This window comes from Serinus canaria, chromosome 5 (assembly GCF_022539315.1).
Source record: "Serinus canaria isolate serCan28SL12 chromosome 5, serCan2020, whole genome shotgun sequence".
Classification (NCBI taxonomy): Eukaryota; Metazoa; Chordata; class Aves; order Passeriformes; family Fringillidae; genus Serinus; species Serinus canaria.
Genome location: NC_066319.1, coordinates 10,894,341 through 11,113,949, shown reverse-complemented (window position 1 = coordinate 11,113,949; position 219,609 = coordinate 10,894,341). Strand labels below are relative to the sequence as shown.

General features: G+C 41.6%; 6 protein-coding genes and 1 non-coding gene across 11 annotated transcripts; 3 read left to right on the top strand and 4 right to left on the bottom strand.

The window, feature by feature from the left end:
- Nucleotides 1-1,635: 1,635 nt before the first annotated feature.
- On the bottom strand, nt 1,636-37,556 carry SCUBE2 (signal peptide, CUB domain and EGF like domain containing 2). 2 transcript variants are annotated; one of them, XM_050975374.1, is made up of 22 exons: nt 37,448-37,556; nt 35,107-35,229; nt 34,566-34,691; nt 31,400-31,534; nt 25,943-26,068; nt 25,441-25,557; nt 24,495-24,584; nt 23,260-23,376; nt 22,141-22,263; nt 20,474-20,590; nt 18,058-18,180; nt 17,461-17,577; nt 16,794-16,880; nt 16,025-16,129; nt 14,962-15,117; nt 14,440-14,643; nt 6,913-7,080; nt 5,609-5,770; nt 4,703-4,900; nt 3,961-4,113; nt 2,625-2,704; nt 1,636-1,980 (listed from the first exon to the last, which is right to left on the bottom strand). In XM_050975374.1, the coding sequence occupies exons 1-22, from the start codon at nt 37,548-37,550 to the stop codon at nt 1,828-1,830; spliced, it is 2,883 nt and encodes a 960-aa protein (XP_050831331.1). In that variant the 5' UTR covers nt 37,551-37,556; the 3' UTR covers nt 1,636-1,827. The 2 variants fall into 2 exon arrangements, with proteins under 2 accessions (XP_050831331.1, XP_050831330.1); XM_050975373.1 differs by lacking the exons at nt 14,962-15,117; nt 16,025-16,129; nt 16,794-16,880; nt 17,461-17,577 and having other exon boundaries at nt 37,448-37,550.
- A 5,638-nt stretch (nt 37,557-43,194) lies between these two features.
- Nucleotides 43,195-105,266, bottom strand: DENND5A (DENN domain containing 5A). Its single transcript, XM_050975352.1, has 23 exons — nt 105,034-105,266; nt 86,600-86,671; nt 85,891-86,000; nt 84,729-85,389; nt 78,045-78,232; nt 69,248-69,565; nt 67,748-67,963; nt 66,610-66,844; nt 66,016-66,166; nt 65,309-65,402; nt 62,203-62,334; nt 60,542-60,694; nt 57,325-57,409; nt 55,907-55,991; nt 54,808-54,936; nt 52,441-52,562; nt 50,485-50,630; nt 49,736-49,854; nt 48,393-48,574; nt 47,510-47,592; nt 46,201-46,324; nt 45,217-45,385; nt 43,195-44,995 (listed from the first exon to the last, which is right to left on the bottom strand). Exons 1-23 carry the CDS (start codon nt 105,137-105,139, stop codon nt 44,812-44,814), a joined length of 3,864 nt encoding a protein of 1,287 aa, XP_050831309.1. The 5' UTR covers nt 105,140-105,266; the 3' UTR covers nt 43,195-44,811.
- A 5,828-nt stretch (nt 105,267-111,094) lies between these two features.
- Nucleotides 111,095-122,205, bottom strand: TMEM41B (transmembrane protein 41B). Its single transcript, XM_009102496.4, has 7 exons — nt 121,988-122,205; nt 120,084-120,201; nt 118,960-119,088; nt 117,271-117,364; nt 116,342-116,446; nt 114,368-114,506; nt 111,095-113,910 (listed from the first exon to the last, which is right to left on the bottom strand). Exons 1-7 carry the CDS (start codon nt 122,067-122,069, stop codon nt 113,741-113,743), a joined length of 837 nt encoding a protein of 278 aa, XP_009100744.1. The 5' UTR covers nt 122,070-122,205; the 3' UTR covers nt 111,095-113,740.
- Nucleotides 122,206-128,067: 5,862 nt separating this feature from the next.
- Nucleotides 128,068-138,821, bottom strand: LOC108961287 (translation initiation factor IF-2-like). Its single transcript, XM_050974719.1, has 2 exons — nt 138,331-138,821; nt 128,068-128,248 (listed from the first exon to the last, which is right to left on the bottom strand). Exons 1-2 carry the CDS (start codon nt 138,819-138,821, stop codon nt 128,158-128,160), a joined length of 582 nt encoding a protein of 193 aa, XP_050830676.1. The 3' UTR covers nt 128,068-128,157.
- On the top strand, nt 138,729-173,577 carry IPO7 (importin 7). 3 transcript variants are annotated; one of them, XM_050975769.1, is made up of 25 exons: nt 138,729-138,952; nt 147,519-147,600; nt 149,181-149,334; nt 149,667-149,825; nt 152,125-152,281; nt 152,886-152,975; nt 153,398-153,492; nt 153,598-153,682; nt 156,718-156,852; nt 157,367-157,466; nt 158,499-158,575; nt 158,919-159,035; nt 159,819-159,908; nt 160,434-160,599; nt 161,339-161,499; nt 162,325-162,453; nt 164,035-164,101; nt 164,180-164,305; nt 164,601-164,698; nt 166,068-166,163; nt 166,862-167,082; nt 167,188-167,393; nt 167,802-168,005; nt 168,330-168,446; nt 170,724-173,577. In XM_050975769.1, the coding sequence occupies exons 1-25, from the start codon at nt 138,869-138,871 to the stop codon at nt 170,819-170,821; spliced, it is 3,114 nt and encodes a 1,037-aa protein (XP_050831726.1). In that variant the 5' UTR covers nt 138,729-138,868; the 3' UTR covers nt 170,822-173,577. The 3 variants fall into 3 exon arrangements, with proteins under 3 accessions (XP_050831726.1, XP_030095843.1, XP_030095844.1); XM_030239983.2 differs by having other exon boundaries at nt 138,733-138,952; nt 167,799-168,005; XM_030239984.2 differs by lacking the exon at nt 170,724-173,577 and adding an exon at nt 168,962-169,127 and having other exon boundaries at nt 138,733-138,952; nt 167,799-168,005.
- Nucleotides 160,102-160,282, top strand: LOC115485505 (small nucleolar RNA SNORA23). Its single transcript, XR_003946282.1, has one exon. It is a non-coding gene; the product is annotated as a small nucleolar RNA SNORA23 (small nucleolar RNA).
- Nucleotides 173,578-175,181: 1,604 nt separating the features above from the next.
- Nucleotides 175,182-213,574, top strand: ZNF143 (zinc finger protein 143). 2 transcript variants are annotated; one of them, XM_030240103.2, is made up of 16 exons: nt 175,182-175,285; nt 187,274-187,392; nt 188,195-188,287; nt 188,735-188,818; nt 189,044-189,124; nt 190,057-190,253; nt 194,069-194,143; nt 198,205-198,324; nt 199,311-199,386; nt 201,207-201,332; nt 204,117-204,296; nt 205,392-205,619; nt 206,785-206,933; nt 208,251-208,412; nt 209,547-209,693; nt 211,619-213,574. In XM_030240103.2, exons 2-16 carry the CDS (start codon nt 187,281-187,283, stop codon nt 211,700-211,702), a joined length of 1,914 nt encoding a protein of 637 aa, XP_030095963.2. In that variant the 5' UTR covers nt 175,182-175,285; nt 187,274-187,280; the 3' UTR covers nt 211,703-213,574. The 2 variants fall into 2 exon arrangements, with proteins under 2 accessions (XP_030095963.2, XP_030095962.2); XM_030240102.2 differs by having other exon boundaries at nt 187,274-187,404.
- Nucleotides 213,575-219,609: the final 6,035 nt, after the last annotated feature.

Genomic DNA, 219,609 nt, shown 5'->3' with positions numbered 1-219,609 from the left:
GCAGGGAGACACAGCTCTCTCCTGGCAGCAGCACAAACCATTGCCCACCTCTGGCCAGGCTGAGCCAACTCCTCCCTGGCAGCAGGAGGGGCACAGCACCCCACAGCCCCACCCCGAGGGGCTCTGCTCCCCAGCTGTGGCCAAAGCCATTGTCCCTGCCTGTCACACCATGGCCAAGGTGTGTCCTTGCCCCACAGGCAGCAAGGTTGAAGCAGGAGCTTCCATTTCAGATTCAGAGATTCAGAGCCCAGCTCCTGGTGAGGGATCCTGCTGTCACACTGTGGATGTGGCATTATTCACACACAGCAGTTCAATACCAGGTGGCAATGCAGTGAAACCCAGCAGGTCTGACCCCACACCCTGGCAAAGGGAGCACTGGCCCTGGCTACCCTGGGAAATGTAAGTGCTGCTCCTAAGATGGCACAGAGAGGGATTTGGGGCCCACTGCACCCCTTGGCATGGCCAGTGGCCAAAGGACAGGAGTCCCAAGTCCAATTCCAAATGGATGGGACTGTGGCTGTCTCCCTTCAAGGCAGAAGGTCCTCAAGGTACATTACTGTGAGAGAATGGATTGTATGGCCAGAGGAGATGTAGGTGTGGGCAGGATAGCACTGAGACAACATTTTGATCAGCACAGATTTCTCTACAGGCCCTCTCAGAATAGCTTTGTCTCCAATGGGAAACACAGCCTGAGGAGAAGGACACAGAACCTGGGAATCCTGAGGAACAATTTGCCATACAATTTTTGTGGCCAATTTTTGTGGCTGAATCATTGTCCCTCTCCTTCTCTCCAGCCAGGCAGGGAAAGCAGCTCTTCTCTGCTCCACAAGGCCATTGCAAGGTGCTCAGAAAAAGTAGAGAATATGACAACTGAGGCTCACACAAGAGCCTTATTCAGCTTTAAATAGTGTTGTACTGAGAGCATTATCTACGCAAAGCCTGCATTTAAAATGGGGCTTCTGTGTTCACCTGCAGGTGCCCAGGGAGCAGAATTTTACACAACTTGTAAAATGCCTGTTGCTGTCCCAGGCCTATGCATGGGGACAACACTGGGATTTAGGAAAGAATCTGATCTGTTCTAACAGCTGCAGACAGCCCAAAATGGAAATGTCCAGTGGGTCAGGGCCTGTTTTCCGCTGCTGTGGTGCCCACAGTTTATTCTGGTATCACTCCACGTAAGCCAATAGGTCACTGTGTGAGCCAGACCCTGAACATTCAAGCTGATATTCAACCCTTTGCTTCATGCCACATGTAGTTCAGCGAAAAACTGCACCTTGTGCAGTTCTCGGCCTCACTGGTTTAAATTTAAACTGTGTCAACCTTAGCTCTGAATTTCCTGCGTGGCAAATGTTAAGAGAGTCATCAATCCTGTTCTCACTCTCAGCGAGACCGAGCACGAACCCAGCTTTGTCAAGGTAACAGGCATTGATGGCAGCCCAGGGCTCATCCCAGGCCACACTGCTTAGCCTGTCTGTCCTCATTAGCTTTTAGAGGTGCTGATGAAGCAATGGGGCAGAGCTCTACAAACTTCTGCTTGGCGCCCTTCAGTTACAGAAATCATGGGCGGTCTCCAATTCAGGGACCCGTGAGGTGTCCTCTGGTACCCAAAAGGTATTATCTGGAAAGGAATCAAAATTCTGTTCACCAAAATATTTATATAAGCTGAGAAAGCCAAACTCTGCCAAGAACGGAGCTGGCTAGCTTCCCTGGAGTGTCTCTGCCAGTGTGTAAAACACAGAGAGCAGCCCCACCTACCACAGCCCCTCTGTGCATGCCCAGGGCTGGTTCAGCTTTTAAGTTCAGTGATATTGTATGTTCTGAGGCCAACTATTTGTAAGGCCTCAGAAATCTGGAAACTTTGGAGCGCAGCAGACGAATGAAGGATCTTGGGAACATCTCTCTGGACTCCTGGGCTGTGTACTTGAAGTAGTTCTGCGGGTGTGCCAACACATCAAACAGTGCTTTTATCAGCTTCTTGTCCTGGGAAAAGGGAAGCAGATGTTATAGTAGCTCCACAGAGGAGTTATGCTCAGTATTACCAAAGTTTAATGCCTCTCTAACTCTAGAAAGATTATGGGGGATTTTACTTTTCAAGTGTTTCAAGGGTTGGAAGGGTAGCAGAGCAAGGCTGACTTTCAGGCTCCTGGAAAGTCACTGATGTTCCACATTAGCAACTCCAGAATTTCTTCTCTCCTCATCCATCCAAGAAGAGTAAACAAACCACAAAATGAACACACACTTAACTGATATCCAGCAAAACAAAGGCATGCACTCAACTTTCCTATGGAAGTCCCCTAACCGAGGTCAGAGAAATCCACAAAGAGGTTTCTTTTGCCCAGGGAGGAAAAGCCTTTGCTAATCTACAGGCTACAAGGAGCAGCACCCAGTGCTTTCCCAATAAATCAGTTTCCCTGGTAGCTCTGATCCACCTTCAGTCCCCCGAGCAAAGGGTCCCCTATCCCTGCCCTGCACAACCAGGATCTGCTGATTCACCCCATTTCCCTGGAGCAGCTCATGCCTGGTGCACCAAGGAACAGACCTGATGCAGAGCAGGAAGCAAACTCACTTGCACCAAATAATTTGATTTCAAATCAAAACCAACATGTTCAGTGGAAGGAACGTACCTTAAGTATTTCTTGATGGTTTTCAGATGCGTAAAGTCTGCCATCCCGAACAATGTCCTCTATTAGCTCTTGGTAATCCTCTGGGGGGAATGCACAAAGAGTAATTTGCAGCTTCACTTACTCAATCCCTCCCGTGGTTACACATGGAAGCTCTGCCTCAGAAGAGCCAGTAGTACTTGGCTCTCATATCAGCAGTAAGAAAATATTCTTAACACTTTTTATTATGAGAACAGTGTACTCTGCTGAGCTGCTCAGCATCAATCTGTCAAAAGCAAAGGAAATCATAAAGCACCCAAGATTAGAGTGCGTGTGGTAACCAAGTAACCTGCTTCAAACCACTGGAACTGCAGGGACCCATCTGTACACACCCACAACCTGTTATTGACTTCTTTCTACAGGAAGAAGGAATAAAAAGATTGTGGAAGAGGATGCTTCCTTAAAAGTAACCCCCCTGGTCAATCATAACCTGAAATTCTTCTAAAGGAGAGGTCTGCCCTGAAAAATTTTCCACCACTCGTGAAGCTCTGCAGACCACAGCAGGGATGACTCCCTCACAATTAATCCAGTGTGAGCAGAACATACAATGTCACTTCACTTATGCTGAAGTGCAAATCCTCAGCTCCAGTTTCACACCTCGTGATTCTGCCAAGGGTGAGGTGAAAATCTTTCCCCTCAAGCTTCTTTTCAATATAGATATTTTTCTGTCTGATTCTAGGCCACAAATGGTAGCAGGAACTCCATAAAACACAGGTACTTGAGCTCTACCTAATTCCTAACTGGGGCCACCCAAAGATGGAAAGGCACATGTCACCGACATGTTTTATGAAAAATCCTTTCCTTAGGATTTTTCCTCCTGAGAAGCTGAGAGGCCTCAAGAACAAACTGTAAACAATAATTATCTGCTGGTGTAGAATGCAACTAGTAGATCTGTGATTGGTCTCATCTGGTTGTTTCTAATTAATGGCCAGTCCCAGTCCAGCTGCCCAGACTGTCTCAGTCAGAGACAAACCTTTGTTATTCATTCCTTTTCTATTGTTAGCAAGCATTCTGATGAAATCCTTTCTTCTATTCTTTTAGTACAGTTTTAATATAATATATATCATGAAATGATAAATCAAGCCTTCTAAACATAGAGCCAGCTTTTTGTTTGGAAAACATGGTGGCACTTAGAAGTCTGCAGTGCATGGCAGAATTCCTTAGATTAGGTTTAAATGGAACAGCTCCTGGCAGCAGCTCCTCATGACACTGCTGGGCTGCCCTGCTGCTCAGGGAGGGGAGCTCTGCACTGCTGCAGCTGCACCAGCCCACATCAGCCCAGCTGCTCACTCCCACTTACCATCATAGGTTACATAAGGGACTTGGAATCCTTTGGCACTGTTCCCTTCATTGGACTTGAACTGGATCCACAGTTTCTTGGACCTGGAGGTGAAAGCTATGGGCCGCTCGTAGGTCTGGCAGGTCTCGTATGTGGTCACCGAGTTGGAAGAAGCTTTCAAAGCAAAAGCACAACAGGCAGTGGTGGGACAATGCTTCCTACTAAAGAGCTGTTGGAGCTGTTTTCTCTGTTACCACCAGAAAATGCTTGCTTGTGTTAGGAAAACCCCTCAAAATGTGGCAGGCCATCAGTGGATGGCAGGCCATCAATGAGAGACTTCTTGGTGAGGGAATATTTTCATTTTTCCTAAAATAACAGTCTAGTTTGAAGGACGTGCCTACACTAGAAACTGAGGTTGTTTATCCACACATCAGGCACCTGTAAGGATTAGCAAGCATTTCCTCTTTCCTAACCCAGGCTAGAACTGCTTAGCATAATGCATGACTGGTTAGCTTGAACCATCTACCCTGCTTAACAATATTTCTCTCAGTTCACTGACACATCATGGCCTCGTACCCTCTGAACTTCACTGAAAACTATGGGGCAGCATTGCCAAATAGGACTTCTTCATTTGCCATTTAAAGACATTTCAGCTCTTAAATAGATGCCAGACGGGCTACATTCAGTTTCTGCAAACAGCAATGCCTGTGTTTCACCCTGTGTTTCCCCCTGAGCTGTGCCCCAGAGGGTGTTCCAGACTCACAGCTCTTTCTCATCACCAGGTAGTCTCCACACTCGTCTTCGATGGGCAGGAATATTTCTGGGACCACGATCAGGATGCGGCGCTTGGGCGGCGGGTTGATGTTCCAAGTGCACTCGGTGTTTGCAGGGTAGTCCCCAGGATAGTTGGGTGATTCAATATATCCAGTGTAATCTCCCAGCTCCCCTCCACACTGCCTGTCTGGAAAAGGAGCATGCTATGCAGGACAAGGCGAAGAGGGGTCACCCTGCAGCCCTCCTGCAGTCACGTAGTTGCACGGGTGGCAGACACACATTTCCCTCTTTGCATCTGCTGCAGGTACAGCTCTCCTTGCCAGCTCTCACATTCCTCTGTGGGTGTGTTTGCATGTGCCTGTGTGTGTGTAGGCACTCCAGAGGTGGTTCTGAGCAGCCACCTCTCTGCCCTCCATTCTCCCTCTTTAAATTTACCCTCAGCTACCATAAATCCAGAACAGTGGCTCCCTTTGTAATGGACTCTTTCCAAGGTTGTTATTAACAAGAAATGGTTACTAGAGCTATTAAGTTTTGTGAGCCAGCTTCCATTCCTCTTAATAGGAGGGAACAAATCAGGGTGGCTGAGGACACAAACTCTGCTCTATCAAGAGAGAAAAGATTTAATAGCAGAACCCTGAGCAACCCAGCACCAACTGGCAAAACACAGTGATCCCTGACCTTGACAAGGCTGATGGAACCAGTCTGCAGAAATGGTCTCTCACAGACCTCAGTGAGCCATGTGGGGTGAGATGCAGGCAGCAGAAGAGGAGCAAGCTCGGCCTTCTCTACAGCTCCCTGGAGCAAAGCTGAGTTTTGCCCTTAGGCCCACTCTGAACATTAATGGCCCCGTCTTTTTATTTGTAAGAGAGCATCCAAACCATCTTGCTGTACTTACTTTTGCACTGTGTTATGTTTGTTGACCCATCAAAATCAGTAGTGGTGTTTCCAGGGCAGGAAATGCAGTAGTTTTGTCCAAACTCAGGCTGGTATGTCCCAATTGCACAGCGAATACATCGGTGAGTTGTGGTGTTGTAAAAATGGCCAGGAGAACACTGAACTGGACAGTAATTAAATAATCATGGTTTAAAAGTGGCAGCAGCATACTAGAACATGGTTTTATACATTTGTGTAAGACCTAGTGTCATCTCAGAAATTGAAATGCCAGTGAGTAAACTGTGGGAGGAACAAAAAAGAAGTTTTGTTGTTGCACACTCTACCACACTGTAGAGTGGTTCTGTGTGAAAGCAGCAATAAAACCACAGTAATAAACAATGAGGGAAACAAAACAATTGCAGTTTTTCAGGGTATTTTGTGCAAGTTGCAAAGATCTACTCTCAAATGTAGTTTTCTATGCTGCACAGTCCCTTTTTTTCCTATTAATTTTAAGCTCTGCTTACTCCCAAATAATTCTTGCTGAGTTTTGGAAGCTAGCTCAGCCAGGAGTCCTTCCCTACATGCTGTCCCAATCCAAGTGCTTCAGATAAGCTCCAAATAGTTCTTGCATCTGTGATTCCATGTCTCATGTGGCCTCTTCCACATGCAAATTCCTGAGCTCTTCATTCCAGTTAATAGAAAGAATTCCTTTAATCTCCACTCCAATTTGAAAACTGAACCTCATTTATAGACTTGTTTTTGTTTATGTTAAATAAAACTGAAATCAGCTCCTCTTATCTTGATCCAGAGTTTTAACATTTTTTAGTACTTCAATTTCACAAAATTAAGTATGAAAAAGCAATCTTTGTGGGTTCAATGATTCTACACTGAAGGAAACTATTAGATATCACACTACTACCAGTAATAATTATTCTTCAATGATACTGCTAAATTCTTACAATATGTTGTAATTCTCAATAAACATATCTTAACTGAAATGAGAGATCTCTTAATCCAAATCACTACCAAATGTTTGCATCAGGACCTTATTTCTACCCTGCAGAAGTAAATTTCCTGTTGAAGACTTTGTCCTCTAGTGGTTTATATAAGCAATTTTCTTTTACCCGTGCTTTTAGTACCCAGATTTAGAAAGAACTGAGGCTGTACTGAATTTCCTGGCAGCCAGGCCAGACCAACCTGCTGTGAGACTCCTGCAAGGACTGACCCTCAGAAGGAGAAAGAACCTGCTCTTAATGCCCCACCTGAGCAGCAGCATCTCCTTTGGCCTCAGATCAGTGCAGATCCCCAGACAAACCCTGGCCTCACCTTTGGTCTCACAGTCCTGGAACAGGGATGCCCCGCTGTGCCTGGTTGTTAGAGCTCCTCCACAGGGAAAGCAGGACACCCTGCCAGCCTCAGGCTGGTACGTTCCCAGGGGACACGGCAGACAGGGCTTGAAGCCATCAGGAGAATATTCACCAGGGGAGCACTGATCTAGGAGAAGGAGAGCACACAGAGAGATGGAGGAGTGTTAGTGAGCCTGCACAGGACCCACAGCCCCACAGGGAAACTGCTCTGCTGTTCTGGGGCAGCTGGAGCAGGGCTCCAGAAAGGAATGCTGGCAACAGCTGGAGCTCCACACCTCCAATGTGCACTGTGCAGCAGACACTGACAGCCTTCGGGGCCAGGGAGCTCTTCTGGGAGCTGGAATGGATCTCACACCTTGTTGCAAGGCCACACTGGACACTCAGCCTGTCCAGGGCTCTCTGCTCCTCTCTACAGTGCAATCATGTAGTGATTATCTCCTCATTCTAGCTAGAGAGCTCTTAAACTCCTTCCAAATGAAATAACTTAGTATTGAACCTAAGATGCCGAAAACATACTTCCAGATTTCTGTTCAATCTTATTATTGAACAGAACCAGAGATTCTGTTCAATAATAAGATATAATAATAGTAAGATTTCTGTTCAACCTTATTATTGAACATTCATATCTCATGACCGTTAGTATTACTCATTGTGTGAAAACCTCAAGTGTAACAAGTAATTGTGCAAATTCAGTAAACAAAACATCATGCTTCAAAGACTTTTAAAGCAGAAATACTTTTGCCATTCCTCTGATAATCTTGATTATCTTGATAATCTTGATAATCTTGATTATGTGTGCACTGGGCTGCTGTGCTCTGTATGGTGCACAGACAGCACTAATCCAATCTGACTGATTTTCCTTCATTACACACCTCAGTATTATCTAGCAAGCCCAGCAATATTCATGAGAACTTTGAGAAGTTCTGGTTTTCAAACTCTTCACAAAAGAACTGGCTTCAGTGCCAATATTTAATAATTACCCTGCTCTGGAAAGGCACAAAACACTGTTGCAGTTGTTCAGCTGTGCTGAAAAATTCTGTCCTTTTAAGACCTGTTACGATAATAAACTGTTAGTTTTAGTTTATAGCTCCAATAAATCACTCAGTGAATAGCTGTTTTGTTAGGAAGTTAAATTGGCCTTGGCTTCATTTCAGGATGTATGAGTAACAACAAGCAGGGCATTAACCACCGGTCATGATCAATGATGAAGAGTTTTGTTTGTGGCTGATACACCGGGAGGAATCGCCGAGTGCTCCTCCTTGGCTTAAAAATAAAATGCAGCAGGTTAAGCAATGCTCTGTGGCTTATCAATGAGAGCTTGTGAGGAAGTCTGAGCTCCTGGTTCTGACTTTTTCCACCACACATCACTTCTGCCCTCATAAGGACACACATTCATTTGCTCCTACACTTTTCAAGCCTTTCTCCATTTTATAAACATTCCTACAGAACACTCATCTCTGTACAATTTGTGCACTTCCACAAACATGAATGAATTCAGGCTTTCATTGCAGCACTCCTAATAAGGTAAGGAAAGAGCACTATTTACAATTCCACAACGAGGAAAGACAATTCAGGGTTAGGAAAGGTGATCCTGAGAAGTGCCTACTGACTTTCAGAAAACTAGAAGAAATGGAAAGACCTGAGCAAATCTCCTTCCCTCATACAGCTCCATGGCTCTATGAGTAATCAATGCTTTGAGTGGCCTGGCTAGAAAATATCTGCTCTCTCCCCTTAGCTTGTCTTTTTTCCATTTATTTTAATCACATGTCAAGTTTGGGGTGGTTTGGGGTTTTTTAGTTGGTTTTTTTTTTCATTTGGGAGAAGGGGTGTCTCTGTTCTGTGTTTTGAATAGAAACACTGACCCTACAAATTAAATCTGTACTTCAGGTTTCCTAAACTTGCTCAGAGTCCAGCAAAACAGTAGGACATCTATCAGAGCTCAAAGGAAACCTGCCCCAGGCAGGAATCAAACCCAAAACTTTTGTGCAAATGTTGCATTTGAGAACTTATCCCATCAGATCTCTCTTGACAACTTTGCCATCTGCATCTTACTTGTCTTGAAACCACATGTTGTGAAAATTGTGGAACTCCCTGTGGAATACAACTGAGTTAATCTAAATCTTCTTGGGTTATTTAACAAAGTGCCTAACTTTTGAAAATTTGCTTTGCGGAAGTAAGCTTAAAAAAACTTCCTCAGAGATCACTGAGATCCTCAATCTGGGCCAAAGGAGAACTTTTCCATCAAATCTGAACCATTTGAGCCAAGTATTTCCTTCTGATTTTCCTAAGAGGTGGCAACAACAGAAAGAAAAAAGGCTATCAAGCTGCTATCACTGCAGCAGGGTGTTCAAAGCCAGCTGAGAAAAGTTCTGACTTCTGAGACACACCAGATTGATCCTCTGTGCATTTGAGAAAAGAGGTCAGTACACCCACATACAGATTTTGCTATTTACAGTCTAACAAGTACTCAATATTCAATGCAATACTTGCTCGATCCATAAACATATTCCCTGCAAGCTGCTCCCAGTTCCTCCTCACCTTCCACCTAGAAATGTTTCCCTCATCCAGCCCCACTGCAGCACAGAGCTGGGGTACTGAGGAAAGCCTGTTTAGAAGCTCACAGCAGTCACAGGGGCCCAATTTAGCATAACAAATAAGACTCAGTGTTAGATTCAATTATAGTCACATTAATAATAATTGAAATAACCCAGAAATCATCCCATTGAACTCCATAGGACTATGCATGAAATTAGGATGAGCCTTCTCTTAAAAAGAAGCCCAACAAAATTAACAAAAAGCAAAAATCCACAAGAAACACCTCTACAGAATTAAACTTCTCCAGATATTTGCTTAAAGAAAACAAGTACAGAAGTTTGTGAGCTGCACTTCTCAAAATTAGAAATGCATGTTCCCACCTGCCATGTGGGAAATACCCAGTCAAAACCAGATCTGAAGATTTGCAAATAATGACATTAAATCACAATTCCACTGGCTGGCTTTGCTTTTTTTTTTTCAGAAACTGGATTGTTTTTTCCTCCAAATGAACAAAAGGACCAATTGCCTCTAGTAGACTTCATTTCTGCAGCCACTGTCTTTGTTTATCTTCAATGCCCATTAAAAACCTGGTCTTGAGTCCCATGCAGCTGTTTTAAAGGGGAAAAAAAAGTGAAAGCTTTTCTGATGCAAAAGCAAGAAGAAAAGGAGGGTTGGGGGGAAAGAGAGGGGCCCACAGGGAACCAGGATTAACAGTTACAAAGACATTTAAAGGCTCTTCCCCTCTTTTCAGCACATTAGCCTTTGAGCATTTGCTCCTATAGACAAACGCCGGAGTATCTCAGGGGCTGAGAAGGTGAACCTCATAAAGGAGGTCATGATCCACCAATTCACCATTTTCTTAGGAATGATGCCTTGACTTTATAAGGAAAATCACCAACAAGTGATGCAAATCGATTCTGAAGCGGCATCCTTTAAGTCATTGTGTTTGAGCAGGTCACACGTTTAGGTCACATGGGATGGCTTCGCATTCGAAGGATTTATGTCTTCAGTCTATGATTTTCAGGACAAGCAGGTTAGCAGGAAAAATAGCCCCATTTTCCCCCCATTTGATAAATTAATTTCTTGTTCTTGGATTTTCACAGAATTCTAAAAAAAACCCCAAAAATACAGCAGTTGTGCAACACAACTATTAATTATAATGACTGCAAAGGCAGGCAGCACTTTGCTTTTCCTTTTAGATGCCTCTCTCCTATTCTTATAATGCCAATATCATACCACTTACAAACCTTTGAAGTGTGGTTCATCATTTTGGATGAAATGCAATTATCTTATTTGCATCCTCTCAGCTGAGGGGACAAAACTGTTGAATGCTGAGCAAAGAAATGCACTGACACCTCCCACACAAGATGAAGCTGCTCATCATTTCCATCCTGAGCTGTTCTCTGAGGTGACAGCTCCTTGGGGAAACCCACTTGGAGCAAGGATATGCTGTCATATCCTTCTTTGCATCCATTTCAGGAAATGGTAATTCTCAGTGCCTCCTGTCACCTCTGAAAGTATTGGTGTGACCAACACAAAAAAAAAAAAAAAAAAAAAAAAAAAAGAGAGAGACACACCAAAAAAACCCAACCAAAAACATAAAAACAAAATATAGAACAGGCGGCAAGGTGTGCTTTTGACACCATGGGTTGTGATCAAAGTATGACAGAGTTTTAAGCAGTGGAAGAGCAGCCAAATTGTTTGTTGTTTGAACTTATTTTCTCTCAATACAGAGGTTTCTGTATTGAGTCAATCACTTTCTGAAAAAGAACAGGTAGTATTTAAGCAGTTGGTCTTTGGCTGTAAAATCTCTCTGAAGTCGAGCTCACACTGGAGAAGGAGCACTTGTAGCCAGGCTGGTGAGTGAGACTGCATTCTCCCATACAAATCTCCTCTCAAGGCAGCATGTAGCATTTCCAGCATGATCAGAGGGCTCACACACAGACTTGATGCACTGACATTCCAAAATGGATCTTTGTTACCCTTAAGATCTACTTCAAGGCAGAAAAATCATACTTCTGCTAGGAGACTCCAGTTCTCTGGGAAGGCTGATGAAAGTTCCACTTTGCTCTATGCATTCCATGGGATATCCATCGTTATGGGCCTATCACTGTCTGCTCCTTGGAAGCCACACTCAGGACTTCATGGGATTAACCAACATGAGCCAGTGCTGAATGGGCTCATCATAGATACAGAACTCACACAGAACAATGTAGAAAAATGCAACATTGGAGCCTCTAAAGCATCAGAAAATCCCAAACAGAACTGTACAATAAACAACAAAGTTGAAATGAACCATGCTATCCCTTGGAATCAGCAGTGAATTCCCTTTTACCACCAGTAGCTGTTTAAGCATCCAGCATATTGACAATGATCAAATACCCTGGAAACCACGTGCAATTTGTTCCTGGTGTCTTTCTAAAGCTTTTCTTCTGCACTGTGCCCCACTCAAGACTGTAGGAGTTAAGACAGGAAAATCAGGGATAGAGCTACCTCATCAGAGATGTGAAACCAAATGAAATTTATCTTGCTGCTGCAATTGCAGGCCAGCCACCCAGCACAAAAGTTGTCAGAGCAGGAGCTGGACTCTGAAACTGCTCAAGTATAAATAATGTTTCAGACAGTGCTGTGCCAGGGGAATTCCACAAGAGGATCAAAACTGTCTCTAACCTAGCCATACTCCAAGTATTTGAAAACAATGAACCTAAACCTGCATTTTACTCAGTAACTGCATCAAAGAAGACTTGTAAGTCCCTCTGACTTGCTTTGTTCCCTCACTGCTTCCTACTCCTCTGGCCAGACTGAGCAAAATCCCTTTGCCAAAGTCCTTGGCTGTCCAGAGGCCACATCCACCACCTGCCCTGAATTCATCTTCTGACCAGCATCTCCTGCTGTGGAGCCACTTTCTCCCCAGAACCACCAGCATGGCTAGGTAAGCAGACACCCAATCCCATCCAGAAGCAGCTCTGCAAAACAACCAGATCAAAACAAAGGAACAAAAACCAAAAGTCCCTCTCCCACACAGATCCCTGACCTAGCTTCTTGCCTTTCTTCACACTATTCCCACTCTATTCTCCTCTTCCCAGCCCTTTCCTTAACTCCTTCTGCCTGGCAGCCCCCCCCAGTCCCACCTTAGCCATTCACCCTGGGACAATCAGCTTTTTCCAGGGAAATGAGGCGTTGGTAACAACTTTGTACTTTTATGTCCTCTCAGCAACTGGGAGCTGGCTGCCCAGCTCCCAGCAGCCTGACAAGTGCTGCAGGAAGGTGTCAAAGACGCTAATTTTCTGTACATTTAATGAAAATAAGCAGGGGAACCAGTGCAAGGAGAGAGCCCTTAACATTGGTGTAAGGCAAAGGCTGCAGTGGAAGCTTCACCTCCTGTTTGATCCCAGGGCATCTCCACAAGGATTTGGGCTGAGTAACTCACCTGAAGAAAGGAAGGTTCATTGAGTCATTGCACCTTGTTAGGCACAGGCAAACCTTAAGGCATGAGACACACAGGGTCATTCCAGTGCTGTTAGGGTGTCCAGAACAGACTGTGGCACCAATTCAGCAACAGAAGAGGCCTGACTTCTACAAATTGCTCTTCAAACCTTTTGTTTTCATATGCTCAGTGGCTCTGTTTTAACCAAGGGCAGGCTGTTTGTGCTCACCCCACCAAAGAGCTTTCTGGACAGGCATTGCCCAAAATTCCCTTTTCTCTCTGAACTAGCACAGAAATGCCACGTATGCTTCTCGTTTGTGCTGTGACATTAAACTGATTCTGCAACTATCTAAAAAAAATTGGGGTTTTGTTTGTTCAATTTCTAATTGTAATTCACATTGCTTTCTCCACCTGCAACATTTTTAGCTTACTCATCTCTGTTTTTTCCAGATGAAATCACAAATATCTTCAGAGTTATACTGTGCTCTGAGCATTTGGAATGACAGATTTTTTTCAAAGCCTTCTTCTAGCATCCAACAAAATAGCTTGAAAATATCTTTGTAAATTCATCTTGGTGAACTTTCCAAAATTTTTCAGATTTATTGCAACATTCCAAGAAAAAAAAAAGAAGAACTTTTAGAGCTTTTTCCGAGATTTCCTGAGTAATTCCCTGCTTGCTTGCACAGATGTTTTAAACAATTTGTCTGTTCTACGAACCCAAGTTTTTCTAGAGTTAGCAAAACTGGATTGGAAAATCTATTCTTAGGCCAAATGCTGCTGCTGGAAGACATACTAATTCACTGTGACAAGCATTTTAAAGGCTTGCTGATTCACAATCCACCTACACGCTGCCTGCCCTGTGCAGCGTGAATTGGCTGTCATGGTTGTTATGTCTCTGTTAAGAGGTAACATCTGACCCCTCTCCTTAACTTTTGTGCTTTGGGAGCACTTACTATGGGCTGCATTATGGTGGTGCCCTCCAGTGCCATGATAATTAAGACTTTTCTCAGTGATGGCCTGTAAAATCTCCATGAATTTATAACTCTGTCATGAAGATTCTCTGGGACTCTGAGCTTAATCAGCAAAGTGAGTGTGACTGTATCAAATTCTGAGCAGCCTTTTCCTTGGGACGAGGGAGAGGCGAGCTGTGCACAAGCTCAGGAGCACAGCATTACTAAATGATCACTAAATTACTAAAGAATAATAAATGTAGCCTTAAAAGTAACATTGGTGATGTCAAGGCCGTCGGTGCCTGATGTCATTCTCAGGATTTCTGCCTTTGAGCTTATTGCAGGCTGTGCTGTGCATCAGCTGCAGTGCAGCGCAGTGAGCCCTTGCTCTACTCTGTAACACTTCAGCTGCTAACAATAAATTCACAGGGAGAATTCCAGCAGCACTAACAGCACCCCCACTCCTGCACACCCAGCCCTGCTCTCTCCCAGGTGGGTGAACCTCCGAGCTCCAGAACCGAGCAAAGCAGCGGTACACTCGAGGTGCTCCGTCCCCAGCTCCCTCCTGACTCACCACATCTGAGCCCTGGGTGCACCTGTCCCACGGCACAGGACTGCTGTGGCTCAGAGGGCCTGGGAGCCTTCCTGGCCAGCTCGTGGTCAGTGCCTGAGAGGCGGATGCGGAACTGGTCCCTGCTGACCGTCTTGCGCAGGGTGCGGATGGTTTTCCGGAACCGCTTCTCCGTCTTCTTACGCGCACAGCGCACGTCGCACGTCTCTGAAATGCACCGGGGTGAAAGCTGCCCTGAGTGACAGTGCACAAACCCCACCAATCCCAATCACCAACCAACGCAAATCACTGAGAAAAACACTTCTGGGAACAAGGGTGAAATCCTCAAGGAAAAATACACTTGGCAGCTCTTTGATTTTGGAGCTATCCCCATCCCTCACTCTTTCTCAAGCAGTAAAATTAATGTTCAAAACAGGAGATACTTTTTATCATCATTTTGCATACAGGCAGAAGTGAAAAATACAGAAATTAAGGAGCAAATGGCAAGAAGCTTCAAAGCGCACCTGGAATCATTTTCCAACCAACCTGTCACCTCCTTCCGGCTCGTTTCAAGCTCAAAGTCCGCAGTGATAAAAATCTCTCTAGTCGCTGCCAGTCTACTGAGGGCTCCAGGAACTTTCTTTCCAGAGCTGCATGTTAGGTTTACATAGTGGAAGCTCTCCATTACTGAATTTTGTCTCTCTGTGTGAACAAAATCAAAGGAAGCAAAAGCTTGGCCAGGTCTGTAATTGAGCGTTCACCGGGGCTCAGCACGTGGGTCATCATGAAGAGTTCAAGAGAGCAAACCACCACCTCCAGGGGCCAGTGAAAGAGCAGTTTGGCCAGTCTCTCACCTGGTGCACCCTCACACAGAGTTATGACCATTCTCATGGCTTCAGTGAGGAAATAAGGTTTAGGTAAAGGAAACCCCCAGAATAAGCTCTGGTTCTGAAGTACATAACTTGTCACTGAGCATTCGGTGCAGTTCCTCAGTGCTGCTCTGCTAAGGACAAACAGTCAGACACACTGATTCATCATATTGTATAATGAATCCTTTCCCCATTTTTTCTTTTATTTTTTAAAGTACTCTTCCTCATTTTCTGCTGACTTTGTAAATTCCCAGGCTATTCTTTCTGCTTTGGAGCAGATGGAAGAGCTGACCTCACTGCATCCATCTGGGGCAGCTGAAGAATGAAAGGAAGACAAGAGACAAGAGGAATAACCCTATGACAATAGAGCCAGCATAAAGGTCAGGAGATTTTTCAACAAGGCACCAGACAGTAAGGAGCAGGTGAGAAAGGAAAGAAGAGAAAGATAAAAAGAGGAAGAAATCAAATTAACAAAAAGAATAATCTTTGATTTTACTGAGAATTTTTCAGCATTACAAACCAAAAAATGATAAGGGCTTTCCTAGCAAGACTGTGAGGAAGACACAAGGAACTCCTGGGATCTGAAATCCTGGGATCTGTTGCAAGAGTCATGGCCAAGCAGGAAGAATTGAAGAGCAGGAAGCCTTCAGTCCTCTATGCTTTGCTTGTGGTGTACTTCATATCTGGAAAGCACTTGAGCTATGGCTCTAACCTGCTTACCTGCATTTTTATATCCATACCTGGTATCATCTGCTCCAGACCTTCTTGAAACATCTCAGTCTTTTTCAAACTACATTTTCCTTCATTTAATTTAAAGGTTACACTTATCTTGATGGCTGAAGCATCTTCAGGAAGAAACAATGAAACATGTTATTTTAAAAAAGAGTAGAAAATTGAGATAGCCTTAATGTCACACCACAATGATGGCAATAAAAAATATGCTGATATGAAGTGATCATCACAGAAAAGCTAATGGGATGTCAGAACCCTCCTGCTGTGAAGCTGGTTCACAACTGGAATTAGAATGAAATATAGTACACTTTATTAGGGAAAAAAAAAAAAAGAGACAGAGAAAGGAGATCAAGACCAGATCTACTATTGGGTGAATTAAATAAGGGTGAGCTGAAATCAAAGGAGATACTTCAAATCATTTCAGGAAGTAGTTTATGTCTATGGCTGTAAATGCCTTCTAAACTTTACAGTCCAACAGCTCAACCTAAACACATTGTGTGTTGCCAGCACTGTCCAGGTTTGGATGAATAAAAGGAGACATAGCTCCTGGCCAAAGCGTTTCTTTCACTACTGATCTTTTTCTTTATTTTTAAGTCTCACTTTGAATGATGCTGATGAAGCAGCATAAGGGGAATTTTCTGCAGCAATTGAACTACAATCATGAGGAAGAGGAAGAAAAAAGTGATTATTGGGGGGGGGAAGTCAACAGAAATACCTTTGTTTTACAGTTATCAATGAAAATAAATCAAACTATGCAACAGTAAATGTGGTGATTACCTAGCCAGCTGGAAGCATTTGCATTTTGCTGCTTTTTCTTAAGCTGAGAGGACCTGCCACAGGTGAGGGTGTAGGCATCCTGTGTTCCTAACAGACAGACAGACAGTAAAGACACAGGCACAGTGCACACACTGAGTACTCCTGTAGCAAAAAGCACATTTTAAATTCATTGACTGCCATTAACACACAATGTTGTTCATAAAATACTCCACATCAGAGCTTGTCTCTTCCCAAGCCATTCAAAGGGTTCAGGAAGAGAAAGAGCATCAGTGCCATAAGCAGCCCTGAGTCCTGTGGGATGGAGGGGCTGTGTGGGCAAAATCCCAGACCCCACGCAGGGCTGGAATGCCTTTGCCCCATTCACCAGTGCCTCTCAGGGCCAATTAAGGAATGGCCCAGGGAGCACAGAGAATTCTTCCCTGTCCTCCCCAGCTTCAAAAAGAAACTTGTGAGAAGGGAATCTGAGGGTAGGGTGGTTATAAAAGACAAGGAAAGAGGGCCTTTCCTGGACACTGCCAGGGATATAGCCCTTTATTATCTGCAGTGAAAGAGCAAAGATCTCTGTTCAATGATTGCTTCTTGGGGCTTTCCTGACAGTGAGGAGGCTGGCCACCCTTACACCCTGTACAGAATCACACTGTGCTCAGTTCTGTCAGCTCTGACTTACCAGAGAACACCTGGACATCTGGAGAGCAGCTCAAAAAGCATCTGTCACTCCCACCACTCTTAAGGCAGTGCAGCAGCACCTTGGGTGACACATTATCAGACAAGGGATCTTTTGTCTCTAAATAGGATAAAACAAACGCTCACAGAATTAAAACATCTACCTTCACCCCACCAATAAATCAGCATGCAGCTGCTCTTGTGGCCAGTACCTGAGAGCACCCATGCAATTAATATGCTGTTCAGGCAGAAAATTCAAGCCCAATAAAATCACTGGAAGATCACAGCACAAAAGTAACTTCCTTTATCATGAGCAAGCCTTCTCATGCAGAGGAACAAAAGGAAATAGAAGAATCAGCTAGATAAAAGCACAGGAAAGAAAGCATCAAAATCCCTCAAAGTATCTCCTGTTTTTGGGGTTGGTTTGCTGTTTGTTTTTATGAGTTTCAACATCACCACCATCGTGCCTTGCTAAAAATTAAAGCAGAATACCAGGAACAATGACTCATACCACTTAACTGGACAGACCATCAAATTTGACTGTAACCACATGGCCCACCAGACACATCAGGAGCAGAAATGTATTTATTAGACACCTTACCAACACAGTCCTTTTTATTCCAGTGTAGCTTGTAGTTAGACTGACACAGGCATTCGTAATCTCCCAGTGTGTTCACACACAGCTGCTGGCAACCCCCATTGTTGATGCTACATTCATTAATATCTGCAGAGGAAAGGCAAAGGTACCTTTAAAAAGTTGCTCTTCCCAAAGTTATGGACTCCAACTTCACTGGGTAAATGTGGACACAAACACTGCTCAGGAGGGTCTTGAAGAGACTTCAGGGATGCTACTTGGACACCCACCTTGAATCATTTTGTCTTCATGGAAATCCCTTGATAAATGTCAAAGCAGACCAAACACTGGTGGCTCACAATTAAAAAATATCCAGCCTCAGCAATGTGATAACAAATCAACTCTAAGAAAGGCAGATCAAGTCAAACCTGTGTTGCACTGTGTCTGCTTAATTAATATTTCCAATTTTAAATAAAAACAGAGAATAGGGCAGGATTCACACTACCCAATACTCCAAAGTGCTCTGATAGATGCAACTGCTGTGGAACACTTTGGCTCTGTGGGCAATCACCACCTTTGTGTCCCCCTTGTCTCTTTTGGCCAATTATCCAATTTTGGAGCCTTGTCCTGCCCAGGAAAGGCCAACAGGAGGAGAAATTACTGACAGCACAGCACAGCACATGCTGCCTGTGGTGCAGCCTTGCATGCTGCTGCAGAATGCACCAGCCAGCAGTGCTGCATGCAGGGGTCAGCACTGGGGCCAATGCTATTTATCCTCCTCATTAAACCTGCATGGTGGGACAAGAGCTCACCCACAGCAAGGTCACAGATGAGACAAAACTGGGAGGAGTGGCTGATGCACCAGATGGTTGTGCCACTATTCAGAGGGACCTGGGCTGCCTGGAGAAATGGGTCAATAGGAATCTCATGAATTTCAACAAAGGGAAATGCAAAGGTCTCAGTCTTTGCTGCTCAGATCCACTCTGAGGAGGGCTTCCCTTCTCTCCCAGAGCTTTATGGCAATTGTACATAAACCCAGAAATCTGCCAGCAGGAAACCTGCTCAAAGTCCCATCTAGTTTGTGCATCTGAGGGTACCTACTTCCACACACACTTATCTCAATGCTAGCAAGCTCTTGTCACTGCTGTCCCCAGACTAGACACCCTCTAAGTGACAATTTATTAGAAACACATTACAAAACCAGTGTGATTTGGGGGAAAAATATGCTTTTAACAGAACTGAGACAGCAGAGGAATAATGGACAAAGAAGGCAACACCTTAAACTGGTACTGCTGCCTTAAATACCACAAAATCAGCCCAAAGCTTTGGTTTTCATTGACCTTTTCTTAGGATTCCAACCTCTCATCTCCAGCACTTACTGACTTCTCCCACAGAGGTCAAAAAATGTATTCTCAGTGTCCTATCAGCTCTGACCATCCTGTGATTGCCAGTCAATGAGGGATGAGGATTAATTAACATCTTCTGCACAGGGGTATAACAAGAAAAGGCTAATTAGCAGCCACAAGCAACATTACAGCTCCATTCCCTCACTGGTAGCCAAAAGAAATGGAATTAATGCAGAGGAATTAATCAGAAGTTGTCTCTCACTAAGTAGAGGACATCACAGTGTTATTCCTTATCCAGATAAGTTCCCATGTTCATCAGGATAAAACAGTGATGTTGTAACTGTAATCTTATTTGCAGAATTTCTAGAGGCAGAGGGTAGAACAGACAGGCACTCAGGGATTTCTGAATTGTTATCTCCAACTGTGCTCATTCAGCCTCAGAAATAAACAGGTCTTACTCAGAATTTAGTAAACTTTGGACTCAGTAAGGTCTTGCCTAAGGCTTCCATAAAACAAGCTTGATTCCATTTAGTGTCCCAGTTATTCATGTTTCCTCATGTTAATTCTGGGAATTTGTCAAACGTTGAGCTTCTATGAACAACTTTCTTTTTCTGTGTAGGAAAGACATAAAAATTTAAGAGTATTAATCTTGGCCAGGGCAAAGTGGCACTACCTCAGCTAAATTCCAGCCTACATCACACAAGGATCTGACATGAGCACCTGCAGAACTGTAATTCTCAGAGTCATTCAGAGCTTCCTGTTCAAGACCTGCTCCACTGCCTTTTCACTGAAGTCAATGACTCTTCTGCGTGTGGAAATTGTATTCAATTATGGACTTCCAAGCACAAAACCCATCAGTTTGTCCTAATAGTTACAGGTCCCTTTTGCATGCACAGTGTAAAGACAAAATCACTTGAGCACAGACAGGAATAAGCAGGATCAGTTCCTCCTTTTTGTGTGTCTCATTATCGCAGCAAGGGGCAAAATTTACTCCGTGGGCTGCCTGCAGCTGCCTCAGCTTGTGTCCTGCAGGCACTGTGAGCAGGGCAGTGGGAGGCTGCCCCTGTGCCAGGGGCTGTGCTGTGTCTGTGACTCACCTCCACAGTGGGTGAAGCCATACAGGGCGTATCCCTTGTTGCAGGAGCACTGGAAGGTGCCGGGGTGGTTGGTGCACGTGTGGTCGCACGCCCGCTCGAAGGAGCACTCGTCGATGTCTGCGAGGGGCAAAGGAGGCATCAGCACCTCTCTGGCTGCCCAGGCAGCCCTGAGGAGCCAGCAGCTGCAGGCATGTGCAGATTTCTGTGAGCTAAGCAGATTCTCTCAAAGCACATCATGTAACATAATGAAATGACAGTTTTTAAAAGAACGCTCCGTTTGCCAAACAAGCTTTTCCTTGGCAAGCGCAAAAACTGCTGTTACATTTTTACAATTATGTTTAAATCACATTATTTCTCTTCTATGGGAGAAGAAAACTGCTGACCAAACTCTTATTTCATTAGGATTGCTCTACATAGAAATTAAGTCTATGAAGGAAAGTACTGCCTTTGTTTTTTCCTCCCTAAATGAAGCTCTGTTTGAATTCACAGCGCCTGATTTCGGTCTGCTGAAAATCACAGTTCTCTCTGAGAATGAACATTCATTATACCATCCAAAGTACCTCAAATTTCTGTGCTAGTACATTTTGCATGCCAGGTAAGGATGTTGCAAGACACAAAAAAAGTTCACATCAACTTCACTAGCACTTTTCATCAGTCTTGTTTTCTTGGGCATGCAGCATGCTATCACTTCTGAAACAGTCTAGGGAAAGCAACAGAAGTGACAGGGGCAAAAGGGAAGTGCAAGTCTTTAAGATACATTCATAAACAGGTTTCATTTAAATAAAACCCCAAACTATCTTGAAAATCAGAGGTTTGTGCAGTAAGTTTTTTTCCATATAAATAGTTGTCCTTCTTTGCCTATTTATAAAGGATAAGAATGCACAAAAAAACCCAGGTGAAAATTACTTTCTCTTGGTCAGTTCAGTTTTCTGAAATTCACCTTTAATGTCATCTGGTTGCCTAGGAAATCTCATAATTCACCGTTTGGCTGACAGAATTGACATTGTTTCATCCTGTTGCTTTTCCACAACCACAGACCATTTTGATCTTCACATTTTTTTGTGCATTTAAGCAGCTTAAATAGAATTGCTAAATGTATATGTACAAACCAGTATAAAGCAAAGCTAATATGCTTTGTTTGTAGGGCTCACAGGAAAAATCCATGTCATCCTCAAAAGCAAATGCTCCATGATGTTTTAGGGAACAGAGATTCCACTCTGTCTACAGACCTATAATTTCATAGATCACATTAAATCATTTTCCTTTAATAATGAGCTCATGGCAACTAAATATCCTATTAGGAAATAATAGTTTCACTGCAATGGTGAATCAGTCAGAAAGATGGAGAGAGAGACATTGCCGAATTTTCCCTGTAAATTATTTTAGGATCATCAAGGCTGGGGGAAGCATTAACCTCATAGAGAGCTTTTTAATATGATGCTGTCTCTGTCCCTTCCAGATAATAGCTCACTGTGCCATTAAACTTATCTCCTACAATAGCATCAAGCCAACTGTATTAACTCAACAGCTGTTTCAGAAGAAAACAATCCAAACTGAGGAATGGAAGTGATTCTGGAGTCCATTATCACTTCATCATTGTAGTAGATGTCCAAGCCACGCTGATTTGTCCTACTTTTGTTGTACCATTGTCTCTCCAGTGCACATACCTTGACAGGACTTCTCATCTGTTAATAATTTAAATCCTTTTCTGCAGCTGCAATCAAAACTGCCAACAGTGTTTTTACAGAAATGATCACAGCCTCCATTATTGGACTGGCATTCATCAATATCTGTAACAAAACAAAACAAAACAAAAAAAAAAGGCTTCAGCAAATTAAGACAGAGCTTCAGCACTCAACCTGCTCCCACTGCCAGATTCAGAAAATAGTCACGTCCAGCCAGTTGGAGGAGCCCAGAAACAAAATCTAGTGAGACTACCACAAATTAAGGAAGGAAGGAAGATCAGATCCAACTCTTAAGAATGATCCAGCCCATTCAGCCCCAGGACAGTGTTATTTGCTCTCATTTAATGTATTCCTGTCAGTTGCATTTGGGTAATGCATTCATAAAAGACCATTCCCTAAGTTCTGTTTGGAAACACTTTGGCTCCAAGGCTCTCTAAGAGGTTTTTAGTATTTTAAACATTCTCTCCGTTTCCTTTCTGTAAGCCCTGCAGAAATCTCAGACAGAGACTTCCTGAACTACCCTGTCCTTTTCATGGCAACATTAGAATGAGGCCTTTATCTAATATTAATTGACTCAGGCCTGGGGATTTCATCATTTTTACTTAGCAGAACAGCCTTAACATCTAATTACTGGAAAAGCAATATAATATACAACCTAACCGTGCCTTTGCTGCTTGCCAGGGCTCTCATTAGAGCTGCTTGGAGCAGTGTGTATTTATAAAACACATCCCTGTTTACACACTGGTATTTACTTGCCAGCTCTCCTGATGCCAGCCAGGCTGGTACCCGCGAGCACCCTGGCACCTGCCAGCCTCAGCCAGCGCTGACCTCTGCTGCCAACAGAGCTGGTTTAGCTCTCCCAAACCTGACCTCTGGAAAACGAGGCACAGGAGGTGGAAGTGGAGAGCAGGAGGGCAGAGAAGAAGAGATTCTCTGCTGGAGATACACCTGGCATAAAGGAAACCACAGCCTCTACCCCTGGTGCAGTCCTTCCTGCGGTCAGACTGCACACAGCGGCTTTCCTCTGGGCACCGGGCTGCCTCTGTTTGGGGATTGTATCTCACAGGACCTGGGAACACCTAAGAGGAGCACACAGCCCACCTTTGCATGTCTTGCCATCGAACTGGAGCGTGAATCCCACGGGGCAGCTGCAGTGCACTCCTGTGGAGGTGTCCTTGCAGGTGCGGTCGCAGCCGCCGTTGTTCACCGCGCACGTTTCTGCCACGAGACAGAGCTCAGCCTTCCCCGGGGAAATCACAGTGGCACCAAGAAACACCATGGCACACCAGGCACAGTCCCAAGCACACTGCTATTCAAACATTCAGCCTAGAGCACACCAGCAGCTGCTAAATACATGTGTTGGCAAAATCCCTGCCTCAGCTACTTCCAGGCTTTTTGTGGGAATTCTACAAACCAAAATGCTGCCTTCTGGGTATCTCACTTGTGTCTGAAACACAAATCCCTGCTCCTTGGTGAGGAATCTGTTACTGACAGTCAGTTTCCTTATGTCCACTGTGAATCCTGGCGGATCCCCTGACACTTCCCACCAATGAGACACCTGGTCACACTCAGCACTACTAAATGAGTTTTCTTAAATCCCTCCCAACTCCCCTTCCCTACTAGCTGTACTCCCAGTCGTGGTGGGTAACACCCTCATGAGCATTCCCTCAGCCTGGGAACCCAGGTGCATTCCAGCCAAAGTTTATTCCTCCAACTCCCTGCTATGCAAACTATGCCTAAACCTCACCAGACCTTGCTAGTAAGCACTCCTAAAACTCCTAAAACTCCTGAAACTCCTAAAACTCAGTGCTTCACATCCTTTAGCGCCCCTCCTCTTGTCATCAGTCTAACCACCTCAGTCAGTCTGACTGCCTGGACAAATACAACTTTACATGGCATGTATTGATTGAGAGAGCTGCAAAGAGCACTTTTTTATGTCTGCTTTGTGAAATCTGCTTTTTAGCTCTGTATCCTCATTTTCTGCAGCATTAAGCACATGCTGCTTATCATCAAGTTTTGAGAGCTTTACTGGTTTATTCCCTCCCAGCCTCTCATCTCACATGCAGGATTGGCAGGCTGTGTCCAACCTCCAAGGGAAGACAGAGTGCATCTTCTGTCTTCCTCTGTCATTCTTTTTGAAAACAAGGCTATTCATTACATGTCTGAACATTAGGGAATAATATTATTTCCTTAAGAGAGAGTCGATCATCTCAGGCAGATTTCAGCCCAGAGCTGAAGGTTACCATAAAAAAAAAAAAACAAACAAGCCCCACACTAATTCTTCAGTCTAAAAGGTTTCAACAAGCAGCAGAATTATTATGGATCAGCACTTTTACCCATAAGCAAGCGTCGCTTCACTCTCTTGTCCACATCAGCTGCTGCTGTGGTGTTTCCCTCAGAAACTTCAACAGCAGCTTCTTCCCTCTCTGTAAGGAACACGAAAAAAGCAAGTCAGTAAAGGTGCCCTGACCAGAGCCCTCACCTGACATCCAACACACACAAACAGCTGCATCTCACACTGAATCAGGGACAGTCAGAACTGACCAGGCAGAAATCAGTTGTTTTTAAAGAGCAAGTAGTAATAAAAATCATGAAGACCCTTCAGTCAAAACCATGAGAACGTTTTGCTTTTGTGGCTTCTTTACGAGTGGTGTTTGCTTCAGTATCCTTAAAAAAACAAAAGATGTGCTACAGATGTAGCAAACAGCAGCAAGATGAAAGAGCTAACTGAGCTGCTCTGTTAGGAGTGCTCTGTCATCATCCATCCTGGGCTAATTACAACAACCAGCCACTCATGCCTCAGCATTTGATTTCAATCAACAAACAACAAACTCTCCCAGAGTCTGCAAGAGTTTATAAATCTTAAGTGCTTTCTTTACTGGGTAACTGCCTTGCCAAAACTATACATTAATTGATTTCAGAGTCCCAGTTTTTACAGACATGCTCCTTGCTTACTCTCTCTGGCTCACACTGCTGAAGAAACTGAACCTAAAATATCCCAGAGGGAGGGAAGCCTGCTCTGGTTAGTGACAGGCCTCCTGTTTCAGGGGGACCAGTGATAATTACAGATTGCAACAGTATTAGGTAGCTACTTAAACAGGGAAGCATCACTTGCCTGGACCCAAGCAACTCACCCATGCACTATCAGGTTCCTTAATTTTCAGCTCCTTGACATCTTCTAGCCATACCATTATGAGGAGCATTAATCTTGCCCACACAGCACCATACCACCCCTGGAGCTGGCCACCCCCAGCAAAGCTCTTCCCTGGAGTGCATACTGACCCAGGCAGGTTTTGCCATCCACGTGCATGACGTACTTGGGGTGGCAGCCGCAGACGGGCCCGTGGTCAGCATCGTCACACGTGTGCTGGCAGCCCCCGTTGCCGTGGTTGCATGTCACTGGGGAGAGAACACATGGCACCACCACTAGCACTGCCAGCACCTCTGGAGCACAGTGCACAATCCCACTGCCATCTGAGTGCCACCTTCCCAACATGCCCCTGTCCTGAAGGGCTCTGTGAGAGTGAGATGCTGTACAGCTCTCTCAGGGAGCTGAACTTCCCGTTGTTATCCATGATGGCACAACTCCCAGACTACAGACACCAGAGCAATCAACAGAGCTGTGAGACAGTGTCCAGAGAAGACCTCAGTTCTGGTTCAGTTCAAACACACACAGCTCAGGTGTGTCATGTTAGCTCAAACACACCCAGTCCCATCTCACTGCTAACAGAACACTGGTTCTGTTCACTTTGCAAACCATAAGCTTATGCAGAATGTTGCCTACAAATGCAGCTCCTCTGGTTCTTGGACAGCTCAAATCCCGGTCGGCATTCACAGGCAACTCCTCCTTTGGGTGTTTCTCTGCAGATGTGGGCACAGCCATGGTCTTTGTTCATGCAGCTCATGCCTTCTGTGAAACAGGAAAGGTACAAGAGCATCAGCACCCTCAGCAGCTCTGTGTGCAGGCAACAAGGTCACTTCAACACACACACAGACTAAGCCTCTAACTCTGGGGAGGCTCTGCAGGGCTGGCACAAGAAGTTTCAGCTCACAGAGAGGAAAGGCAGCCAGTCCAGTCCTGCAAAGTCAATGGTCCCAAGGTTTCTCCTTCTGTCATCTTTTCTCTGCCTGTTCTTTGGCTGCAAGGTCAAAGAGCAACATCCACAGATTTGTACAGCACCTGCAGTCTCATCCAATGCTCTCACTTTGTACTTCTAGGTGTTCATAAACCTCCTCATTTCTTTTATAAAAGTGGCAATGTCCAAGTCTAAAGTGAAGTTCTTATTTCTCTGCTTAAAAGAGCAGCCAGCAGACACAGGAATGTTTGGAACAGCAATCACAAGGGTCATCCCAATTTCAATTCCTGGCTTATAAAGCAGATTCCCAGAGTCATAACCTACCTCAGCAGTGACCAAGTGCTGAGTCCTATCTCAGAGCAGGCCAATGTGCAGATTGCATACATGCTGTGCATTAATTATCTTTATTGTTAATCATTTTGTTTTAATTTTTTTCTGATTTCAGTACACACCACCCAAGAAAACCTCACTGGGTATTATCACAGTGTTCTGTATTTCTACACATCTTCCCAGTTAGACAGAATTTAGTGCCAGTGTCTGCTTTAACCAAATGAAGAACCAGTGTGACACTAATGACTGGATTTCTTTTGCTACACCTCCTGTCATTTTTATCTCTGCCAGCTCATGCACAGAACTCAATTGCCAGAATGTTTTTCCCACCCTTTGCAAAAAATATAAAGTCAATTAAACAGGGAGGAATAGTTTCTAAAACTATTGCAAAGGTTCTTTCTCCTTTCTCCATGGCTCAGTGCAATCAGGGTCTTTGCCATTTGCTAGAAGGTGGTACAGCCTGTACACACACAACACAAAAACACCCAGCAGCTGGCTGAGTTACCCAGTGGGATCAACAGACCAAATTGAACAAATAGGTGTTCTTTTAACAGAATGCCACAGACCTTTGATGAAGTCCTCTACAAAACCAGGAAAGAGAAGATATCTCAGTGCTCTCCTTGGGTGTACAGAGAGCACACCTTTACCATCAAATCCTCTGCCTGGGCACATTTGGCTTTAAAAGGACAAGTCACACCAAAATGCTCTTTCTTCCCAGTGAGAGCATTCCATTTGTGAAGACCAAGTGGAATATTCTTTGGCTGCAAGGGCTCATCCCACACCACCCCAGTGAACTCTGGAGCTGAGCAGATGCACAGCCAGGAGCAGAAGAGCAAGGCTGACCATGCTGCAGAAAAGGGACTGTCAATTCCACACCCTGGATATTTTTACCCTTACACAGCCCTTTTTCCAGCCTCACTGCTAAGTGAATCAAACCCACTGCACTGTGAGGCAGAGGTCAGCTCCTCACCATTATCCCACTGCACTTCAATTAGGTCCTTTTTCCACACTGCTGTTCTCACCCCCTGGAGCACCAGCTACAGGACCCTTTCTCTATTAAGACAGCTTTAAGCAACAAAAGAATGGACATTGCAGAGCCCAGATTATTCTGCTCTGCTGGCTTTTTGATTCCTTTCCCACAGTGAGGGCTCTCCAGAAGCCCAGCAAGACAATGAGACTTCAAATCCTGCAGCACACAGGCACAGCCCAAGGAGCCCTCAGGAAAGCTGTCACCCATTATTGTGTCAGCCAAGGAAGGAGACAACCCATGAGGCCACAAATTAGCCTCATTAGCTCTGGTGTTTTTGTGAAAGTTCTGGTCTTAAGCACGCAGTATGGTTTGGTCTGTCAGCTCAGGGGGGTTAGAGAGCATTAAGAGAATTAGCAGCTTAGTTTCTGTCAACAAAGTTATTCTTTTGTCTCTATTGAGCTCCCAAAGGGGAAACTGCTCAAGCAGGTACTTTGGTAAAGTTCACTGGCACCAAACAAATGGTTTATATGCTCCATTTGGGATTGCTCCATTCTGAGAGAGCAGACTTCAATCAGGTCTCCACAGAAAGCTCAGACTGTGCTCTCCAGACCAGGATGCATTTTAATAACAAGGTATCCATTGTGGAACCAGGTATTCCACCAAACCCACCAAAATCCAGCTGACCCAAAAGGCAGCTTCATAGAAGATACCCACACCCACACATTCCAGCATTTCTTTGGGACTGCTCTTGTTTCCAAAGCTGGGAGATCTCTCTCAGCCCCATTTTGCAAGGTTGTATGATAAAGGAAATGTCTGTAAAGCCATAAATGCTGTGTGGCTGCAAACTCCTGGGTGGACACAAAGTCTCCCAGGTCACATTGTTCCAGTGCTGTTGCAGTGGCAGACTGTGGTCCAGAAACAAACCCCGCTCAAATTTTGCAAATTTTACTTCCCAGACACACGATTTCTCCTGTAGGAGACCCTGCCCTACTGACCCACCAATATCTGGGGATGGATTGTCCCACTCAGCCAGGAGAGGTGACTCCAGTGCCTGTGTGCTTGAACAGACCCTGAGCCAGGTGAGACCTTTCTGATGACTGGACCTTCTTGAGGTTAGCCAGCAAACCTGAGCTCTGAGCACGCCTGTCACCAGCAAAACACAGGCAAAAAAAAATCCAGCAGTATTTCCCAATCAGGGCACACTAAATTAATCTCTTACATGTATGATCTGGGTTTAAACATCTATAATTTTTTGCACAGAAGGTGTCAGGATAACATTCCCAATCTGCTAAGAGCATTAGGGCTCCATTTAGGGCAGGTGCAATGGTGCAAAGAGCCACCAGACATTCTGAGAGAACAGAAGAATGGGGAGGAGCATCAGCCCAGCCAGCAGAGCAGGACATCCCAGGAATGCTTTAGTCTTTCATCACATTTCTCACATCCTTGTGTTAAGGCAACTTTTCCCCAAAAGCTCTCCAGCTCTCCCTGCTCTCTGCAGCCAAGGCCCCAAGAGTGACAGCTGGGATGGTGCCCTGTGGGTGAGTTCACACAGCATTCCAAGGTGGCTTTCCTCCCACAGATCCCCTCCATTCCCACCAGTTCAGCCCAACAAGCAGAGCTATGACTGTGAGATACCACAAGGGAGAGCAGCAAGGTTTGCCAGCCAGAGCAGCAGCAGCCACAAAGATGCACTAGGTATTTACTCACAAAACACTCTGGTTTTCCCTAAGTTTTTGTATTCCCTCATATGGAGCAGGTGGAGCCCAGAAACGAGGTGCACATGCATGGCTGCCCTGCCAGCTGCTTTAACAGCCTCCCGAGGTAATTCCTTCTCCCACACAGATGAAGAACAGCTCATTCCAGCAGGAAAACAAGGGATAAAATACAGGAGTGTGCACAACTTCCCAGGACACCTTCAGTTCCTGTGGTTTAACCTCCAGGTCACTCTGCTTCTGGGTGTTTAAAGGGCAATATTGCAGCCCAGAGGGAAAATCTCCAAGGCATTGATATAGGAAGAATCTTAATGGGGCTGGGAGACAGGGAAGGAAATATTCCCTCACCTGACAGCTAAGAAGCAAAACTGGATAGATGGTCTAGGCAGGAGGAGCCAAAACCTGCTTTGATCAGTGCTGTGAGGTCTCAGAACCAACAAACACTGAGTAATGCATACACAAGGCAGAGAACAGAAGTCCCAGAAATGAGCAGAAAAGCAGAGAACAAAGTGAGGGGAAAGATAAAGAAGTGAGATTTGGCTTACAACAGACATGCCCACCCAAGGGAAAAAAAAAACAAAAGGTAAAAAAAAGGTGGGGAATCCTGAGCAGAACTTTACAGTAATGAAGGGGGGAGGGGGCAAGGTAGAAGGGAAAGAGTCACAGCATGAAACCTGCAAAAATGGCTTTTAAAGAAAGCAAAACAAGCACCTCAGTGTTTTACTGAGAAGAAAAAAAATGTATCAGGCAAAACAGTGAGCCGAGTTTTTTTCTTATGACTGGTTTTGATAAAGATGTATTTTATTAGATAGTTTTTAATGGAAAAAAAAATCCATATTTTTGGCCTCTTTGTTTTTCTTTTCAAAGAAAAATACCTATGTTTAAGTGGGTGTTTGGTGTTATGGAAAAAGGGCCTTTTAGGGAGGAAAAACCATTAAGAGAAATTAAATGCATCTTTAAGAAAAAAGCCAGAATTCCAAAGGTGCAAATAAAGGAACTAATATTAGTGACAGGGAGTGCTGCTGCTGTCAGCTCAAGAGAGCAGAAGGCACTCAAGTAGCAGCAAGCATGAAAAAAGAGTTGGAAGATTTTTTTTCTCTTGGCATCAAAGACAAGGAGTTCAAGCAACCAATTTCTGTCCTTAGGGAGCTCCTCCAGGGGTGCACACAAACTCCCAGCCCTGCTGTGCCTTGTCCCACCACTGCTGCCCTCCTGCCTGCCCCCACTCCTGGCCAGCCCCTGTAGTGGCAACCTGGGCCATGGCCTGAGGAGCCACCCTGCCCCCGTGGGACCAAGGGCCAGAGGAGCTGAGGACACAAATTCTTAATCCAAACAGAAGATCTATTCAGCTCTGTCAGATGACAGCCACCTCAGCACCCTCATCTGTGGATGGCCATATATGTCTACAAATGTTGATCTCTTCACTTTGGGGATTTTTAGAGTGAGATTTGTTTATTCATGCTCAGATTCCTCTTATAGTTATGCCAACAATAAGCCATAGATTAAAGAAAGCCTTGCAGCTTTAAGCACTTCTCACTAAGATTTTCACTGTACAGTTCAATGGACAACTCCCTGATCTGAGCAACCACTTTAAAGCATTCCCTAAGGGCATCCAAAATAATTTTGTTCCATCTGATGTCTAATTAGATATCCAAGACTCTGATCTCTCAAAGGTCGCTTCACAAAGGTTTCACTCAAAACAAAGCACGGGATTTGAATACCTTTGGGGCTGACAAACAATAAATCTCTTAGCTGAAACCTAAACATCACACGGGGAATCTAAAAGGTATCCGAAGGTAGTGCAGCCATTGCCCTGTAACTAAAGCCCCTGAAAATGCCCAGAAGCTCCATTTGTGGCCGTTCCCCGGGCTAGGGCAGAGTTTTGGTGCCCAGCAGGGCGGCAGAGCCGGGGGTGCAGCAGCACAGCCTTCCACAGGCTCAGCACCGCAGACACGCAGCCTGCAGCACAGAGAGGAAGGGATGCAGCTCTTCAAAGGCACTTAGAAGATCCTGACACACTGCTCCGTTCAAAAGCAGCGAGGACTTCAAGACCTTTCATAGCTTTGAAAACATCAACCTAGGAACACTTGGGAAGGTGGTTTGGCGCTTTTGGCCCCGGCAGCGGCCGCGGCTCGGGCCGGGGCGGGCGGTACCTTCGGAGCGGTGGATGCAGGTGTGCTGGTTGTCGCTGAGGAAGAATCCCTCCTTGCAGCGGCACTCGTAGCTCCCCACGGTGTTGACACAAACGTGCTGGCAGCCACCGTTGTTGAACATGCACTCGTCTGTGTCTGAGAGAGAGAGGGAAAGACAGCGATGAGCTCTGTGCCCTCACCCGGGCACGGCACAGGCAGACATCGGCTCGGGCTGGAGCCCCCCGGGAGCTGAGACACCGCGGGGGCTGCGCTGCTGTCAGCCTCGGGAAAGGGCATTGCTGCTCCTGCTCTGGCCGGCTGTGCCCTCTGCCCGAGAGCCACGGAGCTCCCAGCGCTGCTGTCAGCCTCGGGAAAGGGCATTGCTGCTCCTCTGGCCGGCTGTGCCCTCTGTCCGAGAGCCACGGAGCTCCCAGCGCTGCTGTCAGCCTCGGGAAAGGGCATTGCTGCTCCTCTGGCCGGCTGTGCCCTCTGTCCGAGAGCCACGGAGCTCCCAGCGCTGCTGTCAGCCTCGGGAAAGGGCATTGCTGCTGCTGCTCTGCCCGACAGCCAGGGCTGGCCAGCCCAGCCGAGCAGAGCTGATGGCCGCAGCCTTGGCAGAGCCAGCCCAGCAGCCCCAGCAGCCAGGGGACATTCCCTGCCCTCAGGGCAGCTCCAACCCACAGCCCAGGCACATCCAGCTCAGCAGGCACATGTGGCCCTGGCTGCCTCCGTGGGACAGCCACCCTTTGGCTCCAAACCCATCCAAGCTTTAAAGGCTGCAGCGGGTTTAGTTCTTTAATTTGAGATTTCTTTTTCCCAGGAAGCTCCATATCCTGAAGCAAAGGTGGAACAAGAAAAATACAAGCCTCAAAATAAATTCAGCTAAAAACCCATCCCCTGCTCCTTACTTTCACCCTAGCTGAATTCACACACCACATCTCCTCTGGTGCTTGGTGTGCCACCCTCCTCCCTCGAGCCTAGGACATCACCACTCACGATCAGGGCTGCTGCTGTGCTGACTGACTGCAGTCAAGGACAACAGCAGAAGTTCTGGAAGCAGTTTCAGTCTTGATTTTGCAACATTCAGAGTCTCAACAACACCAGAGAACACAGAAGCGCTCTGCTTGCAAGATAACCAAGAGAACCAAAGAGTAGAAAAACTTCAGCTAAGCCTCTGAACAACAGGATGCCCATCCCACCCTGCAATTCTTTGGAATTTTACCCCTCAATAAGCACAGGTTTCTGTAACCACGACTGCCAAATACTTCTTCTAGCCTAACTTTCAGAAATTTTAGCAGGAATTAAAAAAACACTCAGTCCCTTAAAAACAGAACAAAACCTTGCTGAGGCAAAGCACTGGTCTCATTTGCAAATTCATCTGTAACACCATGTTTGCTCCCTGTTCTGTTCATTGTTCCTGGCTAATAGTACAATGTTTTTAATTTAACATTGTAGCATTTCTGGCAGAAAACAGCTGTCTTTTTAAAAAAAGAGGAGAAAGAGAGGCTTTTAGTAAGAGGCATAACACAGTATTACAACAGATTTAATGTCCACTGAAGGCAGTGAGTAAGCCAATTGGATGCAAAGGAATGTGACCTGCTGGAGAAAAAGAGCAGGCTGACATATCTCCATCACAAAGAAGCTGAGTATTTTAGAGTTCTGCAGCGATGTGAATGTGCAAACAATCATGAATAAACAGCCACCACGAGTCTTTAGTGCTACAGATTTGAACTCCAGCAGATGTTTCTGTCTTACAGACCTTGGAAAGCTTTCAAAAAAATCATCTCTTTCCAACAAGTAATTGTCTATTTGGCTTAAACCCAGGCACACAGCAGAGATCTTCAAAAATAAGGGTGAGAGGAGGGCAACCCTGGCGTGAACAAAGTAAATAAACAGATTAAGAGAAGATGTGATCCAATTTGCTGCATGCCAAAATATTTATTTAACGTTTACATCACAACTCAAAATTGGCACATCTCTGGTAAAAACCTCACTGTATGTCAATGACATTTTGGGTTTTTTTATTTTATAGGTCTGCCATGCAATGCTGAGCAGCTTCCCAGTGACATAGCAGGTGGTAGATTTTGGTCTGAGTTATGTCAGTGGTCACAAACAGCTCAGCTGAAGCATGCCCTGGGTACAGAGAGAATACACACATGCCTCTTGGTGCCAGTGTGCTCCTTCACAGCCAGCCCTCCACAGTAACCTCAGCTGAACTCCACTCTGTGTTTACACAAACGCAAAAATAAGATGGATGTTCTGTTATTTTAAAGTATCCACAGATACTTGGTTTCCCTCTCTACTTTACTGAGATATCTGGAACCTGGGGAGTTCACCCTCTCCTCCACTTACACCGTAGAAAGCTGGGCAGGCAGCAGGTTCCCAGCAGGAAAACCCAACACAATCCCACTGAACACTCCAGAGTTTTCTGATTTGTCCCAGCAGAAGACACAGCCTGGGGATGGCCTGACCCCCACCTGATGTGCCACACACTAGTGGGAGTAGCCAGCCAAATTGACTTCAATTTTGCAGTGAGAGCAAGGTTCCCTCTGACTGCCATGGTTGTGGAAGCGTGTCCAGGCACATCCACACGAGTGCAGCACTAGAGGAAAACTGAGCCATCTCTGACAAAGCAAATGGCACAGGTGGCACAGGTGGCACAGGGTGAGCACATGGTGCCCAGCTGGGGTGCAGGAAGCAGGACAGCTTCACCAGCTGGAGGCTCAGTCCCTCTGCTCTTCAATGGCACCCATCACACACAGCTACTGCACACAGCCATCCTCTCCTTTTGGGAACACTCAGAGTGAGAAGCCTCCACATCACATATAGATTTGAGAGAGAAGATCCCTAAGCCTGGAAACACACCTGACAACTGATCCTAAGCTAACTGTGGGACAGAGAGGACAATAATAGCACATGTTCCTTGATATAAATTCCTTTAGCATAATAATAGATGGCATTTGGCACACTTAAACCCAAAGCAATCCACAGAAATATAGCACACTTCTCATTTACAGAGGGGGAAAGAGGCGTGCTGGCATGGTACCTCAGTACCTGGAAAAGACTCACAAGCAACATTCCCTCTCTCTGCCCTGAGAGAGCCCAAGAGATGGGCAGGTGCTGCCCATGGATGCAGCCACAGGGGTGTGTGGCAGAGCACCACCCTGCCCGTGAGCACACTCCTTACCCAGGCAGTTGTGGCCATCGTGAGCCAGCATGAAGCCATCGTAGCAAGTGCAGCGGTAATTCCCTGGAATGTTGAAACACTCGTGGACACAGCCCCCATTGAAGTCGTTGTCACATTCATCAATGTCTAAGGAATAAAGCAAAAGTCAATATGATGGATGCTTGCCTGAGTGTTATAGACAGGGATGGGACTGCCTAAATGTGAGCACCAACTGCTGTCCAAAATGGTCATTGTCTTGCAAACACACTATATGTAATGCATTTCTTGCTGAATGGCTGAGAAAACACCCCAAAACCCCCTTGCAGCTTTACCTTATGTTTTTTAAAGCCATGAACAACAAACTCATTATCAGGCTGAGTGAAATGAACAGGTGAAAATCCAGGCAAGGTTGGCCTTTGGTTTTGTACACAAGAAGTAAATCAGGTGACAAAACAATGACTATTTTGATTTTTAAATCATCCTTCGTTATTTTCAGTGGTTCTGTTTTCTCAGCAGTGCTCCATGCTGACACAGACAGAACGCCGTGCTCTGCTCCCTTTACCTTCACATTTCCTCCCTTCGCCGGTATAACCCATTTTGCACATGCACTTGTACAGCTTGGGGGTGTTCTGACAAATAGCATCTGGGTGGCAGTCATCCAGCCCCAGGGCACACTCGTCCACATCTGTGAAAAGACAGCAGGCTCAGGAGGGACGTCAGCAGGAGGAGAACAGGGCACATCTCCTGAACACATCCCTGAGGAGGTGACAAGGCTGAGCACCCCTCTGTGGCATCTACAAGAATATTGTGTGGTTTTGTGTGTCAGGACAGAAACAGGCAGAGACAGCACCTGCACTTCAATTCCTGTCATATTCTGCCTGCATACAGATATATTGGTATGCAGTTCAGATAAGCCCATGGTGAGCTTTTGTGCATGTTTATAAATGCATCCAAAACAATCTCGTAAGGGTTAGGTGCTCCGTGAAATTCAGCTGAAAGGTTCACAGAGATTCAGCAGAGATTGTCAATCTTTCTAATTAACATTGAAAGAGTTCTTGATCACAGCCATGCATCACCTGCAGGAAGCCCAAGGATTTTTAAACAAACAAGGGGAGAGGACTGAAATGTACTTTCAAAGCCACCACCACCAAGTTAAAAGACTGACTTACCCTTAAACAGATGTACAATCGTAAAATATTTTTTTTTAATACAAGAATAGTATCTGGGGAGCAGCGCTGCCAAATCACCTGGCCAACCATCTCAAAGCACAGCAAATTGAAGCAAAATATCCAGGTGGAAACTTCAGAGAAGAGGAAATGAAGAGAAAGGGAAACACCAACAGGAAGAAGCCCTGGAGATGAAGAAGTGTAGACAGAAGAGGAAGAAAGGTTACAGGCAGCAGAAGACATCAGCACAAGCTTTTCACACAGCAGAAGAAAACTGAAGCATGGAAACAGGAAGATTTCCAGCAACTGGTTAAAAGGGAGAATTGTAGGAGCAACACGCCATGCAGGTACAAAAAGTGCCTCCTAAAACAAGAAGTAGCACTTGAGTATCAGCAGAAAGCAACTATTTCAATAGTCAGCCACTTTTTATGGTGGAGATCACTTTCCAAATGGAAATTTCAGCCAGCACTTCTCCCATTTACAATTATAGCATTCATCCTGCTTTTTTTTTTTTTCCTTTCCCCCAATCACAAAATATGCCTGTAGGTACTGCAGCAGCTGCCAACTGCAGAAAGTGTTCACTTGGTTTTAACTCCTAATGGGGTTTGGCAGTAGGAAACAAGGCAGAGAGCCAGTGTTAGAGCAGCAGTGCCTTCCTGGCTCTCAGGTGCACACAGCTCCAGCAGCAGAGATGGGATCCCAGATACTGCCACCAGCAAGAAAGGAGAAGGTGGCAAACAGTGGGAAGCAGCTGGGAAGAACAGCAGAATTGGCTTCCTCTCAAAGCAGAGAGGTCAAGCCATTAAAAAATCTGGGAGGCAGTGAAGTGAAGGAGCAAGTCATGCAAGGAAGGGTGCAGGCAACAGCTGAGGGGTCTCCAGCTAGTGGGACTCCGGTAGGTGGGGTAGACAGAAAGGATGGGCAGGGAAGGACAGACAGACAGCCGGCATAAAGGAGCACCAGCCACACGTGCTGACTGTGTGCCCTCGGCACCGTCAGATCTCCCCTGCCCTGCCCGAGCCAGGGGGCACAGACCTGCCCCGGCAAGAGGGGTCCCGTAAAACACCCGGCAAGGAGGGGGCTTCTCACTAAGGCAGGACACAGAGACATGGAGCAGATCTCGTGGCAGCGGCAGGACGGCAGCTCAGCTGGGTTATTTTTACACCGCCCCTCTGTGATCTGCTGCGTGCGGTAAAGAACCACAACAAGAAGCCGCATCACTAATGCGTGGAAAGGAGGGCTAGGAAAAATCCGTAGGCACAGAGAGCGAGATTTCCCCTTGCAGTGACAGCATCCCGAGCACATTAGAGACCCTGGAGGAACGAGACTGTGAGCCAACATTGCAGCCTTCAACTTGGCAGGAGGCGGCGGCGGGAGAATCCCGGGGCTGGTTCCGCGGGGTCTGAAGGCAGCTTCACCCGCGGCACACGCCGTTCACACCCCGCTCCCCAGGTGCCCCGGCCCGGGGCTCTCCCCGCTCCCAGGGCAGCGGAAACCACCGGAAAAGCGGCGTTGGCAACACCCGAGGAGCCCGAGCGCCCTGCGAGCAGCGCTGGGCACGGCCCCACCTCACACCGGCCCCGGCCCCTTCCCTTGGCCGCCGGACCGGAGAGGAGAGCCGGGACCGCGCGGTGCCCGCGGAGGAGCCGCTATGCGGGGCTGAGGAGAGCGGAGGGCGCGCACCGGGCAGGGACCGGGGGCACTCACCGGGCAGGGGCAGGGACCGGGGGCACTCACCGGGCAGGGCCAGCGCGGCGGGGCCGCCCGGCGCGGGCAGCAGCAGGAGCAGCAGCGGCAGCGCCCGCGCCCCCGTCGCGCCGCGGCGGCCGCCGGACCCCATGGATGGCGCTGCTGCCGCTGCCGCCGCCGGGCGGGAGGAGGCGGCGGCCGAGGGAGTGTCTGGGGCGCCCGGCCCGCCTCGCACTGACAGCGGGCGCGGGGCGGCGAGGGCTGGGCGGGCCTCCCCCTCCCCTGCCCGGCCCTGCCCCGCTGCCCCGGGCGCGGTGGGCGCTGCCGGCACACGAACCGCCCCATCCCATCCCATCCCATCCCATCCCATCCCATCCCATCCCATCCCATCCCATCCCATCCCATCCCATCCCATCCCATCCCATCCCATCCCATCCCATCCCATCCATCCATCCCCCGCGGAAGCCCCGGCAGCCGCCCCGGCGCCCGCACACCTGCGGCGCCCCAAACACAGGTGTCCCGGCAGCCGCTGGCACACGCAGGCTGCGGGAATGCCTCACCCGCAGGAGCGGGGGCTCCCGCGGCCCGGGAACCATCGCCCGGCGCGGACAAGCCCCAGCAGCGAGCCTGTCGCGGCCCGAACACACGCGACGCGCTCGCGTTGGTTCAAGAATAAAATATTGACAATTTTACTGTGTAATCACACCCCACTGCAGAGCGCGAAATCTCCAGCTGAAGGCCACGCCAAAACCCAGGCAACACCCCACCCCCAAGCCAGCCCCATCCCACCTCCATTCCCAGCCACGGATTTCTCACAGCTGTCGCTCCTTTGGCAGGTAAAATTGGCTCATACATTATTCACTGAAATCATCATTTCCTAAATAATGTCTGACCTTTCAGGCTGCGAGCAAAAGCAGGCAGTTTTCTTCTCCACCCCTCCCTCCCATCCCCATCTCGCTGCCCTTTCTCTTTTGTTTTGTTCTGTGAGAAATACCGAGCTGTTTCTAGTTGCAAGGGCGGTTTATACACATTAGTAAATCTTCAGAATGAAACTTTCCCTCAGTCTTTGTCTTTGTTTCCTTAATGGCAGCTATAAATTACCACTCTCCTTTCTCACTGGAGCATCAGGCTTCATTGCTTTTGAAATGATCAAAGTTATTCTCTTTTTGAATCCAATGAGAAGCAACCTTTTGTGTCTCCTGGACGGTTTCAGTCTTAGGCAATCTCATCTATAAATACATAAAGCTGCTCATTAAACCCTCCAAGGATTCTCCAGCCCTAAGCAATAAATGAATGAAGGGTTTCTCGACAGTTTCCATGATCTCCTGAATAAACCTTCATACTTGGAGTGGGAATTGGCACACCTGCACATCTCTCATCCAGGGATATCACTTAGGGTGTCTCCATAAACAGCTCTCCCAAATGGACAGAGAAGCCATCTCCCAGCCAGGCACATGGCTTCAAGCCAGCTTACAGAAAAGCTGGTACTCATTTCAGGCACTGCCCAGTCAAGTCCCCTTGAGGAACTCGACCAGTATTAATTTAATTAACTTTCATCACAAGATTTGCAAAAGACAAAGTAATACACACATGAAAAGTGTAGCAGAAAAACCAGTAAGGGACACTGAAGAGTCCTGTAGCCAAAATATCCAAAGCTTTCTGAGGCACCGTAAAAGCAAAGCATCTTTCTTACTTCTGTAAACTAAAACATAAAGTGAGACATAAATATTTGGGAATGCCTGAGTTAGATCAAAAGATCTCACTGCAGTTTGGAAAACAAACAGAACAATATCAAATTTATCTTAGCTAATGAAGCCATTTCTTACACATAAATCTCCAAGTGTTTTGTGAAGGATCCTGGCTAATATTTCACATATAACACACATTTGTTTATGATGAAGAATTGCCATTAAAATATCTCTTTAAAGACACAAACCAGACAAGCTCAGACCTCAACTCAGATGCCTTTCTGCAGCCTTTTTAACTATTTCTATTCAACCACAGAGTCACAGTGACAGATGGCTGTTCTGGGCATGAAGACCTTTAATGGGGGAGAGAAGCTACAAAAATTCTTAAGATTCAACTTCAGCATTAAGTATGAGGAAAGGAAAACCACCATACCAGGGCAGTTGGACAGGAAGACAACCCAAATAGGACTGTTGGGGGATTTTTTTCCAGCAATTTAAAATAAAATCAAATAATGAATTTTCAGGGAAGAAAATAGATCCTGGAAAATTGCTACTTCATAGAGGTAAGACCCCCAAATTCCCCTCTGCTCTCCATTTTCACTATCACATGCAGTTGCCCCACATTGAGAGATGGAGACTAAGCTGCCACAGAGCAGCTGGATGTAAAATCTGCTTCAAAAATTGTATACCTGATGTCCTGAGTAACAATGAATACTTTTGTCTGAAAATAGGGGTTAAAAACTGCTTTCTGCTTCACAATCCTTGTTAAATTTCATTATTTAAGGACAACTAAACAATATCTGAAGACATGCAGATTGCCATTTCATCTGCACTTCAATGAGAAGCAGCAACTCTACTGGCCTGCATCATATTGACCCAAAATTTAGCATGACTGAGCAAACATGATGAGTGCTTGTGACAGCAGCTGAAAACAGCTGGGAGGGCTGGGAGATGCCAGAATGGTAAAAGGAAAGTAGGATGCTGACAAGTGAGGAAATATTCTCAAATATTTAATTGTTCCAAAGCACACACAAAATGTCTCGGAGCTTTAGTTTCAAGCCTTGCTCATCTCTGGGTGTACACTGAGTTTTGAGTAATTGTTCTTCTTTGAAATGTATCACTCAGATTTTTGCACTTCCCATCTTAGTGTCCCAGGGTTGCTGAATTCTCTGTAAAAATAACACATCTTCAGTAAGCAGCAGGACCTGCACAGGACTCATCTGAGACAGAGGGAAATTGTGCATTCTCTGGTCACAAGGGGCATTAAAAACCCTCCCATGTAATTTATATGCCTTGTCTAATTCTTTTTATGCCATTTGTAGAAAAACCTTTGCCAAACAAACATCAGATCCATCAGTGACATTTTAAATGTTGTAGGATCTGCATCTGAACATGCCACTGTCACTGAAATGAAGAACAGCTCCTGTTCATTGCAGAACTGAACACAGCATGGCCTATTAATACACACACATTTCTGAGTGAATAGGGGGGAAAAGGAGACACTTTGTCATCTGAAATAACTTTTAGACATTTGTATTTCCTTGTGAGAACTTTCCAAGTCATTGCTACGACAAGTGGTAACATTTTAGAGCGGAGCAGTCAGTGAACAGCCCCTGCCTGCACACCCAGCAGTGGCACAACACACTTTGCCCACCAAGGAAGGCCCTGCTCTGGGTGCTCCTTTTCCTTGGAGGAAACCTGAAAACCCTGAGGCCACCCCCTGTGATGGGGGGAATGAAGCTGCACTTACCTCAGCTCCCTGCAGGCCTGCCCCACATCCATCCCTGCAGGGGGGTCAGCAGCAGCAGGTCCATCCCTGAGCAGAGCTTTGGTGTCTCTCACAAGCTCAGCACGCCCACAGCAGGCACCAACTCCCCAAATGCACCCCAAAACCTGCCCAAGGATGAGGCCAGAGCACCAGCTCACCAGAGCATGGCTCAGGCCAGGTTCACCCTGTGGCATCCCCCAGGATCACCCCCAGCTCAGGCAGCTGGATGCAGTTCCCCCAAGAGGGACACTGATATTTGTTATTTCCCTTCCCTTACAAAAAGGCTTCACCACAGACCAGGAGCAAAACCTCCCACGCAAAACTACCACGGGGGTGTGAGAGGTGAAGCACCAGAGACACCTCCAGACCAATGACCCAGCTCCTTCCCTTTTGCCTTCCCTGTGGAACAGAGCATTCAGTGATGACCCCACGTGGTTTCAAACAGAGGGATGGCAGCAATCTGAGGGTGTGTGCTCACAGACCCTCCCAAGGTCTGGGCTGGTCCCTCTGCCTTCCCCTTGTCCCCCTTCCCTGACTCCTGAGCAGCCTCTCCTCCACTGCTGGCAGTCTGACAGGGATGGCCTGGGGGATGGCTGGGAGGGAGCAGTTGTAGCTAAACAGATCAGACACAAAACTGAACAACAAAGATCTCCTGAAATGAGCCACTAAAATGTCCCACAGATGTCCTGCAGCCAGGCAGGGAGCCAGATGATCAGCCAAATTATACCAGGCTTTTTCAAAATAGCACATTGATGCTATTTTTTCATGTTAGAAGACAAAATTTTATTGCAATTCAGCAAATGAGCTACACCTGTATAACCTCTTTGTATATCCAATTCACATTTAATGTCCAATGGACTGAAATGTCACAGGAAAACTAAAAAAAGGAAAACAGTACCTGGTTTTGTCATTATAATGTAAACTTCAACACGGCCCTTAAAAATAACAAGCCAGTTATTTTCCCATGTAGTAAAATATATAGTTTATAAGGTATTGATGCTTTATCTTAGTTTAACAGCCAATCTCTAGGTATAAAATAAAGAGCTACAAAGATGAGAAGTACGTGTACAATTTCTTCAAGTATTTTCAAGTATCCTATAGTCTCTGCACTACGGACAAAATTCATTTGACAATATACAGAAAATGTTAAATCTGAATAGTTCCACTGCAGAAATATTAACATATTCATGAATTTAAAACACATTAAAAAGTATGGGTCATCCAGCTAGTAAGTCCCATTTGAACAGTTGGAAAAATACTCTTTGTAATGGAAAAAGTTGTGAAATAGTCTCCAGTTCATGAATATGTTTTCAGCTACAGAATATCAGGTGGTTAAAGTTTATGGCAGGTAAAGGCTTTTTTTTTTTTCCTTTTGTATAAACTTACCATCATAGTATTTAATTATATTTAAACCAAACTTTATTAATTTGCATTTTCATTTTGTATAAAGTATCATTGTAGCATTAACCAAAAAGAGGAAGAGGAAGGTCTATCTCAAACTGGTTTTTGCTGTCAGAATAAAGTAACCTAAGAGCTGGAAGAGGATCTCTGTGTCTTCCTTTTGCACTGGACAGCCAGCCCTCACTGATGGGCAGCACCATCCCCACGGGGCAGCCAAGGAGCCCACCCTTGGCAATCACCAAATCCCAGCCTCTGCCCATCCCAGCTACCTCAAACTGTCCTAAGGAGGGCAAAACAATCCACACCAAAACAGCCATTAGGCCAATGGGATCATGTCTCACCAGGTAAACTTGGGTGAGGAAGGGAAAAAACAAAGATTAAAAAAGAACCTCAGTTCAGGGTAATTACTTCATGCAAAAATTAATCCACCCTTAGTGGATCTCACTATGAGATCTATGGTTTTAACAGGATCAGCTCAACTGTTAAGGTCAAACTATGGACCCCTCCTTCCTTACTTAATATTCCCTGTGAAATACACAGGCATAGTAAAGTCATTGTCAAGACAGCTGAAACAAAAACAACAACAAAAGAAAACAAATGAGAAAAAAAACCAAAATAAAATTTAAAAAAATTTTGCTATTATTAATGCATAAACAATTTAGGGCAGGTGTAAAAAGACTATCCTAACATATTAAGCTAAAAACATGAAATGGTTAGAATGCAGTAAAACCTTTTTTTTTCATTTTTGCCCTTCCAAAGCAGGAAGAAGAAAAATTAAAAATAACACCAACAAAACCAACCCTGCACACACAGAGAATACTCCTGTGAAATGCTCCTGTGAGCTGTGAAAGAATTTGCACCCACCCCATGTGAGGAGTGGCTGAGACATTGCCCTCACATCTTCCTAATGCTACTGTGAAATCAAAGAAGAATCTTGCTCTGATAAGTAGTGACAAAGGAACTTCTCAGTTTAATAATGAAATAAATAGGACAAAAGTAAAAATAGTCAAAAATTTAATACATGTGCTATACTCATAAATTATGGAAATAAAACTATCACAAGATGTGACTAAGCTGTAGGTAAAGAAAAAGTGCTACAACATTGTATGAACCAAAAAAGTTGGACTCTGCTTCTCCAAAGAGAGACAATACTGAGATAAGTTTATACAGTGGAGACCTCTTAAATACACAGCCCTGAACTTCTGTACAGTAATTTGTGATGCTGATAAATCAGCCTGTTCTTAAGTCACATATTCATTTCAAAGAGATTTTTATCAGAGGTTTCAAATGAACAGAGATGCCTTTAGGCATTTGCCAAGTTCCAGATCTCCAATAAATTAAGCTTTCAAAACGTTTGTGTTTCATAGCAGAAATGGACTTAACTTTCTTTGCTAAAAACAAAAGCATCCCAAATGAAGCAGATTGTGACAATGGACATATGCACTCAAAAGGAAAGCAAAAAACCTTAATACCACTGTCCTTTCAGAAACATTAAGAAATGCTTATACTTGTTAGTAAGGTATACTGTTATTATTTCAGATGGGACATAAAGATCTTTATTTAGTCATCTGGCATCTGGGGAACTCGTGTCCCTCTTTATTAGCAGTTAAGAGAATTACCAGCAGCAACCATACACCAAGCTTTAAAAGGCTGGTTTAAGTGGAAATGTTCTTGTGTTATGAACAATTATTCCAGGTTTTTCATTTAAGTGGGCTACACTGTAAATTCTGAATTGCAACATAATATAGCCAGCTGTATCATAGAAGATTTTTTTTTTTAAAGACAAACTTACAAAACACAATGATAGGTTAAATAAATAAAAAACATCAGTTAAAAAACAGACTTAATTTCTTCTTCTGTGCAATTACGTACCAATATGAAAAATATTACTTTGATCTCTGGACATCTCATGGTTCAGTCTCCTGGATTTCACTAAAAATAATACTGACAACAAAAATAAAGGAAAAAAAAATAATTGTTGACAAATCAGTGCTTTGGAGCTATTAAAAGCACAGATCAGATCTGTAGTTCCCTTGCAGCAGAACATGACCCAACACCTTAAAAATCAAACATTGGTAATAATGTTAATATATAAAATATTAGTTTAAAAACTATAGAATGACCTTCTCAGCAGAAATGGAGTGTATACACTGGGGTCTATGACATACAGCATGTCTGAAGGCAAGTTCACAGAATGCTGAAAGGCTCACTGCACATTTTCTATGGCAAGGAAATACTGCAGCTTTAAAATAAGCTGCACAATACTCATCTCTATCTCTTTCACATGAAAGTGTGTAAAAAGCAAATCAGCAAATAAACTCTAAAATAGATTTATACCAAAATCCTCTTTTTTACATTGAGTTTACAGCTTCTATCCATTTGCCTGTACTATTTCTGGAGTTTCCTTCAAGAAAAGTCAAAGTTGCATTTCTGGGCCATGAACAAGTTCACGATACAATGTACTGGCAAGACAGAACTTTTGCATACTAACGAGATTCACTCCTTGTTGCTTTTTGTTGTGTTTGTAAAGACAGTTTTTGCTGTGGCACAGGAGGTCAGATGTCGATTCCTTTGACAAGAGATGCCTCCAGGGTGATGTTGAACTCCTGCAAGGTCTGCAGCACCCGAATCAAAGAATTCACCAGCGTGTGATCCTTAATCAGGGCCATGTCCTCGTACATCTGGGCTGTAATGGGGCAGTCTGCAAGCAGGGCGATCCAGTGGTGCAAGAGGTGGTCTCTGACAAGGGGCCAGGGGGCAGTTTGGGAATAAAAATAAAGCCAAGTTAATTTCACATCTGCACAGACATCATTTTTATTCTTTGCTTTTAAGCAGACCTACCGTGCTCTCCACTTCTCTTTATGAGACAGGGAATGGGGACTAACTGCCCCACGTGCAACATCTTTTTCACTTCATTAAAATATCAATAACAACAACAATTATAAAGAAGTTTTTTGTACCTGGCTCCAAGACACACCAGCATCTGAAACTTGCCATCCTTCCCAATGTTCCTAGGGGTGTTGTTGATAGCAGTGATAAAGCGACAGAAATTCCTGGCCCTTGTCTGCCAGTTCTCTTCTGGGACCATCTCGCTCTGCTCAAGGGTCTCATAGTATGTTTGTGCTTTTTCTTAAAAGAATGGTGGGAGATAATGAAGTTTCATCAGTGCATTTAAGAGAGAATTAAAACTGAAGGGCCTAGGATCAAAGCTCATCCATGTATTTCCTGAATCATTGCTTTTAGGCACTGCTTTTTTCTGTTTGATTCAGTCCTCTGTTCCCCCTGTATAAAATTGGGATTCCACTTCCTTCCCTCTAATGCTAAAGAGGTTCACCTATCTATTGAATTTGAGTGCACTAAAATGATCATGTAAGGGGAACAGCAATGTTAATGTAGCTACTCAAAATATAGAAACATTATTAAAAATAATTCCTTTTTTAAAATGTGCATGTGTACTCAGTGGATTTATTTAGCTTTGTGTCAAAGGATCTAGACCATTGTGTGAAAAATGCATGCTTATAATCCCTTTATTACAATGTCCAGTACATACAACAGCACTAGATCTGCTGTGCTCTGAAAGACAACTCAACCTCTTACAAGTGTGATTTCTTGCTTTCTCTGTGCTCAATTAACAACAAGGTTACTCCCTGTCAATTCACCACCCTGTTTATGTACCCCTTCCCCAGTAAGAAAGCTTGTTTCACACTATAACTGCAACAAGGACAAAGCCCAGCTGCTGCATTAAGCACAGTCAGCTTTGGCAGAAGACAGAGGCTCTCTCTCATGTCAGTATGAGCAGGCAGGAGCTCTCATGGCCATTCAGCTGCTGAGATGCCTCCAAGAAGTCTCCTCTTCACACCAGCTGAGACACAACAGCAGTGATAAGGAACACAGCTGGATGTGTTTCAAAGACACAGGCTCTGGGATGTCATCCTCCCACTCACCTAAGAAGTCCCAAATGAAGACGTTCTTGAAGAGTCTCGGTGATTTAAATCCATGCTGGAACACTTGCTCCAGAGCTGAAACGAGTCCACTCTCTCCACACAGCAGCAGGGTCAGGCTGCCTCTCTGCCAGCACACACAGAAAGCACACACACTCATCACCTCACCTTGGGACTCTGGGACACAAGTGTCCCACGCAGCTTTTAAATAAACAGATGCCTAAAGTTCAACTCTGCTGTCAAACAGTGACCCCAAACAGGATGGCTCAGTTCTCACAAGTCCTGAGCATTCAAAAATGGATTGACTTGTCTAAGAATGAGGCTGAGGAAAGCATTGTCAGGGCCTCATCATCATTACCAAACAAAGCCTCAAACAGGCCAAGATAATGAGCAGGTTTTACCTATAATAATTATCACTACAGAAAATTAGAAAAATATTTTCCTCTTTTTTTAAGTAACAGATCACAAACCCAGCATAGCATGTACCTCTTATCAACAAAAACATTTAATGCTCAGTAAAAAACAAAGCCCTGCTTCAGCACATGATGGTAAATTCTATTCTGCAAAACCAGTGCATGACCACTTGAGATTATTATCAATGTCATCACTGACCAGAATTACACTGGATTTGAATCTGTCATGCCATAATTTAGAAGTCAGGTGGTACAGGAATGTAAAAAGATCCTGACTGTCAGGAGCCATCCATCCAGATCCAGCACTGCTCTACACCTCTGGCTCACAAGGGCTGGACAGGGACACGCTACTCATGTTTGCTTCAGAAAATCACTGCTGTGTCAGCTGACCACATGTGTAATGCTAAAGAGTCTTGAAGAGCACTTCTGCTTCACTTTCTTGGGGGATGTGGGTGTTTGCAGGGTGCCCTTTGTTTCGTTCCCTTTTTTTAAAGTGGCCCCTGGGTTTTCATGTTTTAAGTAGCAAGGATAATGCAAAACAGACTTTAACAACCTACATAAAACTCAATGCAGATTCAAAATGTCAGTTAATTCAGAACAAACTAAACAGCAGGCAGTGCTCTTGAGAGTGTATGGATAGAACCCTTGGTAGAATTTGACTAATACCACAATTTCCAATACCAGAATGTTACCATTTAATTTAACAAAATGCTCCAGTTAGCAGCAACACACAGGCATGTGAGGCTGTAGTATCTCAGTAGCTCATTTATGCTCCACTTCAGGAATTCTCAAACACATGGCTGTCTATTCAGTTTGGTTACTTCTCCTATATAGTCTCTCATATTTACTAATCACAGTTTTAGGACAGGAGTGCCATTACACAGACAACAACCCCTCACCTCTTTCTCTGGCTTGTGGAAATGCTTGACAATACCATTAACAGCTTCACCAATTGCTTCTTGTATCTGACCAGTATTTAACTCTGCAAAACACAAAAATATATCCAGTTACAGCTTCAGAAATTGTACCTTGTGTGTGAGGGTTATGGCACAGCACAAAGCACAGCAGAGGGAGGAGCACCAATATAATTCATTCTCTTAAGGAAACAGTGCTGGGCTGTAGGAAATGGAAACCCAACTCTACTTTTATTTATTGTTGAGGAGGTAGGAACAGAGATGGTTTGGTTTTATATTGGAGTTAACACTGTGCTGTTTCGAAACACCAACAGTGGAAAGGGTTTTTACACATGATGTGAATGGACAGACCAGGACTCAAAGCTAAGAGCAGTGCTTTGTTTAGGACTGACAAATCTGGGCATCCTGGAAATACTTCCTGTGGTAGTTTCCCTGCAAACCCAAGTATGGTTGGGAACAAAGTAACCACTTGATTTATCAGGAATAAGACAACCACAGAACACTGACCTCAAGAGCAAACAAAGAGAAGTTTTTGAACAGAAACCACAAGCAAGATTCTTCATCCACAAAGGGCAGACAGAGAAAAGGCAGCAAATTTCTACCTTCCTCCATAGCATTTATTCCACAGGTGAAGGACAACACAAAAACCACCCCTGGACCAGGAGCACAGACACATGTGCCACTCTTTCAGATTTCAAAAGTTAAGCAGACAGCACAGGATGCTCAGGATTGTAATTTGGAAGTTAGCTGGAGTACAAGCAGCACACTGGGCTGAGTTTCACAGGTCCTCCCCAAACTCCAGTTGTGTTTGCAAGCCCTCAGGTGATGATATAGAACAGGACAAGACAGGACAAGCCCCAGCACTCACTTGGCTTATTGTTTGGTGAGATGGTGACAAATCTCCTGATCATACTGGGAGACTGCTGCAGGGGAGGGGTCCGGCACTGCCGCTCATCAGCCTCCGTGTGCGAAGTCAGCAGCTCTCCCACCAGGATCCTCTCCAAGCTGCCATCATCCATCCCCTTCCCAAGCCACCTTCCACAGGGAAACCTAACAACACCAGGGGGATAAACAGATCAATCCAGATTCAATCCCATGCCAAAGACTTTTAACTGCAGTTGCCTAAAGCCCAAATCCTGCTGGCATAGTTACTAGAAAGAATTCATTGATCCAGCACCAAGTAATAAAGTCTTGGCTTTGGCTTTTGCCAGCACAGGCAGCAAAAGTAAAACAGCTTTTCAGTTCCAAGTTTGTGCTGAATGTTGCAGTAGATGATCCATCCACAAAGCAGATTTTGCCTGAGTCCCACATGTAGCATGATTTGAGGAAAAATAGGTAAAAGTGGAAATCCTACTACATCCCATAAAGAAAGGGTGAAGAAATACACTGAATATACTACATAGCAAGCCAGCTGTAAAACAGCCCCACAGCCCAAACATATGCTTAAATGCCAGAACACCAGTACTTCTACTGAATTGGGGTATTAAATCAGACACTAGAAAGCACACATGCTCATTTGCTCCTTATCACTTTTTCTGAACCAATGTTGATGGCAGTTTAATCAGCTTAATTGGAAAACTGAACAGCATCCAAAAATAGAATCTTTCCTCTTCATTTAATTACAAATGAACTGGCATGAAGAGCTGAATGGACTTACCCACCAATCTGACATCAACATGAGCCTGACAGTTTCCCTAAACAAAGGACAGGGCATCAAACTATGGTGTATCTAACACAAATAAATTTAATTCTCACTCTAAGTTTCATTCCTTTACTTTCCCCATGTAAACACAGGTTTCTAACACTCATAAGGCCTTGTGTTCCAGCTTGTGTCCAAAGGTGTCTCTGTAACACCTGGAGCACACAGTCCTAATATAAAATACCACCTATATTTGGTAAGCAGCAGGCTCTGACTTGCTGTTTCTTCCTTGGGCTCAAGGCAGATTATTTCTAAACTGCACAACAGTCATCTCATTCTCTCCACCAACAGTCTGATATGAACATCTGCAAACTGCAAGCCCTGTTTGAATTCAGAAGAACCAGGATTTGTTTAATGCCAGAAGCCAAACAATCTTTCTGTGCCTTCAGGTCGAGGCAGCTGTAGACACAGAGTCCCAGGAGATCAGACCTTTCTAATCAAACAAGCCCTGCTGTGCCAGCTCCCTGCAGGAATTCTACTTACCCCACATGAAATGTCAGGATGATACTTACTTGTAAGTATGCCCTGTTATTTCATTTCTGACCATAACATATTCCACAAGCCACTTGGCATACAGCCCTGAATTATCATGTCCTATTTGCACTGTGGTCAGCTTTCCCAGGTTCTGGCACTGCAAATTAAACAAAGAGTTTGTCAGAGGAAACTGAAAAAGAAAGCAGCATGTTGGGGGAATAAACTGTTAGGGAACGTGCTCAGACAGAAACTCAGCAATGTGGCTCCTGTTTCTGACTGCATGGTTGGTTGTGGGCTCTTCAGTGGTAGGCTGCTTTACTTGGTTTTGTTTGCTTGTTGTGCTAAATACTGTTATGATCTGCACAGAGCACATCAGCTGAACTAGATTTTTCAATTCAATTTCACCCAATGAACACAACACCCATGCAGAAATCAGAGCAGAATCACTTCTTTGTTTTCCAAGAGAAGAGGATATGACACCTCCCACAGTTGTAACATAAAGACAGTCTTGTCTATCCCTTGCACTAAGGAATTGTCAGTCATTTTACTCTGCATGTTATTAAATGTAGGTTAAATGTGCTATGCACAGGCACAAACTATCTGTGACTAACCACAAAGATATTCCACATTCATTCCACAAGTGAAGGACAATACAAAAAACACCCCTGGACCAGGAGCACAGACACGTGTGACACCCTTTCAGATTTCAAGGTGGTACAGCAAGGGGAGAATTTAAAACTGAACAAACAGAACACTCAAATCAGGTTTTGTATCAAGTAACACAAACCTCAAAAGTCATTTCTAATATGTTCCTGGGAATCTGTAGGACTCCTGTTTCACCCAGTTCTCCCGAAATACAGATCCAAGGATTGGCTGTGAACATTGAGCCACCGAGTTTCTTGCTGGGAACAATCAAGATATGGTATGGTATCACTGCAAACACAAAAGAAAGAACACTTCATAAATGAAGAAGAATAATTATGTAACCTCTTTAATCAAGAGAGGACCAAAAGATAAGTCATAAAACAGCACTGCAGCACCATGAAATGTTAAAAGAACATTAGAGATCCCATTTAATCATGCTGACACTTGCACACGAAGCACTGACTGACAGTGGGGAAGTGCACACATACACAGCAGCCACTAAGAAGCAGGACTGACAGCAGAAGAGTGTCAAGTGAAGAAAGAAATTTGGATGGAATAATGCCTTCTTAGGAGTGTAATCCCTTTTTATTTACCAACCTCACAACATGGCACAAAGATGGTTACTTATCCTCAGCTTAGTGACAAGGAAGTAAAGACAGGATATTCCTGTACCCAGGAGTGCACAGTAGCTCAGCACACTGTCCAAGTCCCCCTCAGGTACTAACTGCAGCCTTTCTTCACAGGCATGGATGGCAGCAGCATTCACTGCCATGGCTGAAGAAATCCAGTGAAAATACAGCATAATGCTGCACATTTCTCTGTGCCATGTCACTCTTAGTTATGCTAACTTTAGGACTTATCAATCTCTCAAAAGAAAAAAGCAATTTATTCCCCTTCTGAATAACACCACACATATGCTCAAGTGCTTTCTGGTCCCCTGGTTTACATGTGAGTAATTCCATGCAGTATCACCTGAGCTGCATCCCTCCTCTGACTCTCGAGGCACATCCTCTTCCACCACCCAGCACCTCCTGCCCAGCCCTCTGTTAACCAACCTTTTATAATAAAATCCAGTTCTCTGAATGGTCACAGTGTTTCTTGGCTTGCTGCCCTTCTTTCATAGTGCATAAGCAGATTACAGTCAGGGCTTTTCAGCTGAGGCATTTAATGCATTTCTCCCTCAGCATCTCCTCAGCTGTCAGTGCCCTTGAGAAAGCATTTGGTGGTTGGATTTTCTTAAAAGCCCAATGCTCCTAGCAGTATTTAAGAACAAATTAAAATGTTTCCCTTTTTATTTTCTGTGCTGATAGTCCTAAAGTAAGTGACAATTTAAGTGCATCCAGCAGACCAGATTTTCACATTACCCAGAACTTGCCTGCAAGACCCAAAGCTATTTTGCTTGGATGTGTTTGCTTTGTCTTTCATACACACAAGTGTGAAACACAACACACCACCAAGGGTAGCCCTTTCACATATCCCACCCCCCATTTCATAAGCCTTGCTAAAGTCTTTGCTTATTTTGCCTTCCCAGTGATGTCCTGTGGCAGCAGGCCCACAGATCTTTGAGAACTCTGTAACACAGTTAAGTATTACAGTTACCAACAATAGCTTAGAATTTTCTCTAGGGTACCTTTTCAACAACTAGAAGAAAAAAAAATGCTGAGCAGTTCTGATGCAACCCTCAACTGTTACCCCAAACCCAGAGATAGGCATGTAACAAAGTAGCCTGAGCACAAAAAATGAAAGGTTTGTTTTAATTCCCAGCATGCATTAATAATCTTGATGGTGAACATCCCATTCTGTACTTATTTAGTATCATGCAAACAAGCCCACCACAAAAACTTCCGCTGAGAACTCACCCCCAGTTAAAATTATTAGAGCTATGTACTTTACTAAGTTAGAAACAAAAGCGACAGAGACAGAAACTCTTGCCCACCAGAGAAGATCATGGAAACAGCAATACAGCACACACAGATGGATCCCGGGGGGAAAAAGCAGAACAATTACATTAGGGCATGTTGCTCAGATCTCTTTAGAACTTTGGACAAGGACTCAACCAAATCTAGAAATCAGAGTTGCAGGGAAAGCAAATACTTACAGATTGTTGTGAAAACATTGGTAAAGCAAAAGTAATCCACAGCATTGAATGACAGGAGATGATAGAGGAACTGCTCCTTCTCATCATCGCAGCGCAGGAACGCGTAACGCTTGTAGAGCTTTCTGACAAAGCAAAACACATAATCTGTCACAGCAACAAGATGCTTCCAGTGAAATGTTTTCTACTGTGCACATTTATTAGGTACACTGTGAATAATGGGCAAGCAATTACAAATGAGAAGTGATACTGGGAGAGCCAAGAGTTTTCAGTGTGCCAAGATACGCTGAGTCTCTGCAAGGCTGACATCTCCAAAGTGAATCAGACCCATTCTCATTATCTTCCATCCCTCAAATGTAACATTTGCTTTAAGGGTCTTCTCCATCCAAAAACACCCCAAGATGGAAAAAGGAATTTTGCACTTTCTTGAAAAATATTCTGACTTCTTTTGACCATGTAAAATGACAGAACTGCAGTGAAGAGAGTTTTCCTAAGTTACTTCTGAGCAGAGGTTGTCATGGGAGAGTTCTCCAGCTCATGATGCATGACAGAGGACTGTTCTCCAAGGACTTAAGGCAAAAACTGGGGCTATCTGCTTGTATTTGGCTATAGGTGATCACCTAGGGCCTACAACAACCTGCAAATTAATCCAGGGAATAGCTCAGTGTTGATGGTGCACAGCTCCTGACACAACCAAGATGACAGGCATGCAAAGGTGGCAACCAATAAATACAAGTGTTGGCCATAATCATAAAAGAAGAGCATGCCAAAATATATCAAAATCCAACTGATGCTGCAGGAATTTTCAAACCCTCAAGAATGCAGAAATTAGGTACTAGAAATGCTGACCCAGCTGTGGACAGGTTGTTCCTGCCAGGAGGGCATCCTGACAACTCCCCTCAATTTCAGGCATCAATTTACAAAAAAGTCAGCAAGTCACAAGGCAAACTTGCAAAACAAATCAATGATAGTCAACAAACAGGCATGTTCTCACTCACATAACAAACCTGACACTAGAGACTGACAGGAAATGTTCAATGAAAATAAAGAGACTGAGCCTTAAATTAACCTGACCTGCCTGTAGCCACAAGAGTGGCAAAGCCACAAAAGTCTCACAGGTGGCCATGTCTGTGTTGCATTTGCACAATCTGAATCACATGTTTGACAGCCTGTCAGGGTATGTGCTGTCCTGTCTCTTCAAAGGATAAGGTTTCTCTGTTTCCCAGGGCACACAAAGATCTCAGGACATGTGATTTCTCCCTGTTCCCTCTGCAGACTAGAAAAAAAAAATCAAACATGGAATATTTTCCTTATATTTGTTAATAAATGTCAAGCAAAGAGAATGGGATAATTAAAATATCTAACAGCTGCTTCAAAAGGAACAACACACAATCATGTTAACTGTAAAATGGCAGAAGTTGCACCATTACTTTAAGTACCTCACTGAACTTGGCACTGCTTCCTCTAAGAACAAGTGGGGCACACTTTCAAACCACACTGCCTACAACAGCTCTCTGAGTAGGATATCTAAATATGCAGCACAAAGCACACAAGACTACAGAAAATTGATGTCATCCTGCACAAGTTGCTCCTTTGTTTGTCATTTTCATTTTAAACATCCTTTTGCTGCAGTCTCCCTGTGTTCCAGAGAATCAGAATCTGCCTGACAGCTGAGGAGGACACTGGCCAGTGTTAAGAGGTTTTTTCCTTCTCTTTTGTAGGGGTACATGGAGTGTGGTGAGGTGTGTAAAGTCCTGTCACAGCATGGGACAAGCACTGCTAAATTTAACATGATCTGAACTGTTGACTTCACTGGAGAGGCTTAACCTTAATTTGGACATACAGGCAGATTTATCAGCTGTCCTCTTTCCATCCTTCAGCTTTTCCTTACTCTCTGAAGGCCACAGCTTCATCAGAAAGTCCAACATAATACAAGACAAGGCAAATCTCAAATAATTAGCTGTTGGGGTTCAGGGGGACTGGGGAAGAAATTCCTTGGAAGATGGTGAGGGGAAGGAGAGGAAAGGAAGAGCAGACAGCAGAGGCTGAGCTGTGTCCAGACAGAAGTCTTCAATTAAAGTTAATGACAATTACTATGGCTTTAACTTCCACACAGTAAACACTGGATGGGATTATTATGAAAACAAATCACCTTATGTTGCTGAGCAGGCTATAAATGTAAAACCACATGTCAAGAACCCCAGCACTGAATCCTAATTCCCAAACAGCTCACTGGCCTTGGAAGGCCAGTTTGTTCCATGCCTTCTGCACACTGCTAAGCAGATACAAAAAGAGGCACATGTGGATTTTTGAACCCAAACAATTACATAGAATTTTTTTTAAAGCTTTGCCCAGGATAACCCATCTTACTTTGTGAGTTCATGATCTGATAGCAACTGTTTCAGATGCCTAGAGAGCAACTTCTTCTCCATAGAGAGGCGAACCCAGGCTCTGGCCTTGCCAACATCTGTTTTGATCTCACTTATGTTCTGGATATGCCTGGAATAAAACAAAAAGACATGCTTGGTATTGTCAAAGCATGACAGCTCTTTTGAACCAAGCCCAGCTGAAATTTTCCAAAAAACACAAAATACCAAGTAATTTATAGGAAAAAGAAATATAATCACCTTAATATTCAGCACAATAAAAATCCCTGCAATCTAGCTCAAAGAGAATAAGAGCCTGAAAAGGAAATATCTGCAATGCAGTGCCCTATTTACAAAATTCTAAACCAGGCCCATTGTCTCTCATGATTTAGGACTCATTCTGGACCTTATCACTGCAATATTTATGGCTGAATGCTTTGGAAAATTAAACACTGTCTTTGCATGCTCAGTAGAAGCTTTTCTTGCACACAAGGCACAAATGGTATATTTTAATAAGGCAGGCAAATCCTCAATTCACTCTTCCCTACTGAAAAAAATGGATGCTGTAAGGAAAAAGAAGGAAAAGACAATTCCTGCCAAGGCTGTTTCAGAAGTTCTGCACATTGCTTTTTCAGTGTACTGAAAAGAAGGCATTGGGCAGAAGTTGTAGTTTTATTCACACTACAGTACTGAATGTTAGATAAACCCATTCTTTAGATCAAACAAGTTCTTTGCATTCTTTCCTGAGAAGCAAAAGTGGTCTCAGAACTCTGCAACCAACTCAGCAATGACTGGGAAAACACAAACACTACACCCACACCTCTGTGGAAATAAACCAATACACAAAACATTAAAAATATGAAAACTCTGTCATGGTATTTCCATAAGTCAATAGCTCTAACAACGTAAAAGCTCCTCAGTATGAAACCTGTTTCTGTAAAGGTCAATGAAAACACTGAACTATCTACTCTAAAACAGTTCCACAGATTGCCTCCCCACAGCTCCCTCCTGCTGCATGAAACACAGGATGGTGCACAGCAGACACAGAAACAAGTGTGCAAATCTCAGGGGGTTTTCTAGGTTGTTTAACAGCTCAAACTCACCTCATATCCTGGATGAGAGAGATTCTGAGAGGTGACATGGCTGGACTTGTATCAGACTTCCGTCTTTCTGAATCAAGAAGTATTCCTGGATTCAGAAGAAAACAATTTCTTGTTAGCAGAAACCCATCTAAAGATTCTCAAATCAACATTAAAAAGAAGGTGAATTAACACCAATTGGCACTCTTGTACTGCTGGTGACTCTATGAAGGTACTGTGGTGTATCTAAAATGCTACACAGATGGTTCTACAGATCAGCACACACTGAGCACCAACACATTACTGAGCTTAGATTCAGCTGAAATTGTTATGACATCAAATGACTTAAGACCTATAGTAATCAGGTATTATTTCCTAAAGACTGCCCTGTTCTCTGGCTGTGCAGTAACCCTGAGTGGCACTACTGACACCACAGAACAGTGTCAACTATGTTGTACTCAGTACACCACACATCCTGTGCTTCCTGAGCTATTACTTTGCACACTCCTGTAGCATCACTGCTTTTTAAAATCACCTTTTGGGGTTTACAAGCAATATTACTACTCTTATCTTTCAAATTGAACTCCAGAATGAAGTTCTATGTAGATATACAGTCCCTGCCCTCAAACCCAAGTTAGAAAGCATGGAACTGATTGTGCCTTGTTCTGATACACAAAACCACTATCAACTAAGGGACATTCAGGAGACCTTAAAATTTCCAAATCTATGATTTTGATTGCTTACAGGATCAAATATTTGCTTATAGCAGCTTTAATTAAAAAATACAAGACACCCACTGCCTCCCCCAAACCTATTGCTCTCTCCAAATTTATATCCTAATACAAATTGGGATATTTATTATACCTGACACAAGAAGTAATGTTTAAAAATTACATTAATAATCCTAAAAACATTATCAGTAGATCTTTTGTGCAATATTGCTTCTGCTGCAACAAAAATTAAAATATGTTTCTTCAGCCGAAGTTTTTAACAGTAAGCCTCCTGTTCAGTTGTTTTTCAAGCCATAATGTAAAACTTCAGGGTGTACAGCACCATTTTCTGTGCTTACACTTGTTTTCCACCCCCACCCATAAGATCATTTGCTCTGCAGTCATGCAGAGGCTCTGTGTCTCATGGAGGATGGATGATGTACCAGAGCAAAGGATTTCAAAGCCTATCTCTGAAGCATCAGCTGTTTCTGGGTAGTCAGATCCAGACCCAAACAAGTGGGCACAATACAAGCCTGTTTATTTTCCATAAAACATACTGAGACAACACACCAGGTTTAATACACCATATTAAACCTGTAGGAGCCATAACACTTGATGCAGTTTTATTGAGTGAAGGGTATTTCCAGGGGAAGAAAACTGCTTGGTGTAAATCTGCAGGCAGCTCTTACTCACAGCTTTTAATCATCTTCTTCCAGCAGATGCCAATCTTACCTGAGGTACTGAAGCTGCCTGATGTGGTTCTTCTTTGTCTGTTCTCTAGGTAATGTAACAGATGAGACCACAGAGCAGACTTTCCCTAAAATGAAAAAATAGTAGTTAAAGAAATCACTACCAGCTGAATTTAAGAAAAAAAAAAAGAAGTCTGAAACATGATTGAAAGTATCAGCCATGACAAAAACTTGCTTTAAAGATGTTTCTCCCTATAAACTCAATGGTGAAAACCAAAAATAAGACCAAAGTGGGAGGAGCTTGGGAGCTGTAAAGAGGCTGAGAGGGAAAAGCAAGAGTCACACTACTGGGATCTAATGATTCTGGTAACAGGAAAAAGTCAATGGAACTTCTTCCCTCTCAGTTCATTACCATGACAAGAGAACCTTCAAAGGCTTGTAAAACGCTGTGGAGTTTTAAATCTGAGGCTGTGACCTGTCCTGTGGGTCTCTCCCTGCCTCTCCAGCAGTAAATGACAAGGGACACAGAGCCAGCCTGAGACACCCAGGCCAAGTCCTGCTCCCCTCAGGGTCATTCAGGGCCAAGGATAAATGCTGCTCATTTTCAGAATCTCAAAAGATTCCCCTCAATTTCATCAGACAAAGCACCTGCAGAATCACAAACAAAGTAAGATATCCCAAAATATCAGCAGGACAGGGAAAGCTTATCAGTAAAAATACCCCATTTCTACACAGTGTAAAACCAACTTAACAGTTAGAATTTGGGATGTAATATTTAGGCCAAGATAAATCCATCATATGATGTTAAAAGGTGCACCTTGCTCATTATGTTGCTTTCTTAAATCCCTGGTGGCTTAGAGCAGAGAGTGAGAAAATCACTGGGCAGCTATAAAGATTTTGGATTCATCATAAAATAGTTCACATAATAAACCAAAAGCTTGCAAACCTGCAGAAAGGCAGCAGTAAGCAAACAGAGGCTCTCCAGCACATCAACTGGAATTACTTACAGATAATTAGTATTACTTATCTTCCTAATGTACTGTATTAAACTGAAATCCCAGTAAAGATCCAGCAATTCTGCATTTCAGAAAAGCTGTTATATTATGAGGCCATATTTTTATTTACAGCTTTGTGCAGAAAAAAGCCATGACTGTAAAGCAATAGCTGTCAATTCCACACTATCAATTTCATCTAAAATTATCTAAGTGCCTTCCCAGAAGTGCAGTAATGATAGTTCATCTTCAATTTTTTCTTTTTTTAAACTATATTTAAAAATTTCTAACCATTTCCATCCTATAGCTCCCTGCAGTTGCCATAATGAACTATTGACCATGAGAGATTATTCCAGAAGTGGCATGTCTCCAGAAGAATAAATCCTAGACTGTCTGTAACATCTGTGATGACAGAAATCTATCAAAAATATGCATTCAGTGGTGAGGATATAAAGAAATCCATTGTGTCTTGTGTGTACCTGACAGATCCAACATGGAAAGCCAAAACTGCAAGTCTTATTATAAACAGATAAAAAAGAGCATGAAAATATCACCCAGCGAAGAGTTACACCCAGAACTGTGTTTTCTCCCAATTAACACACACATGCACACACAGTCTAGTGTTCAGTAACCAGCTGCCATGGCAGGGAGAACTGCAACAGATCACAGAAAGCAGCAACAAAGGGTCCTGCAGCAAATTGATGCCAACAACCATGATGGATGAGAGGACTCATGCAGTGTCTGCCTGTTCCTTCAGCACCAGGGACCTCTCCTTTAACTTCACCAAATAGCAATGATGAGGCAAGCTGGATCTACAAGGGGAAGGAAGACAGCCTAAGGAAAGTAGTGGGACAGAGAATGGGCAAGGGAATAACCAAGGCCTTCTGAAAGTCCAGACTACTTCAGCCATTAGATCCTACATCACGACTCCCCTGCATTGCTCAGGACAATGGAAGGCATGGATTCCCTTAGCACGTGGAAAAATCAGTAGGTAGCTAATGTAGGACTACTGGGGTTCATCAGCAGGGAAGAGGTAGAAGCAGGGATTGGTGGAAGGAAAGCCATCCTCATTACTATGGTCAGTTGAGAAAGAAGAGTCTTCCTTGGCTCATTATTGAAAAATAAAATGAGATCGATGTATGAAACAGCAGGCTTTTGCATATTTCATAAAGGCCAGAGCACACAGAGAAATGGTGGTGCTTTTTTACTTCTGATTTTTTTTAAACTCTGGATCATACTGTGAGATACACTGCACTTCCTCCATCAGGCCTCTATTCTATTCCACCATTCAGCACTGCTTGCCAACATCTGCAATCAATCCAAAGCATTAACCTTATGAAGGGTTGGCCGTCTGGTGCTCTGAAAGGCCCAAACCTGGGTTGAAGCACAGTAAACTGATGCTCTGTCTTCTAAGACGAAAGCAGTACAGCTTCTATCCTAAGTGATATACAAGAGGGAAGGGAGAGAATCACATGATAAATCTTCACATAGAAAACTGTTGTACAGTTTGAAGGAGAGCAGAGTTAAACACTGGTGTTTGGCTGCTGGGAACAGAGATACTGGATTACAGTTGTCTGGATTAAGAACATATATTCTTTAAAAAAAAAAAAAATAGCTATAATCTTCTCCACCCTTGCTACTCCTTTGTACGAGGGAGGAGTAAAGTTGGTAAAGGCCCTCCAAACTCCATCTTGTCCCACAAGTGAATCCAAACAGAAGAGCAAAACAATTATTAATTTCACACAAAACCCCAACACTCCTAGCTAGTGATCTTCTAACCATAATTTAAGTACCCCTACAGCATCCAGGAAGAACCAAAATAGCAATACTGTTACTTTGAAGTACTAAATTATCCTTCAGGAAAGCAATTCCCCCATCCCACTGACAGCACCTTTAGGATAGGCTGCCTCATAGCCTATGCAACTTCATTAATAAAATTATTAAGAACATAGTAATAGTTGGGGTTTTATTACCATCCTATTAAAGAAAACTACCAAAACCCACCAACCCAAATGAAAACCCCAGGTTAAATGGAGAATCTTTCAAGAAGTCATCTGTGGAACACATCTACAGATACACTTGCACATATCCCACAACATGGAGACACACAGGGGGTAGGAACTGACATAAAAAAGACTGCAGGACACACAAGTCTTTTAACACATTTACATACACACTGAAGGTGTCCTCTGAAAGCAGAGAAAGAAACAGCATAACACAACTTCAGGAAAGTGTGCTCTGCAATGTGCAGGAATATTTATTCCTCACCTGTTTGACTTGCAGACCGTGGCTCCATATTCTTTCCAAGAGGTCACACAGACTGGCAATCAGGGTGTTCTCTTCCACTCCTGTGATATTCACTTCACCATGACCAAGCTCCACAGCTTCTCGACCCATTTTCTCAACCAACATCCTCTTAGTCTAAAAAGGGACAAGGCAAAAGAGAGGTAAATGTCTCCCAGGAATTTCCAAGATTACTTACACTTTTAAAATGACCAATAAGGAAGCACATGATAAAGTTTTGGCAGAAAAACTGGCTGCATATATGTATTTCTGGCATTAGTGCAGACCTGCCCTGGTTTTCAAGCCAGGACAGCAGCAGTGCTCATCTTCTGTTTTTCTATAAAAGGGTTTGCAAACGGGCACATCATCCTCCACAGAGTGACCCCACCAAAGGGAACAGAAGGTCACTCATTAACAAGCTGGATGCTCAGCAGCAAGGCCACAAAACACAGATCTTGGGTGCTTTGGTGACTACTGGATGCACTCTCCAAGAGCAGGACACTCTGTCCCACTCCTCCCAAGGGAGGAGAATGCTGCCAAGTGTTTCCAAGTAGAACAGGTATGTCATTCCTGGGTGATGCTGCCCTGCCAGAAGGGCATTTGGATTAAACCAAACCCATTCTGGAGTGTACCTCCTGAGCTTCCCCATGAGCCACATTCTCCTAAACAGTGCACAATTTCATACTGCCCACCAAAGCCTTCACCACCTCCCAAAGTAGTCTTCCAGACACAATATATTCATCATACAGCCTACTGGAGGAAAAAATGGTGAGGGAAGCAGTTCCACTCATCTCTCAAACACTTTTTCATCTTTGTTCCTATTCTAGACTCGCTTTCAAATGAGGAATACTCCCTTAAGCACATCTGCACAGTCTTGCTGGAGATTAAGAAGTCCAAGTTAGTCCCTAGCTGCTTCTCCCCCTCACTCCCTCTGGCAATTTCTCACTGTCACAGAGCCAAGTCCACCTTCAAAAACTTTCAACATCTATTGTGCCTCTATTAAGGGATGGGGATTACTTGAACAGTTCCATAAAGTGAAATCAGAAGTAGATGCACATATTAAAAGAATTTTATGAAAAGTTCTATATAATTACTGTAGTACCTCCACTGACTTTAGGCAAAACCATGTCTATTTCATAATTATTCTCTTTGCTGTATTTTTATAAGCATTAACATTTGCTTCAGATTAATATGTTGGCAAATATATACTGGTCAAGCATGTCTACAAATAATGTCAAATTTCTTTGTTAAGTGCTTAAAAGCATAAACCTCAGAAATGCAGTTATGAGAAAAGCTGCTCTATTTTCCCCACAAGCCTCTCCTTTGGACTATTCACTCCTGTTGAAATAGTACTGTCTCATTAGTTATAACTGAAATGTGCTATAATAGACTTGGGCAGCAGGATGGTAAAGACCCTTCAGAATATTCACTCTCTATCATAAATCTGCTTGATAAAGTCTCTGCTCCTTGCAGAATTTCTGAATACATTATCTCTTCATTAATTTCTCACCACCATGCAAAAATCCTTATAGGGATAAAGCAGAAACAGATGGCAGAAAAGTGGGGGGTTCAAACATCCTGGATACAAAATGGTCCAGAAAGGATGGATATGAGGTGCAGGAGAGCAGAATTATTCTCTGCATTACCTTATTTCTGCATTCCTTCAACAAGCCTTCTACAAACTTCCAGTTTGTTTGTGCAATTACTGATGGAGAGAGGTTGGAGAGCTTGGGCTGCCGGATGGTGCTGCCCAGGTTCCTGGCTTCCTGGATGTACTTCTGGATTGGGGGAGAAAATGGACACAGACAAAACTGCAAGTGAGACTACTTGGCTGAGAGAAAAAGGTAAGAAAAAGGTAAACTTAGCTCTATAACCCACACCTCTGGAGTGAGGAGGAAAGGCTCTCCTCTTTCAGAAAAGACCCCTTTTTATACCCAGCATCATTTAGAGCTGAGACAATTAAACTGCTATTTCACCAGAGGTCAAATCCCCATTTATATTGGCTACACAGTATTAGAACACACATTGCTGAATTACAAAAACACAACACAAACTGCCAAGGATATTCAGATGCATAGAGATCCAACTACTCCCTGCACCATTGCCAATTGTCTTTTGTTTTTTTCATTTAAATGAAAATTTGCAAAAACTACCCAGACCAAGAGTATTCAAGTGGCATACTAGTCTACATGAGGACTGCAAGAAAACTTTGCTCTTTCAGGAAGCAGCTGCAAAATGCAAATGATAGCAACATCTCTCAGCTGTGAACCAGCTGCATTTTTGAGGAAAATCATTTCCTGAACCCACTCTACTCAAAAGAGCTCTCCTGCTCCTATTACTGCCATCAAGGAGTTGCCTTTGTTTTCACCCCAGAAATAAGAGTGATATGACAAATATTTTGGAAGCCAGGTGACGACAGGTTGGTTGGGGCACAGCCAAATGAGAATTAGTGACAGAAAGTCCTGTACAGGCACTGATGGAATACTCAGGATTAGTACATATATCAAATTAACAGGAAACCTCTCTAGCTTACATTGAAATAATGACCAACTGAAATGTCAATGAATAGATCTGCCAACCACAATAAAGAGGGAAAAGCCCATTTTCTCCACTGGCCTTGCACTAAAGAGCTATGATCTATACATTTAATTATGCATCTTTATCCAGAACTATGATTACAGTCATATTGTGCATTGGACATACCAGATAATGCTCTGACACAGATTTTATAGAGGGCATGAAGGGCCAATCATGCTGGTCCCAGTCTAAACATAACTGCAACTGAAGCTCTGATATGGAAAAGTCCAGGTGCTGGCAAGATAAGTTGGTAGCAAAAAGCCAAGCAGATGTAAAGTGAAAGTGGTAAGACATATGAAGTAATAAAAGCAAGCATGCAAAACAGAAAAGGAAAAGAGTGAAGACATAATACAATGCAGAACTCCCAAGCATTCAACATAAACATAAATTCGTAAGTAATGAATCTGAAAGGAAAAAAGAAAAGATGGTGTTAAATCAGTGGATTGGTGTTAACTCTGCCCTCCACTGGGCACAAATGTTTGCAAGTAAAAAGTCTCCATTGCACAGATTTTTGCTGGCTACCACAAAGCTTCAATTTGTTTAAAACTGATAACGCTGCAGTTTGACACCTCCTGCTCAGCCTGACCCCCAGTGTTCATCTCAGAAGAGCTCCCTCCCCACTCTCAAATTTACTGTACAAGTCTGAGGTTCACCCAGAGAAGGGGCCAATGTTCAATCACCATTATGTCAAAGAGGTACAACATGAACCCCTAAAACAACAGCACCATTACCACTGGCACTTGGTACCCCCAGCTGAGCATCTATTTCAAAATATTCCTGAGATATTTTTTGCCTTTTGCAACAGAGTAACTCCTATAGGAAATGAACTTGTGAGGAATCAGTTAAAAAACAAAATAAAAAACCCCAGAGACCAGAGGTAGATTTTTGCCTTTGTAATTAGCTCAGAAGTTTACATGCTTTAACAATTGTGTTGTTTAGCACAGTAATGAGGTTAGAAATCAACTGCTATTCATTTCTGTTACCTCTAAATAAAAAGCACTTTAGAGTTAGCTGAGCATATGGAACATGTCAAAGCCAGACTCTACTTGTAGAGGTTTTTTATTATGCAGACATTTTTCTGTTACATGGTTATGGATGACAGAGATGACACTATAATTCAACAAAATTTTAACAAACCAGTAAGTAAATTCCAGAACTGAGTACTCTAGGAAGACAATTAAATCCATCACTACCATAAAAGGATGAACAAACACACTTGAGTTTCAAAACACTATCCTAACAGACACAAGACTACTAAAATTCAAAACGAAGCTTTTCTAAGGATATTTAACAAGGCAAGAGAATATTGTTTTCAATGAAAAACACACAAACAAAAGCAGAACTCTGGGGTTAGTAAACAAACAAAAAACCTCTAATATTTTGAGCCAGTCTATTCTTGGAATTACCCATAAATCAACACCTGGTGTAACAGTTTGCAGTCTGTACCATATGAATCAGAAACTGTACTGTAATTAGTTCACTTCACCCAGATCTTTCAAAACCACTTCACCACAAAGAAAAACTGTGTCAGCTGTAGGAGCAGTGGTGAGAGATGTTTATCAGAAGGTGGGTACATCAGCATCAGACTGCACTGTGCAAAAACAGGCAGCCACAAACATGACAGTCTGGGTGGGCTTCACACTCTCACCTCAGCAATGAGGCTGTCTCTCTCTTTGTCACCTTAAGACTTTTATTATGGTCTACAGAAGACACTTAGGCCAAAAGGCAATGCTCCTTATTTTAGGATGAAATTAATCCCTCTCTAGAGGTGGTTATCTTTCCTCCATCAAATACACAAAAGAAACACAGGGTCACCAAGTTATTCAGAGATGGGAAATAGATAGCTGAAAATATTTATTCCCCTCTTGCCACTCACCCCCTTTAAAAGAAAAAATCCAAACAGAACAACTTGAAATCATGTGATTATATTTTCAGAGAACTCTCTTATATGTGGGACGAAATAATTTTGTCCTGAGAAGGGGCAAAAATGACATAACTTCTATAATAAGAAAATGAAGTATTTTTGGTCTGCTACTTCCTTTGTATTAAATACACTTAAGGGAGAGCAGACATGAGCTGCAAGTAACTGTCTAGACATTTCATAAAGGTTGCAGAGCATTTCTCAGGCCATTAGGAAAGAAAAAAGTCAGATCTCTAGAGCTGAGCAATTTTCACCTCTCTCTGGTCGTTGTCCAGACGCAGGTGCTCCGTGTGCTGCTTCTGTCTGTCCTTGCGCCTCCACTGAGCAGGAGCGTTCCTCTTTGTCCACCTACACGTGGGGAATAACATCAGCCAAGTGTCAGGAGGCAGGGGAAGGGCAGAGGCAATCAGATGTTTCCACTTTATTCTATGCATTCTACACATTCTGAACATGCTGACATCAGTTACATCAGCCAAAGCGCAGCTGCAAACACACACAAAGAAACTCTGGAATATTGGGCAACCAAAATGTTTTACAATATTAGATCACATACATTTGCTCTGTATTTTTCCTTTTTTTTGTCACAATTCCAAAGGCAATTTAAGCATTGCCCATCCTCCTTCAAGGTTTTTATAAGAAAATATCCTAAAATATTTGCTAGTTCCTACACAAGATCAAATAAGGGGATCTGCTTTTATATTGACAATAATTGCAAGTAACTCTAAGTACACAAAATATCATCTCAAACAGAAGAGAGCTTTCTTTAGTAAATTTGCTTCAAGAAGTCTGTATTTAAAAAAAAACCAAACCAGACATAGCAAAAACTCCACCCCACACCATCTGATCTGCTCCCACTTGAAAAAAACAACCCCAAAACTGCCTTTGCTTTCTAAGATCTCTGCTTTAGTGCTGTTCTATAGATCTTGCCAAGATTCAGCACCTGCTGCCTTAGCTTACTCACTTGTTGCTTGCTGGGCCAGTGGATAAAACGTCAGACTGAAGCTTAGGAAAAAATCCAAGCTCATATTTCCCTTGTCCAATTTTCATGTCCAGCAAGTGCGGGTGAACTGCAGTGTGATCTATTTTTGCCAGCCTTAATTCAATAGATTTCTCTGAAATAGTAAGAAGGTTACATTTTTTAAGGTGTTTTAATCAGACATGTGTCTACAATCACATATTTTCAATTAAAATCAGATGTCAAATTAAAGAAAGAGGTGGAAGTTGCTTACTGATTTCAACAGGAACATTAGTACAAGAGTGTTTCTGACATCAAAGAATGCCACCAAAAGCAGAAAAATGTTTATCTTCTTAAGCTCAGACATCTTTCACACACAAAGCATGCAGGAAAACATCTGAGTTCTACTTTACATTAAATTCATCTCACATCTCAACATCACAGGAAACATTTAGTCCTCTGTTTAAGCTTTACATCTCTGCTATTTTGGTCGGGGTTTTTTGAGGTTTCAAAGCATGAATCATTACTTAATCTAATGTCTACAACAATCAGCACTGACCAGTTGCACTACTTGTCAAGCAAGTGCCTCATGGCCCTTACCAGCCTCATCAATGGTTGTGCACTTCTGGTACATAGATGTGCGCAGAGTCGGTGTCCTGACGTTCAGCAGCCTGATTTTATCCACCCTAGAATCAAAAACTCTCAAAACAGGGTCTTTGTCATCTTCATCATGGCACATAATCTTATTGTCAATGAAGGATGCAAACATCTGGGTCTCCAGGAATCTTGAGAGGAAAGGCAAGTAAGGTTCAGGCTGGTCGGACAAGAAAGAAGCCTAAGAGACAAGAAGAGATAAGAGTGTTTGGGAGTCTGCAAAGAGAGAGGCATCCACCAGAAGCACCAACTTTTCTGATCAAGGATGTATGAGAGTGCTTTGGTGCCACTTCAAGCCTAGTTTTATTATACACATCAATTCTATCCCCAAAACAGGCAGTCTGTATGAAATTTTCAGCATCATGACAATCACCTACTGTAGAGCACAATAATTGGTACACAGTGATTTTAGCATTTCCTTCATCTTCTAAAAATTTCAACAGGATCCCAGCAAACCACACCATCAGTACTGCATATTTGGTACTTCTGGCTGGGCTCACAGATTGTGAAATCAATGGGAATCTTATCATACAACTTGGGGGGAATCACATGAATGTTTTAGCAGACAGTGCTGCAACAATCTTCACCTATGTGAGCTCTCCTGCTGACAAATATCTCCAGCAAAGAAGACAGTGCAAAAATTTGAAGAACTGGGTCTTATGTTTCTCTACAAAAGAGTTAGGAATACATTTGGTACACATGCACATAAGCATTAATTGGGGTCATACTTAATTCATTAACATATTTGACAATTCCTCTGGTTAAAAATCAAACAGTTTCCACTTGTAATATTTAATCTTAATGTGGAAGTTAGCCCTGAAATCAGGCTTTCTAAGCCATTTTTGCTAGAGCAAGCTGCATTTTTCTACAATATTCTCAAAAGAGTATCTTTAGTTCTCCAAGTCTGTATTTGTATATACTTTTCCACATACTTCAGATGTGACTTTTCTGGGAACACTGAAATTTAAAGAAGAAATTACTATTTTGACAGTACAGTTTTCCATTTGATGGCCCAATACACAAAGCCTTTAGTTTGAATACTGTTTTACCTCTTACATCAATGTACCTTCTTATGATAACTTACTTTATCAAAGTTTTGCATCTGTTCTCTGTTTGTAAACCAGGATTCCTTGTCCTGACTGGGCTGAATGACAAACACTTCATAATCTGCAAACATTTGTGTGAAGCGGTTGGCAAAAACTTCCCGAATCTGAATGTTCAGCTGGTAAATCTTGAATTCTTCTTCATCACACTGAATTTTAAGATCCTTTTTGCTACTGGTCTCTTCTCGTACCTCCAGCTGAAAAAGTAAGGGAAAACACAAATAATTTCTATTGACGCTTCGTCAGGTATTTCAGACATACAATATTTTCATCTGCCATTCAGCTGAGAAAAATAAGTACTGTAAAGAGCAAAATCAAAAATATGCAATCAGAAAACTTTGCCTAGAAAATTTTTCATAATAAACCAAAACTTACTTCAGTACTGCTAGCACTAGATATGTTTTAAAATTAAAAAGGGTAAATAACAACCATACACATGTCCACATATGCCACAGACTTAACTTTCTCTTACCCTTCCATCACCTGCATAGGCTTTCCAGAGGTTCTTACTACCCCTAAGAATATGCATATTAGGCAAATCTATATCTGGTGTCAAACAACTCCATGTTTAGAACTGCTAAACACATAGCAGCTTTCAAATGAAGACAGAAATGCACAGTAACAAGAAGCTGTGCATAGCTAGCACCCAATTGCCTGTAGCCTAAGCCCTCAGCAGTGTAAATCAAAATTCCCCACTACACAGCTCAGAGTAATCTATAAGAAAAGAAGAGGCATTTTCAGTTAAGACATAGGCTAAAATTTATGAAAAAAGCAATAAAATTAAGATATTCAATTTATAGGGGGGAAAAAAAAAATCACCAACAGTGAAAGTCTTCACTCCATTCCACAAAAGCTAAAAAACTCCCAGGTCTTTCAGGTAGTATTTTTTATGCACTAAAGGCTGCAATTTGTTTTTTGTTTCACAATTCTAATCACTCAAAAAATCCAATCAGGATCACCAAGTGCACATTCACTTGCTGGGAATCAGACACTCATGAACCCTACAACATTAACCAGAAAAAAGTATCACAGTAACCCCACAGCAAATATATTACATATAAGCAAAATTATACATATTCTAGACAGAATGAAAAAGGTATCTATAGAAACCAAGACTGGATGCAAACTTCAGCATTATCTAGATGTAAATTTTAGCCACTTAATTCATTAAATAGTGGTGCCAATTTAGAATAAACCTTAAAACCAAGAATAAAAAAGGCAAAGTGCAATTTTTAAATACATTATCTCAGTAAGGAAGCACTTGGTGGATAGCAAAGGTTTTACCAGATGCTGCAGGGTTAAATCCCATTCCCTCTCTCCCCTAAGCTTGTCCTTGCCTGACAGGTGCTCACAAGGTTTGAGAACATGAAGGAACAAAAAGTTCCTTCTAGTGGAGACAGACACACAGCATCTTTGGACCATGACTTCAGCCCATCTGCCACTGCAGGACCAGAGAGGGTGCAGCTCTTTTCATCTCTTACCTTTTCCAGACTCACACCTGTTCTTTTAACAAGTGCTTGGAGTCTTGCAATCGTCTCATTTTCCTTTAGCAGCTCATAGGAATTCAGAGGTGATCCTGCTATGTTCCCATTTCTTTTATCAGAAACCAGGTCACATGCTCTGAGGCTCTTCATCTTGGAGGCACTTTCACTGCAGTGCAGGTTTCCCTCAGGTGGAATTCCAAAAGCCATCAGTATCTCTGAAATTTCCTGAATGAACTCAAGTTTATTTGGAAACTGGGGTAGATCTTCTGGCAGCTCAATGAAATGGTTGTCTACATCCACAAAGCACAGGTTAGCCTGGGATTTAATTTAGAACAGGACACCATTACAGCATCACTAAGCACATTATTAATCTTTGGGATTTGTGCTTATTTAAAGACTCAAATACATTTGCATTTGTTTGGTTATTTTGTAAAACAGAGTTGCCCCCAACCATAACTGAACTGGTTGGTTGGCTTTGAAGAATGTAACACAAGACTTACATTTCCAGGTCTTTTGAGGAGGTAACTGAAAAAGAAGACTAATTTTACAGACATTTACTATGTACAAAATAGATTACAACATAAATTTGGTACAGATGTGTGATTTTTTCATACACATACAGCTACATTTTAACTACAGGATAGATGCAATACTATTTTATACATGTTTCTGTGTAAGCAGGTGACTGTGACAGTGCATTATTTCTCAAATTTCAATCTAAAAGGTGTGCTGATACTGCAGAAGTGCAATGAAGTTATCTTCTCTTTTTATAAGCAACAAAAGGCAATTGCTTGACAACTAAGGCAATTCTTTGAATGAGCAAGTTTGTTTCCAAGGGGAAAAATGAAATGAACTCATTTACCACCAAAAAAGATCAAGGTGAGGAAAAAAAAAAAAAAAAAAGAAAAACCACCTATATAGCTTCCACAGCAAGATCAAAAGAAGCTCTTCATCTTTCAAGGTTTACCTCACTCTTTATTTGGCAAGGAGGAAGGTTCCCCTTTTGGCTTCTGCCTTGCAAAATCAAATGGGTTTAAGACATTACATGACTACACACATCACAGCAAGAACCCCAGTCATGTGTGAAACCTGCCTGCAAAGCTAAGAACAGAGAAGTAACTTTGCTCTTCTGTGGAGGCATTTCAGAATTTCTGCAGTTTCTCTCCACTGCAGAATCAACATGGACTGTCACTGTTCTGTTTAACCTTCACTACACAAAATATTGCACTCAGATTATGGGGTGCTTCCAACCTAGCTGCATTGCATCATTCTAGGAGCCATACCTGAATTCAGGCCTCACTACAGCTTGGCAGCAAAAACACTTTTCAGGTCTATGAGAACTGACATACCTCCAGTTACTTCCTGTGATTCAGTAAGTGCAGGAGGATGGAAGCACCAGAACAATTTAATTGGAAAGAAATCATTAGAAGACATCAACCTCACATGGAATGAATAGTGAATGATCCCAGAAATCAGAGCTACAAGGAATTCTGGTAGGAATTTCTCTGGGATTGACCACAGGTGGACTAGAATAAGCTGGGCCTGTCAAGACCTGTTCCTTTAAGTAAACTTATGAAAATATACCTTTAGTACTTGTGACAGGTTTCTATATAACAGAGGGTGCCAACTCTCCTTAAAACACAAATATCTTATTAACCTTCAATATATAAACTGAAAAAAGAATTCTTAAAGCACAGCTCCACTGGACATATTGCCCTAGCTTGTACAGAACTAGTCCAGTTCATGCCCTGCTACAATATTACCCATAGTTACAAAGGAAAGCACAAATCCAGTTCTCTATTTCCTAATGTTCTAACATTTCAATATGGAGATTGATTTCTTATGCTCAAAAGAAAGCACATAAAACAGTTTAATATCTCTTGTATAGATCCTTTACTGGAAATTAAATCACAAGTTGAATTACGCGTTGCAAAAGAATTCAAGGTCAATAAAGAGAATTAACACATTGATTCTCAGTTTCTAGTGCATCTCAGAAAAAGTTTTTATGCAGGGCAGGTGTGATTGCTGAAATTCCCCTAATATCAGCACTGCTCCAAGGCAGCATCTGAAGCAAGCACCTGAACTGAGAAGCTTCAAGGCTTCCACTATAGCCATGGTTCTGTGACAATCAGAAGTCAAGTCAGCTGGTATTTGTCAGAAACACTGTAAGCACTTCAAGACAGGAGAGAAATAAAGCTTTGAAACCAGGCACAATGCCTACCAATCAGTGCTAAGGGAGAAACAAAAAGCATTGAATTTGCCTCAAGCAGTCTGCAAAATGGCAAGACAGACTCAATAAGAAACTCTTCAAACAGTTGAATTGTATTACTTCCTTTTACAACTTTCTTTAATTGATGCCATTCAACTTTCCTTCCTTTTTGGATCAGATTCTGCAGAAAACATCACTCTTGCTTAATAAGCTTGGTTGTACCCACAAAGCACTTGGCCTAAAAGAAATCAAACATTAACCTTACCAATGTAGAAATGCAAACCTCACACTGAAATTAAACTCCTTGCTAATGGAAGAAAAAGCCAAATTCATTGTTTGCTAAAATTGCTTATAAATATCTGGGCTAACACCTGGTTAATTCTACCAATATATGATTTTCCCTTCTGCAGGGCTCCTCTCTAAGAGCAATACACACAGTTTAAACACTCTGAGCTCCTAACAATGATTGCTTACCATGCAACTTGCAATTACATCTGCCAGAAACTGGCCTATATGGAAGCATTTTTTAAAAAGGCAGTGTGCAGCAATACTCTAAATAGAGGGTAAAGAATATTTTCAGGGACACTCTGTAGTTACCAGTGCCTGGTTAATAGCACATAAGATAGAGGACTACCCATAAACAAAGATTCCAGAGGTGACTTTAGCCTCTCTGAACTCAGGGAAGCTGAGGTCATCCTCAAGAATTGCACACAAACTTCTGCTCCTCAGGGAACAGAAATGGCAAAAAACACCTCCAGGCATAAGCCCTTCAAGAGGTACCAAACAGTATTTTCCTGTGAAAATGAAATCTGAAGTAAATCAGTGACAGATACCAGAGCAGTCAATCTCACTATGCTGCTACACTGTAGATCCAACAGAACGGAATACAGTAACGAGAGAGGGCTCCCCTCCTTAAAAACTATGGAAAATTACAAGGCACTTATTATTTATGAAATCATGGTCATCCAAAGCACTCCAAAGCCTTTTTTCATGCTAGGAACTGGGCAAGTACACAAAGCAGAAAAAGAGAGTTCTTTGGCCACAAGGGTTTAGTTATTTTGTCTCTGGAGGCAGCACAGCTGAGTGGGCTGTGAATAGCTGACTGTTCTCTACATGGATCCAGTTTATTATTTTACTCACACAAAACTAAAATGATATAAAGACAAGATACTTGGCAACATGTGTAAGTCGAGATATAATTGAAAGAGCATCCTTAAGTTAGTTACTTGGTATTTCAGGTCTCTAGACCAGTCATATTCTTTTATTTGTTGCTTACATATCAGTTTTCTGATCAAAAGAAGCCCCAAAACAGTTACACACCACTTCACTTCAATGGCAGCCTGCCACAGGAGAGGACACATTACATCCTCTACAATAAAAAGTTCTCCTGAGACATTATGCTAAGGAACAAGGATGTCACATCCTAACTTAAAAACCTGTCCTTCCCATAAACTTTTAGCATTCCAAGTAACAGGGTGCCCAGATAAAAGCCTTACAAACCTTAGAAATGTGAATCTAAGCAAATCAGTGTTTGTGTACCTGGTGCCAGCGCCTGGTTCCCTGAAGCCAAGAGCAGCACTCTCCATGGCCTCTGGAGCACACCCATCCATTCCAAAAGCAAAAGACAACTGCAATTCTTTAGTCTGACCTCAGGTACCATAAGGGCCAAAGCCCCACACAGATCTAGCAGGGCCTGCATCAAGTTCACATCCTTCCTTCCAGCTCTGCTGCAAAGCACAGAAGGCAATGATTCCGCTTCGGCCTGAATACAGCACTGAAAGACTCAATCCCAGTCATCTCCAGCCCGTATCACCTTTGAGCGCTTGGCCCCCACCTTGCAAACAGCCCCCAGTGCCCAGAGCACACAGAGAACACGAATGTGCAGCCTCCTGCACACATGGGAACAGGGATGGGCAGCCTCCTGCACACATGGGAACAGGGATGGGCAGCCTCCTGCACACATGGGAACACGAATGTGCAGCCTCCTGCACACATGGGAACACGAATGTGCAGCCTCCTGCACACATGGGAACAGGGATGGGCAGCCTCCTGCACACATGGGAACAGGGATGGGCACCCTCCTGCACACATGGGAACAGGGATGGGCAGCCTCCTGCACACATGGGAACAGGGATGGGCAGCCTCCTGCACACATGGGAACAGGGATGGGCAGCCTCCTGCACACATGGGAACAGGGATGGGCAGCCTCCTGCACACATGGGAACACGGATGGGCAGCCTCCTGCACACATGGGAACACGGATGGGCAGCCTTGTGCACACATGGCTGACTTGGGGCAAGTGTCTCCAGAGGGCCTCAATTGCTCTTGTGCCACTCCTGCAAGCCCGTGGGGGCCTTCTGCACTTATTGTCAGCACTGCTGTCATCCACACCAGTCCAGAATTTGGGAGTGAGAACAGCTTACAGCTCAAAGCCACTGCAGCCTTGAGAAACTCCTGGCTGCTCACACTGGAGTACAAGAAAATATAAAACTGAGGTTTGCCAATCAATTTGCAGTATTATCAAGGATCAAACCAGCAGCACACAGCCTGAGAATGCATACAAAGCAGTGATTATCTTTCAATAATTATCTTGGTCTAATGTGTTAGCATCAGAAGAAAAAAGGCTTTTCAGGAGACCTTTCTTATCTTCTGGAACAACATACAAATTAAAAACCCACAGAATTTCTTCTGGTTTAGCACCAAATAATACTTTTAATGGTTGAAATAAAAACAGAGAATATATATAATCTGTCTTATACTAGCAGAGAAAATGCATTTTAGGTTTTAAAGTCTTTTAACTTTTTTAAAAAGAAAAGCTATTGCCCAAGACCCTTGGGATCACTTCATTAAATACAGGCTTTTTAATGAGGTACTACTTTGATTTCACCAGTGCTGGAAACTCAGCATTGCTTATTTTCACTGCAAATAATTTCAATTTCTACCATTCTCCTAAATTAGAGTGGTGAGACACACATGAAATCCTGCTGCATGAAATGGTTTCACTTGCTTGTTAAAAATGCATTTCTGTAGCACAGCAGAAGTTTCTTTAGAAGGAAATGCAAACACACATCAAAAAACCCAATCTTACTTCAGTACTTGCTAGGTTTGTGATCTGTGAGGAAGCTGCTAAAACCACTTTTATTGATCAGTTTCACTGATAAACAAAGCACACTTTTGCCAGCAACACCTGAAACAGCCATGGGATCTTCCCTTCCCCTTTGACATCTGCAGCACCCCATTCTAGCACAGCTTCTCCCACGCCCTCCCTTCCCTTCTGGGCTCCTCACAAGCCCTGATGCAGCTGCCAGGGAAATCACAAGGATGCTCCAGCACACACAGAGCCCTCAGAAAAGCAGCAGCACCTGTGAGAAGGAGCACTCTGCTGCTGGCATGCACAAGAAACTCAACTCCACACCAAACCTCAGCATTTCCTGGTTTTACTGGGCTACAGAGTCAGCTCTGCGGGTCATTGCTGGTCTTCAAGGAATTCTCCATCAGGGACTGTTCTGGTGAACCCAAGGGATAACCTAAAATTGAAATTTGTACTAGCACAACTTTTTTGTTGGAGATGCATTAACTTGTAGGATACAGCTGGATTTCCACACTCACATGGTAAAGCATCCCTGGAAACATTAGATGGGACCCAAATATAGGAGGCAGCCACCAAAACAAGCCTTAGGGCATATGTCTGCAAGACTTACACCAAACCAAACCTAACTGAGTTGGGACAGACAGCATTCTCACATTATTAGCCTAAAACACTTTGATCAAGACAAATTAGTCCTTTTAAAACTTCATTGTAAAACCACAATGAAGAAGTCTACAGTGACACCCAGGCATCCATGCTGTGCTAGACAGCAATATGATTTTCTTCCACAATGCCCTTCAACTGAGAAGCACTAACTGGATTTTCTCTCAAAGCTCACCTCTTTGGCCCCTGCTTAAATCTGATATTGCTTTCTTTTACAGCAGCTGTGCCACACATTCACATAAATAGATTAGGAACAGAGATGCAGCTTAGGCAGTTTCAAGACAAAGAAAAAAAAAATTTTTGCAGAACTCAGAATAAATTAGAACACAAAACAGTTCTTTGTATGCCCTTTGTGACAAGTGAGGCAAATTCTGATATCAGGAGCCTAGAGGAGCTCCTCATGTAACCCTGATGAGTTCATAAAGGTTGATATGCATTCCAAACTGCAGAGATAAACCATGTTAAATATATTAATAGCCCCTCTGATACTGATGATAAATTTGTCTTTATTGAAGTTCAAATAATGGAATCCATATGCCCTCTTCTACAACAACACATTATTCACATTTCTTGGCAGTTTTTGTATGCTGTTCTGTGGGGGCTTGTTTGGGTTTCTTTCTTGGTTAGCTGGGCTTTTTAAAGCCAACTCCCTATGATGAAAACCTCAATAATAGTGAGTTCCTGTTCTTCCCAGTCTACTTAACCCCTTGAATAAACAAATCTATTGGTACAGGATAACTTTTTAGTATTTCCTAAGAGAATGGAGTCTCCAGTCCATTTCTATGCCACAGCTTCATCTCCAGCCTGCAATGCAAAGGATTCAACAGCTCACAAGAAACCTTACCCAGCAGTGACTACCAAGGGGATTTCTCAGACTAGCTCAAACTCATTGTGCACAAAGTTTTAAGAGCTCACTCTTCACATAACAAAGAGAAAAGCTCAAACTTCAGAAGGACAAGGAAGTCTCACAGCAATTTCCACCACATGGGCATCTTGCTGCTGCTTTCTGCCTTGTCTGTCCTCCCCTCCCAGACAATTCTCATCTCTGCAAGATACTAGCAAAAATCTAGTCCTCCACCTTCACATAAAAAGCTACCTGCAAAACAAAATGTAAATTGAGGTGTCAGATCACTTTTAGATAGTACTTGGATTTCATTTCAAACATCTAAAAATAAATTACCTGCCTTACTTTAAACCTCCAAAATAACCTGATAAATCCCTTCCAAAAACTATTTATCTTTTAAATAACTGAAATGTCTATTTGAAATTAAAATATGTTTATTTAGTTGAAAGTATTGCAGTGATTTTAAAATGAGGAAGCTCTTTAAAAAAGGAGGACAGTCTTTTAGAAGCTTGTGGTAACAGTGAAAACATCCATGGTGCGTATTAACATGCATATCCACACATGCATTTTATTTCATCAGCTATTCTCTCTAAAAAGTGTACTAACCATATTAATTAGGCCTGTCAGTACAGCCAAAATTCTGAAAAAATAGTAAACCAAAGCAATAGACTGTTGTTTTCATGGCAAGAACATACAATACTCTGTTATTAATTATGCCAGTGGAAAATAAAAAGAAAAGAGAACAAAACAATAAAGAAATAAAGCGATTAAACATTTCAGTTTTCATAGAAAAAAAAACAGTTTGAAAAAAAAAAGTTTTACTTTGAACTTGCCAGGAAAAACAAATGAAAACTACTAGCATATGGATTTGAGAAAAAGAGCAATGTTGGCATGGAGACCAGACTGGAGGTTCACAAAAATATCTTGTCTTTAATTTCATGCAGCTTTTTTAAAAAGGAAGGGTTTTTTGTGTCAAGCTACGCTGCAGCACTGCCTGATAATGAAAACAAAAACCACCACCACAAAGCCCTGGGCCTGCCACACTTCTGCTTTCCCAGAAATGCAAGTGGTAACAGAAGAAAACCCAGAGTCAGAGAAAAAGGCAGAGAACCCTACCAGGGCCTGTAGGTAGGGTGTTCCCTATGATTTACACAGTTCCTCCTCTGTAAAGTTACACCTACAAGTAAGCAGGGCTCAGGTGTTTCCTCTGCTGCCTGGGGTAGTGCCTTGATCCTCCCAACCAGCCCCTAAACCCTCTTGGCACATCCCTACAAGGAGTGCTTGTGAACTGAACAGGGGCATCAGATAAATGAGGACAAGCTCTAAGCAGGCTGAAGGCAGTCCCAGCCCCAAGGATGAGTTGCAGGACCTGTAGAGAGCATTTCCTTCTCCCTGCCACAGGGCTGCTGCTCCCAGGGCTCCTCAGCAGCAGCACAGCAAGGAGCAGTGGCTCAGGTACACACTGACATTCTGCTGCACACTGAAGCTGGCACTCTAGGAGAAAATCTGAAATAGCTTTGTGCACACAGCTGGCAGGCTGGGTCCATGCAAGCCAACCCCAAGAGAGAAGTCTAGGGCAGGGAAACCCAGCCTAAGCCCACACAGCAGGACCAGCCCAGTGCTGATGCCAGTTGAGCTCTTCTCACTCACCACCACAACCTTTTGGACACAGCTGTGGAATTCACACTGCATTTTCCAGCATTACAAGGACAATTTTTCCAGCACAAAAATGTTCCTTCTGTAACCCCAGTACATCAGTTCCTGTAAAATTACAGTTGAATTCTATCAGAGCATACAATTTCACAAAAGCAGGGCTTTATCTATTTCACCAAATTTTTGTCAGCATCTCCAAGAAAAAAAGATCTAACCTAAATCAGAGCCAGCAAGAACTTGGCAATGGCTGGTACAATTAGCACTTGTGTTTTGGATCATTTCTCATTCCCTCATAGTCATGAACAGTATTTAATCAATCAAGACAAGCTCCTCTCACCTCTTGAGGAAGTTCCAGCTTAGACCTATCATCCAGTCCATTAGAGTGCAAGCCCATGAGGTAAGGGACAGGAGCATCTAGAAAATGAAGGAGGGATGCTGGAAGGATAGGAACATACACATGCTGCCACTGAAATGGAAACATTAGTGCTGTGATGGTCTCTGCCACTGTCATCAGCCTCTGATAATCTGAAAAAGATCAAGAAAATTAATTTTTTTTCACAAATACTTTTAAGTAGATGAATTTAAATTAAAGAAATGAGAAGTTGCTTGAAAACAGAAACCACAAAACCCAGTGCTAGCTGAGTGGCATCATAATGAAAACCCAGACCTGCACACCCAGCACATTTTGCTGAAACAACAAAGAGAGCTCAACCCAAAGTAGGTCATTCTACAAGTCATATGGAAATGAGCAAACTAACCCTTAATGCATGCTAAGTCACTTTCTGCTACCTATACCAGGGTCACCAGGAGCACCAGTCTGAACACAGAAGGAATACTGTAATCAGCTAAGAAACACATCAGAAATAATTTCTTTTCTCTGTGCTCAGGGCTTTCTATGGAAGCCTTGGATGAAACCCAAGGCATCTGGTATCTCTCAGATAAACATTTTTTCAAAGAGTGTTTAAATGTCCATGAAGCATGCTGTAGAGCAGCCAACCCAACAGTGTGACTGAAATAACTATGCAGAAAATGAAAAAGATCAGCTTTGTTTAGCCTTTGCAATGCACCACCAAAGGCTCAGCTCAATGTAAAAACAACCCATGCCCTCCTAGAACTTAGGAGCAGTGTTAAAATACCTGTGCAACACACGAAGAGATCTTTTTATGTAGCACTGGTGGCTACAGCAGTTCACACTGCTGGGCAAACACTGCACCCTCCTCATCTGTAACTACAGAGTCATCTCCAAGGGTTTTTGAAATCCCATCAAGGGGGAGGCAGCACCAGATGTGTGTTCCAATACAGCTGCTGAAACATCCCAACAGCCTTCCAGCTGCCAGGCTGGAAAGGGTATAAAACACTCACACAACTAGAGCAATTCCTACTTTCTGTCAGGCTATAAATATAGCACAAACTGGAGACACAGGATGCCTTTTCATGATACTGCAACAACATCCAATTCCAGCCAGGAAAAGGGAGGGAATACAAGGAAGAGAAAAAGTCAGTATCCTTCAAATGTGAGTATTAAGGTGTGGGGGATGCATGTCTTCTCCTTTCACAGAACTACAGACACTGTGAAACTGAAAAAGACACTTGAATGGGCAGGCTCAGGTGCTGAGGTTTCTGATGTTGTTGCACACTGTCACAGAGGGCAGATGAAAACTCCAAGAATAACATTTGTTCTAAATACTCTGGAGAAAAATTAAGCTTAACTGTGCACTTCCCAAGTTGATGGCTTTGATTCTATCTTTTAGCCAGTCTCTACTCAAGACTTCAGGCAGCAGGAAAAAAAAAAAGGCCAAGAAATTCAGTTCTTGGCATTCATGATTAAATTTGTCTGGGGAAAAAGTTGCAGAGTTTGGGGTCTGCAAAAGCCCCACGACCTAAGAGGAACTCAGCACAGGTTTTGCTAACATCACCCATAATTCTGCAACTTAGGCTTTTGATTTTTAATCTTCACATCAAGCAGTGCTGGTAGACAAGGTTATAGATGGAATTACCTGTTACTGCCTCACTGCAGACCTGCCATGAAGGATCCTTCAACCAGAGCAGATGAGAACGGCTCAAACAGGTTAAAGTTTTTGCCAAAATCTTATTTGGACTGAAATATCAAAGAACACCACAGCAACACTCCCCTGCTCTGCCTGGACACCAGCTTCTGCCTGCACACCTACGTATGGGTTTGCAGCTTTAATCACAGCCTGACTGCAAAGAAGTGATGAATTAATGATAAGCTTTGGGAAGAAGATTCTATTCCATACCCTATTTTCTTCAGTTTTTAAAGGACCTCTAAATGTAGCCATAGACACACAAACATTGCAGCTGGTTTGCATTCAGCTTGTTTATCTGTAAGTACAAGTCTTAAAATAGAAACAGTGTTTTCCTACTACACAAAACCCCCTGTCTGATCCTGCTGGATAATTTAAATCCAACTTCTCCCGCTGTCATTAAGCTAACTTTGTATCAGCCTTCCAAATTAATTACAAAGTAACATCAATAGGTCAGGATTTCTATCCACTGGGCAGCCACCTCCTGCCAGGGAGCTCTCAGCAAAAGCAGCTCTCTGGTCCTGGATATCCCCATGGCTTCAGCCATTCCCAAAGATTTGGCCTGCCCAGCTGCAGCCTGCAAGCAACAGTGACTGCATTCTGCTACTGGCAAAAGGCAAGGACAAAGGCAAGAAGCATGAAAAAATAAACCAAAATAACTCCTATGCTTTCATAAGTTATACCTACCCAGAGAAGCTATGGAGGGAGTTTTGGGTTTAAAGAAGCAAGCAGCACAGTTCTTGCACCAAAGAATTACAGAAGATTTAAAAATAACAACAACAAAAATATTAAAAGAGTGAAGAAGTGTTTCAGAAGTGCTGTTGCTCTTGTCCTTGCAATTAGAATGTGCTTTTTCTGGTGTCAATGACATGATCTTTTGGCCCAGTATTGTACACAAGCACTGGTAGGGAAATAATGACATATGACTAGGGCACTGTTAGATGGGAAAGTGCTTAACTGCTCACTGGGCAAGGAAAAGAAAATCCACTACTTTTTTAATATGGCCACTTGAGAACACAGAAAAAGCATGATTTGTTATTCTAGCTGTAAATAAAATACATTCTCTCTTAAAGTGTGTATTAATAATATTTATCTGTAGAAGATTAAAAAAAAAATTTGAGAGGTCCTGTGCCTGGAAAAAGAGGAACAGGATGGGAAGAAGCTGGCAGCTCTAAGAACCATAATTCCACCTCCCCATTTTCACATTCTACCAGAGAGAAGTCTGTCAAGTGCCCACAGAAATCCTCTGACTCAGCCAAATTTAAAACAATTATACCATCACATTTTGGAACATTTTTTCCTTTTAATCTTCCTACTTCATGGATGACAATGAAATACTGTTGTATTTGTCAAGAGCTCACAAGCCACTTCAAAAAGCCCTGTAGCTGCAGTAAGAACCAGCTGTGGTTAGCAGAAGCAGTGGGGTGCAGTATCTCCTGCTGTGTGTCTGGCAGAGGGATTCAAGCAGCAAGGTTCCTAAATTACTGGAGGCAGACCTATGTAAGAGATCAGAGCTAGGCAGCACAGAGTAATACTGCAAAGACATTAAACTAATACTTCAGATCTCCAGAATGAACATAATTTTAAACAAGTGAAACAAAGATGGGGCAGAGTGATTCAAAGGCAGAGAAGAAAAAACTCTCTTATTTGTACTGTAACATGGCAGCAGACAGCTGCCACCCAGAAAATAAAACTGTCCTAGAGCACAGTCTGTGGCAGCAGTGCATTACACTTCTCCTTTTTTTTGTTTCTATCTGTTCAGAAAAATTACCTCCAAGCAGATTTCACAGCTGTCTTAACTCAGTACACACTTTTCAGAAGAGCTCTAGGTGCTCTCTGAGATAAAGAATAAGTCTATTTCACAGTTACAAGAGCAACATAAATTGCAGGAATGCAAACCAGCTCCCACAGAATATCTGGCAAGGGCACTTCCCACAGGCCTCCAGCACCAGTGACTCTTTCCAGAGTCCCTCAGCACTGGCACAGCACTAACAGCATCCTCAAATTCCTCCCTCTCTTCCAGGCCTCTGGCACTTTTCCAAGTGGTAGACAGGTCTCTCAAGAGGACAATCCAATTGAGGCATTCATTGCCTCCACTTGGCTCACAGCAATCCAAAATACACAAGGCTGTGCCAACATAGTGGGACAAAAGAAGAATTTCCAGAAGCATCGAGTCAGAAACATGTCAAAGGAATCTTAAACCAAAACACTTTCACTGCCAAGTGAAGTTACTCCTACTCCAAGGACTGACTGCAACTTAAAACACTAAAATAATTTGTTTCCAAAAGAATTGCACTTGGCAAAAAATTCATAGAGACATATAATTATGAAAAGGTTTGGGCTGGAAGGGACCTCAAGATCATCTAGTTCCACCAGACCTCCAAGAGGTTTGGGGTTTGGTTTTTATTTTGGTGGTTTTTCATTATTTTGTGTCTGTTTGGTTTTGGGGTATTTTTCCAAGTAAATCTTACAAATCTGCTAATGTGCTGTTCTGACATGTACTGTTCTAAATCTAAATCCACCCAATGAGTATCATAATCTCACCTGACCTAGGAGAACAAGAAATTTTCTCAGTCACCTCATCTGTCATAGGTCTGAGCACCAAGAGATTGAACAAACTCAAAGGACATTTAAAAACTCAGCATTTAGATTCTGAAGGACAACCTAGACCTCACACTGGTGTGCATGCAAGAACATGAAAAAGCCTTTACAAAAGTAAAGCAATTCCTGATTCCACTTAGAACTGAGTGCACAATCACCTGTACCTCCATTCAGTATTTCCTGTTTTACAAACAGCAAAAAAAAGATGTTACTCAACCACACTGAAGAAAGAGCAGAATATATTAGGAGCATAAAGGAGCATAATACAGTTGAAAAGAATAACAGAGGCAAATAAACAAAAACAAAACAAACAAAAAAAAAGCAGAGGGAATAAATCCCTCAGAAAGTCCTTAAGAGAAGCTGTTTCAAAAAATAAATTGCCTACTATTACTGAGAAGGCACTGCTGCAGCCAGTTCACCAGCTCAAAAGACAGCAAACAATTAACTAAAATTATTTTTCTACTGAAAGAAGACTTTTCAACCAAAAATTAAGGTGAGAACTTGACAGAGAGACAAGACACTTCCATAAAATGTACAACACAGCCCAGCTCAGCCAAAGCTTGGGGTGAGGCAGGGAAACAGTGGACAGAAACTGTCCTAACTGATCCCTCATCCCTCTGAAATGCAAATATCTGAGCCTGCAAACAAGAAACTCAAGTGTTCCAGGGCTATTTTAAGCTTCCTTAATCAGCCACTGATCAGACACCTGGAAAGGGCCCAAGACAGAAAGCTGAACCTATTAAAAGGGCTTGGAAAGAGAAGCCAGAACACAGCAGGCTAGCCCAGAAGTGAGCTGAGCTCCAGGCTGGAACAACAGAACACTCCCAGGGGGATGGCCTGGAGGGAGCTCCAGGAGCACTGCTCCCACATGGTGATGCACACGTGGAGCTGCCAAGCCACCACAGGAACCTCAGACACCCCCAGAGCCAACACCACCATATCCTTCCTCATGAAGGGTGCTGATGTTTGAATCCTCCACTGGTGGGACACAGGTATCCACAGAAACTCTCCCTAAATCTCAAACAAATCAATGCCTACTCCATTTCAGGGGAAACCACCAAAGAAGCTTGTCTGCTAGACAAATATTTCTAGATTTGCTATGAACAATGAGCAGAGCAATTTGTTTTTTAAATCCAAGAGAGTAACCACTACACAGTTCAGTAAGTTTTTTTGACTGCATGTCAATTACTGTGCAGTTTTTCTCTTGCAGTTCACAGTGTCTATACAATGATACAACTGTAATCTAACACCCTGCTACCATTACAGACTTTTAATCACCCTGATTGTACACACAGATCCATCCTTGGCTTTAGTCTATGCACAGATCTTAAAACACAACACAAAATCTGTATTTCATGCTTGGAGAAGGTTGCTGATAAATGCAGGTAATAATTTTGGAAATAGTTACCATTTGTGTTCTACCTATTTCAAGGGAAGTAAGAAGCACTGAAAACAAATTTCAATAACACCATGGACTAGCCCTGAATTTGTCTTGGGGTCTTTTAGGCTTCCTAACCATTACTAGAAAGTAGTGTTCAAAATGCAGGCTGTCTGCTTAAACCACACCATTCTGAATGGGTGAGTATGGACTAATGTTAGTCAGCTTGGGCCAAAAAAAAAAAAGTAGAGAAATTATCTTTTGGCATAATTCCACATAGTCTGTGTTAGAGCAACAGGATGTGGAGTAAGAAGGCCAGCATCCACAAATTTTAACACAGAAAATAGATATCACTCCCACACCACTCACTAATTGATAAATATGCTATTTCAGCTCAGTTGCTGCCCATCCTCTTCAAAGCAAGCTTTAGCTCTGTGCCTTCAGAGGCCTTCATGGAGATTTGGGATTTGAGCTCAGTCAAAAACTTTTTTCAGGTACTTATCTTGCAAAGTAACAACTGAAATGTGACTTAGGGTACTCCAAGAGAAAACTGTGTTTGCATAATTAACTCTTCTTCAGAACCAAATGTGGATATAATTAACTGTGTATTGTTCCAAAATGCATGGCTAGTTCTGCAGAGATAGCAGGGAATTCAGCTGAGCAGCTAGGCAGGAACATGGAAAAGGCAAACTGCTCTATCCAGTAGCACAGTTCCAGAGCCAACAGTAAAGGGGTCAGCCAAACCACAAATAGAGGAGATTATGTGAAAAGCCAGTTTTAAGTTTAGGTGTCTAACAGCAGGAACCAATGCAACACTCTCCTTAAAGTGCTTTTCTTTACTTGAAAACCTGCACATAGATCAGTCAGACTCCAGTAGCATGCTCATGCCACTTTAATGCAGCTATTCTGCTGTTTGTGGTGTTTTTAGCATTCAAGACACAGTAAGACCCTGTGCCAGCGCAACTCCAAGATAAGAAAACAAAACCCAAGTACTCACGCTGTGAATAAAGCAGTATCTGAAACTCCAAAAGGGCACAGGTAAAGAGTTGAACCACATTTTCTACTCCAAGCAATTCAAAAACTTCTTTAACAGGAAAATCAAACAATGGTAGTTCATTGGTGCTTGGCCTCTGGCAGATAATTGGTCCATAAACACCTGAAAATTTCAATGACCTTCCTGCTGGAGGGAGAGGAACCTCATAGAGAATATTGTAGATGTAGCTTTCTAAAGGTAGCGGCGGTGGCTGAGGTGAAGTCACTGCTTGGTGAAGCTGTTCCAGAACCTTCTTACAAGCTTTCATGAAAGACATTGGAGTAATCAGACAAATGCACTTTGAGACATAGAGAGTGTCTCTGCTGATGTCATAGGAGTTAAACCGCTGTAGCTTTGAGACAGAGGTGCCATTGCAGTCCCCAGTGCTGCTGCAGCTCTCCTTGTCATTGCTGGGAGGGGTGTGGAGAATGTCATATTCAGCATTGTGCATGTGATACAGGGTCTGCATTGCACTGCAGATCTGTTTGCTAGTGACTTCCTCAAAAAACGTGAGAGAAAATCCAAATGTCCTCGAGCCATCCTCACGAGTGATAATGAAAGAGTGGAACTGCGGCTCTCTGCAATCTGCTTGTGTCTTGAAAGCAAGCCCTTTAGGCATACACAGCTACAAAAAAGGGGAAGGGGAGACAACATCCATTAAAAAACGCTCTTCTCTCCCCCTGCCTGCAGAAGCATTGGTGAAAATGGGATTTAAAATCCACAGGCTGCCATCACATTTCACTTAAAATTCTATTAAGTGTAACATTTCTACACAATACAGTGATATGGGTATAAATCAGAAAAACAAAAGGAATGTATCAAAAGGGCTGCAAGCAATTTCTTTTGAAACATATTGCTATTTTGTTACCACCCTCATATTTATTTTTTTTTTATGAGTAAAATAATAAAATTCAAACCCACATAAAGGAAAGTATATTTCTGGTCACCAAGACCAGAAATCTGAGAGAAAAAACTACTACATTTTATCTAAATTAAGATACACTACATTCTATTAAATGGAAAAATCATGCACAAAAAAAGATTTATTAATTGCAGACTAATTTATTTCTCTACTAATTCTCTAGAATGTAACAAAAAAACCCCAAAGCCATGATGTGATACTGACCATTCCCACTGCATCCTGGTCAAAAGGATTCCATTCAACATTGTCAGGATAGCGAGCAAGAACTTTGGATTTAAATGTGCGTCTTAACGGAGTCTGTTCAAAGTTTTCCCCTGCAGATGAAAGAAAAACACACAAGTAAATCTTTCATTCCCTTTTTAAGCACAAACAAGGCCAAAAAGCAGGACATCAGCAGGTAGACTCGAGGGTAAGTGAATTAAGGAAACATTCCTTTAAAGAGAAACAGAAAATGCAGACAGCTTGTTAGCATATAGTCAGACTGCAGATATTAGCAAGGATTGGCTTTGTAACACTTCTGTGACTCTTAAGTATCTGTGCTTTTCCTTAAGTGTGGCAATCTTGAGATTGTGGTCATGACAGCAATTCTCTAAGCCACTCTTCAGATATTTCAGATTCTTGTTACAACACAGCAAAAGCTTCAGTTTCAGCACAATGTTGTTACTGAAGAAAAGCACAAATAGACAAAATGCAAAGATGATGCAACTTTCAGATAGACATAGAAGTGACATCATGAGAACTCTTAATTTCATATTTGAGACTCAGGAAAAAAGATAACCACCATCTATTGCAAGAAGTTAGCTGTGAAGGAAGAGTCTAGAAGGTTAGAAGGTTAAAAACCACATAAACACCCATGAAGATAGAGCATCAGATGAACAAAGTGCTTTTATTTTCCCCACACTTTTTCCTTTACCTTCTGTTGCACTTGAAATGAAACGGCTGCCACCATCTCGGGTTTTAGAGGCCTGTATATACTGGCATAAAGCTATATAACAAATAAAAACAACACTGCATTATACATTTCATACTGTTGAGCGTGATCACGTCGCTAACACATACCAGTAAAAAACACACAAATATCCAGAATTAGCATGCAGGACAGTCCACTCCCCTAATATGCTTTTTCTACATATACAACTTGGACAAATTTCTCATTTTACCTATGTATTTCTAGAAGGAGACAATCAGTATGTAAGAGAAGCTCACTGTTCCTGTACATACAACCAGAACACTGATGCAGCAGGAACAAGCTGCTTGTGAAACTAGTTTCACATTTTAACTACAAAATATTCCCAAAGAGCGGATGATGAAATTGACCCCAAGGACAAGACCATCTGAAGGCCTTTAGAAGTGTGTATGAATTTAAGTGGCATGGTCCAGCTTCCCACAGGTGCTATCCATACACTAGATTGGCTGAAAGCCTCGCGTAAAAGCTTCTAAATTTCCTCTAGAGCAATGACAGCTCATTGTGATAGCACAGAACTTTCTGCAGTAAATATTCTGAGTGCGAGCAGTTGCTTTAAAAAAACCCAAAAACATACAACTGCATATCTTAAAATAAGCTTAGCTATATTACTAGAATGTAATTAGCTAAATGAGCATGCAGCTGTTGACAGCTGCACTAACAATCAGGCACAATTGCATGAAATCATTTGCTTTAAATAAATGGAACGATTTCAGCAACACCTGCAAAACAGAAAACACACTCCAACTCCTCTCTTGTTTTCTTACATGCAGAAATTACAAGGCAATAGAAATTGATTTCAGAATTGGTTGGGTTTGTTTTGTACGCCTAGAGTAATATTTAAAGTTCAATTTCAAAGCCAAGTTAGAATCTTTATTTGGCACAACACTTACTTGCACTAAGTAGCCATAGACAGAGATGGCTGCAGCACTGTCTCTGCACAATACAGAGCCTAACAAACACATTACACCAAAGCAAACAGAATTTCCAGTGAATGCTTAACGAGTCCTTTGACAGCTGAGAAGCCTGGTAACTGTGGATTTTCTTTAACTAAGACTCAAATATTATCTCAGACAGGGAACTTGAATCAGGACCTGGGACAGGTCTTGCAATACCCAAAATATTCACACCTATTTTGCTAATTCTCTGGGTTTTAGCAGTGAAATTGAAGGAGGCATTGCTTTTATTATTTGTCTGAAAAATCAACAGCTCAGCTAATTTTCATTTTCACAAAAGCACACAGCTACATTATTTATTAATCTGCTCAACCATATCATTCAATAATATCATTGTTCAGAAAGAAAAAAAAGCATATTTGGGAAAAATCTGAAACACAGAGAGGAATAGATAGGAATAACCAAGACACAACTTCACTGAAATATAACCAACTTATGGAAAGAGTAGAGCTAAAGACAGAAAAATAACAGCATTTACAAAGCAAAAACAACCAAAAAAGATGAAAACAAGAATTTAAAGAAACTTGCAATCTCCCAGAAAGAAAAATGGACATAATGCCACATCTCTACTGACACAAACATCCACTCAAGTGAAGTCAGTCCTCTGTAAAAAGCTTTTAAAAGTATGTCAGGAGATTTAACACACCTACTGTTTTCTATATTTACATCTGTGCAGATGATGTAATGTCAACTTTTAGATAATTGAGGAAAAACCTCAGACATGTACTAAGCTGTTTTGTTCCTTGGCTGGTTTTTTTTATCTTCCACATACGTAGAGGAGAGAAAATACATGAAGGCCAAATTTTCTCCTGAACTTGGAAACCACACAGCACAATCACTGAGTCCACCTATGTGCAAGCCTATACATTTTGAAATTAAAGATCTGTGACTTGAAGACCTTTTCATTAAGACTAGTAACACTGCAAAATACATGATGCTGCTTCCTTATGATTAAAAAAAATCCCAAACCCTAACAAACACTGAATGGATGCTCACCTATTTAAAGAAGCCTTGCACCATCTCCTCCCAAGAGACATTCTCACCAACACACTCTTAAATTTTTTAGAGCTGGAGGCTGTCTGTAATTTAATGAAAGGACTAAAATTGATTTCTGGAAACCACTGAGGCCTGATTCAGACAGAAACATAAGGCAGCCCTGACAGGCCCTGCTGCCATCCATCAAGGCACTCAGCTGTTGCACAGACACTGCTGCTGCCAGAGTGCCCCAGCAGCACCCTGCTCTCCTCTCCTCTCCAGGCTGCCCTGCTGGAATGCTGCTGCAGCTCTGCAGGATGCTCCTTTGCCCTTCCACAGCAGCACAGTCTACCATCCCCAGCCAGCTCTTCTGGGAGAGCCTTCATGCTTGGAATACCACAAACTACTGGACCGTGCTGGCTCCCAAAGATACTGATTCAAACAAGGCAGGCAGCGTCAAGGGACAGCTCAGCAACGTGGGGAAGTTCAGCCCAGGTGATCTGGGCAACTCCAGGACACTGGACACTCTGTTTCCTTGCCATTACAAGGAAAGGGAACCTGAGCACCACTATTTCCTTTGCCTGGGCTCCCCCTTCTCTCCTCTCTAGTGATCGCCACTTAACAGCCAGCAGCAGTGGGGAGGGGGAAAACCCACAAATTATTTACTTACATCCAGAGGCAAAAAGCAATTAACCCTAAATTTCTAAGTTTATGATCAGCCTTAAACAGAGACACCCTGCTATAGCAAAGCACCAACTGCAGCACATCTCCAGCAGCAAAAATAACTCAAGGTTTTGAGATCTGTCTCTGTGTGAATTACAGAGTGACAGAATTATAAGGATATTCTGAGTTGGAAGGGACCCACAAGGACCATTGAGTCCAACTCAAATAAATGGCCATACAGGGATCAACCTTCGTGTTATTAGCACCATGCTCTAACCAACTGAGCTAATCTTGGTTTCCTTCAGTTAGTTGATTTATTCAGGAATAATTGAAATGGTTTTGATAAAAAGAGTGAAGAGCAATTTTAGCAAATGCAAGAGACTAACCCACCAGCAGAAATGGACAGTTGTATTCTACAGCTAAGAAAATGAAGGCATAAGAGGAGATGAACTGGCCAAAATATGATGTATGCCATAAGTTGAGATAGAGAACAAGTCCCCCCACACACTTCACAATTATCATGGTTTCTCTCCCTTGGCAGAAGTAATGGCTAGAAAGGACTTATCCAAGTTACAGTCAAGAGGTCCTTAGAAATTATTTATCTATAAATAATTTCTTTCTTTTATACACATTCCATGCAAAAGGAAAACTTTGGGGGTTTTTAATGGAACATGGTATTGCCTGCTGAAGACTAAAGAGGTCTTTCAAACACCATTGATGTTCTCCCCATACACATTTACCCCTCAGGTTTTTTATTATATCAGAGGAAAAGCTCTACAAAAATCAAGATGCAAAATGTCCCACACACTGCAAAGTTGCAACTACCTTGGACTTAAATCAGAATCAATGATCAAACAGCTACAACTATAAGATTATTTGTCAAGAAACGTCAAACAACATATGAAATCCATAAACACCCAGCAATACTTCAGGATGTTTCAGGCCAACATAAAAGCTTCAAAACAGTAAGAATCCCACCGCATTTTGCAATGTAAACACTATCATGAAAGCATAGAGAAATATACTTTAACCAGGCACAGTACAAATCCACAAGCACCAGTTTAGTGCAGCCCTGGCACTGCACCCAGCAAGAGAACGACAGTGAAACAGAGCATCTCAGAATTTCTTTGTCATTGGGAAAAAACCACTCCCTGTGTCATCCCACTTAAAATAGGATCAATAAAACAAAGTGGATTAAAAATAAACAAATAGAGAATAAAAAAGGTGTTAACAAAGATTAACATTTCACTAATCCAGTTCAGCCACACAAACAGCTTAATTAGCTCATGGTGATCCCCCAAAACAGGAGGGAAGCACAAAGTAAACCACAGACACAGGGGCTGTGAAACTGGTGAGCTGAAGAAAAGGTGTTAGAGTTCTAATACCTGCTAGCTCGTGAAGCCAGCCCTCCTCCTGAGGCCCAGCTTGCTACCTGCTGGCTCCTGCCATGCCAGGTAATAAATAGATTTTTCAACACCAGCCACCATCACCCAGCTCTGGTAATACCCTTTGCTTCCTCTCCCATTTTTCACGCTTTATCAACCCTCCCCATTAAACATGACAGATCCCTGCTGTCCTGGAGATGGCTGAGCACCTGCCTGCCCAGGGGTGGTGGTGAATAATTGCTCTTTTGCTTTGCTTTACCCATTAAGTTGTTTTTATCCTGACCTGAGAGTTTTCCCACTTTTACACTTCTGATTCCCTCACCCATCCCACAGGAGGGGAGGGAGAGGCTGTGTGGGGCTGGCTTAAACCACACCACCGTGTAATTTGAGAAGACATGCATGAAAGACTTAAGTTATTAGAGTCAGCTTGCTTATCAAAAGGGTAGTCACCATCTAGACACAGCCTCTGAGGAAGTCTCCTTGGCTGAGGGATGTCCAAGACTGCAGGCTTGGCCTGGCTCTTCCTGGGGCTCAGACCACAGTGGGGGATGCTCAACACCAATAGGATTAAATCTCACATCAGAGGCAGGTAATTCTCCAACACCTCCCTCTCGCATCTTTTCAGTAAACTGAACCTGATGGACTGAATTGTGTGCATAAAGCAAACTAGAAACCTGCTCAGGATGACCACAGAGTTGAAACACATGACATTTATTTGGAAGATCCAGCTCCAACCAGCCCCTTTTCACAGCTGCGGGGCAGCTCACACTGCTGCTCTAACAGCCACCTAAAACTGTTTGCAATGTATGGAACAATGATGGGCTTTCAGTTCTAACTTCATTTACACCATCTGAAATTATGCTGGCCTACGTATCTGTAATTTGGACTTTGTAATTACCAGCACATTAGAGCAGCTAATGCATGCACTGCGAGTATCCTACGCTGAACTAACAAGTACACCTAATTTTATCGGTCCTTTCCTGAGTCACCTAACACTGAGTATGAGCCACATCACCACAGAGATTTGTAGGGTATGCTGGAAACCTCCCTGGCTCTCATTTTGATGCTGCTCCCCCTTCTTACCTGTGCTAATTCTCCTGCTGCTCCAGCTGTGAGCAGTGGACAGCAGTGTCTGTGTCTTGGTCTGATGACAATTAGGACTTTCAAACTCATGGAGTTTCCAACCTAGGCAGGACAGCATTGCTTTGGAGGTCTCTGCATCAATCTGCATGAAGCTATGGATATGGCTTTTTTGTAAGATTACAACAAGGAAAAAAAAAGTTCCATAAACTAAAATTAAAACATTCAATTCAAAACCTGCAAATGCCATCTACCAAGCTTTCCTCAGCTTTGAGCGGGAATAAAAAGAATGAACTCTGAAGGTCTAATTTTAGCTCTTTCCTGATTTACCCAGAGAAAAATATGATTCACTGCCTTCTGTATTCCTCTTCAGGAAAAGAAAGGGGAGAGAAAAGGGTCTTCCCAATACAGTAATAAGAAAAATGGTTAGGTTATACAAGTTGCAGATTCACCTTTTTATGACCTTGCATAGAAGTAACATGTTTCCACACGCATTGCTTAGAAATTTCTAATGCAAATTTCCAAGAACACTTGTACATGATTCTAACAATTCAAATTTCCCTGCTGACTAGCTTGCTTCTTTGTAAAAATGTTTTTAACCCTGGATTTTTTGTCTTCAATATCTCAAATTGTTCTTCTCTGCAAATCCTGCAATGCCATGAAAAGTTTTTATTTACATAATAGAACAGTGGCTTAAGTTGACCTTAATGAGAAAGGGAAAACTTGTTCAAAAAAAAGCCAAGGATACTTTGCAAATAAAGCTTTTTTTAAACTGAGTCATGGCCTTTTGAACATGCTGTCAATTTACCATTTGGCTTTAATATTTAGAAAGCGACTGCAGTGCTGCAAGTCTAAAACTTATGAACGACTAAGAACTGTAAAGGAACTCCTCCCTGCATTTCAGCTAGGAAAAACATCTTTGAGCAGCTATCTCAGATGTAGACCAGCTCAATTTTCCCTCTATGACAATAAAGGGCAAGTCAGAAGAAGTTATCCTAGTTACCAGAAAAAGTGCCCCAAAAGCAAACTAAATGGTGGTGGCAAGACTGATTTTAAGGCATCATTAATACTGCCACCTTTGGTTGTTCACTGAGTCCACTCATCTGCTCAAAATAATTACAGAACAAAGATAAAGAAAGCTTGACTGGTTGTGATTAAGTGGTTTGCTGCTTCCACCCAGCCAGGCAGCGTCTTTCTTTAAATTCCTGTGATACAACCTGCTATTAATTCAATTCATTCTGTCTCAGTGTATATTTATTGTATATGTGACATCTTCAAATAAAAAATTCTTAGACAGTATGCAATTAAAACATTAACTTTGTATTTTCCACATAAAGACACTTACTGGAATCCTTTAGCATACAGAGACTCTATCAATTTCTGCTGTCACTAAAATGAATGTCTTGAACTAAATATAAAACAGCTTCAACATGAAACAGTCATATTGCTGTAATTAACAAATGAATAAGAACAATGAGAATTTGTACCAGCAACAGAAACTATGAGCCATACACTTAGGGCAGCTTTCCTGTACTACTCAGCACAGGGAATTCAGAGAAAATGGATTTAGAGAAGACCCTACAGCCACACCCTCAAGCTCTGCAATTTCTGCAGCACAGCTCAAATAATCTGGTAATGGTGGGAACCCTCCCAGCTCCTGCAGGGTGGGGGACTGGAGACCCAGCTGACCATGACAGACAAAGAGCAGAGGTTTTCACAACTGAGGGCTGCAAGGCAAAACTCAGGCAAGGGGATTTGAACAGCACCTGAACTACAAACACTATTCATGGAACAGCCCAATTCTACCCTGCCTCAAATTAAAAAATGCTATAAAGCACAAAGCCATACTTCAGTGAAAAGGCCATCATAGATTATTTTCAAAATGTCCTTCCTCATTCTTGGGTTTCGGGTGAGAACTTTTTAAGAGGAAAACCATACCTGTCAAAGCACCTAATGAAAAGAAAAAAAAGGTTTCCAAAGATACAATTTGCCTTAGTTCCAAATGTAAAAGTAACACTTAGAATGAAGTGAAGCCAAAACCAGCATAAACAGCAATAGGATTCCCAGTTCAGCCAGCAAACATCCTCAGTACACAAAATAAGGCTACAGATACTACTGCAAATAATTATGTTTATCAAACATAAAATTACTTCAGCTCCAAAATTCATGGTCCAAGTCTAAATAAAAATAGTTGACTGGCAAAACAGAGTGCACACACTTCTGGAGCCCACAATCTAGAAAAGATGAAAGTATGGAGTAAATAAAGGCAATAGGGGGAGAGGAAGGCACTGGGGGGAAAGAGATGGTACACACACTGAGAGATGTGAGGACTTCTTGGTTACTCAGACTGACCCATGGCCAGCACCTGGCCTGGTACACTGTGAAAGCAAATACAGGTGCTTAAGATGCATGAAGGGGTGCAAAGACAGTCAAGCCAAGAATCAGTCTCTTAAAATTAAAGGCAAAAGAGTTTGGTTAAAAATAAGACTTGCCCTATTTTAACTTGCCAACAAAAATAGTGAAACATTCTATTTCCAAGTTTAAGAGAAAACTGGGATAATCAAACAAGTAATTAAATTATATGGCCTGAACCATAATGCCATAATAGATGTGAAATGAAATGAAATGGAAATCTGCTGATTCAATCTAACCTTTCAAAAACATACAAGAAACAAACAAAAAAAAAAAAAAAAACAACAACCACCACCAAAAAACTAGGCCAACCTTCTGAAGAACACCACCATTCTGATTTTTCAGGACACCCTCTTATAGTACTAAAGAAAAATCCTTTCAATATATACACAGAGAGCTATTAATACAGTAAGAATTAGCCAAGTTTTACTTTTAAAACAGAAAAATTCACTGATTCCTTAACAAATATTAAACCATATGTAACTAGAGAAAAAAAGAGCACCTCTCTAAAATGCAGGAAATAAACATTTAAAGTCTGGCAAACTAAGGTAAGAAATTCATTATACAAGAATTCTTGGAATAAAAACCATGATTCAAGAAAAGCTGCAGCTGCCAAGTCTGTAAGCAAAGAGCCACTCCATCAATAGACAAATGCTTTCAGATTATGACTTGCTTCCTTCCTTCCAGTTCCTCCTCCTTAAACAGAGCTGCACGTATTTCTCATTAGAGAGGACTCCCTTCTCCAGCAATCCTCTTGCTCAGATATACACAAAGAAGAATTCTTCCCTTTTATCCTGAAACACATAAACCCTCTGTCCCACACTCCCTATCCCCCTGCCCCCGTTGGCAAGACCACCTGGCAAAGCACAAGCTGAATGAGACCACTTAATTTGGTCCTGGAGTTGGGACTTGAACACTTTTTAAAGCAGGTTAAATTATCCATGAGAAAAACCTTCAGGGTCACTTTCACTTCACGGCAGCACTGCTGCTGAAGCAACCGGAATCAGGTGTTTCAGCCACTGTCTGTAGCAGCCTCCACCCCACTGGATTTGTAACACATCTAACACAGCTGGGACTTCCTCTAAAATCTTCATTACAAAAGTTACTGTTCCACTTTCCCTCTCAGAAAATGTTGATGGCAAAGCAACTTCGCTGCCTGCCTTTCTAAAACAAAGGTGCAAAGATGAGCCACAAACACACAGGTATGGGTGCCAAGGGCAGGTGAAATGCATGTGGATGGAGTGCCATCCTTCCTTTGGGAAAGCTGAAGGACTTGCTTTAGAGGGAGTAGGGAAAAGACAAAGAACATAACCAGCCATAAAAGGCTCTGATTTTTTTCCTGTTTGTCATCTAGGGAACCCATAGTTGCTTGTAACAATCCCTTATCCCAAACCAAGGAGAACATACTCCTTTGAACATTCAACTGACAATAAAATTCCTCCTACTGCAGACTTTAAAAAAGACTAAAAAAGAGAGTTAACCCTAATCTGTTGACTGTTAAAGGTCCTGTTGTTTTCCCATTTTCTTTTGCTTTCTGAAAGTCAGGAAAAGTAATGTTTCAAAAATCACAACACAAACTCACTGTGAAATGAAATAAATTTAAAAAAGAGGTCATTTTGCTAACTGGAAATTCAGTGTAAACTCTGCCTGATACAAATAATAGTTTATTCGTTTGATAGGTATATTCTTCCAAGCCCTTCCTGGCAAATGAAAATCTAGGAGTTAATAGATACCCATTCATCATTTAAGTCCCAGCATTCATCTAGTTGATAACAAAACATGCTGCCATACACACCCGGGAATCGTTTCAAATGCTGCAACAATGAATTTAAAGCACCACAGAAAAACAGCTGAGGTCATCTGCATTCTGTGATTGTAAGGTCAGGAAACCAAAAGCTTTTGTTTTTATTGTTCTGCTCCTGCTGCAAGGAAGGCGGGAAGAGGTGGGACAAGGAAGTGGCAGGACAGGGTAGTGGCAGAAGAAACCAACAAGAATCTAAAGCAGCTTTTAAAATAGTCCTCAGCTTGCATCGTTAAAAACATCCTAAAGATTTTTTTTTCTCCTATAGGTCTTCTTTATGTACTCTTTTGTATGTAATACAGGAAGGCAGATGGACAATATAAAATAAAATGTATTTTAATCAAGACTGTTAAGCAGAAATTTTCAATGGAATGGTCTTAAAACCAGAATTGTTTTATTAAACCACTTTTCTGTTCTAGCCCAAGCAAAAAGACTTACAGAAAGATATTTAGGTCTGTTTCCAACTAAACAACAGAGGCAGGCCTCAGAATTTCAATGAAAGGCGTGTTCACAGCCACAGGGGTCAGGAGGGACACACCATTTCCATTACACAATAGATCTGCAATATGTGCAACAGAAGACACTAAGAAAGGAAAAGGGTGGCTTACCTTCAGAATAGAACCAAATTCTTTTACATGCACTAAAAATATGTAACAGAAGTGGAGACAAGCATATTTCAATCATATTAATATAGAAACCAGCTGTTCTCATGCCCCCCCTAAGACTGGCAGATCCAGAGGGACTCTTCAGAAAAGCCTGAGCACAGATCATTTCAAACAACTCTTCCCAACAACCACGGTCTCCTTTCACAGTGACACATCCCATCCACTTAAATGTCCTTACTTTTTGTGCTCCCACAGCCCTCTGGCTCTGAGGACTGATGGAAATAACAGCTGTGTAAAAAAATAAGGACCAAGTTTTACTGAAGCACTTTTGCAGTCCCTCAACCAAGTATTTCCAGGATATCACTGAGGTTTTGCATTGAAAAGGAAAAACATATTTTAAAGAACACATGAAGTTTTTCAGCGAGTTTCAAAAACATACAGAGGTCAGAAAAACACAGAAAGATCAGCTATGCAGTCATTTCAGTACACCAGTCCTGGCCAGTGTGCTTCACTTTACTATCTAACCTTTGAAAGTAACCTGCCTTCATAAGGACTGCTCCCCTCCTGAATAAAACAAAATGTGTCCTGTAAGAAAGTCAGGTTGCTTAATAGGAGTGACTTCTAATCACAGAAAATTAATCAGATGTGCTGAAGGTTTGGTCAATGGATATGACAAACTTCAAAGCTTATCTCTGCTCTGGCTGGATCCTTCCTCATCATCTCTCCATCCATGCCTCCTAAGCTCTCTCCCTGTTACACTTAAACCTATCAAGCTCACCTTACTTGTCCAATCCAAAAAATTCATGTTTGGTTTAAAAAAAAAAAAAAAAAAAAAAAACAAACTCATGTTTTCAACATGAAAATCTGTGTAGAACAAGAAGAACAAAGACCTGAAAACAGAAGTCTCAGGTCCAAGTTAACCACTCACAACTGTGCATCACCACTGTGGTCCAGGTCATAAACAAAGACCTCAGAAAGGACAGGAAAGAGAGACCACAACACCTTAAAATCTTTTCCCATAAAATCTCTGCCAAAAGAATTCTGAGAAACAACCAAGATACTGGTAAACAGAAATTTTACCAGTCTTCAGCAAAACTTTTGAAGGAGTTAATTCACATTTCAATTTTAAAGGAGCTTACTTGACATTTCCCAGAACCCACACATAAAAGAGACAGAAAGGACATGACAGCCTTATGATGGCACCAACCTTGTTGACTTAAGGGACTTATCCTTTCCCCAGTGCAACTCTAATGGCAGCTCAGTAGGACATTGCTGGGCTTAGGGGCCAAAATTAGGAAACAACAATTGGCAAGGGAGCTTGCTGAAAGCAGCAAGTTAAGGAGGAATAACAAGCAAGAAAAGCTCCTAAAAGTTTATGCTCATACTGCAAAAAATAAACTTTTCCAAACTCACCTGAAGCTATGTGAAAGAGCATCTGTTTCTGTAAAACCAACATTTTTTCAGATACTGAAACGTTGCTTTCTCTGAACAGGCTCCTTTCGCCAGCCATGTTATTTGTCTCTAGATCACTTAGCCACGAAATGAGATAAAGTTTCTTTTTCAAAATGCTTTAGTATCCATATGTAAATGGCTCAGTTCAGATGTACACATTGTACCTGACTGTGGCTGATAAAACAGTCAGTAAAAAAAAAACCAAAAACACTAAAAAAAAACCCTCAATATTCTACACTTCTACAGCAAAATTGGAAACCAATGGGCTCCTGCCCATCAAACCATAAGTGGAGTAGCATTTTCCTGGAAAGACTAAGAAACATGCCTTGAGCAGAAACACTCCAAGTAAATTCTACATCATTCATCAGTTTGTGCTGGAATGCTTGATAATTTCTCTGTGCAATAATGTTTTAAGCCTCATAGGGATAGCATTCCAGTTCGCTGCAAACTTGACTGCAAACCACAAATCTGAAATAGTTGTCAAGAAATTGAGAAAGTAATTACTGCACAGTGTGCATCAGTAAGTAATTGCTTCTGACACTGTCACTTCATGGGCATCATTTCTGCTACGTGAGTCCTGCAGGTTAGTGGGAATTCAAAAGATAACTATGAGAATTCATTACCAAGAACACTCAAGTAGGACTTCCCTAAGTCAAAAAGGTGGATGAAAAACAGTTGTGGCTTTTTGTAACCTCAGAATCAATAATTTGTAGAATTGGGAAAAACGTTATTATTTGCTAAATGGCAGTGTTTCCCATCCAGTTCACTCAAGAGCTCTTTGTGTAGCCTCTCTCTTGCAAAATAAACTGCAAAAATCCCCAAATACAACAGGAAAAACAAACTAGCAACAAAAATCCCCTAATGGACAGAAAGCCAAATGAACCCATCTTTGTATGCCCTGCCTTAGTAAGCTGAAATTCCTATGGCTTTTTTAAAAGCCATAGGAATTAAGACTTTTAAAAGGCTTAAAAAACAGAGTTGTAAACTTTAGTTCTTTAGGCACTGTTTTAGCACCTTGAATTTATTCTCAAATCAAGAACTTGTAACCTTTCTCCTCCCCCACCCATTGCCAAAGAGCCTTCCAAGTAAACCAAATTTATAACTGAATGCAGAAAGGTGGAAGACTGAAGAGTTTTGAGGGTTTTGAGGGGATTATTCCATAAAGGACCCAGCTTAATTGACCTAAAATCCAAATATGATAGCTACAAGATTGGCATTACAGAAACATCACCAACAGACTGTGGCTTCAAATGCAGTTCAGCAGAGTACAGCTGCTTCCCCCTTACATCAGCTCTGCCATTCTTTATTCCACATATCAGCTACCCTAGCACGTCTGCCTCAGTTCCCAAAGAGACAAAAGACCTTTCTGGCACTCAAACATGGCAAACAGCTCCAGCTTCTTGGGAAAAGATAGAGGGGGTAGGGAAGAGTGGAATAAGCTATTATCTGGATTAAAACATTTCACATGTGCCCATGTAAGCCCAGCCAAAAGCTGTTGCTATCTGCTGCCCATCCACAGTGACCTGAGTGACACCAGGTGTGCTGTGAGCCTCGGGGCCACTGCAGGGGCCTCCCACAGGGTGAACACCTTGTCAGCAATCCCAGAGAAGCAAAGGAACTGCAAACCTCCCCTTCAGCCTCAGAATGAATCCCCAAGGGAAGAGGCAACGGTGGGAACTGTGGGAAGCTTGCATGGATACCATCCACATGCACAAAGAGAGGAAGAGGAGGGGAAAAAAAATCAACCAAAAACAAAACCCCACAATCACAGAACAATTCAGCCTTTGGTAAAGCCAAGCAATAGTTCCCACCAAGGGAATTCACTTCTGCAGCAAGTGTTGCTGCTACCACCACAGCAAAGGCAGAGGAATTTACCCACATGATATTTACTCAAGGAAAAAACAGTATTGCAGAAGGGCTTCAGTGCAAAAACCACAGCTGGCTCTAACCCCAAATGTCTTAATTCTGAGATTAAAATTCCTAACAGAACAAACTACAAAACAGTCAAATGTCGATCAGAAAATTATATTGGCTGATTTAAATTAAGTCTGCATTTCTTCTTCCTCCTCTTTCCCTTTAGCCACCCCTTACAAACACCTTTGCAGCAAAATAAAAGCCTGGAAGTATTTAAGTGTGTTTAACTTGGAAATGAACCCAGGTGCTGATAACAGCCTTACTTCATGGACTACCAGAATGGAACTACTACACTAATTCCACTAAGCAATTTATTGGCTTACATATGTGGCCAATGCCTTCATGTCATCACACACTTTTCTTTTTTTTTAAGTTTACATCAATACAGAATTCCATTAAAACAACCCCTAACAATGCACAAAGATAAGCTGTCATTTTAAATTTGAGGCCAACAAAATAGAAAAATAATTACACCTCAGTTACAAAGAGAGAAATTACGTGAGACAACATTTTTGTTTTACTGGTGAGGAGAAACATTTTCTCTGAGATTGTCAGAATAATTTTGAGTGGAGCTAGGTGAATACTGTACACCAGGTATCATCATCTTTTCACAAACCTGGAGTAATCAAGTGGCAATCTGTGGCAACACAAGAGTTGCCTCACTCATAACCAGTCATGTTATGCTACTTAATCTACATGCACAGAGATCTTGCCTCAACACCATTAAAAAGAAAATGCAAAAGAAAGGGTATGACAGAGGAAGAACCATTAAAAGTGTATCAGATCATCATACAAGAGAGTGAAAGCAGATCTAATATGAACTCTGAAAAGGCTCATGAAGGGTCTCTACAGGAGAGATTCTTCCTGGACAAATGAGCTTCACCTAACACTATTTTCATTCTCCTGAAAGGATGAAGCTCATGATCAGGTGGAAAAACTCAAAGTACCATGACAAGGACTTGAGCAAAGGAACAAAAGTCCACCTACTGAATAAAGTGATTTTTGGACCAAGTCTTAAAAAAACAGTTCAAACTGGGAAGAAAAGCAGGAAGAAAATACAGGCGGCAGAGTAGTCATTGGTTTTACTAGTCTTTTTTTTTTTTTTTTAACAATCCTATTACTAAATCTTTTCTTCAAAGATCACAGGCCGTTTTTTTTTTTTTTACTTTACACTATTTCTCCTTTGTAACAGTGCTATTTATGAAATAACTATTATCATCTTTATGATATGACATTCAAGACTACCAAGGTATGTTCAACAGATGATTTTAATTAGAACATGGGCTCCAGATATTTAGATCTGAGTTCTGTATTTTGTAAAAGCAACCCCAAGACCACAATTTCTCATAAATGTAAGGCAATGGCAAGTTAATGTTTTGCTTTGCCACTCCATAATAAACAAACTCTGTTGACAAGTGATTGCTAAAAACAACACATCACAGAAGAGGAAAAGAAAACAAAATCCTTCTGTTCCATGTTCTTTTCCACTAAAATCCCAACAGTTCCATATAGTGCAAGGTTTCCCATCATCATTCAGATCACATCTGATTAACTCAACAGACAAAAGTATTCAGCTGAAAGATGAGCCTCAACTCCATTCTCATTACCTTTCCAGGGCACAGTCATACAATCTGAATGAAGAAATCCTATCATAATGTTGCAGCATTGCAACATGTTGTATTACATACAGTAGATTTTTGGTGATGTATTTCATCATTTCCAGATGACCAAGGGCCAGCAGTGTGCCCTTGCTGCAAAGAAGGCCAATGGTACCTGGGGTGCATAAAAAACATTCAGCCAAAGCACTGCCAGCAGGCTGAGGGAGGTGATCCTGCCCTGGAGGGGCCACAGCTGGAGAGCTGTGCCCAGTTCGGGGCTCCTTAGCAAAGGGCAGACACAGACATGGTGCACAGAGTGCAGCAAGGGGCCACAAACATGAATAAGGGACAGCAGCAAAGGCTGACAGAGCTGGGACTGTTTAGCCTGCAGAACAGAAAAGTTCAGGGCACAATTTTAGCAATGTATATAAATATCTAAAAGAGAGTGCAAAGATGCCAGGACCAGAGGTAATGGGCACAAACCACAATGCAAAGAGGTTCCATCCAAACATCAGGACACAGCATTTCACTGTGAGGGTAACTGAGCCCTGGTACAGGTTGTGGGATGTTGTGGAGTCTCCATTTCTGGTGATACCCAAAATCACCTGGACATTGTCCTGGGCAACTGGCCCTAGACCCGACAAGTGCCAAAGGTCCCTTCCAACCTCAACCCTTCTGTGGTTTGCTCTGTGAAGGAAATTCACCTGTGACAAACCTCAGCAGTGTAATGAAAAATTTCTGTCGTCACTTCTGGTGTATCAACACCATCTGGAAACACGGAAACATACTGCAGCTCCTCTCTCACCCAGCTCAGCAGCTGACACTGGAGCTTAAGCTTCATCCAGTGATGGGGGTTTTGTTTTGTTTTACTATCACCTAGCAAATATTTTCTGTGTCCTTTAAGAGGTCACCCAGTGGGAACACAATTATCAAAATAAGAAAGGGCGCCCAGAATTGAATTTAGGGATAAAAAGCCCCAGCAATAGAGGATCTTTAACCCGTGCTAACTACAAGTCCTAAATACAGGATTTCTCATTGCATTAAAACAAAATAAGCATATATCCATATTCTATGCCTCTTCACCAGCCAGCCAACTTTTTCAGAAAAAAGCATTACACCTGTGCTATTCAGTGAGCTTCCAACATACAAAGGGAAAACGCCATCAGAGGTGTCTCTTCAAACAAAGTAACTCGAGCAAGCACCAATCCCTGAGCTCACGCCTCATTTCCAAGCCTGCAGCGAAAGCTGTAGCACCCACATTAAGGCCGAACACCTGAACTGCTCCCTCCGCGAGCCTGCCGAGAACAAAGTGTGCGGGCAGCAGCCCGGAGGCGGCGCTGCCTGCGGGGAGGGGAGCAGGGATGGACGGATGGACGGACGGATGGAGGGATGGATGACATCATGCGGTGCCGCTCCGGAGCCCTGGCGCAGGAGAGCCCCGCAGGGACCCGCCGTGCCCGGCCCCGGCGGCTGCGGGAGCGCTGCGGGAGCGCCCGGCCCCGGCCCAACAATGGGCACTTACGGAGCCAATTGTCTCAACAGGACGAGGATTCAGAAGCTGTTTTGCAGCGCAGAAATCAGAGGGAGGGGGGGGCAAAAAAAACCAGCGCACAATGACCCTTTCATTCAAACAAGAAAGGCTCGCAGGAAGTACAAAGTGTTTCCAAGCCTTATCCGAAAGCCACTGAAATAACAGAGGCCTCTCCATTTTTATCAGTGGACACTGGAGGAGGCTATAGCTCAAGACACAGTTTGAAAGCATTATCAGTCACACTATCATGCATTACTAATAACACGACAAACTCAAGAAAACACACCCGAATTCCTAGCCCTTATGCTGTGACATTATCGGAAATTCCCCCCCACCTTCTTTTAAAATCTTTTCTCAAATCACGTAAAAATTTGTCTCCCCCATAAAAACAAAAACCTCTTCTCCCCCCAGCCCCACACCTTGTCACAGGTAACACCATGGTGGAACAGCAGAGACCAGGATACATCACACACTACAGTTCTACATACTATAGATGCAGTCCTTGACCAGGAAAACACATACAGAAAGAACAGCATGCTCCAGCTTTCAGACCTGCACACTCTGACAGGCTGCTTTTAAAAAGGCACTTATATCTTCCAGTTTACTATTAGATAGCTGGCCCAAAGTAATGCACTGTTGGTTTTAAACTGAATTATGTGCGGAGAATTATTCATGTGCCTACCAAGAACAGGGAGCACTACTGAGTGAGTCTCGCACCACATTACACAAATAGATTTATAGTAAATTAATCACAAAATTAACATCTTTCTAATTGTTTTTGATCTATAAACTTCGTTCATTCTCCATTTAACTAAAAGAAACCCTCACATATCTCTCAATGAAATTGCATTGCACTTTGTTCTCTTAGATTTCTTGAATCAAATTGATACTGTAATTTGCAGTGCCATTGCAGAGCAGACTGCTATGCTGTACTCACTCCTCAAGCCTCAAACTGCAGCCCATAGTCACTTCAACATGAATTCTCTTAGGGTAAAGTACTGCTCAGCATGAGGGACGGGTGAGAAATTTTGTTTGAAGTCATTAAACAAAAAAAAGAGTTTCTGTAATAGCCAAAGTTTAGAAAAGCTCACTCAATGCAAGAATGAATTCCACTCTACCAGGAACAAGCATTTATTTAATGAGGGACAGCTTAAATGCATCAATATAAAAAAACCATGACACCTTATAAGAGCAAACTAATTAAAAAAACCGAGGCTGGGGGTGAGAGAATGTACTACAGGTCAAGTTCAGAGCCCAGATACACAAAATCAGTGCTGATGTTAGGTCAGGTTTTCACCACTACATTCCTTCACCTTTCTGAACGGTTAGAGATGCTAAGCCACACTCCGATTTAACTGAGGCCAGTACAATGAGACTGAAGCTGAAGAGAGATGCTGCTAAAACACAGAAGTGATCTTTAACCTTAAAAACACTTTTTGACACAGTGGTGCGGTCTAAATTGATATGGTTTAGTTGCGGTGTGAACATTCTCACCTAACAGCACAGTAATCACTTCCTAATCCGATTTCTTTTCCGGATACTTCTGCAAGAGAATTCTTATCCCGGGCTACGAAAAAAAGGTAAGACTGAACACGCAAAAGGTTTTCGCTTTCTCTCCCAAACCCGATTATTTCAGAGTGCCCGTGTGTCTCAGATGCCTGGCTAGAGTTGATACACGCACCCGGCTCCGGAGGGAGCGCAGGACATCGCCGCTGAGCTCAGACCTCCTGCAGCGACGGCAGCGCTCAGGGCGCGCTCTGCCCAGCCCGTCCTACGGCGCTGCCCGGCCGGCTTTCGGCGAGTTCGCTCACTTGGACCGAGCCCGCTCCGTGCCCGGCCGGGCGCTCCCGCATGCCCGGGGAGCCGCAGCGCCCGGGGCTCCCGGCGGGGCACGGGCTCCCACCGCCCGGGGCCGCGGAGCGGGAAGGCAGCGGTGCGGACAGGCAGCGGTGCGGGGAGGCAGCGCGGCCGGACCCCGCCGCCCCGGCGACCAGCGCCGCCGGCCACTCACCGGAGAGCTCGTCCGGCTCCAGCCCGGTCTCGGTGTCCAGTCCGCAGATGACGAAGTAGTCGGCGAAGCGGCCGGGTGCCGAGGACCCGCCGCCGCCGCCGCTCATGCTGCAGGGCGAGGGGCGCGCGGGGCTCAGCGGGAGCGGGGCCGGGCGGCGCCGGCGGCGGGGCCGGGATCTCCGGCTGCGCCCGCCGCCTCCATGGCGGCGCGGGGCGGGCGGCGCCGCGCGGCATTCTGGGAACGGCCCCCGCCGCTCTCAGGGGGGGCGGCCCGGCCGCGCGCCGCAACGCCGCGCCTGCGCCCTGCGCGCGGGGGTGACGTCATGCTGCTGCTGGATCTGCCGCTCGCGCCCGGGCTGCCTGAGGGGGCGGTCACGGCCGTGACCCGGGGGAGCTGGCGGAAAGGCTGTGCTCCCTCCGCAGGCACAGGATCAGGGAATGGGGCAGGCTGGAAGGGACCACAGCCGATCGTCTGGTCCGAATTGCCTGCTCAAGCAGCGTCGCATGGCACAAGAGTCTGTCCTAACCGTTCTTGAGAATCGAGGGTGAGGGAGACTGACATGCTCTGTGGCAGCCCGTTCAGTGCTCGGTCACTGCGCAGTAAAGAGGTTCTTCGTCACATTCAGGTGGAACTTCTGTTTCATCCCGTTGCCTCTTGTCACTTTGCTTGCCACCACCGAGCATACCCTGATCCATCTTCTGTCACCTTCACTTTAGATACTTTCACACATTGCTGAGGTCCCTTTCTTCTCGAGGCTGAACAGAATCACAGAATCAATTAGGTTGGGAAACGCCTCTGAGGTCGAGTCCAACCTGTTGTGTCCAGGCCCAGTTCCCTCAGCTTCTCCTCAGAGGAGAGATGCTCCAGCCCCTTGATCAGCTCTGCAGCCTCTGCTGTGCCCTCTGCTCCCTGTCTCTGCTCCTGAGAAGCCCAGAGCTGGACACTGTCAGAGCCGGGAGGGCTCTGCCAGGGCTGCTCGCCCAGCACACGGATCTGTGGTGGTGCTGCTCTGGAAGCACTTCTGGCCTCCTGTCACCTCCACCTCCCCGTCCCTGCAGCCCGGCGGCTGGCCTGACTGCACAGCTTTGAGAAGCAGCTGCCTGTGCAGGGAAATGCTTTAGGGATTGTTTGGCTCTGAGGCTGTTGTCTTTTTCCTGTTTGGATTAACATCACCCACATCTCTGTTAACAGCTGGCCTTGCCCTGAGTGAAATCCACTCTCCCTTCTGGCTCAGGGTGGAAAGGAGAACAAGCCCCAGGGAAGGATGACCCGAACAGAGCTGCAGAGGGACAAGTGATAAAAACCCATGCTCTGCCTCGAGAGTGCTTTTTTCCTCTGGCTATAGAGGCACTTGGGATGGCCATGCCAACCTAAAATTAGGCCTATAAGCAGTTCTCCTTCCTCTCCTCTCTCTGTTCTCTATTTGTGGCATTTACATCAGAATCTTTCCATATCTTGTAGGGCTAAGAGGAGAAATTAAAACTTTACAGTCTTTAATGATTATTATCCAGAACTAACCAAATAGTTAAGGTTGCATCCATCAAGCTGAATTGATCAGACACCAATCTAACTTAAGACACTGCCAAACATAGGAAACCTCACTTATTTGAGTTTCCATTGCCAAGACAGACCAAGCTGTCTGTAAGGAGTAGAAGCAGCAGGACGTGTAAGAAGACTTCACTTCTGGTTTACAACCTTTTGCAGTACAACAACTAAACTCTTAAGCCACTGTGCCCAGTGAGTTTTGGACAGCTGGACATCCTTCTGGGAGCCAGGAAAAACTGTTAGGATAGCACTGGTGCTATCAGTGTTCACTTGATTAAGACTGTATGGCCAGAGAATGGGTTATTGCTTAGGTTTGACTGAGAGGTCAGTTTTAAAGCACTATTTAACTTGGGAGAAAGATTTCAATAGAGATGGCAGGCTAGGAGCAATATTAGGGCAAAGGGCTCGAGTTTACTCTACAAAAAGCACAGTTAGATTGTGTTGAGCCTGCCTGGTGGTGTGTGGAAGGCACAACAGAGAACAGAAATAGCTAAGTCTGGTTGCTCTTACTCTGCTGTCTTCTCTAGCCTTTTTTTGCACATTTGTCTTCTCAATCTGCTTTCAGTGTGGCAAAGGACAATGTATTCAGCACGAGGTGAACCTCTTTTAAGCAAGCCTGAACTGTAGTTTAACCATTAAGACAAAAGCCATAGCCTGAGGGTCTCTTCTGACACGGGAAATTCTGGGGAAACAGCACAGATATTGGCAGGGGCTTTTTGTCAAATAAAGAGTAAAAAGGGCAAATAAAAAGTTGTTCTTGCACCTCAACTGTTCCAGAAATAACCATGAATTTTGTAAACAGTCTGTAAATAAAGTTGGATGGGCCACTAAGTAAACAGAGGTTTACCAGAGATACTGTTGAGCTGCAGTATTTAAATGCACACATGCTTTGCTACGCAAGAGGGTAAGGAACAGGAAATATTTTTTTTAAAGGAGAGTCCTAGACTAAGAAACTCAGATTTGCTTTGAATTGCTACAAGAAAGGGACAAGATGAGTGGAACTGTTTGAACCAGAACCAACAGAATGTTAACCCAGATTTTTGCTGTGGAAAGCTCTTTCCTATTTTGTCAGATAAATTCTCTGCACTCCCAGACAACTTACAGGGTAGTCCCTCTCAAATCTGTGCCTCCAGCAGATATATCTTTTTTCCATTGTATATTTTTCCTCCCCAGTTATTTAATTTCTGAAATACTTTTGCCTAGTCACCACAAAGAACATCTGTGACATCTACCTCAAAGGCCTTTAAAAAAAGCTTTAATCTGTCAGTCATCCTGACCAATGTTCCCATCACAGGAAACACCCAAAATATGGCAATTCTGTCAGGAAACTTTGCAAATGGCTTAGATGTCCTTGAGTAAAACAACAACACTCTAGACACCATTATGAATTCTTGAAAGTATTCTTTATGATATTGAGAAAATCTGTGGAATTGTGAATTCTGTGGAAACTTGGATTCTTTAGACAGAGAATCATAAAAAGAAGTTAGTAAATAGGAAGAGATTTAAAAGATTCATTGTCTTTGGCAAGACCATCAATGTTGATTCAGCTGATGTTTTCTATGGCAAAGACTTGTATTTTCAAGCTCAAACCTTTAAAATAGTCTTTGAAATAGTGAAGAACAGAACTTGATACAAAGATATCTTGAGTATTCTTCATACTACCTAATTAAGATTTACTTTGCCAGCAATCCCAGTCATGATTTTTGGAAGAGTTTATTTACTAAGCAATAGGAAAACACAACAGCAAATTACAGTTCCATTCAACATTGCTCAGAGAATTGAAGAAGTCTGAAATGGGATATTTCTCTTTTTTCTGGGTAGCTGTTTCCCAAGATGAGCTAAGCTTCAAAAAGTAGCAGAGCTCAGAGCACAAACAGATTGCTCCAGTTGTCAGGGTGCTGATTGTATGTGGTGCCTTCTAATGACTCAGATTAAGATATTTACCCTGGATTCTTTAAGAAAACAAAAATCCAATCAGTGACTCTTATAATTAAAGCAATCCTCTCCAGTCTGCAAAACCAGACACTTGAATCTGGCTGCAACTTATTGACCATGTATTTGGTGTGACAACTACACGACAGACTTGTGGAATAGAGCCTGCACAGCAGATCACCTAAGACACAGATCCTCACACATCAGGGCCCAGCTCAGAGCAGAATTGGCACTTCAGGGTGTGAAACATTTCCTAAACTCCCACGCAGCACTGTCCCTCTTCTCCCCAGTTCCAGGAGCCCACACTATGGACTGAAGCTCAATTTACCAACAACTACAACCCCAGCTCCCGTTCCACAGTGCTGCTCTGCTGCATCTCATTCCCCAGTCTGTCCATACATCCAGGGCTGCTCCATACCGAGGGGCAGAATCCAGCACCTGTCTTTATTAAGCTTCATCTGGTTGGTGATTGCCTAGCCCTTGCCATGGTCTCTGCAGGGTATCTGCCCTCCAGGGAGCCTACAGCTCCTCCAAGTGTAGCACAGTCAGTATAGCAGGCTTACTTGGTGCTCCTTCCAGCCCTGTGTCCAGGTCATTAAGGAAAATGCTGAAGAGAGTGTTGAAGCAGTGAAGTCCCACAGCTGCACAAGAGCAGAATAATGTTGAAGAGAATGGGGCCGAGGATGGAGCCCTACAGAACCCCAGTAGTGACAGGGCCCACAGGTGATGTCACCCCATTCACTACAACCCTTGGTGCCTGACCCATGAGCCAGTCACTCACCTGTCACGGGATGTGCTCACCCAGCTGAGTGCTGGGCATTTTCTCCAGAGGGATATTGTGAGAGATGGTATCAAAAGCTTTACTGACTCTTCTCCATGATTTTATTGAAATGAGACTGACGGGCCTGTAAGTTTGCATAGTCTTCCATCTTGCCCTTCTTAACAATTGGGACAGTATTTGCCAGCTTCCAGTAGACTGGGACCTCTCCAGGTTCTCAAGATTTTGAAATCATTGAGAGAGATCTTGTGATGACACCATCCAGCTCTCTGAGTACTCTTGGATGAATCCCATCAGGCCCTGTAGACTTAGAGGGATCCAGCTGAAGATGCAAATCCTGTACAAGTTCAGGGTTGACTGGGAGTTTATCTTTCCACAGGCATGAGAAATCAGTTTAACACAGAACAAAGGGTCAAACACAGAATGATTTAGTGATCTGCTCAGAATACTTCTCCATGACATGGAATTCTTCCAAGTACAGTAAACACTGCAAATTCCAGGTTTTAGATACAACTCCTCAGGGCTAGATTGTAAAAGAAAAATCAGGAGTTATGAGTGTAACATTAGATGTCAATTCTGAGGCAGAATTTTAAAAGCTATTTCCCACTGAAGCATTCCCAGCCCTTTTGAGGACCTGCAAACCTCTAAAGGCTGTGAGGAGACCCCTGAAGTCCCACAGCTGCACAGGAGCAGAATCCTCTTGTTTGGAAGACCATCTAGAGAAAGGAGATTTTATGAGCTTCTCACATATACACCAGTCACTAACTGAGCTCTCATAATCCAGACCCAGATTCTTCCTTGTGTACTATAAAGCAAGGAAATGGGAATTATCACACTAGGTGGAGCGTTTTTTACGAACTGGGAGTTATGGTATGTAAGTGAATCTATGATGCCATTATTTATATTAATTGCCAGTACTAAAAGGCTGTAACTTCTTTCAGTTTGGGTGACCTGGAGCTATAAAGCCACCAGCTGAGAGTTATACATGTCCGTCATTGCAAGACATCAATTGGTCATAAATAGTCAAGAGTATTTACTTCTCTTTGATGGAAATTTGAAAAAGTTGCTCTGGATCCTGCTTTCCTGTCAAAACCCTTTTCCATTTCCCTCTTAGCACTGCCATACTCAACTATAGGGTTCCCAAACTCCACACTATCACAGAAGGAAACCACACATGATGAAAACTCTCAGAAACACACAAAAATCTTCAGCTGCCTAAGAACAAAAGGTATGTTTTGACTTTGCATAACAGCGTCGTTCACTAACAAAAGCTTCTTAGTTTTGATTTTTACTTCTTCTGTCTTACCCTTTCAGCAAGTTTTCTATACAAGGAAGAAAAAGCATTTCATAAACTGGCCTTGACAGAATATTAAGGGAAGGTGAATGAAGCTGCAATAACTTTGGCACAGGGGTTTTCCACAAGGGATTAAATAAAATAAAAAAAAAAAAAGGCACTTTGTGCAAATAGATGTATTTAAAGAGACAGAAGTTAGACCCAGTTGCCTTCCAGTACAAACCAGAAACTTTTCAAAATTACTGCTGTATGTGAGAAATTAATTTCAGAGATAAAAGGAAGGCAAATTTACCTACTTATTTTGAAATAAAGGTAGAAGTAATCAGAAATAAAGGTAGAAGTAAGCAGTTACTTCTGTAGATCTTCATCTACAGAAGTAATCAGCTCAGTTTAATTTTTAATCAATCATTAAAAATCCCATTTAATAAGAACTCAGCCCTTTTAAACAGGTTAATAAAAATTCAGCTTAGTGGGAAGTTCAGAATGTTTCATTATACTCAAAAAATACAGCATTTCAGATTTTATATAATAGCTTTATTATCAAATGGCAAGAGACACTTAGTAATGATGTCATGCAGGTATCACAAAAAAGCTTCCAAAAGATAAACAGGTCACCTAACAGCTCAAAAATCCCTTGTAATTAAAAAGCAAAGCTACATCTTTCTGATGTCCTGGTTTGTTTCATGGTAGCCACTGTTTTTCTGTCAAAATGTTATGGCTATCTCTTGGATCACTTGCTGGATTCCCTAAAGGAAAGAGCAGGCTAGTACACTACCCACAGCACAGTGCTTTTTTGCTTTCTACAAGGCCTGCCTTACTCTGCACAATGCTCAAAAGTCCTCGTGGGATAGGGAAGCACCTCAGGCTGCTGGCAGCTGAACATAAACACAGAAGGGAGGGGTTAAAAAAATGTTAAGGTTTTGAAAAAGTAAAGAACCCTATTTTGAACCTTTTTAAGGTCTTAAGGCTTTTAGTTATTGTGATGGGAGGCCAGTCTTGTGGCTGAAATACAACAGTAACACAGTCTTCAGTAACAAAGCCTGATCCCATCTCCATAGTGAAACAGAACGCAGTGAAAATGTCAAGTGATAGCAAGAGTTAGATTGAAAGAGAGTTCAGCTCCTTCCTTAGAGACAAAGTTCCACCAAAAGATGGGCATGGGAGGGATGTTACAGCAGCTTCTGTAATTGACCAGGAGCTGAGACAGATTTTGAGAAAAGCCACTCTAAAATAAGTGGTAGGTAATTTATTCTGAGAGTTCATCTGCATGAGCAGTTAACTCTGCAGAAAAGGAGGCTGTAAATCCACAGCAGCTTCACACTCAGTAGTCTGAGGGACACTTGCTCACACGGCTCAATTCATTTATTCCAGGTTTACTATGGAATAAATCCCTTGGGTAGAGGAGCTCTGGAGATTAGAATGGCAGCAATAAAAGTAATCATTGATCAGTTTTAAATGCCAAAGTACACTTTTAGAGTAAATTCAAAACAACAAAAGAATTGCTGGAGCTGAATGATCTTACAATAAACTTGCAAAGAGAACTGATATAAATTCATTTATATACTTATGTAAAAAATAGTATTTACTGTGCAGCCTGAATTTAAATAAAAGACAAATGGTGTATCAATAATATTTACTATATATTTACAAGTAATACTGTGATTAAATGAAGCAGTCAATTAACATTATGTTACAAAAATGAATAAACCCTTTAAAGGTACCAGTCAGTACCTTCTACATTATCACATTCATGAACTGTTCTCTTACATCTCAAAGATCTATGATATGATCACAAGTTCACAGAGGACACAGACAAACAAACCCTGGAACTGGACCACATGCTGATGTGTTGAGTCCCTTTCCAGCAAGACACTGCAGGGGCATCAGCTTAAACCACGTGAGCAGCACTGGTTTCAGCTGGGTAAAACACCCACGTGCTCCCCAGCTCCTCACTGCCCAGGGCCTTGTTTGATGGGGCTCCACTGACAACACAACAGACAACCACAGCTGGAAGCACAGGGGAAGGTACCTTGTACCTTACTGAGAGAATACAGACTGCTACTGAGGGTGAGTCATGGCTGGTCACTGCCTTGGCAGACAATGGAGGCCCCATCTTTATATACACTGACACAAGAGCCTGCTGTTCCACGGTGCTCTGAACATTATTTGGGATCAGCTGTTTGATAGGAACTGCACCAGTTTGTGTACCTGACATTTCTTTCAGCTAATCAAGCTGCAATGAGAAATTTTATACTCTTTACATATTGCTTGAGAAATGGTATTACACTGCTTAAGTGTTTTTAAATCACTTGAAAACTGCACGTTTTATATAATCATACTATCACTTTCTTAAGTTGGCAGGATAAATCTATGCAAGTGAAATATTGGCAAAATAATCAACATTAAAAATTAAAATTAGAACTTAAAAATCATCAGCTAGCCAAGATAAGAATTCCAAGCTGCTCCCTCCCTTCCTCTATGTGCTCCCAGAATAAAACTTTACAGGGACCAAGAGGGAATGAAGTGACACTTTGCCTTTGTTAATCCAGTAAGTAAAGCAGATGTAGGTTCAAGTATTTAATTCCATACAGCACTAATAAATAGAAGTAAACAACCAGGATGAGAATAACATTGTAGTTAAAGTACTGCAAAGAACCCTTGTTTCTGAGTGAGCACCGTTACATTATTTTGAAACTCCCAAGGCAAGAAAGAAGGGAAATATTGTTAGTGAGAAATGCTCTCAGACCAGATCACATGCAAGCCTACAGAGAATGTTACAAAGTTGGACTGAATTGTTCAGGCGGTTTTCCTGCAAGTGTTAGAGAGCATCACCTGTAGTTTATGTCTACATCACAGTTTTTGCTGTGCATGTAACTAGAGCACACTGTTACACCTATATTCTCACTGCCCTCATCCTGAGGGCCACACACACACACACCATCCCAAAGTAAAACACTGGTGTTTGGTTACAAAACTATATGCAGTACATTTCTGAACACATTTCCTTCAGTTTAAGGCCATGTGTTCATTTAAAGACATTCTTATCAATCACAAGCCTCCCCTATAATTGCTTAAGATCCAATAGAAAAGCAAATATACAAATATCAGAAGTGCTGATCCTGAGATGAAATATGGGAAATTCTGGTCCAGTTTGTTCCTTATTCAAACTTCTGTTTCAGCTTCTTCTGGAAGAGAGCTGGTAGGATGGAGAGGATGGCTAGAATCATGAGGACAAAAACAGAGTTCCAGGAAACAGCTTCCCCTGCTGTTGTAAGCTGGTACAGCGTTGTTCCTGCCTTAATGGCTACAAAAGATGGTGGTGCTACACCTGGAACAAGGAAAGGATGAAAAAACAGCTTGTTAGGTAATTAGTCATCCAAATTTTAACCCCAGAATGTTGAGATTTTGTTGTCTTGTCCTTTTTTTATTAAAAGAGGGCTGTAAATACAGAATTCAAAGATAAAAAACCTTTATTAAAAAAAAACAGTTTTAAGCCATTCTTAGTATTTTTAATACAAACTCATATACAGGAGACTAAGCAAATAATCTCTTCTCTTTAGACTCTTCAGATTTCAGGTTGTCTTTACAAACTGACTTTTCATAAAAGGAAAAATAATGAAATTTTTCATAAAGTTCATAAAATACTGGATTGTTTCCTAATCAGATTAAAAAGTATGTGCAAAAACGTGCCAAAAAGCACATTAAAATTAAAAATTAAAATAGCTATAGTCTATACCTCTTATTCTGGCCACCCCAAACTGTGGCTCACTAGCCACAATTCTTACCTAGGAAAGTGCCAATGAAAAACACTTTCAATGGCACATTGATTACAGGAGATGTGATATTGATAAACCAGTTGGGGAGGAAAGGTGTTATTCTCAAAAATATTATGTAGTTAATGAGATGTTCTCTATGTCGTTCAACCTGCCAAAACAAAACCAAACAAACAAAACTTTGGTTAGAAAATCCCTGCCTTGAAAATACACAATCATAGAGATTTCAAGAGTTTTTTCCTCTATACTTTGCAGACATTTACACGTTGCAAACATAAAAATCAGTTAAAAATGTGTGATGTGGGAAAGAGAGCCCAGTGAGTCACCTGTTAAATACACTGAGATCAGCCTGGAAATAGCTGTGTGTGGCAGAGCAGTGGTGATGTGTCTGACTGACTCAGCCAACTCAAGCAGCAAAGGAGTCACAGGCAGAGCCACAGCCCAGCCACCACAGCCAGCCTGTCACCCCACTCCTAACGCTTTTGCAGGAGCTAGCAACAGTTTATTCCTCAAGCCATTCTGTCCTAACTTATGATCAAGCTTGAAACACAGCGATATTCCTCACCTGGAAACTCAGCCAGGTCACTGTTCTGAACTTCATGAGGTGGCTGCTCCCAGCACAGCTCCAAAGCCTGTCTCCCCAGAGGCTACAGTGCCCAGCATGAACATTTACCCTGGAGCAACAACACCCCCAACTTCATTTACAAGTCTTAATTACATGCTCAGGTCTAGCCCAGCTCCTCACACCAATGCTACAACAAACCCTTCTCCTTCCAGCCTGTCTCAGCCCTTTCAGACAGCAACTCGAACCAAGCTGCAAGGATAGCTGAGCATCCACAATTCTGGCCTATCCTGGCAGACCTGCACTAAGCTTAAGCCTCAGACAGTTGAAAACAAATCTGGTCTGATTGCAATTCCACCTGAAATCTCACATGGCAACTCACCCCAGTCAAAACTCTGTTTTTCAGCTTTAGCCAAATTTAGATTTTACTGTAACATCAAAATCGGGAGCACCATGGATTTTTTTAAACCTTAACAATGGACAAAATTTAAATATTGATTAATGCCTTAACCTCAATATGCAAACATGAAAAGCATGATACAGTCCAATTAACCTGGAGATATGTGAGATATGTGAGATATGAGCTGCACATGCAATTTTAAATCCCATGTTAAGTTCTACTAATGGCAATAGTAACCATTTGCTACCCAGAATAGCCTCAAGATTATAGTGCAATATTAAGATTTACTTGGGTCAAGAGTGAAAATGGTGCTGTAAAATCTAACAAGGTCAATTCTGCCAGACACACCTCCATATTGTATTTAATGAGGAACAAGCTTAAAGCATTTTTATGTGATTAAAAAAAATCTTGAACCGAGTACACGTGCTTCATACTTGAAAAAAAAAAAAAAAACCCACAAAAAAAAACCCACAAAAAAAAAACAAAAACAAAAACAAACAAACAAACAAAAAAACTTGTTCAAATGTTTCAAGAGTATCAATTAAAGACACATAAGGTCAAGTAGTACAACTCACACTATTTTTGTACTGCAAAACCTTTAGGTTCACCTCACAATCAAGACCTGCTGCAACTAATGTTACCAGATACTCTAAGAAAAAGTTTCTAAATGCTCCAACTACAATAACATGTTCAAATTAAGGTTTTTCAATCAGACATCCAGCTACAGGTTCCTCCAACACAAAAATACAAACCCAGCTTTCATTACTGCTAGTGCTTAGAGAGCAATTACTTGAAATGACCTGAAAGTGGAGAGGTTTCCTATTGACACTAAATAAATCAGGGGGTGATCAGTTGCAAACACTACTGAGGTAAGAACAGCTTTCTCATGGGAAATACCATAAAATCAGGAATGCTTCCAGAATCCCTTCTGTGTAACTGGATACATGAGCACAAGACCTCCTAGCTTTCCACTATTGCATGACACATGTTGTACAATAAGTTCCAGCACATCTAGAAACTTTACCTGTTCTGACCATTTTACTGCTTTTTCTGTTAAATATCTGTACACAACGGGACGTCCCACTAGGTATGACAGCATATAACAGAATGAAGCTCCAAGTCCTGAGCACTAAAAAAAAACAGAAAACCAATGAGCAGAAACTCTACTTAATGTCAGCCTTGTGTCTACATTAACTACCCTGCCTGCCTAGAGCAGGCTTCCATGAAGCCCTCCAATAGGGCTCTCCCCCAGCAGTATGGATACACTCCCTAAGAATGTTGTTGACCCAAGACAGTTTATTTCCAAGGCATTTCAATCAATCTCAACACTCAAAGTAGACAACATTGATTACTTATCAGTTAATATTGAGTGCTTCTGCAGTTTTAAGACTTTGAACAGTGAAAGCTTTGCAATAAGAGGCACAATGCCATTAAGAAATTCAAACAAAAACTGAATAGGGTCTTCCCTATGTTCTCAATACTAAGGCTTATTATGACTGCATCCTTTGCCCATGACATATTTTAAAGCTTGTTGATACATTTCAAATCTTAAACTAAGCTTCTTGCATGTTTAAGCCAGTTAAAAAACAGATGTATATTGCAGTGTGATAATAAAACCACAGTAATTGTGTAGTGAAATTACAACTGGGTTCTGGCAGATGCTAAACAAATTTAGAGTCTGGGAAGCTCTGGCTGATTCACACTCCAATGTCTTCATTATTAAAAAAACCTGGAGGAACAGCTCAGTGTTTTGGATCATCACCCAATGCTACAGTGAATTTTGTAGGTAGTGCCATCCCTGCAGCAGAGCTGAGTAAGAACTCAATAGTTATCAGAAACTGAAGTGTATGCCAGTCTCAGACTGATCATTTCCAACAGAAAGCTGCTCAGATGCTTGGTTGTATTCCAAACGGATAGAAATATATGCCTTCACAAACTACTTTTCATACTTACCAAACAAACAAGAAATAAGGCCAGTGGAAAGGGATAAAGAAACCCTGACAGGATACTGAGGAATATAGACCCAGGAATAGCAAATGTTTGCAAGCTGGATGTATCTTAGTTAAGGAAAAACACATTTCTAAAAAGCTACATGCTTCTTAGTTTTGTAAGCAGTCAGGATACATTTTACAATTAGAAGAAGCATAAACAGGCAGGGCCTCTCAAGATCCTTCCTTCAAAAAACCTTTTGTGGAGTAGCACAAGAAGCTCAAGCACGGGGCAACAAGATGCAGCTCCATCACTACACATACAAAGAGTAAGTCACAAAGTAATAAATGCTGACTACATTTTTCTCTTTATCTGTGCTTCAACTGCCACAGAGGATTAACTGTGACTTCCAGGAAACACACATTTCTGATTTTACCCTGTTGACTAGAGATGTGCAGTTTCAGACATTCTCTCTGGAAAGTTCAATCACAGGGCTGTCCGAGGTCATAAGCACAAGTTTCATGGAAGACTGTACATGTATGAAGGCAGCTATTACTTCCTTACAAACAGGCTTGGTGTAGTCACTAACTACAATAGCTGATCACTAATTTCAGTCAGAAATTTTTTAAAAGGCAAAAATTAGGTTTCTGTAGCACATGCAAGCAGGTTGTTGGACTTAAGGCTTGCTAGACATACTTGAGACTATGATGCACTGCCCACTTTGGATAGAAAAGTTATAAAGCAAAAAAAACCCTGTACACTATCTTACTCAGGTTGAACTGACTGAAATATTAAAAGCCCAATACTTTTCCTGAGTACATTACAACCAGTACAGCTTTTGCTAAGCCATGTCAAGGTTCAGTTAACCCATGACTGGAAACTGACCACAGCCTGCTGCTGAGACAGTAAAGGCCATCACATTTAGAACTGCTAGAGCAGCTCAGTAAAGAGCCAATGTATACTATTCCTTGTTAATATATAAACTAATGTTTTCATTTTCTTTCTAGATCTATAATTTAGGAGATATTAAATACTTCTAGTGGAATACTTTGAAAGAATGAGCTGAAGGATAATTACTAATGGCACGTTCAGTGCTGACTCTCCTGAGTTACAAAACCTCCTGCATTAAAACTGTGACACAAACCTCTTCTACAGCTTTAAAGTTATTAACCTTTAGCTAAGTGTTCCAGTTAGGAGTGTGCTTAATGATTAATTAATATATTCAGCACTCAGGAAAAAGAAGTCAACACAATTGTGTCTCCTTGGACAGAAAGTACTTCAGAAATTTGTCTCTCTAAAAGAAAACAGATTTGATTTTGTGAATTTGGGCAGTGTAGGGATGAAAGATGGCTCAAAATACTTTCCTTCAGAAACAATGCTAAATATTCCATACATTACCCTTATGTGGAAATGTCTTTGAATGTCTTCAGGAAGAGTAAAGCAGTAGTCTCAGTTTTATTTTAGAGCAAACAGTAATTTCTACCTCAAAATTCACTTTATTTTAAAAGTTATCATAACACTAAAGTAAGACCAAGCCTAATATACAGAGAAAAGTTTTTAAATTTCCAAGAGTTTAAAATATTTGTGTCTCTTTGTAGACACTCCTAGATATGTTAAACTTCACCCATGACCAAGAATTTATCAAATTGTATTTTTCATTTTCAGAGAAGCATGACTACATCAAAAGTGCCCTTTATATCAGAAAAAGGATACAAAACGTACGTGGCAAAATAAGCCACTAACACTTGAACGTAAAATGTGTCCTTGTATTTGGACAAGACTTTTCCCAAGGCCTTTGCATCATCCATATCTCTAGGAACCTTTATACATTCTCTTTCTTCTCTGAAGAGGGAAAAAAAAAAGGCAGGAATGATAGAAATATAATCAAACAGTGTAGTACAATTACTTACTGAATGCAGAGATAATTAGATACACTACAACACTAAATTACAGCTTCAGCAAACAAACCGTGATTATTGCTGTAAAAATGTTCTCAGATGAACACCTAATATTTACAGTGTGGTTTACATTACAAAATCCCCCATTTTAGATATTTGCAAGCTGGGTTTTTTATTCAGTACAATGATGTGCTTCTTTTCTATGGTTTTTTTCCTTACCAAGTACTGATGAAAAAGAAAAAATTGCGCAAGCCAAACCTTGGCAAGTGAAAGCAGCCAACATTTCAGCCAAAACCAACTGCAGCTGCCTCAGTGCTGGGGTCAGGACAGCTCAAGTGCAGCAGGAGTGGCAGAACTTCACCTCACAAACCAATAAAGTTCTAAGGGCAAAATCTCATGTCACGCCTTAATCTGGTGCAACCCTGGGCAGCACACTTGAGTGCCTTTGCTCCCTCTGTATCAGGCTTTGGGATGGGCCATTGCAAACTGACCTTACTGAGCAAGTTAATCAGACAGAAATGTTAATTACTAAAGAGAAAAAGAAAGCTGTCAGACAAGCTGTCAGCCTGCCTGCCATCCCAACACAAGTAATGGGTACAACAAGAAGGAGAAAAAGAGAAGGCAAAGTTTAGCTAGGAAGGAAGAAAGATTTCCCCTCTTGGTGACAGCCTCCAGTTCCACCAAGGCACAAGGAAGTTCCAAGTGAACTCAGCCTGAACTGAACACACTCTGCTCTCAGCTAAAGGTGGTTAAGAAGAGTCAGCTACCACTGATAGTGTGCCAGGGTAACACCTCAAAACACGGGATCTCCACTGTACAACAAAAACCTCAGATAAGAACAATTCTCTGGGTTTATGTCATATCCCCATGCAGGCTCCTCTACAGTCTGATACTGGAAATCAAATAAATCGATGAATTAAACTTTCATAACATACTTACTCACTAAGTTGTGGGAAATTTTTATATACTAGGAACATAAGGAAAGCAGCTGATAAGAAGATGGACACTAAAATAAGAAGCGATGTCCGAGCTGATCCACCTTCTGCAAGAGCTTTCCCTGAAATTAAACATGAAACAAAGTTAGAAAAAACCCCAGCAATAGCAAAACAAAACAAGAAAAAACAATTCCTCACAACTTACAACAGATTTCAAACTTATCCTTTAAGGAAATACTAAAGTGAACTCTCTGTAGACATCTCCCAACCAATGCCTTCAATAACACACATTGCTCACACTCCCTGAAAGCTTTCATACATCTTTGAAGTTTCCATGCTGGTAAACATTCCACAGAAGTCACCTTCTATGATCCATAATAATTTAAGCCTCAATTAATAAATACATTTGTAAAGAGAAAAAACAGAGTTGAACAACATAAGCCATACATTTGCTTTCCTTTTTGCCAGAAATCTTCTGCCAGTCTAATTAACTAGAGATTCAACTTGAAGCTAAATTTCTGGATGCAAAATGTAACTTAAAAACCTGCTCATTAACAGATGTTGGGGTTTTTTTCCTCCTCTAATGAAAGACTACCAAATACAGCCAGTTAGGTGAGACACACTCATTAGGAGGAAACCTACATAAAAATACATATAAAGTGCTAGTCTTGGGAATTACACATATTTTACACTCATGTGGATATATACATGTAAGTGTTTATTAGCCTTCAAATCCTTGTGTAGTGGAAACAATGGGAGTACAATAAGTGACAAAATGACATTTTAGGCCTCTCCTGTATTTTAGACTTTTATCAAAACGACCATCTAAGTGCAACACATTCATTAACACAAATGCAACTACACACAAAGAATTTAGAACTGAAATGAACACCACAGACTCTCTGCATCCACACCAGGGTATGTATGTGTGCATGTACTAAACCACTCCCTCCTCAGGCACTTGGAGGCTCACCCAGCTTTGCACCCGGGGTCACCTGGAGAACACACAAAGAGTCGAGGCTGTGTTTTCCCTCGCAGATGCCGCTGGCACAACTACAATGCCAACACACAGCACTCAAGTGGGTCACGCTGACACCTCAGTCTTGTGAAATGCAGCGACTGGATGACGAAACCCACGGAGCCCGCTGGGCGAGCTGGCAATTTTATCGGCTGTGAGGTTTTTTAGGCTTAAGGTCAGCGCGACCCCACAGGTGTGCACTGGGTCAGCCGAGGCCAAAGGCAGCATCCACAAAGCAATTACAAGCACAGAATCACAGGGCTGTCAGGCTGGAAGGGAGCACAGCGGGTCCAACCTCCCAGCTCAGGCAGGGTCATCCCAGGAACAGGACTGCATCCCCACGGCTCTTGAGTATCGCCACCGAGGGAGACTCCACACCCTCTCTGGGCAACCTGTTCCACTGCACTGTAACCGGGGTTATTCTGACAACACCTTCTCCAAGGAGCAAAACTAATTACAGATAAATTAACAAATGAGCAACTCATAGGGCAAAACAGGAAAACTCAGCCCACTGCGCTTTCTGCCACTTCCACTCTCTGTACTTCAGGCATGCCGGTAGTGGAATAACACCAACACACACACATACACAAACAGACAGGCATGGAACCACGCGTCTCCCCTCACGCAAAGGAAAAGGGGTCGCTGCCTTTAGGAAAAGGCGGGAGCCGCCTCACCCCACACGCACCCTGAGGGGCCCGGCCCGGCCCGGCCGCCCCAAGTGCCCGCGCGGGACGGGGCCGGTGCCCGAGGCGCCGAGAGGCACAGACAGCGGTGCCGAGAGGCACAGACAGCCGCACCGGGCACCGTCCCCGGGCACCGACAGCCGCACCGGGCACCGTCCGATGCCAGGGCGAGGCCACCCCGCTCCCGCCGCCCCGAGTCCCCGGCACCTTCCAGAAGCTGCCGCTGGTGCCTGGCGCTCTCCGCCGCCGCCTGGCAAGGCCCGCGCTCCGCCACCCTTCGCTGCGCCATGGCTCTGCGGCGCCCCGGGGCCCGGCGAGTCAGGGCCGGGGCAGGCCTCGGCGGCACCGGGAGCCGCGGGGAGCAGGAGGCGGGACCAGCAGCACCGGGAGCCGCGGGCAGGAGGAGGAGAAGGAGGAGGCGGGACCGGCCGCTCCTCCTCTCCTCACCCCACCAGGTCGTGGCCGCGCTCCCGCCCCCGCCGCCGCACGGCGCATGCGCTTTTCTGGGGGCATTACGGCTTTGCTGTGGTGTACGGGAGCACGTGTTGGGCTCCACGTCCTTGAAATGCGGTGGCGGGTTAGTAGCGGTAATTACGGTAACGCCGGCTTTTGGGCGTGCCCGTGTTGGGTATATACGGGAACGGGGATGCGCTCACTAGTGGTAAATACGGTGCGGGGCGGCGGTGTCCCAGCCCGGCTCCTCGGCCCCGGCTGCGGAGAAATCATATAAATCACAGGAATTTGGTCGGGAAAGGCCTCTGAGATCATCGAGTCCGACCTCTGACCGAACCCCGCCGTGTCAACCAGACTATGGCACTGAGTGCCACGTCCAGTGGTTCCTTGAACATCTGCAGGGACGATGACTCCACCACGTCCGTGGGCAGCCCGTTCCAGTGTCTGATCACCTCTTCTGCGAAGAAATTCCTCCTGATGTCCAACCTGAACCTCCCCTGGCACACGAGAAGTTCTATAGGCTGTGTTCTCTTGTCCTGGTTGCCTGGTAGAAGAAGCTGACCCTGCCCCGCCACACCCTCCTTTCCGGGAATTACCGAGCCATAGGTCCCGCTCAGCCCCCTTCTTCCAGGCTCCCAGCTCCCTCAGCCGCTCCCCACAGGACTTGCGCTCCAGACCCTTCCCCACCTTCTTTCCCCTTCTTTGGATACACTGCAGCGCCGATCGTGCCACAGGGCAGCGGGATAAAGCCCGTCTGCGAGCCCGTTTTCCCACGGAAATGGCTTCACCTCAGCGAAGGGAGCGGGATCTCCCCTCAGGGAGCGGGAGGCGGAGCCCCTCGGGCCTCTGGAGCTGGGGCAGTGCCGGACTTCCAGAAAAAGGGGAACTTTATTGTGTTTGTTCCTCTCGTTCGAAAAGAAAGCCTATGTGCCGGGAAGAAGGACAATTCCTCTATCAGCCCCGGAATTTTCCTCACGTCCGTTCCTGCCAGCAAGAACGCTTGAAATCCCGCAGAAAAGCCAGAGGGGCACGTCCCAGTGTTCGCAGATTCCGTGGCCTTCGAGCCGAATGTGACCTCGAAGCATCTTTTCCTCTGCGACCTTCTGGCAGCAGGAGATCCCGGAGCCTTCCAAGAGTCCGGGCAGCACAGAGTGTTTCAGGGAGAGTTCTCCAGGGAGAGCACTGAACCCTGCGGACAGCACATTGCACAACCTTCTGGGCTGACGGGTTGGGTGATGGAGCCTCTGTGGCTCCCCCTCGTCTCTTTTCCAGCTGTGTCCGCTTATAAATGTCCAACCTTTCCTCAGGGTCTTGTGGAAAGGAAGCTCTCCTGGGAGAGCTGGACACTGAGATTTAACTTCAGCCTCGTTTGTCTGATTACTCCACCTTTACGCCATGACTAAACAGCTCTTAAATTCCTAATAGAGGACCCAGCAGATCAGTTGTTTCACAGCAGTGCTATTTACAGGTCGTGTTTCCCGAGATTACAGATGTTTCAAAGCCATGAGGGAGATGCAGACCAGCACACAGCAGAGCTCTCCAAAGCGTGGCTTTATTGCTACGTGTACAAAACTCGCTGGTGTTACACGACGTTGATGATTCATTTAAGATGTAAATAGTCTAATATGCTATTACACAAGTACAGTCCCTGCCAAATGCAGTGGCAGGAAATGATCCAAGCTATAAATTGTGGTCAGATTCCACATAAAGCTTCAAATCATGATTAGATTCCATGTGAACCTATAATTTACTCAGAATTTATTTCTTTTAGAATCAAATTATTTGAAGTTATTTCATAATTAGCTCTTTTAATATTTGCAATTGATAAATCAGGAATTTAGTGCCCTGAGAAGCCAGTTAGGTCTGTGAACTTGCTGCTCTGGGCATTGATGCCAGATGACGGAGTCCTTTGTTTTTTCAAACCCTTTCACTAGAAAATTGTACATACTAGCAAGATGGGAGTTGCTGACACTGTAGAAAATGGCCCTTTTCCCCCTATTGTAAATGCACATCATGTTTGTCATCTCTTTTTGGTTATTACTTCTGTAACTCCAGATAAAATTATTCAAACATTGGGACTTCTTTCCTCTCTAACTATCTGACAAAGCATCAAATAGATACCAAACTGAAGAATGCTGGAAGCAAAATCGGAAACCAGATTATTATGCAGAGGAATCTTTACCAAGTCATCCTGAAACAGAAGAGGAAAGATACAGACTGAAGATATAAATAAAATAAGTACCACAATTTAAAACTGTAGATGCTAAATGCTGCAGGGGCCATCTCTCATTTTGGTGAGGTGGATTGTTCATTCAGTGGGGTATCAATCCCAGTTTGGTGTGGTTGTTGTTCAGTAGCTGCTCAGAGCCTGCTCCAGGGGATGTCTGATTTCTAATTAACCTGCTCTGTATTGTGTAGCCCCACTGTGTAACCCAACTGCAGGTGAACTGACACACAGGCCAAGCAACTTCTGAGTCTTGCTGGATTCTCTGCAGTTCCCCTGTCCAAGACACCACTGTGAAATGCCCAACAAGCCATTACAACAATATGGATTTGCTCTGTGTTTCCCCTTCCATTTAGCAGAAAGTGCATGGCCTGCAGATGATCCCCAGGATGCTGATTCTGCAGTAAGCTCACAGTGTTAGGATATGTCTCATTAAAAATAGAGAAGATAACTCTAATCACCTCACTTTTAGGGAGCCCCAGCTCTCTGAGTTGCTGCCAGAGTGAAATTTAAGGATTCATTAGCTAGATCACTTTGCAGTTGATATGTACTGCACAAGTTATATTTGTTAGACTGAACTTTTAAACTGTTCTTCCCTGTTCTTGGTGCCCCTTGCTGGGGGGTACTGCTGGTGTTAATGTGTTGTCTGTTCCACTAAACTTTGAAATTGTCAGCGGTGTTTAGCATCCACTGATAATTTGAATAGTCCCCTACAAAGATGTCCACACCTAACAAACTCAGCAGAACCTCTGCACTCACTCAGGAGAAAAAAAAAAAAGGACATGTCTGGGGAATGTTCTTTAGTGCTCACTCTGTAAATGAAGTAATTCAGGAACTCTATTAAGATTAACTTAGATTTATTTACTGGAAAGAAGGCAAAGAATGAAAAATACTGCCGTAGGCCACATCCTGTATGTGTTCAGAGGATAAAGAATTTTGGTAGCTGGAACTCAGGGAGTATCAGGGAAATTTTTGACACATGGTTGAGATCAGCACTGCCAGGAACAGCTTCACTCCACAGCACTCTGGGAACCATAGCTAGGGACTGAAAATAGATTTACTCTCATCATGTATAAACCATCTCCTGCATATAATGTATAACTTAAGAAACAGCTCAAAACCTGCCCTGTCTTTGGAGCATCCCCACCTGGCAGGGAACACACACTGCAGAATGCTTTATACATAAAGCATTTAAGGTGCTCTATACACCTTAAACTCAGAGTATGAGTTCTTTCAAATTATCTGTGAACCAAAAAGAAAAATGTTTTTCTGAGCTGCTGGAAAGTAAGGAAAACAGAGAAATAGATTGACATCTATCAGGGCAGCAGCTAAGTGGTCAGCTCCATGAAGTCATTCCTTCTGGGGGTGGCTGGATGAAATGCTTTATTTTTGTCAGATGGAAAGAGTTGTCTTCCTTCAGCACAGAAACTTGTGTTTGCCTCTTTTCTAAATCACTCCTAGATGGACTGACAGTGCCCATGTCACACGGCTGAGGCACTGACACTGCTGATGCCTTGTGGACTGTCATGCTAATTGTCAGCAAGAGAAGGAGAATGAGAGACTGAGAGTGATTGCGCTCCTGAGAGCTTCTAGCTGAAAATTATACAAACCAGAAATATTAACAAACAAGTAAATCATACATATAACTTCTTGAGAAATGCAGATTCAGAACCCTTTTCCCCCCTATTACTGTCTTATTTTTGACCACCACAAAGCAAACTGCACTGTTTTAACATTTTTATTTTGTATATATATGGCATGAAATTAAATCTCAAATATTTATTGTCATTCTATCTAAATTCTCATTTAAACCAAATAAACCTGTGTGCTTGGAAGGGGCTGGTGTGTTTTACTGAGCTCATACTTTGATCAGTTACAGTGAGGAGTCTGAAGCTGTAACTGGAGAATACAACTCAGGGTAGAATGCAAATGCACTGATCAAAATTAACAAAAAATGTCACCAACAAGTGAGATAAATAGAAATGAGCACTTACTTGTAGCTGTTTGTGTGAATGAAGGATTAAAAATTTCTTGGAGACCAAAGGAGAGTTAATGAAAGCTTTTATTTATAAAAGTCGGTGCTCAAGGACAGAAGCTGAAAAAATTACTAAACAGCAAATGAGAGCAGAACTTGTATGCATTAAAATGAGTTAAATCTGAGCTCAGGTATCAAAAGTATTTGGATTGGTTTCTCTCCTGGTATTTTTTGTAGAAGGCATGTTTCTTAAGTCCTTTTATGTACATTTTGGTTACATACTGCACATATGTACAGACAATACACTGTACACAGAGTAATGTACAAAGTGCAGATTTTTAATAGTGTGCACTCATTTTCACTACTGCTTAATTACTTAGGAACACAGTGAAACAGATAGCTATGATGGTTCTATTCCAAGTGGTAAAAATAAGAGCCAGATTCTCAATTCTGATGCACCTCTTGTTTCTAATTAACAGTTAATAAATCCTCTTTAACAGCCAGCTTCTTTTTTTTTTTTTTTTTCCTATTGCATGTGTCAGTGGAGTACATGAAATGGGAAAAGAAACTTTTCTGGTCAGTCTGCTCATATCCTCTATTTGCAAAACTCAGGAATGAAAGGTTCTTTTGTCTTCCTGCAAATTAAGAGTGAAACATACCCTGTAATAAACTTATGCCACCCCAGCTGAGGAACATGAAAGCTCTGTCAGGTTCCTTAAATGTAGTTCCAAATTTCAGAGACCTTACTTCTAATTTTATTTTTTTTCCCAGCCTTGGAAAGCACTTTCTCTAAAAAGTCAAACCTAAACTTCTTACTAAAAATACCAATAAAAGAGGGAGTTCTCATCACAGCACAGAAAAAATCTCAGGTGTTCTCCTGGCAGCAATAACCAACTTAGTGTTTGTAACAGGAGGGATGAACAACTCCACCTCCTTGTCAATCACCTCATCCCAGCTTTTAGTCCAACCCAAGCATCTGAGTTCTGGGAATGGACTCCAGCAGCAAATATATTGAAGAACTCAGACAATGTCAACTCTTTAAGATAGGGAAGCAAAAATATTTGTAAAGCAACAAAATATTCCTGGCACCTTATTCTAGCTCAGAGTCACCTTCAAAGCTCTTGGGGGTACCTGTGGAGCACAGCAGAGCCCACACAGTGCACAGCAGAACAGAGCATGGTCAGGGGAGGCCAAAAGGGAGGCAGCAGGAGAGGAGAGTGGGATGTGGAGCTGCAGGGAGAGCCCTTGCTTGACTCAAAAGCAGCTGCACAAGGCTTCAGCCACGCAGCTCTGCTCTGCAGCTGAGGTATTTATAAGCTGGTGTTTATTGCTTGTGATAACGATCACAGTTGTAAATTTCTGTGTAGGGAATGCACAGGCCCTTATCCCGAGATCCGCCCATTAGTCATGATTCATATTTAATGCTAGGGTAGGATTAAACGTAGTGATCAGATTTATACCCTGTCTGAAGTTGAGTTTACACTAACATAGCTGAAAATTCAAATATTCCTGCTAAGAGGGGTATGTTCCCTCAAGGACTCCTTCTAATCTATAGCAGTGATGCAGCTGGACATATCTGTCTGGAGGGCAAAAGCTTCCAAATACACGTTATTCTGTGCTGATAAAAACACCACCTTTAATCTGAACAAAGACCCATTTTAATTTTTCTTTAGATGCCATTACAGATTCTGCTCCTACAAATGCGGAATTGAAGTTTCAGCTCAGTTAAACCAAAGATTGTTGGTCTGGAGAATCAGCTTCAGGCCACTTCCCAGAGTTGAACACATGCTGGGGTGTAGCTTTGACCATGTCTGATCTGCTGGAGTAATGACAGAAATTAATGCTGCAGAGTGCAATCAAGTGGTTTTTAAGCTGCTTTTTCTACTGTCCTCAAAAGGCACAAGTGGAACGTCCTGCTGGAATTCATCAGGACCTGAATGATCTCCTCTTGCTGCTAGGTTCTTAAAAATATCATTGCAACTGTCTATTGACATTTCCTTTCTGCATTTTGTTTGTTGACTGTAAGTAGGCTGCACTGTGCTAAAGAAAGCTTCCTTTTGTTTTAACTTGCCATGATTTGAGGTTCTAACTCTGTCCCCTAATTTTAAGAAATAAGCTACATGAGGAAACATTAGGGGCACTGGTTTAACCAACCTTCTTCCCACACTGACAGTTTGAAGTGCTGGGTTTTTTTTGTGTTGCTTCTGAATCTCTTCTTCTCATCAATGAACCCGAAATTATAGCAGTTGGCCAATCCAAGCTGTTCACTGCTTGTGCTCACAAACACAGCTGCTTTTGTTGCTGAAGAGGATCCTTGCTTTTGATAGAAAAATTCTTCTATCTTAAAGGAGTCAGAAAAGAAAAATGTTGGACCTTTGGAAGTGCAGACCAGCAAATATTTGGGAAAAAAGTGTCATGATAGACACTTGATTCGGGAAGAAAATGTGGAACAACAAGTTTGATGGGGAAAGAAAGATGGGGAAGTGTGTTCAGGTAATATGGGAGTATGAAAGAGGTTGTAGAAGAAACCAGGATAAAGAAAAAGGAAAAGTAGGAAAATTCAGCATTAGTTTAAAAAAAGCAAAACTTCCAGAGAAAAAGTTGAGAACTCCTAAATATTTCCCATAGTGTAAGGACTTCTTGCAACCTTCAGATAAATCGCATGAATTGCATTGGAAACTAGAAGGGAAGAAGTTTTTTTCCTGTAACAATGCATTTCACAATTGACAACTTAAGAATGCATGGTCTCATCACAATACGTGCAAGTGTCACGCTGTATTTTCATCTAGATTGCTTTTTCTGTGAGGTACAAAATGTCTGCAGTGAGAGTGCTCTGTGTTGTCCTGATCTGACCTCTAAGGTCTAAGTGCTTGCAGAAAACAGCCATAAAGAGTGGGCAATAACCAGTTCACAAGGAACAAACCCTTGCTGTACGCAGCCACGCCCACAGCTGGTTTTTAGCAAAGATATTCAGGTCATCATTAAACCAGTAGTCTGCAATGGAAAATAATTAAAATTCAGAGCAGTATCAGAAGGGTGAAAATGTGATTTAATTGAAACATTTTAGAAAAGCTGCCAACATTCACAGAAACTATTTGCTGTATGTGTATTCCTAAGGGAAATTATCAAATTAATTGAAAAAGCTATAATATGACTGATAGCACTTACTATCATACTAAATGAGCATCACAAAATCAGTTGTTAATGAGGATTAGAGATTAAATGGGGACGGTCTGATAAAAACTGACTCTTTTCACCTAAGGCAGTTCTGTGAGGGAAACCATTTCAATTTTGAATATTTTGCACCCAGCCCTAGACAAGTTTCCTGTCAGACACCTTGGCTGAATGCAGAAATCCTGATCTACAAATATCAATAAAGAAATTTGCATGTTTTCTACTGCATGAAATAGTAGTTCCCTTTTTGCCTATGGATAAATGACAGGATCAGCTTTTTGGCCTGTTCCCTGCAACAAAATTGGCTAAAACCAGTGACTGCAGAAAAGAAGTCTCAGGTGCTTGAGTAAGATATTATTAACTAAAATGATGTAATCATTGCAGAATGAGCAAGACTAACATGGAGAAAATAAAAGGAGCCCACAGGAAGACTGATAAGTGAGGTTATAACAACCACAAGAAGCTGGTGTGCCATTATTCTGTAGAAATCCTTACTGCAGCTGAACCAGCACGTTTGATTTTTGTGTGGAATTACTTGTTGTACTGGCAATACGGTAGCATCCAAATGCTTTAATAAACTCTAACCTTGATTTAGTTATAGCAATGAATGATTCTACCATGTCAACCCAACAGAAACACGAATGAAACCCCATTTCACATTCTGAAGTGAGGAATCCCTTCAGCTCAGGAAAGGCCAGGAGTGGAACAGAGGGATGCTGGCAAGCAGGGGCCAAAGATTACGAGGAGTGCCCAGAGAAGCTGACACAGCTCCTTGCTCTCCCGAGAACATTATGCTGTCCTGCATGCATCACTCATGTGCCTTCCAAAGGTGAAATAAGGGGCAAGCATTTTCCACCTTGTTACTTCACAAAGCACCTGGAAAAGACACAGAGGCTTGTTCAGACAAACACATGGGCACTGGCAATACGTTTGTCATGTTTCCTGCCTTGCCTTGCTGCTGCAGGTACTGGGATTTAATCCAGCTGTTGGCTACCTGTGGCCTGGAAGGCACAGGAGTGGGGATTTGTGAGCAGCTGCTCCTGCTGTTCCACCTGTCGCTCTACATAAACAATCAGTGGTGCACCCACAGACACCAGCAAACACAGACCTGTGCACAGCTGGAGTGTTATCAACTTTGTCACTTGTTTTCATATCTGTATTTCTTCAGCAATTTACACAAAGGTCAGCATAAGTCCTATGATTGTACATTCCAGCATTATGACTGCTTTTGTCACATTAGAAAATATTGGTATTTAAAACAACATAACCAAATAGAAAACATATTAAACTCTTTTGGACAGCAATAATGAATTGTATAGCTTTGCAAGGAATAAAAATTATGAGTGTCCCAATAAAAGTGCTAATCTGATAACCTCTTAAATATAAATAAAATAAAAGAAAATTATGATAATTTATTTATGATTTATACACTCAAATAGTATTTTGTTTATACACTCAAATTTTGTTATTTTTGACTCCTTTAACACAAGCAGCTATCTAAGTCTTATGATTTACAGAAATATTTCTAATACCAAAGTAATTTCATAAAAAAAGTAAGGTAGTTTTATTAAATGTTATTTATTTTAAAAATATATCAAAAGCTATGATTCACTCAATGAATCAGGAATCAAATAGTAATGCATGTTTATTTTAGTACTTTTACATAAACTTGCTGGCTTATTTGTTGCTCACAAACTCTGTATTTCACCTCAGTCTTTCTCCCAGTGAGCTGTGAGCACTTCCCTGTGTGCCCCTGGGTCTCTCTTTTATGTCTGCCTTTACTGAGCTTCCTCTTGAGCACACAGAGAATTCACCCTGCCTCAGTCAGTCTCCTCCCTTTGCAGCCAGACCCAAGAAACACACCTGGCTCTGTAGCTCCAATTCTTCACCTCTGCTGCTAGCACAGCTGTGATTACCTCAGCTGCATATTCTGCAATGCCACCAAACACCGGTGGCTTTACACTGTTCCTTTTCTATCTCCCTGCTCCCCCTGTGCTATGCAGAAATCCAGAAACTTTCCTCTCTGAGTACTTTGTTTTGTCTCCTCAAGTTTAGAAAGGACAGAAGGAAAGGCAGATGGAAAAAGATGCAAAAGTAAGAAAAAGGAATAATGTACCATACCAGCACAACCAAAATATGCTTTCTTTTTTATAATAAATCCCAAATGTACAGTTAAGGCTGTGGTCATCGCCAGAGGTCAATCATTTTTACTGATCTGAAGTGCCTCACAGGCTCCTGAGAGCCAGGCTGGCACACTTCCCAAACACAGGTGTGTCCTGGAGGCACTGCCTGGAGTTGTGTGACTGGCATGAGTTCACAAACTGAATGCTGTGCTGCTGGATTACTGAAATTCTTAATGTGTGTTTGTAGTTCCTTGCATAGGAAAAGCTCTCCCTAGGTGCTGGGAATTTATTCTGAGTGAATTTTTAATATAATAAAATCTTGTTTTACTGTACTCGTTATTGAATCAATCTAAATGGAAACAGGATAGGATTATAAAGACTAAAATTATTCTAAACAGAACTCTCTGTCTTATTAAATTGAATGAAAATTATAGCTTGATAAATCTACATATAGTTTGCATAAGCCTCACACACATATTTAATTATACAATTAAAGTTATAGCTTAAATATTCTTTTTTACTCTTCAGAAGTTCTGGAAATTTTTGCCTGTTCCACAGCTTGAGGAACTTTCACAATTCTTTCTGAACAATTCCAGTTTATTGTTGCATCTTGGCTGTAAAAACTGCTTTAGAAAGCTTGTGTTTTAAAAATCAACATCTGCTTGAACCCTAATGCATATATATATACACCCCTTATACTTAAATTTTCTTTCCATTTGCTTCCTCAAAATGTCAAGTCAACATTACATTGGATTCACAGCTGTCCATTTGAGCAATCATAAAAAAAAATAAGTAAGCTTGCAGTCCTATTTAAGGAACAGTAAAGAAAGGACATACTTGTTTCCTTGCAAAAACAAAATAAACCAACTCCCATCATGCATTTAAAGAGATATTCTTGGAGAACACCATGATCACAGGCATTAATCTGAGGTCACACTGTAATTCTGCAATCCTCAGCACAGAGTTTTCATTGACTTTTCATTTCAAAACAGTATAACCAATTCCACTGATGCCTTTGTAACTTCTGTGCCCGTGCAACTGTATCAAAAGTGTGAAAAAAAAGGATGAAGTGTGAGTGTCATCTTAATGCCACAAACACCAGTTGCTGTCTGCTGCTTATCTCTCCAGGGTGTCACCAATCTACCATTCTGCAGCTCTGGAAGTGGCATTTTCCCTCAGGGCTGTGAAATATAAATATACAGGGTGGAAAACAGAGCAAGAGGGAGGAGGAGGAGGTGGAACTGCCGTAGGTTACAGACACTCCTGCTCCTCTGTCTGTCACACAGGGCCTGAAGCAGGCTGTGGGCTGGATTAGCTGGACTTCCACACAGTGTAAATTCAGCCTTCAGGAGCAGATAGATCCAACCTGACAGCAAACAGCAAAATCCAAAATACTGTGCAGTTCCTCATCACATTATCTAGTCCAACATCCTGCTCAAGTTTTATGCATGTGTTTTTTATTAAAGCCCTAATCTTGTCCTTTGACTGAAGCCCAGCTTGTGTTTTCACTAAAACATTTCTTCCAGAACTGCACCCAGGCTCACTTGGAGAAAAGAAAGTACCAATTAGTGCCACTGGGAATTTTCTTCAGTGACTCTCTAGTTTCACCTGTTAGACATTTGATCCTCTTACAACTTTGTTCACTAAAGACATGTTCAGTCCTCACTACTGTCTTCCTGATCTTTCTCTTTGTCCTCAACTTGCTGTCCTGAGTTAACTGATAAAAGTAAGAATTGATGAGGGACTCCTGCATCTTTGAGAGATGTTTATTAACAAGATGTCCAGTGTTTCTGATCTCAAAAGAATCACACATCAGAGATTTTTGTATTTCCTGGTTTTGGTAGTTTGTTGGGGTGTTTTTATTTTTTTTTAGTAAACTATTGATCTAAAGCTCTAAGAAAGCTCTATCTCCTTGACATTTCCTCAGGACCTTAATAACCCTGGCTGAATTACATCAACTGTTTCTTTGCTGCTCCATCTCAGTGGTGCTACTCCTGCTGTTCCACTTGCAGACACTTCCACCAGCTAATGGCCCAATCTTGTTTTCAGCATCTGTCCCCTGGGAACCTGTTTGGATACAGGGTTTAGCATCTGTTCCAGCCTTGCCATCTGGCTGGGGGGGTGGGGATGGCTCCTGGGGTTTTTGGTGGGGTGAAGTAAGGAGAGTAGTGCCTTCCTCACTTAAAAATGCTGAAGAAATTTCAGCAAAGTTCTCCTTAGGGGTAAAGCCAACTCCCAGCTGACTAAAGGAGATTAAAGGAGCTGTGAAACCATGAGCTGGGTATGCAATGGCATCCTGCTCCTTTGGCTAGAGCCAGCCCCAGCTCAGGGATTCTGCAAGGAACCACCCTTACTCTGCCTGCTAAACCTCAGCACAACTGTAGTGACAAACAGCAACCAAGACCCCTCACATCTTTTGTCTTAAACCTAACTGGGCAGTTCAAGTAGGTCTCAGAGAGATGAGGAGAATAATCTCTTCATCTCAACCAACTTTTGGGGGTATTTCATGCATTACAATTTGTAAATATTTAAAAACCATAAACGCTGGTGTTTTTCTCTGGCAATGAACATCCCTCTCTTCCCATCAGAGGGAGGGACAAACCACTTCCCCACTCCCCCTCTTCAGACAGCTGTTTTCAACTCAAAAATTGTGGTTTTGCCACAACATCCTGCTGGGAACTCATGCCAACCTGCATGCCCATGGTATCCCTGATCCTTCCAATCTTTCATTTTGTGTTCTTCTATGTGTAACTTCACAGTTGGCTGTGTTAAACTGCATTTCTGTTTCTTTTCAAGTTATGCTCCTGTCCCATCCACATAGGATTGTTTTGCTAATCTTACATCATTCTCACAATGATCTGCAGTGATTTTTATTTCAAAACTGTCTAAAATACCAAACAGAGTCTGCTAGTGGTATCAGTAGAAATTGGCCCTTTAAATAGTCACTCTTCACTTATCACCTTTTAACTGAGAATTGTAATTAAGCCAGTTCTCATTCCCTTCAGTGTGTGCTCAGGGTCATAACCTACTATGATATTTTAAAGCAAAGAAAGGGACTTATTTTGTATTTTTCCCCAGCCAAACCAGAGAACTTCTCAAACAATCTTTTTTTGACAATTTTACACCAAAATATGTTGACTAGCATGTTTCATTTTGTAGTTTTATATTTTAATCCCATTTCAGCTTTAAAAAAAAGATTAATAGAAATAGTTCTTTCCAAACTTGGCACATCAGCACAATATTTCTGTGCATAACTTTTTCTTCCTGTTGCCATCTTTGATTTATCAAAAGTAATTCCACAATAACTTTGGGTGCTGGTGATTCATCCACTCATTCCTGTCCAAACTCCCTTTGGATTGTAGGACTAGTTAAGTACATTCATGTGCATGTATTTTTTTTTCCAAATCCTGGGTGGACATTTGGAATGCTGTTGATGCAGGAATATGCTCTGCATAGCTGGAGTTAATTTGGCTGCTGTCAAATCTGTTCCAGCACAGAACAGCTGATAGCAGCATTTATCAGTTACTGTCTTTGGGTTTTGGTGGGGTTTTTTTGGACTATGTAGATGGCATTAAAAATTGATGCACAATTCTTTAGCAACATCTGGTAAATGCAGACAAATGTGGTGATCTTTGATAGCTGTGCTGTCTCTATATCTGATTTCTGGCTTTTTACTGACAGTGGAGAGAATGGTACCCCAGAAAGGCACACAGACCAAGCAGTGCTCCACAGTCAGCTCCAAGGAGCACATTACTTTATTAATGCTGGCAAACATTGTCTTTGTTATTGCTCCAGCTTTCCAGGGAAAGTACACATGACTGCAAACCCCAAGACAGACAGGCTAGGAGAGCATGTTTATCTTCAGGAGTAATTGAGACTGATTTGCATCCAAGACTTGAGGCCTGTGCAATACCACACTGCCCTTTCTGAGATAATTTGAGAGGCTCAGCTCTCCCACAGCAGCCTGAGGATGCCAATGAGCATTCCTACACCACAGAGCACAGCTCTGGGCAGCTAATCCCTGCTGCAGCACGTACACTTCTTTTTGTTCTCTTCTGAGACCAAGAATTTGATAAGGCTTATCTGGCTAAAGGACATACTTCTTTCCAATGTTAACTCTTGTGATTTGAAATTTGACTTCAAAATCAAATTTTTCTATCAACTCATCTGGTTGCATCTGACAAGATATTGATTCACGTCTCCTCTGTTTGCTAAACAGGTCTGGCCAAAGTCCTCCCTAATTGCTGGGCTGTGATGGGAGGGCTTAAAGTCTCTTTTGTCCTGCTAACACTGTTCAAAGGAAGCATCTGATGGAAGTGGGGATATTTATTTAATCAAAACTTCAGTGTTAAGGATGCCACAGCTCACCAGTCCCTTGTAATCTGAAGTCATTTGCCACCTCTTAGGCTGCTCCTCTCAAACTGCTGGTGTGTCAGTTTTTGTTCAGCTTTAAATCTCTCTCCAACACTAAACTACCCGCAGCAAATGTAATCCACCAACAATTGTTCAGATTTGTGAGAAATTCTATTTTAACCTCATAGATGTTTCCTCTTAAATTTGGCTTCCTGTGGACATGAAATGTCCATCTTGACTGAATCCTGCATTTATTTTTTTCTGTGAGTCATTTATGCAATTAATCCTGCTGTGAAGTTAGCTATTGTCATTACTTCTGGGCAAGCAAAGTGCAAGTACAAATGCCCTGGACAATGCCAACATTCCTGGACATACAAGGTTTTCTTTTTCAGAGCACTCAGGGCGGACAATTGCTTACAGATTCTTTTTTTGTCCTCCTCACTTTTGTATCCAAACAGGAACAGCTCTGGCACGAGCTTCCAGAGGCACAGCACCTTTGCTGGCAATGGCTCCCACCCCATTGTGCTTGTCTTTGCAGCATTTCACGTCTGTACCTCTGACACAGAGCATTAGGTACAACCAGCACTTCACGAGCCCCCTGCCCTTTGAAGTACTTATTTTTATTTTTAGAGAAGATACATTCTGCTTCATAAGTTGTTGGATCAGCTTAGCATCCTGGCTGGGGGCATGATTGCTGTGCTCCTTTGATACAAAGAGATTTGATCTTGTTATCTGTGCTATGACACAAAAGCAGGGAAAAGACTGTTGCAGAATTTTGTAATGGTATTGAACCCACAGTATTTCACTTTTTTTTTAACATTTTGTGCAACATCTAGAATTGGAGTATGACTGCAGATCTGGGCAACTCATAAAAGAACAGCATATGACATCATGTCCCAAAATTATGCCACATTGCTACTTGGGTCAGCTCAGACCATATGCCTCCTGTGCTTACATAGAAAAGCAGACATTCATTGCTGCTTCACAGTTTGGTTTCATAAATTAGTTGCTCATGTTCACACTTGTAATAAGAAAAAGCTACATAGTGTAAATCATAATTTTTAGCATTATGTTAAAAAAAAAACCCAACAACAATCCAGTAGCACGAGAAACTGAGATACCCAGGTTTTAGTCCAGTGACAATCACGGAAAAATCACTAATTTGGGAAAATTATATACAAAAACAAACCTGTTATGCTGTTCTATATAAGCAAAGACAGTCTAGATAAGCCTAGATTTCCTGAAACGGTTTAACTTAACTGTAAAGAGATAGTGCACTTTATCAACTTTCTAAATTGTATCACTTTTAAATTTTGTTATTTTCTGCATTTGCTTTTCTGCTTCTCTCTTTGATATGTGCCTTCATTTCAGAGTCATTCCAGGATGAGGTGTTTGTGAAAAGTTTTCTTGATGATTTTATCAGACTGTTCAATAAATTCCTCTCATAAAAATAACTCCCAAAATTTCAAGTACATCTCTGCATGCCATCCCCCGAATGAAGGCATGACACTAAATGACTGCATAGTGCCAATAAATTTTACAACTCACTAACTTAGAAATAGCATTGCTCATTTTATCGTGACTACTCATGGAAGTGAAATTGCTTCAGTGTTCAAATGCTCGTAGGATGAAGCCTACAGAAGTGACTTACAGAGGACCAAGTTAAGCAGCTCAGTCATGACTCTGTGACTGAGCCAAGGCTTCCAGAATCATTGAATCATGGAATTGTCATAGTTGGAAGAGACCTTCAGGATCATCCTCTCCTAACACCAACCCAGCACTGCCCTTGTAACCCCTAACCCAGTAACCCACATCACTCAGCAGCAGTTTCTGATGCCTCTTGAACCTGGGCAAGAACCTATTCCATTGACTGCTCAGCCTGTCGGTGAAAGTTTTTTCTAACATCTAATCTGAATTTCCCCTGTCCCATCTTTCCTGGGACCCTGTGCCGGCACAGCAGCAGGGACGGGCCTGCCCTGGCTGAGCGCTCCCCTCGGGAAGTCAGGGCGCGACGAGGCCCCGCCTGAGGCTCCTTTTCTCCAGGCCGAACACCCCCAGCTCCCTCAGCCGCCCCTCGTAAGGACATTTCCTAGACCTTTCACGAGCGACAGCTCCGTTTATACTGATTTCCTGACAAAGCTTTGACACATCTTCCAGGATTTTTGTTCTCCTTTTTTTCCCCACCGCCCTAAAGCCAGCGCGGCAGCACCCCATGCCCGTGACAAAGCAAACCCATGTCCCCACGCACCCCTCCTTCCTCGCTGAGCCACACGAGCCTCTCCGAAAACGGGGCGCGGATGCGGGAGAGACTTTCAAGGGAGGGATTTTCGCTAAAACAACGGATCCCTCGCAACGTTGGCGCGGCCGAGGAGTTCGGTTGGGAGCGGAGCCGGCGGTACCCGACCGCGGCTCCCGTGACGGGGCCGTTCGAGCCGGGCCGCGGCTCCTGAGGCGGTGGGTGCGGACCGAGACCGGCTGTGCCGCGTCTCCCCGGTGCCGGTGCCGGCCGTACCCCGAGCACGCCGCCCGGGTGCGGTGCGGCCGGACTGCATCTCCCGCGGCGCTCCGCGGCGGGGCGGGCCATGGGGGGGAAGGAGCGCCGTTCCTGTTGGCGGAAGGGGCGCTGCTCCCGTCGGCGGAAGGGGCGTCGTTCCCATCAGCGGCGGGGGCAGCTCTATCCGGGCTCTTGGCGCTCTCCCTTCCTTTCGCGCCGGCGGCCGCTGGAGGCGGCGGGTCCATGTGCGCTCGGCGCGGCCCCGGCCCCTGCCCTCCGCGCTGCTCCCGCCATGGACCCCAGCGGCATCATCGAGGCCCTGCGGGGCACCATGGACCCGGCGCTGCGCGAAGCCGCCGAGCGACAGCTCAACGAGGTGAGAGCGCCGCCGGGCCTGGGCCGGGGCCGCGGCGCTGGGGAGCGGGGACGAGGCCGGCCCGTGGGAGGGGGAGCGGGGCGGGGACGGAGAGGGTCCCCCCGGCTCCTCGGCCCGCCCGCCCGCCGCCGTGGCCCCTTCCCGCCGGCCGCAGGCCGGGCCCGGTGTGCATTGTCCCCGCACATGGCAGCGGGGCCGGGCCGGGCCGGGCGGGGCTGCTCGGGCGGGGGGCAGCGGCAGAAAGCGGCCGAGGCCCCCGTGCCTCTCTCGGCGGTTAGAAATTGCCTCCATTGTCTCCGTGCTCGGCCGGGGAAAGGGTGATCCGCGGAGGGGGCTTTAAAACCGCCCTTGTGCAGGCCCTCGGTGGCTCCTGCTGGACACAGCCCTGCCTGGGACCATTTAAGCGACATCAGTCTTTGGGTGTTGAAAGCACTAATTTGTCAGCGGGGAAGGAGGTAGCGAGAGCCCTATCGCTCCGCCAGCAGTGCAGCCTGTAAGAGTGGCCTGGAGTGAGTTCAGAATCAAATCTGATGGCCTGGGCTGAGCTGAGAATCAGATCTGGCAGCCTGGCGGTGTTTGGTGTTGCAGATCCCATGGGCTCCGGGTTCAGCAGGGCTGCCGGGGTAGGTGTGCTCCCTGGGTGTATACGGACACGTGTCCCAGGGACGGGGGCAGACAGGGCTCCCAGCCCAGGTGTGTCATCGCTCGCACTGCGCTCACCTGCCAGACTCGGATGTAACATCCCGGCAGCTCCCAGTCCCAGGGACTTCGGTTTTGGAAGAAGATTATATATTTGTTCTGCTCGACCTCACCTGGTAGATGAAAACTTTATTGATGAGACACAGCCACAGGGCTTGTAGATGTTTGGCGTTTGACCCAGAGAAAAGAGGATGTCTTGGTGGGGGAGGCGAAGGATAAGCCTGCGTGGCAGCTCTTGTGCTGCCTTTAGTTGGCTTTTTCTGCAAACATTTTTCCTTGTTGCTCTTAAGCAGACTTCGGGTCTGACAATACTCATGTAATGCAACAGATGTTCAGCAGAGCTTAGATAAAGGTGAGCCAAATGTTCGCTGGCAGTGGAGAAAATTTAAAAAATTAAAGGTAGAACTTCTCAGAAAATTAAAAAATGATTTCTTGCGTGTTATTTAATAAATGATTGGCAAATAAATATTAGGTACCTTTGAAACAGATAGCTCTATAAGACTATTCAATGATTAATTGAGACTTGTATGAAGTAATTGCCTGTCTTTTCCATGTACTCTGTTAAAGAGTATGTTAGCGTTTGTTATTTAAATCAAAAATGCAAAAAATATGATGGCCTATAAAGACAGTAATATCTGAAATCTTAAGCCGGCCCCATAATGGTTTTTTTAGGTGTTCAATGGATGTCAATATTTATATACAGTAACTTGCTTGTAATCTATTCTAGTTCTTTTCTGCAGGTATTGAGTTGCTGAAGGTGCAGGAAATTAACATTCACTGCCGGCTGGGCTCTTCAGCAAATGGCAAACTCTTGCAGGAAGGATCGTGCTCGCTGGCCACTGGCTTTTGTTCTCACTTTGGAATCAAAACCCCATGGTCCATCTTGTACTACACAAGTGCTAAATTGGCATAAAATCTGAATAGTTGTGCGCCTTTAAAAGCACCAGATATTACTGAAGCAGTGTGTAAGAATTCTTTGTTGTGGGAAATGGAGCATCACTAATCTTTCACAGATATTTTGTGATAAAAATATGTGCTAAACCAGAAGTCTGCAAGCACTTACACACACATTCAGCTTTATTCACATGCGTGGTCTTGGTTTTACTTAGGTTTATTGAAGTCAGCTATGCATTTTCTTGCAGATGCTGGTCTGAATTTGTTGAATGTTAGAGCAATTCTGTTACCAGCTAATACCTAATTACAGGTATGGGGGTCTCTTTCTCTGTAAAGATGAGATCACAGCAGCAGTGAACGCTGTTCTTGCACATGGCCAGGCTGCACAGGTGTTTTTATAGCTTAATAGTTGTCCTTGGTTGACCTTTCAGTTTAATTTGTCAGAAGTGCCTGTGTTGAGCTGATGAGACTGGCTTTCATTTTACCTTACCAGAAAAGACTGTGCATCAGTCAGTAATTGATATTCCTGATTAGTGCAAGAGATATCTTAAGTAGGTAAGAGTTAAACAAGTATTTGGATGTGTCTTCACCACATCTTATCAGTCAACATAGTTCTCCTGACTGGAGAAGGGGACTTGAGAATATAGTTCTTGATTTGTCCAGGCTCTTGTTATTTGTCCTTTGACCTTGGTTAAGTCATGAATTATTCTATGCTTTATTTCTCATTTCACTAAGTTTTATCAGGTTATATTGCCTGCACATAAAAGGCTGTGAGAACTTCCAGAGTTGAGATAATGTTAAAAAGCAAGTATTTTGGTCTCCTTGTCTTTACATTTCTCACTATGAAAAGAAGTTATAGGGAATGAGATCACTGGCTCTTGTGTCTCAGCATTTTCAGCTGATGGGGTACCCTGGGGTGTTCATCCATCTCTGTCCCTGTCTCACAGGGGAAAGCTGTGTTTTACCAGGACTTAGAACCAGACTCTTCAATTAAGCTACTGGAGAGCAGCAGGAAGACATTGCTGCCTTTTGAAACAGTTTTTGTGCTTCATGTATAAAGAGTTTCTCAGAAATTATTATGAAAATAGATATTTTTAACTATGCAGTTATGGAATGACACTCTGAAAACAATACCGAGTGTTGCTTCATTTTCTAATATCAACATATTTATAAAGGTGCAGTTGCTAGATAATACTTTCCTTGCAGGTTTTTTCTTTGTAATTCCAGGAAATTTATAACTTCACTGTGATATGTCTTCTAAGGCTCTGAGATTCACTTCAGTGTGTGAGCAAATAAGACATCTTTTTAGATGTCATTAAAAATTTTTTTAGAATTTTTGTGTCTGACAAAGTTTTTGGGGGGGGAAAGTGCAATCCCCTGTAACTCATCTTTTTTTGTAAGTCAGAGCTCAACAGAGTTTGTTTAGGAACAGATCCCGATGCTCTACTGGGAAGTGACTTTCAGAAGTTGCATTTAAGGTTTTTTGTGTTCTAATGTGAGTGACAGGGAAAGGCTAAAGAGGAATTCCTGTTGGCTGGCCACCATCCCCATTGATTTAACAGTGCAGTGAGTAAGTGCAGTAGGGCAGTAGGGCCTGGTTCAGTGCCTTTCACTGCTCCTTAATAGCTACAAATGTCAGAAGGATGGAATGGTTGCATTAAATGATTGGACTCTTAGCTGCTGAGAGGTTAGGAGTAGAAGGTTGTCAAAGGGGAAGAGGCAAGCTTCTTCTTACATGGAGTCTTTCAGACAGGATTTTTCAAATGCTGAATGCTATGGATACTTTGGGCAAGGGGTTTATAGTGTTACCTCTGGATTGAAATTTTTTTAATCTTTTCTAACATGGTCTGCATGTGTAACATCTACAGCTCTCTATTGTAGTGTAAGAAAAAGAACAGAGCGTGAGTTTCTTGGTTTTGATTGTCAGATCATGGGGTCTCTTTTGAAGTTGTTGGTGTGACATTTTACCCAAAGTACTTGGTTACTTTCACTTCCCTCCTCTTCCATCTGTGTATTCTGGTGCGTGCTACGTGAGGGGTGCTTTGGGTGTTTAAAGCTGCATGTGCCAAGGCTGGTCCAACACCAGGAATCCCCTTGGGGGGCAGTAAGGAACTGAGGGAGCCTTGGCTCCACTAGGAAGAAGTTTCCTTCCCCGTGCAAGTTGCCCAGCACGAGGTAAAAATCCGAGCAGAAAGGGCCACTTGTCACTTTGTCATGACTTAGCAAATAGTTGCTGTGTGTGCCTAGCAAGGCTCTGCTGGGAGCACATTGCTTTTTCCTCAGCCAGCAGAGCAAATAGTCCTGCAAACTTGCAGACAGCGCTGAAAGGAGCAGGCGGAGATGTTTGCAGGAACTGCTAAGTGTGTGTGTATCTTTTGTGGATGTTAAACTAGGTTTGCATATACATTGTAGCTGCATAAGAGGTGGCAAAACTGGCTTGCAAAAAAACCTGAGGTCAGAACGACTTCCACACCTGCTGAGTTCTTAAAAAAGAATTAAAAGAGTGCTACCGGGTGGTTTGCTGATTCAGCCTGGCCTTACAGCTCCTGACCTTACCTTTCTGTAAGAAAACAGTTTCATCTCAGTGTAATAGTTAACCTGCACCCAGCCCTGCTATGGCCCAGATCAAAAATTGCCTGTAGATTTTTTTTCCCCAAAACTGGAATGGAGGAGAAGCATTGAATTTAACTTTTTTAAAATTTAATTTATTTTTTAAATGTTAGCTTTTATTCACATGTGTGCTACTTTGAATAGCTATATAAATAACCTGGGGTTCCAGTTCAGCAGCATTTAGTAAGTGTTGCTCATCTGTTCTGCTTTTTTGGGCAACAGTAAAAGAGGTGCCTATTGTACTGTGTTTGTTATGGTATGTCAGCTTCCTGATGTCTGAAGAGAATGCATGGAGGTCTTTTTACCCAAGATGAAACTTGGTTTTAATATTTAGAGTCATGCAGGCTTTGTGTGAGAGATGAATATTCCAGCATTAAAGATTAATTTAAGTTACTGCAGTGAGTATCATTACTGGAGGAAAAGTGCTTTTCCACGTTGTAATTAACTATTCATAGTTCACATGCCATGAACTGGTCTCTTTAGTGTCAACTTTGAACTTCATTCCTCTTTTGGACTCTGCAGCTCTGGTGTGACACTTTTCTCAAAAGTCTCTTTTAGCACATGTCTAACAAAGCAACCCTGCTAGGAAAAACTGCAATGTGCAAAAAGATTGTGTGTTCTGGGGCAGTGATTTGAATTAACAGACAGTGGTGCAAGGTTTGTGGTCTGATAGAACACATTCCTCAGCTAGCCAGGCTGCATAGCAAAGATTGCTCTTGGGAAAAGTCCCCGAATTCTTTGGCTCTTAGACAGCAAAGTCATACCAGTGACATGGCATGTTAGACCTTTTGTAAGGGGAAGGACTTGAGATGAGTTTTGGTTTTGTTTTTCTTTAAATGCTGAGTTAAGTGCTGGAAAACTGACTTATATGACAGAACTATTTTTAAAATAATACTGTAGTTCTCTAAATTTAATGTTTACTTCTAAGCGGTACATGTTAACAAGGAGCAAGAGAATAAAAGTAAAGAATTTACCAGTGTCAGAACTTTAAAGTCTTAAGTTTTCTGTTCTTCATGCCGTTTAGAGTATGTGATAGGGACCATTGTGAAATCCTGATTTTAGTACAAAACTGAACCTAAAATAGGTGTGGTTTTTAGTCTGGTTGGTTTTTTTAGCAGTGCAGTCAGTGAAGAGGGGCATGTTGTCCTGAGAGGCAGCCCTCTTGGGGTAGTAAAATTATTAAAGATGGAAATAGCTGAAAGGGATGTGGATTCAGTATTTTTTAATGCTGTGGATACAAAAAGGCACCTATGGTGGTGTCTTATTTTAGGTTCAGTTGTTTTTCTCCAAGTGCCAGTAAAACACCGGATGCTCTTTTTAAGAGAAGCAGAGCAGTGAGAGGTGATTGTAGTACCTGGTGTTTTATTTGAGCATTCAGTACCCCCTTGTCTTCTTGGAGCTGTCCCTACTCATCCCTAGAGCTCAGTTTCTCTGCAATCACTTTCCTTTCAGTGCCTTGGGAAGGAGTTTGGGAGTCCTTTACATCCCACAGAGAATGCATGGAAGTGTTAATGTAGCTCTGTGTGAATGTAGGTCTTAACAGAGAGGATTAAGAGCAGGCTTTGATTGGCAAGTACAAGGTATTTTACTTGTATTAAAAGCACAGATTATATCTTGGCTGAATCTGCTTTGAACCGCTAAAGGTGATAAAGCAGCTCATCCTCCTGGTTGGTTGGAGTCTGATGCTTCAGATGCTAATAAGGATGATACCTGTAAGATTTTTAAAAAACCAAACAGATAATGGTGTAGATGTTTCAGTTTTGTTTCCTAAAGTTTGCTACAGTTCAAAAAACCCAATGAAAATATATTAATCCCACATACTAATAGAATTGGTATTTCTAGGGAGCTTTGGTAGCCTGCTGTAGGCACAGGCTCAGTCCTGTCTTTGTAAATGAAGAAAACATTCCTTGATATTTTATTAAATTTCAGTGTGTGGCAGTTTTGTACACTGCTGTCTATTTTTTGTTTCTTCTATGACATAAGATTTTAAAAATTTAATTTCTTTTGGTTTTCCCATTGGTTCCTTAGTAGCTCTTAAGCATTATTTCCATATTTGTTGCTGAAATTGATGGTTTTTACTCCAGGAAAACCATCATGGGAAAGGGAAAGTAATCCTTCATTTCCTAAATTATAGGATTAAATGCTTCTGACTTTGCAAACATTGCAACTTTTCACTGTAGAAAAGATATCTGTTAAGCTTATAGCCCTTGTGGAAAGACATCAGTTTGCACTTTTAAGTCCATCTTGTGCAGACTAATATGACCTTATAGTAGGTGAGTTAAAGGTTATTGAAACTGAAAGCTTTCTTCAGGTTCAGGACACGTTAAACACAGGAGCACTTCCGCTGCCATTAATGTTAAGCGTATAATTGAGTGCTGTGCTGAATTAGGGTCTGATGTCATTCGGAATGTGCTGCAGGACTCTGTGGCTGTTAATGTTCCTTAGGGAAAGGAGACACTTAACGGGCCTAGAGCTGTAGGAGAAATCAAACCCAACTAGTAAATTTTATTTTAAATTCATTTATTCAACCACTGCTTGGCAGTTGAAGACAATTGGGGTTTTTTTTTGGTTTTTTTTTTTCCATTGGAAAGCATGTTTGCTTCTTGAGGACTTGGAGAATATCAGAGGGACATGGGTCAGCAGGACGTGTGCTCATATTGCAGTGTCAGTTACTCTCAGTTCATCAAACCACGCTCTGTAAATAAACATTTCAGTGGGACCAGGTGTTTCTGGGTGCTCTGGAGCCCGTAGAGTTTTAGTGCACAGGATGAATATGTTCAACAGTCTTTTAACATTTTGGGCAGATTCTTAAGTGAAGTTTGTCCTTCATTTGAAATCTGTTTTAAAGAACAGGAGGTAGAAAACAAGCTGCACTAACCAAATCTGAGTACCAATGTCATGTCCCAGGCTGTCCCTTTCACACTTGTTTATGCTGGAACCTATTGGAGATACTTGCTCAGGAAAATTAAAGTAGGAGAGAACATTCTAGTACTGTAGGAGTGAGCTGAGCAGCATGACACACTTAGGAGGAATCTTGTCATCATTTCATACTTCAGAAGAGTTTTTGGTCATACTAAAGGAATGGAAGGATAACTCCTGATTATTTCTCTTTATGATATGAAGTTGCTGCAGCAGCTATTTGGTTTTCATAAATAGTGTGTGTAATTTCAATGGTTTTGAAAGTAATGAGTGGGTAAGAGGTGTTTTCCTAAGAGTTCAACAGGTTAAATTATGTGGATCTGTGCAGTTGTCTTTGATAGGGGAACTGCAGAGAACATAGGAAACAACATTGACATGTAAGTGAAGATAAAGCAGAAAAACAAAGCTGTTTGGAAGTTGGCTGAGGCAGATCAGGACTTGTCCAACAGAATTTCTCTTAAGGATGAGGTCCCACAGCCTTTGTGGATAAGTGTTCCAGGCCTTGGCCTCCCTTGTGAGATTTTTTCCCCATGCACAAAAGAGGGATTTCCCACTGTAACTAATGTCCATGGACTCTTTACCTCAAGGAAAGCTATGCTGGGTTTCAGTTAAGAAAAGCAGAGGTAGTTTTTAAGGATTGCAAAATCCTTAAAATCTTTTCCCTTTGCTGGGAAAAGCAAAATCCTTTTGCTTTTCCCAGCAAAATTAATTTATTGTCTGGAGTTCTTGATGCTTGGGAAAGATGGGTAAAGGGTATTATAGTAATGTTAAGGTTTGTTTCCTCCTTGAAAATACAAACCAGTCCCTAAGGTATCAGTGACAGTTCTCATTATGGTAAGAAAAAGCATTTTTTGCTTTCTTTCTAAGTGAAACTCCTGCAAATCCTTGGGAAGTTGTTAGTGTGTGGATGTATCTCCACTTGGATCTCCCTGCTGTTCCTTTGCTGTGGTGTGGTTCCCTGGACAGCTGCTGCAGTAGTGCATCAGTGGTCCCTTGGAACTGATTTTTCAGCAGGATGAAGTAGTAGTTGGACTTAGTTTTTAAAACATAGTTCCCATCTGTTTCTTAGCTTATTATCTCATGAACTCATACCTTGCTAAAGGTCACTGTAAACTTGCTGTGCTTGTGTTTTTTGGGCTGTTCAGGTGCTCTTGCTTCAAGTGTTTGTTCTGAATGGGGAACATGTTCTGTGACTGTGGAAGGCTGATTCCTGTTCTGTGATTTCTTCAGCTGTTACCTTAAACAGTAGGGTTTTTCCTCACCCTTGCTGTCTTCAAAATATAGTGAGCACAAAACTTTGGGATGCTTTGGCTGATTAGCTGACTCCTGTGCAACTGGCTGAATTGCTGGTATTCTATTGATTGCATTACATCATTATAAAGATATTGTAAAACATAATGGAAGTGTTCTAAAACTTAACTCTTTTTTTTTTCCTTCTCCACAGGCTCATAAGTCAGTGAACTTTGTTTCAACTCTGCTTCAGATCACTATGTCCGAGCAACTGGATTTACCAGTGAGACAGGCAGGCAAGTGTTCAAATATTTTTGTCATTGTATGTACTCAAATGGTGCATACACACAAGTACACATGCAGATACTGTTAAAGAATTCTAATGGTTTTAATGTCAAGCACTCAGAAGTTGGGAGTTGCTCACATTACAGTCATCACAAGCTTTTATCTGGCACCATTTACTGAATAAGGAAGACAGAAAGAAAAGGTGTGTCTGGCTCTTGAATGATTCTTCCCCTTTATCTCTAGTGAACATTCCTGGGGGAAGCAGAATGGTTTATGATGCTGGTGCACTTGGTCCAAGGAGGTCATTTAAACTTGTACTGGGTGAACTAATGTTTCTAAACATACTAAGTGGAAGAAAACAAATTTGCATTTTTTGGAACCCTGCTTATTTGCATGTGAGCCATCAGTAAAATTGGATGTTGATTATTGACAGCTCCAAACATCACCTTAAAGCTGCTCTAAGTACTTGGTAGAGGTTTTTAGTACAATACTTCAGTGGGTTTTCTGACTGATCAGGAGGGTGTGATCTGGACTGCTTATTTGGACCTTCTGTGTAGTAAACTTCTCTTAAGTTGTAGCCTAAACTTAGCTTGTATTTTTATCTTACTGCTTGGGGATACCATTCAAATGATGACTCCAAAAGCTTACTACCCTATGAGTGTAACATGCAGAAAGAAGTTTGAAGAAAACCTCTGAAGCTTCACTCTCTTCCACATAAGCCAATTAAACCCCAAAGCATCCTGTGGAGAGTGGGGATGGCTCATTCAAGGCCCAGCTTACAGTGTGTGTTTGCAAAGCAATTATTGATAAATCTCTCTGAGGGCTGGCTCAAGTCTCTATTATTTCAATCTTGTAATAATCTGCTGAATGTTTCTTGACCTCTGCAGACACTTTCAGAAACTCTCTGGTTTCTGAATCTTCAAAAGGTGCATATGAAATTAAGGAAGAGAAGTTGCTTGATGGATTTTTATGTAGAATTAGATTAACAGTAACTTTGTTTTCAGTTTGCCATTTTAGATTTCCTGTTGCATGTTGTAAGTGTTTTTCCAACTGCCACACAAGCAGTTTGGGTTTTCTTGTCAAATGGTAAATGCAGGGTTTGTTCCAGGAGCCTGATTGCTACAAATTGCTGTAGCCCATAACCTGGGTATAAAGAAGCTCTGTTGCTCTGGCATTCATTCCTGTATCACTAACTTAGATTTTTTTTTTTTTTTTTGCTTACAAGGGATGTTTTAGGTTGTCATTAGTATTGATCAGCTTTTCTTTTTCAGTTCTAATGAAAATATTGAGAAAATCATTATAATGGGTTTTTCAGAAGTGTGTTGCTAAATAGTTCCACAGCTACTTACCTGAATCACAGCTAAAAGCAATACCTGCAGTATTTTTATATTAAATGGGTGAAAGAGTATCAGTTTAGTAAATTATTGGTTTAATAACTTGCATGGTTTATGTATTTTGATTCTCCTACTTAGGAAGGACAATGATTTTGTAATTTTGGTCGGTTTTGTTCTAAAAAATATTTGCTTGCAAGAGGTGTGTTTGTTTTGTGCTTTGAATGGCTGCCAGCTGATTTGGCACTCTTGTTTCACAGGGGTTATCTACTTGAAAAATATGATAACCCAGTATTGGCCAGACCGTGAAAGTGCTCCTGGGGAGATCCCACCTTACTCCATCCCAGAAGAGGACAGACACTGCATCCGTGAGAACATTGTAGAAGCCATTATCCACTCTCCTGAGCTGATCAGGTGCACACTTTTAGCCGCTGTGGGAATTGCCTGTGGATTCTGACTCTTGGGTTTCTTTCTTTTTATATTTTTCCCCCGGCCAAGATCACCCACGTGCGAAGCATCGTCACACATTGAGTATCCTAAACATAGAATTAATCTAGATGGAAAAACAGTTTTCAGCTTGTATAACATGTAAAAATTTGTAGAATATTAAGCAGAAACTACAGAACCTAAACCTTCTAAACAAAAAGGAAGTCTAAGTATGGACAGTATTTGCTGCTTCAAGACTACAAGAATATTATTAAAATAATAGTAGTAACTTTTAAAACTGTTGTGTTTTTGATTTCCAGAGTGCAGCTTACTACTTGCATTCATCACATTATCAAGTATGATTATCCAAGTCGCTGGACTGCAGTTGTGGAGAAAATTGGATTTTATCTCCAGTCTGACAATAGTGCTTGTTGGCTTGGAATTCTTCTCTGTCTTTATCAGCTTGTGAAAAACTATGAGTAAGTTCTTTCTCCATATGAACCAGAAAAATTAATATATTGGTGTCTATTTTTTGTACTCTGTGTATATTGTAACCATGAGGAATTGTTTATGGGACTGCACAAAGGTGATGGAAATGTAATCTTAGAAAGTATTCTTGTCTACTTGCTGTGCAGATGCTGGCTCATGTATCTTCTCATCTAAAAATGACAAAAGCTGCCTTCATTAAAAGTTTGAATTCAGAAAAAAGGGGTGTTTTAAAACCTTAGTGTGGTGGTTGTTTTTTATGCATTGATAGCAGTAAGAAAGTCTGCTCAAAATCATGACTTTTGCAGGAATTTAGTATTTAAATAAGGTTTAAACTTTTAAACAATTGGTACTCTAGTACTTGGTGACAGTAATCATAGAAAGGTTTCAAAGTGTAAAATCTAGAATGTTGGGAGCTCGAAATTAGTTAACTGGCTTTGGTATGATCACTTGGGTGATCAAAGAAAAGGACAATCCTGGAGTCAGGGAATTGATGGGACTCCAGTAGTGGAACTGATGGGATCCACAACTTACTTTTTCAAAGCATTGGAATGCATAACATTTCTCTTTCAGGTTCTTGATTTAAAATGTTGCATGGAAAAATTTCCATCTAATTTAATGATTTTTACGTCACTCAGTGTAAAACAGTGAATGTCAGTTTCTCAAAAATACTTTCACAGGAATGCCATGAAAATCTTTGTAATCCCAAGTGGGAGTTTTCTTAGTGACTGAAAATTTTAAGTCCTGCTAGGAAGGGAAAACAAAAAATTTCTCACTTGATTTTCAGCTTAAAGATCTTTAACCAAATATGCTGCAGAGATCTGGGAGCTGCAGAGTAAATGAAGAAGTGTGCAGTGGTAGTGAATTATGATGATAGAAATAAATGCATGTTTAGGGATCTGAGTGCAGTCACTGCGTGATAAGGCACCAGGTGTGTCTGTAGTCTCAGCTGATCAAACACTTCAGCTGAGGCCAGGCGCTGCTCCTGCTTGCTCAGCTTTCTGGTGGAGTCAGCAAGGGTGAGTTTCATGTCCCCAATCATGTAGGAATTTGCACATTTCAGTGTTTCAGTCAGTTTAGTGGGACACGAATCTGTGTGATGTTATGATTTTGATCAAGTTTTTATTGCCTGAGTTGTAGGAATATTTAAGTTTGGAACTTTTTGTCCTTAACATGGGACATGAATATCTTGGAGCTTTTCACTTTTTTTTTCTTCAAATTCTACCAGCAAGATCAAATGGCTGCTCTTTGAATAGTAATTTTTTTCTAGTGTTTTTCATTTTTCTTGTGGAAATTAGAAACAGGATTTTCCTGTGCAACATTTCATTTTAATGTTTGGATTTCTGGTTTAGAAAATGTATGAAAACTGTATTATTGAACAGGATTTTGAGCTCAGTATTTTGTAGTAGTTCTTAAAAGAACATGCCATATGGCAGCAGACTGAGTAGTCTCTTTCTTGGTATATTCTGAAAATTGCCAGTGTTTAGGAAGTCAAGAATTGATATTTAATATTAGTGAAAAGTCTACAAGAAATGTGTTTGAAAAACAAATGAAACCAAAGCTCAATCCTCCAACCCAGAAATCTCCCACAGGAGTCCACAAGTCTGACAAGTATTGATTGCTGAATCAAGAAACAAATGTACAATCATAAAATGATATTTTACCTTATTGTCATCACCAGTATAGAAAAGATCCTGCTCTGCTGTGGTAACTCTTGAATCAGTTAGGAGTTTCTTGTGTGTAAGTTAAAATCTGGGGCAGAGATTTCAAAATGTGGCTTCATTTCCTCTCAGGAATTTTAGAAGTGTTGGAGAAAGGAAGTGGAGCCTTATTTTCAGCATGGGCAAGCTGGTGGGCTGTCCACAGCATAAAAGGTCTGAGGTTTTACTTCAAGGGTGGTTGCCTGCACAGAGTCTGCCCCACAGCCTGGAATGCCACCTTCTCTAACTGATTATTGCCTTTGGGCAAATTAAATGGTGAGATGTGAGAGCCATCAGTGCCAGGCTGTGAGAGGCTCCTCAGTTTGCTTTATCCAGTGTCAGTGAAGCAATGCAGCTTCTGCAAATATTCTGAGAAACTGTGCACTCTGATTAATGTATTTCTTATCTGTAACACTGTCTGGCTATGGCTTTATTTCCAGTTCTGTCACAGGAACTGGCTAGGGGTTTCTTTTGAAGTGACAGGTTGTTATGAACTGTCATATAACCTACTTGTGCCTACACTGGGGCAAGGTGAGCTTTTTCAATTTGGAGCCACCTGAAACTATGAAACTGGTTTTGTTCTTCTCTAAAGGTACAAGAAACCAGAGGAGCGGAGTCCCTTGATAGCTGCAATGCAACATTTTCTGCCAGTCCTGAAGGACAGCTTCATTCAGCTCTTGAATGATCCATCAGACCAATCTGTCCTCATCCAGAAACAGATCTTCAAAATATTTTATGCCCTTGTCCAGGTAAAAAACGTTGTATATACTTGAACAATAATTTAAAGCATTATGCTTTTCCTTAAAATAGTGAATGACAGAAATATTACAGTATTCGATTACATCTGAATCATTTTCTCTACTACTCAGCTCCATGAATCACAAGTTTCTGATTGTCTTGTGCTTTTACTTTTGAGCAGTGCTATTCCTGGTTGGCATTAGATAAAAGTTACACTTGCCATCCTCTAAGGTAGGTAGGGTGTTTGCCGAAAACCAGTTAGAAAATGAGTTTTCTAAGGACAGATTGTGGAGGCCTGCCTACAGAGAATTACCAGTGTAAATATAGCAGTTTGGAATGGAACTGCTGTTAAATGCTTCAGAAATTAGAGTAACATCCATTTAAGTAGCATTTTAGCATTGCATAAGCACAATGAATTGGAGCAAAGACCTCTAGCACCTTTGAGGATATTTAGGATATAGGTTAGATGGTGTTGAGTTCTTTAGCCTGGATTTTGAGGTAAATTTCTATCTTTCATGGTGTGGGGAAAGATTTGAAAGCTAAAATTTAAACTGTAAAAGTAACATAAATTTATTATAAAGCAATTAAAAATATTTTTTTTTTTTTTTTAACCAGTATACATTACCTTTGGAGTTGATAAATCAGCAAAACCTGACGGAGTGGATAGAAATCCTGAAGACTGTTGTCGATAGGGATGTACCAGCTGTAAGTGGCTTTTGGCTATTTATGTCTTTTAGTTTAAGTATTTTTCATGCACTAGAATGTTATTTCTGCATTTTTTTTTCTCTGCAGATGCCAAGAAAATAATAAATAAAAAAGATTAGGCTATATAGGGAGTTTCAAACAGACTAAACAAATTTTAAAAATATGTAGCTTGTATGCAAGTTCTATTTTTAAATTATAGCAAAACTTATTTTGGCTTCTTGTTTCAAAAATTTATTGATCATTTAGGCATATTTCATGGGATTTACTTTTACAAATGCTCTGCTTCATACTTCTATTAAGCTAGAAGTTCAAATGGCAGGTTAAAAGCAAGATACACTGTGTAGTTGTTCTAATTACATATAATTTGAATACCTGGTATTTGTGAATACCTGGTAAATAATGTCCCTTTTTATTCCCTAAAGGAAACCCTTCAGGTTGATGAAGATGATAGACCTGAGTTGCCTTGGTGGAAATGCAAGAAGTGGGCTTTGCATATCTTAGCTAGGCTCTTTGAGAGGTATTTTCTCTTCCATTATTAAAAAAACCCAAAAAACTCCAAGCAAACATTCAAGTCAGTAATGTTGCTGCATCCTTGAGTTTACATACTTGCTTCTAATTCTAGATATGGAAGCCCTGGGAATGTTTCCAAGGAGTACAATGAGTTTGCTGAGGTTTTCCTGAAGGCCTTCGCTGTTGGTGTTCAGCAAGTAAGGAACACTGAGTGTGGGGGGAGTGTTAGGATAAGTTTAGAGTTAGTACTGATCGCTTATTTCATTATTTGCTGAAAAGGCTTCTTGCTCTTATTCAGTTTTTTTTTCCAAGCACATTGGTATGGAAAGCACTGATGTCTGTGGGCTAAAAAAAAATACTGATAAAGAATTATCAATTTGCCACATATCACAATCCACTTTCCATTTACAAGCCCTCAGATGAGCTTCAGACAAATGCTTCCAATATTTTTCCTTTCTGAAAGAGATGGGTGTATGTGGTCTAGTTGACCTTCTGAACTACCTTTTAAAATCTGATACAGGTTATTTTTACCTAAAGTCTGTAAATGCTAAATTTTCAGCCTTCTGCAAAAGCCTGATCAAGCAGAGGCTCTCTTATAGACAGGTAATTCTGATGTTCCTTTTCCACTCATCTCCCTGTTTTGGGGTTGCCACATGTGCTGTGTTCTACAATCTGCTCTATGCAAATTATCTTTGGATTAATTAAAAACTTCAGGTATATTTTTATAAAATTATCTCATATTTGGTTCATAAATACCTTTATTTTAAGGTGGTTATATTGCAAATATAAATAGACTATTGATTTCTGAAAATCTCAGAGTGCAGAATGCGTTCTTCAAAGCCTTTGAGTCAGACAAACAGTTCTCGGTTCAGTTTCAGTTCTCTTAATTTCTAGTGAAATTATAATGAAGTACAGGCCTTTAAAAGAACAGATGTAGGGAAAGTATCTCATAAATCCATGCATTTTGAAGGTTGGCCAAAGTATGGAAAGCATTTTTCACATGGAGTGTGAGGCAATATATCCCAGCCTTCTGCTCAGGGAAGTGGTGTCAGTGTTGCTTCCTGAGGTGCTCACCTGTCACCTCTAGGTGACATTAGACAGATAATTAATGCATGTTCTTTAAGGCCCTACTGGGTGCTTTGCACTTCCAAGATGAAATGAAGTTCTGACAAAGGGCTATGGCTAGAAGTATCTTTGAAAAGATAATTTTAACAGTTTGGCAAAATGCTCGTTTTTCTTTACTTTCTCTTTGAATCAGTTTTGATCCTTATTGTTATTGCAGCTAGGAAGCTCCTAAGAATTCAGGTATTTAAAGGAAACTGCTAAAAAATCAATGCTTTGGCAGGCTTAGTTTGTTCCTAAACAGTAATGTAACTTGTTTAGGAAGACAAGGTTCTGCCCTCCATTTTTCTGCAGAAGATAGATCTTGGGCCTCTGCTCAGGACATGGAATCTGCCAAACAAATGCTGTGGAAGATTTTTGAGCAGGATGTGTTTCTTCACAGAAATTGTAAATCTGTGAATTACTGAAGAATATAAATTTGGATAATGTGTTTCATGGAGTTCTCTCTACTCTCCAAAGTGTTTGCACCCTTTTAGTAAAGGAGTAATAGATAAATATAAGGCATAGGACTACAGGTGGTTCAAATATAAACTTGAAATATACTGCTAATATTATTGTCATAATTCTCACTGATTAGCCCCCCTCAAAAAAAAAAAAAAACATCCTGTACATTCAGCATTCACTTTAGCTGAACTTTCTTAGTTTGTCCAAACCAGGCTGAGCTGCCTAGCTGGAATACCCTGAATTTATCCCTTGTGTTAGCAGCTGTTTTGCTCAAGACACTTCTCATGAGCCAGAATAAAGTTCTGGTTGGACACTGCTGCCTTGTAGTTCCTTGGCACTGTTAGAGAATTTTATTTGCCCCAGAGGGTTCATGCTGTTTTTCCTCACTGCAGTTCTTTAAAAATTTCTTAGTTTTTTAATATCTTTACCTACTACATCTGAATCATGAAACTACATGCATTTTCTTGGATAGTCCTAAAAAACTCTGCAAGTTTGAACTTTTGCTCTCTTTTCTATCCTAACTCACTACCTAATGCCACAAAACCTTGCACTCGTGTGTTGGTACCAAGTAATCTCTCTCTAAATCCTGGAGGTTTTTAGACATGAGCAGTTCAAACTGCACCTTCACTTCATTTTGGGAAGTGATAAAGCATCTAGAGCATAAAACTGTTTGTAAAGCTGTGAATATTTTGATGAATGAGTGCCTCCTCCTTAAACTGAAGTACAAGGCAATTCCTTTGGTAAAAACACTTCGGTCTTTGTGTAATAAATGGTATCAACAGCATTCATTTTCAAAATAATGAATCTTGTTTTCCCTAGATTTTTATTTTGGTGCTATTACAGATTGATCAATAGCATTCCAGCTCCTTTGAGTTGTGATTTTTAAAAAAATGCTTCTTTTGTGTGAAGACTTAAATGAAATCCTGGCAATGGGATTTGCTATTTCTCTCCAGTTAGTCATGCTGCTTCTGAAGGTGCAGTGTTTCCACTGACCTGCATTGGGCTACAGAGAATTCCCTTGGCATTACCTGTGCAAATCTCTCCTGTGAGCTGTAATTTAACTACTAGTCATGGTCCCATGTCCTTTTCATGACCTTATTGGTGGAGAGCCATGGGCTTGAACTCCTCCTGTGAAGGAGTTCTGGATGCCACTGCAGGAGAAGAGTTGAGGCCCGAAAGCCAAAGGGAGTGACTGACTGCTGGATCACTCCACACACACCCATTGCTCACAGCTGTGTGCCTGTGAGGCAGCACAGAGGCACAGATCAGACTGTGAGTGTAGTGTTCTGATCCAGTGGCTGGGTGTGAATTTCTGCCCCCAAAGAGTGAAGATGGAAAAATAAATCTCAGAGGCAGAGGGCAAAGCCCCCTGGGGTGTGTTGGTGGTGAATTAGCATGTATGGTTTGTGTTATTAAAGGATGGTATTTTTAAAAGATGTGCAAGCACCCAGTATGAGCTGCAAATTGTCTTATAAAATTAACAATGACATTTGATAGAAGGCTTAGTCAGTACCCATTTTAGCCTAATGAATAAATGGGGGTTTTGTTCAGTTTTGAGGGGTTCTTATGTAGGCTTGTGAGGGAGGGTAGAATTGTGGTGAAAATGGGCTGTGCTCAGTATAACATACTGATCTGATTCTGATCAGTAGAGATCTGATTTCTCTAGGTGTTGCTGAAGGTGTTGTATCAATACAAGGAAAAACAGTACATGGCTCCTAGAGTTCTGCAGCAAACACTAAATTACATCAATCAAGGAGTGTCTCATGCAGTCACCTGGAGGAATCTGAAACCTCATATTCAAGTAAGCCATTTTTGGTGTTTAATATTGAGATGACTCAGAAGTACATTAGTCAGTCTACTGTAGAGTGTTTCCAGCCTTGCTACAATTCACATTTTAGACACTTCTCTTATAAATTGCTGGTGGAAAGAGTTTAAGCCAGTTTAATGAAGGTTACCTTGAAACATGAGCAACACCACTAATTTATTGCTGTCTCTCCTTTGTGCTTTCATTTATTAAAGATTACAATCTAACACAGCAACACAGCATATTTGGAGATGGTGTTAGCTGCTGAATTTATGGCATTGAATCATCTCCACATGCCATTATCCAAAGCCAGTGTAGTATCTTGCGTTGTATTGTAACTCTGCCTAAACACAAAAGATGTGCTTTTTTGTCAAGTGCCACATAAATCCACTCTAAACCCAAAGAGTTTTAGAATGTGACCGACAGGATGGATAAAATCTATAAAATACAGGACAGAACACAGAGATTGATTTAGTAGTGTTAACCAGTTTTCAATCTCTTTTTATTCCAGGGAATCATCCAGGATGTTATTTTCCCATTGATGTGCTATACAGATGCTGATGAAGAGCTTTGGCAAGAAGATCCTTATGAATATATCCGCATGAAATTTGGTGAGCCTTTGAAATCTACTCAAGTTAAAAAATGGTTTCACGCAAAGATGGGATTTTTATGGGGTGTTTTTGTGACAACAGAGGTGGATTTAATCTTAAAAATAAAAAGAGAGATAAACACATTGTATTAACCAAATAATAGAAGTTGGACACACTGGTGGAAAGGAGAGAGGATACAACAGTCAGCAATGGCACAGGAGTTGGTGCATTTGTCAACATATTTCATTTCCAGTTACAAAGTTTTTATTGCAAATCCTGGTCTTGCTAGCAGCAACTACATAAATTTAATGCCATTTAAAGGTTATGCCATAAACAGCTAGTATTTCAGGCCCTGGATTTCTTAGGGGAATTTCACCCATGGCACAGTTCAGAGCAGATTTACCCCAATGGTAAATGACATGTTATGGAGTAAGCCTGGCATTCCAGTCCTGTTTCACCTCCTGTGCTCTGCTACTCTTTATATTGGGGTTTACTCTAAGTCTCTGCAGTCCTCTGAGGCTGGGAACAAAAAAAAATACTTCAGACTCCCTGAACAAATTCTTCCCTTCCCTAGGAATGTTCATGTGGCTGAAACAAGGAATCTTGAGGGGTTTGGGAGTTTTTATCCCTCAGGTCAGAGGCATACTTGTATACACTACAGGTATTGCACAAGGCTCTGATAATCCTCTTCAGCAGAGAAATGAGAAACTGAGCATTTTTTAACCCAGTTAATTCTGTGTGCTGGCCTGTAGAGCAAATAACATCCATTCAAAACTTGACTGTTGTGTCTGCTTCCTATGTTGAAAAACATTTATCTTGAAAATAAGAGACATAGAACTTCAAAATAGACCTGTAGAGGCAGTCATCATGAAAAACATGAAACATATGTATCCAAACACATGTTACTCTTTGGTCTTGGAATATTTCTAACAAGAAAGCATGATTAACCACCTGAAGGGTGCTCTTTTTTTCATTTTTTCATACTAAATACATTGGGATCATGAACTGTAGTAAAGGACTGGAATTTAAAACTGTTACAATGTTATTTAACAGATGTATTTGAAGACTTCATTTCTCCAACAACTGCTGCTCAGACATTATTGTTTACATCGTGTAGTAAAAGGAAAGAGGTAAGTTGTTCAAGGATTATACTGAAATACCACCAGCTAAATTCAGTTTATTTCCTGAAAGAGCTATTAATAAAAGTTATACTTTTCTGTTCTCATATCATAGTACGCTAAAATTAGAAATTCCAAATTTATTTTGCACTGGTCTATTTATGTTTTTTTTGTATTTGCAAATTCCCCTAGGACCCATTCTTGACAGAATATTGTGTGTTTATAACAAAGACATAAAACTGTCCACATTGCAGACTTGGAGCAGGCTGTTAGATATTTTAGCATTTCAGAGCACAAAGAATGGTACCTGGGGTGATTGACTGGAATTCTTTGACTAACCTTACATGTCATCTAGGTCCTGCAGAAAACGATGGGCTTTTGTTATCAAATCCTTACGGAGCCAAATGCTGATCCTCGCAAGAAGGATGGTGCTTTACATATGATTGGCTCTTTGGCTGAAATTCTCCTAAAAGTAAGCAGAACAAATCTAGTGGTTCTTCTCATCCTTTTCTTTTGCCCCTCCTATGCTGTCTCTAACATATAATACCTTAGAAGAAATGCAACTAGCTCTGAGTTCACAAGTTTCTGAATTGCTGCCATTTTTTTTAAGCTGTTGAACTTAATTGTTTTGTGTTTAATGTCAGCTTAATTACTTAATTACCAAAGTTTTATAGGTCATGTTCAAGTTCAGATTATTAAGTTCCTTTAAGTTCTGTGCTTCTGGTGAGAATTCCTACACCATTTCTGTGCTTCACTTAATTACATTCCCTTTTTTGTGGAAGAAAGGAAAAAAGTGCATCCAGTGAGAGGCTGTTTATTTAATGAACTGGCTTTTGTGTCTAGAAGAGAGGAAATAAAATGAAATTAGAGGTGCTGCTTGGTTCAAATGGTAACAAAATAGATGCATGGTGTGGACTTGTTTTTGCACCACAGCTCTAAGCAGTTTCCCTGACCACTTTTACTTTTGGTGCCAATGTGCTGCCAACAGAAATGTGTCTCGTGGGGTCAAAAAATGGCTGGGGAAAAAGGTGTCACTATTATGACTGAAAATTTTAAAAATCCATGTAGGATCCAAGTTTAATTACTAATATAGGAGATCATTATTGTGTGATTGACTTTAAAAAAGGGATAAGTGAAAAGTCTGTGGATTTGTTAAACTCTTCATACTTTATCATGTGTGACTTTTTTTACCACGCTAGAAATACATTTTTATATGACGTTTTAAACTGATGTGCTTCCTTTCATATTTTGACAGAAAAAGATCTACAAGGATCAGATGGAATATATGTTGCAGAATCATGTGTTCCCTCTCTTCAGCAGTGAGCTGGGTTACATGAGAGCACGGGTAAGAAAGTATGGCATTTACTGGTGAGATACAGTGTTCCAACTGAAGAATTCAGAAATCTGCACCTTTCTTCTCTCTCACAGATGCTCTCCTTTCTGCACCTTTTTCATAATAAATGGTACACCTTTTCCAGGGATGAGCACTAGTTTTTACATGTGATTATAGATAGCCCCTGTGTAGTTTTGGAATGGCTGCAGCGCTGTGTGCACGGTTTCCCATCTGTGTCTGGTGGTAGGGTCTGTGTGTGTTTTGCACATAGACTGTACTGCTCACACAAAACCTGTGGCCAAAGATGAACCTGAGATCATAGTACTGGTTTAGTGATGTCTGCAAGACAGCCTCCCACTGACCAGCCTCCACACTCTCAAACATCTTCATCACTAAAAAGTCTTACAGTATCTTTATTCATTAGGAGTTGCACCTCAGATTCAATAATTTGTGTAGGTTATGGTATACAAACAATTGGTAATCCTGTTTGTAGGTTTTGTAGCTCCAAATTTCTTCACTGTTTTTTTTTTTTTCCAGGCTTGCTGGGTTCTTCATTATTTCTGTGAAGTCAAATTTAAAAGTGACCAGAATCTCCAGACAGCCTTAGAACTCACGAGAAGGTGTCTGATAGATGATAGGGAAATGCCTGTGAAAGTGGAAGCTGCAATAGCTCTTCAAGTTCTCATCAGTAATCAAGAGAAAGGTAGGAGCCTTTTCTAACAGCTACAGGAAGCTTTAATGGAATAGCTGTTAACTTTGTGATGTTCAGGCAGACTTGGTCTCTTCTTCCCTCATGTTAATTTCTCTCTTGCAATTGTAACTTGTAATCATTTACTCTAATTTTTCAGGTAGAAAAGTTCAATTTTTTAAAATGAATTGCATTTTAACATTATAAGATATTATGATTATTAAAATGTCATAACAAGAGCTTCATGGTACAGTAAATCCAGTTTTATAGCACCTAATAATTGAATCAGAAATACAGTGGCAATACCTGTCTTGGCATGTATTCATTCATGTTAAAATTTATTTAAAGAAAAAAAAAACTATCCTGATCCAGGCAGGTTGTACATGGCTTAGTATTCCTGAAGCTGGCATAAAAGCCACAAAGCAAACATAAACTGTATATTTAATACTTCAGGTAATTTGACAGAGGTGTATATATACCAATTCCCGTTCAATTAACATTTGCATTGATCAGTAATCTTGCATTTTATTAATTCAGATCACAGTGCTCTGGTTTTCATACTTAAATTTCAAACCTATTGTTATATATTATTAAAATTTGTTCTGAATGGTAGTATTGCTACAATGATTTATTCTACTTATGGTTTTGGTGTGTTAATGCTGAAGCAGTACATAAAGTTATTTGAGATGTAGGTTCTTAAACTGACCTGTGCTTTTCTAAGAATGTTAATTCAAACATTCCACCTGTTTTACAGCTAAAGAATATATTACTCCATTCATTAGACCTGTAATGCAAGCTTTGCTTCATATTATAAGAGAGACTGAAAATGATGATCTTACTAATGTGATTCAGAAGATGATCTGTGAATATAGTGAAGAAGTTACCCCAATTGCAGTAGAAATGACACAGCATTTGGTGAGACTTTACAGTGGCTTGGGAAGGTGTTTAATATGGGAAATATTGGTATTTAAAATTGATAGTTGAGTATGACCATCAGTTAATAGTTGTTACTCCAGTCTGTTTAAGTGCATTGATACAAGGAATTTTCTTCTACACGTAGACAGTGTTTCATCAGAAGTGGCTTCATAACTTACACTGAGTAGAAATTTCTCAAACAATCCTAGAAATGTTTGTTAAATCTTTGCATATTTCCTCCTGATAGTGGTAATAATGAAATTGGTAGCACATTTTAGGTAGCCTCTAAAACGTCACTTAGTTTGTCTGTTTTAAAACATAAAAAAGTAAATTTTCAATTAAAAGTTAGGTGTGAAAATCAAGCTGAATCTGCAGGAGAAATGCAGATCTTGAATTGCCATATCTAGCAAGTTGTATTAATGGTTGCAAAAGCAGAGGTCAGCTCAGTGCTTCCCTATTAAAGGCCTTCGAGTTAAAATGGAATTGTTAGTGTGTCCTCTCTGGGAATGCCTGCCAAGTGTTCCAGTCTAGTTCAGCTACTGAGGAAACCTTGTGTCAGAAGAATTTACCAAGGGAAGATGTATTATTTTGCATGGGACATAATGTCATTTCCAAATTTTTATTCAGGAATAGATAAAGGGTAAAGACAGCTCCAATGGTTTAACATCCAAATTTTATCATCCTGACAAGAGATTCTGGAGCAGAGCAGTCACCTGCTATTGTTTGTACACATTTTCTCAGCAGAAATCCTTCTGAAATTGTGTGGAGTGCCAGACTTTCACAATTTAATGATATATTTATGGGTTGTTCTCCTGTTATGTGCAGGCAATGACATTTAACCAGGTAATCCAGACTGGTCCAGATGAAGAGGGCAGTGATGACAAAGCAGTGACAGCAATGGGAATCTTGAATACTATCGATACACTTCTCAGTGTAGTTGAAGATCACAAGGAAGTAAGTAAAAATTACTTTAAAGCTGATATGTATGGTCTAAGAACACTAAGTCTTTTATAGTCCTAGCATTGTTACATGAAAAACTGTCCTTTTGGGCAAAAAGATGTTAAAACAGAAAATAGTGAAGTACATATCATGTAGCCAAGTTGTAACAGAGTGGGTCACTTTTCTAATGCAATACACGCAGTAATAGAGCATAAATGTTGCCACAGCATTTCCCATAAGAATCCAGCTTCTTGTTCAAATAGTAGGAGCAATGTGTCTGTAGCAGGTGGAGCTCTGTCACCTCAGCTGGGAGCACACATCAGATTTGATGAGGTCTGCCCTTCAAACAAAACAGATAAAGCTTCACATAGCTGCAAACATTGACTCTGCTGACTGGGTTTGCTCTCTGTGACAGAATCGATGGGGGTAAATACAGTTCTTGTGGCTGTGCTCAGAGATGGGGCATTTTACCTGCCTCATCTGCCCTGGAGAATCTTCCTTTGGGATTAAAACTTCTGTTATTTGGTTTTGGTGTACTGAATGGAGTCTCTTCTGTCCACAGTACAGCCAGTTCAAAAGATGCTATTTCTGATTAAAGTCTTTATTGACAAAGCCAGCTACAGGCTTTTAATAAATACATATAGTTTTATAGTTACTAAAAAGTTCAGTAATAAGCTGTAGGGCTCTGAAGACTTCACTGAAGAGGCAGCATTAAATTCCCAAGGGAATTCCCAAGAATTCAGTACTGCCACACCAAGGACCAGCTCAGCTCATTTACTTGTTGCTAGAGCTGCTTGTACTTTTTTTTGTCAGCAAATCCTTGCCTTCTAAATTAAAAGTCTGTGTAATGATATGCTAGTCCTGAGGAGCTCAGTTTGAAAATGTTGACCAGTAAACATTTATATTTAGAGACATCTCCCACAGGATGACCAACGTTCCAAGAGATAAGGTATTTAGCAGGTTAGGTTCAAATCCTGTTCTGCATAGCTAAAACCAGAAACTCAGCCTTTATTTGTCCCTGTGCAAGGTGAGTGCCCTCAACACATTAATGATTGTTTTGTAGCTATCCCATGGACTAACATATACTAATTGGGAACACTGACTGAATCTGTAGGACCAGCATTTATGCTGATGGTCTCCATACCATATGGACATCCTAAGCTAGGTTTGGGAAGTGTTTGGTATTTAGGATTTTTTTGGGGTTTTTTTTTGGTTTTAATTTCTTTTCTGGAACAGGAAATCCCTCCTGTGATTTCCATTGTTTACTCCTTTGATATATATTTGCTTACAGTGTTTTAATGGGACTGAACTAGTGCAGAGGGTTAGTCAGGTGTTTCTTTTTTAAGGATTCCCTATAATGAGATTCTTCCTGTACTTAAAAACCACCTTGTATTGAAAGCTATCTTGCAAATCCTTATCTGAGTGCTGCTCTTATACATTTAGTGCTCTAAAATGTGAGGCATTTCTAATAGTTCTTTAAAACTATATTGTATATATAGAAGCTGCTTTGACAAATTTAAAACTGTGTTTCATTTCAACTTCTAAGTATTGAAAATAGTTGTTACCTGTTCTTTTTTATTTTATTTTATTTTTCAGATTACCCAGCAGCTGGAAGGGATCTGTTTGCAAGTGATTGGAACAGTTTTGCAGCAGCATGTATTAGGTATCTATGCTTCTGCTGGCTTAGTTTTAGAAGCGCATGGGATTGGCATGCTATTTACCTAGATTCTGTTTGTTTTAGAGTTCTACGAGGAGATCTTTTCCTTGGCTCATAGTCTGACCTGCCAACAGGTTTCTGCACAAATGTGGCAGCTTCTTCCTCTTGTGTTTGAAGTCTTCCAGCAGGATGGTTTTGATTATTTTACTGGTAAGTAATTAGAAATAAATCAGGGAGCCAGAGGGTTTCATGGATGCAATTTCAGCCATACAATGAATTGTATCATGACTGTAATGTTAGGAAAACAATCAAGTGAGGTTACACTTGAAATGGTTTTATTTTGCTGTTGCTGCTACCAGACTTGTTTTGCTAAGGCACCTATGACTTGCAGACTTATCTTGGCAAACATTAGGCAAGAACTGTAATTATTAATACAGAGATTTCAGCCTGGTTTTAATAGCACACAGATGATACCTAACTGTGATCATCCTTCTTTTTAACACAGATATGATGCCTCTCTTGCATAATTATGTGACTGTTGATACAGATACACTTCTGTCAGACACAAAATATCTTGAAATGATCTACAGTATGTGCAAGAAGGTGAGTAGATTCCTGTGTGGTAACATAACCTGCCATCTCTGATGAAATAACTGTGTTAAACTGGATACTTTTCTCCACAGCAGCTTTTGACTTCTCTTTAAAGCATTTTGCTATCTAACATTCTCTTAAGATTCCTGAAATTACTAAATTATTGCAGAGAAATTTAAAGAGATTGCATCAAAATTTCAGATACATGCTTTTGGCAGAAGGGAAAAATAAATCGTACACAACAAAAGCAGAATAAAAAAAGCAGGTTTTGTGCAATACACTTTGTGCATATGGGCACAAGACAGATTGCAAAAGGTAGGTGGATTTTTCTATCTGGGATTTGTAGCCTCACCGTGGCCAGGATACACGTGCTGCGTGTGTGCTGAAGGTCTGACACCTGTTAGCTAAATAAGTGTGTGGGGATGGAAGGTAAAGGGACAGGAATAGGAAGTTGTTTTCCCGAGTTCGTGCCACATCAGTGGTGAAAGCTGGGAGCAGAATGCAGTTGGTCTGACTCAGTCCAGGCACTTTTGGGCAGGGTTTCTGTATTTTAGTTTGTATTACTGGGCTTTCTTTGCCCAGTCAAAATGTAGAATATACAGCTTTCCAGAGTGTTAGCACCATGTGAGGAAAGGAATACTTTTTTTTAAGATAGGTGTTAATGTTTTACCATCTCTAATAGTAATATGTGGGGATTTCAGTTTTCCACTCCTGGATATGGTGTGTGGTGTCTATATAAGAACTTTGGTGAACTGTCAGCTGTGCTGCCCATGGTATTTTCTGAGTAATTCTTCTGAAGATGTTTTAATATTACAGTGAATAACTATTTTAGTATTCTGTAAATACTAGTGAATAACTTTTGCCAGCTTTGGTTTGAAAACAAGTTGCAACCAGGCCAGTTGGGATGTTTGTAATTTCTTGGAATCTTATATATAAAATTAGCCTGCGATGACCATTTAGTGATTGGTGTTAGCTGAGCACAGTGAAGGTTTTAGGTATTGCATGGTCTTTCACTGGATAGCCCATTTTTGTCAATAAAACTTCTACAAAATTCAGTACATTGATGGATAAGTAAAGTTTTTCTTTTGTTTATGGAAATAATCTTTGGCAAAGGCAGCTGATGCTTTTACTGTAACTGTGGTAGGCTCAGCATCCTTAAAGTTCTTGAATATTTGTACATTTGGTTCGTTTTGCGCAATTCTAGCAGTTTCCAGTCCCTGGTTGTGACACTGAGCCATTGCTGTAGATCTGGCTCCTTCACTGATGGCTGTTAATGCTGGCATTGTTAGAGGAGGTAAATTCATACCAGCTTCTCAAAGCAAAGCAGTGTATAGAGAATACTCCTGGAGGGGATTCACCACCAGTAATGGCTGTGTTTCAGGTCCTTACAGGCGTTGCTGGAGAAGATGCAGAATGTCATGCAGCAAAGCTGTTAGAAGTAATTATTCTTCAGTGTAAAGGGCGTGGCATTGATCAGGTTGGTAATGACTTTGGTTGCTAAAACTAATACTTTCAAAATATTTATAGTGTAGTATGATTTGATTATGTGTTAAGATGAGTTTTGGTACGAGCACTTCATGTGGTGCAACTAATAGTCCTGTAAGTGTTACTCATTGAGAGCACTTCACAGAGTTCCTGCGTGCTTTTGCTCAGAATTTAGGACACTGCAAAACTGGTGTTTTTATGAGTCTGGAAAAGTGCCACCTCAGGAGCATCTTGGTTCTAAAAAGTCAATTAATTGCATTCTAAGTTAATTCTAGTGAATATTTAATGAAAATTATTCTGTCAACCTCATAGCTTTGAAATAATGAAGAATGAAAATGAAGTCCCTGGAATCCAAATCAATATAATAGAGGGACCAGGGACTTCATCATGGCAGTTGGAATTTGAGAGATGAATAAGTTGATTTTTCTTGACTTATTAGTGTACACATTTTCTCTATTTTCCATTTTTAATACACAAGATTATAGAACCAGAAGTTATATTTGCTGTGCAGGATGTCACAAAAATGTGATGAAATATTTTCACATTTTCATTTCATCTTTGTATCTGACTTGTGCTGGCAATTAAAAATGACTCAATTTTATGCCATCTGTGTTTATGTGCCACACTGTTGAAGTACAGAACGACAAGTTTTATTTTTGATCACTGAGTGTGAATGTTCTCACTGTCCAGTGCATACCCTTGTTTGTGGAAGCTGCCTTGGAGAGACTGACGAGAGAAGTGAAAACCAGTGAATTGCGAACCATGTGCCTCCAGGTTGCCATAGCTGCTTTGTATTACAATCCTCATTTACTATTAAACACGTTGGAAAATCTTCGTTTCCCCAATAATGTGGAGCCTGTCACCAATCACTTCATAACTCAGTGGCTTAATGATGTGGACTGTTTCCTGGGGTAAGTGTTTGTACTTCTGGAGATGATTCTTTGTGATACACCTGTGTATGACCTGCTTGTAAATCATGACAAAACTTGCAACTGTTCTACTCTTCTGTTTTCTAGACTCCATGACAGAAAGATGTGTGTACTTGGCCTGTGTGCTCTTATCAATCTGGAGCAAATACCACAGGTTTTAAATCAGGTTGCTGGGCAGATCCTGCCAGCTTTTATCCTTTTATTTAATGGATTGAAAAGAGCATATGCCTGTCATGCAGAGCATGAAAATGACAGTGATGATGATGATGAAGCTGAAGAAGATGAGGAAACAGGTATGGAGATGTAACCGTTGTTATTTTGTATGTTTAATTTTTTCTGATGGAGATACTGAGTTCCTTTGTGAAATTCTTCTGAGTATCCTAATTCCAAAAATGAAGCACTGCAGTAGAACACTGGACATCTTTTGACAACTTTTAAGTATATCTGTATAGTATATATAGTGGAAAGTATATATTACTTTCCATTCTCTCTTCCACTATACAGTGGAAAGTATATATTACTTTCTCCTCTCTTAAAAAGTGACTTCTTCCAGGGTTCAGTTAGAAGAGCTCCTCCCTTTCCAGCTTGCATGGTCTTGTTACCACTTCCACTGCCTGTTTTACCTAGTTAGCCACATTTCTAAAGTATTGTTCTTGACATTTTCAACTTAAACTTTTGTTTGTTTATAATTAACTCAGAAGAGCTGGGGAGTGATGAAGATGACATTGATGAAGATGGTCAAGAATATCTTGAAATTCTAGCAAAACAGGCAGGTGAAGATGGAGATGATGAAGACTGGGAAGAAGATGATGCTGAAGAGACTGCTTTGGAAGGTTATTCCACAATTATTGATGATGAAGATAACCCTGTTGATGAATATCAAATATTTAAAACAATTTTTCAGAGTAAGTAACTGTATTTCTTTTCCTGGCCAACAAGTTACCTTTCAGCTTTAGTGTACACTGTTGTTAACTAGAACCTGTTCAAAACTTCCAAACAGGCTTTTCAATACGGGCTTGAAGGAGATGCCATTGTGTAAACTTCTGTAGCAGAGGGAGTTGCTTGAATGAATTTATAGTGGTAGGGAAGAGGTCAGAAGCTGTACTAGTGTTTAAGTGTCTTGAATTATGTAACCATAACAGAATATTACTCTGATAAAATGGCAGTGATTGAGTTCTAGAACATTTTAATCAACCTTTCCTTTTGCTCATGTTTTCTTTCTGCTGCAGCAATTCAGAACCATAACCCTGCGTGGTACCAGGCTTTGACGCAGGGCCTTAGCGAGGAGCAGAGGAAGCAGCTGCAGGACATCGCGACCCTGGCGGACCAGCGGCGGGCAGCGCACGGTACTTGCACCTTTACACCAGCAGGGCCTCCTGGGCTCTGCCAGTGCCCTGGCTGTGCTCAAGGAGCACCGTACACAACAGGCCTTCCACTCAAGCCTGACAAGGGCTTCAGCAGAACAGGGTTGTTAGGAATCTCTTAGAATTGCCAGCCTCCATGCACAAACTGGGTGGCAATACCACAGGTGAGAGGAATGATAGAAACACTTGGAGAGGTAGCCAAGGAAATAAAACATATTTGTCCTAATTTCTCAGATTTGAAAACAATTCAATTGATTACCTGAAGATAGTTGAAGTCCAGGTATGTTAGCAAACACATCAAGTGGCTGATGAATGATTTCCTGAGATGTCACATAGTCCAGCTGAGATAGACAAGGATTCTGTGGGTAGGAGAATACTAAGTTATGGAAGTAGTACCATCTGTAAAGGCACATCATTAAGCCTGTTAAGTATTACATAAAATACAGATTTTTAAACCCAAACCTGTATTCAGTTTATATTTTTTTCTTTTTTCCTAGGTTTTCACTTTGGAGCATAAGCCAATATATTTAACACTCTTAAGTCAAGACTGGATGTTGAGGAATCAGTCCAGCCTCATATCCTGTGTCTTAGTGAGCAGTTGCTACAGATGTTTAAAAACAAAAATTCATAAATTTTTCAATAAAAATATTGATAGTAAGAATATACCAGCCTCATATCCTGTGTCTTAGTGAGCAGTTGCTACAGATGTTTCAAAACAGAAATTAAAAAATTTTTCAGTGAAAATATTGATAGTAAGAATACACATTTAATAAGTGCTTTGTATGAGAGAACAGCCTAAGTCACCTCACAAAGCTTGTTTGGGTCCATAATGATCCAGTTTTAATGATTATAAAATACAGTTTCACTGTGACTCCTGTCAAGCAGTTAGACATTTTTTGATGTAATTTTATGCTACTGCATTTTATGGAGACAAAAAATTTGAGGTGTGTGTTTGTTTGGATTTTTTGTACTGTTTTTTCAGAGAAGTTGTTAAGTTTAACTTAAGGAACCAGGTCCCTCTGGGAAATTCTTGCCTACTATCACAGCACACTGATGGTACATTTAGGCTACTTACCACACATGGGGACATCCTGTTGGAAGGATTTGAAATACAGTTCTCCCTTATTAATATAGCTTAGAAGAATTCCCATATGCTGAGAGATTTGTCTTCTGTGGAGCTGTGAGGGATTCTCCCCCCATGCTCCATTAGCCATGGCACCATCTTTGTGGCTTGTTTTCAAAGAAACAGAGCCAAAATGCACATTTGCCAGATAGTATGAGCTGACCTGTATTCCCAGACAGATTGTTTTGGTTTAGGAGAAAGTTCTAAGACCAACATAAGACATTAATAAGTTGTTGTTATCTTGGCCTGGGAATAATACAAGCCACCTTCTGCATTATCTAGATTGTAGTAAAGGTACAACCTAAATTCCCAACCTGATTTTCAGTTGTCCATGTATTAGAGCTTGTAAAAACTGGTTTACAGTAATCCCTGTCCTACAGCAGTGTTTGAAGGATGGTAAAACCAGACACCTTAACAATCACTGGTAGTTACAGTGTTGGTCTAAAGTTTGAACTTAAGGTCTAAAGATCTTAAGTTCAACCAGAACTTAAGATCTTCAGACCTCAGATGTCTAAAGATCTTAAGTTCTGGTTGAAAATGAAAAGTGATCAACTTGGTAGTTTTCTCTCAGAATTACGTTTTGTGGTCTAGTAACCTAAAGTCCAAATTACCTGCTTGGGTAGCAGCATGTGTAAAAAGGCTTCTTCTGGTGCTTCAGTAGTGGTTTTTGCTTGTATTGTTGAATTGAGATAGGAACACGAAAAATTTAGCCAATATCTGTGTACTGCTTTTTTGCACATGTGCTCTGTTAGTGATTAGACTGCAAAGTCTGTTGATGTTAACCAGAAAGAATTGTGTGCCTGTTACCAAGTTTATAAGTGCAGTATTCTTTCTGGTCCTGTTTCTCAAGTACAGTCACGTCCCAAAGCTGAAGTGTGGGCTTTTTAAAGTACAAATTCATGAAAGCATGGTGGTAACAATACTGAGAAGTTAAAAGAAGTAAATAGTCAGTCCGTCTGTTCTGTGGGGCCTGGCACATTTCCACTTGTGGGTGCTGATTCCTTGGTTGGGTATCCCCAGGTTAAACCTGTATCTCTGAGAGACTCAGAGTGGTCAGTCACAGAATCTTGGTCTGTCTTCCCCCCTACACACACACTAAAACTTCTTCCTTCTGTTTTTTTTTTGTTTTGTTTTAGAATCCAAAATGATCGAAAAGCATGGAGGATACAAATTCAATGCTCCAGTTGTGCCAACTTCATTTAATTTTGGAGGCCCTGCCCCAGGAATGAATTGAATTATCACTTTTCCTGCTACTGTGTGATTGTAGTGAAGAGCTTGTGTTCCTCCCAATAGTGGTTCCAGAACTGGTTCATGTTATCTACAACTCACTCTAAACTAATTTATAAATAGATTGGACAAAAGCCCCAGAAGTGGGACCTGATTATTCAACCTGATACTGGAAAGCAAACCAGAGGTTTTTTTGAAGATAGGAAGAATCTGAATTTAAAGCTTCAAATGACACACTTTGGAGATCGGAAATCAAGAGGGGATCATGAAGGCAGCTTTTCTTTTTCTGAGGAAAAAAAAAACTAGACACGGGCTGCAGGACTATTTAAAATGTCTCATTTACAGTACAAGCTAGAAGGCAGACTTAATTTTTACACCTGTGGCAGTATGAGTATTTGCCCAGTTTCTTTCCCTTTTATCCCTACTACTGGGTGTCTGTTCTTTTAATGTAAATAAGATAAGGTAATCAGATAGCCTTACTTAATCTTCATCATTTCCATTTATCAAGATTGTTCATATGTAGAATATTGGACACTTAATGTAGCACTACATAACTGATAAATCTGTAAATGAATTAGCACTTTCATATTGAAACAAGCCTGCTAGCCTATGTACAAAAATAGCAAAATGTTTGCTGTTTATAAAAATAAAAAATAAGGGATGTATTGGGGAAAATAATTTCAAGTTATTAATTTAAAATGAACTAGCAGTTTTGTACCTGGTGACTTTGTGGTGCAGTCACCTCTGGTTGTGACTTGAATTCGGATATGTAAAAAGGGGTTAGTGATATTTCATTGCTGCTAAAGAAAAAATAGCAACGCCCTCTGTGTCCTTTGTTTTTTTTAAAGATCTCACTGTACAAGCTAGAAAATTGAACAAATATGTACTGTAAGCACAAAGAAAAGTTATCCTCTCTAAGGCAGGTAAATGAGATGTGAAGTTCTTAAGGTCAATTGAAGTGTATGGGTGATATACCTACATATGCAATCTGTTCAAAATGAGTGTCATTGGCTGATCTGGGCTATGGTATATAAATGCAATTTTCCCCCAGTTGTGCAGAATATTCTTTTTCTGGCTCATGGTAGTGCAGGTGCACTACTCCTGCATTTCATTCCCCCTCTTTTTGCACTTGCAGCATTAGTGTGTGCTGTTGTCTGCCTGATCCAGACAGTGTATTTGAAGTTTTGCCAATCTTTCAGTTTTGAAGCCACAATTTTCCTCCTTCAAAGTTGCTATAGTAACTAGTATTTTAGCTAGAGAGGCAAAATACAGTTCCCTCTGGGACCACTATCAAAACCACTGTATGAAGAAGCCAGCAGGGAGAGGCTGTGAATGGGTTGGCTTAAATGCCCCCTTTTTCTTTTTAAAAGCAAATCCATTGGCGTTTGATCTTGCCTTGAGATCATTGGTGTCAGGTCTTTTAAATCAAATGTTTGGGTTGTTTTTTTTTTTTTTCTTTAGGCTGTTTTTATATAAAAATGTCACCTGCTGTTACAATTGATATTAAACAAGCTACCTTAATTTAATGTAAGCCTCCAAAATTTAAATACAGGTTAAAAATAAACTGAGTTTTTATCTGTAAAAATGAAATGCACATATATATATATTATGATACTCAAAATGCAGTCTTCAGAAAATTGGTCTGTGTGGTGTGGTTTTTTTGCATCAGCAGAGTAGCTCAGCAGGTGCTTTGGGCTTTCCCTGCTGAGCTGCCCAGCCCCACGCTCTGCCTTCCACTGGTGCTGGTGCTTCCCAGGCAGCGGGAGGGCTTTTCCAGCCTCTCCAGTGCAGCTGCCTGGCTCCAGCAAACGCTTCCCTGCACACGGGGGGCAAGGCGGGACACGGAGCCCTAGCCCAGTGCCAAAGGGACACCTGGAAAGCAAAGCACCTGAGCTGGAAAAGCCTGACTAATAAAGCCTTGGATGGGAATATCCATCCTCGTGGTGGTGTGAGACCTGGGGCAGTTGCTGTGTATCTTTAGGGGATGCCCAGAGCAGAGCTCACTGGGGGTTTGTGACTCACTCACAGGCACATCCAGACGTGCTCCAGCCCCCAGGGAGTCTCTAGACAGGGTTTTATTTTTGTAGAAAAAGCTGACAGATGTGCTTCCAGCATGCCTTCTCCTTGCATTGCTTGGGAACACCCAGTTTGACAAATCATTTCTGAACATCTGCTGGTTGGGCATCTGCTTACCTTCATATGCATCCTAAAAATGCATGAGAAGCTTTGAGGACAGATGAGCCATTTTGGGCCTCATGGCAGATGTGACAGGAGCAGTGAGAAGGCTTCATGTATAAAGCAGATGACAAAAAATAGGGGGAAATCACCAATTTTAGTGCTGTTGTCAGTTCTGGAACAATTATATTTTACAAGTCAAGGAAGAATTTTACCTTGGTGTGAGGAATACAGTCTTACTTCAAGGGTGCTTTTATGTGTCACTAGACTGGCTAGCAAGGAGCATCTTTTTTAAGAATGGATCTAGAACTTTGCTTTCCTTTGCTCCAAGAAATGTATTTATATAAATTGCAAAACAATTTTGCATTGTTGTTGGTGGTGATAGCGCATTTTGTGATGCAATATATCAATTTCAGTGATACACTTATGTCAAATTAAAAACTGATCTTCCTCCTAGAACTTGCACTTATCCATTCCATTTTCAAGGATAATGCAACTCTAAAGGAAGAGCTGGGAAATTTAAAGCCTCTGTTTTTTTCTATTATGGAAGATCTCCTTGGATTAATAAACATCTAAAGCAAATCCTTATCTTCACTTATCTCAGTGTGGTGTTTTGAATGTAGCTGCATCCTTACAGTAGAGTCCTGCTTGAGTTACACAGCTTTCAGGTTTGTATTTCCCTCCAAAATATTCCTCCAAACAAATGTTAGGCATAACCAGAGTTCTCTTCAACTGTGTTAAATATAAAAAGTAGGTAGTTTTTTAAAATGCTGACATACTGGGTTAATCTTTTTTTCTCTTAATCACTGTCTCCAAAGAATTATTAATATGTATCAGCCTAGTACCACAAAGTTCTATTCCAATCTCCTATAGCCTAGGACTGTTACTGTAAGATTTGTCAAGTCTGCACTGGAATAATTACTGACTACCTGCCAATAAACATGCAGGTGATTTTAATTATGATAGGAATGGCTACCGGGTAAGTTTTAAGGGTTGATTATTTTTTCTGTGGAACCTTCTACATAGCCAGAATGAGCCAGGTGGAAAATCTTTGCTGCTGATTACCAGTTACTTTTCAGTCAATATGTAGCTTATCTTATTACATGGTAAGTCACTGGGTTGTGTATTTGTGCTTTTTATAGCAAACCTGAAGGTGTAAAGCACTTCAGAATGGGAAACAGGTTGTAGTATTTTGCAGAGATGGTAATAATCCATTAAGGGGAGTTGGCAAATCAGAAACAGGATTCTATCTTGGGTATTTCACTGCTGCTGTATCTCGAAACTGATGCTTGCAGCTTGTATTTGGCTTGAAATTTACCATTAGGAAATAGTAAATTAAAGAAGAAAACTTGTTGGCCATTAGACCGGTTAGGGAATAAGTATTTTTTGGCTTTTTGTGCAACTGCAACAATTTTGGACTGCAAGAATTTCGAACTCTTATTCTGGAGCAAAATTTAATTTTTTTTACATCTCTCATGTTCAGGAAGATGCATTAAGTCCATCAGAGCTGGGCTTACTTCCCCATCAATGGGAATAATTCGCGTCAACTTCACAACAGGGCTTTATGAGAAATCACCTACATAATTAACCGTAACACGCTTTGCTTGCCTTACACTGGGAGCTCTTGGGCTATTTATTACACGTTTCCATACCTAAAAACCTCGTAAGGATAACACTCCCAAGCATAGCTTTAAGCATAGAGTCCTTCTCCCTCAGAGCCGAGCTGGAATGGCAGCCGGAGATAGCGCGGCAGGAGGCCAGGAAGGGAAGGGCAGAGCCCTCACTGTCCCCGGCCCGGCCGTGCGGCCCCGCGGGGCCCGCGCACGGCCCAAGGGAGCGCGGATGGCCCCGGCCGAGCCGGATCCGCGGCCCGGGGGCCGCTGCCCGTGCCCTCACCGTGCCCTGCCCGTCCCCGCCGCCTCAGGCGCCGCCGGCGCGCGCCGGGGGAGGGCAGGAAATGGCGCCGCTCCCCGCTGGCGCGCGGGCGCCTGGCTGCCCGCTGCACAAAATGGCGGCGGCCCCGCGCCCGGCACAGAGACGACGCCATGAAGCCGCGGGGCGGGGCCGCGGGCGCGCGGCCAATGGGCACCGGCGCGCGGCCCGCAGGCGGCCAATGGCGGGCTGCGGCGGCGGCGGCGCGCGCGGCGCGGCCAATGGGAGCGGCGGAGCCGGCGCTGCCCGGCCCCGCCCGCGGGGCGCGGGGCGGTGCCGGGCGGGCGGGCGGTGCCGAGCGGCCGTTTCCTGTCCTGGTGCATGGTGGTCGGACGGAGGAATTGTTGGAAAATTTCTCGGCGAGGTTCGTATATAAATGTGCTTTTACCCAGTGTGCCTTATGCTCCCTCCGCCATCTCCGGACGGGGCCGTCGCGCCGCACCCGCCGCGCCCACCGGCGGTGCTCGGGGAGGCGGGCAGGGGCAGCGGGGCGCGGGCGGCACCGACCCGAGCGGCAGAGCCGCGGCGATAAAGCCGCTTCGCTCCGCGGGGCCCGCCCGGCCCCTCCCCGCCCGCCAGGCCCGCGGGGGTCCCCCGGGCCGTCCCCCGGGCCCTCTCGGCGCTGCGTCACGGGCGGGGGGCGAGGTGGGCGCGGGCCGGGGACGCTCCGGGCCCCCCGCCTGCCGTGCCTCCATCGGGGGGGCTCAAAAATTTTTGCATTTTCCCCGTTGTTTGGTTTTTTGATATTTTTTTTTTTAGTTTTTTTTTTTCTCTCCAATTTTTTTAAATATGTGTTTTTGTTGCTATTAGTTTTCCAAGGTGGTATTTCTATGCTGTCGGCCGCCGAGCGGCATTAGCAGCCCTGGCCGGGGCTGGCCGGGCCCGCGCAGGCTCCGGAGGCGAACCTGCCGTGCCCGCCCGAGCCGCGGGGCTGCGGCGCGGCCTGGCCGCGCTCTCACGGGAGAGCTCCTGGCACCGGCCGGCCTCCTCAAACCCCGCTGCTTTACTGCATCGCCTCGCCAGAATGCAAAAGCGTCTTAAGTTTTGTTTTTTTTATTATTTTTCTATTGCTCTTGTTCCCGTCATCTTTTTTTTTTCTCTAGAACTTCTAGTAGAACGGGATAACGAGAAGCTGCTCCTCTAGAATAATGGCCTGCAATAATGCAAAGATTTTTATTTTGTTTTCTGATAAGGCCCTATTTGTGGTGCTTTTTCATCCAGAAAAAAAGACGTGACTCACGTGCAAGTTTAATTTTTCTGTTAAAACAAGGCTGCGGTTGAGCAGCTTTGTTTAGTTTTAAATTTTTTAAGGTTTCGTTTTGACCTATCAGAGAATTGCTTTTGCCATCATATGCAGAGTGGTACCAGTATTTGTAAGGAATGTTATTTCTAGCCCAGTGACACAGGAACTGCAACCTTCCAGTCTTTCAAAGCAAGCATTTCCTCTTGTTTTATCGAGAGTCTGCATCCAGTGTTGTCTCTTAGCTGTCTTTGCAGACTATATACCACATATTCTGTTGTAGCTTCTAGGTACCTGAAAAATGAAATTAGATTGTGCTTAACTAGCAGTTTTTTAACATCCACATGATAGATTGTTAGCTTTGTGCGTTTGCCATACAGCTTTAGAATGGCAGAGTACGGTGTAGCCGTGTTTTCATGTCTTGTTTCTTTGTATTTTGCATTCATGCCTTGAGCTTTCAAGCTGTGTTTGTGTCTAAAGCGATTTGTCTGTATCACTGCAGAAAAGGAACCTCAGGAATATGTGGTCAAATAATAGATGATGGCTTTGGTAATGGATTGCAGCTTAAATGAGATGTAAAAATAAACATTTTGAAAGAGTTTTGAGAAGTGTATTTCAAATTGATTTAATAATTTATTTAAACTGTTCTCGTTGTAATTAATATTTCATTTGTACTACCCTATCTAAGGAAGAGTAATTTTGCTTTACATTAGTGTAAAAGGAACTTCAGGTAGAAAGTCACACTGACTTCACTCTGTCTTCATTCTTGTGTAGCTTTTAATGCTTTTCTCAGGAGACTGGCACAGATAGTCAAGTGATGAATAGTCCCTGGTAATAGGTGCCAAAATTAGGCTGTAAATTAGTTTTTTCTTTAGAATATCTCCAGTTGTGTGCTACTTCAGCTGAGTGGACGTTTTGTTGCCCTGTACCGTCCAGGAGAAGGGAATTGCCAGGAGTTTGAGCAGTGGCCAGCTCTACCTCTGTGACTGCTCCCTGCAGCCATGTGGGATGGACACAGCGATAATAAGGACGGGGGTTCCTCGGCTTTAGTTTGGTCAGGATGGCTTCATTTACCCTAAGGGATGTTGGTCTTCCCTTGCTATTGCATCTGAGTCCTCACCTGAAGAGTTCAGCGTTAACACAAGCTCAGCGTAGGTGGAGTCTTTGAGAAGCGCTGTTATGTTTTGAGGAGTCGTTAGCAGCCACCTATGAAGCGAATTGTCTTCCAAAGGGCTTGGATTGATTTGGATGGGTTTCTACACACGCAGATAATCAGGGCCATTCTTCCAGTTTCAGGCCTTACAATGGCCAGAATGCCAATATTCATGAGGAGGGTGGGACCCATCTTGGTGCTCTTGCAGTTACTCTTTTCCTGTCTGCATTTTGCCTTGTACGTGCTTCCTTGGCCATCCCGTGATCTGTGCCTCCCGTGCCACCTCCTGTAACTCTGACATGTGTGTGCACAGCACAGCACCCAGGCCAGCCTTGCCTTGCCACCCACTGACTCTTTCCCTATTACATCTCTGCAGCTCACCAGCAGTGCTTTTTGCTCAGCATTAACTGGGCACAGCTTGGGTTTTTATCTCCTCTGTGCGGGGAAATCGGCGCACCTGGCAAAGGCAGAGTGAATTGGGTAGTCTGTTCCTGTGGCTTGTAGCACAAAACATCCCAAAAGATGGGAGGAAAGTTTCTGCTTAGCTCATGGATCCCTAAGATACACTACGATCCAAACCGATGGATCCTCTTGAACCCAGGAGTTCAGCTCTGAAGTGCAAGTTCCTGTAACTTGAGGTGTTCTGAGCCTGGAGAGAGCGATCTGAGCCAGGTGTCTCTCCATGGACACCATTTCTAGGCAGGAGGGGAAGGAAGCCTGGAGGCCCATCTCGGTACTCTGGGGTTTATGGGGTTTTGCCTGTACCAAAGTGTAACTAGATCGGCCCTTAGTTGTATTTACTTAAAGGAATATGATTTTTCTTCTCCCCCGCTGTGCCCCAGGGATCATTGATCAGTTACTCCAAACCAAATTGAACTAAATTAGTAGATGCTTCCAGTAACTTACTCTACTAAAATTTTCTGGGCTACATGGCTGGATTTTAATTGTATAGTGGGACTGTACTTTGCTCCACCAAGATAACACTTGTTAAATAAATGAAATTTTTCAGTTTCAAAGGGGATTTACAGTTCCAGCAGGTTTTGCAATTTTCAAGGTTGACATCAGAGTTGCACTTAAAACTACGTAAGGTTTACCTCAGTCTGTATTTTATTGTCTGCAGAATGTTTCCCTCTACACCCTTGAGCAGAAAATTGTGTTACCTTAATACTCTTAATACTCTTGGACTTCATTTCTGATGACAGATTAGAATTAGAAGATGGGTCTGTATTTGCAAGTTAGTTGTTTTGCTCGTATTTTAAGTATGTTCATACATAGCTAACGTGATCCTGCACAGAGATATGTAGGCTGTGTTTCAATGTACTGTGTTTCAAGTTCTGTTTGTAATCTGGCTTTGGCAATTCAGCAGGCTGCCCCTTTAGCTCCTGAAATGCAAGCCTGTGCTAAAGCACTGCCATTACTGTCATGGCTAATGCTGATACATCTGTACTGTACTTACCAGATTCCTAATTAACTCATAGCCACACAAAACTACCCACTCAAAATTCCTCTCTTTGTTGGCAGTCTCCGTGGATTTGCAGGATTTGAAAGGGCATGGCCAAGATTCATTTGTTTTGGTGATGTAAATAAGAGACTTGATTGCTTGACGGTTAAAAAGTTAGGAGTCTGTTTGGAATGAAAGTAAAACAGCAATAGAAATAGTGGGTCTCAGTTTCTTTCAGATTTTTAGCCCTTAACTGTACATCTAATCAACAAATATTCCCAGTTTTATTTAAAACACTGATATAACTGGTTTTATGATTTAAGGCATAAGTAGCCCCATGAAGTGTTTCAGAAGTTAACTGTATGTATTTTTAAGTGTAAATAGGCATCACTGCTCATTACTAGGAGTGACTTAGATGCAGTTGTGACATGCATCAGCTGGATGCCTTCTGCATATGTATTTTACCTATATATACACTTGATGGTAAAAACAAACCAAACAAAAGCCTGTAGTTTTAAAAACACGCTGGTTCATCTGTTTCCCTTTATACTTCTGGAGTGAAAATCAGTTTGGAATGAAATGCTTTATCTCACTAACGTGCTGTAAAATTACTTTAGGTTTGGGGTTTTTTCATCTTTGTTAGTCATGTTCTAAGTGTTTTCAGAAAATCAGCTCACCTGCCATTCAGCATTTCTTTCTTGAGTTTGCATGTTATGATTAGTTACCCAAACCTTTTTTTGACTATTAAAACACAAGTAATTTATTACCAGTCAGTCTGCAATAAAGAAATGGGTTTGAGGTTCTTTAGAAAGGAAGGTATGCCTGAGCACTGATAACATAAGTTTGGCCAGGAGAGAAGCAATGAACGAGAAACACCACCTGCATCGAGAGAAACTTGATGGGCTGTTTGGGTAGGCGAGTTCTGCAGTTGCATTTGCAGTAGGTCTGCAAGGCATTCCATGAACACAGCCCAGCATTCCTAATGATCCACGGGTGTTTCAGGCATGCTTGAATCTGGTGTTTGGGACAGATTATATGGGTGGCTCTTCCTCAAGCTAAACTGCTGCTGCTGTGTATTACTATGGCTAATAAAAATAATAATAATAATAGCATTAACTGAGTCATTAGCATGTTGCTCATTGACTACATTAATATGGTTTTTTGTACTTAATTAATATAAAAAGTTAGGAATCCTGGTGTCTGTGCTGCATGGGTCTCAATTGCTTGTCAGCTTCCATGCAGGATTTTTGGAATTGGCTCTGCTGGAAACTCCCAAATCTGTTTCAAACCTCTGGCTCAGGAAGCCATGCTGCTGGAATGGTGCACCCAGGGCAGATGTGGCCATTGAATTGGGTGTTTGCTGTGAGCTGCTTGTCCCAGAGCTGCAGAAGGAGTTTAGCTTCTGTCAGCACTGCTGACAGCACCCGTGCTGATGGAACTACTCTGGCCTCCTTTCATTAACCAGTAATTTCTTCTCTAATATGTTCAAGAAATGTGTGAAGTTAGAAGTCATATTTGGGATCAGCCTGAGTGTTCTCACATGTGTAGGACTTGTTGGTGGGTGACTTTCTAAATCTTCCTGTGATTAAATGCCATACCTTTTGAAAATAATAGCAGCCTTCACATTCCCACAGTGAAAATACACACACATAATCTCATTAGTTGGAGTAAGTATTTGTAAATATTCTTTATTTGTACTGGTTAATCCTTTTTTTTTTTTTTTTAATTTCTATAAAATGCAAGCATTGATATCAGACAATACTTTTAATGGTCACAATTTGTAGATAGCATTTGCTCTATAAACTGAATGGAAATGACTTTTGGGGGAAAAAGACTGCTGGAACATGAAGTAATTTTGTCAGGCTAAATGTGGTTCCCACTGCTCACACTTAAGTCAGACTGATGTGTGGTTAAGGCAATGTTAAATTTGGTCCTTCACTTATTTTTCATTTCTGAAGAAATACCAAACACTGGGGCGGTTAGTCTTGAACTGCATTCTTGTTAGGATGTATCTCTTGTGGAACAGAAAGGTTGAAATACTGTAAAAAGAATAAAAAGGAGCCTTGAGTTTAACTGCTTCAGAATGTGTGTGTTGTGCTTGTGCAGTTGACAGTGCTCTCACTCTTGGTCAGGTTTTTCTGCAGGACCAGACTTAGGGCCTGTTTATTATTCACAACACTTCTTTACCATGTAGGAAATTAGAAAGTGATTGTGTGATTTGCTACTCAATTATCTGAATCCAACTGATGTTATCAGAGTCTGTAGGAGAGGTTTTTATTCTTTATTTCAGCCTTGTTTCTATTTTATACTGTGGATGATTAATGTGGTGGAAATTGCTGTTTAATTGTGTTTTGCCTTCACAAGAGACTGGAGAAAATACAGTAAAAGAAATTGAGATTATGTGAGAAAGCACATAGCAATTAAGAAGTGCCCAACATTAAGTAGTTGTTACACTTACTGAAAGTCAGTCTGACTGACAACAACACATACCCCAATTTTTCAGTGCAGTAAAATCCTGGAAAAGCTAAGGGCTGTTGATGAAGGAAATCCGTGTCTCCTGAAGTGTTTGATCAAAGCACCCATAGGATCTAGATTAAATTTCTGACCCTGTTACAGATTTCTGCTTAATACTGGAAAAGATTATCATGCAGCTGTGTAGGGGAGCAGAGGTAAGATTGTAAAAAGAGTCTTAGTTCTCCTATGTCTATTTCTGAGCTTAAAGATGACAAATGACTTTATGTAATTAGTGGGGGAAGAAATGCTAAAAGTCTTCTTGAGTTGCCTGAAAAAACTTTGTGTGGAATACTCAGTTTTCCAGTCTGTCAGACTTTTTTTTTGCACTGAGACTCAGAAGGCTGTAACACATATGAATTATCAATTGAAGTGTATTTAACCAGATTGTTAATTATAGTTACTGTTTTTCAGTTTTCACACATTTGTTGCTCAGACTAGCTTAGTGAAATTACTATCTGCAATTTGCAATGATTGCAATTGCTATTTGGAATCATATCAGTTGATAAGGACCCTAAGGAAGCAGTATTTAATTCAGAAAAATCTTCATAATGTTACACTGCAGATATTCTTGAATTGATTTTGGGATCCAGCTTTGTCAAACATGGGAATATAGTTTTCTAAAATTCCTTAATAAAAGTTTCACTATTATGAGGCTATGTATTATTTGCCATATTACCCTTCTTGATTGGTTTTTGTTTGCTGTTTTTATGTTTTATAAAGTTACAATGGTTTTGTACATTATTTAGAAGTGTATTAAAATAAAAGTGATGTTTCTTTTCAAATGAAATAAATGCATATTATTTCAAACTTCTCAGTGCTGTCTGCATGAGGGGAATGAACAATCACAAAGTTGTTGAATGTCTAGAGTAGCTTTTTTCCTGTCATTCTTTCCCAGTTTGTTTGCACATTCTAGTTTTGTATTTGTAACAGTAAATTCCTTCCATGACTGCTATTACAAACTTTATTTCATTTCCCATTAATCATCCTCTAAGCGTCATCGTTGTCTCTCTAAGGAGTTTCTGCTACTGTCTCTGCAGGATTTTTCCTTTGTCCAGCAATACAGTGGTACAGTTATTCTTGAAATTGCTAATTTCTGCTATTTTCTAGCCACCCTGGGCTCTCCTCTCAGCTGCTGGAGTTCCCAAGTGTCCCAAACCCCCTTTCTGCTCCAGAGCAGCCATGCCCTCTGCCATGCCCTCTGCCAGCTCTCCCCTTGCTTTTCAGTTGCCTGGATTCCACCTGCTGTTTTTAGCTGCTGATTCCTAGTTTTTAGTGGTGATTCCTGTTTGCAGCTGCTACATTGAGTTTACATAAAAACCTTTCTTCTAACATTGCATCTTTTCTCCAAAACAAGTTATAGGACCCAGAAAATTTTACTTGTTTGAGTATTGGTGGAGGAAAAATTACAGGAGGTGCTCTCTAGATAGGCAGCTTTGTGAACTCTTCATGAAAACTCTTTTGTTTTTAACCATCCTTTCCCCCCTCACATGCTTTGGTTTCCAAGTGTTGAGAATTTAATGTGTACCTATTTTTTTTTTTTTTCTCTGTTCAGATAATTTGCAGGGGGTGGTGGTTTATTTTGGTTTTGTTTTGTTTTTTTTTTTTTTTTTAATAAGAGCTTGCACCTTTGTGTCCTGCTGGATGCTGTTGAAGGGATCAGTGCTAGAGAGGGGGTGGCTGCCTGTGGTCAGACACACTCTTCAGTTCAGAGATTTTCTGTCAAATTTTTTTGCCCCAGGCTGATTTTTTGTGAGAAGTGTTCGAACCATCTAAAAGAACGGGAAGATTTTCTCTGCATGGATACCACAGACATGTTTTGGTGACTAATCATTTCAGGAATGCAGGATACGTTAGTGTCCTTGTGAAAGTCTGCCCAGATATCGTCATTGATGTGCCTTTGGAAATTGACAGTTGCAGCTTGCCTATGATCTGTGAAGATCTGCAAGAGTTCACAAGGTCAACTCTCAAGTTTTCACTTCAATGAGTGCTTCATGAGTGAGCCTGGACTTGTCTTTTCTGTGAGACAGCTCTTGAGATGACGCAGACTCCCCATGTGTCAATCTTGCCAAGCTGCTATGTAGGCTCCACCCCAGGGTTCCTGGCTTTTCCTAAAAATGGTTACTTTCAGCTGCCTTCAACTAAAAAGCTGCAGTATTTGAAGTGGGTAAAGGCAATCTCTCCTAGATTTTTATTGACAGAACTCTTGGCAGACAGGAGATTTAAAGAAAAAAGCTAACTGATGCAAATGCAGAGGAATAAAAGCAATGATAAGGATTAGGGAAATAAGCTGGTGAGATTCAGATTGAAAAAATGATGGAGACAAATTTGATGGAAACTGAAGAGAGTGACTGAAATGGAGGCAAGGAAGAGAGTTTGAGTTTGATGAAAACCAACGGGTTTTGAAAAAGCAAAGCAATTTTAACATGTTAGGAGAGTAGATTTTGCAGGGTGGATGATACATGAACAGTAAGGTGATGCTGTTGTAGATGTATGCTTTATTAAAATTATTACCAGAGAGCAGGTGAAGTTAGAAGGGCTTTCAGCAATTTATCTGGTTCAGGCTTGATCAAAGCAGGTCTCATTTGCCCAGGTTGCCAAGGGCTGTGTGAAGGTGCTTTGAACCTCTACAAGGATGGAGAGTCCATACCTGGCTTGGCAATTTGTTCCTGTATTTGACCACTCTCACCAAGTAATGCTGTGGCATTACCTCTGATAGATTGACCCTTTTCTATGCAACACAGGCCAGCTCTGCATCTTTCCTTCCTGCATCTGTCCTGGCCTGTCTGGCCAGTCAGTGTTCTCCAGTGGGGAGGAAGAGGAGAGCCTGGAAGGAGCAGCACATCCACTTTGGCTGAGGGCTCTCTTCCCTGCACAGCAGTGTCAGAACAAAGCTGCTGTGTCCCTGCAGAGGGAGTCAGAGCTGGGGCTGGTGTGTGGGGGGACCCCAGTGCTCCAGCCTCTTGTGGGGGATGTACTTCCAAGGTGGGTCTGAACATGAGTTGGTGACACAGAGGAAGCAAGGGGGTAAGTGGGTGTGAGGAGGTCATAGAACAGAGCAGCAGCAAGAGAAGACTTGGAGACTGGTTGCAGAAGGAGTTGGTGTGGGTATGGAAGTATTTCATATTATTCTGACAAGAAGGATGGGATTATAGCTGGGAAGAGGCATGTCCTGGAAATTTGGTATTGTGATAGGACTGAGGAAGAAAATTGGTCCAAGGAGAAGGGATGGAGCAGGGGATAAGGAACTTAGTGGAAGGACAGAGGATTGAGAAAAGGCTGTGTTGGAAGTGACCATTGAAAGAAGCTGCAATTGGGAGAAACAGGCTGCATTGCTGCTGAGTTCTTGTTTGAGGTTGTATGATCGTCCAGATCCTCTGGAGCGGAGGAAAGTTGTAGCCATTGCTGTGTGTGCAGCAGATCCCTTCAGCTGTTTTCAGTGTGTGTTGATAGCTGTGCTACAGTAACAAACACTGTGAAACAATTTAAACAAATACTATTGCTCCTGCAGCACTTGAATGTAGCTGGCATTAGCTTTCTTTTCCAAAGTAGCTGCTCACCCCTTAAGCCATTAGATCTGCTCAGACTTTCAGAACTCTGCAGCTGTCTGCATGGACTGGCTCACTCACTGCTGCCCAAGGGTGGGAGCAGAGCCGTGAGTCCTGCAGGAAGGGAGATGATACTGAAGCTGCTGGGGATCTCAAAAGATACTTTGTCCAAGAGAGGGAATTCTCCTCAGTAGACCCTTTGAGGTGCAGTCTGCTGGAATTGTTTCACTCTAGTTCCAGTGAACACCTGAGGTTGTGAAGCCTTTCTTCTCTGCTGGCTGCAATGGTGTAGCTGTTTTGCAGCCTGCTTCCATGAGGTGTCCTGAATGGAAAATGCTGCCAATACAGACCTGTTAGCAGCCAGCCTCTGGGTACCACTGGCATGTAATACCAGAAACAGTTAATTTTACTTGCTACAAGCTGGTAGTACCTCCAGAAAAGCAGCCCTTGCAAACTGGGCAGGATAAAAGTCCTTTTGCTGCTAAATTGTTGTTCTTGTTGGGGGATTTTTTTTGTTTGGGTTTTTTTTTTCTTTCATTTTTCTTTTAACTGCAACAGTTTTCTGATCTTATTTGCTGCTTTGCACATGAACGCTGGGCTGCTTTGCTTCTGTGCCTTCTTAGGTTGACTCTGTAGCTACATCATGATTGATTTTTGGTTTGTGAGCAAACTGCTTCCTGAGTAAAAGTTTTCTGCCTATTTTGAGATGAGGGATGATGAATGAGTAGTAAGAAAAGAAGTTACTTTTCCAAACTCACAGTCATGGGCATGGCAGAGGAAGAGGTTGAACTCATATAGGATCTCCTATATCCTTGTACAGTTCCTTGTCCCTTAGATTATAGTATCCAAACAAATTTTCCTATTTCTTTTTCTTCAGAGACATCTTTATAAATGCAATTTAGTCTGGATGGCTTCTCCTTTTCTTGTGTATTATATCTCTTTTAGAGGCCTCATTTTCCCTAAAAACCTCTTTTCGTTAAAAGGATGTTGGGAAGAATTACCCATCTTCTCTTGGATCCTAAAAAATCCCTTCATACCCATTTTGAATTATATTTTGGTTTCTCTCTTAATTGCATCTTTTTGATGCCAGTTGTTCAAGGTTCAAATTCCTTGTTACAAGCCAATATTTTAATTTCCTTAATGTTCCAGAGAGAAATTATGAGGCTATTAATCTTGGAAGGCATATTTCTTGCAGAATTATGTACTGATCATTAGTAATGTTATTGGTTTTTTGTATGATTTTCAATGTAACATATGAAAAAAGCAGGAGGTTTAAAACTTTCCCAAAGGTACCCTTGTTTTCCACTTCCTTTGTTCAACTGTATCTGTTCCGTTAACTGGAAATAAGAAACTGAGCCTGCATCTCTAGGAAGAATTATTTGATGTATACATCCAAGTGTATACAAAGTGTTGTGTATATACTTGGATGTATTGGGAAAATACTGCTTGGGTGTAATTGTCAACTACTGAATTAGTGTGGCAGCTTTTTAAAATACAGTGGGCACACTGGAGTATCTGCCTGGTCTAATTTTGTGCTCCTTATTCTTTAGTTTTGAGAAAAGTACAATTTTCTCAGTTGTCTTTGAGACTGTTGATTAATTGCTTATTCAATAACAGATTTCTGGACTGTAGAGGTAAAAATAGTTAAATATATTTATAAAGGTACTCATAAATAAATTAAACCCACTAGATTATTCTTCTCAGCCTTGAATTATAAACCAGTAGGTCATGGAACCACGCTAGGATTAAAAGCTGTGATCTCCCATATTAAAACGTGCCTGGGTAAAAATGTGAATATGCAAAGGGATGGCTCTGTCTGGTTCTGTGAGATCCAGCAGTCACTCTCTGATCACTGGCCTTCAGTCTAATTAACAAATTTTATCACGGGATGCTTCATTATTTTAAAGGACAGATAGTTTTGTTTTTGTTTAAATAGAAACTTTTCTGGAAAATCTAGGGAAATAGTTGAATTGTTCAATTACACTTTTGCAGTGTGTTGTTGTTTTTGAACCTCTTACTGGCACTGAAGAGATCTTTGGTTTATACAGATAAAGCCCTCCTGTTGTCATGGGTGACTATGGGTGAATTGTCAGCTTTATTTCAATTCTGGGGACAAATAGGTATCATTACCTGTACTTTCATTACCACCATTAGTCTTTTTATGTTGGTTAAGTCACTTATGTTTAACTGAAATTTAGATGTGGTTGATGCACTTTATATAAATAGGTGCTACCTGAAGTCCTTAACATCCAAATTAATTGTTAAATAAAGTAAAATACTTATCTATTTCAGATAACTCTTATTCTTTCAAAGTACTTTCCAGATAAATCAATCATTTTTTGCATCTCTTTTATACAAAACATAACATAAAATATTTGTAGCCGCTCTATAAAAAATCACATTATATGTAGTGCTGGTTCTGCATTTCAATGTTCTGTTTTTGCATACTTTCTTTCTAGGTAGACAATGTTATTAGCTCAGATCAATCGAGACTCTCAGGGAATGACAGAATTTTCTGGAGGAGGAATGGAGGCTCAGCACGTGACTCTGTGTCTAACAGAAGCTGTAGCTGTGCAAGGTGACCCTTCAGGTTAAAATACCTCTACATTATTATGTCTTTTCTCTTTGAAACTCGGATAAAACACTAACATTCATGTTGTGTATTCTGAATTAAAAGTCCAACAGAAAACAGTTAACTGAGATTGATTAAATTCACTCATTTAATGATGGATGGAAATTATTTTTTAATTAAGATAATAGACGTGTAAATGTGCCAAAAATATATGAAATATAAAATCTGACTTTATTCTCTGTATAGTCTTACTGTTTAATACTTTGCAAATTCAGTTGATATCTAAGTATGTATTAAGCAAGTTGAGTTTTAAAATAGATTAATGACTTGAAATTGGCTTAAACTTGGTGTTTCTGACAGCTTTGTTATGATTTTACATGATTACAAACCCTCTTCTAAATCTGCATTTTAATCTAAATAGTTTTGTGTGTATTAATGACAAGTAGTTTGTACAAAACAAAATTATCAATACAAGCATGTGTGTCATTATTTCACTGTTGGCTCTGATGACTTAATTCATAGTTCTCCTAAAACCTCAGCTTTGTAGTTATTTATTCAGTGACATTGTATTTTTTTTATTGAAGGAAAATAACATTTAGCTGTCGTGTTTACAGAGCAAAATCTAGAATATATGACCCTAGTACGTGTCCCAGGCTTAGAAAGCAGAAAGCAAGTAAGAATTACTTGCTCTTCTTATTTGTCAAACCAATGTGCTTTGAGGGGATGGCATCATTTATGGAGGTCTTTCAGCTGAGATTTCTAGGGTTCCATGCTGGTTGTAGTGAAGGTGAACTTTTTTCCCTGCTAGATGGTGACAATTTGGAAAACATGGAAGGTGTAAGTTTGCAAGCAGTTACCCTGGCTGATGGCTCCACTGCTTACATACAGCACAATTCTAAAGGTAGGCAGAGCAGTGCCAGCTGATGGCTACTGAAGTGCTATTCTCCTTTCTAACCCTCTCTTTGCATTGAAAGTCAGGCAAAATCTGTACAATGCTTCTGAAGTTCCAATTCCTGTGGGAAGTTATGGTAATGCTATAAAATAAATGTTTTTGTTTTGCCACTAATAAGATGCAAAAATGAAATTCAGAACAGGAGGCAAACAAAAGTGAAGAGATCTTTATGGTTCAAACCTGGATGTCACATTCTGCTTAACAGATAGGACAGCAGACCTTTTCTGGTTTTTTAATCCCAGAATTTTAAAAGCTCTGTACAGTCACACTGTGCTTTCTATTTACCAAACATTATTTCTTGTTGGTATTTTATTTACATGTTAATCTAGAAAGTATCAACTGTGTATTAAAACGTGATGTGTTACACAATTCTTAAAAATATTCTGTATATTTCAGATGGTAAATTAATGGATGGCCAAGTGATTCAATTAGAAGATGGTTCTGCTGCTTATGTTCAACATGTACCTATGCCTAAAAGCAGTGAGTGCAATAATACAAGAAATATGTTCTAAAATAATGTATCACTGATAAATATTGCTATTAAGTAATTAACAGTCATGATAATAGCTTGATTTCTTATTTTAATGGAAATAATCATGAAGAGATCTTGGGTGTTCTGTAGTCCTGGGTATTTAGTGTTTAATCTCTCCATCTAAGGAGTCTTTGAAGTCTTGCTGAAGTGCTGTAATTGTTCCTCCTGAGCAGGGGAGAGCCTGCGTCTGGAGGATGGACAGGCGGTTCAGCTGGAGGATGGAACCACAGCATTTATTCATCACACCTCAAAAGGTAACTGTTCTCACAAGTGGGGTTTGTCACCTCAGTGTCCAACAGAACGTCAGCAGTGTTTAACAGGATACTCTCTAAAAGCTGTCATCTTAATGGGATTGCCAGTGGGAATTCCTTGTTGCTTTAACAGCTGAAAATTGTTGAAATGACTGTTTCAGTTCTTGACTTGGGCCTCATAACAGTTATAAATGAAATCAAACCCAGTGTATTTCACTGTTTATTTAGCCCAGGATCACCTCAAAGTGAGTTTATACCTTTAGGTAGTAGGGCAGAAAATGTGACAGCTGACAGTCAAGAATGCAAATGTAGTTTTTCCAGATGATAGCTTCTGTTTCTGCAGAAGATGATTACACTAACCTTGGAAACAGCACCACTTCTCTAGAAAAAGTGATCAAGTGTATATTTTAAGACTGTTGAAACGAGTGTGACAATTACATTTTACAACCAACAATAATAAGAGGAAAGAATGTAATGTAGATTTTGTTCAAAGTTGTTTTATATTTTGTGGTTCTTTTGCATATTTGCATGATTCTCTTTGTAAAATGTGAGATCTATGAATTCTAAAATCTGAAGTAATGATATCAATAGATCTGTTATATTATTTTCATTTTATTATAGCTGGATTTGAAATGGAAAGCATATTTGTGTTCCTGACTTTCTTTCGTAAATAAAGCTAGATCAATATAATTTTTTTTGTACTTTCTGAAGTGTAGAAATAAAACTATAGGAGGTGTTGTCTTGAAAACAAATTCCTGTGTTATTCATAGAATTATTTTAAGTGTTTATATTTCTCATAAACTAGTGGTTGGCTTTGCCATATATTTCGTATGTGTCTATGACTTCAAGAGCCACCTCCTGGAGAGCAGTAGTTTCTTATGGAACACCCTGCTGCTCCTTTCAGAAGCCTAACAGTGTGCAATATCATTCCTCAGACAGTTATGACCAGAGTGCCCTGCAAGCTGTGCAGCTGGAGGATGGAACCACTGCCTACATCCACCACACGGTGCAGATGCCACAGTCAGACACCATTTTGGCCATCCAGGCTGATGGCACTGTGGCAGGACTGCACACAGGAGATGCTGCCATCGACCCTGACACCATCAGTGCTTTGGAGCAATATGCAGCCAAGGTACTCTGCAAGGCATTTTCTCTAGCCATCATGTCTTTAAAAAATGTACAGCATAACATATCTGGCAGCACAAGCCAATTGTTTAAGAAATGAAGTTGTAACTGGGAGAGTCTCAGACTCCTAGAAGAGAGATCACCAGATTGTCATGACAGTGCTTCACTGTCCTGAGCAGCTCTGGTGCATAGTGTTCCACAAAAAGGAAAAAGGATTGAACACTGAACTGGAGTAGGATTTAGAAAGCCATTTAGACAGCCAAATGATAATCTTCTCTATCCTATAGCATTGCAAAGGAGTCTCTTGGAAAGACACTGTTTGCAAAGAAGGACAAAGTTGAATTATTCTTGTTCAGGCACTATTGCTGTTTTAATTCTTTTTCCTGAATGGGAAGAGTATGGCCTGGTGTACTGAGCAAGGGCAACACATGGTATGAAGTGTAGAAAAGACAATCAGACAGTTCAGAAAAAAACTTCTCTGATCCATATTTTCAATAGTAAAAATGCAGTAGGATGCACAAAATTCATGTTCACTTTCCTGGGCTTCTGTAAAGCATGATGTAAGTATGGTAATGGGTGATGCAACTTCCATGACTCTGTAGTTAAGCAGTGTCCCAGTTGCTGGATAATTGCCATCAGTGCTTGTATTGCTCTGGAAAAAGAGCAGAATATATTTTAAAATCTGTCCTCTTAATGTCACAGAGAGTTGTCAAAATTTGTGAGGCCGGTTAGGATAATTAAATAGCTTATTCACTATTCTCTTCATTATGCTTCTGTCTGTTAGAATTGAGAGATCCTAATGCAGGCAGTCAAATTGTGTTGTGATGCTGTGCTTTAACATTTCATAAAATAAAAGGTAATTCAGTGTTAGTTGAGTTGTAATCACAATTTTATACATTCCACAGGTACTATTTCATTTAGATTAAATCAAGCACAACTTTGCCCTTCTTAACCAGCAGCTCTATTAATCATAATTTCTGACATGTTTCTGTAAATGCAAGTAAATTTGCATTTTCATCTTACTTAACTCAATATGGGTTTTTAATTCTGTAATGTGAATTTGTTTTCTGTAGTGCACTTGTGTTTGTTTAGGAAAAAATATTTTCTTTAAGCTTTAATCTCAGAACCTTATTCTGAATGGTACTGCTGGAAGCTTTAGGAGACAGTCAGTAGAAGTGAATTTCCAAGAACTTCACCTGGTTTATGGGGTTTTTTGGTACAAAACCAAATATTAGCTCAATGGTCAGAACCCTGGATCTCTCTTAAAAGAAGAAATGTGGTTTTGTGAATCTTCTCCATGTCCAAGCACTCTTCATAGCGAGGCAAGGTACACTTTTCATAGCTTCAGACACCTTGAGAAAGGTACAGGAAGAAGTTAAATACACATGGTAAGTGTAGGATAGGATTTTATAGAATTTTAGGTAGCCCAAAAAAGAGCAGTGCCTTGTTATTGGCTGCACCAGTTTCAGAACTAGGAAACATCAGGTGAAACTCGCATGTGATGGGTTCAAGAAGAATGGAGATGCTGTTTCAGACAGCTCAAAGTTAAGCACTGGTTGTAGGAAATTGTGGACACTAATATGTCCTTGGATTCAAGGAGTAATGAGATAAATTCATAGAAGAAATATGTGTCTATGGCTGTTAGGTAGAAACACGTGACTTCTGGTTCAGGAAGTTCATAAACCACAAATTGCTTGGAGGTTGGCAGAATATTATGGGGAATGCATCACTACATGCTTGGCCTGTTTGTTTAGTGTTCTCCAGCATCTGCTACTGGCTGCTGGTGGAAATGAAATGGTGCAGCAGTATGGCCTTTGGTTTGACTCAATATAGGTGCCCTTATGTTTTTATTTGAAGGCAGACTAAATCTTTCTTTAGCATAAAGGAGATTATTTTAGGAAGAGCTCAAAGATCTGCCCTGGAATCCAGAATTCTCACAATACTGCAAAAGAGAAGTTTCAAGTTGGGTGTCTTTTTTTGTTTGGTTCTTTTAAAGCTTTCTTTTTGAAACTTAAAGGGCAAAGAAAAAAAAGGTGAATTTGGAGAGTGGTGGTTTTTCTTTGTTTCCCTGTCCTATGCAACAGGCAGAAACAGAAAGATCAGTGGGGTGCCCCAGATCAATGTAGAATATAAGAGAGTTCATACAAAGAGGTCCAAGCAGACTCCCCAGAAGCTCACTGGAAGTGGTGGAACATGTACATTTTTTATTGTCCCTCACTTCTCCTTGAGGCAGCAAAGTGCCACTTTGCACAACATGCAAAGCACATGCAGACTTAACTTGAGTCCTCTAATTTTGGGCTGAGTCAATGCCACCATCCTCCCAAAGCAAGCAAGGAGAAAAGGTCATTGCAGTCAGTGAAGTGAGAATAGGTGATGAAATGGTGAAGAGGTTGCAACACATCCTTGCCTTCCATAAGCTGCTTCCCTGTGCCATCCCAGCTGCTGGCAGAGCACAGTAACTGGCATTTGTGCATGCCTCAACACATGCACACACCTTCTCTTGGGATCATTTGTTTCCAATAGTTGATCAAGTTCTAATTTCATGCCAGCAGTTCTTCTCTCTACCAGCAACAGGAGGTTCAGGATGAAGTAATTCAAGTCTCCTTTCTGAGCAGGTTCTCCCCTCTTCCCTTAAAAATTCTGAGGGGGGAAGGTCCCAAAATAACTATTGTTTCCCCTCTGAAAAAAAAACCACCCCAAAACTACCTGCTTTCTGACATTCTTTTCAATCTTTTTGTAATGTAAATTTGCCTCTGCTTGGGCACTTTCCTTATTACTGTTGTAGCTCAAAGTTCCCAAAAGTAAATTGTCTAATGTAGAGAGAGTGTGTGAAAACCTCTCATGGGATGAGTTCCTGCCAGTCTCCAAGCAAACTGCTGGGGGCTGGTGCTGTGTGTGGGCAAGGTGCTTCACACAGTCCCCAGTGATCTCAGGGGCCTGCTGTGGCTCTTGGGAGGGAGGGTTCCTGCCAGACTGCTTTAGAGAAGAATAAAATCACTTAGACTAGGCTTAGGTGCATCAGTCTCAGCCTTGAATATAATGGAGGCAGACAGTATTGTGAATGCCTGTGGTTAATACAGAGACAATTTAGGGATGGGAAACTATGCAAAGTATACTTTAATTTCTATATAGTGACCAGTATCATGCTGTTCTTTGAACTGCTGCTTGTGAGAGAGTTTGGGGTGTTTGTTTAAACTGGGTAATTACATTTTTATTTAAATTAAAATTTCACATTAACATCAAACAGTCTTTCAAATATTTTTATGAGCTCCTTGGAAACAGCAATACCTTTCTCCTCCTGGAGACTGTCTTTAAAAACAAACCTGTGTAGCAATACCCAAGTGCTTGCTTAGTTGTAATTTGATTAGTTCAAATTGAGATGTAACACATTGTCTTAGGTATTTTGATTCAAAAAGCAGCTGTGCTGTTTGAAACAAGTACAAGGAGTCAGAGAGATATCTTTATTATAAAATAAGTAAATGTTTGGGTTTTCTGGTTTTTGTCAGAACTCAGTATCGTTAAATATATTTATTTATTGTAATACTTTTGTCAGTCTGTTAATTTAACATCCTTGGTTCTTGCAGTCTTTCCTAGCCTGTTATAAAACAACTTTGCTGTGCTCACTTGGTCTGTTGTGTGTAATGCAGGTGCTGCAAGTGGTGATTTTTGTGTAAGTTCATGTACTATGGGATAACCATGTTCCAAGAGGGAGCTAGAGAGCTGTGAAATAATAAACCCAGGAAGTGTCTGTAACCCTCTGTTTCTCAGATGAATGAAAATAACTGGTGTAAATGTTTTTCCCATTTCAACTTTGTTTTTCAGGTGTCTATTGATGGAAATGACAGTGTTAGTAGCACAGGAATTATAGGCGAAAATGAACAAGATAAAAAAATGCAGGTATGTGCTTAATACAAAATAATTAAATATATTGATTTCTTTTGTCTTTTCTGCCCAGCAAGGTGCATGATAGAGAGCCCTGTAGCCATGACCTATGGTTTGCTTCTACCCTTCAGAAGTTGTAGATTTCAAACTATACAGAGAGATTATAGTATCTCACTCTATACAAGATCATGTCCCAAGAGTTGTAAAAGATCTTCTTATACTTACTATTGTCTGGAGGGTTTCCTGTTAAAAGGTAATTAAAAGTTATGTTGGCTTTCTAAGAGTTTTCTAGCTGACCTGAGTATTTGTTCAGTAAGAGTGTAAGTATTTCAGAAGTTCTTTCAGAGAAGGAGCTGACTTTTGATAGTATTTAAAGCAGAAAAATGCTGTCTCAGTTATTAAATTTCTTCTAGGAGAGACCATTTCAGGCACAGGTCTGGAACTGTTCTCTCTTTAATGACTTATTTTGATTCCACTTGCCTTGTTAGGGTCCCTGACCTTTACAGCAGATTTTATAAGGAATCAGTAGTTAAGAGTATTGCTCCTAGAGAATGCTTAAAGAACAGAAAAAGACTTCAATTTCTTCCTCTGAATCCATATTGTTAGTACACAGAAATGTAAAAACCTTTACATGTTAAAAGATTAATGTAAACTTTCAAAGGGTAATGGAAATACAGGTGCAAGTTACTAAGTTTTCTCAAGCTTTTTTCCTTAGGATCCATAAAATTATGTAAGGAGAATGGTATTTGGCATTATAATGTATTTCATTAAAGGAAAAGATAAAGAAAAATGTATCCTGGGCTTCAAATATACAACTAAAGTAGTACTTAAACCTCTATATCCTCACATGTTCAGATGACAAAATTAAAAATGGAAAAGTCATTGCATTGGGAATGGGGCTTCTCTGGGGCTTCTTTCTCCTTTTTGCTTAATTTAAGAAAAAATGAAGTAGACAAGGAGGAAAAATGTCTTCTTCCAAGTTCAAAATACATCATGTGTGAAAGGAATAATTATAGGCTCACCTCTCACAGTTTGCTCAAATTTTCTATTTTTAATTTTTTACAAGTTAGATCCATAATATTTAAAGCTGCAGACACTTCACTTGTGCCTGTGTGGCATGACTGTGGAAGGAGAGAGTAACTAATACTTGCATTATTTACTGTATTGGACCACATTCCTGAAAATGAAATTAAGAAATTTAGAGAGTTTGCACTTGTAGGCTGGAATAGATACAGCTCCAATGAAAGGCAAAATTCAAGGAAGAGTAAGATAAAAGCTTTGTTAGTTTTACCTGAATTAAGAGCCTGTTAAGCAAAATTACTTGTAATCAGTATCCACCTAAATATTGATTTTGGCTTCAGCCCCAAAGCAAACTGAATGTGGACATGGTTTTATCTTATACATATATGGCAACATATGTGCAATATGGAAATGTGCCAATCTATGGAGCACTGCGTGTTCCAAACAAAACAAGATCTGATATTTCAAAAAGGTAGTGAGGCTTAGTCTCAAATTCTGACCCTTATAAGGTGACTACAACCTTATAAGGGTCAGAATTTGAGACTAAGCCTCCTACCCTTCAGTTGAAGGGGCCCACAGCTATCAGTTCTGTATGAAAATAGAAATCATTCTTATATCTTGATTTCAGTAGATACCTACTTGTAACTCATTCTGTATTCATATGTATTAATATATAATTTATAAAATAGTCTCATATTTAGATGTAGAATTAAATAGGTGTCTATTTATAAACTTTTTAAGTCCACAGGGAACAGAACAGATGTCACACTGCTAAGCAGTCACTCAGACTTGCATGTGGTTTAGTTAGGTGTTCCAGCAAAGAAAAAAAGCATAAAACCCCTTTGTGATTTCTTCATGGGAAAACAAAAGACTCTGTGTGCCCAAATGGATATCTCACTATTTCCTTTCAAACCTGTCATACCCATCTGCTCATAATACACACCTTGGTTATATGATTCTGCTTTTATGTGTGCAGTAGAAAAATCTGATCCAAGATCTTTGTTTTTCTCCTGTGTTACCTCTCTGAGATCAGGATGTATTTAAGATCTCCTAAAAATAAAGGGGTTTAAATTCTATTTATTTATTCATTCTATTTAAAAGTATTTGAAGTACACAGTTCCTCTCAGTAAGTTCCACATTATTAGAAAGGTGCTTCCTCCCCAGTTTTTGAATCCATCTTAACATTGGTAGGATTATGGCTGGTTATTTCCTTGCAGATATCAGCACATTACAGAATTGTTTTCATTTTCTTTTCAACTTTGGCATACTTGAGCTTTATGGCAGAACTTAGCAAGTTTCCACATATTTTTATATTAATATTTTTATATGGAACAACAAAGAAATAGTAGCAGGTTACAAAAAAAAAATTAGTGCCTTAATGCAGGTGCTCAACCAAGCGTGTTCTTCATGATTCTTAATGTATTGAGGTGATTTCTGTGATTCATGCTGTCACAGGTTAAACAATAGTGTCAGTAATAGTATCTTGATGCAGAAGGTTGTTTTTCTCTGTGGTTCCAGAGATTTTCTGAAGTGATGGAGTTGAACATTTCAGTTGATTAAAAATTCTGTATTGAACTTTGCTCCTTTAGTCTTACAAACAGTCTGAACATAACAGGTTATCCCATCTTCTCTGAAGAATCTGTAGGAAAGGTGTTGGCAGTCAAATCTGTGATTTCTCTGAAAGAGGAAATAAAGGTGTGTGCTGTTGCAGGGCTGGAGTCTCCCTGGTGTAGGGAGCTGTGCTGGGAGGGTCAGATGCCTGAAGTGCTGTGGTGATGGATGCAGGCTCTTTAAAAGGGCCAACTGGGGAAGGAGAACAGCAAGAACTGCCCTTCCAGTGACTGCACATGGGAGATGGCTCAGCCCAGTGGGGTGCCACAAGGTCATGATCAGGAGGAAAATGAAGCCTTCTCCAGACAAGTGGAGCAAGCCTGGTGTCCACAGGCCCACATCCTCATGGGGAATTTTAACATCCTCAGTATCTGCAGAAGGGCATCACAGAGGGCACATGAGGAGCAGTCTGGAGTTCAGGGATGGCAAGGGGCAGTCTGAGCAGGCTACTGAGCAAAGGGAGCCGCTTTGCAGAGCCTCAGTTGTCAAAGGAATTAGCTGGGAATGTGAATGTTGGGAGCAGACTTTAGGAGTCTCCATCCTTAGAGATACTCAGAACCCATTTGGATATGGCTGTGAGCAACCTGCTGCAGCTGGCACTGTTTGCTGCTGAGAGTATTGTCTCCTCATCCATCCTGTGAAATGTTCTTTTGACAGTTGGGAATAGAATTGGATCTGTAACAAAAGGGAGGTGACTGGAAAGGACAGACCATGTAAAACAGTCTGGATTGCTTTGCACAGAGTTGTGTGCAAGTGCTGATGTTTGGGCTGCTGCCTCTGTGTTCTGTCTGTATCAATGTCAGGTTTTCTCATGTTTCTTGCATGTCAGTGTAGGAAGGAGCCTGTACAAGGGGTTTCAGGTGCCTCCTGAAGCTGTGCTGTTTATTTTCCTCTTGTCACAAGGGAGAGCAGAACCTAGCTCACAATGCTCCAATTAGCTTGATCAAAATACATGCATGGCAGAGCAAGTACAAAATGCTTTCCTTCATTTTCAAAAAGTGCTCATTCTAAGGACATGGAACTATTGTTTGGCCTTTCCATGAACTTCTATTAGAAGGTGGTCTGATTTAGAACTAATTTCCCTTAGGAACAGATCTAGCACCTATGACTTGTCTGTCTACTAATTTGGGCATTTTACCACTGTGCTTATATTTAAAATAATTTGTCTTTGTTATTGGACTAATTAATGCAAGCTTTTAAATTTGCTAGGTACAAGTAATGTTTTACAGTTTCCATAATGATTTTCAGTTATTTATTTTTAGTTTATTTATTGAGGGCTCAGAAATACATGGCATAGCAAAGCAAAGAGAAGCAAAAGAAACCTGTCAAAATCAGCTCTGACTTGATAGCAAAATAAAGTGTGTAACTTCTCTGACCCCTTTTGGTTGTTCTTTTTATAGTATGTGGTTGGGGTTTTTAAATTTTTTTTTTCTCTTTCACTTAAGATTGTCTTGCAAGGACATGGAACAAGAGTGGCAGCAAAATCTCAGCAGACTGGAGAGAAAGCCTTTCGCTGTGATTATGATGGCTGTGGAAAACTGTACACAACAGCTCACCATCTTAAGGTGATGAGATGTAAAATGTGTATTGCTGCTTTGTAAATATGATTTTTTTTGAAAGATTATGTGGTTAAAAGTAATAGCAATTGAGAGGGAGCCAGTTGCAATGGGGCTGTTTTGTCAAATTTTGTTTATTGGATTGATTTTACAGTAATTGTGGTGCTCAGCTGATTTACTTAGTGTCCTGGGATCATGTTCAGCTGCTCTATTGCCAGCATGGTGAGGTTGTTTCCACCAGCAGTGTCACAGAAATTCTGGAATCCAGCATTTGCTTTACCAGCTTTACACCTATGCATGATCATGCAAATATTCCAAGTTTTGAAATATTTCACCATCACAGTACAAAACAAGACTCTTCAAAATTAATATTCAGAGTGAAAATCTGGAACATCTTTTCTTCACAGATGGCAACTTCTTAATTCTCTTCCTTATTTTAAATTAAGTGAAGGAATTACTGAAATGGTGAATGGTATAGGGCTGCTCACATTGCAGCTGAGGCTGGCACAATCCCTTGCTGAGGAGGTAACCTGGTCACAGTGCTGCTTTGCCTCTGACCACAGGAGTCAGTGAGTGGCTGGCTTTAGGAGTCACTTGCTAAAATGATGTCCTTGCTGTAGAGGTTTCATGCAATAGAAGAGCATCATTGGAAGCATTCAGTGGAGTCAAAAATCAGATAGAGAGTGAGCTCTGAGGCATATTTACCTCCTGTCTTTAATGTAGTGCATGATGGCAGCTCTGCCTGTATTTACAGAAGTGTTTTGTGCCTAACTGACTGGCTGGATCAGGTTAGACCTTGCAAAGAGACATCTTTAGTTTTAGGGACAATGTTGTTACCATATTTCATTATTTTTTTTCATCACTGACATAAACAGACACTTCAGTGTGAATCTTAGTAAGATAAGTCAAATATGTTGGCTTTGAGAATAAACTGTTTCTGTGCTGAAGTAACCAGATACAGCATTTCATTAAGTCACTGTATTGGATGTCAACAGGTGCACGAAAGGTCTCACACAGGAGACAGACCATACCAGTGTGAACATCCTGGATGTGGCAAAGCCTTTGCAACAGGTAATCTTGTGCAGACTAGCTCCTCCTGCTTGTTAGTGTTTGTGTCTGTCTGTGAATAAAGTAAATTCTTAATATTGCCTTTTTTAACTGCTGGGTTGGTTGGGACAACTGGAAAAAAGTCACCTTTTCAGCTAGTGTGGCAATAGAAAGGACAGAGGATTTAACTCTTACTGAGGAGGTGAAGCACTCAACACTTCCCTCACTCTTCACCTGTCATCTACAGTCAAATTAATGTTAAAAATAGGCCTTTCTTACCATTAAACTAATAGCAAAAGTTAAATGAGGTGATAATAGAAAGCTGAACCTGTAGGCTAGGGGCAGATTCCTGGTCTTCTGGTCTAAATATGAAAGGAACTTTGAGAGAAGATGCTGGTTTAAGTGTTCTTTATTGAATTTGTATCAGAGTGACATCTGTCATGAAGTGAACTCTCCATTTGTACAGATTACTCTGCTCATAAGTGATTCTCTCCCTGAGATGGGATTTGATTGTGCAAAATGCAATTATGAGGAATGAAACATAGAAGAAAGTGGAAGAGCAAAACTTGTTTCAAATTTTATTCTTTTACTTGGAATGTAAATTAGTGTCATGCTTAGAAAAGTTTGTCTCTGTTTTTCTAATAAGGTATTTTTAAAATAACTTCATCTGATCTAACACATTTGATACACTTGCTTTGAATAGAAACAAGCAAAATAAATACTGATGCAAAAAGTCAAAAGGGAAACAACCACACTTTTAAAGGGCTGCACCTAAGTTTAATTGCATAGTGTTTGTAAAGAAATTTCAAAACTATGTAATTAAATACTCTCTTCCTTTGCAACACACTGGTGTATGGCTATAAACAGCTGTTTGTGTATAAATACTGTATTTTTGATCAGAGCCATTGTACTATTGTAGTTCAACAATCCTTGCCTTGGACAAAGTTCACTTTAAGTACTGAGTAGTCTTTGGTTTAAATGTTAAGAACTCTCCTGGGTTAGGTCATGAAATTGAGTTTATTTTAGATATAAATGTGAATTATTGCTCAGCTTGGTTACCATGCTTCATGCTTTTAAAAACATCAAGAACAGAAATTCCAGCTGTTCTGGGGAGAACTCACTGAAATTAAAGTAGATGTCATTTTCTTACAGACTTTATTTTGTACAAATTTATACATCACTTGTGAATACAAGTGAAAAGTGAAATTCAGATTCATTTTCTAAATGGCTGTTTCAGGCTTCTTTAGTCATTATCTTTTCAGTGATGTGCTAAAAGGAAAATTTTGGTTAAATGCTCATTGAAAAATAAATTATAGAGGGCCTGATCCAAAGTTCACTTCAGAGTGGTGGAGTTTTTTATGATGATGAGTTCCTAAAAATAATCTTAAAGAGAATGAGTGTCTATGACTGCTCTTGGTTAGCACCTGTATATGTGATTTTACTGCTGACTTAGTTTGTGGTTATTGCTTTTCCTGTGAGCAAATAATCAAATGTCATTGTGATGACAGTAGTGGTAAAGGTAAAAACTCCATGTAATGCACAGCATATGGCTTCTTCAGAAGGCAGAATAAATATTTGTCCACATAATTGCAGTTTATCCTTCTGAAGGGAAGGAGAATAATTATGGAAATAAATTAAAAAAAAAAAAAAAAAACAAAACAAAGAATTTTTAAACCATTACTTAGACTTCTGCTGCTCTGTAGGGTAGAATGAAGAGCTTGCAAAGAATGAAAGAGTAAATGTGACTCATTGACATTGCTGTCTGGAATAGCAAGCCCAGCTTTTGCTGGTGATGGTTGATGAGTGTCCTGAGGTTGTGCTGACCCTTTGTGCCGCCCGTGCAGGGTACGGGCTGAAGAGCCACGTGCGCACGCACACCGGCGAGAAGCCCTATCGCTGCACCGAGGAGAACTGCACCAAGTCCTTCAAGACTTCTGGAGACCTGCAGAAGCACATTCGGACCCACACAGGTACTGTCAGCACACAGCTTTGGTCATTCACCTCGGTGGATCTTTAGCTCTTTCTCTTTCCTCATTCTGTGACTGTACACTGACAAAATCAGCCTGTGTATATTCTCTTTCTGAAGCCCAGTGAGCTCAGCAGCATTTCAGCACGGTAAGCATGAAATCCAGCATGCTTTTCTTGGAAAAAGTGCTAAAGCATTGCCACTGCTATTGCAAATGCACTAACTTCTAGCAGTGCCTCACTTACATTGTCACTGAGTCACTCATTGCCTTTACAGCTTCATCTGCAGCTGTAACACAAGGAACTTTTCCTCAGTAATGTCTTGCCTTTTAGAAATGGCTTCAGTGTTCCTCAGTTTTGGTGCTTTAATATAACTTGCATGCCAGCTCCATGAAAGTTGATATTCTGAGCTTGTTATCGTCATTTCCCATCTCTTCTTCCAGCAGAAAAACCAAAATGTCATGGAAAACCAACGGCTACTAAAACTTGCAAAGGCACAAAAAATAAAATCTTACAATTGAAAGCCAAACCACAAATTCTAGACAGCACACACTACTCTGCAAAACTCTGTGGATACACAGACATGTAAAGAAGATTGCACAATGTCTCATGTGTGCCTGTGATCGTCAAGAAAAACAACCCTTAAATGTAGGAAGGACAATCTATCACTTGCTAACCTATTCCATTAAATATATTTATGTCCCTGCTAGAACAGTGACAAGCTTTTCCACTGAACTGTCTGAATCTTTGTGAGTCAAGAAGAAAAAATAAAAAGTAGGGGTTTGGATTTTTTTCAAATATAAAATACTTATAATATGGGGGGTGGGATGTAAATATAGGCAATAAAAAATGTAAAAACTCAGGATTACATTAAGATATTTCTGCTTTTTTGGACTTCTATACACAAAAAGATTCTCTTGGGATTAGTGCTATCTTGATTTTTAAACATCAGTATGAACACATGTCATCTCAGCTCTAGAAGAGGACTGTTGATATGCACTGCATCAAGTACAGACTATGAACTGAAAGGTTTCTTATCTATGGACTGTTTTCTTTCCTTTTTTATGGCCACAGAAGGTGTGTGGTAATTTAATCTCTGTTTGGCAGTTGAGACAAAATATTTGAGCCAGCCCTATGTAACCTACCCACCTGAACAATATGAGTAATAGAATCATAATCTCCCAGCAGACCAGGGCCAGAGGTGTCTCATTGTAGATGTATGAGTTTCCAGGAAGCTCAAGAATGAGAGAAGTGCAGCACCAGCTTTGTGCAGGTGGATGGAGCAGCGTGCACACTGCCTTGTGCAAGCTGCAGCAGGGCAGGAGGCAGGTCTGGGCTCTCCCCCTCCCTCCCACGGCTCAGAAACCTTTCCCTTCTTTAAGAGGTACGTCAGGGTCAGCACTTTGTTCACTTTCTTCTGTTTTAATCAGAAGTGACTTCTCCCCTTCTTTGAGTAGAGTCCTGCTTTCAGTGCCATCAAATGCTTGCCTTGGCTTCCTCCATGATCTGCCCAGACACACTAAAGCTGCTGTGGATGGTGCCTCCTGCTGCAGAGGGTAGAGCCTCAAGGCTTTGCATTTGCAGAGTTGGAATTGGCTGTCACCTGGAAACAGGTCACTTTGCTAGGAAGTACATTAGAATTTGAAAAGGCCCCTCCAGGGACCGGTCTGGTGACATTCCTGCAGGCTTTGTTTCAGAGTGGTCTGTGCTGGTTTCTAGTGCAGGGTCTGTTGCTGGGTGGGGCTGGCTCTGCAGCCCTGCTGCTTTGGGACTGTTTGGGGTCCCGGCTGCAGCCAGGATTAGTGGAGCCATGGTAACACAACACTGAGGTGTACCGGGAATACACACTGCCTTGGCAGGAAGCTGGAAAACCTTCCCAAAACAGCTGCCCGAAGGAGTGAATAGTAGTTTCCTCTGCCAAGGAGCAAACTGCTTTGGAGTTTCGTGGTATTACTGTCTAGCAGGACTTGTTCTTTTATTTCTAATGACCTACTGTTGTATCTGTAGTGGTGTTCTGCTCCTGCTCTCAGATTCTGCTCTTTGGTAAGCAGCTCAGTGCTTGGAATGTACTTGGCTCTAGAAGTGGGAAATTACCCCAGGACATCCTATCAGTGGCTCCAACATCTCCAAATGTAACCCCCCCTTGCTCTCCTTCTCTGTGTGCTTTGATAGATCTGAAAGGTCAGGGTTATTGGAGTATTACTGGTTGTCCTTGTCTGCTATTCACAGTGAAATGCTGTGGTGCAGTGATGTAAGTTGTTGTGGGGGCTTGAAACTTGAGTTTCATGGCTGCTTCTCTTTAGAAAGTTTGTTCATTTTTAAGTTAAAGTGCTTTTTATAACAAGTTTTACTAATCCATGTTTATCCTGGTTATATGTTAAATCATGAAGGTAATTTTTTTCATTTGAAGAATTAACAATTTTCAAATGTCAGTGGAATGATACACTTGGTTTGGATAATATATGTATGAATTGGGGAGGTTGTTAAACAGTTGCTAGATTATGGGCAGTGTGCAAGCTAATCCAAGCAACTGAGTCTGTTCTATACATGTTAAAGTATTAATCTCAATGGTTCATAATTTAGCTTACAGACTGTAGGACTTTCCTGAATTTTGTTCATTTTGGCTGAAGTAGAACACTCCACAGGAGTGTGTTCATGGTATTTCTGACTGAGGATCTCACAGATAAAATTAAATAGCTTTAGGTTCCTACATTCAAGTCTAAGTGTAACTTAGGATTTTCATTCTTTTGTAACCTTTGCTGTGCACCTTTTCTTGTCTTCTTTTTCAGGTGAAAGGCCTTTTAAGTGTCCCTTTGAAGGATGTGGCAGGTCATTCACAACATCTAACATTAGGAAGGTTCACATCAGGACACACACGGGCGAAAGGCCTTATTACTGTACAGAGCCAGGATGTGGGAGAGCTTTTGCCAGTGCAACTAATTATAAGAATCATGTGAGAATACACACAGGTATATGAGTGATTTATTGTATTTTGAAGTGGAATCTGCTTGGAAGAGGCTGTGTCATTCTCCTTGTGAACAATGTTTTGGTGTGTTGTAATTGGGTACAGTCATGTTTCTCTGACTTGGCTTGGTAATTCTGTTTGGCTTCCTCTCCCCTCAGCTGAGGATATTTAAGCAGTTAGATTTCCCACCTTGCTGTCAAGGCAGAATCATTTTGGTTTGGATACAAAGTTTTTTAAACTGGGCATTGGGCTGAATCCTTAATATAATTCTGGGGCTTGCCTCCCTTGTGAGCTGTTTCTTAAATAAATACCAGTAAAGGACAAGTCTGAGCTTAACTTTGGCTCACTGTTATGAGTCACCCTTTCATCCCAGCTGTATTTTCCTTGCTGCTGGAACTGTGGTCAAAACTTCCTTTTTGTAGACTAGATGTGAAAATCCTTATCTAGTGAGCAGAATACTTATTTGGTGAGCCGAAATAATAAGCACAAATTTGATGATTCTAAAGTGTAAAAGCCAGTGATAGCCATATCAGCTTGGCAGCATTATGTATGTTATAGAAACACAGACAAGCTTCAGAGAGCAATGTTTTATATCTTAGTTTATATTTTTAGCTTACAATGTAGTTTGGACACTTGTTCCGCTGATTTTTAAATGGAAGCTTTTTTTATATGAAAACATAATTGCTTATACACGTGCTTCCTGTGGATTTCCTCAGAGCTTTCAACACTCAAAAGTGATACTAGTCAATCAGTATATCTGATCATTGAGGGAAACTATGGGGCTTCAGTAATAAAGTAACAAAATTCTCAGTACAATGACAAACTGAAATTGCAGCTTTCAGCCTGTATCATTCTGCCTTCATCTGAAAGATGGTTTAGATGGAATGATAGGGAGAAAAATGGGCCAAATTTACTGGCACTAATTCTTAAAGACAATAAGATGTTGCATTGATAAACTTTGTGTGGTTGAGCTTCTCTGTTGCCTTTGAAATTAAAGTATGGTTGGCAAGGAAGGTTTGTCCCCAAATATCATTTGCTGGCAATTTTTCCTGTGCATCCTGAATAAAATTCTCTTTATACCTTTTGTTTTCCCACGTAGGGGAGAAGCCCTATGTGTGTACAGTTCCTGGCTGTGACAAACGTTTCACAGAGTATTCCAGTTTATACAAACATCATGTTGTACATACTCATTCCAAACCCTACAACTGCAATCACTGTGGGAAGACCTACAAGCAGATCTCTACCCTTGCTATGCACAAACGGACAGCACACAACGACACTGAGCCCATTGAGGAAGAACAAGAGGCTTTCTTTGAGCCACCTCCAGGTTAGAATTGCAGGCTTTGAATCTCTAGTTGGGAAAGAAAGAAAAAAAAAAGCTGGATGGAATTTGCTGGGGGATTTTGCCAAGGAAATGAAAACATAGATAAAAAGTTAAAGTACTTAATAAAGATATCTTAATTTCTCTGTAAGACTTTTTAGGGTGGTAGGCAACTTGTAAGCAGCAATTGCATGGTAATTGGCCGGAAAATAAACTAATTTATAGCAGTCATGGGGTTAAGAGAGAAATGTGAGTTGCAGTCTCAGCAAACCTGCTAAAAACATGAGAGTGTATTTATATATGTATAACACCATGGCTGGTGTCAATCTTTTGGGTGGGAGTAAAGGCTCTGCCTTGAGAAAAACAATCTGTTTTTGCAGTACAGTGATATGGGCTGGCTTTGCTGTGGTTCAGAGCAGTTTCTGTAAACTGTCCTAGAGGCAGAGATGAGAAGGAGCTGCTGTGCTGCAGTACTCCACAGAGTGGGCTGCTCAAGGTATCATGAGCATTGAATCCTGTGAGTATAAAGGATCAGACTGAAGGAAATACTGGGAAAGGACAAACACCACTTGTCAAATTGTGATTTTTGGATGTGCCTGAAGATCAGAAATATCCACACAAACTGTTTTGGTTAGCAAAGTTGTTATGCTCCATGTTTGTGGGAAACTGCACTGAATGCCTCAAGCAGACTTACTATAGCTTAATTCCTTTACTTAAAGGAATGATAACATTTATTTACTGAGGTTAAACATTTATCAAGATAATGAATTTACTCAAATCTTCACACAAAGGCATGTCGCTATGTTCTTCTGTATGTTTGTTAATTAATAACTTTTTTTAAAAATCCAGTTGTGTTTGCATGGAAAGGTTAACATTTAATGAATAAATTAGAAATGTTTATCACATTTTAATAGTTGCTTACAAATGAAATGTATATGTAGTATTTATGTGTCTTTAAACTGATTGCTAGAAGATTATACCCCATGTTCCCAAAATAAGACTTTCTGACTTGCTTCTGGTATCTTTCCTTCTTTTATTTTTCTCATCTTTACACTAAATTTTTCTGTTGGAGTGTTTAAAACCTTCAGACAAGACTGGGACTTGTCATTTGCTCTCCTGGAAGCATTCAGAGTATGGAAAAGTAACCTCTTGTCCTCTTTGTGTCCAACAGGTCAAGGTGAAGATGTGCTCAAAGGCTCCCAGATCACCTATGTGACAGGTGTAGAGGGAGAAGATGTCATTTCTGCACAGGTTGCTACAGTTACTCAGTCAGGATTAGGCCAACAAGTAGCACTAATATCCCAGGATGGAACCCAACATGTAAGTAACTGCAGTGTCACCTGGCACAGGTTGTAGCTTGTCCATGGGCTCTCTGAAATGACACAGGATTCTGAATAAATGTTGGTGGAAAGAAGCTTCTTTGGAGCTGTGTCAGGATATGTTCAGGGTTGTGCCTCCTGTGGAACACCTAAGTGAAGCCACAAATTCTGACATGTGAAACTGTACTAATACAAAGTTAGGGGATTGGTCTCTCCTGGTTATCTTTGTTCCTCTGAAAAGGGCTGTTCAAACAACTGCTATACATACAGCCTGCTTCTGAGGTTGCTCACAATTCCCAGATTATGCTGTTAATATCTGATGGGCATCTTCACTGTCCTCTCTGCACACACTTTGGGGGGTTCAGGGGTGGGAAGTCTTTTCAGTCCAGGTGCTTCCTTCACAAGCAGTTTGGTTGGCAGTTTCTAACATAAACTAAAGGATAAGGAATCCTTTAATACTATTTTCCACTTGAACATTCCTATGGCTGTTTTTTTTTTAAGGTTTTTGATGGATACATATTTTTAAGTTTTCCAGGCTCAAACGATGACACATATGAAATTTCTTTGGAAGGGGATTTCAACACAACTCTCTTGTTTCACTGTGGCAGTATATTGAAGGCTTTTGGGGAAAAAATTTCTGTATCATCTGGGAGGGCAACTGAAATACCAGTAACATATGAAAGTATATTCTGAATTCAGGCTGAAATAAAATATCCAAGGGGCCTGTTATATTGCCAGGACATTGGAAATTGCAGTAATACTAAGTAACTGACATTTTTACCCTCTAAAATGAAGTCCTGCAGAAGCCTTGACACAGAATTCTCACATTTAAATTATCTTTCAGCTTGACTTCAGTTCTGGGATTTATTAACTTGTAAATCAGACATCAAATTATTATCTGATGCCTTAATGCATTTATACTGGAGACATCAGTAATTTATATCATTAATTAGTTATGGATTGTTTATTTGTGGCTTCAATTCTAAGCCCTCATAGGGCCCTTTGGTATTTACATCAAGATCAAAGTATGTCAGGTGGTACAACCTTAAATCCCATTGACCTCTGTGGGAGACACATGCATAGATAATGTGTTATGCTGTTATTTGGGATACACTCTGATTAACATGGAGTTGAAGGCTCTGGGATTAGGCATGCAAGCCCTCCTACTGCTGAGAGCCATATCCTTTTCTGTGAGCAGGTAAGTGTGTCTGAAAAGTCACGAGCTCTTGGATCCCAGCCAGTGAGGCAGATGGAATGAGGGTCTGGCTTGAGCAGCACCGAGCCCCTTCCTTTGCTCAGGAGCTGCTGTGTGTTGCAGGTGAACATATCCCAGGCAGACATGCAGGCCATCGGCAACACCATCACCATGGTGACACAAGATGGCACCACCATCACAGTCCCTGCCCACGACGCTGTCATCTCCTCGGCCGGCACGCACTCGGTGGCCATGGTCACTGCGGAGGGCACCGAGGGACAGCAGGTGAGACACTGCCCTGCACGCCTGGCTCCTGTCCCCTGAGGGGCAGATGGGCCCCTGAGCCACCGACTCCTGGCATTGATGCAGATGAGCTCAGCAGTTTCCAGCACATTCCCTTCCTGAGTGCCTGATGTGTTCTACCCAGTGCTGCACATCAGCAGGTTTCAATGTTTTAAAATGTTTTAAAAACAAGGGGCACCAATGATTCATTTAGGTGTCTGTAAAATAACACCTAGAAATGCCAAGCTCTTTCCCCAAAGTCACACAGTAAATGTGTGACAGAACTAAGTATAGAATCAGTATGAACTATAATTTCATTGGTTAATATTATGGGACTGTAATTTATTTGGCAGATGAAACATATGTGTAAGTCTATATCTGTGGTTGGTTCTTAATGTACAGCTGAAACAGCTAATTTTTTAGTACAAATATGATCTTTAAGTTAAAATTCATTCTACTGTTCTAAAATTGCACTACATGAAAATGAAGATAGTAACTAATCTCTGTGTAGATAAGCACAGGTCTCTAGGTGCATTGACTGAATTGCTGCAGTCCTGAGGATATTTATGTTTTAAGAGCTAGTAGATTGTGATGTTGTTCACAGGGGTCTTAGGATGAGGAAAGAGACAAGAAAGTTGACTTTATGTTTCAGAAGGCTTGGTTTATTATTTTATGATATATATTATATTAAAAACTGTACTAAAAGAATAGAAAAAAGGATTTCACCAGAATACTTGCTAAGAATAGAAAAGGAATGAATAACAAAGGCTTGTGTCTGACTGAAACAGTCTGGACAGCTGGACTGGGATTGGTCATTAATTAGAAACAACCAGATGAGACCAATCACAGATCCTACTGGTGCATTCCACAGCAGCAGATAAGAATTGTTTACAGTTTGTTCCTGAGGCCTCTCACCTTCTCAGGAGGAAAAAATCCTAAGGAAAGGATTTTTCATAGAACATGTTGGTGACAGTAGATAATTTGGAGAACACAATTATGGCAACTTTTCTCTTGCACAATACAGTTATGCTGATGAGTGATCCCAGCTATGACTGTAAGTGTGAAGGCAGTGGTGGCAGGAGGTGAGGAGCAGGAACAGATGTGCCAGGCAGGTGATTGTGTCCCTTTGTCCTGAAGGTTGCCATTGTGGCCCAAGACTTAGCAGCGTTTCACAGTGCCTCCTCAGAAATGGGACACCAGCAGCACGGACACCATCTAGTGACTACAGAAACCAGACCTGTCACATTGTTGGCTACATCCAATGGGACACAAATTGCAGTACAGGTAAGATGGGGATAAGTGGTTTTTTTGGAGTGTTTCTTACTTCTAGAATTAGAAGCTACCTAGTCAGGTGGCAAAATTATTTGAATAAGCTTGGTTTCCCTGAAAAAAAAACAGCCCACAACTAAATTATCTCATATTTAAAATAATGTATAGGGTTAGGAAGAGCAATAAACAGCATCTGGTTTTCCAAATCTACTTGTAGAATCTGAAAAAAGAGGAAGGCTGGGGGAGGTCCAAACTTCAAGTCAACTAAGTAATTCATGGACTCACAGGTTTTCAGTGAAGTGCTTTTGTTCATCCTTCAGCTTTACATATAGGATTGACACATATAAATCCATACTTACACTAATAAATTGGTATGAACTTATAAAATTAGCAAATTTGTTGTTTGAACCCTGAAATGCTAATAGCAAAATAGTGCAAACAGTTATATAGAAAGATTTATTAATCAGAAATCTCTGGAAATAGTGACCTTCTGTAATGTGCCAAACCAGCACAGTACAAACAGTCTCTGTAAATAGTTCCTCTCATTGTTCAAACACTGTCAGGAAAAGGTAATTTTTAGGTATGAAAGAGCTCTTAAGAGCTCAGATTGAAAGGAACAGTATTAATATCCTCAAGCAGAAACAAGAGATTGTTATTTTACCCTTTGTTAAATGGAAGGTAGCAAGTCAGATGCTGTTGAAAGTTGAGAAGCTCTGAATTCTGAACTCTTCTCTTTTGAGCTAAGTTGGCAGTAATCAAAACTGCCTGTAAGAGAAGCCATGTCAGAAAGCAATTTTTGCGTGAGAGCAAGAAAAAAAGTAGCTAAAAGGGTCCTTTGAATGAAAGGAAAACAGGCACACTCTGCACAAGCCCCTCTTCTGTTACCAGCAATGGGGCATTAACTTAAGTCACTTTACGTAAATTAAACTTCAAATACACAAATAGAAGAGAGAGATTTTAAAATTAAAATACTATTGATTATTTCTGAGGGTTTGATTGGCTTTTCTCTTGTACTTCAATACTAACAAATTAATCCATTTGGTTTCTAAGTCCTGGTAAAGCCAGTAGCCTGATAGTCCTATTGAAATCCTAACGAGGTGCAAACAGAGGTTTTGATTGGAGTGGATCCAGAATGTGATATGCAGTGACTGACAAAATAACAAGTGATACTTAAAATTGTCCCATTATGCCAAACAATTTGGTTTTAGCTTTCACACTCTCATATGTGTTTCTTCTGAGCCAGTAGGTAATGGCCAGCTTTACATTTTTTTTGTGAGGTTGAGGTTGTCTTCAGTGTTCCCATGAACATATTATCAAACTGCATGGATTCCCTCTCAAAATTGTGTCAAGTTGTTTTTACTCAGTGTTGGTTACCCTGGTAGTACCAGATAATTTCCTCTCTAAATTAACTGGAGAATCAAGCAGTGTCATCATAACAACTTTTTTTATGCAGCTGGGATTCTGCAATAAATGTACTCTATAAATTAATGTCATGTGGTGTTCCAGAGAGCTGACTTTCTGTTAAGAGAGTTAAGAAAAATGAAGATGTTTGTTTGCTTTACCAGTGATAAAATGAAATGCAACTGCCACTGTGCCTTCTGTGTGGGGTCTGAACTTTGTAATATCTGCCAAGTAAAATATCACCTACTTTGTGGGTCATGAAGTGTGTTTATCGTGCAGCAGTTCTTTGAAGCACATGTATTTGGTGGTTACATATAAACTCAGAGTGATCTCCTATCAGCAGCTATGCTAATTGTCATGCTGATTAGATAGCTGCTGGTATATATTATCATCCAGGAGAGGTGTGACTATAGTGATCACACTTATTTGGGCTGAAGTACTGTTTGGTATCTAGAGCTTTGCTTTCAGATCTTTTTGGATGCATTTATTATCTAAGTGTAATGTTTTGATTTCTTTCTGTTTAAATGTGTTTGTTTCAGCTTGGAGAACAACAGTCTCTGGAAGAAGCCATTAGAATAGCCTCCAGAATACAACAGGGGGAAACACCAGGGATTGATGATTAACTTGTAAAACTGCTACCAGAACAATAGAGTGAAAGGTATTTTATTTTCAACCAAGAAAGGTCCATGCCAGCAACAGCCCGTAAAAACTTTGAAGTCCCCCACTCACTGATACTGTGTACACATTTTATGCAAGAGTGAAGAACATTTTCTAAGTTTTGTGTACATAACCCTTGGAATGGACTGACATCATCTACTTCCAACCGTTGCATTCAGGAATATGGAATTAGGATTATATAGTAAACTTCCTTGTTATCCTTTCATCAGATGTCAGACTGGTCTACAAGCAAGTTAAAAATAGAAGTATTGGAATTAATTTTTAATGTCATGTACAAATAATGAAGGCATTACTGAAGATTTCAGCTGTTTAAATAACCATTTCAGGAACCCTTACAAGTAATAAAGGCAACAAAGCCTTTTTAAATTGCATTCCATTAATGGAAAAGTCTTGGATTTTGAGCCTACTACTGTAAATCTTCGTATTTTGATTTGTTTCATACAGATTTGAATACTCTTTAGATTACCTACCCCATCTCATTCATTGTAAATACAGACTGTTAATGCTGGAAGTGCTAATTATATTATCTTTAAATTGGATTATGTACAAAGAACTGGTTGTTGAATATTAAAGAAAGTAAATCTAATGATTTTGTTTCTTTACATATTTTACTTAAGATGTTACTCTTGAATTATTATGCAATAAAATATAGCAAGATTGTATTGTTTAGATAGGATGATATTGTCATGTGACATACTGTTTTGCTTCTTACTGAGACTGAAGTTCAAATTATTTATTTACGGCCTTGTATAAAATTTTCCACAGTTTATTTATCATAAACTTGATTTTTTTGCATTAATTCTGATCGTAATCCACTATAGTGTATTAAGCAAATACTGGTAACAGTTATTTCAGACATTCTAAAACACTACAAGAGTGATTTTCACTAAAAGGTGAAGTTATCCATTTTCAAGTGAACTATTTTCAAATGGTGCATTTGCAGCAAAAGAACAAGTACCAATAGTTGTTTTCATCAGTTTTGAGTGCCTGCTGCTACCATTCAGTACCTAGGATGTGCTTGATAATCAGTGCTTTTGAAAATCAGGACACAAGTTACTAGAAAAAATGGATTAATGATGATGTAAGTACAATGCTCCTCTCCAGCTATCATTCTGTAAAGGAAAAAAAAAAATCCATTGTAGATATGTCTAACATATACAGCAAAATGTAACTTTCAATTTTTTTTATATGAAGAAGTGTTTTTACTCTTGTCTTGTTAGCAAGCTGGTTAAGCAAGTTACAAATTTTTGGCTTCCTGTAAGATTCAGTGCTTATTTTAGATTAGTGTCAAGAGCACTTCTGAAACTGAAGCCTCAACTTGAGCTTTCTCAAGGGAAGGATTGAACATCCTCTGGACAAAGTCTTTATTAAGGAATCCCAAGTATTGTGAGGTGCACATCCTACATGAAAAAATAAAGTCCATAACTAAGTACCTTGAGGTATTTGACCTCAGAAAGGCCAAGTTTGAATAGAATGAGCCAATTTATTGTGAATTACTGTATCAGTGTGGGTTGCAGCCTTTTATGTTTTCTACACAGAAGCAGTGAGAGAATACAGTACTGTGGGCTAGATGGGGACAAAGGAAAGGCCATTCTCTGCATAAATTACAAAGTAAAACTTGGACACATATAGGTTGTCTGTAACTTTTGTATAGGATTGAGGTTGCTTGCTCACTTAGGTGCCAGTTTTCCTGAAATGTTGTAAATCTTGATATCCCATGGAGATAAATGTACTATGCAAGGAGGATTAATTGCCTGTCAACTAGATCAGTTTCTTAGTACTTACCACCTCTTAGAAATTAAAGTTGTATCATTTGACTGAATGTTCAAGGTTTTTTTTTTTTTTTCCCTTAAATTTCATTGCTAATAGTTTCTGGAAATGGTGGCTGGAACGGTGACTTTGACTTAGCAAAGAAATAACTTCAGTTCTTGCTTCTTCTCATTTCCCAGGACATTTCCTGAGTGCTGTACAAATGTGAGTATTTTTTTTCTTTCATACAAGTTGGTTTGCTGCAAGGTGTTCATTCACAACCAGCTCAGTCAGGAAAACTGTAGTATTTTAAAATTTATTTCTGTGACTGTTACCTTATCAGTTACTCTTGCAAAACTCCCAAGTCAAAGGTGGTGCTTCCATGTTTTGCTAGCTCCCTCGACATAAATAAGGTAGAAGATTTAGACTGCTTAGTGCTTAAAGAAAAGCCGAGGTGATTATGTGTGCCTTATCTGCAAGGCCTGCCATCATAACAGACCTTGGTGGTTCTCCCCTCCTGCTTCCATTCAGCCAGCAGTGGAAGGAGCTGTTTTGATAGCTGATGCTGCATGTTGGCATTGGAAGGTCCTGAGTTTAGACAGGACAAGATCAGATTAGATAGGAAAATTGGCAAAAAGGATTTCAGCAGGAGGAAGCAGAGAATATGGCAGGACTGGGTGTTTGGCAGTGAAAATCTCTATACTTTACCCACAGATTCCACCCCTCGTTCAAAAACTCTCTTAGAGGGAATGCTGTGGCACGCTAGAAGGAAGTAGCTGGTAAAAGATGAGCCCTGTAAAGCAAATCAGGTCAGTGTATCACTGCCTCTTGCAGACCGACTCCCACATTTCCAGTCGCGATTTTTCTCTTGTATGTCAATTCCGGGTCTGTACCAGTTCTCCCCATGAAGGAATAAGCCCAAAGTCTTTCCAGACCTCGCAGTCAACTTTTTCCCCTTTAAGTATTTCTCCAGATTTTCCCTGTGGAGGCCTTTGCTTTCCTGTAGTTTAGATAGTAGAGGAGGTGATTCTTTTCGGTGCTCCAGACTGCTGACCTATTGTGCCAGACACGCTCTGCATAACAACAGGACGGCTTTTACCCTGAAAGGCTAATGGTTTTCATAGGAGTAAATCCTGCTGTAAACAGCCTTCATCCTGCTGCTGTGATTCAGCCCAGCTCAGCTGACCGATACCGCAGATGTGGGTGTGAGACAGGCCCGTGGTGTCTGCTCAGCACAAGGGCAGCACGGGCTCACGGAGCGATAAACTCCGGCTGAGCTGGGCACGCCGCTCCTCCTGAGCTTTGCTCTGCTTCCTGAGCCTCCTCACCCCTCAAATATTGCCCGAATTTGTCCCACTGCCTGCTCTGGGTTCTGCGAGGGTTGTGCTGCATCAGGGAAATCCCCGTGCCTTACTGTGCTCTTCCCAGTGCTCTCGGGGAGTCTTCCCCAGAGAAGCATGGTGTGGAGTAAGGATCTGATCAAAAGTGTTTCTGAATCTGGCGACTCCAGCTCTACAGATGTTGAGATTTGTCAGGCTCTGCACCTTAAGCTGACCAAGATGAAGAAGTGTCCCATAACAAACCTGTTCTGTTCACTCCCGAGTTTGTCATTGAGTGAAAACAGTTTTTCTGTGTAATTTTCAAACAGAACAGTGAAATTTCATTGATACCTGGGTGGCATGCAAACTGATTTTCTTAAGCAGTAAGGTTTTGAGAGACTGGAAATGACAGGTAACTTGTGTCCTGTTCACCTATTAACTTAGAGTTGTTCAAAGCTTTAAAAAAATATTTATTCACACGCATCATTTTTGTCTTGAAAAAATGGAAATTGCCTTGTCTTTGCAGATGCATGAAATCAAACTCCAACCCCTTGTTTATAATAAGGTACTCCTACTTTTTTATTTGCAGAGTATATATTTGAACACCATCTCCCCAAAAGTATCCTGTGCTCTATGGATAAAACCCTTCTAAAGCACAGACACCTATGACAACAAAACAAAAATCAAGAGCCATTTTCAATTCTTTTGGAGGAGGTAGTAAACTGCTCTTAAACTGAGGCAGAGAAGGAGCATTTTTCCTCGTTGTGTTATGTGTACTGTAAAATGTCCCGTCAGTTTGGCATTTCTTTGATTCTGTTTTTCATTCTGCTGGCGGAGTTCACTTGGCCAGAGGAAAATCTAACAATCTCATTAGGCCATCACCATTAGCACTAAGTTGTTGACACCTCACCCTATCAGGAAGGGGTGATACCAGACTTTCTAACCGAGGGTTATATTCAAAGCAGACTTTAATTATCCCAATAAACATAGAAGCCTATGTCAACAAGTGAGCACTTGGTCCTACACAGTCTGTGTATTTACCTCTGCTGGAAATGTGACCCCCTTAAATACAATCCATCTCAGGTTCTGAAACAATAAGGGATTTTCTTAGGGGTATTACTGTTCTGTTTAATTATTTGCAGCATTTTTCTCAAAGGAATGACAAAGCATTTACACTTTCAGGACACAAGTAACTGTGTGGAACCTTTCCTGTAAGTAAAAAGTATCTCATGTGGTTGTCAAAACCCCCAGTGTTTTACTCTTTCTTTTGTTTAAATCCATCATCAGCCTATAGTTGATTGGCTGCTGCTTTTTACTTATTTTTCAAGAGACTTTTGGACTCTCCACTGTGTTATTCCTTGGTTCTGTAGGATTTGCTGAGAGGTTCCTGAACAGGAATCTTAGTGCTGCAAGAGGAGGGAAAGAGGCTGACTTTCCAACCCCTGGCAGGTCAGCTGGCATAACAAAAGCTACCCACATGGATGTAAAAAGCTCCTGGAGATACAGCAATGGTCCAAAGCTCCATCTCCAGTGGGGTTTGTTCCCTGGTGTACGGCTAATTCAGATTTGAATATTGGTTGTAATGACTGAAAAATCAGAAAGTGGTTTGTGGGACAGATGGGATTAGCTGCTTTTTGTTTTTAAACAGACACATTCAAGACAGTAAGAGACAGATTTTTAAAAAATATTTTTATCTGCACACCTAAAAATGTTTGTAAAATGTCTTAACTTAAATGATGCACATTAGAGATTATTAGAAGAAGAGTAATAGATTTGAAAAAAAGGCACCTCTTTTATGGTTTTGCATGTTCCCTGAAGGAGAAAAAGGAAGGAGGTAGGTTAGTGATAGAGGTAAATTAGTAGTGTAGTTTTTAATTGCTGGTACAAAATCTTTCTATTTTGATAATTTTACCTTGGCCTCAGCATAGGAATGGGACATTCTAAATGTACCTGTTTCAGCCATGGCAATCATTGTGTCTCTTCTGCTCTTCAGATGTTTGGAGGAAATTTCTTACCTGAATACAACTCAGGAACAGATTGTTTTGCCATCTTCTTGTTAAGCAGGTTTCAAGTGTTAAGATGTAGACTTAAAAGCAAAAAAGGGAGTCACTAAAAACTGTCATGAGTGTGTGCTCTCATAGTCACAGAGAATTGCCGAATTGTATGTGACTGCTTGCCACAGCCTGTACTTATTTAATGTACTTTGTACATTTAAACTTCTGAGTACCTTTGGATCTTCCCTGAAATTCCTAGATTTTGGATCCAGAAGCTGTTCTTTACTTTGTGGAAACCATGGTGCTGTCAAATTCCCCTTTCTATGCTCTACCTTTTTCTCTTGCTGTTATTATTTAGAGTTCCTGAATAAATCCCTGAGCAATGTTCTCTCTGCCTGCAGACTACAGACTAAAAAGAGAACAAGGACTGGCAGCACCAGCTATTGGCATGTCTTTGGCTATACAAAGTCCATTTTTGATGGGAAACTCATTTAACTCTGGACCTTGTAATTGAAGAGAAAGAAGTTGCCAGCTAACAGCAGCTGTTAGCAGCACAACCCCAGATAAAATAAACTGCTCACCTTTAGGCTGTCAGTGGCCCAGACACAACATCTCCCAGCTGGCACACTCCCACTGGGACTGTTGTCCCTGAATATGCCAAGTCTTGTGTGAGCACTGGAATGCCCTTGCTGGCACTGGTGATAAGCACACTGGTCCCTGTGTACCTGCTGAAAACCAAGATTAAAACTGGAAAACGGCAAAGATCTCTCTGCTCTCAGTTCTCCAACAGCCTTGGCACAGCTGCCTGTAGTGTTTCTGTTTTTCATAAGAGCAGCTTTACCTTCTTCCTCTTCTGCTCTCCCACTCCATTTACACCTCCCCTGATAAGGTGAATTATGCTGGCTGACATAGAATGGGTTTCAGCCAGGTTTTGGCAGAACTCTTCCAATTTGATGGAAGTGGTTTTGGAGGATTCCAGATGAGCTTGCAAGTGCAGCAATCCTGACAAGGTGGCAATGCCACTTCTCTGGCAGCTCTGACAGCCAGACAAATTGGCCATTGTTCTATTTCTTCCTCATTTTTGACTTCCCCTGCTACCCACAAAAGTTGGAAACAATGGTTTCCTTGAGCTTGAAGACTCCTAGTTAAAAGCAGCTGTTTGCCTGTGAGTGTGTACGGCTCCACATAAATATTTCTAGTAGAAAAATCTTCAGTGCAGCTTAAGAACAAGTACTGTAGGAGGGAAAACAACCAATTTTGTATATATGTATCCTGAAAACCGTTAAACCACTCAAATTTGTAGGAATATCAGCCAGGCCCTGCCTAGCTGTCAGTTTGTGTGCTGTCACATCTATGGGAAGAATCAGGGCTTGAGTCTGCAAGATATGTAGCAGTTCAGAGGTGCAATTTAATCAGCTTCAGAGGATTTGGGGTGATTTGGCTGGGAGAGTGTGGCACAGTGTGGAAGCCTGCAGAGCTTCTCCTCACTCAGCTTCTTCCTCCTCTGGTGATGGCCATTGCTCAGGTGCTCTCTGGGAGGGATTTGGCACTGTGGGGCTCTTCAGCCAGGCTGCTCCTGGGGCTCCTCATGCTCATCACTGGTGTCACAGGGGAGCAGAGTGCCACTCTGTCTGGGCAAAAGCCACCTCTTCAACACAACTGTTCATGGTCCTGACAGACTACAGCAAAGGAACAATGGGTGCAGGTTCAGAGCAGCACATACAGAGCCTGTGAACTTTTACATAGCAGCTGTGCACTTTGTTAGCTACATATTTATTCACTACTTCCCTTTCTTAATTGCTTTCAGATTGCAAATAATTTTCTTTTAAAATCAGTGTTACTGTTGTCTCCTTATTTCTCTATTCCTTTTTTCCTTTGCTGTCTTCCCTTTAGAAATACTTTCTTCTCTGTACAACTCTGAATGGTACCATTTGATTTTGTCCCACTAAACTGTTCCAGTGATAGTAATTCATTGGTTAAACTCAATTACAACAGGGCTTCTGAACTTCAGCCTGTGACTTGCTGTCACCAAATACCTGTGTCTGTCGACTCCAGAAAACATATTAGGGTGAGTTTGGGAAGGAAACTGCAAGCTTTGACATTACAGGGGGAAGCATTTATTGAAAGCTTACAGTCTTGAACTTTTTCAAAGAAAAGGAAACTTTATTTATGACTGAAGCAAGCCACAGATAGTGGCTGGGAAGTTTTGAGTCACTTATAAGAATTGCTTTGCATCTCCCTCTGTGAGCTCTGATTGGAGAAGAGGTGGTGGAGATTCTATTTTTAAATAGCCTTCTCTTTAGAACATCATCTGTTCTAAAACTTGAATGCTTCAGTTAGTACTTCCTATACAGAGCATCTCATTAAAAAAATGACTATGGTCTGTGGTTCTAAATTATTGCACACCAAGTGTGTTTATGCTTGATGTGATGTCGCCCTATCTCTGTCCCATTTTCATAGGTTATGTTTGCCCCTTTCATTTTTCTGAAACCTGCTTTCAGTTTTCTCCAAAATGCAAATTTCAAGACTTGTGTTCCTGTGGCTCATCGCTGTTTGTCCTAAAACCAGGACAGCTCTCAGCAGAGAAATGGGTATTTTCAGGCAGAAGAGGTTAAAGAATTAGGAATTGCCAGAAGTAGAGCAGGGGACACTGCCATCCCTGCGGGTCCGAGGTTCTGCTCTCCCGTCTGTGCCAGGGGCAGCCCATGAGGATTGTCTGCCGGGCAAGGAGGGGAGCTCTGCGGAGGAGGCCGGAGAGGGGCTGTGCTGCAGCGTCCGAGCAGCCAGCTC

What these genes read in the sequence shown, in the direction of transcription:
- SCUBE2 (XM_050975374.1), bottom strand. Translation starts at nt 37,550, where the DNA reads ATGGGGTCCGGCGGCCGCCGCGGCGCGACGGGGGCGCGGGCGCTGCCG. An exon ending in AAATGCTTCCAGCTGGCTAG is followed by an intron (nt 16,130 to 16,793) that starts GTAATCACCACA and finishes TTCTTCCTGAAG; the next exon opens with ATGCTTCAGCCATCAAGATA. An exon ending in CCCTTATGTAACCTATGATG is followed by an intron (nt 2,705 to 3,960) that starts GTAAGTGGGAGT and finishes CATTCCCCCCAG; the next exon opens with AGGATTACCAAGAGCTAATA.
- DENND5A (XM_050975352.1), bottom strand. Translation starts at nt 105,139, where the DNA reads ATGAGCGGCGGCGGCGGCGGGTCCTCGGCACCCGGCCGCTTCGCCGAC. An exon ending in GGAGCCGGACGAGCTCTCCG is followed by an intron (nt 86,672 to 105,033) that starts GTGAGTGGCCGG and finishes TTTGTTATATAG; the next exon opens with CTTTATGCCAGTATATACAG. An exon ending in TATTAGAAATGACTTTTGAG is followed by an intron (nt 49,855 to 50,484) that starts GTTTGTGTTACT and finishes TTTAATTTGCAG; the next exon opens with TGCCAGAACCTGGGAAAGCT.
- TMEM41B (XM_009102496.4), bottom strand. Translation starts at nt 122,069, where the DNA reads ATGGCGCAGCGAAGGGTGGCGGAGCGCGGGCCTTGCCAGGCGGCGGCG. An exon ending in CCTTATTTCTTGTTTGTTTG is followed by an intron (nt 116,447 to 117,270) that starts GTAAGTATGAAA and finishes GTTTTTTTTTAG; the next exon opens with TGCTCAGGACTTGGAGCTTC. An exon ending in CAGTAAAATGGTCAGAACAG is followed by an intron (nt 114,507 to 116,341) that starts GTAAAGTTTCTA and finishes TTGTTTTGGCAG; the next exon opens with GTTGAACGACATAGAGAACA.
- LOC108961287 (XM_050974719.1), bottom strand. Translation starts at nt 138,821, where the DNA reads ATGGACCCGCCGCCTCCAGCGGCCGCCGGCGCGAAAGGAAGGGAGAGC. An exon ending in GGCTCAGCGAGGAAGGAGGG is followed by an intron (nt 128,249 to 138,330) that starts GTGCGTGGGGAC and finishes TTACTCCAGCAG; the next exon opens with ATCAGACATGGTCAAAGCTA.
- IPO7 (XM_030239983.2), top strand. Translation starts at nt 138,869, where the DNA reads ATGGACCCCAGCGGCATCATCGAGGCCCTGCGGGGCACCATGGACCCG. An exon ending in CCGAGCGACAGCTCAACGAG is followed by an intron (nt 138,953 to 147,518) that starts GTGAGAGCGCCG and finishes CCTTCTCCACAG; the next exon opens with GCTCATAAGTCAGTGAACTT. An exon ending in TCGATAGGGATGTACCAGCT is followed by an intron (nt 152,976 to 153,397) that starts GTAAGTGGCTTT and finishes TATTCCCTAAAG; the next exon opens with GAAACCCTTCAGGTTGATGA.
- ZNF143 (XM_030240102.2), top strand. Translation starts at nt 187,281, where the DNA reads ATGTTATTAGCTCAGATCAATCGAGACTCTCAGGGAATGACAGAATTT. An exon ending in CCCAGGATGGAACCCAACAT is followed by an intron (nt 206,934 to 208,250) that starts GTAAGTAACTGC and finishes TGTGTGTTGCAG; the next exon opens with GTGAACATATCCCAGGCAGA. An exon ending in AGGGCACCGAGGGACAGCAG is followed by an intron (nt 208,413 to 209,546) that starts GTGAGACACTGC and finishes TTTGTCCTGAAG; the next exon opens with GTTGCCATTGTGGCCCAAGA.